At 43.4% G+C, this 266,266-nt stretch overlaps 9 protein-coding genes and 3 long non-coding RNA genes across 47 annotated transcripts; 5 read left to right on the top strand and 7 right to left on the bottom strand.

Annotated features, from left to right (window-relative positions):
• Window positions 1–572: 572 nt before the first annotated feature.
• Window positions 573–15,179, bottom strand: SLC35E2B (solute carrier family 35 member E2B). Of its 18 annotated transcripts, none has more exons than XR_007779318.1 (11): window positions 14,993–15,128; window positions 11,848–12,364; window positions 10,450–10,585; window positions 9,208–9,335; window positions 8,358–8,478; window positions 7,863–7,916; window positions 6,889–6,961; window positions 5,075–5,220; window positions 3,018–3,486; window positions 2,937–2,963; window positions 573–2,830 (listed from the first exon to the last, which is right to left on the bottom strand). XR_007779318.1 is itself a non-coding variant. In XM_050982721.1 (9 exons), the coding sequence occupies exons 2-9, from the start codon at window positions 12,161–12,163 to the stop codon at window positions 3,246–3,248; spliced, it is 1,215 nt and encodes a 404-aa protein (XP_050838678.1). In that variant the 5' UTR covers window positions 12,164–12,364; window positions 15,042–15,179; the 3' UTR covers window positions 573–3,245. The 18 variants fall into 18 exon arrangements, 5 of the variants coding, with proteins under 5 accessions (XP_050838678.1, XP_050838677.1, XP_018775924.2 ...); XR_007779319.1 differs by having other exon boundaries at window positions 573–2,749; XR_007779311.1 differs by having other exon boundaries at window positions 2,910–3,486.
• LOC103820917 (uncharacterized) lies at window positions 14,993–23,871 on the top strand. The gene is made up of 9 exons (XM_050982722.1): window positions 14,993–15,311; window positions 15,465–15,546; window positions 16,791–16,944; window positions 17,432–17,577; window positions 19,800–19,976; window positions 20,563–20,676; window positions 21,903–21,989; window positions 23,210–23,357; window positions 23,702–23,871. Exons 1-9 carry the CDS (start codon window positions 15,301–15,303, stop codon window positions 23,731–23,733), a joined length of 951 nt encoding a protein of 316 aa, XP_050838679.1. The 5' UTR covers window positions 14,993–15,300; the 3' UTR covers window positions 23,734–23,871.
• A 1,769-nt stretch (window positions 23,872–25,640) lies between these two features.
• Window positions 25,641–50,237, bottom strand: NADK (NAD kinase). Of its 11 annotated transcripts, none has more exons than XM_018920376.3 (12): window positions 50,219–50,237; window positions 42,006–42,219; window positions 38,579–38,662; window positions 35,082–35,211; window positions 34,507–34,615; window positions 34,182–34,267; window positions 33,814–33,916; window positions 32,935–33,086; window positions 32,255–32,354; window positions 31,004–31,161; window positions 29,806–29,888; window positions 25,641–28,846 (listed from the first exon to the last, which is right to left on the bottom strand). In XM_018920376.3, the coding sequence occupies exons 2-12, from the start codon at window positions 42,176–42,178 to the stop codon at window positions 28,699–28,701; spliced, it is 1,326 nt and encodes a 441-aa protein (XP_018775921.1). In that variant the 5' UTR covers window positions 42,179–42,219; window positions 50,219–50,237; the 3' UTR covers window positions 25,641–28,698. The 11 variants fall into 11 exon arrangements, with proteins under 11 accessions (XP_018775921.1, XP_009093804.1, XP_030087547.1 ...); XM_009095556.4 differs by lacking the exon at window positions 50,219–50,237 and adding an exon at window positions 47,656–47,726; XM_030231687.2 differs by lacking the exon at window positions 50,219–50,237 and adding an exon at window positions 47,296–47,314.
• A 2,186-nt stretch (window positions 50,238–52,423) lies between these two features.
• Window positions 52,424–63,659, top strand: LOC127060320 (uncharacterized). Its single transcript, XR_007779230.1, has 2 exons — window positions 52,424–52,874; window positions 61,616–63,659. It is a non-coding gene; the product is annotated as an uncharacterized LOC127060320 (long non-coding RNA).
• GNB1 (G protein subunit beta 1) lies at window positions 63,010–100,301 on the bottom strand. 4 transcript variants are annotated; one of them, XM_030231089.2, is made up of 12 exons: window positions 99,971–100,301; window positions 81,640–81,691; window positions 76,017–76,124; window positions 75,398–75,436; window positions 74,676–74,782; window positions 74,185–74,248; window positions 72,321–72,483; window positions 71,485–71,551; window positions 69,585–69,786; window positions 67,771–67,987; window positions 65,739–65,850; window positions 63,010–64,774 (listed from the first exon to the last, which is right to left on the bottom strand). In XM_030231089.2, the coding sequence occupies exons 3-11, from the start codon at window positions 76,071–76,073 to the stop codon at window positions 65,744–65,746; spliced, it is 1,023 nt and encodes a 340-aa protein (XP_030086949.1). In that variant the 5' UTR covers window positions 76,074–76,124; window positions 81,640–81,691; window positions 99,971–100,301; the 3' UTR covers window positions 63,010–64,774; window positions 65,739–65,743. The 4 variants fall into 4 exon arrangements, with proteins under 4 accessions (XP_030086949.1, XP_030086952.1, XP_030086947.1 ...); XM_030231092.2 differs by having other exon boundaries at window positions 63,010–64,729; XM_030231087.2 differs by having other exon boundaries at window positions 63,010–64,749; window positions 99,971–100,300.
• LOC127060321 (uncharacterized) lies at window positions 64,718–84,564 on the bottom strand. Its single transcript, XR_007779231.1, has 2 exons — window positions 84,054–84,564; window positions 64,718–65,559 (listed from the first exon to the last, which is right to left on the bottom strand). It is a non-coding gene; the product is annotated as an uncharacterized LOC127060321 (long non-coding RNA).
• Window positions 100,302–100,592: 291 nt separating the features above from the next.
• LOC108962840 (uncharacterized) lies at window positions 100,593–103,227 on the top strand. The gene is made up of 3 exons (XR_001991560.3): window positions 100,593–100,911; window positions 101,459–101,552; window positions 103,102–103,227. It is a non-coding gene; the product is annotated as an uncharacterized LOC108962840 (long non-coding RNA).
• A 13,683-nt stretch (window positions 103,228–116,910) lies between these two features.
• TMEM52 (transmembrane protein 52) lies at window positions 116,911–120,554 on the bottom strand. The gene is made up of 4 exons (XM_009095558.4): window positions 120,385–120,554; window positions 119,668–119,712; window positions 118,295–118,464; window positions 116,911–117,971 (listed from the first exon to the last, which is right to left on the bottom strand). The coding sequence occupies exons 2-4, from the start codon at window positions 119,697–119,699 to the stop codon at window positions 117,661–117,663; spliced, it is 513 nt and encodes a 170-aa protein (XP_009093806.3). The 5' UTR covers window positions 119,700–119,712; window positions 120,385–120,554; the 3' UTR covers window positions 116,911–117,660.
• Window positions 120,555–124,685: 4,131 nt separating this feature from the next.
• Window positions 124,686–160,252, bottom strand: CFAP74 (cilia and flagella associated protein 74). Its single transcript, XM_050982495.1, has 39 exons — window positions 160,155–160,252; window positions 159,913–160,025; window positions 159,439–159,529; window positions 158,894–159,040; window positions 158,599–158,697; window positions 157,102–157,206; window positions 155,814–155,987; window positions 155,100–155,210; window positions 153,845–153,947; window positions 152,952–153,109; window positions 152,240–152,447; window positions 151,659–151,841; window positions 150,833–151,003; window positions 150,244–150,362; window positions 147,438–147,504; window positions 146,938–147,027; window positions 146,648–146,821; window positions 145,744–145,891; window positions 144,726–144,838; window positions 144,113–144,235; window positions 142,985–143,106; window positions 139,916–140,044; window positions 136,926–137,013; window positions 136,405–136,578; window positions 135,084–135,217; window positions 134,204–134,480; window positions 133,641–133,748; window positions 132,879–133,024; window positions 131,563–131,697; window positions 131,090–131,199; window positions 130,695–130,750; window positions 130,334–130,453; window positions 130,021–130,173; window positions 129,599–129,728; window positions 128,904–129,058; window positions 127,925–128,063; window positions 126,987–127,108; window positions 126,417–126,551; window positions 124,686–125,218 (listed from the first exon to the last, which is right to left on the bottom strand). Exons 1-39 carry the CDS (start codon window positions 160,250–160,252, stop codon window positions 125,105–125,107), a joined length of 5,142 nt encoding a protein of 1,713 aa, XP_050838452.1. The 3' UTR covers window positions 124,686–125,104.
• A 7,675-nt stretch (window positions 160,253–167,927) lies between these two features.
• Window positions 167,928–183,019, top strand: GABRD (gamma-aminobutyric acid type A receptor subunit delta). 2 transcript variants are annotated; one of them, XM_009095560.4, is made up of 9 exons: window positions 167,928–168,438; window positions 175,182–175,294; window positions 175,842–175,909; window positions 176,267–176,487; window positions 177,286–177,368; window positions 178,679–178,816; window positions 179,731–179,883; window positions 180,455–180,666; window positions 180,991–183,019. In XM_009095560.4, the coding sequence occupies exons 1-9, from the start codon at window positions 168,371–168,373 to the stop codon at window positions 181,288–181,290; spliced, it is 1,356 nt and encodes a 451-aa protein (XP_009093808.1). In that variant the 5' UTR covers window positions 167,928–168,370; the 3' UTR covers window positions 181,291–183,019. The 2 variants fall into 2 exon arrangements, with proteins under 2 accessions (XP_009093808.1, XP_009093807.1); XM_009095559.4 differs by having other exon boundaries at window positions 179,728–179,883.
• An 8,613-nt stretch (window positions 183,020–191,632) lies between these two features.
• PRKCZ (protein kinase C zeta) lies at window positions 191,633–233,523 on the top strand. Of its 3 annotated transcripts, XM_009095563.4 has the most exons (19): window positions 191,633–191,852; window positions 192,599–192,787; window positions 196,450–196,571; window positions 198,413–198,502; window positions 198,880–198,930; window positions 211,357–211,442; window positions 214,160–214,291; window positions 215,430–215,511; window positions 215,716–215,768; window positions 217,789–217,977; window positions 220,374–220,471; window positions 223,383–223,469; window positions 224,097–224,232; window positions 224,701–224,788; window positions 225,485–225,604; window positions 226,211–226,290; window positions 226,786–226,875; window positions 230,000–230,115; window positions 230,924–233,523. In XM_009095563.4, exons 2-19 carry the CDS (start codon window positions 192,717–192,719, stop codon window positions 231,009–231,011), a joined length of 1,779 nt encoding a protein of 592 aa, XP_009093811.1. In that variant the 5' UTR covers window positions 191,633–191,852; window positions 192,599–192,716; the 3' UTR covers window positions 231,012–233,523. The 3 variants fall into 3 exon arrangements, with proteins under 3 accessions (XP_009093811.1, XP_050838454.1, XP_050838455.1); XM_050982497.1 differs by lacking the exons at window positions 191,633–191,852; window positions 192,599–192,787; window positions 196,450–196,571; window positions 198,413–198,502; window positions 198,880–198,930 and adding an exon at window positions 210,966–211,124; XM_050982498.1 differs by lacking the exons at window positions 191,633–191,852; window positions 192,599–192,787; window positions 196,450–196,571; window positions 198,413–198,502; window positions 198,880–198,930 and adding an exon at window positions 211,107–211,239.
• A 647-nt stretch (window positions 233,524–234,170) lies between these two features.
• FAAP20 (FA core complex associated protein 20) lies at window positions 234,171–237,858 on the bottom strand. 3 transcript variants are annotated; one of them, XR_007779260.1, is made up of 4 exons: window positions 237,578–237,680; window positions 236,521–236,668; window positions 235,241–235,866; window positions 234,171–234,680 (listed from the first exon to the last, which is right to left on the bottom strand). XR_007779260.1 is itself a non-coding variant. In XM_030230606.2 (4 exons), exons 1-4 carry the CDS (start codon window positions 237,816–237,818, stop codon window positions 234,608–234,610), a joined length of 951 nt encoding a protein of 316 aa, XP_030086466.2. In that variant the 5' UTR covers window positions 237,819–237,858; the 3' UTR covers window positions 234,171–234,607. The 3 variants fall into 3 exon arrangements, 2 of the variants coding, with proteins under 2 accessions (XP_030086466.2, XP_050838459.1); XM_030230606.2 differs by lacking the exon at window positions 237,578–237,680 and adding an exon at window positions 237,715–237,858; XM_050982502.1 differs by lacking the exon at window positions 237,578–237,680 and adding an exon at window positions 237,454–237,513.
• Between the last annotated feature and the right edge of the window lie 28,408 nt (window positions 237,859–266,266).

Here is a 266,266-nt window from a genome sequence, read left to right as displayed (position 1 = left end):
GGAAATACGAGAATATAACGGGAAATGATGAAATATAATGGGAAATAAGGGGATATAATGGGAATAATGACAATTTAGAAGCACAGGGAGTGCTGGGACACCTTCCACCTCAGTGCTGCAGGAATTCACATTTAAAGAAAACACGCTCGGAGTGAATTAAAAAATGTGAAATAAAATGCACGGCTCCAGCTCACAGAGCTTGTCCTCATCACAGGTACTGGCTGTGGCCATAAGAAACGCTAAAATATTCCCAAAAAATCGATTTTTCTGTCACAGGAAGAGCTGGGGTGGGACACCCTTGAGAATCCTTAACAAAGAGCAAAAAGCTCCTTGTTTACACAAGAAAAAAAGAAGATTTGCTGGTCTGAATGGAGAAGAAAAAGGTTTTTGGTTTGTTTAATTGAAGAAAAGCATAAGCTAAAAAGATGGCAAAGAAAATTCCACCAAGGGACAAAGGCCAGCAGAGCAGGAGGGGTTAAAATCCCAATCCCAAACCCTCCCAGGGTCACAGAAAAACAAAATCATTTTAAAATGATGGGATTTAATGAGAGCAGAGCCACCTAAAGCAGAAATATGACACAAAACACATTTTTTTTTGTAGTTATACTTTCAAAAGTCTCAGTGTATTTGGCAGAAAACAAATTAAAAAAACCCCACAGAGTTCCACAGTCCACAGCTTTTATAAAAGTGACAAGAGTACAAAAGAAAACAAAATACCACAGACGTATCACATGGACAAGGATGGAAAAATTGACATTTTTCTCCCTCAGATCTTTGGGGAATCTGCCCCAGGCAGCCACTGAGGTGTGGAAATGTGATTTTACAGGAATTCCAATTGTCATTTCCTGTTAACCATTAAATATCTGTGCTCCAACCTTCCAGAGGAGTGGCAATTATTAAAATCCACTCATTTGAATTTAAGTTTTGTTCCCAAAAAGTCCAGGTGAATGTTTTTGTAGCTACATGTGTGCTTTTTTTTTTTGGTCAAAACTGACTGGTTTTGGGAATTTTGAGAAGAAAAGTGAACTTTTAATCTTTGATCTACCACAAAAACCAAATTTCCTTTAAAACAAAGGAAAATTAAAAGCAGCAGAAATAAAGATTTGCCTCAGTTTATGGTGAATATTCCTCCCATCTGTCACAGATGCCTCTGAGATTTTTTTTTTACAATCAGAAATTAGATATTTTACACAGGTCAGACTCACAACCCTGAGTTTCTAAAAGGCAGCCTTTTGTTGCACTCTTAGAAATAACATTAAAAAACATCCATTTCTTTCCTCATGCATAACAAAATGAAATTAAAACAACAAAATATTATTTACAGAAATACAGAGATCCTGCTTCCTTTGTCACCACAATTTTCAGTGGTTTGGTTTTTTTTACCTCTAAGCAACTACAAACATTGAATTCAACACTCCATTGCCACAGGGGACGTGTGTGAATATTTGCATTTCAGTTCTGTCAGTAAATGACCAGAATGCAACAATTCCACCTCCCATTTTTACATTTTTAACCACTACAAATCCTGGATTTGTAGCCAGCAGCAGGAGCTGACCACAGCTCATTTCCCACTGTTTGCTTCGAGCAAACTCCTAGAAAGTTGTTTTGTGTTTTTTGGGAGAGAAGGGCGGGAATCCCAATCCCTCTCGGAATTCTGGAATCTCCTGAGTGGGAGGGGACCCACAAGGACCATCCAGTCCAACTCCTGCCCTGCTCAGAAATCAAAATCCACCCCAAAATCCCTTCTTGTGCTGTCCCGGTGCTCCAGGAGCTCGGGCAGGGTTTGGGGGCTCCAGGTGAGGCCAGAGTGGGACAATCCCCTCCTTGGGCTCTTCCATCTCTGCACCACCCCTCAGGAAATGCAGAGAACATCCAGAAACTTCCACGAGGCACCAGCTGCATCCCTCTGCCAGCAGAATTCAGTGGTGGGGCCCCATGGTCACATTGTTTGGATGGGGAGGGATTCAGGGATTGTTCTCCAAAGTTCTTCCACCAGCACAGGCTTGGGTGTGATTTGGAGTCAAGGAGAGACAACAAAGCCCAAGTTTGCCACGTTCCAGGTCCTCTCTTAGGGCCATCAGGTTCCCAAGGTTTTCCTGGATCCTCCCCAGCTCCTTCCTGCTTCAAATCCTGGGTGAGATCCGCCAGGAACTCAGAGGAACAACCACATCCAGGAGGGTTTGAGGAACAACCACATCCAGGAGGGTTTGAGGAACAACCACATCCAGGAGGGGTTCAGGAATTCAGAGGAACAACCACATCCAGGAGGATTTGAGGAACCAGAGGAACAACCACATCCAGGAGGGTTTCAGGAAGAGCCACATCCAGGAGATTTCAGGAACTCAGAGGAATAATCACATCCAGGAGGATTGGAAGAACGCAGAGGAACAACCACATCCAGGAGAATTTGAGGAACTCAAAGGAGCAGCCACATCCAGGAGGATTTGAGGAACTTGAAAGAACCGGAGGAACAACCCCATCCAGGAGGATTTGAGGAACCAGAGGAACAACCCCATCCAGGAGGATTTAAGGAACAGCCACAGCCAGGAGGATTTGAGGAACTCAAAGAACCAGAGGAACAAGCCCACCCAGGAGGATTTGAGAACAAGCCCACCCAGGAGGATCTGAGGAACAACCCCATCCAGGAGGATCTGGGAACAACCCCATCCAGGAGGATTTGGGAACAGCCCCACCCAGGAGGATCTGAGGAACTCAGAAGAACCAGAGGAACAAGCCCACCCAGGAGGATCTGAGGAACAAGCCCATCCAGGAGGATCTGAGGAACAAGCCCACCCAGGAGGATTTGGGGAACAAGCCCACCCAGGAGGATCTGAGGAACAGCTCCACCCAGGAGGATTTGGGAACAGCGCTACCCAGGAGGATTTGGGAACAAGCCCACCCAGGAGGACCTGAGGAACAAGCCCACCCAGGAGGACCTGAGGAACAAGCCCACCCAGGAGGATCTGAGGAACAAGCCCACCCAGGAGGATTTGGGGAACAAGCCCACCCAGGAGGACTTGGGAACAAGCCCACCCAGGAGGATTTGGGGAACAAGCCCACCCAGGGGGATTTGGGGAACAAGCCCACCCAGGAGGATGTGAGGAACAGCTCTACCCAGGAGGATTTGGGAACAAGCCCACCCAGGAGGATTGGGGAACAAGCCCACCCAGGAGGATTTGGGGAACAAGCCCACCCAGGAGGATGTGAGGAGCCAGGCTGGGCTGGAGGCTGCCGAGCCCCTTCCATCACTCGTAGGGCTGCAGCTCCTTGGCCGTGAGGGGCTCGGTGTCCTGGGCGGGCGCGGGCGGCTGCGGGGCCATGGCCAGGCTCTGCAGGGTCTCCTGCTGGAGCTGCTTGGCCTTGTTGTAGAGCAGGACCCCCACGGTGACCAGCACGGTGCCCACGGCCGACAGGCTGGTGATCTTGTTGCCAAAGACAATGATGCTGAGCCAGATGGACAGGGCGTGCTTGACAGTGCTGGCCACGCTGCGGGGACAGCGGGGACATCAGGGGACAGCAGGGGGTGGGAGGGGACACTGGGGATATGAGGGGACAGCAGGGGACATTGGGGACGTGAGGGGACACTGGGGATGTGAGGGGACAGCAGGGACAGCAGGGGGTGGGAGGGGACACTGGGGATGTGAGGGGACAGCAGGGACATCAGGGGGACAGCAGGGACATCAGGGGATGTGAGGGGACAGCAGGGGGATGTGAGGGGACAGCAGGGACAGCAGGGGGTGTGAGGGGACAGCAGGGACAGCAGGGGATGTGAGGGGACAGCAGGGACAGCAGGGGGATGTGAGGGGACAGCAGGGACAGCAGGGGGTGTGAGGGGACAGCAGGGGACATCAGGGGATTTGAGGGGATGTGAGGGGACAGCAGGGGACATTGGGGATGTGAGGGGACAGCGGGGACGTGAGGGGACATTGGGGATGTGGGGGACAGCAGGGAGAGCAGGGGGATGTGAAGGGACATGAAGGGACACTGGGGATGTGGGGGGACACAGGGGACGTGAGGGGACATTGGGGATGTGAGGGGACATCAGGGGATGTGAGGGGACATCAGGGGACACTGGGGATGTGAGGGGATGTGAGGGGCCAGCAGGGACATCAGGGGGATGTGAGGGGACAGCAGGGGACACTGGGGACATGAGGGAACATTGGGGACATGAGGGGACATGAGGGGACACTGGGGACAGCAGCTCTGCCACATCCCACAGCCAGGCTTTGGTCTCAGCCTTGCCCCTGAACACCACCTGAAATTCCATTTCCAACCCACCCATCCCATGATTCCCCTCACTCATTTCTCTGCAAAAACCTCAATTCTCCTTTTTTTTAAACACCATCTGAAATTCCACTTCCAACCCAACCATTCTGGGATTCCCCTCACTCATTTCTTTGCAAAATACTTTTTTTGCCCTAAACACCACCTGAAATTTCACTTCCTGAAAAGGAACAGAAAATAATGTTCCTGATCAAAAAATACAAAATAATGTTCCTGACAAAAAAATTGTAAAATAATGTTCCTGATCAAAAATTGTAAAATAATGTTCCTGATCAAAAATTGTAAAATAATGTTCCTGACTAAAAACAGAAAATAATGTTCCTCATCAAAAATTGTAAAATAATGTTCCTGACAAAAATAGAAAATAATGTTCCTGACAAAAAATTGTAAAATAATGTTCCTGATCAAAAAATTATAAAGTAATGTTCCTGATCAAAAATAGAAAATAATGTTCCTCACAAAAAACAGAAAATAATGTTCCTGACAAAAAATTGTAAAATAATTTACCTGACAAAAAATTGTAAAATAATGATCCTGATCAAAAATAGAAAATAATGTTCCTGAAAAAAAATTATAAAATAATTTTCCTGACTAAAAAATTACAAAATGGTGTTTCTGGCCAAAATAAAATCATAAAATGCCATCCCTGGAAAGGAATATAAAATAGTGGTCCTGACAAAAAAAATAGAAAATTGCTTTTTCATATCAAAAAATACAAACCAGTGTTCCTGACTAAAGAAAATCCAATGTTCTGAGGCAGGAATGGAAATTAAAGGTGCTGAGATTGTACCTGAAGGTGACAGGGGAGATTTTGCCCATCAGGGCATAGGCAGTGACACTCTGCAGGTGGAACAGCACCCCGTCCATCAGCAGCAGCATCACAATGTCCTGGCTGTAGCTGAAGCTTCTCCCACTCTTCCCAATCACAGGAACATCCTCAATTACAAAATAAAAAACAATTAAAAAACATTCATTGAAGTGGTTAGTTCGTGAGAAAAATCTAGAAGTGATTTTGTACCCAAGTGTTAACAGGAGAAAGAGTTAAATTTAAATTTTAGCCCAATAAAACCTAAAGATACAGGACATTTAGACACTGTAATTTTTTCGCCAAAAAAATTTGTACATCCTAAAATAAAAAATTTAAAAAAAAGGAATTTAAGGGTTTAGTTCATGAGAAAAATCTAGAAGTGATTTTGTACCCAAGTGTTAGGAGGAGAAAGAGTTAAATTTAAATTTTAGCTCAATAAAACCTAAAGATACAGGATATTCAGATCCTGCAATTTTTTCGCCAAAAAAATCTGCTCATATAAAATAAAATATTTAAAATAAAGGATTTTAAGGGTTTAGTTCATGAGAAAAATCTAGAAGTGATTTTCAGCCAACTGTTAGGAGCAGAGAGAGATTTAAATTTAAATTTTAGCCCAGTAAAACCTAAAGATACAGGATATTTAGATCCTGTAATTTTTTCTCCAAAAAAATCTGCACATCCTAAAATAAAAAATTTTAAAAAAAGGAATTTAAGGGTTTAGTTCATGAGAAAAATCTAGAAGTGATTGTGCACCCAAGTGTTAACAGGAGAAAGAGTTAAATTTAAATTTTAGCTCAATAAAACCTAAAGATACAGGATATTTAGATCCTGCAATTTTTTCTCCAAAAAAATCTGCTCATCCTAAAATAAAAAATAAAAAAAAAAGGAATTTAAGGGTTTAGTTCATGAGAAAAATCTAGAAGTGATTTTGAGCCAACTGTTAGGAGCAGAGAGAGTTTATATTCAAATTTTAGCCCAAAAACATACAGGACATTCAGATCCTGTAATTTTTCTCCAAAAAAATCTGCTCATCCTAAAATTAAAAATAAAAAAAAAAGGAATTTAATTGTTTAGTTCATGAGAAAAATCCAGAAGTGATTTTGCACCCAACTGTTAGAAGCAGAGAGTTTTAAATTTAAATTTTAGTCCAAAAACATACAGGACATTCAGATCCTGCAATTTTTTCTCCAAAAAAAATCTGCATATCCTAAAATAAAAAATAAATTAAAAAAAAAGGAATTAAATTGTTTAGCTCATGAGAAAAATCTAGAAGTGATTTTCAGCCAACTGTTAGAAGCAGAGTTTTAAATTTAAATTTCAGCCCAATAAAACCTAGAATAAACAGAATATTTAGATCCTGTAAATTTCTCTCAAACTAATTTGCTTTCAGAGGGAATTTTCCTGTCCTCCACATGAATCTCAACAACAAAAAATCAACAAATATTTCAGATTTTGTTTCAAGCCTTTATCTCAAAGCACTGAGACAAAATCGTGATTTGGACCCAAAAATCCTGAGATAAATCCAGGGATAAATTTTGGCAAGAACTCATGGTTCTATTAAATGATTTATTTCCTAAATTTCTCTTTTTCACTGCCCCAATCTCTTGCAAACATTGGCTGAATCCTATTTCAGGCTGATTTTTTAAAACTAAAAAAAAATTTGAAAAATTAATTTTGATGTGAAGGATAAGAGGTAAATTTTAAGGTTAACTTTTGTTGCACATTCTGCTCACAATAAAAAAAACCCAATTAATTTGAAAATCCTTAAATTAATTAAGATAATGAACTGCAATTACCATGAAAAAGATCCAGGCTGGAATGAGCATGACCACAGCAGCAGCACTGGTGTAGAACTGAAGCTCTGGGGCTCTACAAGCAGAAAAATCAGATTCAAATTCAATAAAAATATTCAAATATGAATTTCAAACTTCATTTCTCAAAGCAGAGACAGAGGTTTGCTCTCAGGGACTGGAGCTGAAAGGCCCAAGAAATCCAAAATAACCTTTTATCTCATGGGAAAATACAAATCTGTTATTAAAGGTGGATTTTGGCACAAGAATTTATTCTTGGTTTAAGTTTCAGAGTGAAAAAGTTCCTTTCTGCACAGCCAGCAGTGTTAAGGATTGTTCTGATTGCAGAATAAGGAATGATTGCTGGGAAAATATTCATTTTGGGGGGGCTTTATTTATATTTTTAAATATTTATAAAACATCTTAATTTTAATATAGCATATTTATTAACTATTTCTATTATATATTGATAAATATTTCTATTGAATAAATAAATATTTAGTGAATTAATATTTTAAATAAATAAATAAACTAATATATATTGAATAAAAATATAAATATATAATTGAATTATTCAATATATATAAATATGTATTGAATAAAAATATAAATATATAATTGAATTATTCAATATATATAAATATATAGTGAATAAAAATATAAATATATAATTGAATGATTAAATATATATAAATATGTATTGAATAAAAATATAAATATATAATTGAATTATTCAATATATATAAATATATATTGAATAAATATATATTTATATAAATATTTATATTTTATTTGTATTTCTATTTTTAACTATTTATTTCTGAGAGTTCTGAAGCTTGCAGAGGGAGCTCAGGGGAATTTTCCCACCCTGCTGAAATGCCAGAGGAGATCAGATTTACACTGCTGGAACACAAAGATAAATATTGAATTTCTTTATGCAGCTCTAACAGAACCAAAGCTGGAATATTTGGAATACTTACGAAAATCTGTATTTATCTCCACTGAGGAGTTTTTTGGAAAAGACATTTTGCAAACTGGAGAAGAAAAAGAAAAAAAATTTGAAAAATTAACAACAAAATTTAATTTTTTAAATGAAAAAATTTAGAAATTTTTTTAAAAACTAAAACAATTAAACCCCACCATCGAGCTGTATTTTAATTAGGACAAATCAATCCATTCATCAATCCTCAAGTGGATAAATGTTTCTACAATAAATGTTTCTCAGGAGGATAAATGTTTCTACAAGTACAGAAAGGAGTTTGGTCTAATGAAGTTTAATCATTTAATCTCAATAATGCTGTCAGATAGAAGAGAATAAGTAAGAATAATCTATAATTTTTTATAATAATTCATTAAAAATCCATTTTCAATCCCAACATTTCAATGCACAGCACAGGTGTAATTTTTTAAATTAAAAAATGCAATTTTTCAATTAAAAATTAAATTTCCCCCCCTCCCCCAGCCGTGGTGCTCACCAGTCCATGATGTTGGTGGACAGGGCTGCAGAGAAGCCCAGGATGTTGAAGCTGAGCTCGGTGGCCGTGCACAGAGCCAGCCCGGCCATCACGGGCACCAGGGACACGTGCACCAGCAGCCCTGCAGGCAAAGGGACAAGGGACACCCCCTGCATTAGAGCACCAGGGACACGGGCACCAGCAGCCCTGCAGGCAAAGGGACAAGGGACAAGGGACACCCCCTGCATTAGAGCACACAGGGACACGGGCACCAGCAGCCCTGCAAAGGGACAAGGGACAAGGGACACCCCACTGCATTAGTGCCCACAGGGACACGGGCACCATTAGCCCTGCAAAGGGACAAGGGACACCACACTGCATTAGTGCACCAGCAGCCCTGCACAGGGACAAGGGACAAGGGACACCCCACTGCATTGCCCAGGCTGGGCCCAGCACGAGGAGAGGGACAAGGGACACCCCACGGCATTAGTGCCCACAGGGACACGTGCACCAGCAGCCCTGCAGGCAGAGGGACAAGGGACACCCCACGGCATTAGTGCTCACAGGGACACGGGCACCATTAGCCCTGCAAAGGGACAAGGGACACCACACTGCATTAGTGCACCAGCAGCCCTGCACAGGGACAATTCCCTGCTCCCATCCAGGAGAGCAGAATTCCCTGCTCCCATCCAGGAGAGCTGAATTCCCTGCTCCCATCCAGGAGAGCAGAATTCCCTGCTCCCATCCAGGAGAGCTGAATTCCCTGCTCCCATCCAGGAGAGCTGAATTCCCTGCTCCCATCCAGGAGAGCTGAATTCCCTGCTCCCATCCATGAGAGCTGAATTCCCTGTCCCCTGTCCCTGTCCCTCACCCGTGTACTCCCCCAGGATCATGCGGGACATGATGACTGTGAAGATGGGAGCTGAGCTCTTCACTGTCTCTGCAAAGGACACTGCCACGTTCTTCAGGCTCACCAGCCCCAGCACCACCGTGGCAAACCTGCAGCAGGAAACCACAAGAAATTAATTTAAAAATTGATTAATTAATTAGTGCACCAGAAGAAATTAAAATAATGCTCCAATATTGGACACCCAGCATGAAAAGGATTGCTCTGTGATCTCTCCTGCACCTGCAAGGTCAGACTTTCAGCTTTGGCTTAAATATTATTTATTTCTCACCAGCCCCAGCACCACTGTCCCAAACCTGCAGGAGGAAACCACAAGAAATTCACTTAAAAATTGATTAATTAATTAGTGCAGCAGAAGAAATTAAAATAATGCTCCAATATTGGACACCCAGCATGAAAAGGATTGCTCTGTGATCTCTCCTGCACCTGCAAGGTCAGATCTTGCAGCTTTGGCTTAAACATTACTTATTTAAAGCAAATAAAGCACCCTTGGGCAATAGGGAATGCCTTTGGCTGCAGAGTGGATTTCCAGAAAACAAATTTGCTTTTTAACCCACTCCAAGGTTCAAGTGACCATTTTTTAAGCCAAAGTTTCCAACAAGCTCAGTTAAAAAAGTGAAAATCTTCTGAGAAGCAGAAATTCACCAAGGAAACTTTAATCTGCAGTTATCCATCTTTAGTGTAAATTAGATATGCTACATAATTACCACAGTTTAAACTCTGAAATTAATTGAGTTTATCACTTATTTGATTTTCTTTATCAGTTTTGCAGGGCAGAGGAAACAAAACCAGGCATTTTTATACCCTCCTCGACCACAAACCAATACAACCCCAGCACACCCAGCAAATATTTACTTTTCAAAAGATAAATTTTAATAGCCTGGATGACTTTTGAGGCAAAAAAGCTGATAAATATTAATGCACTAAACAAACACCAGCCTGAAAAGAGAGCAGGAAGAAAGGACTGGAAAGAGAAGTGAGCTCTGAAAAATTGGAAATGTGATGGGAAGGCCAAAAAACTGACATCTGGGCAAAGGAACAGCAAATAAAAATAAGATTATCCTGGGATATTTTCTGTGAGGGAAGAAAGGTGAATAATCCCAACATTTCATCGAGGATAAAAACTCAGAGAGACACAAGAGGAGAACTTGGGTTTGGAAAAGGAGAAATATTAGCAAAGCTAGAGGAGGGGATGTTTTTGATTACCTCATTAAGCCCACAAAGAGCATGATCATGATGAAGTTTGGGGGGTAGGAGATGCGGGCCTTGTGCTGGTACAGACAGCAGGGGACAAACATCTTGATGCAGCCAATGAAGGTGGTGGAGAGCATCTGAACAGCACCTGGAGGAGGGCCAGAGGGGGGAAAGGAGGTCAGCTCACCAGCTGGAACACAACAAATTCTTGGCAGGAGAAAATCTTGTATCTGCCTTGGCCGCAGGTGGAGGAAGGAATCTGACTCCATGCTCTCAGAAGGCTCATTTTTTATTTTATGATACTATAATGTATTAAAGAATACTAAACTGTACTAAAGAATACAGAAAGGACACTTACAGAATGATAAAAAGATAATAATGAAAACTCCTGACTCTCTCCAGAGTCCTGGCACAGCTTGGCACTGGTTGGCCAAAGAGTGAAAACAAAAATTCACATGAAAACAATGAAAAAAATCACCTGTGAGTGAACAATCTCCAACCACACTTCACAGGAGCAAAACACAGGAGAAGCAAATCAGATAAAAATTGTTTTCCTTTTCTCTGAGGCTTCTCAGCTTCCCAGGAGAAAAATCCTGGGCAGAAAATATCCATGTGACAAGAAAATCTCTTCCACAAACATCTCTGTGGTGGTTTTGGCAGGGTGGATTTTCTATATTCTCACAAAAGCACTTTGCTTCTATAAAACAAATGTTTATAAACCTGGTTGACTGATAAAGTGCCCTTTGTTTGCTCCTTAAGCAGAAAAGAAAGAACTGAAGTGGCCATTGGATAACAGAGATCACCAAAGGCAACTTGCACTGCACAGCTCTGGAGAGCATCCACAATTTCCTCTAAATTTGACTTTTTGTTAAACCCTCCACACTAAAAAATTACTTTTTTTAACTCTTAAAGCTCCTCTACAAGGAAAAATTCAGCAAGTGGAGGAAAGGACAGTGGCAGAAACCACTTTAAATGCCAAAATCCTGAGTTCCCAGCCCCAAGATCCCTCCCTGCACTTCCAAACCAAACATTTTTCACTTCAGTTGAACCATTCTCAGCTTTATATGGGATGATCTGGGATGATCAATAACAGGATGATGGAACTTTAAATGCCAAAATCCCGAGTTCCCAGCCCCAAGATCCCTCCCTGCACCTTCCAAACCAAACATTTTGCACTCCAACTGAACCATTCTCTCCCTCAGCTTTAGATGGGATGATCAATGAGGATGATGGAACATCCTGAGCTGGAAGGGCTCATCCAGCCCAACTCATCCCTGCACAGACACCCCAAGAACCCCACCCCTTTCCTGCCAGCATGATCCAAATCCTCTGGGAGTTCTGGCAGCTTTTGGGGCTCCCACTCCATTAAAGAAACCAAATTCCCCCTGGAATTCAGGAAGAGCAGGGTACCAAGCATGCTGGGCTCCCCCTCCAGCAAGGACAGGATGTATTTGTTGAGGAACAGAGTGCAAAAGCTGAAGAAGAACCACAGAGTGAGGTAGATGAGGGCGTGGGAGTTCCAGATGCCCAGGTCAGACTCGATGACCGTGGTCTCTGTGATGGTGATTTTCAGGACATTCTCCTCTGGCAAGCTGTCACTGCGAGCAATCACAAACTTCTCACTCCTGTTGGCAAAGAGGGAGCCCAGCTGGAACAGGGATTTCCCCTTGGGCTTCTCCTCCAGCTGGGGAGAGCTTGGGGCCTCTGGGGTCAGGGCACTCGTCATGGTGAGGCGAAGAAAGAAATATTTCAAAATATTCTTTGTCCTTCACACAAAGCAACAAAGCACTTGTGGAGATAAAAATGGCATGTGGTCAATGCTTCATCTCCCAGGGGCCTGCAAAAGTGGGTTTGGTCCTTCAAAGAACATCTTGTAGGGATAGAAACTCCAAAGGATTCTTCATGTGGGCTGCTCCATGTTTTCTGCCTGAGGGGGGGAAAATAAAGGGAAAAAAAGGGGAAAAAAAGGGGAAAAAAAGATGAGTGACATTTTATATTCCTAATTTAGCAAAGACAGCACATTTCACCTGCACTTCAGGAAAGATAAAGAGACTCCTGTAGTCCCTCAGGCTGGATTTTGAACTCCTGGTGTCTTCATGCCAAGATCAAGCAACAAGAACTAATCTTAGGGAGGTTTTTTATTCTAAAATAACACCCACCCACCCACCAGACTTTGTGGTTTTATCTCCTTTTCTCTCACCTCTACACAGCTTTTCCAATTATAACCAACTCCTCTTCCAGATTCTGCCCTGTCTTTGATCTCCCTCTGTCTTTAAACACTCCCCAGAAAAATTCCCAAGCCAGCAAATCCAAGCAGGAACCTCTGCCCTTCAGACTGATTAACCTGTTATCAACCTCAGCCAAAAAGAGCAATAACCAAGGGCTGGAACTCCCAGTAATCCCAGAGCTACCCTGGCCAATGCTTCCAGGTGAAAAAAGCAGGGAAATATGCCCAAGAGCTTCCCAGAGTGGTTTTCTATTTAATTACATGGGGATAATGAAACATTCCTCATTTTGCTACAGCTTCCAATCCAATATTAGCACTTACAACTAATTCTTAAAGCCTTTTGAACAGATTTGGCAGCAAAAGGCATGAGATGATTGCAAGCAGAGCTTTTTTCCTTTTAGAAATTACAGAAAATTACAGAAATTACAGCAGCAGAGCAGAGGGAACAACAAAACCACCCTGTGAAAGAAAGAAATACAAGAGTTCTAACAAGAGCTACTGCACCTGCCCTGATTTTGGGAGCAGGTCACTCTAGTTTAAGATTTTATTTTTAATGTTTTTTAAGTGTCCAATGTGGCACCTCAAATAAATGACAAAGAGACACTGAGGAGTTCAATACCTGGTGTCAGTCTCAGTATCCTACAGAGCAGCTGCTTCCCAGTGAAATTTTCCATTCCTCACATTCTCTGCTTCCTGCAGCCATGCACTGGAGATTTCCATCCCCCTGCCCTTATCTCTTCCCATTTTTCCAGGAATTGATGTCAGCAGCACCCTGAGGTATGGGATTCTCTGACACAATCACATCAAACCACAAACTTGTGCTAACCCAGTTTAAAAAACTTTGAAAAAAGATAAATGTTCTCCAAGAGCATTTGCTCAGAAAAATGAATTCTTGACTCCTCCTCCTTTTCCAGGTCATTCAAAAAATACCCCACTGCATAAAAACGAGTTAATTATCAGAGCATTCAAAATATCTCTTCTGTTTATACAACTTAATTAAAACCCAGACTAATTAAGCACAACCAAAGCCCCACCCTCAGCATTGCTGTGATATCAGATTTGATATCAGGTTTGATATCACTGATTCCACACAGAGCACGGAGCAGAACAGCAAATAACAACAAAATTACTCCCCTAAATTACTGACCTGCTGGCTTTAATCAACTGGAAAGTCTAAATGGGCTGAAAGAATTCTCCATCTGGAACTAATTCAGTCTTCCTCCCTCAAGGCCAACCAGCAGCTGATGTTTACCAACAGATGAAAACGTGGCAGTGGTTGGCAGTTGTTTCTCTTGGATTACTCACAAAGAACGGGCAGTGAGTGCCTCTCACTCTCCTTGTGTCTTCTCCAACCCTTAACTACACTCCCAGTAACAATTAAGGTGGAAAAAAATATCCACAGAGAACTTTAGGAAGTCGGCTTTCCACAAACAGAAACTAAAGCTCAAATGTGCTGCAAGGGCTGGAGAAGCTGAGGCTGATGTGACAGTGAAAAACCAAAATGGTTTGAAATGGTTTGTGTCCATGACCCTTCATCTGTTATGCAAAAGGTCACTCAAACACTGCTCCCAACGCAGCAAAAGCACAAATCCAGCACCCTGAGCGAGCCTCGCTCATTAACACCGCTTCGCTAATGGCAACGAGAGCATCCAAGACGTTACAAACACCGCAAATCCAGCAGAAGACGCTGAAAGGCTGAAAGAACTCAGGACCCTGTGCCACTCCAGCTGTGTTTCTGCTCACCCACTGCCAGAGCCTTCCCTGCGCATCCCAAACCGCGCTCCATCCCCATCCCCATCACCGGTGCCCGCAGCATCCCCAGCACCGCAGCGGCTTCGGAGCCGTCCCGGGAGCACCGAGACCCAGCCTTGGGGCCCAGGGGCTGCCAGCACCGCCATCCCCCTGCCCGGGCCCGCCTCGGATCCTCCTCCGCGGCTTGCCCGCCGCTCCCATCCCATCCCTCCATCCCCGGAGCCCTCAGCGCATCCCGGCCGGCACCTGCGCTGCCCGCTCCCCGCTCGCTGCTGCCGCAGCCCCGGGCTCCGGTAGCACCTGGCTGGGCAGCACCGGTGAGGTAGCACCGGGCTCCGGTAGCACCTGGCTGGGCAGCACCGGTGAGGTAGCACCGGGCTCCGGTAGCACCTGGCTGGGCAGCACCGGCTGGGTAGCACCGGGCTCCGGCCGCCCGTGCCCTGCCGTGCCCGGAGCCCCGGGCTGCAGAGGCGGGTCCGGCCGCGCACCGCCGGGCCCCGGGGGCTGGCCGGGCACGGCGGAGCCGAGCGCCGGGCTCGCCCCTTTGTCCCCGCGGCGGCGGGGAGGCCATTTTACCAAAAGCACGAGGAAAGGCAGCCAAGCACGGGGGTTACGGGGCACGCACAGCCGGGCAGAGCCGCGCACAGCGCCTCGCTGCGGGCCGCCCCTCCATCGAGCCGGGCGGGCTGCCCAGCGCCCAGGGGACCCCCGGGGCGGAGGGGCGGGAGCGCGGCGGCCCCGCCGCCCGGGAGGAGCCCAGCAGCGCTTCCCGCCCGTGCCGGGGAAGTGACGCGGGGCGGGCCGGCCCCGGAAGCGCCGCCGGGACCCCTCCGCAGCCATGTAGGGCCCGCGGCCGGGGCGGGACGCGAGGCGCGACCGCCACCATGGACGGCAGGTACGGGCCGGCCGGGTCGCACCACGCGCGGCGCGGGGGAGCCTCCCCGCACTCCCCCGGAGGCGCCTGTGCCCGGGATGGGTGGTCGCGGGCGGTTCCCCCCCGCGGTGGGGTTGGTACGGCCCCCTGACGGCCCCGCTCTCTCTCCCACAGCGGCGCCGCGGCTGCGGCGGGGCCGAGCGTGCCCAACCTCACCCCGCGGCACCGGCAGCTCATCCCCACGCCCTGCGGCCCCGTGAGTACATCTCCGCTGCTGCGGGCGGCTTGCCGCTGTCCTCCGCGTTTCTCTGCCCCGGGGGGGTGTGGAAAAACACGGCTCAAATCCGCCTGTGAAATCAGGGAGCGGGGAGGTCGGCTCGCCGAGGCTTGGCACAGCTCTGCTGACACCACCGTGGAGTCTGAGCTGGAAGGGACCCTCAGGATCAGTGATCAGCTCCTGACTCTGCACAGACACCCCAAAATCCCACCCTGAGCATCTCTGACAGCTCCTGGGACCCTCAGGATCATTGCTCACCCCAAAATCCCACCCTGGGCACCCCTGACAGCTCCTGGGACCCTCAGGATCATTGATCACCCCAAAATCCCACCCTGGGCACCCCTGGCAGCTCCTGGGGCCCTCAGGATCATTGATCACCCCAAAATCCCACCCTGGGCACCCCTGGCAGCTCCTGGGGCCCTCAGGATCATTGATCACCCCAAAATCCCACCCTGGGCACCCCTGGCAGCTCCTGGGGCCCTCAGGATCATTGATCACGCCAAAATCCCACCCTGGGCACCCCTGGCAGCTCCTGGAGCCCTCAGGATCATTGATCACCCCAAAATCCCACCCTGGGCACCCCTGGCAGCTCCTGGAGCTCTGGCAGCCTCGGGGCCGTGCCCATTCCTGGGCAGCCTGGGCAGTGCCCAGCCCCCTCTGGGGGATGAACCTTTCCCAAACCCAACCTCAACCCCCCTGGCCCAGCTCCAGGGGCTCCCTGGGGGTGTCCCTGTCCCACAGCAGCGATCAGAGCTGGCCCTGCAGCCCCTGAGTTCTCCTCAGTCTCCTCCAGCTGAACAAACCAAGTGTTAAATTCCTGCCAGGATCTTGCTCCACCTGGAGTATTCTAATAAAAGAAGAGAAGGGTTTTACCTTCCTGAGAATGCTGACCCTGTCTTTACAGTTTTCTAAAAGTGAAAGGGTGGGAAAATGTTATTTCCATGCTCTGCCAGGTGTGTATGTGGGCAGTGTCCATGCCTTGGGTTATAACACCATGGCCTGTGAGGCACAAAGTCAGGCTTGGGTATAAACCAGGACTATCTAGGCTGAGATTAATTGTGAAATAAAGTTACACTTCCCCCTTCCTCAGCAGTTTGGGAGTTTCTCTTCCTTTTCCCAAAGGAAACCCTGCACTCATTTACCCCACTTGCCTCAATGTGATTTTTAGGAACAACAACAAATTTATTCTGCGTGACGTGTTCAAGAATTTTCTCCTTTTACAGATAAAACCATGCTCCGAGCTCTCATTCCCTGTGAAGATCTACTTCTGTGTCACTATTGTGTCCCTGCTGAGTGTCATTGGGCTGACCATCGAAACACTGGTGCGCCAGACTGAGGAGGATTTCACCATTTCCCTTATTCAGCTGGTCGGAGTTGGTGAGCAGCCCAGTTTGGATGGAGGAAATAATGAAAATAATGAAAATAATAATAAAACTGACAATAGTGAAAATGAAAATAATGAAAATGAAAATAATAATAAAACTGACAATAGTGAAAATGAAAATAATAATAAAACTGACAATAGTGAAAATGAAAATAATAAAAATGACAATAATGAAAATAATAATGAAAATGACAATAATGAAAATGAAAATAATGAAAATGAAAATAATGAAAATAATAATAAAACTGACAATAGTGAAAATGAAAATAATGAAAATAATAATAATAAAAATAATAATAATAATAATAATTTAGGTTTTTGTGTGCTAAACACAGCAGGGAGTGTTTAAATTACCTGACTCAAGCTCCTTGGTAAGAACCAAGAGCGAGGAGCCTCAGGGTCACTCTGAGCCTCCCAGTTTGGGTGCAGAAGTGGAGTTTTGCCCTGTTTGACTGGCCCTGCCCTTCCCTCTCTCCCCAGTGTTCTGTGTGTACTATGTGAGCAGGGGCATCCTGCAGGAGAACCGCCAGGAGCTCGTGGTGTTCGTGCTCTCCATCCTGCTGCTGATGCTGCGCTCCATCATCAACTTCAGCCTGCTCCCTGCTGGGCAGAAACCTCAGCTCCTGGTCAGTGCCTGCTCCTCATCTGCTTCTCCTTCCTGCTTGGGGCTCCAAATGCAGCCTTGGGAAGGCAGGATGGCTGTGCTAGACAGATAATAAATATATCTATTGATATATTTTTGCATATATATATTTACATATATATGTATATGTATTTTATATATAACAGCAATTATTTTTCTATATTTTAAAATTATTTATTATGATTTTTAAAATCAATTATTACATATTTTAATACATATTACCAAATATTATTATTTTATCGTATCTACTATATACTATTATATATACTATATATACTATTTTGTATATTATAATTATTATATTTATCATATATGTGTATGCTATTAATATATGATAAATATATTACATTTATATGATACAATATTTGAAAATATTTGTTTTATTATTATATATTATTAAATTTTAATATATTCTCATATTATTTATATATTTGTTTTATATATGATATATTATTTTATATTATATTTATATATTTATAGGATTTTGTTTATTTATTGTATATTGTTATTTATTATTTATTTATTACATCTATATCATTATATCTCATATACAATATAGAGAAATATTATGTATTGTATATAATAGAAATATATATAGATAGATATAATAGATATATAAATTATATATTTGTATTTTTTTGTATTTAAATTTTTGGTTTTTAAATACAAAGTTGGGCTCTTTTTGGTATTTATTTTTGTATTTTTGTGTTTCCTGTGTATATGTGTTTTTGTTCCTGATAGCTGAGAACAGGCTGAGTTATCTCTACTGCACAAGAAAACTTGCACATCCACAACTGCAAATCTTCTCTGAGCTGCTGCCTGAGTTTCCTTATGGCAGCACCCAAAAATAACAGAAACACCAAAGAATGACCCCAAATTACTGGGCAATGTATCCTTCCCTTCACCCAGCCTGCTTCAGCTTTCCCTCTGAGCAGGGTCTGGCTGAAATAAAGAAATCTCACCTGCAGCAGGAGCCCCCAGGCTGCAGGCACAGCCTTACCCAGTGCTGTTAAATGTGATTTGTCAGATTTCTGGGAAGCTGCAAGGAAACAAAGAGCTCAGTGCCACTCCAGCTTGTCTGGTTTGCATTTCATAGCAGTAAAATTCATTAGAGGATTTATTCTAGCCCTTACTAGGTTTGTAGTTAAATTCCCCCTTGCTGTTCTTCCAGGAAGTGCTTTCTTTTTATCAGATATTTCTCCAAAAGCTGTGAAGTCATCCAAAAATTCCTGTTCAGAGGTGGCAGCCAAGCCAGAGAGAGGGAGCAAAGGAGCTTTGCCAGTTCAGTTTATTGATCATTCAGTTAAACACACTTCACCTGCAGCAGCCTGGGTTGGTGGGGCCAATAAGGAACAGGCATCAAAGAAATGCAGGTTCCTTTTAAGCCATCACTTTAAATTTTAAACAACAACTTCAAAGTAAAGCCTGCTATAAATGTGAAAAGTAATTTTAGGTTGGGTTTTTTTTACTGCTCTGACTGTAACTTAGATTGCTGTAACTCTGCTTCCTGAGCCAGAATAATTTCTAGTTATAAATATTTTCAGATCAGTGTAATGATATTTATGAGGTGCCCCGTGGCAGGAAGGAATGGTGGCTCTGACTCCATGTTCTCGGAAGGTTAATTTATTATTTTATGATACTATAATGTATTAAAGAATGCTATACTAACTATACCAAAGAATACAGAAAGGACACTTACAGAATGATAAAAAGATAATAATGAAAATTTGTGACTCCTTCCAGAGTCGTGACACAGCCAAAGAGTGAAAACAACTGGCAGCAGAATGCAATGGAACAATCCCCTGTGGGTGAACAATCCCCAAACTCATCCCACATGTGAGCACAGCACTGGAGAACCAAATGAGATCAGAATTTGTTTTCCTTTTCTCTGAGGCTTCCCAGATTCCCTGGAGAAATTCCTGGGTGAAGGGATTTTTCCAGGAAATAAGAAAGTGACAGTGACCCTGCAGGACGTTTTGCCACTTGAGCCATCCTTAAAGCAGGAAAACTGAGGTGTTAATTCCAGCAGAGTGGATACAAACAGCCACAAACCCGTGTGCAAGCCCAGCACTGAGAACAAGCCCCTGTCCCAGTGGGAGAGGGAGCTCAGAGCCGGCCTCTGTGAAGGTTCTGCTCCTCCTGTGTGGTTCCAGCTGCGTGCCAGGTGCCAGCCTGGTGCCAGCCCGTGGTGTTGTGTCCCCTCAGGCCCGTTTTGTGCTGATCCTGCTGGTGGGCTCCTTCGATGTCATCTGTGCCCTCATCCTCATCCAGAGCCAGTCCATGATGGCATTCCGGGTGGGGGGAGCCCTGGAGAGCCTCCAGACCCAGTACTTCATGCTCAACCTCTGCTTCTCCATGCTCACCTTTGATCTGCAGGCACAGGTACAGAAATTCCCTTTTTCTCCTCTTCCTGCTGATATCTTGGACTGGCTGAGTTGAATTATTCCTCTCCAAGAGCAACCCTCTCTCTTACCTTTATTAACTTAATAATGATTGTAGCTCATCATAGCTTAGCTAAAATCCATCAAAATGGATCAAAATATATTTCATCATTGTCCCACAAAAGAAGCTTATTTTGGGGAGGTTTATCCATAAAAACAATTGCATCCAGGAGCTCCAGCCCACCCATGGCCTCCTGAAATAAGCAAAGTTACTCCTGCCCATCTCAGCCTCCAGTCTCCAGCACTGAGGGGAAATGATTCTGGAGTGGGAGAGGGGAACTCAACCAGCAGGGCAGTGAGACAGAAAATGAAATTACAGATGGGGGAAGTGAGCCCAGGACTTGTTACTTCTGTTAGCACCCCTCATCCTTATTTACTGCAGCTCTACTTTGCTCTGTTAGACAGGGAATTACCTCTGTCCTTGCTTGAGGAATAATTCAGCTTTTAGACCCAACTTGCTGTTGCAGGGAGTTTGTGGCAGATGTTTTTTCCCAAGAATGATTTCATGCAATATTTGCCTCCCCCAGCTGTGCCTGTGCATCCTCCTGATCAGCCTGCACGAGGTCACCCTGCTGCACAACATCATCTCAGCCACAGGCGTCGTCTGGGGCTGCCTCAAGGTCACCGTGGGCATCATTGCAGTGAGTGTCCAGCTGCAGGGGGCACCAGGGACACACAGCCCCTGGCACTGCCCATCCTCACCCCCACAGGCTCAGGGAAGGGAGCCAGCATGGGGAGAAGCAGAGCAGCAGCAATATTGAGGCCAGGTTTTTTTTTTAAATCTGAGCACAGGGAGTGAAACAAAGTCACCTTGTCATTGGGCCATTCTGAGGGACGTTGTTTCAGTCTCAGTCCTTGATCACTTTGATGAAATCTGGAGGATCACACTGTCTTCAATATTTCTGCCACTGCTGGGTGAACTGGGAGCAGTTCTCCAGGCCTTAAATCCTTAGGAGAACACACCAGAAAGGTGAGGGGTCCTTTGCTGGGGCATCTCCTTCAAAGCTCAGGGACAGTTTCCAGGTTAACCTAAAGATTTGTGAACTTGAAGTGGTATTTTTCACATCAGACCAAACCTCCTCTGAACTGTTGAGCCTCAGTTCCAAGAATGATTGCAAAATCAGGGCCAAAGTACATCAGATAAGTGAGGTTTTTATTACCAGGAAGGAGTTTAGGGGTTTTTGGGGGTGGATGTTGCTTTAGGCTCCTGGGGTGTTCGGTTTAGTCATTCACACAAATTCCTGACAGCTGAAATGCAGCTCCCTGTGTGTTTGGATGTCTTCCTTGCTAAAACTGTGCCTTTAAAACACATCAGGTTTGGGTTTGGGGGGAACCTGGTGCTGAGCAGATGCATCCAATCCAATCCTGACACTGGCACAGTCACTGCTCCCACCCCCAGGGGCTCAGCTGCTTTTCCTTCCTTTGCTCAGACCTGCCCTCCCAGCCCAGGGCTGCTGCAGTCCCTTTCTTCTTTCCCAAGCCCCTGGGAGAATTGTGAAATTAAATTCTCCTGGCACTTCAGTCCTCTTGCTTCTCCCACCTTTCACTCCTCAGTGACTGGGTAGCAAAAAGTGGAGAAAAAGCCACAGGGAGCTTTCAGTCTGTTCCCTATGAAAACATTCAGCTGCTAGAGAAAATCTGAGTGTGCCCAGAGAGAAAGGTCATCAGCACTCCTGGCCCAGCTCAGGGGCAAACAGAGCCTGAATTTCCTGCTAAAAAACACAGCTGGAGAAGGGAAGGGGAGAGCAAAGCTAAAATTCAGAACTCAGCTTAGCCAGCACTTGGAATGCTATGAAAAATCAACTTTATGCAGCTTTTTTAGAATATATAGCAACTTTAAAAAGCTGTGTCTCATCTTATTTTGCAGATTTTAAAAGAGCTGAAACCTCTGGTGTGGATTTTCCTGGTGCAGAATGTGCCTGAGGTGGTTTATCTCATCTACCTGCTCTACACGGTAAGGGGAGCAAGGCTGGGGGGTCTCACCCTCATCCTCCTCAGGGCCCACAGGTGTTGCTTCACCCTTCCCTGCAGCTCCTGCTGGATTTCAAGAGAGCAGAGCCCATCCTGCCTCTCCAGGATCAACTTTTCAGGACAGGGATGGACTAAAGCTGCTCTTGAACTGGTCAGAGGGAGAGGCTCTGGAAGTCCCTGCAAAGAATGATGAGGGAAAAATGAAACAAATTCTTGTTCAAGATACACAGCTCCTCAGAAATGCATCCCCTCCTTCACACAAGCCTCAAGTGGTGCCAGAGCATTTGACCAGGGCTCAGTTGTTGCATTTTAAAGAATTTCATTGGCAGCACCCACAGCTGTGGATCCTGCTGTAGCCAAAACAAGGCAGTGCAAGCCCAACAAACCCCAGTCTGGGGCAGTTTTTTGGCTCTGTAACACTGATAAAACCTTTATCAATGAGCACCTCCCACAAGATGGGAGAGAGGAGAGAGGAGGGCAAAGGGAAGCCAGGCTGGGCAGGGCTGGAGTGCTGAGAGTGGCCAGTGCTGCCCATCCTTGCCACCCACAGCCTCAGGGATCCATTCACCACATGCAGCTTCCCCCTATTCCTGGCCTGTGTGAGCTGGCAGAGCACAGCAGGACTCCACACTGTCTGAACATCACTAAATCAGAAAACTCAGATGCTTTCAGAGTGACCTGTTGGGTTTTTCTTTTTTCTTTCCCCCCAGTCCCTACCTGGTGACTCCTCTCAGAAATCCAGTGCTTGCTTGCATGTTGTGGCTTTGTGCCATCAGCTGGTGATGGTTTGGTGTCTCCCTGTTCCTGTGCCATCAGCTGGTGATGGTTTGGTGTCTCCCCTTTCCTGTGCCATCAGCTGGTGATGGTTTGGTGTCTCCCCTTTCCTGTGCCATCAGCTGGTGATGGTTTGGTGTCTCCCTGTGCCATCAGCTGGTGATGGTTTGGTGTCTCCCTTTTGCCCTGGCAGCAGCTGGTGATGGTTTGGTGTCTCCCCTTTCCTGTGCCATCAGCTGGTGATGGTTTGGTGTCTCCCCTTTCCTGTGCCATCAGCTGGTGATGGTTTGGTGTCTCCCCTTTCCTGTGCCATCAGCTGGTGATGGTTTGGTGTCTCCCCTTTCCTGTGCCATCAGCTGGTGATGGTTTGGTGTCTCACCTTTCCTGTGCATCAGCTGGTGATGGTTTGGTGTCTCTCTTTTCCTGCAGGTGATCAGGGAGTGGGGCAAAGGCAGTTCTTACACCCTGGAAGCTGCTTTCATCACTGGCTCCTGCATTTCTGTCACAATCAAATCTGTTCTGTTCTGGGCTCTGCTTCACGTCTACCGCAGCTTCGGGCAGGGGCTGAGGGAGAGAAGTAAGTACCCCAAAAAGGCACTGGGAAGGGTGGAGCCTGTTCTGTCCCAGTCACAGGGAGATCGCAGATCAAGCAGCTCTGCAGCCTCAGAATCACCAGGCTGCAAAGCTCAGAGCTTGGCTGGGACAGATGTGGCTTTTCCCTGGAGAGAGCTGATGCCAGCCTGAGCAAGGACTGCTGCTGTCCAAAAAATCAGATCACACCTGTGTGAGCAAATCTCTGTCTGCTGGCAATATTTCTGTCACATTGTGTAATACAGAGGCAGTAGAGGGACACTGGTGTGACACAACCCAAAGCTGCTTTCCCCTGCAGTGCTGCTGACTGAGCTCCCTCTCTTCCCACAGTGTTTTCCTCCTATGGAAGGATCGACTCCTGAGCCCTCCCCGTGCAGCTCCCACAGAGTGAAGCCACCCCAGAGCTCCTGCCCAAGGACCTGCACTCAGGGTGGCCATCAAGGGTCACTTTCCCAGCATGGAGGAGGGTCAGGAAGGTGTCACACGTCTCTTGGAGCAGTGCAGGTGGGACAGAGCTTAAAAAGCAAAACCTGTTTGGGAAATTCCCAGCTGATCTGCTGACAGGACCAAGCGTCTTTCACTCCTTTTCCTGCTGCTTTGGAAGCACTGGGGCTCACACCTGCATGGGAGTAGGGAATGTTGCTCCTTTCAACGCTTTTTGTCTGGACAGCACAAACATCATGAAGGAAATTGCACACCCAGCCTCTGTAGCTGATCTAGAAGGGGATTGTGCTGCCCAGCTTGGATCTGCTGCACAGCAGGTCCAGCCCTGATGGCCTGGTGACAGTGCTGTCCCCTGGCTAAGGCTCCTTTTCCTCCTTTGGCTTCAGAATATTTCCATTATTTTTTTTTTAACCCCAGCTACACATGAAAACTGCCTGTAACCCCAGCCCTCCCCCAGTGTAACCAAGGTGCCATTTCATACCAGGGGGACTGTCCCAATTAAGCCTTTAATACTGTAATTTAAAAGTTTGCTATTTTATTGACTGGAACCTTTCACTACTGGCTATTTTTTAATAAAGTATAAGCACAGTTTGTGGCTGGATAATTATTTCCCATGGAACAGCCCCAATTCAATGGGAAATCCCTTCCAAAACTGAATAGGGAAGGGGTTGGGCCTGGAATTCCTGGGTGCTGTGGACATTGCCACTACACTTCAGACACAGCTGTATTTGCAGCTGGACACTGCAAAAAGCAATTAAAATTAAAAATTTATTACAGGATTTACAAGGATTCTATCAAAACTGCTGTAATTTTTTTCCTCTCATCCCAGCCATCTAAATCACAACCTCTATTACAAATATGTATTTTTCTCATCTTGATCTCCCAAACCTGAACCAAATCTCCTTTATCTGTAGCCCCAGGCAGGCAGGAGGAGGTTAATGTGTGCAGGGGCTGACAGAGCAGCAGCTGCCTCTGACTTCATCCCCCAAGTGCCAGTGGCAGCAGGGATTGGTGCTGGAAGAATTCAAACATTTCAACACCACAACAAAACCTTTTCAGTCCTTCCCTCAGCCAAGGCCAGGCAGCAGGAGAAGGCTCTGCTCCCACCCAGAGCTGGGCTGGGGCAGGAGGTGAAGGAAGTGTTTCATGGGCAGGTCACAGTGCCACTGTCACTGAGAGTGAGAGTTTGTCACCAGCCAGGCATGGAAAGATGGAAAACCCTTCCCAAGGTGCCTTGTAAAACAAAACCAGCTAAAAACCAGTCCCTTACCTGCAAAAGGCACCTCCTCACATCCCTGAGCTGCTGGAACCAGTCACAGGTTAATTAGGAAATCAAAAAGCTCTCAAACATCATCACTAATCTCAGGTTCCATGGGAGAAGTGTCCAGAACTTCATCAGAAGTGATGAAATGGACCTGAGGCATTTAAACCTCATTTGCAAGTGTGCAAATGCAAATGTGCCACAGGCATTTAAAGCCCATTTTTAACCCTTGACTTCCTGGATATAAATTATCACATTATCAGACCAGCTTATCTGACCCATAACTATTTCTTTCCTCACATTTCTATCACTGGGCCTTCCCAGCACTATTGAATGCAGCCCAGCTGGTTGTACACAAGATTTGTTTCAAGTTGCACAGCAAATCCAGCAATTATTTTGAGACTTTTGAGGAAAACCTGGTATCAGACATTCCAAAAACAGCTTTGGGTGCATTCCCAGAAAAGAGATGCCACTGTCCCCTGAGAAGTGTCAAACCCCCCACAATTCCAAGGAACTGCTTGGGAATTCCCTATTTTCTCCCCAGTCAAAGGGCAAATCGAGCAATCCAACTTTACAAAAAGGTTTTATTGAAAGGATTGAAAAATATTTTGTTTCTCAACAATATTTAAAACCAAGTTTTCAATGTGTTAACAATATGTAACAGGATTTTTTAGCTTTTAAAAATTCAGTACACTGCTTTATTCCCTACTACAGTTGGTAACAACTTCTTCCATTTCTACCAGAGGATAACTTTTGTTTTTTTTTAAAAAAAAACAAATTAATTTCTCTGCTTCCATTTTGGCCCTTTGTAGATGAAAGGATTTGTAGGTGCCAGTGACTTACAAACCCTTTTATTAAAAACCTCTTAATCAGCAAACCCCTGTTTTTTAGCACAGTTTAACCAAGTTATTCTGAAGAAGCTACATGAGCAAAATGAAGTTTTATTGCCAAGAAAGTGAGGTGCATTTCAGCTTTTTCCTGCTTCAGCTCCCCCAGCCCTGGAGCATTCAACTGCAGAACTCCAGGGATGGCAGCCCCAGCCTCACTCCCCTGCAGTTTGCAGATGAAAAGCCTCCAGAAGAGACTTTGTACCCTCAGGTTTGTGATGTGTTAACCCAGCCCAGGCTGTGAAGGAGCTGGGCCAGGGAGAATCAAGGCAGCTTTTGGAGGAGAGGCCAGGACTGAGGTCACTGAGCCAGGGCTGCAGCTCTGCCTGGGCTCAGCAGCCCCCCAGAAAAAGCCTTTTCTCAGCAGAGTTCTGTACAAGCAAAGCCGCAGCAGCCTCAGAGCCAGCAATGCAACTGCAGCAGGTGAGAAATTGAAAGAAGAAATTTCAAGCCAACCCCTAATGTAGATCTAAAGTAGTTCAGTACACTTTGATTACAGATTTAATTACCTGTGCACTCTGAAAATTAAAAGTCTGGCAATTTAGTCAAGAATAGCTTTACTATTATAAAAAGCATAAATAAAAAGTGCTGAATATAGTTTTATCTTTAAAAAAATACTAGATAAGGCTCATAAATCATTTCACCTCTGCAAAATGATTTTCCACTCCCCAGTGTGCCTAGAACTGCTCATTCTCCACTCATCCACACGTTTCTCTAGACACCAGACCCTGTTCCTTCTCTCAATTATTGCATGGTTAAATAAAATAGTTCCAAAGCAAAAAAGCCTGACACTTCTCTAGTTCAGAAAGTAACCAGTTATCAAATAACTGAATACTCCGCTCAGGAAACCCGTAAGCAGCTTCAAAACAGTGATAAAACAATTACTGCAAATTCAAGTGAAAGAGAAACCCCAAAAGCTCTCTGGATATTCTCCAAGATTTCCCAAAATCCATCTGGTTTTGACCAAATCAAACCAATATTCTATGTTACAGAATGTACAAACCAATGTTCATGTCACCAACACGCTCCCACTGGGATTTAATTCCTTACCCAAGAGTTTGCTTCTCTCTTCTGGAAAAGTGCTCTCACCTGCATTTCATGAGCTCAGCCCAGGGCAGCATCCAAAAGGGATGAGACATTATTGAGACCACCAGAGGACAACAGATCAGGCAGAGTTTGGAAATGAAGCCACATCCCATTTCCACTTTGGACCACAGAAACAACGTAAGACAATCATGAGAAAGGTTCAGCAGAGATTCTCCCCCCACCCCCAAGGAAATCCCAGCTCAGGCAGGAAATTCATTCCTTGGCAATTCTGCCCCAGGACTGAGCAGCTCCTGGCCCTCCTTCAGTGAGCGATGCAGCAAGACTTGAAAATGCTGAAGTTTGGAGAAGATGATCAAGAGACTGCACCACAGAGAACATAAATGTAAACATTATCCTTGGGTTTGCTATTTTGCAGTTTAAGTACAGTACAAACCCTTTCCCCCCAGCCCAGCCAGTTCTTTTGGTGGGGTTTGGTTGGTTGGTTTCTTTTTTTGCTCTTTCATAAAAGCACATACAATAAAATATGTACAGAGAGAAGTTAGAAACATTTGAAAGCATCTTAAAAAAAGTAAATGTGAGATTTAGAATATCTTGAGTGTGCTGAAGGCACCGTTGCTACTCCACTGGGAATGTGTCCTCTCATTTCTCCAGCCCACCAGTGCAGAATCCCACCCTGGATTACTCAGCACCAAGAGTTGGAAGGTATCCATGGAAGGTGAGGGCATTCAGGATCTTGGAACAGGATATTTTCTTCAGGACAACAGTGAATTCAGTAGCAATTGAAGTCCAGATTCTTCTTGAACACTTGGAGAATTATTATTGGTTTTTTTAACATGATAGTCTCTAATGCTACCATTTATCCCAGGGAATCAACCAAAATAATAAGAAAAACCAACACATGGAGCATTCCCACCAAGAGGAAGTGCAGAGCTGTGAATTAGCTCAGCTACAAATAATTAATGCTCATCCCTGCTGTTTGTGGGTATTTCCACAGTGCTGACAGCCAAGGGTCAACCACTGCTCAAATGGGCACAAGAGAAAGAAATGTATATATAAAAAATATATACTTTTTATTACTAATTCCATCTATTAATAAAAAACATCCTTTGTGGGTGTTTCTTCAGTGTGTCACACTTGCAAGTAAGAAAGTATTTTCTGGGCAAGGTGTATTTAAGATAACAAAGAGGAACTTTTTTTTTTTTTTTTTTAAAAAAAAGAAAACTTCTCAGAACCTTTCTGTTCCTAGCAGTGTTAAATGGAGTTACAAACCTATCAAATGAAAGATTTTAATGCCACTTTTCTGCTGCCACTTTTCCCTGGTGTAGCTACATTCAGCCTACCATGGAACTGGTAAGTCAGAAGTTACAATCAAATCTGCAGATGTGGTTTTTGATAGCAGTCAGGAATAATCCACTGCTCATTTAGAAGGAAATTCAGACTGGATCAGAACCATCAGAACCTTCCACTCCCACTCCTGCTGGACAGGAAGGAGCACAACCCTTCCCCAGCCCCAACACCTGAGGGACATCACCCACAACCACAGGGCAGCTCCGGGGCAGCACCTGCACCCAGAGCTCCAAAATCCAACAGAGGGGAGGGATTCTGCCACATTCCAGTGCTCCAAAACCCAAGCAGAGGGGAGGGATCCTGCCACGTTGCCCTGCCAGAGCCCTGCTGGCTGGGGACACTCAGAACTCTTCCTCCTCCACGGCGAAGTTGTTCTGCTTCTTGCGCACGTTCCAGTGCAGGCACTGGGCCAGGCTCTCGAACCAGTCGCTCACGGGGTCCCGGAAGCAGATGGAGGGGAGGGGGTAGCAAGAGGTAGTGATGCTGATACTGCAACAGCACAGGGCAAGTCAGGCAGGGACAGCAGCAATGGCAACAGCCCCCAGCCTGTCCCCACCCAGCACGGAGCTGATTCACTGCTAAACAGCAGCTGGGCATGCCCAGCCATCAGAACTAGAGCTGCTCTCGAGATGAACACAGAGCTCTGGGGACACTTTCTGGCTGTGACCCTTCCATGGCATCCTGCAGCCTCTGGCACCACCCTCACAGGGACAAAGGAAACCCAAAGCACCACCTTGGCCTTTGGGTTTCAAGTTTTAAGCAATGAGCCCAAAAATCTCAGAGTGTAACCAAGGGCCAAAGCTTGTGTTTGAATCTTCACTGGGCTCCTGAACCCCTTTATAGATGATCCAAGCTCAGAGGAAATAAAAGCTGCTCAGGATGGAGGTTACAGCAGCTGTACATTTTCCTTCATGGCAGCTTGTGTGGGCCAAGAGGAAAATGGTTATTCAGGATGCCCAATCTGCCCATCTCCTTCCAGAGCTGCCTTTAACACCTCCACCACCACATTCTGAGCACAAACCTAAGGGACTTCACACCCTTCTGCTCACTCAAGGCCACAGCAAGTGACCACAACCCCTCCCAGTTAACCCAGTTTAAATTCCTATGCTCACAGGCAGCTCCTGTTGGTTTGTATCTTTCAGAATTCCTAAAATTTATCTTGAAGTTAAAATTTACAGAGTTTTCTAAAGATATGCCCATCTTCCTTGCCAAGCATGCAGTGTTTACAGAGTCTGAACATTTCACTTGCTTTTGTGGGAAGATCTAAAGAACTCAAGTTAGAAATTAAATCCTTTTAGTGCAGTCTGTGCTCTAGGAGGTGTTAGGGTTTATAAAAGCTTCTTCCTTCACTGCCAAAAACCCTTTTGGCAGATGTTCGAGAATGAGGGAGCTGCATGAATCAGGATTTTCTATACTTAGAGATAAGACAATCAGAAGAAAGGTCTGACCTGTCTCCATGGCAGATTTCCTGCCTTTTCCTTCCATCAAATGAAACCCACGCCGTGTTCCTGGCATCTGGGGAGAGCATGATCTGAAAAACAGGAATGGTCCAAAACTCAAGAGGAGCAAGGAACAAACACCTCCTCCACCTCCCTCTGAGTGCAGAACTGAGTCCTTGCAGCTCCACACTCACACTGGAACTCCTCAGCTGTCCATGGCAGCAGGCACTGACACCACTCAAGCTCCAGACCTTGATTTCTTGTTTATAAATATTTGTTCTATATGGAGGAAATCCCCTTTTTATAAGAACAAGGTCATAACCCACACAGACCTCCCAGTTCCAGTCTGTCTCCTCCTTCCAGTTCAGTTCCTGTCACTTTAATTCAGTTACAGGAGCTGACTTAGCTTTTCTTTCAAGAAAAATAATGCAGTTAATCCAGAGAAATACACTTTAATTCATAATGAATCCAGAGCTGTCAAATTCAGGAAGTTTGACTCCTATTTAAATTACATTCCTATTAAAAGAATTAACTACCACTGGCCAGTAACACCCACTGACATGAAAGTGTGGGCTGAGAGCTGTGCCATGAATAAACACTGAATTTATGTTGTAAAACAGGAACAAAAAGCCCAGAACACACTCATTTCTCAATGCTAATTCTCCAACACCCCCAGGACAAAAGGGGAAAGGTGTTCTTCCTTGCACAAGAGTATTTGTCCAAAATACCCATTAACCAAGTCTATTTTATATTCAGCATTAAATGGCTTTTTTCTGCAAGACAACATTAAAAAAAACTACATACTGAATTGCAGATAGTGCTATCAGTATGTACTTAAGATCTGCAATATTTTGCATGAAAGGAGAATTTTTGATTCCCTTCACTGATCATTTCCAGGCACTTTAGCCAAGATTATGGAACATTTTTCAGAATGCAAATGTAGGAATTCCCATTTTGTAGAAAGTTACAGAGCTACAGTCCAGTAGGAAAAGTGGAAAGTATTACACTTTATAAAGTGGGCAAATTCTTCAACCTAAGTGGGCAAATTCTTGTGAAGAAAGGCACAATCTTGAACCAGACTTGCTCTGATCCAGCCCCATGGGAGGGAAGCAGGAGCCACGCGATGCTTCCCACCCTCCCCTCACTCCTGTGCTCACTCCAGGAGTTTTTAATCCACAAAGAGAAATAAAATGAAGGTGAAGCCCACCTTGAGTTCCACTCCAGCAGGAACCACGATGGGTCTGAAGGACAGGGAGTGGGGGCAGATGGGGGTGATCATGATGGCAGGGACGTTGGGGTGGATCATGGACGCTCCGGCCGCGGCGGCGTAGGCGGTGCTGCCGGTGGGCGTGGACACGATCACCCCTGGGGACAGCAACAGGACAGGGACAGCAGCTTTAAAAACCAGGGACTGCTCTGGGGGACACCAACACATCCCATTCACCCCTGGGGACAGCAACAGGACAGGGCCAGCAGCTTTAAAAACCAGGGACTGCTCTGGGGGACACCAACACATCTCACTGTCACCCCTGGGGACAGCAACAGGACAGGGACAGCAGCTTTAAAAACCAGGGACTGCTCTGGGGGACACCAACACATCCCACTGTCACCCCTGGGGACAGCAAAGGACAGGGACAGCAGCTTTAAAAACCAGGGACTGCTCTGGGGGACACCAACACATCCCACTGTCACCCCTGGGGACAGCAACAGGACAGGGACAGCAGCTTTAAAAACCAGGGACTGCTCTGGGGGACACCAACACATCCCATTCACCCCTGGGGACAGCAACAGGACAGGGACAGCAGCTTTAAAAACCAGGGACTGCTCTGGGGGACACCAACACATCCCACTGTCACCCCTGGGGACAGCAACAGGACAGGGACAGCAGCTTTAAAAACCAGGGACTGCTCTGGGGGACACCAACACATCCCACTGTCACCCCTGGGGACAGCAAAGGACAGGGCCAGCAGCACATCCCATGCTAGGAAAGGGAACCTCCCCCCTTGGATGTCCCAGCTCCAGTGCAGCCCAGCACACACACACAGAGGAACCCCCAGCTCCCCCCTGCTCCTGCGGTTTCAGGAGTTGCACAAACTCACATTACACAACTTTGTAAGAGTGACTTTCATTTTTTTTCTTTGAGGGTAAGAGCTTTGAAGAGAACTCCTGCTGTTCATGAGTTGAGATTGTTTGCCTTCAGCAAGCCCAGATAAACCAGGCCAATCTTTGTGAGCTGTTTCTTACCTTTAGCCTGAAATATAATACCCCAAAAAGAGCTACTTGCCCTCACATGCCCATAAACAAAATCTTTCAGCACCTCAAGCTTCACTAGGGGAATGAACACACCCATTCTTTGCACACTCCTGTTTGCTGTCAGCAGTGAACTGGAGCTCTGCTTCCAGGAGAGAAAATCCTGCAGGGAAGCCCAGCCTGGGTCTGGCAGGGGAGCAGCACTCACCATCTCCCTGCACTGTGGTGATCAGGTGCCCATCCAGGAACACATCCACGTTGGACAGGTAGGAGGAAGGGCCACGATCCACCACAACCTCATTGAGGACCTGCCACGACAGCAAACATTACTGCAGCTGCTGCTGCTGCCTTGGCAATGAAATAAATGGCACAAACTGGACACGTTTTCCAGATCTCCTAAAAATTCAAGCTTATTTAGTACCTGCACATTAAAGCCTCTTTACACTTCTGTCCTATCGAGTGCCAGCTGAAGTTTAAGAATTTAGTTTTGAAGATTTAATTAGATTTAATTCTTAATTTTAAGAATTAAGTGTTGAAGTTTAAGAATTAGCTGGTCACTAACATTGTGCAGGGCTTTCCTTCTCATTTATAAAAATGTCTGGTGTGGCTGACTTTAGAACAACTTTGTTTTCAAAATAAAAGGAAGGTCAGACTCAAGCTTGGAGATATTTCCCAGCCTAAACAATTGTGTGGAATCATTTCTAGAGCAAAGTGTGAGATTAGCACTTGTGACTGCACAGAGGAATTGTGTGCAGCAGCTCTCCAGCATTCAGAGCACACTGGGAGCTGGGCAAGGCCCAGCCCCACACTGCTGGGGGAGAGCTTTACTCAAACAAATACAAATTACAACCAATATTTGGGGTTTTGGCTTTGGTTTTTTCCTCTGACCTGATATTGCATAATTTGTTTGCCCACTTCCTTCTCCAGGTTTGCAGACACGACTCCATTCTCCTCTATCCCGTTCTGCACTGTGCTCTTCTCCCTGTGCTCCTTCACCACCTTCACCTTGAGCCTGCTCCTCAGAACCAGAGCAGCGTTGCCTGGAGGGAACAGGGAAAGCACACAAGGAGGAGATGCTGGCACAGGAAATCACCCCAGCAGTGACTAACACACTCTGGCAAATGCCATCCAGCTACTCCTGAGCTTTCAACACTCCCAGTTTCATTCACAACATAATTGGCTGCACTTGGCTGAAGCTCAAAACTGATTTTTACTAGCAACGAGCAAAAATCAAAGCCAAAGTCTGAGCCAGTCCCTCCCCACTTTTCTTATTATGTAAAAAAAATTTAAATTTTATATAGGAAACACTGCTGGGCTCATGTGATCTTCAGTAAGACAAAAGCTAAGCTTAAAGAAAACTCAAGCATTAGAAACATTGTTAGAAGAAAACATTCTAGTGAGAGTTTTAGACATCTTTGCAGGATCTGCTTTGGATGCAACTCTAATTCTTCATATTGAAGAAACAAAGAATTTATTTCCTCAAATATTTTATTTGCCTGTCTTCTCAGTATTTAAACACTGCACTTTAACATGAACTCTACATTATCTTACACTTATTTACTCCATAAATAACCTTTTTCTTTCCAGAGCAGTACAGAGAGCAGCACTGGGTGTAACAATACAATGCAAAACTTCTGTTAATTTAAGAAGCATTTCTGGTAATTTAAAGTGCATTTCTCAAGTTTCAGATCTTAAGGGCTGACCTAAAAGAGTTGATTAAGAAAAAGTAACAAACAAAACCACCACACCTTGTCCCCTTAAATTTACCTTCTATAACCTGAGTGACTTGGGACTGAAAATTCTCAAAATTAAATGGAGTAAGAAATCCAAGGGATCCCAGATGAAAAGCCATAACTGGAGGTACACTACCCTATCAATAAAGAAAAGAATTTTAAAGCTACTCAGTCAAAGCAATCCATACTTCAACTATTTGCCTGTAAATATTGTAACTATTGATGAAACTTCAACTGTGCTTAATAAAAAACAACACACTTGACATGATGTTCACAAGGTAAAAAAGAGGGAATGAAGAACAAAAGACAAATGCTGAACTCAGCAACAAAGAGGGGGAAAAAAAGCACTTTTAAAACTTCCAAAAGAAAAGGTTTATGGGTTTATTTCCCATAAGAACCAACCTGGAAAAGTGAAGAAGCATAAAGTAAGGTCCCATCTCCTCCCAGGCATATGATAAAGTCTATCTGGTTGGAGATATCATCATAGTCTAGGAGAAACATTGAAATAAAAAGTTCTCAATTCAATTGTATCCACAATCCTAATTCCCTAACAAAAATTTGGAAGTTACAATTTGCAGCATGCAAACATTCCCTCACAAATGTATAAAAAAGCACATTTAACAACTGTCTGCAAGAGTTTTTAGAAATTTGACCCAACAACTAAGAAAAGACCAAGACAAAAATAAAAATACACTCCAACTGTTCTATCAAGAAATCATTTCCATACCTTCTCTGAAGGTGCAAAATTTCTTCTTCACTGGTCCAAAATTCTCATCATTAGCTATAGCAGGGTCTTCCAATACTTTTTTTTCCACATACACTATCATATTGTTCTCCTGAAAAGAGAGAAAAATGAGCTTGTGAGGCACCTGCCCAACACTTGACTCTCTCCATAATTCCCATTAATTCAATTATTGAATGATAGAAATAATATTTACAGCAGTGTTCTGTATCTGCTGGCTGTTTTCAATGTGTGATCTGATCCTGATGAGAATTTTGCAGCATGCACAGAACATTTAATAAATTAAAGCCTGGAACACAGATAACAGATACAGCAATAATGCTGTGTTTGCTCAAGGCTGAAAGGTTTCAGCTTTTTATATCCCATTCCTGTAATTCAGAGCTGCAAACAGAATGGGAAGTTTCTACTTTAATAATTTTAATTTTAAGCTTCATACTGATCTTAACTTTTGCAACAAATTTGGGTACACCCCGTGGCAGTGGGTATGAAGATTTGATTGCACAAATTCTGCACAGAATCAGCAGCTGGAGAGAGCTGAGCTGTAATTTCTGTTTTCTCACCTCAGTGAGGTACACACAGAGCTCTTTGAAGGGCTGCAGCAGACTGGCATCACGGATCTTCTTAATCACAAGGACACTCTTGGGAGGTTTGTTCCATGTCAACCGCTGGCTTGCTGGATCCTGAATGTGCCTGGGGGACAAAAACACCCCCAAACATCAGCACACCTGGGTCTGACACCTTCCTGACCTGGAAAAATACATCCTGCAGTGTGGAGACAGCCCTACACACCAGGGAAGGGCAATAATTCCATTAATGTATGGAGAACACACACCCCTACACACCAGGGAAAGGCAATAATTCCCACTGCAGGGATGGTCCTGAAGGAAATGCAATAATTCCCATTGCAGTGGCATTTCTGAATGCAAGAATTCCCATTGCAGTGGCATTTCTGAATGCAATAATTCCCATTGCAGTGGCATTTCTGAAGGAAATGCAATAATTCCCATTGCAGTGGCATTTCTGAATGCAATAATTCCCATTGCAGTGGCATTTCTGAATGCAATAATTCCCACTGCAGGGATGGTCCTGAAGGAAATGCAATAATTCCCATTGCAGTGGCATTTCTGAATGCAAGAATTCCCATTGCAGTGGTATTTCTGAATGCAATAATTCCCATTGCAGTGGCATTTCTGAATGCAATAATTCCCACTGCAGTGGCATTTCTGAATGCAATAATTCCCATTGCAGTGGCATTTCTGAATGCAATAATTCCCATTGCAGTGGCATTTCTGAATGCAATAATTCCCACTGCAGGGGTATTTCTGAAGGAAATGCAATAATTCCCATTGCAGTGGCATTTCTGAAGGAAATGCAATCATTCCCACTGCAGGGATGCTTCTGTGCTTTACCACATGCAGGTGATAACACAGAATTAATAATTCTGGTCCCTGCTGCCTGTGAATGACCTGTGCCAACAGAAGCACCACAAAAGCTCCCAGAAATAAGTTCCTCAAGTGATGACAGCACTGCTTCCTCTTGGTTCAGTGCTGACTCAAAGGAGAAACAGTCAATGAGAGGATCTGAAAAAGTCACAGCTTCTTTTTTTTCCCCCATCCAATACTCTCAAACAGCTTGATGCAAATTTAAAATCCATTTTATTTCAGAGCTCACATTTGAGATACAAACCCAGCAGAAAGTACAGGTTAATGGAGGGTTCTAAATTCAAAAATGCTGACAAGAAGTAGGGATGGCAGCACTGAATAAAATAAACCCACAGCTAGCACCAACTTCATTCAAACAACAGCCAGCCTGCCTGTTCCAGCTGTACTCACCAATTCCACGCAGTCCTACTGAATGAAAAGTCATTCATAACTTGCTTTAAGATCTTCATGTTTCTTTCCAGGGCTCAGGCAAATGCAACAGCTCCAAATAAAATAAAAGGCTGAGGCTTTTATCACTCATTAATAACTGCAACCTCAGAGGAATACATTTTTCCCTGAAAAATGTTTTTTTTTTCCCTTCTACTGAAGATTTCAATCAGTTCCAATAAGAAGTTGTGAAGCTTTACAAAAAATCCTGTGTAAAACTTTTACTCCAGATCCTCGTGGCAAGGTTCATAAAGAAAATCCCATCTCAAGAAAAATAAACAGGGATTTGATTTCCCTTTCTCTCAAGAGCACAAGCCCCTGATCCTTTCTTCACTGAGTATTCATTCAATTCATCTGCTCACCAAAAAGCAGATTTGCAAGTTCTAGAGCTGCTGGTTGTATTGAAAGAGACACCAATCCTTCCCAACTTAAGCCTGCACATAAAAACTATGATTTTCTGTTAAAAATAATCCCTCCAGTGAGGAGAATTTAACAAAATTACCCAAAGCAGAAGGGAAAAAAACACCAACAAGGTTTTGCTTGTTTTTAAAACCCACAAAACCTCGTGTGCAGCAAAAGTAATTTACAATTTGCTTTTTCAAACAAGTCCTTGCCCTCAGCAGCCTGGGGGCAGCTCGGCTCTCAGCCCTGCCTGCCCAAGGTTTTCCCTGGCACACTCCTGTCCCTGTCCTTATAGCCCAGTGCTGGGCCAGCCCCTGGGAGGAGCAATTCCCCAGGTCAGGTGGGTAAACACAACCTGGGCGGGCCTGCAGCACCCCAGGGCTCTCTACAGCACCAGGGGAGAATGAGGAAGCTCTGAGCTCCTCGAGGGAGGGATGTGTGTTGGACTTTCCCAGGAAAGGGTTGGATATCACCAGGAAAAGGTTTCAGTCTACAGTGGTAGAGATTTGGGCAAATATTGACTGTAATGACTTGCAGTTAACTGGAAGAGGAGTTAAATAAAACTTTTTTAAAGGGGTAAAAACCACAGAATGGTTTGGGTTGGAAGGGCCTTGAAGCCCCATCCAGTCCCACCTTTCACCATCTCAGGTGGCTCCAGGCCATGTCCAAACTGGTCTTGGACACCTCCAAGTGGGGCAGCCACAGCTCCTGTGTGCCAGGACCCCCAAACCAGGGAGCACCCCCTGAAATTCCTCACCTGGCCAAGTCAGGACCCCATTTATTAAGTCTAGAAAGCAGCACTTTATGCCACCCAAGGTACAAAATTAAAATGTTTATTAGCCCACGAAGCAGAAACCAGCCCTTATTCCCACATTTATCAACAGTCTAAAAGCAAACTTCCTTAAACTGAAAGTACCAGAGATCAAACAGAAGAATTGAAAAGTACAAATTCAAACATCACCACCAAGGAGGGAGAAGGCTTCCCTCAGGTTTCACAGCACACAGAACAGTTCCTCTTCCTCCTCTTTTTTTACTGAATTGGAAATATGAGAGTACAAGCTATGGATTGCAGACCATGCCAACCTGGCAAAGCTGACCCCAGGATGGCAATCAAACATGAAAACCTCTAAATCCCAGGTAAAACATAAACACAGTGCTGAGGGAGCTGGGGGTGCTCAGCCTGGAGAAAAGGAGACTCAGGGGTGACCTCAGCACTCCCTGAAAGGTGCCTGTGCTCAGCTGGGGCTGGGCTCTTTCTCCAGGAGCTGACAGAACCAGAGCACACAGCCTCAGCTGCAGCCAGGGAAATTCAGATGGGATATTGGGAAGAAGGTTTTTATAGAAAGGGGATAAAGTTTTTTACAGAAAGGAGATAAATTCTGGACTGGATGCCCGTGCAGGTGGTGCAGTCACCATCCCTGGGTGTGTTTAACAAAACCTGGATGTGGCACTGGGTGCCAGGGTTGAGTTGGGGTGTTGGGGCTGGGCTGGACTCAATGGTCTTCATGATCTCTTCCAACCTGGGAATTCTGAGAATTTGGGGTGATTCTGTGAATTTGGGGTGATTCTGGGAATTCCCAGGAACTGGGGAGGTGGTGGAGTCCCCATCCCTGGATGTGGCACTGGGTGCCAGGGTTGGGTTGAGGGGTTGGGGCTGGGTTGGACTCGATGTTCTTGAAGGTCTCTTCCAAGCTGGGGATTCTGTGAATTCTGATTTGGGGGTGAGCAAAGTGGAACCAGTGGAAAAGCAAAGTGGTTTTCCTTGCCACTGATGGAGGAGTACTCACATAATGGTTTTGGGATTCTGCAGCATGCAGGCCTTTGGTCCAAACGTGGTCACTGGGCATGGTCCATGCAAGGAACGTGTTCTCCTGAGGGCAGAGAGGATTATCAGTGAGTAAGAGCTGTGCTGACAGTCTGGGTCTGCCTGGCTGCTCAAACACCTAACCCTCCTTTGAAGCAGCTGCACACGAGCAGCACAGGGCAAAGTGCATTTCTTACACCTCCGTGTGCTCCCCAGGCAGGGCCACATTTCAGATCAGCTCTCCCATTTCCAGTGCCTGCATCAGCCCCACTTCTATTCTGTTCCTCCAAGCACTACATCTTACCTGAAAGCACATTTTTTAGAATGGCTGAATCTGGTATAAACACAGCTAAAAGAGCTCCGTGAGTGCTCTTCCCCTCCCTGAGGGCTTGGGTTTCCCAGTGTGGGATCTGTCACGGACATATTTCATGAAAAATCTTTTTGTTAAGATTTTTTTCTCTTGAGAAGCTGAGAAGCTTCAGCTTCTCCATGTCTTGCTGCTTTAGAATGTGATTTAGAAAATTGTTTACTTAGCATGTGAAATTGTTTTTACTTGATAACTAATGACAATTACTTGTGTCGAGGCTGTGAGCAGTCACAAGATTCTATTCTCATTCTTTTTTATTCTTTTCAAACTTTCTGATTAAATCTTTTTTCCTATTCTCTTAGTATAGTTTTAATAGATAATTTTCTTTTAATATAATATATATCATAAAATAATAAATCAGCCTTCTGAAACATGGAGTCAAAATTCTCATCTCTTCCCTCATCCTGAGACCCCTGAGAACACCACCACAAACACCTCCAGATGATTTTAAGTCACAATGTCTTGGTCATTTAAACACTTTTAATAAATTAATCAAACATTCTTCAACTCTGAGGCACATGGAGATTTGTATCTGCAGCATCAAGCTGCAATTTTGAACAGGCTGAAGAAGAATTGCTGTTTCCCCCCATTTATTTCTCTAATAAAATATTTGTCTTCAAATAAACAGGGGCTCTGAGGGGCCATTTATCCTCAAAATTGAATCCCACCAGACAAAGGGTTATTCCTGGCTCTAGGATGAGATTAGTTGGAGAAAGTCAGAACTCTTCTGCCTCACCTCCCTCCCAAACTCCTCCAGAAAAGCTGGAACTGGGAGCAAAACTTGCTCAAGCCATGGAACTGCTGAAGCATTATGTGACTGCTATTAGAATTATTCCATTATAAAAAAGGGAGAAACATTTATTTCCTGGGCTTAATTCAATCACATCTTGCTTGCAACAATCATCACTGCAGTGCCTTCTTTTGTGTGTTACCAAGTAGCCTAGGCCAGCCTGATGACTCAGTCCTAGAGCTAAAAAAACCCTCAGAAATTTAATAAAAATCAAAACCAGATCACAGGTTAAACATATAATTAAGGAACAGCAGCAACAACTTATTTGTTCCTTGCCTAATAAAAAATGCCAGTCTAAGATTTGAATTCCAATAACAAAACCAGAATAATTTCATTTCCATCTCTAAGTCCAGGCATGACTGATCTAGTCAGATAAGAGCATTACTAAGTGTTTTATAAACTTTACCTCATTGATATTAAAACAGAAAAATGAGCAAGGACTGACATAACAAGAGATGAACGTGGCTGTCAATATGGGCAAAGGGATGATAAATCTTTATCTACTTGTGAACAATTACCCTTGGCATTAGGATGGTTAAATAACACCCTGGCAGCATCACCTCCCACTTCTTGCTCCACTCCAGCTTCCCCCAGATAACTGTAATTTTTGCCCTCTCCCAACACAGGTCATTATTTGATGCCACTCCCAGTAATTGGCTAAATTCTGTTCCCATGTGAGGCTTTAAATATCCAGGTCTGACCTTCATGACATTCCAAAAGTTTCTTCTGCAAGCCCTAATTAATAAGAGGTGTAAATTCTCCCTGAGATTCCACGTGGTTTTATTAATGCTCAACAAATCGCTTGAGTGAGCAGAATTTCAAGTTATTCCTAGTCAGGCTGCCTTTACTAAGGATGAGCAGCAATGCCTTGGAAATCACACATCTTTTAGGAAAATCTATTTATCAGCTCCCAGCAGCTGGGCAGCTACCTGGAGCTGAACAGCACAGAGGAAGCCTGAGAGCAGCATTTCCTGCCAGCCTGCAAAATGCCTTGAGACAATTTAGCTCTGCAGTGAAGACAGCCAGAGAATGACTGCAGAGCATCCTAATGAAGGAAAATCTCAGAAGCAATTACCCTGATTCAAACCCACAACAGACACAGCACTTCTGGTTGAAAAAGCAGCTCTTTAGCTAGAAAATTATAGACAAAAATTTAGACCTTCTCTGCAGACTGACTGAAAGGTTTGAGCAGAGAAGGGAAAACCAACAGGCTTTACAGCACAATTTAAATATCAAATCTTACACATTGACCACACACACATCACCAGAGCTCCAACAGAGCACAGCCCTCAGAAGACACTTCCCAGAAGCACCAAACACACTGAACTCCAAACACAGAGCAGTTCTCTTCCTAAAGCACCAAACACACTGAACTCCAAACACAGAGCAGTTCTCTTCCTAAAGCACCAAACACACTGAACTCCAAACACAGAGCAGTTCTCTTCCTAAAGCACCAAACACACTCAACTCCACACACAGAGCAGTTCTCATCCTAAAGCACCAAACACACTCAACTCCACACACAGAGCAGTTCTCTTCCTAACCTTTCAAGCTTTGAGTCACCTCCCTTCACCACCGAGCCACCCCTGTGCCCTTCAGCCTCACCCGTGTGTTCTCTTGCCTCCCAAGAACATTCCTACCAGCAAAGCAGGAGCTCTGAACAGGAATTCCATCTGCTGAGCAGCTCCCTCGTGGCTCTGCCCATGCTTTAGGGACAGTCCCAGCACAGGGAAGGTGAATTCCTGCTGTGCCTCCCACAGGATCAAGACATGGCGCTGCCCCTGCCCGCTGCTCAATATTTACAGTGGGTCCAAAGATCACCAGATCAGAAGTTCTACCCACCCAGTCCACATGACAGGAACCTTGCAATGACATCAGAAAGTTGGCTCCAAAAAGAAGAATGGGTGTTTCTCACTGCTCCGAAACCACTGCAAACACAAAGTTACTTTTTGCTGCCTCACACACAGGTTTTTAACACACAGCACTAAAAGTTGGTAAAAGTTTGAAGAATTGTCTCTACTGTTGACTGATTCTTTTTTGGAGACTGTGAGCTCTGCAGACACCTGTTTTGACAAGCCATGAAACTTTGATTTGAGTCTGCTCTTAGTCAACACCCCACCTTCAACTTCCCACCTTCATTTTAAACCTTGTGAGGCACATTTTAAGAATCCCTCATGTCCATGTGAAAAAACCCACTAAAATCTGGTTGCCTTCACATATTTTAGCACCAAGGGGAAGAAGCAGAGGCCTCACCTGAATTCTTTGGTGCTTCCAAGGGCAGGTGAAGCTGACAAGCTGCGTGACTTGGCCCGGCCCCGGCTGCTGCTGCCCCAGTCGTCGTCGCCGTGGCACGCCGAGCAGTGGTAGGCAGAGTCTGAGCTGCCATCAGCCTTGCTGGCACACAGCTTCTCCCGACTCATCTCCATGCTGGCACTGCAGGAACCTCAGCCAGACAGAAATTCAATCCCTGCAGAGGAGAGGGACAGGCAAAACCTCAGCATTCCCAAAGGTAATGGGGCTTTCCTTTACATTCCAGTGATGGCTGCAGCTGGCTGGAGGGAAAACAGAAGTTTGCTATCACAACCCCTCTTCTCTCAGTAGATAACATGCTGAACATCAAAAAAACCTTACAGTAATCCTATAACCAGGATGGTTTAGGGCAGGGCATTGAACAGGAGAAGTTTGTTATGAAAGAACAGCTTACAAGCATGGTCGTTATAAAAGAAAATTAAATCCCTTGGTGATTTGCAGCTCCTTTGGGGGGTGTTCTGGGGTTGTATAAAGTGCTTTGATGAAACCTTTGGGAAGTTCTTGTTCAGGGGAATGTGAAGTGAAATAAAAAATGGGAAACTGCAATAAAACTGGAGTTGTGCTTAACATCAAGAAACTCCTGGAGTTGCCCAGGAGATGAGCACTGCTGCTGAGAGGAGCTGGTGCTCTGAGCCATCTCCCTGCTTTCTGCAGCTCCTGCTCTGAGGTCAGCACTGCTCAGCAAGGGGGAGTTCTGCCAGGGCCCCCACAGTGGTTTTTAGAATTGCTTTACAGCAATTAAAGTGTTTTAAAGTCCCTGCAAGAAAATCTGGAGGAGCATGTGACACTAAATGCAGTTTGCACATACTAATAAAGACCTCTCCAAAGAATCTGGGAAGTTCTTCAAGGTAATCAGAAGTTCCTGGAATTAAAAATGACCACTGTGTTCTCAGACTGAGAAGAAGCCCAGCACAGATTCATTTCTTCAGTTACACAAGAGATAAAATTAATTTCTTTTAGCCATTTAAAAGAAAGAAAAGCTTTAAATATGTGCCAAGGAATCGAGGCATAGGAAAACTATAAAGTTAGGAAAAACCATAAAGTCTCCTAGGAGGTGATAAATATATTGAATAGATAAAATACTCAAAGAGAAAAAAACCACCAATCCTGTCAGATAATGCCAGAGAAATAACCTTAATAAGCCTCAGCTTTTGAAATAAAAGAGTTTAATACCAAGCTGAGGAGAGACAAAAACAAGCTGGAGGACAATACCTAAGTCCTTAACTCATTTCTGACAAATTGGGGAGATGATCCAAAACAAACAGGACAAAAAAAGGACAAATGTGCAGTATTTCAGTTCCACGAACAACCAGCACAAAGGAGAGATAAACAGCTGGTTAGAGCACAGCTTTGCAGGAGTAAAAAAAAAACCAAAAACCACAAAACCAAAACAAAACCCAAACTTGAAATAACTGCAGAAGTTGTAGAGACCTTGTGGGCAAGTTGTCATCATTACTTGAAGCAAGTAGAGAAGAAATCATATCAGAATAAAAATAGAAACCAACATTCAGTGCATGAACAAACACTAAACTATAAACAAATGGTATCCATGAGAGTGCAGCACATTCCTCAAGTCACTTGATTCCAACACAGGGGGGAAAATTTGGTTCAGTAAAAAAATTGCAGATGTTTTTTCCAATGTTTTCATCACTTTGGATGAAGCTCCCACCTCATCCTGCCCAGAGAGAGACTAAACATTGGTGCAACCATAAAAATGGAGTGTGGCTCTGGGAAATCATCCCCCAGTGAGGATATCTGGGAGAAATTCCCCAGAGAATGGCAAACCCCATCCTTTCACCAGAACCCCGACCTGCAGACAACAAAACCACCAACAAAACACAGCTGTAATTTTAGACTCATTACTAAATGAGACAGCACCACCACCTAATCAAATTAGAAAGTGCTTTTGCTCCTGCTGTAGCTTAGGCTTACCCGAGGAGAGCATCACTACAGAGAGGTGCAATTAATGCCAGCCATTAATGATTTATACCACCCTGCCCTTGAAAGGTATCAATGTTTAACTGGGGGTAACTCACTGCTGCGTCACCTCTGACGACCACTGCTTGGGAAACAGCCATTGCAACAGAGCTGCAGCTCTGGCCAGCTAAGATTAGCAAAATGTACCTCTATTTTTAGGCAATTCGAGCTGATTTATAAATTTTGTGCCCATCAGTTGAGCAAGGGAGGCAGAGAATAATTTATGTAATAAGCAAGATGTGTGTCCACGTGACTTTGACCGAAGAACGTTCATCTGACAGATGCTGACAGTAAAGAAAATCAGATTAGCACAAAACTGGAAGTAAGAAGTGCACAGACATACTAAATACAGCCTAAGAACTTGATATTCCCTCCATGTAATACTTTCCAGTTCAGGATGTTTTAACTGCAGCTTACACCATGTACTGTTTAATTAATATTCCCTCACAAGACCTTTATTGAATAAGCAGACTTGACATAAGACAAAACTGCCACTGAACAGCTTCCAGGATGGGATCCAAAAAACCTTTAAGCACATGGTAACAAACTAATGAAAAGGCTGCTCTGTTTTAAATCATGTCCAAAGTAAAAACAAGACAAGAAAAGCAAGTATTTCAATGTCCAGCACTGCAGAATGAAGGACAACTGAGAAAGTGTCAACATTTAACAACAAATATCTGTGATGGTGACACAGCAGCCAGGTGAATCACCTCTCACACATATCCAACTCCAGTTTTATTGCAGTTTCCCATTTTTTATTTCACTCCATGTTCCCGTGAACAAGAACTTCCCAAGGGTTTTATCAAACCACCTTTATACAACCCCGGGACACCCCCCAAAGGAGCTGCAAATCACCAAGGGATTTAATTTTCTTTTATAACGACCATGCTTGTAAGCTGTTCTTTCATAACAAACTTCTCCTGTTCAATGCCCTGCCCTAAATCATCCTGGTTAAAGGATTACTGTGGGGTCCATCCTGACAAAGTCCTCACAGTGCTTTTAGAGGACTGATATTTTAGAAATTATATCAGTAATTCAAAACTCATTTTGTACTTGATTATTGACTCTCTCGGGGCATAAAAGGACAATGTTCTATGCAAAACTGCACCTCTTGTCCCATTGCTACAGAGCACTGTGTGCTTGATCACCCTGCTCTGTGGAGCTTTCTTTTGTTGAATTTTGCTGAATAAAGCACTCCAGCAGAGGTTACATGCCCATGACTCCATCCCCAGGCACTAAACCCCCTCTCACACCCACAAAAATGAGCAACTCCATCAGACAGACAAAGCTTGGTTTAGTTTAGAACTTCATATCCCAGCGAGCCTGCAAAAAACCAAAACCCTTATTAAAACCCAGCAGCCTGGCAGCAGTTACAATTTTAGGTTTTGATTACACACCCAAATGCTATTTCCACCAAAAGCCGGGCAGTTTGAGCATCACGTGTGCACGGCCCAGGCAAAACAAATCCATTTATTAACCCTTCATCTGCGGAACCCCAGCACGGCCCGGACACCCGAACCCAGGGTGGGACCCTCGAGGGGCAAACAGCAAATCCAGCCCTGGCTGTAATGACAACACAGAGAAGGGTTTTTTCTGTCCTGTTACCTCCATTCCCTAATAGCTCTGCTGATAGAAAATGGGAGAAAGTCAGCATTCCAGGATGGAAACAGGATCCACACTCTGTCCTGGCCCGGCACAAACTGCCCCAGGACGAGCTTGTTTTACCTCCTGAGGTGTGCAGGGAGAGGAGCCCCGAGAGTCTTCCTTAAAAAGCCGGAATTCACCCCAAAATTCAGTCCCTAAAAACCTGCAATTCACCCCAAAATTCAGTCGGGAAGGGTTATCCGGCCTCGGGGGGCGAACAGCGCGGCTGGCCCGCGATCCATCCCCGCGGGAAGGGTTCCCCGGCCTCGGGGCTGCCCAGCGGGATCCCCCGGAGCCGCTGGGATGAGGGAATGAGGGCACTTGGGACACATGAGGGCACGGAGCGGCCCCGGCGGGGACAGGCACCGGGCAGGGGACACAGGGACACGCACCGGCAACACGCACCGGGGGACAGAGGGACGCGCACCGGGGACACACACGCGCGCACCGGGGACACCCGCACCGCTCTCCCCTCAGAGCCCCGCGGGCTGTCCCGCGCGGCTCCCCCGGTGCCCCGACTCACGGCGTGGCTCAGGGCCGGGCCCCGCGGCGCTGCTGGCGGCGCTGGGCGCTGTGAGGGGCGCGGGGCCGGCGGGCCCTGCGCGCCTCCATCGTCCCCTCCCCGCCGCCCCCGCGCAGGCGCGGTTCCGCCGCGGGCCCGGCGCGCAGGCGCGGGCGGTGCGGCTGCGCGGGGCCGCCTCCGGCCCGCGGCTGATTAGCGCTAATTAGCGGTCATTAGGCGCGGGGGAGCTGGGTGGGCTGTGGGTGGGCAGTGGTTGGGATCGCATCGGGTTATACTCACGTTGGAGGTGCCAGTTAGGGATACGGACAGCAGACACGTTCAGCCAGCCCACACCCCTCAGAGCGCCTCACAGCCCTCACAGTCACAGCTCCAAATTCCGGCCATCCCATCCCTCACAGCCCTCACAGTCACACCTCCAAATTCCGGCCATCCCATCCCTCACACCCCTCACAGTCGCACCTCCAAATTCCGGCCATCCCATCCCTCACAGCCCTCACAGTCACACCTCTAAATTCAGGCCATCCCATCCCTCACAGCCCCCCACAGTCACAGCTCCAAATTCCAGCCATCCCATCCCTCACAGCCCCCCACAGTCACACCTCCAAATTCCGGCCATCCCATCCCTCACAGCCCCTCACAGTCGCACCTCCAAATTCCGGCCATCCCATCCCTCACAGCCCTCACAGTCACACCTCCAAATTCCGGCCATCCCACCCCTCACAGTCACACCTCCAAATTCCGGCCATCCCACCCCTCACAGTCACACCTCCAAATTCCGGCCATCCCATCCCTCACAGCCCCCCACAGTCACAGCTCCAAATTCCGGCCATTCCACACCCTCATCTCCAGCCATCCCATCCCTCCAACCACCCCACACTCCTCGAACTGTCACACCTCCAAAGTCCAGCCACCCCACACCCCGCAAACACCTCCAACTTCCAACCATCCCACACCTCTAGCTATCCCTCCTCTCCGGCCACGCTAGCATCCCACCCCCTCAGCAATCCCTCACTTCCTACCTCCAACTGTCTCAACGCTCCAAACATCCCATCTCCCACCATCCCGCCCCTCCAGCTGTCCTACTCTCACCATCCCATCTTCCAACCTTCCACCATCCCATCCTTGCGGCCACCTCACCTCTCACTATCCCACCTCCTCAGCTCCACCATCCCATCACTCCAAGCATTTCACCTCCCACCATCCCACACCTCCAACCATCTCATCCCATCCCTTCCCTCCAGCAATTTCACCTCCCACTATCCCACACTTCCCACCTCCACCATCCCATCCATCCATCCATCCATCCATCCATCCATCCATCCATCCATCCATCCATCCATCCATCCATCCATCCATCCATCCATCCATCCATCCATCCCATCCCATCCCTCCAGCCATTTCATCCCCAACCATCCCATCCCTCCAACTCCCCCATTTCCCCCACCTCACCTCCTCCGTGCCTCTCAGCTCGGCACAGACTGCACCATCCCCTGCTCTCCTCCTGCCTTTTCCCTGGGGCCCACACCACGCCCTTGGCCCAGGGTGTGGCTGTTGGCACATCCCTCGCACCCTGCTCACATGCCTGTCACCAACTTTTACCTTAATCTGGCCTTTCATCATCTGGGAAATGCCCTTTGTGACACAAAACTGCTTGGCAGCCCGCACCGCTTTGTGAGGATCACTCCTCATAAGACAGACATAAAGTGGTGAAATGTAAAAAAAACATTCTCCAGTCTGTACTTGAACTGAAAAAAAAAAATAATAAAAGGTTTTGGTACCTCAAAATGATCAGGAGCTTTGTCACAACTTCAGCAGAGGGAGGATCAGCCCCTGGGTGGATGCCAGCAAGAAAACAATTCTTCAGTTACCAAACCTATCAGGTTTTGTAATTCCAAAATTGCATCTTTAAGAGGCACACTCATGGGATAAATCACACCGGGATGAACTCACACAGTAAGAGCAAATTACATCAGAAGAGAATGTGGCACTTGGGGATTTTTTTTTTCTTCCTTTGTGTAGTAATTTGTTTTTGGGGAACCAGGGAGCTGTAAATAACTGATGGCCAGTAAAGGCTGAAACAAACTTGAAAAAGAGGAAGCTGTTGCTAGATGTGGGAAAATACCACTGGCCATGTTACACCACTCTTGAAAGTACAGGATTTTGAGGCAAAATTTCTTTTTAGTCCTTCATCCCAGAGCCCAGTGTGCAAGCAATTAAGGCAACAATTCACAGCTCAGCGGGGTTAATGATATCTCAGAGCCTCGAATGTCTTTAATGTGCTGAAAGGGATTCTCTAAGTGTAAAGGGACACCTGAACATGACCCTGGGCAGGAGTTCAGGGATTCAGGGAATTTAGGGAGTCAAACATTGCCCTGAAACCTGAAGTGAAAAACCATCCCAGGATGGACAGAGCAGCTCTGCCAGGCACCACTCACTGACCAGGGCTGGCCCAGGGTGAAAGTGATAAATCCCCACTGTCAGAAACACCAATCACTTGTTGCTGTTATCTGTGCAAGGAATTTCTTGATTATCTCATCCCTTTCTTGAGTGAGTTAAAAAGTATCTTACACAGCACAGTTTCTATTTTAACATTATGTTATAACCTAAACTACTTAAGAGAATTAACACAGCATAACTTTCTAACATAACACACACAACATTCACTTTAAGATTTGGGAAAAGCCAGTCATAAAATGCACATTTTTCACAGCCTGCTCAAAAAGAAACCCTTCAGGTGGCAGGTTCTTCTTCCCCCAGCACAGGCAGTGCCCTGGTGTTGCCCAACATTTTGTAAGAGGCCTGAACTCTGCAGCAGGAGCAGCTCTTATCCCTGGTGATTGCTGGAGATAAGACTGCTAAGCAGCTGAGCCCGTCCTATTTATAAAGGGCTGCTGTTAAAACAGCAGCTCTGAGCTGAGCACCTTCAGCAGCGACCTTGGGAGCTCTGCTTGGCTCTTGGGATGAGTGTCCCGGGCTGTGACAGCTCCTCCCTCCCCCGAGTGCAGTGACAGGACAAACAGAAGGGCTTTGGGTCCCTTTCAAGCATCTCCTCCCTGACACCACGAGCTGCAGCTCAGCCCTCTGAGCCAGGTTGTGCTTCCTTTCTCTCAGGGAAAAAAACAAAGAGAAATGTTGGCAGGAACTTGAGAAATGAGCATAAAAACATTCTGCCTTTTTTTAAAATTTTTTTTCACTGGGGTTCTCAGTTCCTAGAAATAACAGAAAAGATAATTTCACAAAAATGCTGCTGTTTGACAACTTGCACAGATGTGCCTGGTACAGAACCTCCACCTACACCCCAAACCTTCCTCCAGCAAGCAGGCAGGCATTTCCACGGAGCAGGAAGCAATTAGCAAATTGTCTCTATTAAACACCTAGCAGGGTGGAAGAACATGGTTCTTACCTCTCAACCCTAATTTCCAACAGCCTCAGATGACTCAGAATTCCTGAGGGATCACGAGAAGTAAAAAAGTACCACAGAGCCTGAGTTCTGCAGGATATGGTGGCACATGAATGTGACAAATAAATGATTTCTCAATGGCCACACACTGACACAGAGCCAGGGAAATGCTTTTCATTACTCAGGCTGGTTACCAACACCTCCAATCGTTATTTAAATAGCATTGTCCCACTTTTGAGGCTGAGCTACATTAATTGACTTGCATAAGGGGTAATAAATCTGAGTGATTGGGAATGTTGGCCTGACACCCAAACTCCATCCCCAGATCATCCCTGACAGTGTCAGGGTAGGACTGAGAGCTGCTGGCAGCCAGGAAAGTGGGGTGAGAGAAGTGGAGAGATTTTGGAGAAGTCTAACATGAAGAGGGATATCAAAATATGCAGCCAGGAAAGGAAAGTTCAGTGAGAAAAGTGGAGGGATTTTGAAAAAGTCTCACATGAAGAGGGATATCCAAATCTGCAGCCAGGAAAGGAAAGTTCAGTGAGAAAAGTGGAGGGATTTTGAAAAAGTCTCACATGAAGAGGGATATCCAAATCTTCAGCCAGGACTTACCTCCTGTCTCAAAGCAGGATGTGGAGGAGAGATTTGAGATTCAGCTTGGGGTGTTTGGGGGTGCTCTGTGTCTCCCTGAGTGGCTAACAGAGTGTGTTTTTCTGCCTTTAAGACAGATAAAATCAATTGCTTTCCTCTTTCTCAATCTTGTCGAGACTGTAATCTCCCTGACGCAGGAAATGCATCACTGCATGTGCCCCAGCAGTGTTCAGAAAGGGATGGGGTTTCACTGGTTAAAATAAAAATAATTTAAAAACTGGTTTGCTTATCACACCTTTTCACTGCTCTCAGGAAAACGGGTGATTCTTTTGAGGAAGGGCCTTGGTTCACAGCAGACCTTGATTCTTTTTAGGAAAGCAGCTCGATGAACTGGAAAATGTAAAAGCTTCTGGTTGCTTCATTTTCCAGATGCTTCTGCAAGCACATCCCTGCAGCACTGGATTTTAAACCAATTTGTGCAGCCCAGAGGAATGAATTCTGTTTTCTGCAGGATCCCTCTAAAGCCAAACACCCCTTAAACCTTTTCTAGGCTACATTTTCACACTGGCAAAGTCAATGTTGTCTGCAATTCTGGGTGAGGGGAAAACCTCTTGGTTTTCTATAAAACACCTTTGCTTTCAGGAGGTCTGGGAGCTGCAGCTCAGCTGCTCCCTGCCCAGGAGCCACCAGAATTCCTCAGAGAACTCCAGCTCTCAGTATTCCAAGGAAAAGGGTTTATTGCTGTCACCTGGATTATCACCAGAACTGTGAAACAGAACCATGAAAGATGCATTGGAGTAGGAGCCACGAGGGGTAATTTTAGATTATGAACTTTAAGGCATTTACAGCATGGTGTGGCTAAAGCTGATAGGCCAAGAAACACTTCAAATGTAATTAGGAAATAGTTAACTCTTGATTGTGCTGAGTGAATTATAACATCTGTACTGTCTCACCCTTCTCATGAGGCTGAAAATGGAATAAAAATTTGTCCAACCCCTCTCAGTTGCCCCATCTCTGGGTCAGGAAATGTGGAAATGTGTTGTTGTCTGACAAATTGGTGAGGAGCAGAGAGCTCAGCTGAGCTCAGCAGAGGTGCAGAGGGGTCTGGGAGCTGCCAGGCCCCACACCCTGAGCTCTGCAGCCACACCTCCCCTGCTGCAATTCCTGCTTTTCCCACCTCCCCTGGTGCAATTCCTGCTTTTCCAGGGTCCCACCAGGAGTCATTTTACATTATTGACTTTAAATCATCTCCAGCATGGTATAACTAAAACTGATAGGCCAAAAAACCATTTAATTAGGAAATAGTTAACTCCTGATTGTGCTGAGTGAATTATAACATCTGCACTGTCTCACCCTTCACATGAGACTGGAAATGGAATAAAAGTTTTTCAAACCCCTCTCAGTTGTCCCATCCCTGGGTCAGAAAAGGGCTCAATCCAACACCCAACACCATCACCAACTGCTCAAAGATACTGAAATTGCCACCCCAGGAGCAGCTGGGCCTCGATAGTGGTGGGACTGGCTGTTCTGGGGCCTTTCCTTGCCAGCAGTCACCCAAGATAAACAGCCTGCTGTGAGAAGGGAGGAAGTTGGGTCAGCAGCTTTCATAACTGCCCAGGCTTTGAAAACAGCCTGAGGAGTGACAGCAAGAGTGAGGTGGATTCCTCTTTGTTATCATGTGGGACCAGGCCCTGGCAGCTGTGGAATGGGCTGAACCAGCAGCAGGCACGAGCTCAGCAGGTGACAGGAAAAGCAAAATGGCCAAACCTTGTTTTTGTTGCTGGCAAGGGAAAGAATTATCACTGCAGGCTCTGTGCAGGTGTGAAATACCATGTTCTTGTTCCAAAGGGAATAAAGATAGTGGGGGACTCATTCTTTTTTTTTCTAGGCTGCCACAGCAAAACCTTATCCCAAACCAGCTGGCTCAGCAGGTACCAGAATCCTTGGAGCTCTGCAAACACATCCATCCTGCAGGGAGGCTGATCCTTGTTAGCTCACCAGGAGCTAACACCAATTTCTGCTCTCAGAGCCTCCAGGGAGCTCCAATCTGCAGCTTGGTCATTACCAAAAATTTCCTTGCAGCCCTAAGACTCTGCAGTTTTGAGAGCTGTGCTGTCCCCAGTTAGCAAAGTCACTGCCACACCTCACTGTGTGGCTCTGCTCCGTTGTAGCTGTTGGCTTATCAAACACTCCACCCTTGGCTTAAACTCTGGTTAAACCCCCCACTGAACAATCCAGGGATTAAAAAAGCTGCTCAACCTCTTGTAACTGAGGCTCTTTATTCCTTTGACCTTCAGGTTTGTGCTGCCCTGGGAGTTCTGTGATAGCACAAGAGAGAATTCTGACCCGTGACTTGGTATCACCAGGACACTTAAAAAAAATTTAAAAATTTGTTTTCTTGTTGAAAAACATGAAATCTCCATGGAAGAACTTCAAGGAAGTGCCTGAATCCAATTTGCTGATGAGGATCAGATGGAGATTTTCACCAAGAGGAGAGTCAAACTAAGGCCAGTGCCCACACAATGTGGACTTGAAGAGACAGAATTAATGCTTGGAAAAAGTCTCTGCAAAGGGAAAAATTAAATCGAATTCTAAAAGCAGAAACATCCAGTTGATATAATCAGAACAACACAAATGCAGAGGAAATCAGTCTGGAATCCAGAAGCTTCAGCACAAGGTAGGATTAGTTCTGAATATCAGCCTTACATCACACTCTTGTGACTGTCAAAAACAGAAATTAAAAGAGACTGGGCTCTGCCAACTTCTGCTTCATTTGCATCAGAATTCTCTATAGCCCAGCATTATTAACTTCTTCTTTTCATGTATTCAACTCCCTTGTATTTTGCAGATGCTCAGATCACAGATGCATTTGAAACCCTCCCCATTCACCCCCTTTGTTCTAATTCTCAGAAAGGTGGTGCAGATATCCTTTGCCTGTGCACAAAAGGAAACATACCTCCCCAAAATCCCATATTAAAAGAACATCCTGCACTGTAGTTAAATGATCCTTTTTCTTCATGGAAAAGAGCAGGGTAATTTTTCAGATGAAAGAATGACACACTCAGGAGCTCTGCACCTGCATTTACAATAGCCTGGGTAAAATGACTGGTCCTGCTGCCTCAGACACAAGGCTGAGGGTAACTGAGGCCCCCAGTGAAGCCTCTCCTTTCCCCAAAACGTTTTAGTGGAAAAAGCACCAGAATGAAAAGCACCAGTGTGTTCTGGTAGGACTGGTTTGTTCTCATGGTTACACTCACACACCCACTTCCCTTCCCTCTGCATCCACAGGTGATGTTCCTGACTCTGGGGCCAGGCAAAAAATCACCCAAGAATCATCCAAAATAACATCCATGCACGTTGCCCTCTCCCAGCAGACCTGCTCCACCTCATTCCCCTTTCTCAGCTACCTCTTCCTTAAAAACGGTGGGTTTTTCTGAACCCAGCAGACACCTTGTAGCTCCCTGCAATTTCCAATTTCTCCCTGTCCTGCTGGAGAACAAACTTTCCATCCCTCCCAGTGCTGGCAGTGCTCCCCACTCACCAGCACGGATTCCCAGGATGATCCTGAATCCTGTTTGTCCTTCCTGTTTTGTCCTGAGCATCACCTGGTGTGAAAGCAAAGCAGGTCAGCAATGCCGTGGACTTACAAATGCATGCTTGAGCAACTCCCAGGCACAGGAAAGCAGGACTGGGGGATCCCTGGGGATGTCACACATTTGGGGGATCCCTGGGGAGCACACACATTTGGGGGATCCTTGGGGAGGTCCCACATCCCTCAGGCTGGGTTTTATCCCTGCCATGTCCTGCCTGCTGCAGTCACCCCACACATTTGGGGGATCCCTGAGGTCACACATTCCTCAGGCTCAGTTTTATCCCTGTCATTTCCTGCTGCAGCCACCCCAAAGGACTGGGGGATCTCTGGGGAGGTCACACATTTGGGGGATTTCTGAGGAAGTCACACATTCCTCCAATTTTATCCCTGCCATGTCCTGCTGCAGGCCTGGGGATCCCTGAGGAGGTCCCACATCCCTCAGGCTGGGTTTTATCCCTGTCCTGTCCTGCTGCAGTCACCCCACACATTTGGGGTTCCCCTGAGGAGGTCCCACATCCCTCAGGCTGGGTTTTAGGGTTTTATCCCTGCCCTGTCCTGCTGCAATCCCCCCTCAGGGCTGGGCAGAGATGCTCCCCCATGGCACACACAGGTCGGGGGGACCCTGTCACTCCTCTGTCCCCAGGGCAGGGACAGGAGGGGCAGCTGCTGCTCATCACACCCCTAAACCCTGCTCCAAACCCCCCCACACAGAGCTGGGCACTTTGGGGGTGTCCTGTGCAGGGCCAGGGCTGGGACTCGGTGCCCCCTTTCCCCCGAGGCTGCTCTGGGTGTCTCTGGAGCCCTGGAGAGCAGAGCAGAGCAGAGCAGAGCAGAGCAGAGCAGAGCAGAGCAGAGCAGAGCAGAGCTGCAGTGAGAACGGCAGCAGTGCCCTCTGCTGCTCCTGCAGCAGGCAAAGCTCTTCCCTCAGCCTTTTAATGAAGCTCAGGAGGTTTTTAATCAAGCTCAGAAGGTTTTAAACACCAAAGATGAACTTTTCCCCCAAGCTCGGAAGCGCTGCTCCCATCACCTCTGTGAGAGCACAGCCAGGCCAGCTCAGCTTTGTCTTTAATTCCCTGCAGGAGATTTTTAGATCTGTTTGGAACACACAAAAAAAAATTGGATTTGAGACTCCTTTACACATTGGCTGTCAAGATTGATTAGTAGAGACCAAAGAATTGCTCCTCATCGGCCTTCATGTCTAGAAACGAATGCAGAAAATTCCCATTTCACCCTGTGAAGCCCAAGGGGGCCAGGAGGATGTGGCAGGAGGTGCTGAGCAGAAAAATGCTCTGTAGCTCTGCCCTGCCAGGAGCAGCTGTCCAACCCCAAAGCCCGAATTCCAGCGAGCTCTGGGGCAGCCCTGCTGCTGGGGAGGATCCACTGGGGCCAAGATGCTGCTGGCTCACTGGGTTCCACCAAAGTGACCTCTCAGCACCAGCTTCAGGCTGCTCCACACCCCAAATCCACTGGAACCAGCACCATATATCCCATTATATATAAATATAAATATAAATATAAATATAAATATAAATATAAATATAAATATAAATATAAATATAAATATAAATATAAATATAAATATATAAATGGAATACATATATATATTTATATGTATATATATAAAATGCACACATATATAAAACACATATATAAAATATGTATAATTATATACTATATATTATCTGTATTTATATATTCATCATTTCTCCTCTATTTTTTCCAGCCTATATTTTGGTGTCTCATTTGCCCCAAAATATATAGATCATATCTATTTGATATATCTCATATCTATATATATCTTTTATATATATATTATATATATATGAGATATATCAAAATAGATATGATCTATATATTTAAAAATAAATTTAAAATAAATTTATATTTTAAATTTATTTATTTATTTATTTAGATATTCATAATTTCTCCTATATTTTTTCCAGCCTATATTTTGGTGTCTCATTTGCCCCTATATATAAAAAAAAAAACCCATATATAAATTTTATATATATATATATATATATATATATATATATATATATATATATATATAAATTTATAATTTAATAATTATAAATATTAAATAAATAAATTAATTTATATATTTACAATTTCTCCCTTATTTTCCCACCTGTATTTCGGTGTCTTATTTGCCCCTAAATACATATATAGATATACACGTTTATAAATATTAATTAATTAATTAATTAATTAATTAAATTCACAATTTCCCCTACATTTTCCCGCCTGTATTTCGGTGTCCCATGTGCGCTCGGGCCCACCCGGCTGCCGAGGCAGCCCCAGCCCTTTCCTTTGCCCTGTGCCTGACTGGTCCCAGTTCCCCGGCCCGACTGGGCTCCAGCGCCAGGGGGCGGCAGCAGCCCCAGCCCGGCCTTTGCCGGGAAAAAGGAGAATTTTGTCCCAATATCCGGAGTTTGGTGCGCTTTTCCCGCTCCTCGGGGGATGGTCTCTTGCCAGAGGAGTCCCACACGGCGGTTATCGATCGGTTATTGATCGGTTATTGATCGGTTATCGATGGGCAGCGTCTGCTCTGTGCCAATAAATCCTCCCAGCACGGGGCAGAGCCCACAGCTCAAAAGCTGCTGATGAACTTCAGGGTTTATTCCCTGCACCTCATTTTGTTTCCTTCTATAAAATCAGGAAATTCAAGCACATGCTGTCACACTGAACCCAAAATTTCAATGAAGTGGTCAGAAATTAAATTATTGTGATAGAATTGAGCTGATGGTTAATTACATAGTTGTGATTAGAGGCTGGAAGGCAGCCCCCAGATGTCACAAAAACCCAGGAAAAGCAGAATTTGGTGTTCACAGCATCTGACCACTCATGCAAAAATTAATTCTTTTTTTCCTAAATAATATTTTAATAATATTTTCTGTAGATTTAGTAATATTATATATTATTTTATAAAAATATTTAAAAATATGTTTTCTAAAGAACTGCTGTGAGTTGGTGCTCAATGCACAGGCTCTGCTCAGGTTCCCCAGGCTGGATTTGAGCCCTCCTGCAAGGGTGGGATCTAAATTAAACTCAGGACCAGTTCCAGCCCTGGACCCTCAAGAGCTCTGGATTCCTGGTGGGAGTTGCTGATTTTGGGACATGGAAAAGGAGGGAGAAGGGGAAGATCCCAGGTGCTCTCCCATGCAATGCAGATGCCCAGTTATGGAATTTTTCAATTATTTTATGGTCTGGCCTCCCTCCACAGGGCTGGGTGTCTGTATAACATGGGATAAATCCTCTCAACCACCCCCAAAAATCCAGCACTGAGGAGGAGGAGCTGGCTTGGAAATCCCTGAGCTGGAACTGCAGAGGATGTCCCATGAAAACTGAGCCAGACACAACCCCTGAGATGATCTAATTAGAATAAACTGTAAAATTAAGAATATTTGTGCTGTCTCTGGCTCTCACCCAATGTATTGCAGGAGTGTGGTGAAATCCTCTGGGAGGTTTTGCCTTTTCAGATGGGCAGACATGGAGGCATTGCTTTGTCAAAGGGGTTCAAATGGGCACAAACAGCTTTAAAAATCACTGGATTTCTTAAAAAAAATAAGAAAATGGTTGAGGTGAAGAGGCTTCTTTACAAACTTCTCCCTGCAAAAGCAAATATTGCCAATGCTGCTGTTTCCCATTCAGAAGATAAACAGTGAGGCACTAGAAATGGTAAAGAAATAATTTCAGAACCTACAGGAGGACAGCAGGGTTTGGAGCTCTTGGCAGAGGCAGCAGCAGCCTTAGGTGCCTGTTCCCATCCAGAATGCAGCAGATTTGAATTGATGGGGCTGCTTCAAGGGCCAAGACCTGCCAGGGTAATTTGGACTCTAAAGGTGAAGGCAGCTGACACACCATAAAACAGCCCCAAGAGCTTGGATTTCTATTTCTTAGTGCAGAAAGATAAATTAGCCCTGTTAATTCAAACTCTTCAACTCCATGAGGGACTTTCACTTTCAGCTTAGAGCTGAGGTCAGAGGCTGCCCTGCTCCCATCTGGTATTTCTGGTTAAGTTACTCGTGGTGGAGAGAACAGTGACAGGCTTCAAAGGACAGGAATGATCCTTTTGCTTATGAAAGTTTAACCTTCAGTTGTGATAAGCTGTTCCTTGAGGTCTATCTGTAATTGCTCCATTTCCTGCCACCAAGGCTGATGCTATCACTTGATTGAAAGAAGCCTTGGGAGGAGGGAAGGAGGGAGAGAGAAGAGCTCCTAAGGATCCTTTTTTAATTCCACCATCACGTTTCAGAGCTGCCACTGACAGACACCAGCCTGGCCAATGAACCTCATTTCTTCCTCTCCATGCTGTTCTTGGCTCTCTGGATTTCCTCAAGAGCTCCCTCAGAGCTCATTCCCTGGGCAACTCTTCCACCTGGGCCAAGATTTCAGCTTGCAGCGGGTTAACCGCACGTCTGATGCAAGAGGCAGATGAAATATGGAATTGTTCAATGAAGTGATGCACTCATGCTTGGCAAAGCTCCCAGATCTCTCATTAGTGCAAACTGGTGTCCATCACTCCCTGAACACTCATTGTTCATTCAAGGCTCAGATCCCCAGCAGGCAAAGAGCAGCAGCAGCTCCTGGGCTCTGCAAAACCCTGCAGGGGCCAGGGGGAGGTGGAACTGGTGCTCTGGAGAGCTCAGTGTCTCACTACTCCTCTCCTCACCTGCTTTTTGTTGCTTTCAGGGTGGAAGGAATTGTTAAATTCCTAAACATGTGAAAAACACAGATCAGGGTGAGGCTGAATTTTCAGTCATTCCAGGAGGGGGATGCCTTCAACTCCAGCTAAAACCACCCACTGTCATTTTTATTTTCCTTTTAGCAGAAGGGGGGATAAACTTTGGCTTCCCAAGGTCTCTCAGGTACTAACAGGGAATTCTGAGCACCTTGTGTGTGGAAGAAAACACAGAACAAAATAACTCAGAGTTACAAACCTTGAGTAATTTTAAATGTCAGATGTTGTCTCCCATTCACTCCAAATCCTGTCTGCCTCTTCCCACTGGACTGAGCAGCAGCTCCAGGGAGCCAAGCACCACACAGGATTATTCCCTTTGGACCTTCTTTCAGTTTTGCTCAGAATACCCCAGGAAGTAAATCAATAAAGCAAAGATAAGGAACTCTGGTGAAAAATCAATGGAAGTTGAGATAAATATATGCAGTTATGTGTTTTCCAGGATGACTCACCCTGCCAAGCACACCCAGGGTAGGAAAGGAGCTGCTGCTGCTGCTGCTGCCTACTGCTCCTCACTCTACAGCAACCCTGGCTGTGCAAAAGAGAGAAAAAACCCTGAATATTAGAGTTCTACACATCTCAAAATATGTTTGGTTTTATACTCGAGGGTTTGGGATGTATGTGATGTTCTCTCAGGTGCAACAGGTGTGTGTGTGTGACAGCAAAATCCAAATTCCCACTGCAGAGGGACTTCCCTGCCACAGCCCAGGGCACCAGATCAGCAAGAGCACCCTGCCAATCAAAATATCTTCATTAGCAACTCCAGATCCTCATTCCTTCCTAAGGCAGGGGAGGGAGGCTGAAAAGAGCAGGGATTCTCATCAGTGACAAAAAATGTCAGGAATACTGGGGAGAGGGGCTGGAGAGAAATGCAGGGAATCCTTTCTAAGTAAGACTTGGTTTTAGAGCTGTCCAAGAGCCCCTGCTCCAGTTACCTCTGGCTCGTTTTTAACCTCTCCATCTTCACCAGCTGAGGTTCTTTACATAAAACGCTGGGAAAGAAAATCCCTCCAAAAGTAAACATTGGGAAAAGCTTGTTTGGTTTGTAAGGCCTCATGGAAAAATCTGCACACGTTCAGTGGACCCTGGAGACAGAGGAAGGAGGGGTTCCATGAGCAGGAACACGAACTGCAGCCAAATCCAGCACGGGCTGCTCTGTCACACGTTTCTCCCTGCACTGACCATGCCACGGGCTCTGCACCAGCAGATGGAGCTGCTCTGTTTGTGCTTCCAGACAACGTTCCTGGGAACTCAGCATTTTCCCATCTTCACGGCCTTTTTTTTTTTTTCCTCCCCCACCCTTTTAAACAGACTTTCCCCTCCCTTATCTCTTTGCCATTTAAAAATCTGTTACATCAAATAAACTTTTCATTTTGCACTTCCAGCTCCCCAGACAATTCCCTCTCAGGGTCAATCACATCTCACTGCACTCAGCCAGAGCAAATGGCTTATGAATAATTAAAGCAGGAAGATTCTCTTTGTTCTATTTTATGATAAAATTGTCTTGGGTTAAGGCAGGAATTACTTGAATGAGTATTGAGCAGGGCGAGTTTGGAGCAGCCAGCTCTCTAAACAATGAGAAGTTCACTCAGCTTTTATTCACATTTCTAGGGCTTGATTTTCCCAGCTAAGTGAAATAGTGGATAATTTTACCAATGCAGTTACTGTTCCTTATTTAAAAATACTCCTTGTACATTGTATTGTAATACTTTTTAGTATTGATACAAGAAGGAAAAGCTGAGCAGTATCAGAATTATTCACTTTGGTTTTCCTTTAATGATCTTTGAATAGGCTCAGGTTACCAAAAATAAACAGCAGCTCCCGATCTGGGACCTGAAAACTGATCAATATTTGAAGCTTTCCTGCTTCCACTGAATTGATTTAACCCACAGAGTGAGGGCTACAGGAAGAAATCCCTCCTTTGTCTGCACCACCAGGTCACAGAATGAGCAGGCAGAGCCCAGCTCCAACTGTGGCCCTGTGGCCAGGCCAGGAATGTGTCACCATGTCCCTTCTCCTGCCAGGAAATGGCACCTGGAGGTTGTCCCAGCAGCATTTCCTGCAGAGAGGGTTTAACCTGGGCAGTTTGGGCTGGAGCAGCAGCCAGGCAGGCTGGGCTCAAAGCCCTCCCTGTCCCAGGAATTCCCAGCTCAGGCTCAGGAGGGCACTGGGGACAGCACAGGAGCGCTCAGGCAAAGAGAGGAGACAGAGCAGGAATTGTTGAAGCCATCAGGTAGAATGGAGCAGAGCAATGATGTTGAAATCATTGAGCACATGTGAGCACAGCAGATGGCTGCTGCCACCTCTGGGACCTGCCATGTGCCAGGGCCATTCCCAGCAGGAGAGACAGGGAATGCACCAGGCATCAGCTGAAATCTGGGGCTTCATTTTTGCTCAAAGAGCCCTGAAACAGAACAAACTCAACTTTCCACTTTTCCATTGCATTCCAGCTTTCATTGGAATGCAATGGAAAAAGACCAACTCATCACTGATGGTTAAAGCAGAGGCAGACTCTCAGAAATGACATGGAGAGAAGAAAAAAAGAACAGCAGCATGCAAAAATAGCCAGCTGCTGTTAGAACTCGTTCATCAGCCACTTCTTTTCTTCTCTCCCCTCCAATGTGAATTCATGCTTACACCTACACTAAAAAGTGTTAATCATAAAGCACCCAGGATCTGCCCTGCTGCAGAGCCAGGCACAGGGCTCAGCACGGGTGACAGGTTTTATTATTCTTTATTTACTCTGCCACTTCCCAGAAACCAGATTATCCTATTTTTAGCTCCTATAGGGCATGATTCAATCAGTCATTTTAAGTGTGTTTCACAGCTGATTTAAAACACTCCAGGGGACTTCATGGTCAAAAGGTAGAATGCCCAACTCAATTTTTTTTTTCCTGCTGGTAGTAGAACCTCAGATCTTTTGTTTAATTCATGAAGAAATTAAAGGCCTTGAGGGGCACAGAATATACTAAAGGTCTTAAATGAAGTTCCTGGGACTGAGAAATCTGTTCTGTCTTCCTTCACCCCTTCCCTGAAGCTCCATGAGAGGACTCCAACCCCATTCTCACAGATTTTGTGGTCTCAGGTCATGGAATGTGAAGCAGAAATAGGAAATGAGCACCAGAAATCCACCAGCAGCTGGGGGCAGCTGCTCTTTGGAGCCACATGCCACAACTATCTCCAACTCAGACTCTCTTCAAAGGCCACAGGAGCAGCTTGTAGGTAAGATGACATGAATAATTTTGATTTGGGTATATCCTAAAATTAAAGGCATTCAAAAGTCCAAGTTTTGGCCCAGACTCAGGAGTTCAGAGCTGCTCCCTTTGCACACCCATTTTTCTGCAGTAGCAGCTCCCTGAATAACCACACACAAGGACAGATGTTTAAATCAGATAAAATTTCATATTTAACATGAAAATAAGAGTACTGAGAGGCAACTGCAGCTGTTTGAATTTCAAATAGATCCCAAAGGGCTGCACATCAGCCTCCTGACACAGGTCACTGTCCTGGCAGTGTTTTACTGCCAGCACAGGCAGGGCACAGAGATTGAACACATGGATTGAGATGAAGGAAGGTAAGAAAGATCACTGATTTTATTACAGACCAGACAGAGTCACATGTGACACATCCTTTGGAAGAAAAATATTCCACACGAGTGGAAAGCCCACAGCTACAGCACTTGGAATTGGAAACCATTACATGTGAGGGGCCAAAATTCAGCATTTCTAGCCATGAGCTACTTACCAGACTCATGCAGCCCCAAAGCCCAGTGCTCACAGCTGGGTAATGCCACCATCACATTTTCCACACTCCCAGCTTTTCAAAACCTCTCCACTGAGGCTGAGAGTTTCCATGCTTGGTGTCAGACCAAGCCACAGCTTTGGAATTTCTCTTGGTTGATGTGAAATGAGGGAAAATCAATTTTTGTTTAGGTCAGAACCAGAGATGCTTTTACCCACCAAAACCACAAAACCCTCAAGTCAACCAATACCAAATTGTTGAACCAACTGCTTTTTAACACCTCATTCCACTAATCTGCTTCTCTGGGTATAAAACAATTAAAAAAAAAATTTAAAAGATAAAATTCTGCCTCTTGGAGACTTTGTTCTTACTGAGCATGAAAATGATTTCTTACCCTGTCAATCTAAGAGTGCCAACAGAGCTGCTGTGGCCAGATCCTCACGTGGCAGGAACCACTCAATCCTTTCCCTAGTAAAGGACACAAAAGTTTTCAAAGAAGTTACTCAGCATTTTGATTTCCCACTTCAGGAGCTCCACTCCTACAGCACAAAGCATTTCTGTGCTCTGCACCTCCTGAACCATACTGGCTCCTTGAATTTGGAGTTCAGTGCCATTAACCATTTAAAATCCACCAAACCATTTCTCTGGGGGGCAGCATTCCCTCCTCCTGTGTGTTTATTCCACAACTCAGATGTTCTGCATGTTGAACAAGAAGCTGCAAAAGAGATCAGTCCAAACTCATGTCAAACTGCTTTATTACATCTTAAATAACATTACATTTTAATATAGTATCTATCTTGCATCCAGCTTTCTTGAAGTACACTGACTTTAAAATTAAATACAAAAGGTGAAGAGGGATACAGGGCGTGGAGAAAGCTCTACAGAGTAGTTTCATGAAAGAGAGTAAGAGGGAACTCATCTTTTATGCCAAATCCAGGCCTAACGCACAATTACAGCACATTTTTGTACAGAATGTTGCAGAAAAAACAAAATGGAGAAAAGCTACTACTGCTGCTAGGAAGGAGCATTTCTGGATACAGTGAGAAGATAGGAAAGAACAATCTGCTGTCCAAACACTGCTGCTTTTAACATTTTATTTGAAAAGAAAGCCAGGAAAACCTGCTCATTACAAAAATGACTCTGATCAGATGCAAAGGACTCATCCTGCAAGAGGAACTGGCTGTGAGGAACTGATTTATAAAGAAGATGGTCTAGGTTCCCTCCTCCCACACCCCAGAATCTTTGACAGCGATTGTTTGAACAGGCTGTTTCTTTTTTTGTTTTTTTCTTTAAAAAAAAAAAAAAGTGACTTATCACGCTACTCCAAAACGTGCATAGCTTTGTACTGGAGTTCTTCATAGATTTATGCACAGAGTAGCAACAATAAATGAATACAGCGACAATGGTTACAGTTTTTAAACAGGTTATTTCTTCAAAGAAAAAACATCTAAGGACTTAGTCCAATATGCACTTTTTAGCATTTCTACAGCATGCGATTCTAAGAGTAAACCCACCCAATATGGCAAACAATCAAAAAAGGTTTTTTTTTTTTCTGTTTAACTTAGAAAGTTCAAGATCATTATTTTCAAAACATTGATTTGTACATCATTTCATACACAAAGAATTGACTCGATACCCAAGTGTAGGATAGGTCTCTTTTGAAAACAGAGATTCCTGGTTGTTGAGACTTATAGGATAGTGTTAGGATATATAAACTGCCCTTCCAAGTGGACAAACCAAAACAGATTAAAAAAATCAGTGTGGTGAAAAAGGGGGGGCAGGAGGGACCAAGGATTGCATTTGTAATCCATAAAAGGTGAAAGGATTCTTTAAACAAGCATTCATTACCTTTTACAGCATGTGCTTGGTTACCTTACTGCTTAACATTATCCTATATATGCCAAGTTTTGTGCAACAATTATCTGTGATACTAGAAAATAAAAATAAAAAAAATTAGGGACTAAATTTACAGCGTTAACAACCCCCAGTGCTCTGGGCTAGGACTCCCTTGTTTTGCTCAATTAAATACATAAGGAAATGTATTTAAAAAGGAAACTTGAAAAAAATCCTGCTACAAACATGACTTTAAAATTTGCAAGTGTGTGAGATAAAGTCCTTAACTTCAACTTGGAAACTACAGTGAAAGCTAACTGTTTCACAATTATGCTCAAGTTTATTTTCTGGTCATGCTTTTTATGATAGTGTTTCATTTGTTTTTAAATTCTCAAGACAAAAAAAATGGTCCCAAAAGGAATGCACAATTTCATTTTGCTTACAACACAGAAATTCTTCTTGGAAAGGTAATTGTGCTCTTCATTTCAGCAACAGGAGACGGAAAAGATCTTGCCCTTTGAAGTTGGGGAGGATGGGGGTCCAAGTTAGTATGGTTGGATTGGATATGCTATCGTTTTTAATTTTCAACCGTTGGAAACTTCTTCCAGTCCTGGAGTCCGCTGCTCTTCTGGCACACAGAAACATCTGGTGAGAGTGGCACTTTGAGAAACTGCAAACAAGTGGCAAACTGCTGTCCCCAGTGCTGGCACATGCAGGCATTAGCATCCCCCCCTTCCCCAAGGATGTTTATTTATTTATTTAAACACCCACACAGGAAAGTTCAGTAATTAAAAATAGGCCTCCAGAAAAATGTCAGTGCATCCATTAAAGTAATGGTCATCTAAACCCCCAACTGCTCAGGTTTGCTCCTCACAGAATCACAGAATCCCAGAATCCCCAGGGTGGAAGAGACCTTGAAGATCAGAGTCCAACCCAACCCCAGCCCCTCAACTCAACCCTGGCACCCAGGGCCGCACCCAGGGATGGGGACTGCACCACCTCCCTGGGCAGCCAGTCCAGAACTTTATCCCCTTTCTCTAAAAACCTTTATCACCTTTCTGTAAAAACCTTCTTCCCAATATCCAACCTGAATTTCCCTTGGTAGAATTTAAGGCTGTGTGCTCTGGTTGTGTCAGCTCCTGGAGGAAGAGCCCAGCCCCAGCTGAGCACAGGCACCTTTCAGGGAGTGTAGAGTCACCCCTGAGTCTCCTTTTCTCCCTTTTCTAGAGGGGATTGGCACTCTGCAGTGCTGGAAGGGCGGTTCTAAGAGCCTCATTTCCCCTGGAATTTGTGTGGATCTCAAAGATCTTTTTCACAGAATTCACAGAATCCCCAGCTTGGAAGAGACCTTCAAGACCATCGAGTCCAACCCAGCCCCAACACCCCAACTCAAGCCTGGCACCCAGTGCCACATCCAGGCTTTGTTAAACACACCAGGGATGGGGACTGCACCCCCTCCATGGGCAGCCAGTCCAGAACTTTGTCACCTTTCTGTAAAAAACTTCTTCCCAACATCCAACCTGAATTTCCCTGGGTGCAGCTTGAGACTGCCCTGAATGACCAGCACCAGGTAACAGCACTGCTGGCAAAAAACATTCTGGACCCAAAGCTGCCTTAGTGAGCTGGGTACTCACCTTCTTCAGTTCCAGATCTTGAGGAAGCTGTCCCATGACCCTGTTGCCACTGCCATGCCATCATCAGTCACACCTAAGCAACTGACACGGTTATCGTGACCAGCAAGGACACCTGGACAGGAGAAATCAACAAATAAATTGTTTGTTTGGGTGATCCTGTGCTGTTTAAGTTCCACCACAGCACGTTTGGATTAGCCAAGATCTAGAGTCAAAAATACAGAACAAACAGGGCTGGAATTTTAAAATTTTTTTGGTTTTACAAGCACAGACTCGGGACAGAGCTGGGTGGGTTCTCAAAGGGATAATTCAGTAAATGCACTATTCCAAAATTTTCCTTCTATTTTCCCCACATTATGACCTTTGCTGGTCTCCCATGAGCTGTGAAGTGACAGCCCTGAAGATTGTGTCAATGTCACTACAGCCATGCCCTGCACAGGTTTTGCTCCTCACCACAGTGATAAAGATCAGGTAAATTTTACAAAATTTTCCTATTTTTAAAAAAATTCTTTTAAACCAAACGTAAAACTGAATTACGTTATGAACTCTAAAGCATTTTTCATCCAATTTTCTCTTACTACATTCACAGACAGACTCCTCCATACAATGTATTTGTCAATATGGAGATCTGATACAATTCAATTACAGCACCATTAAAAGAGAGAATTGAGACACTAAACAGAAAAATTAAGGGAGACAACATTTTCCTCTATCTCTTTAATTTAACAGTTTCAAGGAGGTAAAAAGAAAACCTAATTATGTTCAAGCTTTCCAGTCCACAGCACTGAGCCAAGATATTCTTGATAAACTTGAAATTCATCTTTCTACATCAATTAGGAGTGCTCACAGGACTCTCCTCATTCTCCCACCAGCAACAGCAAGTGCTGCAATTTGGTAAAACCAAACCAGCACCAAAAAGTCTTAAATACTTGTACTGACCACACAACCACAAAGGTGTTTAATACAAAAGTGCCAATACCAGAAGATACAGAAGTGTTTAATACCAGAAGTGCCAAATCTACCTGGCAATCTGAAGCCTTGGAACATTTCAATATGCTGAATATTTTTCTCATCTCCTATTCTGATCAGAGTAATGAAACATTTTTGGCCTAATTTATACATGTTTCCCAACACAAGTTTTCATTTTGAAGACCTGAAGTTAAATTCTCTTCACCTTTGGACCATGAATTTCATGTTTGTTTCCTCAAAAGATAAACTCCACAGTCTCTGTTGTTTTGCTGGTTGTCTCTACAACCACTGCTACAAATACCAGGAAAAAAATTCTTGTGTATAAATAGCAACATTATTGTTGAATTGCTTTGAATAGTTAATGCATAAACAAAGCCATAAAGTCTAAAAAAGAATATCCCTCCACCCCAAGCCCTTGTTTTTAATGGCAATCATCCTGTTCTCAAGCACCCATCCTTGAGCAGGATTCCAATGGATTTGCACCATCTCTGGGCAGCCTAAAGAAGTTTCCAGAGAGTTCTGAAGGTGAGGCAGTGAGTGCTGAGATCTGTGCAGGAGACTCAAGTCACACATTCAGAGGTTGGCAAAGGCCACCAATGTCACAGAGATATTTTATGAAAAATCCTTTTGCTAGGATTTTCCTCCTGAGAAGCTGAGAGGCCTCAGAAATGAAATGTAAACAATAATTATCTGCTGCTGTGGGATGCAGCAGGTGCATCTGGGATTGGTCCACGTTGGTTGTTTTTAATTAATGGCCAATCACAGTCCGGCTGTCTCAGACTCTCTGGTCAGTCACAAGATTTTATTATCATTCCTTCCTTTCCTGTCAAGCCTTCTGATGAAATCCCTCTTCTATTCTTTTAGTATAGTTTTAATATATAATTTTAATTTAATATATATCATAAAATAATAAATCAGAAACATGGGAGTCAAGATTCTCATCTCTTCCCACCTCCTGGGACTCCTGAGACCACCACTGAGTCCAAGGTGTGGCACTGAGTGTCACATCCAGGCATCCCTTGGGGAGGGGGACTCCACCAAAACCCCAGCACCCATCGCCATGTACCTGCTCTGTCAGCTTTCAGCGTGTCCCACACGTTGCAGTTGAAGTCATCATACCCAGCTAGGAGCAGGCGGCCACTCTTGGAAAATGCTACAGAGGTGATGCCACAGATGATGTTGTCATGGGAATAAACCATCAGCTCCTGGTCAGCCCGCAGGTCGAAGAGCCGGCACGTGGCGTCGTCCGAGCCCGTGGCAAAGGCGTTGCCGTTGGGGAAGAACTTTGTGGAGGAGGAAAAAAAAACCACAAATGGTTTCAGATTTAACCCCAAGATGCTGCACTGTCACAGTCATGTTTGCTGAAAAAGCCCCTTGCCCAGGATTGTTCTCCTGGGAAGCTGAGAAGCCTCAGAGAAAAATGAAAATAATATTTATCCCATTGCTTCTCCTGTGTTTTGCTGCTTTGGAATGTGGTTGGAGATTGCTTATCCAACAAGTGGTTGTTTCACTGGTTTCATGTGAATTGACTTAATGACCAATCACAGTCAGGCTGTGTCAGGACTCTGGAAGGAGTCACCAGTTTTCATTATTATCTTTTCAGCCTTCTGCCTGTACCCTTTCTGTATTCTTTAGTATAGTTTATTTTAGTATTCCTTAATATAATATAGTATCTTAAACTAATAAATTAGCCTTCTTAGAGCATGGAGTCAGATTCATCATTCCTGCCTTTGTCTGGGAACTCTGCAAATACAGTACTGCACCTCCCCACACTGGGAAACTCATGAACCAACATCCAGTTTCCATGTTTTCCCAGTCTCTTGATGTTTCCTGAAACACCAAGTTTCAGGTGATTCTCTCAGCTCTACAACCATCTTGTAAAAACCCCTGAAAATGCTTAATCATGCTGTGTGGGATTCACATTCTGTGAACCTGAGAGACACAGAGAAAAAAATGACCAAAACAATTCTTATCTCATTTACTCTGCTGAAGTAGAATGCAATATGGAGATTGTTTACCCACAGTGATGGAGTTTTGTTTCCTTGGCCTATCAGAGCCAAGTGTGTGTGTGTGTTGGGACTGTTGGGTGACAGTTGAGTGCTTGACAGATTCAGTTTAGATGCAGTGTAATATAATATAGAAAATACAGTATAATAAATTAATTAATTAGCCTTCTGATATTCGTGGAGTCCTCCTCATCATTCCTCCCAGAAGGGCCAAATGTGTGTGTGTGTGAGTGTGTGAGAGTGTGTGTGCTGGGACTGTTGGCTGACAGTCACCAGATTCTGGGTAGTTGAGTGCAGATGAGTGCCTGGCAGATTCAGTTTAGAGATGTAGTGCAATATAACACAGAATAATATAGAATAATAAAGTAATTAATTAGCCTTCTGATAGCCATGGAGTCCTCCTCATCATTCCTCCCAGAAGGGCCAAGTGTGTGTGTGTGTGTGTGTGTGTGTGTGTGTGTGTCAGGACTGTTGGCTGACAGTCACCAGATTTTGTGGAATGCTCGGCAGATTCAGTTTAGATGTAGTGTAACATAAAATAATATAGAATAATAAAGTAATTCATTAGCCTTCTGATAGCCATGGAGTCCTCCTCATCATTCCCCCAGAAGGGCCAAGTGTGTGTGTGTGTGTGTGTGTGTGTGTGTGTGTGTGTGTGAGGACTGTTGGTTGACAGTCACCAGATTTTGTGGAATGCTCGGCAGATTCAGTTTAGATGTAGTGCAATATAAAATAACATAGTATAATCAAGAAATTAATTAGCCTTCTGATAGCCACAGAGTCCTCCTCATCATCCCCCCAGAGAGTGGTCCCAGATCTCCCAGGCAGGGCAGAAGAGCTGAGGAGCAGGAGGCTCAGGGCAGCAGGCACGTACACAGATGGCGTTGATGTCCGACTCGTGGCCGGTGAAGGTTTGCCGGCACATTCCTTCTCTGACATCCCACAGCTTGGCAGAGGCATCGCAGGCACCAGAGACAAAACACCGGGCATCGGGGGCAAGGGACAAACTCATCACGTCTCCAGTGTGCCCAGTAAATGTGGTTGTCTGCTGACCAGTTTCTATGTCCCAGAGAGCACTGCAAAGAACCATTAAAGAGGAAAAAATTAACATGTCTGTGCTCCTTTGTGAGGTTTTTTTATCACTCCTGAGGTAAAACTCCCAAATATTACCAACACTGATCCTGATAATGGAAAGAAACATTTCTGGTTGAATCATTTGGCTGTTGTAGATTAACTGTGCAAAAATTAATTGTGCAAAAATTAACATGTCTGTGCTCCTTTGTGAGGTTTTTTTATCACTCCTGAGGTAAAACTCCCAAGTATTAATACCACTGATCCTGATAATGGAAAGAAACATTTCTGGTTGAATTATTTGGCTGTTTTAGCTTATTTGTGCAAAAATCAACATGTCTGTTCTCCTCTGTGAGCTCTTTTCATCCCTGCTGAGGTCAAACTCCAAGTATTAATAACATTGATCCTGACAATAGAAATAAATATTTTTGGTTTGGCTGTTGCAGATTAATTGTGTATAGAAGACCTTAAATTTTAAAACACTGGGGGATTTTAAATTGAAAAGCAGTGGAAAAAACTGATGACTGGCACTGAGGGCAGTTGATCCCCAAGTTCTCTGCCATGGCTGCTCTCCAGTACTACCACAGCTCCAATTAAAGCAGCAGTGGTAAGGCCACAGCAAAAGCTGAGCCAGCATTTCTCATTTTATAAACTCCCAGAGGATGAGTAACTTTGTGAATAATGTCTGATCTTAAAGCTGCAAGTCAGCCAAATCACTACAACAGTGATAATTAAGAGTTTAAAAGGATGAAAGAACACTATCACTCCTTAAGAAGCCTCAACAATTTAGGAAGTTGGGATTTTTAATTTCTGTAATTTCTCAGCAAACCAGAGCCATCAGCAGCAGGTTCAAACCAGGTAAACAAGAGATGCCTGTACTTTGATAAAGTCCTTTGATGAACTGAGGTGATGTCAAGGACAGCTGCAGAATTACTACACAACTCCTGAAGCAGCTGTGTTCTCTTACAAAGAGCATCATTTCTACAAACCCTCTCATTTTGTTAGAGTTTTTTGGGTTCTCTAAACACCAACACATACTCAGAAACATTTTTTGGTTTTAATCCCATCTACATTCCACAGCTTCTGAGAATCAGGCATTCAGAGAGACTGGCATTGTGTAGGACAGGTATTTATCAGCCTCTGCTCTTAATGCTGCTGCTTGAGAGAACTGCAAGGCTTTTAAGGAATAGATATAACAGAAAAATCTATGAGAAAAAGATGGAGGCCCTTTTTAGTTCAGAAGCCAGTATTTATGAAGATCTACACCTACATTCTCCTCAAAAACCCCAGCTATTGTCACTGGAGAATATTTTCTAGGAGCTCTTCTGAATAACAACATTAGCTCCATTCTGTATTGGAAATATCCAAACATGACTGTTTAAGTAATAAATACTGAATACAAAAAGAGTTTTGAGGAAAATCATTAGTCTAATAGAGTTATTTCTAAAAGCCAAATAGTTACAGGAAGACAAAAATTCTCAGAACATTTTAGCACAGAATCAGCTCAGGCTCTTCAGAACATGGGCACAAGGAAACAGCCAAAGCTCACAGGGTTGGAATTACCACACAAAGTGACATATGAGCAGTAGCACCAGAGTCTTGTGGGTGATGATGAAGTTTGTGAAGGACAAAGTTTCCTTCAGGCACAGAAAATGGATGAGAAAAGCCCTTCCTGGCAGTGCTGTCCCCATGTCCCAGCTTACCAAGTGGTGTCGCCAGAGCTGGTGACGATCTGATTATCATCCAGGAAACGACAGCAGGACAAGTAGCCTGGAAACAGCAAAAGGAGCACAAATAAGGCCAGAGATCACCCTTCAAAGGCAAACTGGTTTGCTAATAAACTGCTTCCTCCTCTCCTGAAGCTGCAGCAAAATACACTGAAAGCCTAAAATGCAACAGCTGATTTTGGTATAGGAATCAGCAATGTTTTGGATAAAATGTGGATTTTTAGAGACTACCCTGACCCAACCACAGGGATGGGGAAAGAAGTGTGGAATCCACTGGCCAAGGCGGGCAGGATCCCAGTGAGCCTGCACTGCACACACCCAACTTTCTAAGTGCATCTCAGTCTCACAGCAACAAATGCTGATGACCTCCACTGTATCAAACCACTGAGAAAAATAAACTGCATTCCTGGTCAGTACAAAGACCTGAGCATGGACATTGGATATTTCCCAACAGCAGCATCAAAGAAGTTCATCTGAATGCTCTGAAGCATCTTTTTTCCTGAAATCCCATCTGCCAAACCATCAGTGGAATTACAGAATCACAGAATCAGCCTGCCTGCCAACCACCTCCATTTCACAAAGCACAGAATTCAAACTACAGCAGAAAATATGAAAACCTGCAAACATCAACTTCCAGCTACAAGATTTGTTCAATTTCACAGCTGAAAAACTGTTTAAAAGCATTTCAAGCCAAGCAGTCTGCAGCTAAGCTCCTGCCTGAGAAAAGAAGTAGATTGTTATTAGGAAATGATATTGAAAGGATTTTTTTTTTTCATTTTCACTGTGCTGAGGTAACTCTGAGCAGCACCCACCTGTGTGCCCAGCGAGCTCACGGCTGACACGGACATTCCCTTCACGAGTTTTCAAGTTATAAATGGAGCAGATGTTGTCAAGCCCACCACAAGCCACGTAATTCCCAGAGGGAGCATATGCACAAGTCATGACCCAGGAGGAGCGCAGGGGAATCGCATGCACCTGGAACACACACAGGTATGGCCTTCAGCTGCAGAAACTGCATCCAAAAGGAAGTTTTTCACCTGTCTCTCAAGACAGGCATCATGTTTTTGGCAGAGAAGCAAGAATAAAACAGCTGTTTGAGTACTGAACTATTCTGAGGGTAACTTGCATATGTCAGAACAAGCAGTGACGTAATAAAAGCTCAGATTTGCTTTTCCTGAATCCAGTTTCATCAGCAATTTTGGTCCAAAGTGAATGATTTCATTGCAGTGCTCTGATTACTATTGGTTTATTATAGGTTCAGGAAAATATTGACTTCCAAGCACAGTCAGCAAAACTGCCAATTCCAGGCTTAGATGCTGTGAATGAACAAGTAAGGAAATCGTTGCTTCCACTGCCACTTAAATCCTTCTTTGGAAACCCACTGCAAGCAATCAAGCTTCACATTTAAATAACTACCCCATGCTTCCTTGTCATTCTCTGCTCAAAGAACTTTTTTTAGATAATTATAGAAGCTAAACCTGTTCTGTCTTGTTAACTCATTGTGTTCATCCCTTCAGTTTGTTCATACAGTCTTTAGGAAAGGCTGGTGCCCTTGGACATATGTAACATTAACAACATGTCTGAATTTCTTAAGGAAAAATTTCATTAGAAGCAGAGGAACAGCCAGGAATCAGTGGTCCTGCAGCAAAGAGCAGTTAAAAAAACTCCAACCCTGTCCTAAAACCACAACCAGTTCATTTTTGGAAGTCTACCAAGATGTCTAGAATATTCCAATAGTCTCTACTATTTGGAATATTCACTTTGAGCTGTTTTATTTTATCATTAGGCAAAGATCAATTTGATGGACAACACTGTGTTACTTCCAGTGTGCTCTGGAACTGCCAAAGGAATATTGCATGGATTAATTAGCACTGATGTAGGAACTGAAGATATCAATACAGAAATCATGGATGCAGTGATGATTTTACCATCCTGCAGTAGTCACAGTAATTTAGATGACATTTACCTGCAGGCTGGGGTCAAAGGATGAGGATGAAGGTAAAAATGAGAGGGTTTAATTTTAATTTGCAAACCACATTAGATTAACTTTTAACTAAAGTGATGCCATTTGCTCCAATGCACTGTAACATTGATTTTAATGTTACAAAGAGCTAAGTTAGGAAAATTTATTCAGAAAAAAATCAGTTCCATGCACCAGACCAGATTCAAGCAGCTCTGGTCAACTTAACCACAAGGAGCTATGTGGGAATTGCTGCCAGCCCTGGAACAGTGGCCATGATCAGTAAATACCAATCACTGTCAAATGAAAGTAAAAGTAGTCCTGAACTGCCTCATGTGATTGCAGGCACGAAGTGATGACTCATTAGAACATGTCAGGTCTTTCAGGATTCACTGCAGACAACAAATTAACCTGGCTATGCCAAAATCTCTGCCCCTCCTGGTGCAAGATGCTCATCACTGCCTGCTCTCTGGTAATCACTTTTCTGCACTATCAGAACACTCTTTAGAAGGAAGCCTTTCCTTGTTCTCCATTTGTGGAGCACATTTTCCCACACTGAAGACACTGCTGTGTTCTTTACATCCAACTTGATTGTTTTAGAGAATTCCAATTTTGGATCTAGGACTAGGAAAGCAAAAGAGCCAAACTGATGATGGGCAAGTTCCTCCTGCTGCTTTCACAAGTGAATCACAGAGCAATGGATCAGCTGGCCTTACCTTGTTTGTAGTATAGCTGTCCCAAATTATAAGTTTGCCATCCTGGGAGGCACTAACTAGAAGCCTAGGGAGGAAACAGCAGGGAAACACAATCATTGTGGGCAGCCAAGGAACACCTTGGTGATGAACATTGTAAAGAAAAGAGAATGAAAGCAGCTGGTACCAGTGGCATTTAGTTTCTCTTTAAATTAATCAGTAATTAACAGGAAAGGGAAAAAAGACAACTGATAATGGCATCTACTTTATTTCCACAGTTCCTCAGAATTCATGTGGTACCACTATTGTATTTTCAGTAGACAAGGACTGGGATTTTGGCATCAAATGTAGACTTGGATTACAACAGCATGGAGGAAAATTGTGGTGTTCAGTGTTTCTGACTCCTCCCAGGTGCCCAAGTTCTCTCAGAATTATTAATTCTATGTGGTCCCAAGGCCTGTGCACCCCCAGCTTTCTAGAGAGCAGTGGAGCCACTGAGCCAGCTCTGTACCCACCTGGAATCAGTCCCCCAGTGCATTGCATAAATTTTGGCCAGGTGTCCCCGGAGTGTTCTCCTGGTGCGCATCTGGATTCTCCCCACGGGGTCGATATTGGCTGTGATCTGAAACAGGAAAGGGTCACACACTGAGTTCTTCCCTTCACTCTTCTCAACTAACACCTCATACACAGCTCCCACAGTCCCACACACACAATTCTGATTTGTTTTCAACTGCCCATTCACAAGTTATGTCATTTTAGGTACCAAGTCTTTATGACACCACACAAGCAGCCTATTGCATTTACAAACACTCCCAAAAATTGTTTTCTTTAGGTCATATCTTCTTAGACTTCTAGGATTTCAGACCTTTGATCTGGGTTTTCTCCTGCTGCACAGATAAATGTGGCAGACACTGAAGAAGTTTAACCCCAGCAGGCCTTATGGTTCTGATTAGCAGGGTACCAACAGTATTGCTCCCAGCTCCAGGGCAGAGCATTATTTTCCATTAAGCAGCAGAAATATGCCCTGAGTCACTCCAAGAAATCTCTGCTCAAGGCTACTGCTCTCAGGAACTGGACAAACATATACTTATTTCTGGAAGAAAACACCCAAAGGCAAAATAAAAAAAAAAAAATTGCTACAGGAGGCAAACCCAGATTCACTTGCAGTCACCTTTTTACATTTTCTTTTTGTAATGGAGGCACTTTCTTAATTCCTGTTAAACTCTGAAACTCTTACCTGAGCCAGGGTGGCATCTGCACATGCTTTCCTAGCATCCTGCAAGAGAAGGAAATTAGAGAAATTGGATGGAGCTCTGTACATTTCTTTCTCTGTTTAAGCCCCCAAGGTTCAGAGAACATTTCTGCTTGTCACCCAGAGAGGACCCATCCTAACAGCAGCATTACCATAAGACACTGCCTGCTGTCAACACACATTGTGCATTTCACTTTGAAATTTCTTCTTCTTTTGGAAGAAAGGCAACATGGAAAATGCACCACAAAGACACTCAAGCAGTGGAACTGCTTGCTCAGAGAGGCTGTGCAGCCTCCAACCTCAGAGGTTTTGAAGAACTTACTGACAAACTTTATCACTGACCTTATTTCCAGCAGTTTTTTTTAACTTTAGTTATGCCCTAGCTCAGACAAACATCAGTAAACATTCATTTTCATCAGCAATTTTGTGCATTGCTTCTGTAACTATTATTTCCTAGGAAATATAAAAGACCAAAAAAGTAATTTTCTAAAGCAGCCACATGTGCTTGCCCTTTCTTCATTAACTCTGACATTGGGGAAACATTTAAGGCATCATTTCTGTCCTGCTCAGGACCCATTCATTTGTGCTGAGGCACAATACCTACTCTGATTTGGTTTTTCAGCTGCTCGGCCTCCTGGCGTAACTGATCAAGCTCGCTCATTTTCCTGTGCTAAAGGTGTGCTCCACTGCCACCTCTGAAACAACCAGAAATCTGAAAAACAGGTCACAAGCAGGACAATTAGAAGGAAGAATTTAAAATTACAAATCCTTTCAACCACTTCAAACTTGAAAAAAAAATGGCACTGATTTATAAACACAGGAGCTCAGGTGGAAATGTGGGTCTGAAATCTCCTCAGTGTAAGGTGTTGGCACAGATGGATGTGCTTTGCTTCCAGCCACAGGAAATAAAACACAATTTGGACTTATTTCTCTCCCCCTTTTTTCATGTTCTGATTCATTTTTGTATAAATTTAAGTTGTCCAAGAGTGAGTAAGCAGGTAACACCAATTTTAGACATGGAAGTCACAACTTCCCTGCAGCTCTTCAGGCCAGAGCAAGGAATCCTCCCAGAAAAGAAAAGGGATTTACACTGACACAAGCACCTGCAAAATGCTTTAAGAACTGTCTGCAACATCACAGGTATGAAAAATTTTGTTCTGCTATTGGAGGAAAGGAGATCACTCCCAAATGTAGAAGGTTTTATTTGGTAACTGCTAAAATGTCTGAGATCCCAGAGCAGACTGCAACAGGAACGTGCTGGCAGAGTAAAACCAGGGATTGTTTGCTGAGTTGAGAGCAGGAGTTTGAGAAACCACATCCATCAGACACCTCTCCCCTCTAAGCCTCTGTCTCCCCAGCATCCACAGGCACCAAATTACAGCTATTTTATAGAGCCAGCAAGACAGAGGCTCTAGGAAACACCACAGCCACTGAAACCACCTCAGCTTCCCCCAATATCACAACCATACGGATATTTCCTGTTCAATGCACAACTTATCTTTGAAATCTCTGCTCCAGAAAGAAGCTGTTGGCATTTTCTCCAGCATTTCACATCCCCAACTCAGCTGTTCCTTAACTTTTTGTTTTAAAATCTCTGCAGCTTGATAGCAATGGAAGATGCTGAAGAAACACGCTGATGAATTTTATCTTTTATTGCAGAACAAGATTAATTGGTTCCAATTTCAAATACTACACAGAACACCTGGAGTTTATAAATTAACACTGCTAATGTGTGATTTTAGAACATTTTCTTAGCCAGAATTGACCCTTTACCATTAAATAAAGGAAATGCTTTGCTAGCAGCTTTACATATTATTCTGTTGAGATTTAATCAGCTTATTTATCTTTACAAGCATGTGAGGTTTGTTTTCCTCTTAAAGCCCTTCCCAAGGAGAAAGATGAGGTTAACTTCCAAATTTTTATGCAGCCACAATAACATAGAACATACTGTCAAGGTAAATTAGAGTGGTAGAACAAACATCACTGTTAAAAGAAGCTTCAAAACAGTTTAGATTTCAACATTCCCTAAATATTTCTATCCCCCATAACCAGACAGGCTGTAGCTCTCTCCATAGTAGTTACTCCAAACTGGAAACCTCTAGGAACAGATGCCAGATCTTGTCACAGCATCATTTACCATTTTTTCCTCTTTTCTGAAACCCACAGTATCTTAGAAAAGGAATTTTAGTTGGCTTCTCTCCCAAAACCTCCACTCACAGAGCTTCAAGGCCCTTTCACTTCACTGTGAAACTGGGTCTCTTCCTTCTCTCTTCTGGCTCCAGGGTCATCTCTAAGCCCCTTTAAGATTGCTTGGTCAGCTCAGCCCAAAATCCAGCTAAGACAAAACCCATCCTGAGTGTTTCATTATCCTGCTTTTCTTTGGAGTGCTCTTTGTTTTCTCAGGATGTTTTGTTCATTCTACATCTCAGACAAACACTCTGGGCTGGACATCTGTCAGAATTTTCAGCATGTCTGCAGCTCCTGGGCAGCTCACACACCTGGTGAAACACTACTGGCACTGCTTTTGTCACAAAGGAGTTAATTTAAGAAAAAACTGCGATTTTTTCAGATCTTTCAGCTTCTTCATTTCTAGTTCTACCATTCTGAGTTAATATATTAAGACCATTTCCTACTAAGCAAACACTGACCACTCCAGACAAAGAATTCAGAGATGCTATCACTCCTATTCTTCAGAGCAAGAAATTCCAAAACTTTGGTGTTCTGCCCAAGGTCACAGCAACTCTCTGATGAGACTGCAATAAAGACTCAGGACACCAAGAATTCCAGCTGCAGGTACAAGGAACTACACTGAAGATTTCACATGCAGTTTTATTTAAAACTACAATAGGAGGAATAATCTCACGTCAGTCAGGGCAGATATGCTCTCCTTAAAATAGCACCCATTTATTGCTGCAGAATTTGTGCACAGAGAGAGAATTCTCCTGCATTTAAATGAAACAAAGCTTTGCATGGAACAGAGAGAGGCCTAAGGAGCTGAACCCTTATCCTAGGAAGAAAATCACACTAAGAAAGTTCATTTTCCCATCTTGTATCCATCTAAATTCCCACCTTGAAGACAGATCCACTTTGAGAATTCCAACTTAGCCCCTATGCATTCCAAGCGACTCCAAACTCTGAACTGCCTTTCTGTCAGCATCCATAGGAATTGTTTAAAGCCCATTTCCACATTCTCTTTGTAGTCTTTGTTGATTCAACATCAACAGGAAGTGCTAATTCCTGCCAACAGGACTGAACTCACTCAGGAAATGACAACCCTACAGCAGCCAAGGGCTTTAAAATATAGGAGTTCTCTGAAGCAAACTGTAAAATTTATGGGACAAACAGCAAACCAGCTTGGCTGTTCCACTATTTCTTTTATACTGAGTTTTAGACAGTTGAATTTATGGTAGAAATTTGAGATCTGTGGGAGGAAAGAAGGGTTTCAGCCTCCCATGTCCTTTTCAGCTATACTGTAAATCAGAGCTTAGTGGTAATGTATTTTAAAAAGTATCTTTTAAAGACTAAGGAGATCAGGTAAGGTCAGAAGGATGTATGGGGGAAAATGCTTTTATCCACTCTCACTCTTGATAGATGGGAAATTTTATACTGATTTATTTATATTACAGAGAGGGGCCATATATTGAACAGTCTCTGCTCATCACAAACAAGCACAACTGAGTATCATGAAATAGATTTTTATTTCTTGGCATGTTCTAAAGGCATTTAACCCTGTTTTACAAGAGGGTTTCTAGCAGAATCTGTAAGCTTGATGTGGATGATGATCCTATTTCTGGAATTTTCAAAGAAGTCACTCCATTTCCAAATCAAGAAAAAAAGTCACTCCTCAAGTTCCACACTCCTTTTTCCCAAATTCCCCCAGAGCTGTGCAGAAACAGGTAGGAGCCAATCTCCTGCTTACCTCACTTTCTCTGGACTGTGTCAGTGTGTCCCTGCAGGCAGCTTCTCAGGAATAAACACATTCACTTTCTTCAACCCCCTCAAGATCTTCCCAGGGGCTGAAGTGCTTAAGTGTCTCTGGTCTAAGCTTATTTCCCCTAATCCTGTTGACCAGTGCACCTTGTGGGTAATTCTCCCCTTGCTGGATAACAACCTGTGCCCCTCAGGGCACTCCCTGCTCCCAGCCCCTCATTTCTGACAAGGTACCCATGCAAGAGTCACTTTGCAGGAAAATAATCTGACTTTACCTGGTTTGTTACTTTCCATACACAACAAAACTCCACAATTCAGCTGTGTCAAAGGACTGATCCCATCATTTATGTCACAGGAACAGCTCAGTGGTTGCTTTTCTCTAACTCTACCATGAGCTGTATTCCTGTGTAAGAGGAGAGTTAGGAAGGTCCAGTCAGATGTGTCCAACAGCTTTGCTCTGAATTTTTTAACTGCAGGAAGCCTTCCACAACTTCCATGTGCCTCCTGCAAATGGAGATGTACTCAGGATCCCAGTGGACTAATTCTTATTTAAAGAATACGAATCATTCACTCACTGCTCAGAAAATAGTGACAGAAGAATTTAAAGGCTGAGGAAGAACTCAAATTCACTCATTTCATTGCAACAGCTCCAGTGTCCTTTCCACAGCTCAAAGTGCAAATCCAACTAAATCCAGTTCCTGAAACCAAGGTAGCATTAACACCCTCACATTTATTTGTAGCCTGGTGCTTGAGAGCTGGATACAACTCATCCAAACACTGTTAAATATTATTCCTCTCTGAAATTCTTTTGCTGGTAGCAATGCTTACTAAGAATTTCTTTATTTAATTTTCTTACACCATTCCTATTAAAAAAAAAAAAGGATGGAGTTTTCCACCCTGTGTCCTGACAATAATCTCTACAGATTAAAAGAAAAAAAACCACATTTGAAATCACAGCTATCATTAAGTCAAATATTTTGGATTTCTATGCCTTGCTGGTCAAACTTTGCTTGCCACAAGGTATTTTTAGCACAGCCTAACACAATCCCACCAAGCCACTGTGGATGCAAAGTCTGGTAACACAGAGTTTAAACTAAATTGTTCATATTTTACTCAAGCACAGTAACTTTCTAAGGAGGTTCAGCAAATCCCTTTCCTGCCATGAACAGCCTGGCTGACATTTGTTTCCCCAACCTCTTTCCTGCCAATACCCATTACTCCAACAGGGATGAAAAGCAAAATATTTTCAAAAGCAGAGCCCAAACTTTGCAGCCTTAACAAGGAGCTGCCAGCATGGCCAGCAGACAGTCCCAGAGCAGGACAGCTGATTAAATGAAGCTGTGCTAATCTAGCAGATACCACAAATCCTATTAGCACCATGCACAGCAGCTTGGACATTTGCACAATGACAAAGGAATTATCCCCAACTCCCTGGTAGTTACAGTGAGCTGACGTCACGCTGCCTTTGAGAAGCTGAGGGTTCTTTTTGTTTTCAGGAGCACAGATGGATTCCTTGTTTCTCTTTTATTCTGTGGGAAATGCAGTGAGATCAGAATTGCTGGTGGAACAAATTTGAGGTGTTCTCTCTCTGGTTTATATGAACTAAAATTGGAGATAAAATTCAGGGTCCCCTTGGATCCAGAGGGAGATAAGGGCAGAGGAATAAAGCCTGCTGCCTGCCTTTGGAAAACCAGTAAATATCCAGTAATTATTAAAACTGGATATTTAACTCAGCAAATGCTTGGCCAATTAGCAATGTTCCTCACAGACATTCAAGCTAAAGCCTGGAAGGTAATGAAGATTTTACTGCTCCAAGAACAATAGTAATAATTACAATTACACAGAATATAAACTCTGGAACTGTTAGGTTCTATTTAAATAACAGTGACACATTGAAAAGAACACTCTGACAAGAGCCACTTTGCTCAAAAGAAATTTGGCCTTTTTTTGTCAAACATGGTGGAGAAGTAATTTTTCATTCATGAGAGAATGACTATTCTCATCATTTTATTTATTACAGTTCCCTGCCCCACTGAGATGAAACAGTTTCATCTGTGGTCTCCCTCTGCTTTGCCAGCTCCCTCTCTGACAGAGGCAGGCACTAACATCTATTATTTAGCAGCTTTCCTGGCCATTTTAAAATCCTTCCTGTTGACACAAGAATACACATGCTAAAGGAGAAAACATGGACTTTAGGTTTGCACAGATGAACAGCCAAAAATCTGAATTAACCACTTTTTAAAAATAGGATGTTTCTCAAGGACTAGAAAAAAAAATCAACTTTTTTCTCTACTTACATTTTCTCTCACTACAGTAGAAAGCCAACTTCTGCTGTCAAACATGTAAATTCTGGAAAAAAAAAGACACCAAAACCACAATTAATGTAATTACCAAAAAAAAGCACCGATTTCCCAACAAATCTAACAGAAATTAAACTACTAAAGTGCCGAGTATTTCTGTTAGCTAACTTGAGCAGCTGGCCTGCCTTCACGAAGGAAATGGGCACAGTTTTATTTACTGTAACGCAACCAAAAGATGAGTTTGTGTCAAGAAGCTCATCTTGACCTTCTTTTCTCAAAAAATTCTTGCAATCCTGAGCTCATTCTCTCATTGCCCTAGTGATGGAGAAGTCCATGTTAGAGAATTTAGGATTAGAAGATACAGTCTCACTCATCCCATTTCCACTGTACTCCGAAGTGCCCCTCCCCAAACCAGCATTTTCAACAGCCTGGAATTATTTCTGCTCAATGCTGTCCCTGAGCTCCATTTGCCTTCTAAGCGCAGTTAAATATCATGATATCTATTTTATCAGAAGAAGTTACATAAACCTCCTACTAATGAGCTCAAGGGAGAGCACACTGCTCTTCTGGAAGAGTTACAACTTGAAATCACTCATGGTATCACAAAGTACAGAAAGAATTGACACATCCAGCAACTCTCACACACTGCCTGGGCTGCACTGCTTTAACAAACTGGCTTTGCAGCAAGGACAAAAATGTAAGAGATTTTGGAACAGTTTTTTCCCCAGGCAGCACAAAGCAATATTTCAGTTCACCCCAAGATGTGAAACACTGACAAGCACTTCTACACCCCAAACACCTGGATCTGGATCTGTCACACACCAAGACAAGGGCTGGGGGTGACACCAGGGGACCCCTCAGTGTTCAAAGCTGCTGTATGAGGACAACTGAGATTATCCTGAGCACCAAGCAAGAAGGTGAAGCAAAATGACTTTAAATCAGAAAGCCAGCCTAAAACTGCACACACTTCCAACTGAAATCTCATAAAATCCATGTTCTGATTTTACAGCTCACTACTAGCTGGAGAATTTACAAACCACTTCAGTGTCTGGTAGGGAGGTTAAGCTACTTAGGATATGGATCATCCTCACCCAAGCTCATTTATAGATAAACATTTTAATACTGTGATTATGAAACCATCACAGAGTAAGCAGTTTTGTTTGTTACTGCCAGAACAACACACTTTGGGACATGAACAGTAACTCACACTTAGAGGCCAAACTCCACTCCCCAGACACAAAACCATGACATGACCATTTTAAGTTCTGAAAACAGAGCAAGTCCAGTCAACTTTCACAAGTCTTGACAGGAAAAAAACTGGAGAGGTAATGAAATTTAATGAAATTCTGAAAGAATTACCTGAAATGTAAACAAGTAAATTTATGCTGGTGCACTAAGAGCACAGAGAATACACAACAGCAAAGGTTAAAGCACACACCATTACTGTCCTGTGCTGCAACCTCATTAATGCAGGAGAGGTGTTGCAGATTTCATATGCCTTCTGCAAAAAAACAAAACCAAAAACAAAACAACAAAAAAAGCCACTTTAACCAGCCTGAAAGAAGAGGAAGGAAGCATAACAGCAAACTTTTCCACAAAAGTTGAGTTTATTTTTCAAAGGGTTAAAGTTTCTACTTGAGGATGCTGAATGCACCCTGCGATGCTCGCAGAACGCAGTCCTGGCAACGGAGATATTTTCAATTCTACCTTAAAGATGGAGCTCATTTAAGGACAAAAGCAGACAAGCTACTCATGAAAAAAAGATCTGCATTGCCACAAGCTTCCATTTTTAGCTAAAATGTAGCCTGGTAAAAGCAACATGAAAATTAGAGGCCAGTTCATTCCCTGCAAGGCAGCGAAGAGTTCTTGCGAGGAGCTCGACACGCTGCCCTGCCAGCCCTGCTGAGCCCAGAGCTGCAGGTCCTTGACACCAAAAACTGGGGTTTCAAAAACAGCAGAGAACAAAAAGTTCCACAGAACACTGGGAGCATGGTTCAAGTGGTTAAACCATCACACCAAAGCACCTGGAGGAGAGCCAGCCCCACACAGGGCTGGTGTTCCCAGTGTCCCCACATGCCCACAGCCTCCTGCTGCAAGTGAACAACCAGCACAGCCATTTGGGCTAAAAAAGAGTGAAATAACTCCACAAGTCAAAAGCTTCATCAATTCTGGGTAAAGCTTCCCTCCCTGACTGCTGCTAGCCCAATATCCTTTTTTCTTTACAGACACTGAAGCAGTTACTCTGAGCTGAGAACCCAGCCTAAAATTTCACAGAATTCACAGAATCCCCAGCTTGGAAGGGACCTTCAAGACCACCGAGTCCAACCCAGCCCCAACACCCCAACCCAACCCTGGCATCCAGTGCCACATCCAGGCTTTGTTAAACACACCAGGGATGGGGACTGCACCACCTCCCTGGGCAGCCAGTCCACAACTTTGTCACCTTTCTGTAAAAACCTTCTTCCCAACATCCAACCTGAATTTCCCTGGGTGCAGCTGAGGCTGTGTGCTCTGGTTCTGTCAGCTCCTGGAGAAAGAGCCCAGCCCCAGCTGAGCACAGGCACCTTTCAGGGGCTGTAAGATTAATAAAGTCACCTCTGAGTCTCCTTTTCTCCAGGATAAACAACCCCAGCTGCCTCAGTTGTTCCTCACAGGGCTTGTGTTCCAAGCCCCTCACCAACCCAGTTCATCTCAACTCCAGCACAGTCCAGGTACAAATCTACATGTGAAGATTTCTGCAGAATACACCAACTTTTTTTCATGAAGCTGGGAAAAGCAGGGAAGAAAAGCAAGAAAAAGGACTTGAAAGAATATGGAAAGCATTTTGAAATATTTTAAAATCACAGGAAATCTGAATAACCCTCCAAAATGGAGCAACTTCCTAAGCAGATTAAACACACTCACTGTAGCCTCTCCAAAGCCATTAACCAGATAAAGACATTTTTCTCTTGACCTATGGATTCAACGAGAGACTTAAAACCCAAATATTCTGGATGTAATTCCAACCTTCTCAAGACACACTCTGACTAAATGCCAAGGCTAAATATCTGAGCTGCTGCAAAGGCATCCCTGTGTTTAAAACACACCAGCAATCCATGCACTGTGATGTGGGGGGCCAGGCATCAGAGAGGATGCTGAGGATCTGGCTCAAACCCTGGAGGTTTGCTCAGGACTCCCAGCAGCTGTCCCTGCTGTAAGAAAGTGGGAGCTGGGAGATGTGTTCAGTGGGGGATGCAGTCCATTTACACACAGGTATTTGAGTGGCTTTATTAACACAGTTTAACATGGATCTCAACCAACATCAGTAAAAACTGATTTTCATGACAATTACACCACGTGAATCTTAAAAATGTCTTACAGAACACATCCTCCTGCAAGAGTGGCACAAATGGTTGCTTTAATCAAACAAAAACAACTGTATTGGAGGGGAAGAAAAAACCAAAAATCCCTTTATACTATCCAAAAACCAACTAGCAAACCTCACCAGCCATTTCAAGTGAAGTTGTTCTGCTGCTCTGCACCCCTGAACCAGCAGGGATGGCTGGATGGAGGCAGGCAGTTCCTAATTTAGCCTGCTCTTGCACAGGTACCCAGCATCATCACCACTGCAATATATCACCTACGAGGCAGAGATAATGGCTGTGAAACAGCAACTGCAAGTTGGTTTATTAAAATCATTTCTTACAGCTGATTATTATCACAGAACAGTAGCTGGATGCCCAAGAGATTACAGCACCTTGCCAAAGCACTGCCAGCATCGTGAAATTCCAACGTGCCACCAGGCAACAGTAATTAAGTCTCAAATTTAAACTTTCAAGATTGTTCTGGATACAAAAAATTCCCCAAAAATTTCCCATCTTCAGTTTAATGACTGACTAAAAACGTTAAGTGCTCTAGCAGACAGCTGGAAGCCCAAAGGATGTTTCAGGATCTGCATGTGCCCCTCCAAGAGTTACTTAATTCCAGCTGAGAATTTCCTTGGGGAGTGCAGAGTCCAGCAATCCAAGTCTTTGCTGTCCCCTCCTTTGAAGTACAACCTAGAGAAGTATAAATTAATAATTCCAAATTCATAAATCTAAATACGCTGCAGCAGAAGGATACAACACCTCCTTTATTTGCAGTCTCCTTTCTGGGAACCATCTGCCACGTCTGTAATTTCCCAGCACACAAACTTTGAAAAGCAAGCAGTACCTTCCCAACAGGTTTGCCAAAGAGCTCACCCTGCTAGGGACAACAGGAGATTGTACAAGTCCTTCGAAAACTTCCTGAAAGCACTTGTGTCGTGCAAGGCCAGCACAGCTGAATGTTTCTGTGGGAGGTATTGGCTGCTTCTTGTGCTGAAGAATTGCCAAGTTCCCAGCTGAAGCAGTTGCTGTGCTCAGTAGACATTTTTCCATATATTAGTGGGAAGTACACACAAAACAAGCATCAGGTCGATCAGTGTTAATGCTCATCTTGCAGCAGCCACGTTGGCTGGCTGGAGTGCTCACAAATTTCCATTTTCAATGTAGTGTGTGACTAAAATGATAATTACACAAGCTAAAAATAGCTGCAACTCAACAACCTGATTTCATCAGTGCTTCACTAGTACCTATAGCTCAATAGGGAGGGACAGGTTCCATTTCTAGAGTCACTGATGCTGAGAGTTTCAGAGTTTCTGTGTTTTCTTTCAAGTAGAAGAACTCCAGAAATGCTTTCCTCCTGTAGAAACTTGTGCACTTTTTCTACTCAGCTCGATGGATCTAAGATCACATTAGGAATAAAATAAATTCTCCTCGTTGCACAGAGCACAGGAAAATTGTTGGCTAAAGAAAAAAGGTCAGTTCTGGGGTCCTGGCAAAGTTCTGGCCACATTCCTTCATCCTGTAACCTCATTCACACAAAGCAGCACATGTAACAGGAAAAACCAGGCAGAAGAGACCTACATGGAACAGCCTCCAACCCACCAAACTGCCTCCAGTGAGAAACTGAGGCAATTCACAAGGGCCTGCCTGCTTCAATTTGGCACTTCACAATCCAAACTCCCTCAAAAGTAACAAAAAACCCAGAACAAACCCATCCATCATAAACAGTGCTGCTATTCAGAAAAAAAAAAAAACTATAAAATTAAGCTTTTATTTCAGAAAATTAAGGGAAGAAGCAAAATATGAACAAATCTGGAAACCTTGAAAGACCTTGCAAAACCCAAATTCAGCAAGGCACTTTCACATTCCAAGTCCCAAACTGGAAGCACCGTCTCAGAGGAACAGGGCATTTCTGTCTCCTCCAAAACTGCTACAGAATATGAATAATTCACCATAAAAGTTCAACTTCAGTGTTCAAATTCCCCAATATGCCAGAGGTTGTTACCACACAGTGACACAACACAACACCTACTGAAAGCACCAAAATGCTAATCATGCATAATCCATCAGCTCCTGCTTGCATGCCTCCATTTTCCAAAGACTCATCCCTCCCTCTGTTTAACAAGTACTTGAAAATCAACCTTTTGGAGAGTTTACCACTCTCTCAAAATAGCAGCTTGCCAAGCAGACAACAATGCTAAGATCATGGCAGGACACATGACTGCAATAAACAGCTCTGATGGGAAGTGCTCAGTGTCTCCTCCTCCACCACCACTGCACAAACTCCAGCTGTCTTCATGGCAGACACAATCCCATGCTGCCAAAATACTCACAACGTTTCCTGATGCTAATCCCATGACCTACATTTAAAAAAAGAATCATACTGATGTAATATTTAAGCATAAAAATCTGGATTCTAACAGGTCACTTCATTAATCCTTTCTAAATGCATCTGGAAGCCATGTGCATTATAATAAAAAAAATCATTTTAATATTCTAGGTACAGCAGAGAATTTCTGTAAAAAACTAAAAGAACTGATATTACAAGTTTAACAGATGCCTAAAGCCAAATGCTTAAAATAAGACTTGTTAAAAAGAAGGGTCTTAAGAGATCTTTGAAGTAACTCACTAATATTAATAACTCTTGGTACTTTGGTGACCCAAACCCAAACATTTCCTAACTACATCTTTCCTGTCTTCCTCTCAAAGAAATTCCCATTTAAGAGCATTTTTACACTTCCTGATAAGAAGCAGGCATGGAAAGTTAACTTACTTTAAGAACAAAAATTATTGGTATTTAGTGCAAGTTTTCAACAAAGTTGTATTTATTAAATCACAATAAGCCAATATTCTGGATTTTATTCCAATTTATCTCTATGCAGTTAGGCCTTCTGAAGAGCAACACATTTATAGATAACCACACCAATTTTATCCAACTAGTCAGTGATGTTTTTACTGCCTTCTTTCATGACCTTACCATTTAAAAAGAATGTAAAAACTCCCAAACCAGAATAAAAACTCAGAATCTGCTTATGCATCAATTTCTAGCTACATTTATCAAAAAAAAGTCACTGAAAATTGTCACTTCCTAAAGTATCCCCTTACCCAAACCCAAGCAATTTTTTACCAGACATCTCCCTTCAGACTGACAAACAAAACACATGCAGCACTGAAGGAGAATAAATTACTATTAATTAACCAGCAGAGAAATGACTAAGCATTTATTACTAGATGCTTCTATCTGCAGAGCCTTACAGTAGCTGAGCAGTTCTTACTTCAACAGTCATTTTGCATTGCTTCCTTCAACTCTTTCAGCATGAACCTCCACTTTTTACTGCTATTTTCCCTTCATTTGCAAACACAGAATCTCTGTTTACCTAAGCAGGGCAGAGCACATGCACCACAGGAATATTGCAGTCCTGCTTTAATAATTAATAACTAAAGTAAGGCTGCAATATTCCTGTGATATTACCAAGCAATGCCATGGATCAGGATATTATCTTTTGATATAATGTGTGATCTCTCATGTCTATCAGCTGAATCTATAGGTTTGGGGTGGGTCACAATCCAAGCTATACAGAGAACATTTTCTCCTAGGAGCCAGAAATGGAAGCACACAGCTGGAGGAGAAGCTCACAGTGTCCCAGGGTGACAGAATCATTACACAGCAAATGAAAACACTTTACATGCCTAAATTCATATACTTGCTCCTTTTTAATGGAAGTCAACATTAAAACCATGTTTATTCAGGTATCAAAGCAAGTTTTTAATCCACACTTTAAGAACATGCTTATAGTAAACTACAATCCTATTAAGAAATGTAATTCTTGAGAATTCCCATTAAGTATCCAAATATTGTCTTTTAAAAGTCACTTCTGGGTAAGCCAATTTTCAAGTAGTCTTCAGTTCATTTTCTGTGTTTTAAAAATGCTCACAAGTCCTCATGAAGATTGATGGATTTCTCTAGCAGGATGATGTTCTGCTCAAACTCTCCCCAAATTTTTCCCAGGAGGTGCTGAGGAGAGCCCAGTGTGAGTCTGGATCACTCTGCACTGAATTCCCAGGCAAATAAATGAATGGGGAGATGCAAAACCTGGCAGAGGCACCTCCTGTTACCAAAATCCTGAAGATTACAATGAAATCCATCAAGTGGATCAGCTGCCCTGTCAGGGATTAAAGTGTAAGAGAACAAGTGGGTTCCAAAAGCCTGGATGGGATTTCTCTCAGCTCTGCTTGCCAACACATCTGTCTTGGAATGATCTTCACCTTGTTAAAAATCATGGGCTGGTTCAGATATTACCATCACAGTGACATCAGCAGGTACATTAAGATCTTCATTGCAATATTTATTACATTAGAGGAGGAAATGGGTTATGTGATCACTTATTTACAACACCAAAAAAAAAAAAACCCAGAAACAAATATTGTGGAACAGCCATGAAAAATACTAACACAAAAAATAAATCAGTAAGACTCTATGCCTGCATAAGCCCAGGAAATCAGCAGAAATCCCCATTATTGTATTTTGTATTTCCATACATTTTAGCTCTGCTATTTTATCAACAGGAGCTGAATCATCCATTTTGTTCTACATATGCCAGCTAATAAAGAGTCAACTGAGTCAAAGGAGAATCAACTGCTTCCTGTCTACACCCTTTTAAAAAATACAACCAACTTCCAGAAAGCTACACTTAGCTCCCCTACTTTTTACATCCTTGCAAGTAAATCCATTTAAAAACAAGGATGAAGAGCCAAGCAAATTGACATATCTCTGCTCCTGATCTAAGGGAGACATTTACAGATCTAAAGTGATCTTTTATGGCCAACTCTGCTTCTGAGAAGCATTTCCCTGATCTGAGCAGCAGGCAAGGCTGAGCAGCTCCCATGCTGCCATGTCTCACTGCACCAAGGCCCTCAGAACACTAATGAGAAACACTAATGAGAACCACATTGTGTTTCCAGGAGCAGCAAGACAGTCCATGTTCCACCAAACCTCAATTGTGCTTCTCCGTACGGATCAAGAGTTGCACCCAAAATGCCTTTTGCTGTCAGCATCAAATCCTGAGAGAGCACTTCAGAAACCAGGGCTGCTTCTTCCTGCTCTGCTTTAGAACCACTCAGAGAAAGCAAGAAAGCTTTCACTGTATTAAGCTTTTATGAAGTCAAAATAATGAGAAAAATCCAACAGAAGCAACAAAAGTAAACCCATCTTGGAGGCAGGCTGGACGTGAGTTGATAACTACCTTCACACCACAGCTGCTGTCACATCTGCCCCAACAAAAATAGGGGAGTTAAGACATTGGAACAAACCATCTGCTCCTTTGTGCCTTTGCTACACAGACTGTACAAAGCCTCAGCTAAAAGCAAAATGTTCATTCTTTACAACCATGTAAAAGATCTTTATCCAAGCCCCAGCTAAAAAACAGAATCCAGTCAATTCACTGAAATAAGAATTTAGTGTTCAAACAGCACAGTGATCTTCAGTAAGAGATTAACAGAGCACTATTAGAATAGGTTTAGCTATACCATGAAAAACAGCTGCTTTCCAGCACCAGTCTGAAGATAAGAAACATTTCAGTAGACCTTAAAAATCAACAAAATATATTATATGCATATAGAAGATAAAAGATATTCAGCAGAGATTAAAACATGGCATTTCTCAAATCTTTTCACCCAAAACATACTGAGCAATACCTCATCGCTCCAACCCCAAAATCAACATGCCCCATCTTTAATCAATGTGCAAGCAGCTCCATTAGCTTTGAGAGCAATGATTTATGCCCTGAGTAGCTCATTGATTTCTCTCAATTGCTGTATTTTGATACGTACTGTTTGTACAAAATAAGGTACAGGAGAACAAGAAAAGCAAGGCTGAGCCTGAAAAGTCGAGTAACACAGGAGACCTTGAATCCATGAGACTGAGAAGTGGAGTTTGGGAACACACAAGGCAACAATGCTCAGTGCTGATAGGAGAGCACAGCCCAGGGCCAGTATCACAGCAGAGAGCACAAAGGTACAGCAGGAAATATTGCCTTTCACCCTTGGACATTCCTCTTCCCAAGGGATCTGCATTAACTCTCTGCAAACTTCTGCTGTTAATCTTTAAGTAGGAGTTGCATTCCTGGAGATGGTATCTATCTTGTTAGGTGATCAAAATATAGAGGAAAACAAGATAGATAGGAAAAAAAATTAAGTAACACTAGGGAATTAACTGAGAAAAACAAAACTGAAAACATCACAAGATAATCCCATCTATTTAATGGAAAACAACCACCTACAAAGTGGTGCCAAAGCAGCAGCCAGGTAGGCTGGTTGAGCCCTGGAGCTGCTGAGGTTCTGCCTCACCCTGAAGCCCCAGCCCAGCCCCTCTGGATGAGCAGTGGGTGCTTGTCTGGAGCTGCTGAGTGCTCCCACCCATAACTGCTGTGCCCTGAGCAAGTTCTGCACAGGCTCCCCCACCCCAGAGCAGCAGAGAGCCACTCAGCAGGATAAAGCACAGCACTTCCTGAAATGCTGAACTTCAGTACTTCCTGAAACTTCATCTGCTGCCCATGGTCAGAAGAAGAAAGGAAGAATTTAAGTCAAACCAACCAATTTGACCTCACTGTCCAAAGTGTCTCTGATAGAAACCCACTTCCCCAACACCTCAGGCACCTTTTGAAGACCTCACTACTTTGTCAAGATTTAAATTCATTACTAAATGGTTCCTGTTCAGCCCTGTTTGCTGTGAGTACTACCCAGCATTTTCAGCAAGGAACTCGCAGAGTGAGTCTTCAGGCAGTGGCCAGATGATATCTGACAGCTGCAGTCAAATGCAGGACTTGGTAACCTGCAGCACAATTAAACTGCCATGAGCATCAAGCAGCCTGCTCCTGATCTTTGTACAGCCACCACCTTTGTTACACAGACAGCAGCCTATCTCCAGAGCCCTGCCACTTCCCAGGGAATGTGCAGCAGGAATATCAAACATATGTTCCAAAGCCAGCTCCTCAATTAGGACGGGATCAGCTTCTTTCAAGCACCAAAGAGTTCAGCAGACTATCACATCTACTTTGTTCTTCTAGACAAAGAGAGAATATTACCACACCAACCTCCCAACACATTTATTAAAAAACAACAGAACCCCTCAGAGTTTTGGGAAGCAGAATGCTAAAATGCAAGAGGACCATGAACAGATTTCTTCTCAGCATCCTGAGGCAGGTGTAGGCCTGCTCTGTTTAGCTCTGTTGTGTCATTTACTGGAAACAAAATGTAGTAAGTTTTGTATTATATAATTCTAACTATTTTTTTTTTTTAGATTTTAGATATTGAAACCTAAGTTTACTTTTTTATTTTGAGATTCAAGCATTGCTACATTCAACACATACCTTCAACCACTTGGTGTTAACCAACATGTATCAGCTCAACTATAATTTAAATAAAGTTAAACACGACAGAACTTCACACATATGACTAAACCAGACATTCTGCACTGGGTTTCACCACAAAGATCTTACTAGAAAATATCAGTATTGCACATATTTCAAAGTAAGAAGTAAGTTCAAGGACCTGTGATCAGTGCTGTTGACAGAGTGAACATTTCTGCCTGGCCTTACAAATTTTACTACTGAAGATAACCAAGCACTGACTTTTAAGATCTCTTCATCAACAAAAAAGGAGCATTTCTACCATCTTCTGTATGGTTTTAACCTTGGAGCTTTGATCCACCTCCTACCCCTCATTTGTTTTGGTGAATCTCTCAAATACCTACAAAACTCCAAACAGTTGGACTGAATACCAAGTGTTTTGTGTGACTGAAGAGACTTCATTTCTCCAGTTCCAGAAGAAAGCCACGATCCCCCCAAAGCACAGAAAGGCAGCAACACCCCAAGCTTGCAAGGCACATCTGGACAGGACATGAGATCTCCAACAACATCTGTAAGCTCAACATCCTGCCCAGCCACCCTCAGGAAAAGAAATCTGGGAAAATGTCCCATGTGGCAGTGAGAAAGTCCTTACAGTAAAGAACAACCCAGTAATACTGGGCATGTGTATTTCTGTATCCATGCAAGTTCAACTCCAATTTTGAGGCTCACAATTAAAGATTCTTCTGTCAGATCAGTGCTGGAAATTTTAACGTTTCACAAAAATAAAACAAAACCCACTCAGCTTGTCAAATAATTCATGGTTTTGCAAGTAATTTTAGATAACCTCTATTTATTGACAGATTTTAGTAAATCCTGAAATGGCAGGATAAACACAGAGCACATGTGCCTGAAAAAGGAAGATTTTTAAGATGGTTCCCTATACCTAACCCAAGCCAGACAAAAAAGCCAGAAATGCAGGAAGAAAATGGAGAGGTACAGAAGGAACAGCTCACCTGTAACAGCTCAGCAGAAACTCTTTTTCTTTAAGAAAGAAAATAACTGCCATCAGCTGCTGTAATTAAGGTTACTGTAACAGAAGACAAGGCATCCTTTCCTGTCAGTGAAGGCCAACACCCACTGCTGCCTGTCTCAAAGTCACAGAAAGCCTTGAAATTCCTCCTTTATTCCCTCATCCCCAAAACAGTTTGATTTTCTAATGAGGATGAGCCAAATCAGCATTGATATCTGAACTGATAAAATATTCCCTAAACCTACTTTCATACACAGCATGCAGGAGTTTGGATGGAACTCTGAGTTTCCAGAGAGAAGTATTTTGGTTTTTACTTTTTTTTTTTTCCCCTTTGCTGGGGGAAAAAAAGGAACAAGCTTAAAATAGTGACAAAAATCTATACATAGCTTTGAATATAGGACCACGTTACATAAAGCTACAAAAAATTATCTAATCTATCTAATTACAGATAATTAATATTTTCTTTTTTTGGGGAGTGCTGGCAGGCATTACTGCAGTTTTCAAGAAGACATCAAAAATATTCTCATCTGAAAAAAACATGATAAACATAACTGGCATGAAATTGGAGGCAAACCTTTTTCAGATCAAGGTAGGAACACAGAGAAAAAATATTTAAGTATAGACAATTCAATTAATCCTTATAACATCTACAATGTATTTCTCTTCTAAACAGACCTTTAGAAAGTGCAGTGATTTGACAAGATGATATTCTACCTCCTCAAATTAATATACTTATTTTTAATGAAGCAGTTTCAGGCAAACTGCTTGCAGAAATGAATTACATTTCCCATTAAAATGGCAACTAGGTTTTTAATCAGCCTCTTTGCCTTCACTGTATTTATAAGCTACTAATTTTTCCCTCATCAAGTTCTAAATATGATCTATGAAAATAACTCCAAGATTTAGCTTGTCTTTAGCACCCTCAATGACAGAGCTACCTTCCAGCTTGTCTCCTTTAAGCTCCCTCAGATCACCTTCCTCAGGTCTTCAGCCTCATTTTCATTTATCCATTATTAGGATTCCAAAACAGACACAGCACAGGAAGATCAAATTTTAACCCTTCAGTCCCATTAAATGCAGAAATAACTGTAGGTCTTCCCTCCATGACAAAACCACCTTGTTTTCAACAATTCTTCATTACCATGGAATATTTGACAAAGGGAACATATTCATAAGTCCAGGTCTTCAAAATGTCTGCAACACCTTCCCAAAGGAATCTAATTTTAAACCTGCTGGAGTTACTTTCTTGGATTTTAACAAGACTTAAATCCAGCAATATCTCAACATTTGCTTTTTTAACTGCTTTCTCAAGCCCTTCTTGCTTTGTCCACCCCAAAATGCCAATACCCAGGTCAATGTGGAACACCTGGATGTATCCCTATTTTCTGCTACTTTAGGCCAACGCTTAAAATCCCACAGAGAATTTACAAGTTATTATTTCCATGGCTCCTTACAAATTACACTTCCATAACGTCCCCAAAAAAAGTATTTTTTTGGCTAACACATCAAAAAAATTCCCATGTAGGCATCTAATTCCAGCACCCCCACTAAAAGTGAGAGTAAGATATTCATAGCAAGAGACACCACATCTTGGCTGCTTCCAGATGGCACCCATGAATATTGTCAGTACTCCCTAGCTGGGTTCAAGACAGAAAATTCCTGCATTTCTAAGAATACACCGGGCAAGGGAAACATCACCCCCTGAAACCAGTACACTCAAACCCTCCAGACAGCCAGAAATATTCCATTTTAGTTTAAGAGACTAAATCATAGCATATTCTACATCACTCCAATAAATGCAGTGGACAAGTGTTAATACATTCATACATTAATTCATTTGTAGTTCATACAAATGAATACTCTTCCAAGATATTAATTGCAAAGAACTCATTTTAGAAGGTCAGCTGTTAAAAAAAGAGACCAAGAAGATCTGATTTTTATGTTCACAACATTATTTTTAAGTGTGTACTTCTATTCCAAGGCTAACCATCTCCTTTCTCCCTACTCAGAAATCATCTACTATTTTAATAAAAATGCAGTATTCTGCCTAAAAACCTATCTTGAAGTGTCCATATGTGGTACTAGGAAGCCTTGCACAGTAATTTACATTGATTATTTTGGCATCTCAAGTAAAGGTACTGCTCATAGCCAGCTCAAAGCTTTTAAAAACCTCTTAATGTTCTGCTCAACTACCAGTTGGCTCAAGTATCTATGGATTCTGCATATATTTCTGTTTGGTGAAAAACAAATCCACAGTCACAAAATCCCCAGCACACTGGACACCCTGTGAAGAAATAATAAATTGAGACACTATGTTAAATAGAAACATAGGGGCTTGGGGGTATTTTTGTTTTTTATCATGACCTTGGCTAATGCTAGTTCCAACTTTATCAGTAGGGAGAAAAAAAACATTTTGAATGGAATATGTATTCTTTTCATTTTCAGTCTGTACATGAAGCAACCAAGAGACTCCCTTCAAAAAATGTCCACTTTATCTTCAGTCACATGCTTAAGAAACATTTCATTAATGCAAGCAAGCAGCTTTCAAGGTTATCTTTTTTTTTTCCTCGCCACATAACCAGTAAAATTCTGTATAAAAAAAGACCCCATCTAAAATACTGCCATGACCACAGGCATTAGAGACTCCAGGGACAACTCACCTAAGGGTAATTCAACAACTGGAATGGCCAATTTCCCATTTCAACCTGCTCGTAACGAAGCAGCGCTAAATGCAATTGCTGAGACAATACGGTGTGCCATATGGCTAAAACTGGATATGAAAATTGAGAATATCAATTACCAATCCACTAATGCTGAGAGCCAAAATCCATGGACAGTAAGAATTTAATCCAATTCAGTGCCTAGAACAAGAGCTGAGCCCGGCGTGGAGGAGACAAATCTACTGCTGGTTTCACAGAGCACTAACAACTCCAATTTTTTATTGCTGTAACTACAAAACCAGCTGAACCCAACACTTGCTTAACATCCCCAACCACAGCTCCGGGCCTGGTAGGAATCTACAAAAACAACAAAAGTTTCAGATGAATTGGCATCTGGTTTCACAGGGATTGAGAAATCATAACTAAGTTACTATTTAAGAAGAAGCAGTTGAGTTGTTTTCCACATGACCAAATCGAAGCCTCCAAAGCACCAGGAAGTTACACAGTGCAGCCAACATCTTGCTTCATTCCAGGAAAAGGATCCTACAAGCACAATGTATATTTCCACTATAATTAAAGGGCCTTGGAATTGCATTAGTTGAAGGGTTTTCTTATTCTAAGTAAATTAGTTTAAAATGGTTTGAGTTTTAAAATTTTTAATAGCTGTGGAGGGTTTCTTCTGGGATGATATTAAGAATAAAGCTACACAAAATTCTATCCCCTCACTGACTATACAGAACTTTATTCATTACTTACACAAGAATTCTCATGAAGTCCAAACACAGCATCTCCACATTTCCATGAGGCACGGAGGTGATTTAAAAAACTCTTCTGCTAAGATTTCCTGTGGAATTTTAATTTACCATGTTGTCAAAGATTTCATGCTAGGATGCCTGCTACGTACTGACTTAGCAGCTGCAAGGACTCAACAAGGATAAATGTAATTTATCTTACCCAAAACAGAATCTCACTTCACTCTGCTCCTTTCTGATCCTGTACTAAAGGGCCAAAGCAGTAGTAACAAAAAAAAAAAAAATGCACAATTTAAGGTTTAACAGGACATTAACTAGCAGTTTATTGGACAGGATTCTTAATTTTAAAAAAATGTTCTTGAAACACCAGAGGAATAAAATGTACTCAGCTAATTTCACCTTTTTTTTTTTAAATTAAGAAAAACACCAGCACAAAATCAGCTCTGCTGTTCCCAGCTTCCTTCTGCATGAGCTACAGCTGGGTTACTACAATAAACTAACAAACAACTGATTATACATTAAGTAATAGATAAACAGTAGTAAAATGTTTGATAATATCAAAGGTTTGGAGGTCACTTGAATACAGGAGACATAACAAGCATTTCTTATTTTTCTTGCTGGGAAGTGTATTGTTTTAAGCCTGAGTCCAGTATATCAAATATTAACCAAGCTATTTTATTTAGGCTACTGAAGTTAAGGTGTTTGGCACTGTAGTGAAATAGCACAGGAGCTACAAATCAAAAGTCCATTTTTCTCAAAAGATACTAAAAACCACACGTAAAAGGCTTTAGAAATCTGCAGTGTTATTTTGAAAGAGACTACTCAGACACAGAGCTGTTTTATCACCCCCCCAGCCTTTCTTATTCTTGCCCATTAAAAGAACAGTTATCCAGAGGATGGCAGCAATTCTGGGTCAGCAGCAGCCTCAAACCCTCCACAAATTGAGAGTGTTCTGAAGCAGACAGGAGACTCCTGTGTCACAGAAAGACACCTGTCTGCACAGGCTCTGAGCTGAGATTACCTGGCCAGCAGAGACACATGGCCCAGCAGCCTTTGTGTACCTGTGCTCTACGTTTAAAAACTGGTTTTTAGCAACAGGCTTCACAAAAGCCAGGGACATTTTGGTGGTGTTAAGCAGGCACTGCAAGGTAAAAACGAAAATTGTGTCATCCCTTATTCAGTTAAGAGCCTATGTGAACATTTCAATAAAACTATTTACTCCTCCCACCTAGTTCCTATCTGGAGGAGCTCACAAAAATTAAGAAAAAAAAAAAAAAACCCCACAGATTTCTCACAGCAATCTTCCAAACGCTCCTCCTACCCCCACCCCAGAACAGAAGAAAGCAAAGAGAATGAGAAAGTAAATCTAAAACACAATTACGAAATAAGATCTAGTTTGGCAAAGCTGGGGTGAGGAGGAGTTGAAAAATGAGAGCTGCCTTGCTGCAAACGCCATCTTGTTGCAGCTACTGGGCCCAGGCACAGAGAGATCCATTCATTCACAGCAAAAAGAAAATCAAACAGACACCCTGGCTAATCTGCAGCCACCAAAACAACTACACTATTATCACCCCTTCTCCTTCTCCTCTCCTCAAGCACAAGGGAGAGAAATAAACTCTGATCTATCACATTTAGACACGGATTTAGGTATTAACATATTATCTTCATTTCCTCACACGTATTTCACATACACATCGACAGCATTTCGTCTTGATTCACATCCTCGTGTCCAGATCAGCTTAAAATATGGGATAAATGTCTCACGATTAGGTGCAGATATCCTACAGCAGCAAAACGTTTAATTTTTCAGTCTTAAATCGCCGCCCCAAGTTGAGCCAACTATTCTCAAAAGCTGTTTCAATAATCACTTAAGCCTTACATTTACAGTGCTTTCCTCCTATTTCCTCCTGTGGAGACAATACATAATAACGTGGCAGTCGGCACATCCTAGAGAGGATGCCTGGTTTAAACCGAGTCCCAGCCATGACTTTGTTAGAGAATAATGAAATATCACATTCGTTAAAATTTCAGTTCATCTTCAGGAATGATAAATTGACATCTTACAACAACCTCTACATCATTCTGATTTTCTTCTGGACAAGAATTTTTGGTTAATAAAACGCCTCACCTCTTTCATATTTACATGCAAGGCTTTACACATCTTCGTTCCCTACAAAGCTGTAGGATTAAAAACGCTACACGTTCAATACCCCTTGCACGGATAAAAAAAAAAAAAAAAGCTGAAATCCTTTCGATAAAAAGCTCAGAATTGAAGCAACATTTAAACATTTCCAAGGAGAAAACTCCATCTTTCTATTGTAGCAAACACCCTCCATGATCTTCGTTATCGCTGCTACGAGCACAAAAAAAATATGCAGCACCGTAATACATGGGGGAACAAATATGCGGTTTGAATCCATCCTCGGTTCCGGTTCTAACGAGAACAAAACCTTCCCTACCCCTCCCTCACCCAGCACACCCAGCGTGAGCCCCATCTGCGAGCCCTCGGCTGGCTGGGGGTGCTGGAAGCAGCCTTACCCTGTTTGTCTCACCCCCGGCTCCTCTTAATCAGTTTTCCACCATTACAGCAGCCACTCCATTGCCTTTTTTTTTTTTTTTTCCCTTTCCCTTGAATCTCTCTCCAAATATTCCCTCTGCCGGCTGGATCGCTCGGGGACTCGCCTTTTGTGGCTTAAGACAAGACCCCCAAACCGTCTAGCAGGGACCACTACAGCGTAATTATAATTAAAAATGGAACCCCGCAAGATCCGAGGTCTCCTCCCTTTTCGCCTGGAAGCCTTCGAGAGGCAATCAGTCCCACCCCCACCTTTTTCCCCTCCTCCTCCAGCTACAAACACACTTCTTTTTTAGGGGAAGCTGGAGCCCCGAGGAGGTGGGAAGCGCGGGGGAGGGGGACTATTTCCAACCCCGCCATAGCGGGGGTCGCCGAGAACGGGGGCGATGAGGAGGCGGCGGCCCGGGGGGCCCCCGGTGCGGCGGCGGAAGGGGAGGACAAGGGAGGAAAGGAGAGGGAAAGGAGAAGTGCGGCAGGAGGAGGAAGCGCGGGGGAGGGGAAGGAGCGGGGCTGAGGGGGAGCCGAGGGAAGATGGCCCCGGGGTGGGGCCGGCCGGGGCTCGGCGGGCGGGAAACGCGTTCTGAGGGACCCCCGCCCTCCCCGCACCCCTCACACGGTTACCTGCCCTCCCGGCCGCTGCTCATGAACCGGGCCGGTCCGTCCGCCGCCCGCGGTCCTGCCCGCGTCCCGCCGGCCTGGGGAGGGAAGGGGGGCGGAGGAGGAGGAGGAGGCGGCGGAGGAGGAGCGGGGGAGCCGCCCGCGATGCGCCCGGCGGGTCCCGGGGAAGGCGGCAGAGCCGAGCGGGAAGGAGGGATCCGCGGGGGAGGGGGTGTCGCTGGGTCTCGACTCCTCCTCAGCCCGCTCAGCTTCCCGCAGCCATCGGGCAGCGGCAGCCTGGGCGCGGCGAACCTCCCTCCTTCCCCTCCTCTCTCCGCCCCGCCCGTGCTGCCCGCCCGGGAAACCCCGGCTCGGCTCCCACCCCGCCCAGGCCCGCCGCCCCCCGCAGCCCCGCCGCTCCCCGCCGACCCTCACCGGAGGCTCCGCCGCCCCGGCCGCCGCGAGCCTCACCGGAGGCTCCGCCGCCTCCACCGGGCACCCGCCCAGCGCGGCCGGGAGGGAGGGCGGGCGGTGCGCGCTCCTGGGAGCCTCGCGGTGCGCGCTCCCGCGCGGGCAACGCCCTTCGGCCCCTTACGCTGGCGGCGGCCGCGCGCTTCCCGCCTCCCGCCCGCGCTCCCGCGCGCTCCCTCCCCTCAGCGAACAAAGGGCGAGGGCGGGCGGCGTGCGGGGCGATCGCGGTCGCCCCGCCGGCCCTGCAGGCCGAAAACAAGTCTGAAAGAGCCGCATGGGAACAAAAAGACACGCAGCTGAACCCACAAATGGTGTTTGAGTTCAGAGCTGGGAGAGGCAGAGCCTCCACACCACGTTAAATGGGAGTGTTCCGGGCTGCCGAGCGGGAAAGGGCGGGAGAGGCCACAGGCCTTAAAATGCTGCTCACAAGAGGCTGGCAAGTGATAAATATCTTCATAGCATGGTGTGAGGAGAGACTGCGGGAGCTGGGCCTGGTTAGTCTGGGAAGGGAAGACTGAGAAGGGATCTCATTAATGAATACAAATATCTCTGAGGGGTGTCAGGGGATGGTGCCAGGCTCCTCAGCGGTGCCCCCTGACAGGACGGGGAGCAATGGCTGTAAACTAAACCAGAAGTTCCTCCTCAGCATGAGGAAGAGCTTCTTTCCTTAAAGGTGGCAGGGAGCAGCTGTGTGGAGTTTCCCTTTCTGGAGCCATCCCAAACCTACCTTGGCACTATTTCTATTTCATCTGCTCCAGGTGACCCTGCCTCTGCCAGGGTGATCTCCAGAGAGCCCTTCCAACCCTCACAAATTGTGATTCGGTGATCTTTCCCTCAGGAACTTGACAAATAGCAATTCTGTAGCTTAGAAGTTCTTTTCTCCAGCTTTGTTTATAAAGGTCCTCACACAGCCAAAGTTTCCAGAGCATTCTTTTCATGTTCTCCTCACAGCATCCATCACTGTTCTAGAAGGGTTTGCATGAAAGAGAAAGTAGGAAAAAATAATAAGGAAGCACAAAATTTGCAATTTCTGTCTTGCAGATGGGACCTCACATAAACCAGGCAGGAGACATGTCACCAAAATGGAATCATTTCCCACCAGAACTCATACTGAAACCCTAATTCATATTGAAAAGTAAGTAGAGAAACACTACTGTGTCACTTTTCCTCCTATCACTTGTACGAATCTGGGTTTTTTTCCAAATATTTGTTTATACCTTGCTAAAAGGTGAGACTGCTTGGCAACCAAAATAGGTTTATAGTAAAACAACCCACAGCATTATAGCCAATTTTCAATTAAAACCTACCCAGCATGAGTACACAGCAATGAAATAAACAAAAGACCCCACAACACACAAAACCCCACAAACACAACAGAAAACAACCAAAAAGGGGTAATGAGGCCAATACTTCTTCTGCAAACTCTTCCCTCAGTAGATTCTTGCTTCCCTAGAATTTAAACCAGTGTTCCTTCTGTCATGCCTTCTGAAGGGAGGTGTGGTTACCTCTAATTAGTAAAAGAAAGAGCAGTTTGCCATTTCAACTGTAGGAAAGTGGATTGGCTATTATTCAGGTTGTCTGTTATGAGAAATTATTAGATCCTGGTGTGGTTAAGCCTTTGATTTATAATGATCAAATGTTTGTTTTTAAATAACTTTTATGATGCACTAAAGCTTTAATTCATCACCTTGAGATTTACAAATAACAAAATAAGAAATTTACTGAAATTAAAATAAATGACTCTTGAATTACTGTCCCAAACTGCTAATATTCTTTCCAGTAACCATTTCTGAAACAGGGACAGGAGTTATCCTGTTAAAATCTGTGGAACCACATTGGATGCAGATGGGGATGTCAGTTCTTGAGGCTAGAGATTCATCCAGCGTCCCCATCTGGAAAATACTGATTAAATCTAAGTGCTTAAGAAACCCCACAAGTTTATTGGATATTTGCAAAGTTGCCTACAGATTTCCAAAGCAGTTAAACACAATATTTTAGTCATTAAATCTAAGTGAGATTTATAGTAGGCAAGTTGCATGTTGGTTTTTTTAAAATTTTTTTAGTTAGAGATTGCTTTTAGGCTTAGCAGAGATTAAAATATGGGAATACTCCATTTATGTGGAAAAGAATGACCTCTTAATACATTAGGCAAAAAAAGGTACCATACACAAAAGGTTAAAAAAAAATTCCTTGTTTTACAGAAGAAAAATTCTCAGTCTTATGAGATTTTGTGGAAACTTTTCAGCCAGCACTGGATCATACAGAGAAAAATCTGTGGAATGAACAGAAATAACGTTCTGAGATTGATAGCAAATAGTAAATCACATTTTGCTTCTTTGAGAAAATAGCTGCATTGAGATTTTGTTCTTGGACTAGAACAGTTGCACTGTGAATTAATTATATCATAAATTACATAATTATAACTGATATCATTTTAAACTAGTGCGTGCTTTTATCCCATTGCACATTCTCATCATACAGACACTGCTTTTCCTCCTTAGATTTCTCTTACATGCTTTTACCAGTGGTACAATTCTACTAATTAAACATGGTTTGGATTTTTTTTTAAATAAAATACACATTCAGATCTTATCCTCTCCTAAGAATCTCTATTTTTTTTCCCAGCATTCTAATTTTTATGCATTCTCTGTTTCATGAGAACTAAAGGGAATTTCTGTCCACAGGTCTGTGCTCTGCCATGTCTTCAAATCCATGGAATTTGGGTAAGGAAGAAGAGTTTATAGCACATTTACACCCAGCCAATGCTTTCACCACACCTCTTCTTCTGTAAAAATACAAATGTTGCAATAGTTGCTGTTTCTGATCCAGTGGCTTCATTACATCTTATTCTGCAGTGAGATGTTTGATTGATGGTCACACTGCTGTTAGGGGAGGGATCCTGAGGGTTGGAAATTGTTTACAGAGGGGAAGCTGTTCCAGGTGGGCTTTGGTTTGTTTGTAAATCTCACTGGACAAATCAGTTTTGTTGCATTTAAAACCTGGCAGAGGAATCCCACATTGCTGTGTGCAGCAAGGTGGTTTATTCTGCTCTCCTCATATGATCCTGTGCTGGAGGCTGCTGCACAGGCATTATTTTTATTTTTTAAATTTCTTTTTCATTTTTAATTCTAATTTTTCCCACAGATCCATGAACTGCCATAGTTTGCACTGTTCAGGGGACAAATCACCAGAATTAAGTAGAATTAGCAGATAAAAGTTTATCTCTTTCTATACACTGCAAAAATATTGTTGAAAACTCAAAGTTTAGCTGAAAACACCTGTGAATACTTGAAGAACTGGTATGGATAATTAATAAAACAAATTTTAATGGGTTTTGATTCGTCCACTTTGAAGTTACAGTTTTGGTCCTGGGTTAGAGCTACAGAAAACCTCTCTGTAGAAAGGTTGCTCCACAGTTCTCCATTGCAAAATTTCTTGCACCTTTTTCTCAATCAGCTGACATTAACCCCTTTGTAGGGAGCATCCTGACTTAGGTGAAGCTTTGCCCAGTTTCACTTCTTAAAGTAAATAATTTTTGCATGCAAATACCATTGTTATAATCTAAATTTACAGGTTGTTATTGTGTGATTCTTATGGTAAATCAAGATGCCCCTGGGCTATGAAAGAATAACTGTCACCAAACAGGTGTAAATTCTGCTTTCTACAAAAGGCTGAAAAATCAACACTTACCAAAATTGCAAAGCTCCTCAGATGGGATAAGGACACTGCTGAAGTAATAAATGATTGTGTTTTGCCTCCTTTCTTTGCTACCTCAGATGAGTGTTTTTAATGGACTGGCTCAGAACTCCCCCTCATATTCCAGAGCCACACCATTCCCCATTCCATACCACTTTGCCTGCCTTTGTATCCTCTGGTGGCTGCAGGGTGCATTCTGTGAACCCTGGAGAGAGCCAAGGAGACACTCACGTGATTTTGAATTAGTTTGAAGTTCTCCATTTGGTCCCTAAAGAAAAGCAGAACTCTCATTTCTCCTGACATTGCACCAAAATTAAAGGAAGCTTATACAATGTCTAAACTTCAGCTCTGCTTCAATCCTGAGTTTATTCAGAACTCTTTTTTTTTTTTTTACTATTGTTTTATTTTTTAAAACTTAATTCAGAGCTGTTCCTACCTGCTGTTATTTGCCACTTCTTTAACAATTGCATGACAGTCATCACTGCTACCTTCTGAGGAAGGACCCAGGTAGCAGAATATCAAGATCATTCATTAGAGAAAATAAATAAGTAAAAGCAAACTGAATAGAAATCCTCAGTGGGGCCAGGCAGAGCAAAAAGTAGGAGTAGCTCAGTCTCCTTAGTTACATTCTGCATTCTCACAGTTTCTTTCAGTTTCCCTATTATTATGGAACAAAAGAGTTATTTTAAACACTTCTGAGAACATGGCATAAAATTAGCAAAAGTGTGTTAGTCTGCAGAGAATAAAACTGACAAGGTTTTAAGGTAAGGAGAGCTGGTTCTGAGAGTCTCTGTCAAATAGCAAAGTCCATACCCCTGAGTCTATAACTGACACAGCCATGGAATTCCTGAATTCCAGTCTTTGGTAAGGGTCAGGATGGGGTATGTGTGAGATGGGTTCAAGGAGAGTTAATTCAGAATTGTTGAGAGACTTTGGAAGTCACTTCAAAATCCTTTGGAAAAATCCATTGCTGTGTGAGGGAAGTAGCAGAGTTGTGAAGGCCCAGAGCTTTCCTGGATGTGTTCCTGGGAATGTTATAATCATGTCTCTTATATGATTATCTGGGAATATTTTGTCCTCAACAGAGGCAGAATTGGAGCAGGACACACTGGGCTCCATGTCCTTAAAAAGGCATTATCTCTAGTCCTGTTTTCTCACAAATTCTAATCTGGTTTTCTCACAAATTATGGCTGGAGGTGCTTTCATTTCCAGGGAAAAACCTTGCTCCTCTTCCTTTGTGACCCATTTAAAAAAGTCACTGCCACAGGTATCTCTCACTTCAACAATAACACCAATTTATTCCTAGTTCCTAGGTTTGGTAGAATTTGTAGCATTTTCCAAAGCCAAAAAATTCAAATACTGTTGTCTTAGACATAGGAAGCTGATGCAGAGGATGTGAAATTCTTCAGCCACCAACACCCAGCACTTTATGGAAAGAAGGGAGATGAAATGTTGGTGTTGCTTGAACCTGGATCTACTGATCCTCACAGTCAACACCTGATTTTATACTCTGATACAATCCTACAGTGACACAAAACCAGAATTTTATTATCTGTGTGGATACTTGTTGAACAGAACACAAAACTTCTCTGCTGGGAGAGCTCTGTTCTGACCTTTTCTTTTTTTATATTCCAACTTAGAAGCATAAACAGGTGTCTCAAGGTTGGTCTGAGCATGCTTATGCATTTACCAAACACCAATTCTCCTTTTTGTTCACTATTTAAACAAATCCATCTTGAGAAAGACAAAAAAATAGCTTTGATTGTTTTGTTCCTAGAATCAGAAATCAGAGCTCTTTTCCATGTGCTGGGGATTTTTCTGGTTTTCCTTTGTACTCAGGTATTTATAATGAGTTTTCATTTTTGCTGTACCTTTAAACTTGCAAGCTGTAGCTTGGCTTTTTAAAGTCCTTTATGGCTCTTGGAAAATAATATAATAGCAACAAAGGGAATTGTTATAATCATCTTAGAGCTCAGATTCTGCATTGTGTGTTTACACACATCTGGAAACACACCCAACTAATTGCACACATGCAGGTCTTCCTTTAAGTAGGTAACATTGGGGTTGCATGAGGGTGATCAAGCAGTTTGAGTAAAAGCTTAAAGCCTCAGATTTCCCCATTTAAAGCCTCAGATTTCCCCATTTAAAGGGACTTTCCTCAAGGGGTTCATTGAGCAATGAACAGAAAAACAACTGGGACCCAGGAGATGCTGAGAGTTTAGAATCCACATTGAGAATTCAGCCTAGCTACTAAACTTTCCATGATGTCAGACCCACCAGATTTGTGGTGGAGTTTGAAATACCTTCAAAGACAAGAAGGAATTTGCTCACCTTGCTGTGTGTCAGATTTCCATGCAGCTTCCATGCCATTCTTCCATCCTTGAAGGAACATTGTGGCAATGTGGGCACAGCTCTGTGTCCTAAGGAAGCTGCTGCCAACCATTTCTGTTCTCTCAAAGAGCCTGACCTGCAGCTGAAGGAGAACTGCAAGATTCCAGAATCCAGAGAACAAAAATGGAGCTGTAAAACAAAAATATTCCTGGTCAGGGGACTTTACCACTGTCCTTGGAGAATCCCTGTGCAGTCAAACAAAGCCTAATTGCCATAGAGGAGGTTGGAGAGTTCATTAGGCATTAATGGAATTGCAGGAGGTAATAAAATGAATAGGTTCAGTGATGGTTGCATCCCATACTCCAAAAAAAGGAATTTATTTGGGAAAAAAGCACAACACAGTTCAGTTGCTGCTCAGAATGAAAGAACTTCCAGCCAAGTTCTACTCATGTCCTTCAAGCAAGTGGCTGGATTCTCAATGTACAAAAAAGAGAATTTTCCTGTGGCCTCTGGGATGTGTCACAGTAAATATCCCAAATCTCAAACCATTTGTCAGCAATTCTTGAAACCCTTCCTTGTGAAGCCCTGTTACAGAGAACATGTTCATAAAATCCATTTTTCCAAGCAGCAAAACAAAACTTTCTGTATAAAGTGTGACATCTCTCTAGCCATTGCTCAAGAGAACTGACGAAGTACAAACAGCCAACACAGTTGGATTTTCAGAGGCTGAATGAATGAATGTTTTAGTAAATAAACAGCACGTGAAATTTAGTTTTTATACAATTACATATAGAGGGAAAAATAAGCCCCTCTACATGTATAGTTTTGCTTAGTCAAGCCAAAATATTTATTGAAGAAATAATTTTGATGGGAAATATTTTTATAAACCTTAAAACACAAACAAGTCTGGACTAAGATGTTGCAAAGAGTCAAGAAATACATTAAAAAATAGATACTCAAAGTAAAATAAACCACCCCCTTTCCCCAAGGATAGCATTATTATGAACAGGGAAGAAAACCCATAAAAACCCAGTGTTCTCCAAAAATCTTTAACTTTTTACTCACTGAACAATCCAGTTTCAGACCTGAGAATAAAACCTACTTGTAGGTGATTATTGTGTGTTGAAGGTGATGCTTGATTAAAGACATTTTTACTCAAGAACTGTCACAGCTGGAAATCAGCTCTTCCATTTCGGGTGGTGTGGTGCCAATCCCATAAAACAGAAAGGCCATTGGGCTTTTGTGATTTCTGTCACTGTGCTGCCAGTAGGGATTTGATCAGAATTTTTTCATTTTGTAAATTTTGCATTTGCATTTGCAGCAGAAAAATCTGGATTTCAGTTGCAAGGAACTTGAATTCCCCACTTAGCCCAGCTTGGGAACATCCTAGAAAAGATGCAGCATTATCAATGTACCATTCAGCATTAACTAACATAGACAAAAAGATAACTTGGAGTAAATGGACCCATAAAAACCCAGTGTTCTCCAAAAATCTTTAACTTTTTACTCACTGAACAATCCAGTTTCAGACCTGAGAATAAAACCTACTTGTAGGTGATTATTGTGTGTTGCATTTTAAAATAGTAATTGAATGGTTTCAATTCTTCACATTTCCACTTTTTATTTATTTTTCCCCTATGGATTATGGGCTACCATCGTGGCATACCTACAAATAATTTAATTTATAAAGGGTTCAAAAAACAAACCATGAAAAGCAGTTCATATCAGTACCACCTTCCAGTATTAGGAATATAATACCCAAATGCACTTGTTACTATTTAAAACATGTTTAGAGTTCCATTTATTTTTATGATCAGATGAGTCAATCTCAATTTTTTCTTCTCCCTATAGTTCCATATTGGGGTTTAAATCCTTGTAACAAATGTAATACAAATAAAGATGAATGACATTTTCAGTACTTTTAATAAAACCTCTTTCCACTGCCAAAATTAATGTTGGAGTCAAAGCTAAAAGCACTCTGTGGTTTCCCAATATGCACCAGTCAGCAGAAATGCATCCAGAGACATCATCCCCCTTTGGCATTTGTAACTGATGCTGCTCCTATTTATTATTTATTCATCTCTCACTTTGAGCATCTGGATGGGACTGAAACCCAAGGACCCTTTTCTGTTTTCTTGTGTGAAGGAGCAGGTGAGTGGTGGGTTTGAACCCTTCCTGCTGCCCAGCCCAGCCCACTGCCATGGCACTGAGGTGACTGTCCTGTCTGTGGTGGCACTGAGGTGTCTGTCCTGTCTGTGTGATGGCACTGAGGTGTCTGTCCTGTCTGTGATGGCACTGAGGTGTCTGTCCTGTCTGTGTGATGGCACTGAGGTGTCTGTCCTGTCTGTGATGGCACTGAGGTGTCTGTCCTGTCTGTGTTGGCACTGAGGTGACTGTCCTGTCTGTGGTGGCACTGAGGTGACTGTGCTGTCTGTGGTGGCACTGAGGTGCCTGTCCTGTCCGTGATGGCACTGAGGTGACTGTCCTGTCTGTGGTGGCACTGAGGTGACTGTCCTGTCTGTGTGATGGCACTGAGGTGACTGTGCTGTCTGTGATGGCACTGAGGTGACTGTCCTGTCCGTGATGGCACTGAGGTGACTGTCCTGTCTGTGTGATGGCACTGAGGTGACTGTCCTGTCCGTGATGGCACTGAGGTGACTGTGCTGTCTGTGATGGCACTGAAGTGCCAGTCCTGTCTGTGATGGCACTGAGGTGCCTGTCCTGTCTGTGTGGTGGCACTGAGGTGACTGTGCTGTCTGTGGTGGCACTGAGGTGCCTGTCCTGTCTGTGTGGTGGCACTGAGGTGACTGTGCTGTCTGTGGTGGCACTGAGGTGCCTGTCCTGTCTGTGCTTTCAGATGGTGGCATTTTTGCAGCCCAGCTGGACGTTGGCAGCTCTCTCTCCTGGGAGAGCTGGCAGACGGGAGCCAAGGGCAGAGTTCTGCTCTGTCTGCATGGGCTGCCCGAGGTTATTCCTGCACTTGCTAAAGCCAGGGCTGTAATTCTGTCTGGCAGTCAGAGCTGAGGGGGCTCTTGGGAGCAGAGACTCCATGCAGGGGTGGCAGAGCTCCCTGTCCTGTTCCTGTCGCCCTGCCCAGAACAGTCCTGGGCTGTCCTGGAGGGGCTGGGCCCTGCAGGTGCTCTCCCCTGTCTCTGGCCTCTCTGGGTGGCTGCCCCAGCTGTGCTGGGAAGGCACTGGGGCAGCTGCTGCCTCTGTTCCTGCCCCAGTCTGGAGAGGGGCTGGGCATGGAGTAACCTCTGCCTGCTGGAGCTTAGTCACACTCTGCAGGCACAGGGTGTGCTGAGTTTGGTGCACCTGGAGAGAATTCCTGTAGGGAATACGTGCACTTGCACTGGCAGCAGAGCCACACATCCCAGAGAGGGCCCCACAGGCAGATGCCAGACCTGGAAGCATCATGAGCTGCATCAGTGCCTTGCCATGCTTCAGTTCAGCCCTGGTGAGTGCCCCACTCCATGGCATTTTGCCTCTGGGATGCTGCTGAGCTTTCTGCACACAGATCACAGCAGCTGCTCCTGCAGACGTAGCTCAGAGCTCTCTAACGTTGTGCCATGCTCAGACTTTGCCATTCTTCCAGCAAACTTCACAGCAGCTTCCAGCTGTAATGCTGTTCACATTCTTCCTGTTTTAGTTTGAGGCTCAAACTGGGCAGTTGAACTGCCTGACCCTTGGCCTGAAGGACACCAAAGCCTACATAAAAATCTAGAAAGTGAGATTAGCCTGTTATAATTTGTGATAATTTAGGCATTGACTGGATCCAAACCTGCTTTTCCACAGATTTTCTTTGTAATTGTAGCAAAGCTACATGATGGCTGAATTTCTGCCTTTGATTGATGCTCAGTGTCATCAGTTAGAGTCTGACTGTGGAAATGGTTTTGATGTCACTGAGAGTGTCACCCTTGATCATGTTTGCTGAAGGGCTGGCTGCAGCTTCACGTGCAGGTACCAAACACAGCTCAGCAGCTGAGATATTTTGGGATTAAATGTTGTCACCAAGAGCCCCTGGGCTGTGCTGCCTCCCTTGAACCCTTGAGCTGGAGGTGTTGGCCATAAACTCAAAGTGCTCTGCAGTCCTGAGAGTTTGCACTTGCACTGGCCAGGCCAAAGTGAGTTCCCTAATGTTCTGCATATAAGGAGGTGGAGGAAGGAAATCTGGAGAGGAAGCTGAACTTCCTGTGCCAGAGATTTTACACTGGAGCCTTCCCTGAATTCAGAAGTGTGCAGCCACAGCTTTAGATGTGAATCACTAGAACTCAGACATGCAGATTTGAAGGAAGACCTTTCTACATCCACACCTGTGGTTTGGGGCTCATGTCATAAAGAACAATCTGACTGATTTTTGGACCTAGCAGTTGCCTCTTCCATCCCCCACCCCATCTCCAGATGGATGAGAAACCCCTTTGATTTTAGTTTCATTTCTCTGAATGCTGTTTCAGGCTCAGAGGAGGCAGTTTGGGTATCAGGATTAACCACAGGTCCATGTGTAAATGACTGCACAGAGGTACAAAGGGAAGAGGCACCAAGGAGCCTGAAAGGAGCAGGCCTAATCACAGAAATGGGAGGGGACAGGAAGAAGGGCTGTGTGTGACAGCCATCACTTGATTAGACACGTGAACACACTTGCACTTTCATGATTTGTAATTATAAATGGATGAAGAAGTCACCAAACTAATCCCATAGATGCTCTAATTATCCTGATTTTGTTGTGCTGTCTAATTACATTAACGTGTGTTACCTGGTATCCTGACCATTGATTAAATCTTGGAGATTTTGGGGTGTAGGTTTTGTACCTAAAATAGTGGGATCTGTTGGGAAACCAAGAGCTAGGAAGCAATGAGAAACTTTGAATTTTCATTACAATTATTCTGGCATAGCACTGAGCAGTGGGTTTGCAGCATCTCTAGCTACAATTCCCTTAAGATTTTTCATCAATAACCATTTTGATTAAAACCTGGGGGAGCAAGGCCAAGCTCTGATGAAACATGGTTTGCAACAATGTGATAAACTAGAGAAAGGAAGGGAAATCTCTCTTCCTTCTCTAGCTTGGAAAAGCATTATTCCTTGTGTTCCTTTTTTAAATCCAGGCAATTTCCTGTGCTTCTAAAGCGTGGTCTCCCAAAGGAGGGGTATTTCTGTAGCACCTTCCCCCCAAAGCCCTGTGCAAAGCAGGAGCAAGGTTACATTTCTTTTCCTGTTCCAGCAGCTCATCCACTTCTGATTAAACAGTCAGTGCAGAGCAGAGGAGAGAGGGGAGATTCATCTTCCTCTGATTTCACCTTGGCTCTCCCCTCCCCGTGGGGCCACGCCGAGGTGGCCCTGTCCCAGCTGTGGTGTCACCCACTCCTGGCTGTGGGAGGTGATGCAATGGCAGTGCCAGCCCTGCAGTCACCCTGTGCCCAGGTGGCACCGCCGCCAGCCAGGGTAGAGGCACAGGGACAGCATCCACAGGGGACTTCACGCTCTGCTTTCTGCAGCTCCTCATTGCACAGGCAGGAGAAAGAAACCCATTAAACAGCACGCTGGGATTCAGGGGAAATTCCTGGGTGATTTGGACAAGTTGGAGAAAAGATGGAGTTAAATATTTGGATGATTAAGGCATCCAAGTGTCTGACGTGTGAGGGAAGGATGAGCAAGCTGGGAGTCTGGCCTCAGGGTGAGGTGGTGCAGGAGGGATCTATAAATGTCTATAAACACCTGGGGGAAAGGATAAAGGAAACAGAGGCAGACTTTTCTCACTGGGCACCAGCTTGCACGGTAAGAAGCTGTAGGAACAAGCCCAAATACAGGAAATTGCACCCCAACAGTCCAAAATGTCCAATTTTCACTGTGAGGGGGTCAGACAGTAGAACAGGTTGCCCAGAGGGGCAGTGAGTTCTGCATCCTTGGAGAATTCAGAGCCACAGTGGGCAGAGCCAGCTGCTCTGGCTGGCCCCAGGGAGCAGCTGGGCTGGGGGATGTCCAAAGGTCCCTTCCAGCCTCTGGATCCTAGAATTGTTTACCCATAGAAAATAGAGGCAGAGACATTGAAACCTATCTAGATGCCCAGGATAGCTGTGCTAGAGCTGGATCTGTCCCACTCCAGGATGTTTCTTGATTGAGACATAACCCTTCTCATTACCACCGATTTTTTCCTCATTATTACAGTGGAAAATAACCCAACATTCTCTTTTTTATTTCCCAGATGGCCCAAGCCATTTGAATTTCAGTGTTTTACGGCAGGTACTGTGAGCCTTTTATCAAGAGGGGAAAGTCTACATGCGAAATAAGTAAGGAATAAAAGCATAGCACGGTTTTTTCCTCCAAATAATCGCACCGAATGTAATTGCCGCTGTGTGCTGGCCTTGCAGTCTGCCCAGCCGACCTTCACCGGGGCCACTCCGGCTCACTTCCCCCATCTGCTGGGAGCAGGCAGCTCAGCCAAGGGCGGAGGAAACCTCCAAACACACAGGGAGTGTTTATTTTTATGGCCGTCTGCTTTGCCGGCTAATCACAGCTCGATTGCCTTCAATCGCAGCAGGAGTGACCTTCTGTGCGGGGCAGAGCAGCTTCTGCCACCTTCGGCTGGGACAGCCGCCTGCCAGGGGGTTTGGGCAGAGAAACCCTTCCAGCCCCGCGGAGCTGAGCAAAGCTTGCCTCTCTCCCCCTAGTCAGGAATGTCGTGATGAGGCACCTGAAGTCCAGGGGATCTTTCTAAACCTCACACTTTGCCCGAGTTTCTTCTCCAGCTTCGCCCCTTAAGAGGGGGAGGGAGTGGGGAGGATTTTTGCTGCTCTTCATGTCCCACACAAAGTTCATCATGCTCTGACTGTACCTGTATTTCACTGTGACAGCACAGCCCACGCTCTCTCTATTCATCCTCCAAACTCTGTGCAAGAAAAGGCAGAGCGAGGTCCCTGTTCTACAGACCAGTGTCATGTGGGAAGTCTGTGCCAAAAAGTCACCAAAGTGGGTTGCCAGGTCAGTACTTGGACCTTGGGACTGCACTTCCTCACTTGTTGGAGGAAGTAGTGATGCCATAAACCCTAGCATGGAAAGAAAAAAAACCAATGCACAAATAAGAGCCCGACATCAGGCTCTTCTCTTTTGTTTCATTTTTGAGCTACTTGGGAAAGCAGGGGGGAAAAAAGAGTAAAAATTGAGCACTTTAATACAGATTCAGGTTTGCAGATTCATTGCTAGGTTTGAAATAGAAATTGATTTTCTCCTTTCTCTGAGTGCCCAAGGTGAGCTTTGTTATTTTTAAAAAAATGGAAATATCTTTGAAAGTCTGCATTCTTTTCTACAGGCCCCTTTTTCCTTCCAGTAAGATAAAAAGAGAGCAGCTCTGGCATTCTGTATTCTAAATTTTGACTGACCAGAACAAAATGTTTTCCCAGCAACGTGGGTTTGCACCTAAGCCTTTTTTGTGCATTGAGTTTGACCTTAGGATGTAGAATTTCATGAAACATTTATTGTCTTCTCCAGTTTTTAGAGCACAATTCCCCTGTGATGCTTTGTTTTCATCGTCTGCTCTGAGAAGGATTCCAAGGCTTCTCTCACAGTTTGAATTTTAATTGTGGGTGAAGGAAAGAACCTCTGCTACTTGCAGAAAATTAGTCAGTGTCTCCCTAAGCAAAAAGATTTCTAACAGGTAAAGAGGATTAGGATCAGAAGCAGGAGACAGCCAAGAGTGTGAAGAGTGGTTGTGGCAGAGATGTTTTGTCCCATAAATGAGCAGGTTTTGCCTGTGTCCCAGTGTCCCACTGATCCATGCTGGCAGCAGCAGTGATCCTTTTCCCTCAAAAAACTGCAGCTGATAAAGACAAAATGAGTTAGGAAACAAAGCAACCAAACCTGAGCTGTTTGAGGCAGACAAAGGCAACTGCAAGGCAAACAAAGAAATGTTTTTTTTCTCTGACTTTTCCTCTATCCAGACCCCAGTGATGGCTCAGTCTGGATGCTGCAGGTTTACCACTAAATACTCTCCAAAGATTATAATGCATCAATTATCAAAGCCAGTCTAGAGGTACCACTTTACTTCTGTTGTTAACGAGCTTGGCTAGAAGGGGATTTGCAGCCTGAGTTTCATGACAGAGCCAAGGTATAATTTGCTCTGGGCTATAAAGCCCATGAATTATTGAGAAAATTTACTTCCATGGCTGCATTTTCTTTCTGAGCACAAGTGCTCGTGCTGAGTGCATGTGTGAGAGCAGAGAGAGTGATGGAGGCTCCAGCCTCAGCAGTCCATCTCCCCAGCACAGGCTCTTTCACACAGCCAGCAAAGAACAGCAGAAAATAACTGACAAAATGATCATTTTGAACAAATGAGAGAAGAAAAATTGCATGCTGAACAGTGCCAAACTGAGGACCAAATAGAAATCACAATTAAAAATGCACTTTGGGTAATTACAGAGAGGGGCTTTTCTCTTAGAGATGTCACAAAGCTTGTGTGGATATAATCAGGCTTGAATAGATCTAGTGATGGTGAAAACCACCAGCCTGACAGACCAGAATTCTGAGATCCTGCATCAGGCCAAGCCTATGCCCTGCTGTGGGACCAACCTCCCCCCTGTGTCCTTTTTAAAACTGCTTTTTCTGGAAGTGAGGCTTTGCAATCACAAATTCCAAATCCATGTGCTCCTTCCCCTCCTTCCACTCTGCACACCCAACTGATTACTTCTGGATCCACTGACCAATTTCAAGCAAAGCAATAGAGATCTGCAGGTTTCAAAAATGGGAAGTTCTGCCTGTTCCATGAAAGAGAAGCTGTGCAGAGATGAGGGATCTCTTCAACCCTCCATTGCAAGGGGACTCCAGCATGGCCCCACCCTGGAGAAAGCCAGTCACAAAAAAGACCTTAATAATTTCCTAACTTTGAAGGTGACACAGCAAACTGAGCTGCTTTGGTGTGCAGAGGGAGGTCTGTGTTCCTGAGGGCTGATGGGGCAGGAGCTGCTGTTAACAATTTCTGAATTAGTGACCTCTGTCACAGGGCAAGAGCCTGGGCAAAACACAAGATTTTTCCTTAGGTGCTAGAAAGGAAACGCCAGCTTATGCCCTTATTCCTAGGAACTCACAGGCATTTGGGGTTTTCTTGGGGTTTTGCATCTCCTGTGACCAAGCAGAAGGGAGCTGGGGTCTGCCAGGTCCCGGGCACCAGGGGCAGGGCAGGGAATTGGAGCCGTGGCGGTTCCCCTGCTCCAGCCGCCCGCTCCCTTCCCCGGGCGCAGCGCGGCGAGCAGGGAGGGACTGCCCTCTTGTGTCAGTCACGGTTCTCTCGCTCGCCTGGCTTTGAATTCCCGTCTCTGTTTGGGAGCGAGCTCTCAGCCATTTCCCTCCAGCACTAATTCCTTCTTCGGAAGGGCAGAGGCTTCGTTCTGAGCACGATGGAAAAGTGTCAATAAATAAAAATACATCTGCTGCCTTTGTGACTTGGAGACATCCAGAACTGGGCATCTATTGCCCTTCCAGGCAGAGACATCCAGACAGTTCCCCTGGCTTGTGCCCAGCCTCCATCTTGACACAGATAGGGAAAGCAAAGGAAAGAATAAACCAGCAGAAATATAATGAAGGATGACAGAGAGGAGACACAAGAGAAGCAGATTTGTTGCACCAGTCAACCCTCGTAGTAAGTTACATGCAAGTTAAATATAGAAGCGACCCTTCCCTGGGGAGCCAGACTCATGGACAGCTCACACATGACTCTGCAGCAGCATCTCGGGCCTGTGGCTGGCAGAGATCTTCATTTTTAAATCATTAGTGCTCATTTCCAGGGCAGTTCTTGCAGTAATGGTTGTCAGAGAATAACAGTCCTCTAAAAGCTGTGCAGGCTTTTGTGCCCACCACTTGCACTGCCTGTTAATGACAGACACCTGAATTTGTGCTACATTCACTAACAGCACTGGGTGTTCAGGCTTTGCTTGCTGCTCTTACCCAGAGCAATGAGCCACCCTGGCAATTGCTCATGTTCTTAAAGCAGCCAGATTAGCACCCTGCTAAAGTGGATTCAAAGAAAATCACTGCTCAGGAGTGGACAAAATTTGGACCATTTGGAATATAGAAGAGCAAGGGGAAAAGCTGGCATTAAAAACCCTGCCTGTGGGCTGCTACTGCTGTGATCAGCTCCAAGCTCCCAGTTCTAAGAGGATGCTCAGCAGTTATCCCTCTATCAGTACTCCACCAAGAACCATCCCTAAGAGTATTTTCTTTGAACTTTTGCCCAGCCTGTACTGTGGTATTTGTATCTCTGACTTATTCTGGATAGCTCAGCACAAGCATGTTTTGTGTCACCCTGCTCATTCCTGAGCTTGTGCTGAGCTGGTAAAAGCTGCCAGGAACCTGTGATTTCTCTTTCCTGTGCTGCCTGAGACCCAGACTCCTGAACAGATGACAAAATATAAAGGTACTTTTGAAATATTTGATGAATATTTGAAATGCATCAATAATACCGAACCATGTGTGCAGGTGTCTCTTTGGAATTAGTGTGTACTTTATCTGGAAAAATTAAATAGCAAAGGGAACCCACCCACAAGGCAACACATCTTGAAAATAGAAATGGAAAGATTTATAGAAGCTCAGAAACAATTCCTTGGGGTTTCATGAGCACCACCAGCACAGAAGTGTCGTGTCTCATCTGCCTCACTCCCTTTGTGCAGGTGTGAAACAACACAAAGCATTTCCCTCCACGCTCTCCTGTCCTGGCATCTTCCTGCTCCTTGAGGAACAGGAGCCACTGTGCAGCACTTTGTCCTCAGCAGCTTCCTGGGCAGTTGGTGTTCTCAAAGGAAGTGAAACCACAGAGAATGTTCAGTGTCACTTGCTGGGATTCCCCCTTCAACTCCAGCTTGGGAAACTTCTGTTCTAGTACAACAGCTTCCTGTTTGTGCTGTTCTGAGTGTATTCCCAAGGTGGCAGAATTCTCCTAACCTTTTTTATTGCTGGACACAAGGAACAATTTTTTTTTATCAGAAGATGAACACTCATTCACGTCCCACTTTTACAGGCATTTTTAAACTGCTGCCCTTTTACCTCATTTCATATCCTTGAAGAAGTTTTACCAGGGGATTACAGCAGTCACAGAAAACATTTCTTCTGACAGATCATTACAAGGGCATGAGAAGAAATATCTTTCCATCATAACCTACTTAGAAACCCAAACTTTTCATGTCTTCTTTAACCCTTACAGTCCTTCCCTTACTTTTCTCCCCATCTGAACTGAGTCAGACCTGTGGCTGTTCTTTCGTGGCATCTTCTGAATCTTCTGAATTTGTCTGTGTTGGTGGATCTCTGTTGATTGTGTCAGGTGGGGACTGGCTGGGATTCAGCCCACGTGGTGTCACCTGTTCAGGGATGTCATCAAGTTTCTGGTTTGTCCGTGCCACTTGCTTTCCCATTTGAACAGCTTCATCATAGGAAGGTGGCAGGTCCATGGCATAGAGGCTATAAGCTGGAGGGGACACAGTGTTCTTATCCATATCCACAAATACCAAGGGAATCTGGACACTTGGGGGGTACTGCCATGAGCTGTATGCTGGGAAGAAAAAGAATTAAAAATAAAAATTAAACACCGCATGGGACACATATATGAAGGGCTAATCCTGCTTTTTTTCCCAGGAAATTACAGACTTTAGTGTTTCCAGAACAAATGCACTGTACACTAAAGCTGTCCATATAGAGTCACTCCTGATCTTCAGTGTCACTCACTGTCACCCTGATCCCTCCCTTCACCTCTTGTGCCCACCCTGTGGGGCTGGGAGCTGTTCTGGGAGCTCACTGGGAATTGCTGTTCTTGCAGGGGCTGCACACAGAGCTCCAGGCCCAGGCTCAGGAGCAGGTGAGTGCCAGGATACTCACAGGTCACTGTGCTGTGGGCAGTGCTGTCACTGTCCATGCCAATCACTGTCAGGTCACAGGGGTGCCGGGGGAAGGTCTCCACTGGAAGCCTTTTCTTCCTGCAGCAGAACTTGACACAGCTCGCTGAGACTCCGCAGAGCAGGAGCAGGAACACCATCAGCAGGATCAGCCTGAAAGAGGGGGAACACCTCCATTCCACTGCTAATGATTTACTGCTTCTAAAGCAGAATAGCATTGCACTCTGCTCAGAGGACAGGCCAAGCCTCCTGCTTGAGTTCTGAATGGGGGCTGGATCCTGGATTAGAAAGTTGGATCACAAACAGTCATGAGTTGAAGAATTACTGCCTAGCAGTACAACCTGTTCTGGCTCTCAGGTGCTGAAATATTTCAGTATTTTGGGTTCTTTTCTACTTCTGTGCAGGGAGAATGGCTCTGCTTTCCACAGCAAGAGAGGGTTTGTACTTGGAGGGAAATACAAGCACGAACTTCCACAAGTCTGGGGCCTCTCTTTATAAATGAGCATGGAAATGATATTCTATTAAATTATATTTATGCCTTGAAAACACAATTCTATCTCTAGCTATTGCTTAAGGAAGTTTATAATTTAACAATTTACAACGTACCTAGACTGATATACCTGTGTTTCAGGTTCCCCTCTCCACTGAAACTCCATCTTCCCACCTCTCAGATTCTCAATCCAACTCCCTCTTCCCGTGGAGGCTTTTAGAGCCTTCTCAGTCTATTTTTGGTCACTGTGTCATTTTAAACAGCTCTGTGTATCAACCAAAACTGCTCCACACTGAAGGAGGGGATGTAACCAACTCCCTCTGTGTGCTGCCACCAAAGCCAAGGTATGGACAGAATGCCAGCTATGAAAACAATGTCAGGGCACCTGTACCAGGTGTGAGGTAGGAGATGAATCCTGTTGGGAATCCTCTCTCTCTGGTCCCAGTTTGCCCCTCCCAGCAGGTTGTGCTCAGCTCTGTGCTCAGCACAGGGGACAGTCCCTGTCCCTGTCCCATAGAAGGGAGTGAGCCAGGGATGGGGCAGGGCCAGGGCCCAGCAAATCCCTGCTGGAACTGCCCTGTGAGAAGAGCCAATGGCCAGCAAGGCTCTGGCTATTTAGGAAGAACAAACAAGCCCTGGAGTTCAACTCCAGAGCACTCAGAAGGGAAAGATGACACAGCCCTCAGTGAATGTTGGTCCCCACCTGACACCCAATCTCCCCTGGCCTCATCCAGTCCATTCCTCTGAAAGCAGAGAACCCCTTCCCTGATCCTGCCTGAGAGAAGCCTTTCCACTGCCTTGCTCCAAGTACTGCTCATAAAAACCTCCCAATGGTTCTGGGTTAGGAAGATTAAAAGCCAACTTACCAGACATACCACAGATTTGTCCAATCAGACATGTTCTGAGGGCATCTGTGAAGGAAGGCAGATGATTCACTGATTTAAATTGTGCATGTGTGACAGGGAATGCACTTCCCTGGGCTGGAAAAGGGAAAGAATCAATAAGAGTATGGAGCAAAACCACTTTAGATTGTTCTTCATGGTTGTACCATTACTCCAGATGAGAACATGCAAACAATCCCACTGTAAAGTTGCTTCTGAATCAATAAATGTTTTTATTGAGTGGTGCTTTGCTCTTGCTTGGGAGAGAGAATGACTTGTGCAGGATTCCCAAAGAGCCAAATCAGTGTTATTTAAAGGTAGCTGAGATGAGGTGCCTCATACCAGATGCCTGTCTGAAAATGCTGGTCTGGACAATTGTCTGTGTCCCCCAGATATTTTAAAGTTATTTTTTCCATAGCTCCAATGCAGCCAGAAATGGCTTTTTCCCAGCTCTAGTGCAGTACAAAGGAGAACAGCTCCTGTGCCATTTCAGCAGGGTTGTGTGTGCTGAACCTCCTGTGCCAGAACAATGGCTCTGACCACAGGACACCTCTGCAAACTGCTCAGAAGTGACACTTGGGAGAGAACCGTTCACCTCAGTCCACAGAGCAAGGGAAGGCAAGTGAAATTTAAAAGTTGCTGGTGTGGGAATGTCACTTGGTCACGGTGGGAAAGGTTTGGGAACCCGCAGTGGTTACTCACCGGGCAGAGTTCTCCCAGTTGTTCCCAGAACAGAGCGATGCCTAGGGAAGGGGGGAGCCCGGGACTGGATCAGCAGGTGGCCAGAGGAGAAGGGCCTCGTCTCCCTGCTGCATGTGCCCGGGAGGCTCCCGGCTGCGGGCGAGCGTCCGTGAGCGCCGCGGCTGCCGGAGCCCCCGGGAGCCACCGCCGCCGCCTCAAGGACACGCGGCCGGCGCTGAAAGGGGACACCGAGCCCTGGGGCCAGCCCGTGCTGGGCAGTGCAATAAATAACCGGCATCATCCCCGGGGGGGCAGAGCACGGCAGGACCGGGCAGCACCGCCCCGCTTCCCCCGCCCGCCCGCGGGAGGGGACGGGGCCGGGCGGGGCAGAGCGGCCCGGCTACCCCGGAGTGCCCCTGCCTCTGTCCCTGCCCCGTCCCTATCCCTGTCCCTGCTCCTGTCTCTGCCCCATCCCCTGTTTCTGCCCCTGTCTCTGCCCCATCCCCTGTCTCTGCCCCATCCCCTGTCTCTGCCCCATCCCCTGTCTCTGCCCCATCCCCTGTCTCTGCCCCGTCCCGTCTCTGTCCCATCCCCTGTCTCTGCCCCGTCCCCTGTCTCTGCCCCATCCCCTGTCTCTGCCCCATCCCCTGTCTCTGCCCCATCCCCTGTCTCTGCCCCGTCCCCTGTCTCTGCCCCATCCCCTGTCTCTGCCCCGTCCCCTGTCTCTGCCCCATCCCCTGTCTCTGCCCCATCCCCTGTCTCTGCCCCTGTCCATGTCTCTGTCCCTGTCCCTGTTCCTGTCCCTGCCCAGACCGGGAGGGGGTACAGGGGACAGAGCTCCGCTTGCAGAGATTTTCCCGGAGCACTTCGGGACTGCACCAGATGCTCTCACCAGACCAGAACCCATCAGGTGTGCAGCAGCTGGACACACCCCTGAGCCTCTGCTGTGTCAGAGGTACTTGAAGGAGAAATAAAAGAATGAGAAACCTGGTATGAAATATATGAGTCAGAAAGAAATGTTTAGAAGAGCAGATAATTTCCCCTTCTAAAACCAGCCTTGTTAAATCACATGAAACAGGACTGAAAAGGTATTGATGGCTCTTCAGGATGGCTGTGCTCCAGGCTATTAAATTGTGTTGAACATTTCAAATGTAGAAATTCCTTATCTCCACCCACGAGCCTTTGTTGTGTTCTCCTCCCTGTGCAGCTGAGGAGGACAGTGATGGATTGGCTTTGGTGGCACCCGGTGTCCTGTCAGGGCCAGCCCAGCACAATCCCAGGGCAGCCACTCCATGGGGAGCCCAATGGACACAATCCCTGGGAAGCACCAGGTGATATTCCCTACACTGATTCCTAGAACTGAAGGCCAGTGCCTCCAGGCTCAGCAATGGCATGTGACAAAGTGACTGCAGTGTTTTCCTCCAGCACTGCTCAGGGTCATGGGGCCATTGCTCATTTAGGGAAACCTGTGCTCACATATGTGAAGAAATAGCTGAAGTCACTTCTGGAGAAGCAGAACATGAATTAATAAATGTGTATGACACCAGTGCTTGCTCTCTCACTCTCTGCTTTACAAATGAGCTGGGATTGCCCTTAAGGATTATTAAGATCATACATGGGGGTGTGAATTGTTCATTAAACCAGAACTGCATCAGTGCCAGGAAGTTCATGTTTGCTTTTAGACCCAAATCTGAAAGCACGAGTTTGTTTCCAGGGACCCAAGAGTGGTCACAGTTGCAAAACTCAGTTTGATAGCAGAATGGTCACAAGTGCAGTTAGAGGAGCAGAAAACTTCAGCTTCCAGGAAATGAAGAAATACTTCTGAGGTTACATTTTCCATATTGTCCTCACAACAGCAGCTCCATTCCTACTGGAGTCCTGTGATATGGAAACAGAAACACCAGGCTCCATGTCTAGAGTCCCCTGGCAGTTTTAATGCCCAGTGTGTGTGACTGTGCATAGCCCACTGTGGAAGCACAGAACTGATCAGGGTTGGTGCCTTCTCAAGAGATGAACTTGCTGGAGCTGTGCTGAACTTCTGCTGGGCACTGGGACTTGGCACTGATCCATGCCAGGAGAACACACCAGTGCTCTCAGCTCTCTGTGTGCTCAGGGAATTGCCTGCAGACCCACTCACTACTGCTGGATCAGCTCCATGAGTCTGAGTTACCAGGGAATTGTTTTCATCTTCAACTGGCCCAGTCAATTTTCTGTTCATTGGAAAAATATCAAGAAGCTGTTGCACACAACACACATTGTACATGAGAATTGTGTGCGTAGGAGCATCCTGACAGAATTCCTTCAGTTTTCAATAAACTGAAGGTGTGCATCTCTGACTGTTGCATGTTTGCATCGTGATGATTCTAACTGTGGCAGTGAAACATCCAGGGTTGCATTTTACAGACACAGTAACTCTGCTTTTGCTTTTGAAGCTCTAGTGGTGTCCCAGGTGAAGCAGCACAGTCTGCATACGTTCCCAATGGATCTGCTTTTCCACATCAATTTGTTTTCCCTTCCACATCAGCCTGCGTCTCTCATTGCCTGAGTGCTGCCCCATGTGAGAGCTGGCACTTCACCTTCTGTGTCCCCAAAGAACAAAGCAAACCAAGAGAGGGAAACCCAATCCTGAGCAGCCATTGTGCCCCCAAGAAGTCAAATATGATCACTTTCGAGGACAAGCTAAAACACCAGGCTTTTCTCTTATGAAAGGGACTAAAACCTGCTCAGATTTCCATAAGTGCTTCACAGAACGTCAGCTGGAGTTTACAGGGAGAGTTTACTTTATTTTCAGTCCTCCAGAAATAACCACCTGTTCCTGTTATCCTGGTCCAAGCCTCCCCCAAGAGAACACACACATACTGAATTTTAAACGTGGAGACTTTGACCAGAGAAACCCAGAACCTTATGTTCACTTCAGTCCTGTGAAAATATTGATCCAAGTTCTCCAGTCCCAGGAATGCAAGTGCAGTGGGTGACACCCCTGCTCACCACTGGGTACCAGTGGTGCCTTCAGCTGGTTGGTGGCAGCTGCTCCTTACACAGCCTAACCCTGGGAGGGTACCAGTGTCACTGTCTTTACATCATTCTTGAATTTTTTACTTCTTTTCGTCCTCTGGATGCTTCTTCTCAGGACCTGACCTCTGTGAAGTGGAAGATTCCTAAGACAGGGGTGTTGTTTCCTGGTGGATAATGTTACACTTCTTTTCAGCATTCTGTATGGTTATCATAACCAGAGTCTGGGCACTGATTCGTTGTCTGCCATCACTTTTTGGTTTCCAGGAGTGAAATCTGAAGGATTCTCACACAATGGATGCCCACAAATGTAGTGCCTGAAGTGGCTCCTCCACTGCCACACGCTGTGCCCTTCCTTGCTTGCTGCCAGCTGCCCTGCCAGGAGGTGACTGTGCAGTGAGCAGTGCTGTGTGCAGTGCTTTTAGTGCCTGTAGTGGGATTTACTCACCCTTTGGGGCTGCAGGGGAGCCAGCACACAAAGCCCATTGTGCCCAGCTCCAGGCCCAGCTGTGCCAGCAGCAACACCCAGGGCCTCCAAGGAAGGCAGAGCTGTCCCTGGCTGGCACTGCCACCCCCAGCTCCTCCCCAGCCCAGGACACTGGGACTGCTTCAGCATCTTCAGTCTTTAGACTGAAGAGTTAAGTGACTCCACAGGCACTCGAGCCATTATTACATGAGAACACATCTCAATGGATCAAACACTGGCTGGAAAAACAAGGAACCCCCTCTTCACTCCCACAGACCTCCTCTGTCAAAGGGGGAGCCTGGTTAAAATGTTCCCTGTGACAATTGCTTCCCTGCTTGTCCCTGCAGTTCCCAGCTCGTTATCACAGGATATTTACAAATAATATTTCTATTTTCTGATTGCATCATCTGAGTCAGGGATTTAACAGCCAGGGGCCAAAGGGCAGCACACCCTCAGAATGGTGGGGAGGGAACTTTGCCACAGACTGCCTGTGACTCAGGAAAGAGTGTGATAAGAGATGCACAGGATTATCCTGTGTCTAATGGCTGCTGCCTTCCTGCTCCCTCCATTCTCCAGCTCTGCTTCCTGAACCAGCTGCTGCTTCCTGACAGAAGTTCCACCTGCAGGGCACTCTGGCTTCCCCAGAACAGCAGGATTCTGCTCTCACCCAGAATTCAGCAGAAGGCAAATATAGAAATACACAGTTCCTGGAGAGCCAGGATCTCTGGCAAGTGTCTGCCCATATCCAGGGAACAGCACAGGAATATTCCCCCTTGACCCCCTGTTACCAGGCACATTTGACTGGACACTGTAAAAGGGACTCCCCAAATGATTGGGAGGAGGCTTGAATAAGAAACTTTATTCTGGTCTTAGAAAAAGTCAAGGTTTTTCCAAATCCTACAAAAAGCATCTGAAACTGGACAAAGATAGAAACTCACTGATGTGGATGTAACCAGATATTCCTCCTGGTGGAATGCCCACCTTTGGGAGACTTGGGATTAACAGCAGGTGTAGCTGCTTGGGGCCCTCAGTAATTCTTCCCTCTAACACAAAATTATTGTCACAGAGTCAGCTGGAAAGTGAAGCCACTGACACCAGAGTTTACAGAGAACTTTGGGTGAAACAGCAGAAATGCTACATGGCCCTTCCTTCCCACATCCCTGCTGCCCTCACTTATTTGCAATGATCTCAAAATCCTCCCATGTTCCACCAGGGATCTCCCAGGAATGGAACCTCCATCTTCTTTCCATTTGGCTGGATCCCTCAGCCAGTGGGAGCAGCTGCAGACACCACTCTTGCCATGAGCAGGACCCTGTAGGATTCTGTGATGTCACCTTTCACAGTCAGGAGGGCTGACACCAGCGGGGGGTCACTGGTCTGCAGAGACAACCACACAGAAACCAACCTGGTCTTTAGGACACAGGAGATACGAGATGATCACCTTCTAAACTCTGTTTCACATCTCAGTGTTCAGGTACCAGTTATAGCTACAGGTGACAGGTGACAGCCACTGTGCTGGCTCCTCTCTGTCCCCAAGTGATGCTCATGCTGCAGCCAGTGAGGTATGACAGTGACTCAGCATTGTGTCCCCAGAATGCCACAGAGACTGTCCCCACGTCACTGCCATGGCAGCTGGGCACAGCAGCAACCTCAGAGCTCCCAGAGAGGGCTGGAAGGAAATCCTGTCAGCCCCCAGTGAGTGCTCAGTGTTGAGCAAGAGCAGGGGTTACCAAGGGGCACCGTGCAGGCTGGATACACCCTGCCAGGATCTCTGCTGCCTCTTTCTGCTGTGATGGCAGAAATCTTTTAATTTTGGAACCAGCCACTCATTCTGCCATCCTACACACGGGGAGTCAATGCCTCCAGCCTCCATGAACGCCCCAGGAGGTGAATCAGGAGGGGCAATCACAGCCTCATGGAGCTGTTGGGACATCAGATCCAACCTCTACTAGGCAGAAGTAGCAGTAGCAGATACAAGGCAGTAGAAGGGAAATGGGGCACCCACCAGGAGCTTTGTGTCACACCCCACCAGGAGCCCTGTGTGACATCTGCCAGGAGCCCTGTGTCACACACCATCAGACGCCTGATGTGACACCCGCCAGGAGCCCTGTGTGACACCCCCAGGATCCCTGTGTGACACCCCAACAGGAGCCTTGTGTGACACCCTCCATGAGCCTTGTGTGACACCCGCCAGGAGCCCAGTGTGACACCTGCCAGGAGCCCTGTGACACTCTCCAGGAGTCCTGTGTCACACACCATCAGACGCCTGGTGTGACACCCTCCAGGATCACTGTGTGACACCCACCAGGATCCCTGTGTGACACCCCAACAGGAGCCTGGTGTGACACCCCAACAGGAGCCCGGTGTGACACCCTCCATGAGCCTTGTGTGACACCCATCAGGAGCCCTGTGTGGCACCCTCCAGGAGCCCAGTGTGACACCCGCCAGGAGCCCGGTGTGACACCTGCCAGGAGCCCAGTGTCACACCCCAACAGGAGCCCGGTGTGACACCCGCCAGGAGCCCGGTGTGACATTCCATCAGGAGCCCTGTGTGACACCGGTGTCGCAGGCTCACCTGCAGGTCGGCAGGTGGCACCCACGAGACGCCGATGCGCTTGAGCTGCCCGCGCTCCAGGGCTCCCTTGGCGCCGTCCAGCTCGAAGCCCGCCCGCCGCAGCTCCGGGCCGCTGTCCAGGCTGAACTCCACGGCCTGGCACGGACACACGGCACCGTCACCCCCGGGCCGCAGGGGCTGCACTGCCCCAGCTGCCCCTTGAAACTCCAGCTATCCACTGTGACAGTCATGGTGTCACCCTGTCACCAAATACTCCATTAAAATAACAGGGTCAGAATTGTAATTCAGTTCTGGGCTCAAAATTCCATATTCTGGAATTGAGGAGGCAAACTGCTAAATTAAGTTTGTGGCTGACTTAGTATGATAATGCTAATTCCTTATATTAGCCCCTGAAAAATAAGCATTTCAAACACTGTACTTCTAATAATGTAAAATTTATCAGAAATGCTGAAAGCTGCTTTTTAAAATTTATGATTTTGTGAATTTTGGACAGAAGGAACGAACAGCCCTTTGCACACTGTCAGGATCCCATACAGCCTGTCACAAACCTGCAGGTTTGATTTCCCTCACCTTCTTGGCTGCCAGCTGAGGACTCTGAATGGCCCCCACGGTGATCTCTGCCCTGGCTGGCTCTGCTGAGCCCTCCACAAACTCCAGGAGCAGGAGAAGGGACTTCACTACTTCTTGTGGCCCTAAACAAACAGCAACCGGGTCACCTCTGAGACAGCCAAACTGAGCCTTTGGCCTTTTGGAACCAACAGAAATTGCAGCAGGATGGTTCAAAACAAAGTGATGTGCTATCAGGAGCTGGCACAGACAAAGAGATCCTTTCACAGAGTTAGTGAGGAATTAAGGAAAAGGAGGGTTTGGATAATTTGCAATTGCAAAGTGCAATTATTACTTGTTTATCAAGTTCCAGGCTGGTTTTCTAGCCCATGGCACACTGCTCTGTATACTTTATTCCTACTTATGTGTGTGTGCTTGGATTTATTTACAGCTCAGGAGTCAGGAGCTGTTTGCATCCTGTCCCATGAAATTAAGGAAGAGCAACTTCAAAACCCCAGAAGTTTCATAACAGGACAAACAGGAGGATCCAGGATATGTGATTATATATGAAATAATTTCTTAAACATTTAATACACCTCAGAGAAGTAGCAGAGAGCAAATGCATCTTAATTCCTCACAGTAGTGTTACATTATAATCATTTTTTCAAAGAAGCTGCAGAGGTAGAAGATCATTAAGACAAAACTGCCTTCAAATGAAGAGAAAAATTTTCCTTAAGAGAAACTTTTGTGGTATTTTTGTGCATTATGAATATATGCTTGAACATAATGCTTATTTTTTCTGATTCTGGAAAAATTATATGCTTGAATATATGCTTGAACATAATGCTTATTTTTTCTGATTCTGGAAAAATTGCCTTAAATTTCCTTCCTTCTTAAAGGAAGAGAAACATTCCCATGTCTGATCCCTCCCTGTTCCATAATAAACAGTGGTGGCACTTTACCTTTTACCAGTGCTTCCTGTGGTGCCACAGGTGAGGTGACAGCCAAGGACTCCACGGGCACATCCAGGGGCACTCCCCCCTCCACAAACATGATGTGATCCCGGGCTGCCCCCTTCAGCTGGATCTCGTGGGCTGTTTGCTGGGTGAGACAGAAAGTCCTGGATGCAGGTGACAGCTCAGGTCACCTGAATGACGCTGGTACCTGAGCCAGCAGCACCAGGAAATCGTGGTGGCATCACCTCCCCTGAACGATGCCAGCGATCCTGGGCACTAATGCAGGAGTTCTGCACCTGCCCTGGGCTTGCCCACTCTGGCACTTCTGTTTTAAACAACCAGGGAAAAGTGCCTCAGGGGGGCACTGGACAAACGATTTATACACGAGCCACTGAAAGAGGCAAAACTTTTCTGTTGCCGAACTTGGGCCAAGTGTCCGTTCACCCTCCCTTTATCCCACCGTGCATTCCTAACTGCAATCCCACAGCTTGCAAGGGCAGCAGCAGCTCTCGCTCGGCCCAGCCCCTCTGCAGTGCTGCTGCTGGGCATTAGTGGTCACTCTGCACCAACTTTTGGTGTCCTGGCAGGGGCCCAGCGCTGCCCGCGGCGCGGCCACCTGCGCATCCGGCCGGAGCATCCCGGGGCAGCTCCGCAGATGGAAGCTGGCACCGAGCGGCTGCCAGAGCAGCTCCCTGGTGCTCCTGCTCCTGCCGGGCCCTGCTGGGCAGGTGGAGCTCCCCTCTCCCCTCTGCTCTGCCATTAAATGCTCCCTGCCGGAGCCCCTTGGAGCTGTGCTCAGCTCCCGTCCCCTCCTGACGGTGCCGTGGGGTGACAGTGACAGGGATGGACCCCACATCACTGTTTTTATCAACTAATAACTGAATATCTAAATCTGAAAAATGTCAGAGGGCCCCAAACGTGCCATTTCCTCCCTACATCAGTTCAGGCAATATTCAGACTGTTTTCATAATCCTGATTGTCTCACCTTGCCAAAGAGCAGAACCTTGAGGCGGTCGGAGTAGTAGAGACTTTCATGATCAGGACTGAAAGTAACCACAAAATCCTGGCTCATCCCAGCCTCAATTTTTCCTTCTGTTGGAGAGACCCTGAACACACTGAAGCCATTATAGTTCTGTGTTCCTGGTAAATAAAAATGAGGATACAGATAAGAAAGGAGGACAGCTCCATTTTACTTCTTCATAAATTTTAAACCCATTTAATTTTTGTTGGAACAGCAAATAAATAAGAGCTGATACATGGCTTTGCAGCAAAACAGGGTGTTAGAAACACCAGATAAATCCATCCATCCATCAGTTTGATGCATTAATCTCCAGAGGAACTGAAGCAGCATCACCAACCCTTCCTATATTCTGACGTGTTTTTACAGATCTGGACATCTTTAAAAGGAATCTTTAATATGCAATTACTGTGTGGGTTTATTTCGATTTAAACACTAATAACTCCTCACTTGTGGGTATTTGCTCAGGCTGCATAAATTTACAGCTCCCCATATTGAAAGAATTACTTCAGCTCCTACTGGGGAGCAAAATGAAGTCTTCAATTTCAGGGCTGTGATGCCCCAGGTCTGACAGTTGTGTGCATCTAAGAGGACACAGCTATGCTGCTTTACACCTGAATCTTTAGCAGAGGAAAAAGAGGAAAGAATAAAAGAAAGTTTACCAACAATCTCTGTTCTCTGCAGAGAGGATGTAAGGAAGGAGGGAATTTTCTGCCGGTCTGTGTCCCGTGTTGGTGAGAGTGACTCCAGTTGTACAGAGAACAGCAGGGTCAGGCTGGAAGTGTTCTTTATCTGGGGACATTCATTCACACAACAGCATTTGCATGAAGGAAATTGATTCTCAGGCCTGTAAGAGCCATAGTTTGCAAAGTGGCTGAATTTATTTTGCTGCATTAGTGCAGCTCTGTGTCGCCAGATGCCACCAGAGGCACAATCAAAACGCGTCACACCAACCCCCCTCTGCATCAAATACTGGCCTTTAGTTATTGACACACTTGGACAAATCTGGGAGGAGACAGTTTGTGTTGTCTTCCTGCTCACAAGAACTCCTGCTGTGCTCTGCAGTTCAGCACAGAGACCTTACCTGGACTGTGGCAGTCACCGTGTCCCTGGCCATGACGTATCCCATGTCCAGCACCTCTCCCACGGAGCACTCAGTGCTTGGCACCACCCCACGCCCAGAGAGGGGGAGGCTGATGTTGGTCTTTGCCACCTGGATGTCCAGAGTTTCCAAGAACTGCCCAGAGGGTGCCTGGGTTAGTCCATGTGCTCAGAGAACCCTCACCCTTCCAGCTGACCCCTCCCAAGGAACCATCCCAGAACTGAGACAAGATCCAAAGGTTGGGACAGGGAACTTTGTCTCTCCTCTCTCCCCTGCTCTTGTGTCTTTTACTCACCCATTTATCCTCACTTGGACAAAAAGAGATGATGAGGGGTTTATTTTCACCTGGCTCAAGCGTTCCAACTGCTCTGACCAACAGGAAGGGGCCATTGGGATTCAGAGCTGAGAATCCCAGCTAAAACAGTGCAACTCAAGGAAAAACATTCATAAAGATTGAGAAAAAAGATATGAGAATAGATTCTGCATATTGTTTACATGTCTTTGGTCTGAACTAAGCATCTAAAAGCTTTTGAGAGATCAATAACTCAAGAGAGAAGATGAGTTTGTGCTTTAGTGTCCAGCAGTTCCTCCTGCAGAGGCAGAGTGTGATTGAGCAGAGGCTGAAGGCTGAGCTCACGTGCTCCAGGCAAGGATACCTCCAGCTTCCCTGGGGAGATGTTTTCTATTGCAATTCTCTTCATCATTCTGTGGCCTGCAAGGAATGAAAACACTTCCCAAAGGGAGGATGCTCATCCCTCCCATTCCTCCTCCTTACTTGTGCTCCTGCCTGAGCCAGACTCATCCCAGGCCTGTGGCTAAGGTACCACTCAAGGCTCACCAAAATGCTTTCAGTCGCTTCTGGAGCATCCAGGTCCTTGTTTGTGGATCAGATCTGCTCTTCCATGGGCCTCAGCTGGCCAGAGGCTCCTTATTTTCCACCTAAATACTCACTAAGGGCTAATTTCTATCCTGACTTTTGAAAATGCAAAACTACTGGGAAGAACTCACTGTCAGAGAGAACCAACTCCAGACCAGAATCCAAACTCCATACCTACAGAAACGTCCCCAAAATCGGCCGTGTTGATCCCAGAGTCAGACATGATCAGAACAGGTGGGGCCACAGCAGGGCAGTGCAGCTCCAGGTACAAGGTGTTGTGAGGGCTGCAGAGAGAGCAGAGGCAGCTGGGGAATAAAAGGGCAGAGCTCTGGGGTCACAGACACAACAGCAACTGCCAGGGATCTGCTCCTGTCACAGGGTGTGACAGCACAGCACAGGGCTCCGTGACTGACTGTGTCTGAGCAGAGATGAGCTACAGCTGCCTCAAAGTTTTCACACAATTATTCCTTCAGCTGCTTTGATATTCATGTGTTTGATTCTTATCCAACTGGTGGGCTGGGAGCATGAGTTTCTACCACTGAGCTATGAAGTAATTAAGAGCAGCAAACAAATTTCTCCCCCAAATGAATAAATCAGCGAGCCCACCATTTCCCCCTCACATCTCTGGGTTATCCAGCTGCACCCACCTGCAGGTTAAGTTCCCAGAGCCCTCCTCTCCACTGGCATGGCCACTTGCAACAGAGCATGGGATGATGTATTTGTTAAAACTCCCTCTGAAACTCCTCGTCAGGGAAGCCTGGGCTGCCCTATAAGCATCAGAACTAGAGAATCCAGGAATAGGAATTATCTCAGTGAGTGAGAGAGCAAAAAACCATCAAATAAATATCTGCTGAGCTATTTGTGATTATTGTTTCTTAGTCACACATTCAAAATGGAATGTAACAGTGAAATTAAATGACTGTCAGTAATGGACCCACAATACAAAGTGGTTGGCTTTTGTTGCCAAAAGAGAATAAAAATGAAGAACCCAGATAACAGATGTTACACCAAAGATTGCAAAAACCTCAATACAATTTCCTTTGGTTGAATACTTCAAGTATTTCAGTGTCTTCCAGTACTTCTACATCATCTCAATGACATGTAAACACACAGGATCACATTCCTCTAATGCAGCATGTAGGCAATACTTCTAAAATAGGGATTTTTTTTTTACAATCTCTGCTGAAAGTGTTTAAAAATGATAATTAATGGATGGCAATGAACATGGGATTTTAGTAAAAGATGTCAAAACATCCAGCACAGCCAAATGCCTGTTGCTTCAATATGTATTTACTTCTAAATACTTCCAAATTCCTGAGCCAGGGCAGAAGTGTGGCTCTGAGAAGCTGAATTACCTGCTGTTCAAGGGCCCTCAGGTACCAGATTTTGCATGTGAGTGTCCCAAGCTCCAGGCAGCAATGCTGTTGATGTTGACTCTCCCTGAGGTGCTCCCACTGCACAGGGACTGCCTCAAATACACATTTCCCTGCCAGCACTGATGCTGACCATGACTAATGTGCTGGACTGTGTAAGCCCTCAAATTAAAAACAGAAATTACTCTCTGCCATGGATTTGGGCCATCAGCTGGTTCTGGTAGATCTGTTCACCAGAGGTTTCTTTGAGGAGTTTCTGTTGGTCCCCAAGTTGAGCTTTGCTGTTGCCCTTTCCAGAAGCCCCGTGTTGGCTCAGCCCCATCCCCCACACAGCCCCAGCTCCTGCTCCCTGACAGATTCTTTGAAGTCTTCAATCCTTCTGATGCATAAAGGGATTCTTTGCCTCACATGAGAGGGTACAGCTGTGTGGCTCACAAGCAGCACTAATTTTGGAAACAGCCTCTGCAACACAGCTGAAGCTGTTCCCTCTCCAGTTTGCTTTCTTGTCTACCTACAGCTTTAGTAGATTTATTAAACTACTTCTAAAGAGAATGCTGTCTGTGTAGTACAAGATGCTTCTGTTGACTTACTCAGGCTTTAACTCTTCGGGTTTTGGCTCCTCAGGGCTATGTACAGAAGCCAAGCTTTTCCTGCTTCCAGTCCTTCCTCTGGAGAGGGAAATGCTCAATCTATTTTGCTCTTTCTTTGAATCTCTCTTCTTTTTGCCCACTGGAGACTGAGGGGGACTACTGGAAATCTGACCAAGACAGGAGTGAGCAAAGACACAGAGTAAGGAGGTGACACAGAGCAGGGGACAGGGGACAGCAGGATGATGGTGACAGCCCACAGACACAGTATCTACAACAGACGAATTTCCAAAAGTGTAAAGTTTAAAAATTGGGTTGAAGTGGACATATTTTACTCCCTCTTAGAATAAGAGGTCTCCTCTTGGAGCATATGAGTCTCTTTCTCATGGGAATTTTACCTGTTTGTCTCATAATCAAAGACAACCACAGGTGCTCACATAAATTAACTGACCTAGGAGTTGCATATAAATTCCATGGATGCTGTAAATCTTCAGGAAGTTAGAAGCTTTTTTTTTAAAGAGTATTTCAGTTGGCAATAAAACCCTCTAGGAATAATTGTGAGCACAAAATTAAATGATTGCTCAGTGAACAGGCCACACACTGAGTGCACAGTCACACTCTCATCCTTCATAAGCAGGTCCCCCATGGACCACAAGCTTGAGCTTCATTAATATGCAAATAATTTTATGATAAAAATACCATCCAGAGAAACAAATCTCTGCAAGTGCCAGACCAGCAGCATGTGCTGTTCTTAGCATTCCTTACTTGTGCTGCTGCCTCTGGCACAGCTGCTGTGCTGAGCCTCCGTGCTGCCTCCTCCCTGATTTGCTGCTCCCACAGCGCCGGCCTGAAGGACACTCGGATGGAGCTTTTCTGGGAATGTGAGAGCACACACAGCAGAGAGGGCACAGCTCAGCCCCAGGCACGTGGGACACCTCCAGAGCTCACCAGGAGCACACACAGTTCACACAAGTGCTCTTCTGCTCAGAGGGAATCACAGCATCCCCAGGGAAAGGCACTTGCAGCTCTGTTGGATGGCCAGGATGTCACAGTGGGCTGGGTTTACATGGGAAATACTTTTGATATTTAAACATTCTCCACATAAATCACAGTGACAACACTGGGGACAGAACACTCCCATAAGGCATTAGCCAGATTTGGTGCTTAACCCTCCTGTCTGATTGAAAACATTCTTTAAAACAATACAAAATATTCCAGCTATTCTAACAACAACTGATGTTTTGAGCTGTGTTCACAAGTGACAGCCTTTGTAAGGATGCAGATGATCAAAGACTTGGCACAACACCCAACATTGGAAGTGAATTTACCTGCCCAGGCAGCACAGTTCCCACAGAGGGTGTGATGGTCACAGGACAGTCTGGGGGCACGTGGAACTCAAAGGAAGTGGGGCCAGCTGGGACAGGGCTCCCACTGCCAATCCGTGGGACAGGGTGGGTGAGGGGGTTCCCATCCACGTGGGAATTGAGCACATCCAGAGTGGCTGAAGACACCGAGTTCAGGGCTGTAGCAGCAAACCGAACCAAGGAATGAGACAATTCAAGAGGTGGGTGGACTCCAACTGCTTTGCATGACAGCTTGAATTGTCTAAAAATAAACACATGATAAATTGTCTCAGCATAAAATAGTGTCTTAATCAGCCCGGAAAATAGGGAGCTAATCCTGTAGTCCCTATTTAAGCAGAATTTCAAGCTTGCAATGGGAATTTTGCCTAAAGATGAACAATAATACTATCTATTTTTAATGCACAATTGGCCAGAGTCCCTGCTTGAATTCTTCCTCTGTGAACTTCTGGAAATACATCCAGTCAAATCAAAGTTTATGCCATCATTATTGCAGTAGCCATGGCTTAAAGCATAGAGCATTTTTATAAAAAAGAATTCCTTCAGTAATTGTGCTGAAAAAGCAGCAGAGCACTGCAGGTTGAGGGGCTGGAGCTTTGGTTGGGACAAGGATAAACTTGAGGAGGGCTGGGAAAAGTCATCTCAGTGAAGACAGATGTGAAAAGCAAGGATGAAACCAACAGGCACTGAGCAACTCCTGCAAGTGGAGAATTCCCACCTGCCTCAGGTGCTTATCCCAGCCTCACCTCCCCAGGGCAGGCAGGGATTCAGTCTCTGAGCTGGGCTAACAGCGGGAGCCCAGTGAAATTCAGATTTTAGCTTCCCTGCTGTCCATCCATTAACACACCTGTTGATCTCTGTCTTGCAGGTGAGCTCAAAGCTGTACTCTTTTGCCTTGGTGGCTTTAAAGATTATGTCCAGTGGCAGACTTTCCAGGGGAAGAATAATTCCAAATCCATCATTGGGTTGAACTTCAACAAACTTCAAAATGGCAGGATAAGAAATTATTAGTTAAATTATCAGTTTACTGATAAATGAAAATAAGACAATACTGGCAAGATTTAAAAAAAAAAAGTGTTATTAAATGTGGAACTGCCAGGAAAATAGAAACCTTCCAGGGAGAAGTTTTTGTCTGAGTCAGTGGCCAGAGTCTGAGGAGCAGATTTCTCATCTCAAAGTAACTCAAAGTGCATTAAATCCATTAACTCAGATTTCAGAAGAATCCCTTCCCCAGCTTCTTCCCATCTGTGAAATCACCTTGCTCTAATGTTTATTTGCTCTTCCTAGAAAACGGAATGAAATATGGTAAAAATCCCAGCAGTTGCCCCGTGCCTTTGAGAGCTGATTCCTCTCTGAGGCAGGGCCAGGAGCAGTTCCACACCCACGGCTGTGCAGTGGTTTCTGCTTGAGCTGAGGATGATTCTAGAAAGTCTCCCCAGGACACTTCAAGCTCCTCAGGAAGTGCATCCTGGCTAGTAAAGCTTTCCTGAAGCTGAAGTCAACAATTTCTTTCAGCTACTCCTTGATTTTAATCCCTAAGCCAGCTGAGAACAGGACAATGCCCAATTAACTGCCAGGTTCCTCCAGCTCTGATGCCAGCATGTCCAACCATTTCACACTGTGATCACCCTGCTACCATGGAGCTGGAAGAACAAACTTTCTCCAAAAAATTATTCAGGAGACCCAGCCCACATGAAGCCAGCAGCTCCTGTGATTAAATTTGTGCTTCCACATCAACTTCCAATCACTCAGGAAGTGCCCAGGCATGGCTTGGGATGGTTCCCAAGGAGCATTTAAAGGGAAGCCTTTGGGCATTTGGTGCTAAGTGGGCACATTCCTCAGCCTGAGGCCACAGCCACAGCCCCAAGCCTGTTTTATTTAGGGGTAAAAGTGTCCCAGGTGCTCTCTTAGGAGATCTCTTGGTGTAAAAACCCAGGAATTCTGATAGGGAAAGGTGAGGAACAGGAAAATCTCCTCCCAGGGGATTGGCAAATGCAGAGGGTGTCACCCAGGGAGATTCACACACTCCAGGACAGAGCTCCAGGAGCAGGATCCCCCAGGGGCTGCAAGAACCAGTCATGATTTATTTACACTCACACTGAGCACGTTCCCATGACACTGAAATCTATTTTGACAGCAGAGGGGGTGTGTGTGGGATAAGTCCATACCTCTGGCAGTCCCACAAATCCAAACTCCTGTGGCAAGATGGATTTGTTTGTTAGGGTGACATTTGCCTGCACAGCTTCGTAGATCGTGCAGTACCCAAAGCTGATCTCTGCTGGGCTGATTTCCAAATCAGAAGTAGTAACAATGGCATGGACAGTAAAAGTAACTTTTATAGCCTGAAACAAATGCAAGAGAACAGGATAAAAACTCCATCTGTGGGTTGTAAGGACAGGATTTAAATGAAATGTCATCCAAAAGGAAAAGTGCAAGAAAAAGTTACTCTGTTCCTTGACAGTAACATGAGCTCAGCACTGAGGAGAAAGGATTAAATTTCCTGTATTGCAAATATGAGACAAGAAAAAATGATCAAATCTGTATCAGTACTTTAAGCATCTTTAACTATTATCACAGAGCTTCAATTAGTAAAGAACTGATCTAAAATTAGGTATCATTAAGTGAAAATTCACTAAAATAATTTACATAAATTGTCAGTCTGATAATCAGCATCACAAAAATCCCTGACCTTGTCCATGATCAGGATTGTCACTGGGACCTCCAGGATTCCTGTCTCTGCATTGAAATAACTCCCTGCATCTTCACGAAGGGACTGCCTGAAAACCCAAAAGCACAAATCCAGTCAGTGCCATTAAAACATTTTGACTATTTTCTCACTAAGGGGAATAATGAACTTTTGATGGATTATTTATGAACAGAAAGAAAAACTGAATCCTGTTACTTAAGGTCTGAAAGTTTTATTATTCACAGCTTTTAGTCTTCATTTAACTGTCCTCAAATTGGAGGATTCACTGGTTAAGTATCAACTCCAGTTCATCACTGAAGAGAATTCTTGTTAAAATTCTGCTTGCAAGATAAATTCAAATATTAGAGAAAATGGAAAAAGAATGGTGGAAGAAAATGCCAATGAAAAATCAATGACCTGTGAAGTCCCACCTCATGACCAAAGGAAAGAAGATGCAGTCAGGTCAAGAATATTCTGGACCTGTCCCAGATTTCCTTCAGCCTGGCACCCCCAGGCAATGCTCTGAGCAGGAGGCATGGGCTGCAAGGCACTGATGTCAGAATGATTGCCCTTGTGCAGTTATATTGGATATTTTTTTGGTTTTAAAGACAGGATTTTGGACACACACAGGATTTTAAGGGCGGTCACAGAGGTCAGCATCAATTTATCCTTTTTTTTTTTAATGCCATCCAGTCATTTAAAATTCGGAACAATTAAAAGCTTACTCTGTAATCAGAATATAAACCCTGTGCATCTTTGCTGCAGCCCCAGCACACCACCAACCCAGCCAAGGCAGTGGTTCCCTCTGGCCACTGAGGTTAATGACCAGCCTGGGGCAGAAGCACTTTGTATCCCAAAGCAGAGATATAAAATGAACAAACCTGGAGCCCAGCAGTGCCTGATCACCAACCAGCCTTAGAATTTAGAAGGAATATGCAGGTTTTCTGTAGGTGAAACATCTTGCTGTCACAAGCTCCATTCCAGAGCTTCAAGCCAAGACAATACAAACCTGGAGCATTTTTAGCTCTGCTGCTCTATTTATATCTCAGAGCACCAGAGTGAGTTGCTTCCTCTTCTTGGGTCTCCACAGTGCTCATGTTCTACTACTACTCATGGAATTGCCTGCAACTCTTTAATGTATTGTTAAAGAATAAAAATAACACCCACTCAGTCACCATGGTGATCCAAAATCTTGCTGTTATTTTGCAATAAGGGTGATGTTCAAAGATGTTGGGAAGTTCTTTACACATTGAACTGAGGTTAAGTGCAAGGGAGGAGTAGAGCATCAGCTTTCACTTTGTCACAGGACATCTCAATAGCAGAAGAAATCAATCTGTTTCATAATAATCCAGATGGGGAAGAAAATACTTGTAACTGTATGGACACAGGGATGGACTCTAAATTAGCTGCTGTACCTTGGTAAGGTCCTGGAATCCTTCAGAAAGGATCTATGAAAATGGCACAATTAGAGAGAAGCACAAAAGACCACTCAAATTTAGATTGCCAGGACCAGTTCCAAATGCAGGGAACTACAGGACATGGTGTTTGGGAATTCTGAAAGGCAGCAGAGTAGAGAACTCGCCTTCAACTAAACAGGAGATGTTGGCTTCAAGCTCCCAGGAGCTGGGTTTGGGAACACCTGCCCAAGAATGTCTGTGTGCACAGAACACTCAGGAGAACTTCCCAGGCCTTCAGGCAGCTCTCTGCTCCCTCAGCACTGCTGAGTGGGGGGTTCTTTTCCCTCTGGTGTCACTTGTAACACAGCTGCTCTATTAATAGAGCTCTGAATGCCAGCTCAATGCGAGCCCTCACGGAAATGTGTCACTGGCTCAGAGCTTCCCTCAGCTCCAGCACTCCCCCTGCATCAGGTCTTTAAAATGATCTGTACCCTCAAACAGCCAGATACTTATTTCGTGTGTCAGAAATGCCTTAATCTCATCAAATCTCCTTTCTGAAGCTTCTCCATTTTTAAAGGAAGATTAAGGTTCTAAATCCAAGCTCTGCCTCCATCCCCTCAGAGAGGGAACGGTGCCTCGCAGCAGCTCAAGTTCAGGAACTGGAATGTGTCACCATGTTGCTGTTGTTGTAATCTGATGGGATTTGAGATGCTGCAAGAACTGTAAATACTTTCAGTTCCTTGAATACAAACCTGGTGAAAACGTTGCAGTCAGGATAGAATCCAGAGGTGCTGAGCACATCTGTGAGAATCCAAACAAATCCATGGGACTAAGAACCCACATCAAAGAAGCAGCAGCTTGGCAGCAGCAGTCAAAGCCAAAGACACTGAATTCCGTGTGTCATTTATTATTTTTTGAAAAGAAATGTCCTGCTAAATTCTTTAAGATGGCAATGATGAGGTAAATAAAATGAACAGTGACTGATGGGAGCTCTGGTGTTTAAATTTTAGAAACTGGAATTGTTTCCTATCCCTGAGCTATGTTTGTATTTGTAGATGTTTTGTGAAATGGAGAAGCAGAACTTGCTGGGATAAAGCATTTAGCATCAGATGTTACAAAAAACACCATGTGAAATTCATTCAATACCTTCATCATTTGGAGAAAAATGTACCTGGGGAGGAGAGATATGGACAGGAAGCCCAACCACTCTCACCTTAATTAGCAAGCACAGGAGTTCTTGTCCAGAAATTATTCAATCAGTGATCCATGAAGCAGCCACCTGCCTCAATAACCTCCCTCCTGGACAGGAATAGCTTCCCACAGAACGGGAGCAGCCTAGCAGGAAGGGAGAGCTCGGAGTGTCACAGCGCTGCTGTCACCACAGGGGGGACATTGCCTCACAGCCCTGGCAGCCAAGCTCATTTCCTCCTGGAGCATCTGGCAGCTTCCAGGGGGACAGGGGGGAGACCAGACCTGCACTGCAGCAGCACTGTGAGCTCCAGCCTGGACAGCAGGAGGGAACAACAACCCTGCTCAGCTTTTGCACTGACACTGGCTGAAATCCTGAAAGATTAGAGTTGGATTAATGTTGGTTACCTGGGCAGGAACTTGAGCTGTGCACTGAAGGATGACTGAGCCCGGATGTAGCCTGTTTTTGGAAGCAGCTCCATGTGCTTGCTCAATTCTCTGCACACCTCAAACTTCAAACGCAGCGTGGTTGTTGCTCTGCAAACACATCAGACGTGCTCAGGTGGCTTTGAGGCCACTTCAGTGACTCTGGAGTCTGAGCCCTCCTGCCCCCACCCCTGCATTGTAATCAGAACAATCCCAAGCTTCCTTTGAAAATGATGGGCATGGAAAACTGCCACAGCAAACTCACACAGTTGTGTTCTCTTTTAAGTACAGAAAACAAGACTTGGAAGTTCTGTAACAAACCCAGCTGTAGCAAACAGTGCTCAGACTGATCCAAAGAGAACTGTCAGAGCTCAGCACAGCTCACTCAGGTCAGGGGCAGTCAAAGCCAAGCTCTTGTGAAATAGCAGCTGATTATTTGCTGCTAACATGCACTGGCTCTCTCTGGATCAATAGGATGACTGAACCCTGGTGATTTCTTTAAACAGATGTAACCTGTCCTCCACCAGCAGAGCTTCTGCAGGGCTGGAAGGCACAGCATGGCTGAGCTGGTCCTGCCAGCTCCCCTGCTAAACCTTGGGATCCATTTGCCCTGGGAATGGCACACTGGAAGCCAGGAATCCTCTGCCTGTCGACTGAATTCTGGCCCTATCCTAGCACAGCAACAGCCATGGACCATCCCCTGCTTTGGAATTTTATGCCTAAGTGCAAAATTGCCGAGCAATTTACAAATATTTCAGCTTGTCATTCTCCTTCCCCTGGACTGGTTTTCAAGCTGTCAGGCCAGATGGTCTCCTCTAAATCAACAGCTACAGCAAGTGGGGCTGGGAGCCTGCAATGATTTCTGACTGTTGACAATCTAAGAGAATTATATACCACTTCATTAAATCAGTGCAGATTATAACCTGCTGAAGAAATTACTTTTTAAAATTATTTATATTGAACACCATTCTGATAAGACACTTTCACCCTTTATGCTGATTATTTTGCTGCCTGATTACCACAGTCTTCTTGACCAGAAAGAAGAAACAAAACGAATATTAGCAATATTTTACAATTCACCAGAGCTTGCTGGGACATTCCAGTTCCAGAGGTATCTGACTCTCTTGGAAACTTTATCTTCCCCTTGTGCTACAGCCTACAAGTCACAGTCAATGGATACAGGCAGGGTCCAGGAGGAATTCTCCTCCTGACACACCAAGGGAAGTGTCAGGATCTCCTGGAGGGAGAAACTGCTCAGGCCACAACAGAAGGATGGAATCAATCCTTCAATCAATCCACTTTTGCAGGATAAAAAGTTGACACGTGGTATTCTTGCACATGAAATACACTGAATTTCAGCCCACCTGACTGTATAACAGGCAATTTTTCCTAATTATGGAAATTGGGTGATAAATCAAAGCCTTGACTTGCCAAGGTGCTAAGGACAGGCTACTACATATTAAATGCTCTTAATTTAGTGAAACTTGGCAAAGGATCAGCAGGATTTTTGCCTCAGTTAGGAAGTTTTGCCCTCAGCAATTTGACAGCTTCTATCTTTGAGATCCCCTTGAACTCTTAAGTTTCATTAGGAGAGTTATTCTGCTTCTATACTTATAAATTTTATCCCTGGGTTATCTAGACCAAGTAAAATCACTTACATAACAACTTGTGCTTGTCATATCTGTAAGCTGAATTTCTGAGATAACAGCTTTACTCATTTCTTTCCAACTGTGAAGAATCTCTGCAGTCTGTAATTCTGGTAAGAGGTTTAGAATGGATGCCTTCCATAGAACCAATCTCTCCCCCACCCTCCCACAAACCCACCCCAATCCTATTGAAATAGACTCTAAGAAATGCAAATTGTTAAAATAAGAATTCCATAGTGACTGCATTAGGTGGAGGGAAGACACCCAGCACCTGAAGACAATTCAATGTTCCCATAACTACTTTTAATAGCAGGAAATCTCCAGAAGCCAAGGAGCTGGAATATTCCCTTTATATCACAGTGCAAACAGAACCAGTCCTCAGACGTGACTGACTTGGACTCTGCAACACCCAGATATCTTCCCCTGTCAATCAGTGTCTGCTCACTCTCTGTGTAATCAGAGGGCTCTCTCCTTCCAGTGGAGACCTTAATGCCTCCATGGGTCAGGAAATGCTGCACCTTCCCCATTTTAGAGTGAATGCAAAAGGACTGACATGATTTATCCAGCATCTAATCCCAGGTCTGGAAAGACTCTCATGAAACTGGCTTCCAGATCCTAAGTCCCCCCAGGATTTTAACTGAATGAAAAAAAAAAAAGAGAAACAACAAAATATTCCTACATAAAATTCCCTGGCTGAATGAACCCAATGTGCACTTAATTTTAGATACATTTATCTCCCTAAATGTTTAGTGAGCAAATTCCACATGAGGAAACTGTGGATTTGCTATTCCCTAGGGGCTTCACAGCTCTCCCGAGGAACAGGAACAACACTGGGAATCTGGCAGGGGTGGGGAGGTGTGTGGTGACCTCATAGCGAGGGCTGGTGTTGGGAGTCTGGCTTAGCAGGATGCCCAAATTTTCCAGAGCTCAGAGGGCTTCCAGGATGTGCCCCTACAGTGCCAAGGCCAGGGCCACCCAGGGCAGCTCAGCTGCAGGGCCAGGGGAACCCAGGGCAGCTCAGCTGCAGTGCCAGGGGCACCCAGGGCAGCTCAGCTGCAGTGCCAGGGGCACCCAGGGCAGCTCACCCACAGGGCCAGGGCCACAGAGGGCAGCTCAGCTGCAGTGCCAGGGGCACCCAGGGCAGCTCAGCTGCAGGGCCAGGGGAACCCAGGGCAGCTCACCCACAGTGCCAGGGGAACCCAGGGCAGCTCACCCACAGGGCCAGGGCCACAGAGGGCAGCTCAGCTGCAGTGCCAGGGGCACCCAGGGCAGCTCAGCTGCAGTGCCAGGGGCACCCAGGGCAGCTCAGCTGCAGTGCCAGGGGAACCCAGGGCAGCTCAGCTGCAGTGCCAGGGGAACCCAGGGCAGCTCAGCTGCAGTGCCAGGGGAACCCAGGGCAGCTCACCTGCTGCACACCTCCACGCTGTCCTGGTACAGCCGCCCATACAGGCAGATCCTGAGGTCCACGCTGGGCCGGGGCACCCAGATGGGCACATCCACAGAAACTCCAATGGCACTGAAGCTCAGCTGGCAGGGCAGCAATAGCAGGGGATTAGTTCTGTCAGTGTCACATTCTTACTGACCTACAGCAAGGATTTCTGCTATAAATTCAGCTGAGTAAAATATCATATTTTATTATTTGTAGTGCAACAGGTTCTTTAATGAGGCAGACGTAGGAAAATCATTTGCAAAGTAAACCCAAGATGTTACAGTGCCCCAGCAGAGAAGCACAATTATACTTTGGGTTGGATTCCTTGACAGGGAACATGAAAGAAGAGCATCTGCCCATGAGATTGAAAAGAAATATTTAAAGTGCCTTTAGCTGAAGTGGATGGGCCCCAGTCCAGGCTCCCCTGGGGCTGCAGCTCATCCAGGCAGCACAGAAATGCAGGGAGGGCAGCACAGAAATGCAGGGAGGGCAGCACAGGGCTGTGCTCTCTGCACTGCCTGGGCCTGGCACCAGGGCCCACAGAGCTCAGCCCTGCAAAGCTGAGCCTGGAGGAGAAGGTGCCCACGGGAGCCTCAGCAGGATCTGCAGCTCCTTCTGCAGCCCAAGGGACAGCCAAGACTGGCTGCTGAGCTGCTGGGAAGTTTGTCTTTATTTTTTGGCAAGATTCTGTGAACCGTTCCAAGCAGAATTTGGCTTCCAATAAAATTTAGAATCACAATATGCTGAAGTGGTAACTAAAGTTGTCATCTCTTCCAGCTTTCACACATCAGCTTCACTACTGCCTGCTAAATAATTCCAATTCTGATAGATCAGAAAGAAAATAAATTAGGTGGGTTGGGAATAAGGGAGAATACTTCTCCATTTATTTCCAGGACATGAGATGTTTTCCAACAGGATGTCTGATAAAATGGGAATATCAGAATTATTTGCATAGAAATTAGGAGAATTAGCAGGTTTAATAAACATTCTGCTATGACTTACAAAGCTACCTCCCATAAAACCACCTAATACAGAATTTTTGAGAAGAGCACAAATGAGAAGATTTTAAACTATTTCACACATGGTTTGAAGCAGGTCACTCACTGGTTTGCAGTCTGGGTTGTCAAAGATGATCACAAACTCTGCCCTCACGTCCCCAGGGACAGCTGGGACAAACAGGACTGGGATTTTCACTGAGCTGAAGGGTCCAATCTCACCCTCAGTCACCTGAGCAACAACAGTGAAACTCTAGAAATTGCATAGTAATAAAGAGGCTGTACACACTCACTGTACACACACTCTACTACACCTGGTTTGTAACTAAACTGAACTCACTGTGCACAGGAAAAATCAGAATCAGAACAATAAGGCTCAAATCTGACATTTCCCAGGCATTCTTCCTGCCCTTTCTTGTGTGCTGTCACCAGACTTTGTTTAACAACAAGAATCCCATAGCAGAAAAAAAGAATTAATTGTGGCAAATGTGAATGCTACAAAAAGTTCTATGTTAAAAGGTTTTAACCTTTTTTAGAACAACCCTTTGTCTCTATAGATCAAAATAAGGGGAAAAGTGTGCTGTGATTTCATTTTAAGAATGAACTGTGATACAACGATCTCCAGTGGGCTTGGAATGACTTGAGCATTTCTCACCAGAGCAAATTATTTGATGTAGGCTCAGCCTAGTGAGATCTTGTCTGGATCTCAGGACATTCATTACCTTTCCAAGCATAATTTCAACTGGTATTTCTTCAGGAGAAAGTTCCACTAAATTATCTGCATTCTTTGTGTCCAGATCTGATCTGGTATTTAATTCTCCCTGACCAAGATGTTCTGGGGAGAGAAACAAACACAAAACAAAATAAAATGCTGGATGTGTCCATCAGAAACAATAGACAACAAAGCACAAGTACATTAATTTGAGTCAATATTGCAAATCCAGGCATGTATAGCCATGATGGGAAAACTGGAATGCCTAGAAGGAAATATTTGTTTGGCCATCCAGCTTTAGTCTAGTTTGGAATTCTACCTGAGCCTTCCACTGAGTAACAACATGAATGGTTCAAAAATACAGACTCAGCTGGAAGTGGGGATGGCCTTCAAGAGCAGTTTCAGTGGGATAAAGGAATGCAGCCAGAAGGACCTGAAAAAACCACCCACAACTTTTCCATGGAACTTTCAGCTTCCTGCAATTGGAATGATCAGTATTGGGAAGAAATGTTAAAGAACATAGATAAGAAAAAAATTAAGAAAGTCTTTCTTCCACAAGACTGGATTTTATTAAGCACATAGTAAACATTAGGAATGAGATGGAAAATGTCTGAGGAGGTTCATCTTTCTGCTTCCTTGTTCCTAGAATTACAGACTATAAAAATAAACCTGTCATGTGGATTGCTATTCTGAGAAGTGGGGATTCAGTTGCTGAGACAAGGATGATGTTAACAATTTTGCAATTTCTGAAGCTGGTTGGGTTCTGTGTTCTTCTGAGTCTGAACTGTTGATCACTAATGAGCAGTGAGGTTCTTTGCTGCTTTTGATATAATGGTGTCAAGACATTATTTTTAGTCATTTTCTGTGAGGCAGCATACAAAGAAATATAAAATTACTCCTGGAGTGATGAGCTACTTCACTTACTGAGTAACTTTGCAAACTGAACTGCTCAGTTCTTTCCAGGAGACTACAACTGGATAAAGCCTGGCCTGGGGAAGTGCAGGGCTGTGTTCCAAACATCACCTCACCTGTGGCACTGCTTCTCTTGGGCTCCTGGGCTGCACAGGGGGTCATCCCCTCCCTGGGCTCAGCACAGCTCTTGTTTGGATCCCCAGCTGCCTCAGGGCCTGTGCTGCCTTCTTCTTCAGAGTCACAGGCACTGGGATGTTCAGTGACCTATTAGGAAACACAGAGAGGGATTTTCTCCCATGGCTGCTCCTCTGCCTTGCACCAGCTCCAGTTCTACCCAGCAAAAGCTTTATGTAAATCAGCCTTGTGTTTTCTTGCAACAGTTCCATGTTATAAATGGAGAAATGTGTTGCACTTTCCAAGACCTGCACTTTCTACAAGACCTTTATCAATGAGCAGATTGATTTTTTTGCTGGCTCCCCCAAACAGGTAAATAATGTAACAGGAGCAGTGCAGTGTAGTGCCAGTTACTTTACAATTAACAAAACCAACATTTTTCTAGTGGAAACCCAGGCAGTTTTATGTCAAAACTAAGTCTGGTGAAACCAGCCCTCTCTTTATCACACCCCTCACTTGATTGCTAGTTTTGCAGCAGTTCACATGTTTCTGCCTTCCACGAGTTGAGATTTTTAATGACTCTGTCAGAATCTCCTCTTTTAACTGAAGTATTTTCTCCTAATTGACATGAATGTGGAGAAAATAGGAATCGTGACATAAATTACTAAAATACTTTAAAAAATCAGCATTGCTGGTTTCCCCATGCCTCACAAGATAATTGCTTTTGCCTTCCAATATTTGGGTCTAACAGATTATATTTATACCAACCCAAATATACCAAAGGTTGGACCAGATGATCTTCCCAAGTCCTTTCTGACCTGAGCTGCTTTGTGACTCTGCACAGCTCCACCACATTTCCCAAAGCAGAACAATTCTATTCCTTTAGGGAAGTGCTTTTGAACCCACCACTATTGCAGGAGCAGCTTTTACTGTTGCTTTGAGGGTACTTGTGGCACCTGCTGACGTCTGAACTTTGAATCTGGCTCCCAAAGCCCCGCTGTTTGTCAGGCTGATGGGCCGTGAAATTGTCTCTCCCACCACAAGGCTGCCAAAGTCAATGAGCTCCTTATCCAGAGCCAGCTGTGAGAAGATAAACCATTAATTACCACTGGCCTACATAGCACTAATGTCAATTAAGTGAGCATCAGCTTTTTATAATAATAATTATATTATCCACATGCTTAAAAGATCCTTACCATGCAGGTTTTGACTGTGCATTTCAGTGGAACAGAAAAAGAACCTGTCTGGGCCATAAACATGACTGCTCCTTCCAGCCCTTTATTTATCTGGAAAACAAAACAGAAAAAAACCCCAAGTCATCAACCCCATTTCAGAAGATTTAGTCTGATGAAAAATAATTTCACTCATTCTTTGAGTACCATATTAAAGTGTATCTTTACTGATTCCATGTTTCCACTTTAAGACAGTCTTTGTGACAGCTTGGTTAACTTTAGCTGGGCAAGATTATAAATATTTGGAAACTTGCTCTCATTTTGGAGGCATTTTTCCAAACATGCCCTCAGAATTTGCCTTATGACAATTTATCAGAGCTTGAACATGCACACAGCTGTCCATGTGCAACAGTAGCTCTTCTAAAAATGTAGGTTTTTTCTTGTTAACAGTTAAGAAATTCAATTAATGATGATTTTAATCAGACTAGTTGCCTATATTAGGATTCTCCTCATTGTGCACTTACCATTGGCTTAAATGTTACCAGGAATTCACAGGACATCCCAGAAGACATTTTGGCAGGTGGGTCAAAACTGTGGAGATAATTAACATAAAACTCCAAATTAAAGCTGTGGATGGAACACCCAGCTCCTGCTCTGGTAACAATGGCAGATTGCTTTTTCTTTTCCCCCTCACTTGGACTAATTATTAGAAAAGTCAGAATGAGTGACAGATTAATGAAAGGCTCCAGAACCCTGCTGCAACTGGGAAACAACAAAGGCTGATTCTTTATTAAGGTTTTATTCAGAAAGACTCAAAGTGCTTTTAAAAGGCAAGACAGGGACTGCAGCCAAGGAGGTGAAGCTGAGGCTCAAAATCAACAAGAGGTGGAACTGCCCAGTCAGACAATTAGGAAGCAACTTCTCCCCTTTTCCATTTTAATGTTGCTCTGTAACATCTCCCCTGTCCAAACACAAAATGAAGAGGAAAAACCCAAGGAGGGAGCTGCAGATGATTAGAGAATGTGCTGCTTGTTGCCAGCTGTATCAAAATTATCTTGAATAGAATCTGCCACTCATTTCATGGTCTGTGTGAGGCAGGGAAAATGCCCATCAGAAGACAAGACATTTCACAGCTGCACTGTAAATGAAATGATTGAGGCACTCCTGGAGCCCTGCTCTGCCTGGCAGAGGAGCCAGAGGAGATAAGGAAGTGTTGGCAGCCATGGGAGCCCCTAAGCCAAGTCAGACATGGAACACACTTGCCCTTCACAGCTTCATCAAAACAAAATTAAACTCAAACCAAAGCAAAATGAAACTTTCTCAGAAAGAGAAACAGTTCAGAATTCAGGAGCTTAAAATGTGGACAGGGAATAAGCACCTGCATGCTGACCTTCTGAACAGACCCCTGGCAGGTTCTCCTGAGGAGGACTCTAAGGAAAGGCTCTTTATTTCAAATGTTACCTGGATAAAATAGTTCTGATTTAGAGCACAAAGGGCCAGACACAGAAAGCCACACAGAACCACTCTGCTAAGGAGAGGCTCCATGGGGTATAATAGTGCTCATTTTAACACTGGAATAAAGCTTTTATCAGCAAATCCAGTGCCTGTCACTGATCACAGCTCTCAAGTGTTATGGCTGTAAATACCTGGGCAGTGATTTCCAGGACAGTGACACCATGTCAGTGTAGATGTGCTTGGCAAAACTATTTTGTAACAAACAATTTTTGTCTGGTTCTACATGAGATAAGCTTTATAGAGTGTAGGATCAGTGTCCACAGGTCTGTGCTCTGCTGATCAAATTATTAATAACATGAAAATGGAGAATAAAATCTTAGATTATTTTTGCTAGCTATCCTGCTGGCAAATGTATAGGTAAATAATTGAATTTTAAAAAGTTAATTAATTTACCAGACACTGAAAAATATTCACAGCTCCTGATATTTGGAGAGTACTTTGAAAGGCAGCTACAGCAAGGAAAGACTTAGGCCTTTCAAAAAGTATTGTTTAATTTTTGGTGAAAACCAGAGGTGCTGATTTACCACATGCAATTGTCCAACATACTAAATGAGAGAAAAAAATCAATCTCTGAGAGCAGGAAACCCTCATTTTGTCGGATTAGTAGCTTCAGGCTTTGTCACAGAAATTAGACATGTGTAAGTGGGTCAAAATTAAATCCACACACGTGATTTGAACCAGCCATGAGCTATACATGGAGCCAGGCAGCAGAGCAGGTTTAGGAGCTGAAGGGCTCTGCTGTGTCCTGTTCAATTATCCACCTCCACCAGGCTGGGAATGAAGTGCTCCACACCTCTCCCAGTCCACCAGAGCAGCTGGATCCAGACTTTGCAGCTCTCCAGGGATGATGTTCAGTCAAGAACTCTCTGTTCACATTCCTGGGGACTCTTGTGAGGACAAAGTGGGCAAGGAATGGCTTCACCTTGGAGCATCCTGTCCTTATCAGACAATCCAGAAATGCCAGGTGTGGTTTATCCCCACAGGGACAGTGGGCAGTGAGCTGGGAAAGGAGCTCTGGAGTATGAAATCATTACAGGGGTGAAACAACTTTTTACTCTCTGGGGTGTCATTAAACTGTCCCACAGGTGGCTTCTCCAGGTCAGCAGAAGGGCTGACACCTGAACTTCTCCTCAAGCCAGAGGAATTCACCTCCATGTCTCCTGTTTGTCCATAAGCTTCACTTACACACATCTTTAGCATTTTTACTTTTAGGCTAGACTGCAATAATTGTTTGTTTGTTTGTTTCACAGAATTCCAGTTAAATAAATTCTTTTCATGACTTCATTTTTCAGAGCAATACTACTTTTCACAACATGCCTTTTATATATTTAAAGGCTCAGTCCAGCTCCAGAGAGAGCTGGTGTCTGAATTCCTAAAAAGAAACATTTGTGGATACCTCCTTTTGTTTATTTATAAACAGTGAGATAAAATTATCAATATAGTTAAACTGAGATTAATTTGCAATCTCCCAAGTAGACACAGTGTTATTGCATAACCTGGCACAGGATTACAGGAGTAGATTGATGGGAAAGACCACAGGATTGCAATTTAAGTGTTCTTTGCTCTGAGATTGATTTCCTTTATTTCATCAGTTTTTTTTTCCCTTTCTTTTCTGTTGAATTAAACTGTGTTTATCTCAGGCCCCAAGTTTGACTTTTTCCCCCCATCCCACTGAGGAGGGGGTGAGGAGCTGCTCTGTGGAGTTTCTGTGCCTGAAGGGTTAACCCACAACAAGCAGAAATTTCAGTTGCAGCAGAACTGGGTTCCAGCTCTCGTGGTACAAAGGTAAAACAAGTCTGCAGTGAATTTACTTACTGAACACTGATGAAGTCCTTGAGACATTCACTGATTCCCACCAGCTTGCAGGAATTAACACTGTAGGATGCATTTGTCAAAATGATCTTCTTTTTGTAGATTTGACCAACATCAAAATCCTTGGAATGCCAGACATACCAGGTGAGTGTCAGAGATATGATGTCATGTTCATGGTCTGAGTTATTAACACTTTTATTAACTAACTGAAATTTACCTGCATGGGAGTCAGCACTTCTTTAAGGACATTATTTTACAGTGATAATGTGTTTACAAACAATATACAAGTAGCAGTCATGCTGTCCTTCAAAAAACACACAACACAATCCAACAGGAGGTTTGATCATCAGCTCACCTTTCTGACAGTATTTAAACTCCCCTGAGAAAAGGAAGTATTTTACAGTTTACATAGTAAAAATAAGTAATTTCTTTAATCTATCACTTAACAAAGAGATTGTTAGAGGAAAAAGGCAAGAGCTGTTTCAAATTTCACTGCAGACCTATTAAAGGCTGCAAAAGATTTTTGATCAAGACTTTGGGATATGCCTCCAGCAGACACCTCTCTACAATTCCATGCAGAATGGCCACTGACCTTGAAATGAATGCAGCTGGGTTTGCTGTGGAAAGCAGAGCCCTTGTGGTCCTGAGCAGGCACAGTTTGCTTGTGAAGAATTGCAGTTTGGAGTTTCTCCGTTTTTTTCTTAGCCATTCGTTTCCTTATTGCCCTGATAGCCAACAGTGCTGGATCTTCTGCTTTGGGCACCTAAAAAGAACAGGCAGCAAAGCCACCAGATCTTTGTGTGACCACAGAATCTGCAGCTCCAATAGAAAACTCTGCAGAAGGAATCTTCCAGCACCTGGCCAGCCTTTGTCTGGCTCTCTCCAGTCAAACTCAGCATCCCAACCTCAGCACAAAGAATTTCATGGATTCTCAGCTGTCTGTTCTGCAGTTTATCATCACCCAACACTACAAAATCATGGTTTTCATGGCAGAATTAGCTTTTCTGCACTTTAAGGGCGTTTTTTTCTTCTCAGCTTATTAAACATCGAGAAAAAAATCAGCTGACTTCACTGGAATGTTTCAGTCATGGTCCAGTGCTCCTCCATGCAAGTCTAGGAATATGTACTGACATGATTTCTTTTTGATGGATTCTGAAGTTTTTTTAAATTCAAAGAAGTAAACATAATGTGATTTATGTCTTCACAGATTTCTGAACTAAACCTAAAGCACTGTTTTCTCTTTGAGAGAACAAACTCCTCCAGAACAGTGTCAAACAGCACTGACTGATGATATTCTCACATCTGAATTTCTGCATCTATGTAATAACATAATGTCTGCATTTTAACTGCAAAATACACAATTATTGGTTTCAAGCAAGGTTCTTTTCTGTTTCTAACAGGAGATATACAACATTTACCTTGTGCAAGTCATATTCTCGACTCCAAAGTCCAGGGAACTCTGGGACCAGGAGGGTCTTGTGCCTCTCTGGGTCCTCATCACCACTTTCCCAGAGCACATCCTGGGGTCTGTCCTCAGAACTCTCTCCTTGGGGAGCAGTTCCCTCCCCAGCCAAGGAACAAACTGATGGAGGGCACCACGACTTCAGTGAAAGAACACAAGTTTTGAAGATACAGTTAAAAATTACAGTTACTTCAACAGTTATCAGTTTCTGAGGAGATCTTTTAACACAAAAATGACAGATCTTTGGCTTTTTGGCCTCTTGGCCTTTGGCTCACAGGCCAAAGACGCCAACTTAGGCCAATCCCCTCTTGAAACACATACAAAAATTTTATGTTAAAAGTCACTCTATTTCCTTCAAGAAAAAGGAAACAAACAGATATTAAGAGATCTGATGGGGAAATTACTCTCCATTTGTTCTCTACTGTCTCATGTTTTGTTGCAGTCTGTTCTATTTTTAAACAGACTTCAATGACCTGCATGTTTAACAAAACAAAACAAGACACTCTAGAGAGAGTTGATTCCTAGGCCTTTGATTACCTGTGATATTTCTCCATCTGCATGTTTGTAGGTGTCCTCACTTTGCCAGGCTTTCCCACTCTGCAGCAAAGGATTCTCAAGTTTACCACGAGCCTTTATTGCCTTAGTAGGGGACTGGCTTTTTCTCTGCTTTTGAGTAGCAGCTCTTTCTTGCAAAATTCGAGACACAATCTCCATTTTTCTTGACTTCTGCAGTTCTCTAAAAGCTCTGTAATCCGAAGTTGTAAGAAATATTAACCCAACCATGGTTGTTTAACAATAATATTAACTACAACCCAGTTCCCTTGGAGCCTTTAGCTAAATAGCAAGTCTTTAAGTTGGGTTCAGTGGTAATTTGTGCCAAGACACCAAGTGATTCAGAGGCTGTTTATACATTTTTGCAGACTAAATATACTCAGTTACAGTGTTTGAGAAGGCTGATACAGACTTTCACAGTGTTCAGGGGAGGAAAAAGGACAGTTACTTCAGGTTTCCAGTTTGGGGTCACTGAACTCCCCTCCTGGAGGAGTCGATCACAGAACACCCACGGAGCTCTGGAGCTCTGAGCGCCCCTAAGGCAGAGTTCAGGGCACCAAGAACAGACTGTGCAAGTGCCACACCCAGAGTGGGAGAGGGAGTTCACTCCCTCCGGGCACCATCAGAGACGTTCTGCCTTCAGGACCTGAGTGAGCTCCAGGGAGCAGGCAGAGTTTGATATGGATATGATACTCACTCTTTCCTTTTCTCGTGCTCTTGCTGTCGTTTATGGAGAAAAATTTCCCTGACAACATTGCCTCCTTCTGCTAGGATGGCCTCCCTCATCTTCATCTCCTCTTTCTTTGCCTCCAAGGCCTTTGCTTTGTTCAAAAGCTGGAGAGTTTGGAGCCTTTCCTATGAAAGGCACACAAACCAGTTACATATTTGAGTCACACATTACAGAATATAAAACAGAGGATCTAATGCTGGTCCCCTTATCCAAGTATCCATTTGTGGGGGATGTCTCTGAAGCAGAAGGTATTGTCTGTAATATTCCCTGTAGCCATGGGGAGCTGAGATGCAGAAAGCTCTGACTAGGTCCAGGCTACTTCTTTTCCCTTCCAGCCTGCCCCTGGAATGCTGCTCAGTGAAGGAATGTGAAAAGATAACAGTTCTAAACAAATCAGGTTTAAATTAAGATCATTCCCTCATATCCTACAGAACATAAATAGAAAAGCAAAGCAGCATAGCTCAGAAATTCCTAATTTATACTATTTAAATTCTCAAATAACTGTTTTTCTTCCATATGTTTTCTCCATGTGGAATATTTCTGCATTGGGATCCAAATAACTGGAAATCCTTCTGGCTGAACTTCCAGAGAACTTTTTTTAGTATGCATTATTTCCCAGAGAGTTTCCCTCCCAGAACAACTAGACTGTTGACAGAATAAACTGCATCAGCAGAATGTCAAAACCTGCCCACACAGATCTCACGCCATCCCTGCCATGGTTAAATTCTCCCTGGTTTCAAGGGGTTTGGTCAGTGATGTGATCAAAAATCACCACACAGCTCTGCAAGGAAAACTGAGCATGAGAAGCCAGCAGTCCCCAAGTCAGTGACTTCACTGCCATCCCAGCCCAGCAGCAGTACCCTGTTGGAAGTGATGCTGGTTTTCAGGGAAAGCACAGCTTGGATCCTTCTCTCCATATGCTCCTGAGCTTTCGCTTCTTCCTTTGCATTTTTTTCATGAATTCTGTAAGCAAAGTAAAATCTTTCAGGCTCTCATCCTGGAAAGCTCTTGCTAATAGAATGGCTGAGCTGACAAGGAGTAATTGCCACCAGGCACTGCTGCTGCACAGCCCTGTTTGGTGGGCACTGGCTGTGGGCACAGGGGAACAGCTGCACACTCCTCCAAACATGGCACTGCTCAAGCTCCAAGTGCCAACAGGTTTTCAAATATTTTGCTCAACAACTTTAATTTTTTTAAATTTTGGATATGAAGAATGTATTTCATGTTATGACATATGACTGGCTGCTAAAATAAAGAATTCAGGTGTTGCTCATATAAGCAGTATCTAAACCTTATGTAGCAAACTTTTACAAGCCAAGCACATGTACCCATACTAAAAATAAACCCTGAAAACTCTACAAGTTGGAAATATGTGGGCAGGAATCAAACCTGGGAATATTCCAGCTAATATAATAGGAAAGCAGAAAAACAATTAAGATTGATATGTTTGATATATTTGTCAAGGAAAAAAAATCTATTTGATTTTGTTTTTTTTAATTATGACCAGTTTGTACATGCCATCTAATAAAAATAAAACAGCACAGAAACAAAACAATTATTTCAATCATTTTACAGTTAATTCCTATTATTTATATATTAGGATATATTTACATATATGTAAAAATAAGTAACAAATGTTCTGTTTCTGTAATAACATAAACATCAGCCTATGACAGAATATGTAATTTAAAATCAACCAGGGCAGCAGCACAAGGAAATGGCCCTTGAAGCCACTGATGCTTTTTTACCACATTTCTGAGGGGATATAGAATGGCACAGGGCAGGGTTCAAACCTGGATTTTAGCTGTACTACTTCAGTTAATGACACACACACCAATATAAAATGGTTCAATTATCAATGCCTCCAAGTGTCAGAGCCCTCATGACAAAGACTCCAGGGAATCTGGAGGCCATGCTAGGACACTGAGTGGATTTTCTCCTTTCCATGTCCTTTTTGCTGTGTAAGATCTCAATGCCTCACCACACTGTACCTGGCACGAGATTTCCAGGTGAAACAGAAGACACAACTTACAGAAAAATCGTAATTTTTCACAGACTGGAGGATAAAGTCTTGCCCAGCAGAGAATGCACAACAGGAAAGGAGTGAAGCCCCACCTTGCCATGCTTTGCCTCAGGAAGCAGACTGCTTTCTCATGGTTCTTTTTGGCATCCTCGAGGAGCTTTTTATTTCTTTCTTCCCGTTCTCTCCGGGCTTCCTCCTCTCTTCTGCAGGACAAAGACAAACCAACAGTTGCAGCAGGACTAAGGAAAATTGGATTCCAACACAATGAGACCTCAGGGTGGGCTTGGGGAGTCTATGAATATGGCTGAAAATAGGACATTTGTCCACTCTCCACATCCCTCACTTTATAAACAAAGTGATAAACTTCACAGAAGCCACAGACTGACACACTTTTGCTCTGCTTTTGGAGAGCACTTTTGTGCTTTTTGGTGTCTGCTTCTGCTCCAAGAAATCTCAATGGACTTCACCAACAGCTCAGAAGGTCCTGGAGGCCAGCAGCACTGCAGACACATGCACTTAGTCTGACCCAATAAACCTCATTTCCTATGATAAAACCCCCTGCATTTGTAGTTTTTTCATTTTCATTAAGTTTATTCCCATAGATCAGAAATCTTTACTTGCATAACTGCAAGGCTGTGGCCAATTCTTATTTTAATTCCATTTCCTCATCAAATATTCCTGAAGTACACCCAGCTAAGACACACAGAAGCACCAGTATCTGAACAAGCTAATCTCAGCACCTGCAGCAGAGAACTGGCTGAAAATAAAACAAGAAAGGCAGCAGGCTCTGACTTCGAGGCTCTTACTTCTTTCGAGTCCGACGTGTTCCTTCTGCTTGCAGGGCTGTTATTTTTTCCTTCCAAATCCTCATTTCTCTCTCCTCCTGGTATTGCATCTGTAGCTCCTCCTCATCTTTTTGAAGTTGTTCACGGAAGATGTCGTATTTTTCCTGTTCAGTTTCTATCTGCCACAGCTCAACCCTTTTAAAAAAGTGGGAATTGTTTTCACTGGAATATTGATATTCTTTCACTTTAAGGTGATAAATTGAGTAGGGTAGGCTCTATGGGGGAAATAAACATGTAACCATGTTTTCTTTTATTATTTAAAACCATATTTTGAATCAAACCCTTTTACTGGTGTTTCAGGTATTCCAGACTAAGGCTCATATCTAATAGCATATTCCTTTCAAAGGCATCAAAAATCTTGGTCAAAAAAAGGTAAAAAATTAAACCTCAAGTTTTTGTTTCTCCCATTTACCTAGAAGGAAATATGAAAATCAAGAAAAATTCTAAAAATAGCTTTTCCTTCAACAACAAATAACTTCAGGGACAGGCCACAGCTTTTATTCTTCTCCAGCTTTGCTGAAGGAACCAGATATGATGGAGCTGAGTACATTAATCTGTTCTGTGTATTGCTAATCACACAATAAACAAGTTGAGCATTTTAAAGCTATTACACAACACTGCAGCAAAACACACTGTATCCTGGCTAACCACTTGGCTAATCACAGCTAGAAGCTCGTGCCTGTGTTCCTCCCCTGATGTACCTGTGGTGCCAAAATATAAACACACTCACCTGTTGCCTCCTGCAAAAGACAGTTTTACTCTGTCTGGTATAAAGAAGTAATTTATTATGTGTGAACAATCAATTACAAGCAGCAATATTAACTTGGCATAAAAATACACAGTACTGCTATAATGTCTCCATCATGCTCATTTTCTATCCTTTCCTTTATGTCCTATAAAACCACTAAGAGGCATAAATTACAAGTATTTATGCTTATGCACAGACAGATTTACTTTAGTCCATCTTATTTTACATTTCAAATGAGACCTGTTTAGGTCACAATTTATGCACCTCTCATAATAAAATCAAAACTTTATTTACATAAAGTGCAAAGCTACCTTGGGTTTTGAGCCACATCACCCAGCTTTGTAAGGGATGAACCACACAGGCTAAAAGTTGCTCTAGATTGATGTAGTTCAGTCTTTACAAGCAATTTCTCTATTGACTAAGTTTTGAATCCATCCAACAGCATTTGAAGAAGGTAATAAAGATTGATTCCCGTCACACTTTCTTCATCCCCTCACTTACAAGTTTTGTTTTAGTGTCTGAGCAAGACTCAGCTCCAGCTCCCTCTCTCTCTCCAGCTCAGTGCACAGTCGGATGCTCACGGCCTGCAGGCGGGACACGGCGGCCCTGGACACGTGAGAGAGAACCCATCAGCAAAAGTAAAGCACAGCTCTAAGGCTCAGATTAATTAATCAGAATCCCAGCAATTTATGCAGCCTCTTGTTTAACCTTCTAAGTGTCCATTCTTGAGGAATAGCTTTCTTTAAACTCTTAAACACTGATTGAAAGGAACAGATGTGAATTTCAAAAGCACTGACCAGCAGCTTAATGCAACTATTCACTTCTCCAACTGATAAAAGTAGTATTATTCATGAAGATAAGCGTAGGTGAACCTAGAGAACCTAGACTGATTTTGCTTTTAAAATGGTACTACAATATTCCATATACTTAGCCTACAACTGCAGCATTCCCACACAGTTATTTTCCTTCTCTCCCCAGGAGATCTAGCAGACAGTGTGCTACAGGATCCACAGACAGTGGCCTGATTATACTCAACATAAACTCCCATCCTCTAAATGAAAATTGGATCTTCTACCTGCAGCTACTCCTCTAAATTCAACAATTCTCTATTGGCATTGGCAGTGCTAATGGCAGCCAGGATTTGAATTATCACTAAAACACAAAGACTTTCAACTTCATAAGCCAGAAATCTATCAAGCCTTCTCACTCCACTAGTCACTTGCTAAATGTAAGAGATTGGGAGAATTGCTATTTTTTCCATCTCTAGACCTCTCCATGTGACCCATCATAAGGATAAACACTACACTGCATTTCTGTCTTTGCTGGGATTTGTTACTGTCTCTGAAATCCCACTTGCAACACCTCAGGAGGCTCATTTGCATCAGCTCATCAGTTTTGTTTAAGCAGCTCTCCCATTCTGGCAGTTAACCTGCCTGCCTCTCTCTCATTCATTGCTGCTCTAACCTGGAGATTAACACAGGTTAGAAATGCAGCTGCGAAGTTTGTTCACAAGCCTCTGGCTCCTGGTACACAAGCCACCCACTGCTTTCTATTTAAACCAAATGTGAAGAGTACAGTAAATTGCCTCCCACTTGATAGCACAAGTGTTTCAGAGCAGCTCCTGTATGCAGAGCTACTCCTGAAAGGCATTCCTGCATTCCAGAACAACACAAGAAAGGAATGGCACATGTATGTGTGCATTTATAAAAATATATACACACACATGCGTAGAAATCCTGACTGAATAATCACCAAAAGAAAAGCCATGACCTCCAGGAGTGCCACGTACCTTGATTCCTCAGACTGAAGAGAAGATTGACATAATTGACAGCAGTGGGCTAGGCTGATTTAGTACCTGTTGTTACATTTTAAAATATATGCCTCTTTCCTACCCATTCCCAAGTTCCCACCTCTTCCTGCTCTTATCTCATTAATTACACACAGATGAACATAGTGGATGCCTGTAATCCTTGGTATCCAGAAATACTCTCTACCTACACATTGCCAGCCTCCTCCTCTCTCTCTATTTCCATGTCTACATGATCCAGCTGCTTTGCCAGCATCTTGCTCCGCAGCCGACAGGCACTCAGCGTGTCACTGCAAGAAACAAACACATCCTTTATGTTTTGTAGGTTCTTTTCTCTTGCAGTGAAACTCTTCTTTTTGGGGGCAACACTCACAGCCAGGATTCCTGTCAGATGCATAGTTCTATAAACTCTAGTTATGATGGATACAGTATCTCAGTAGTGGCCGGGGATTTGTGCTGATGGATTATGGTTGTTTATACACTAACCTGGTTTTTTGGACCGTCAGTTCCTTTTTCCTGACCATGGCATCGAGCAATTGGAGGCTTCTCTGTGAGGTTAATATGTGAATTCTGTCTGCAGACTTCAGAGGCTGAATGTTACCAACGTTGCCCAAAAAGTGTTTTGGGCTTTGCCTTTGACTTGGAATACACAACCAAAAAAAGAAACAAAGTGAAATTGTAGTTATGTGAAGTTTGTCTGACATCCTTACAAATAAGATCATTATAAATGAGCAAGAACATGAACACAAACAGCACAGGAAGTTTGCATGCATGGATTTAAACCAGGATTTTCAGTATTGGATATCTAATGCTGAACATTTATACCCTCATTTAAAGCACTAATGATCTGTCTTTGTTTTAAAATGCCTGGGGCTCCTCTTGATCCCGCCTTGGCTTTGCAATTTAGTGTTCCTGAACAATAGTTTACAATTTTAACAGGGGCATTTTAAACTAGTTTAAGACATGTCATACACAGCTGGTCACTCAGCACCACTGAGGAAATTCTGTTTGAACTGGAACAAGGTATTTACATGCTAGAATCAGACTGGTCTCCAGCATCTTCAAAAGTGTCCTTGTTTTCCATCTTGTCACCAACATCCAGCTCTTCTTCCAGCTCATATTCTAGCAGATATTGAAATAACAGCTTAATAAAAAGACTTTGAATTTTAAAATACAAAGCTTTCTATATTTGCTGTCAAGTCACAGCATGGAGAATCAGACATGACATTTTCTAGCATTACTGCAGTGTACATTAAAAAATTCATATGGCAAAACCCACAGGACTGTGATACACCTGCAAATGAACAGGAGAATGTTCTCTGCCTTCATGTGGAAGTGTCACCAAGAATCCCATTTATGTGGGAAAATCCCAGACAAGAACAGGGTGGGGGACAAGGGAGGATAATGTGTTGTCAGGTTCTGGCCAATGATTTAACATGTTTATCTTACATTAAGTTTACACTAATGTCAGTTTTTTGTGAGTTATCAAAACAATTCATTTTCACCTTCCCAGTATTCTTCCAAGTCAAGGAGCTGATCAGCTGCATCTTCTTTTTCTTCCTCTTCTTCTCCTTCTTCTTCCTCTTCTTCCTCTTCTTGTTCTTCTTCCTCTTCTTCTCTTTCTTTTTCCTCCTCTTCTTCTCCTTCTTCCTCTTCTTGTCTTTCCTCTTCTTCCTCTTCTTGCCTTTCTTTTTCTTCTTTTTCTCTTTCTTCTTCCTCTTCTTGTTCTTCTTCCTCTTCTTCTCTTTCTTCTTCCTCTTCTTCTCTTTCTTCTTCCTCCTCTAGAAACGCTAGAGGAGACATTTGCTGTTCTCCCTCACTAAAACTGATCTCATGATCTTCCATGCTGACAGTTCTTTCCAAATGATCAGGCTGAATAAAAAGAAGAACATGTTTTCCACATCAAATATCCAACAACTTGCAATATTGGTGACTATCTCAGGAGATGAATTCACAGCATTCAGTACACATTTAATGCATGTGAAATAACAGGATACAAACACATACTGCGTTAGTTGCACATTTTGAGTATCAACTATAATAAATCTCTTAGTGAAAAGCAAAGACTCTGCTTTTTTTTTTTTTTTCTTTTAACAATCAGCTCAGTAATAAAACAAACCTTCTGAATGTATTGTATCCACTTACACCATGATTTTACCCCAAATGATTTGGGCACAATTCCAACACACACTATTTTTTCTTGAGTCTTGTGGAGTTCTCCAATGCAAAGCAAATTGTTCCCAAATGTTGTTACAATTTATTAGAATTCAGTAAATTGTGTATGTCATCTAGAATGAGTTATTACCACATGGTTGAGCATTTCACATCTTACCCACAGAAAGACTTGGACATATGATTAATTTTAACGAAGGTGGCTCAGCTTTGAGTGCATTTATGTAAATCCTTCTGCAGAACTCAAGAAGAGTCAACAAAAAGAGAGGATCTATTTTCTCCAGTTAAGGAGCAAAGAAAACAAACCCCAGGATTTGAAGTACGGAGGAATGAGTAAATGATAGAAGCCACCTTAAAGCCAAGTAGGATTCCTACGCTGGGCGACTGATTTAGGGATGTTGGTGGCACTAAGAAGCGGCACAAGCATCAAACGAGCAGGCAATGCAGCAGCGGCCCCAACGCCTCCAGCCAAACCCCTGCGTTGTGAGGTTGTGCGGCTCCAACCCCCAAATAACAAAGTTTCGGGTAAATTAGACTGAGATGCACAGCACGGCAGAAGACCCGAGCCCTCCCACAGGACACCTCGGGGCAGTCTGGGTGTTCCCGGCACTGTCCCCTCACGGCTCACCGCGCTCAGCCCCCGGCCCGGCTCCTCACGGCCCCGGGCCCGCCGCGCTACCCGCGCTGCCACGGCAACGGCGCCAACCACCGCGCGCGGGGGCGCCGCGCACGCACGGCCGCGATCCGCCCCCGGACCGCCCTGGGCGCGGGGCGGCGCTGCCGGCGCGGCTCGCTGGGTCCCCCCCAGCCCGCGGGGTGGTGCGGGCCGGGATGGGCCGGGGTCCGAGGGCCGTGGGCTGATATCCGGTGTCCGAGGGCCGGGGTCTCTGGGTCGGGGTCCGGTGTCCGAGGGCCAGGGGCCGTGGGATGATGTCTGGTGTCCGAGGGCCGGTGTCCCTGGGCCGGGGTCCGGTGTCCGAGGGCCAGGGGCCGTGGAATGATGTCCGGTGTCCGAGGGCCGGTGTCCCTGGGCCGGGGTCCGGTGTCCGAGGGCCAGGGGCCGTGGGATGATGTCCGGTGTCCGAGGGCCGGTGTCCCTGGGCCGGTGTCCGAGGGCCAGGAGCCGTGGGCTGATGTGCGGTGTCCAGGGGCCCCTGGGTCCGGGTCCGGTGTCCCTGGGGTCCTCGCAGTGGTTCAGATCATTGAGTTCTTGAGGTCAGAGGTCCTCGCAGTTGTTCAGATCATTTGAGACATCTTGAGCAGCTCTCTGGGGAGTTTTCCTACTTGACTATTGTTTACGTTATTTATTGTCAGAGGTAGATTAGAGTATGAAACACTGACGTGCTTTTTGCACGTTCTTTAGAAGAATGATTTACACTTTGGAAATACAGTGGCATTAACAAGTCCATCGTATTAGTGTCAGTAATTACTCTGGTGGGAGCACCTCTACCTGTGCTGCCTGTCTGGGACATCTGGTTCAGGTGCTTTCAGGTAACCAAAGCCAGAGACATTCTTGGTGAGCTTGCAGCTTAATGTTTATTCACATACATTTATAACTTTTAAGCAAGTTGGTGGCATTATGATTAAAACCCTTTTTATGAATTCAGATGACTTACTGCAATGTGAAGTCCTGTGGATTGGGGATTGGAGCACTCCTGTTAGAATACTGAAGGTTTCCAAGTTTCAATCCAAAAGGAAACTGTCTTAAATGTCTTTTCAAAAGTAAGCTTGTACTATCCTGACAAAAACATTTTCCCCACTAGTTACTAATTAAAGGTTATTACAGCAGAAATCATGTACTGCTCGTGCTGCTCATTTATTTTGTTACATTCTGAACAGGTCCTCTGGCTTTAGCAGCAACTGCAGCTCTAGATGTTCTGTATGAACTTCTGTAATTGTTACAAATAAGCACAAAATCACTACATGAAAAATCTTTAGATGATATTTCAGTGATTTACATACTCACAGTGAATGTCTGTGTTCATGAAGTGAACCAGTTTGAATATTCTGTCCTGCAGTGGAATCTCCTGAGCCTGTGTGTTTGATTTCAAGTGTTCAGTACCAGATTTAGGGTGCCCAGAGCAGCTGGGGCTGCCTCATCCCTGGAAGTGTCCATGACCAGACTGGACAGGGCTTGGAGCCCCCTGGGATAGTGGGAGGTGTCCCTGCCCATGGCAGGGGGTGGCACCGAGTGAGCTTTGAGTTCCCTTCCAAGCCAGGCCATTCTATGATTCTATGGTTTTAGCTCTAAACTGGTGATTAACTGGGTTTCCTTTCTGCTCTGTTCCTTGTGTTACCTTGACAAAGTCAAGGACCAGTGCAGCTGGATCCACAGCACAGCAGATCCCTCACTCTTGGCACTAGGCCTCGATGACGTGCCAGAGAAACCCAGCTATTCAAAGACTCCCAGGGATTCAGTTATTAAAATCCTGAGACATCATCTGCACCAAAATACACCCTGATCTGTACACAGAGACAGATGCATTCTCAGATTTATTTAGTTGAAAACGTTCCTTAATTGTAAGCAATATTTCTGTAATTGTTATCGTTGCTATGAGAGTAAGGTCTAGGTTTTGATCCCAGGCACACAAGCACATGCTGCTAATCTGAGCATTCATTTCCACTAGCACACACGGTATGGAGTGTAAATTACTCACAGTGACCAGTGCATTGTCCCATATTTATGCTATAGGTCCTCAGTCTTGAGAAATACACAGACATTCTTAGCTCTGTAAATGGTGGAATCTTGATTTTATGGCATCTATTCATATTACATAAAACAAATTACATACAGACATTTGCAGGATTAAAGCTACAAGATGTAGGCTAAAAATATGCAGTGATTAACTGTATAGCTCTCTCTGCAGATCTGGAATAGTTATAACTGTGTTAACTCTGAACCTGCCAGTTCCCACATTCCTCGAGTTGGGATGAAAAACATCCAAGCACGGATTTTCCCCTCAAGAAAAAACTCAAAAGAACACCTGGAAATGTCACTGATTGTCAGTTTCTTGTGATATTTTTCTTCAGGGTATTTTTGCAGTCCCAATTTACAACTGATTGAATTATTTCAATTTCATAACAACAACATCAACAAGGGTCGTGATTTTGTGTCAGGTGAACAATGTGTTTTTAGGGAAAGACAATGTAGATTTTTCTGTCTCATATAGATAGGAAAGGAAGAAGATATCTTCAGTTCCTCTGAAGGAAATTATGGCTCCCCAGCCAAGTTCCTATCTCTCAATCTACAACTTACGTCTATCAACTTAAAGCCAGTGAATCTTTAAGATTTAAGTTCCTGGAAATGTACAAAAAAGGCTTTGGTTGATGCATCTCTTCCAGATTTTGTGGGCTCTGGACCCCAGTGATCCATCTTGGAGAAAGTGGGAAATGGAGTGAGCAGATCCAAATGAAAGCCCTGCTGTTTTGCCCCCAGGAGGTGAAATTCAGAGACATTTCTGTGGAGTTCCTGCAGTAGCACCTCAGAATCAGCTGGAAAGGCAGCAGAGCTGGCCAGTTCCCTCTGCTGTATGGCTGCACACTGTGCTTCCACAGGCAGTTGGCATTTCCCTTCCGAACGTTTCCAAGGTGACAGGAGCTCATATATGGAGCTTTCTGGCGTTTAGGCAGGAAGACATGCCAATAATGGAATCTGCATTTTGGCAGGCTGGTTCATATCAATTACATAACACAACTTGTCTGCCCTGTTGTTTGATAGGGATCGATGTTGGCCTGTAAACAATGGCAAACATTGATTTGTCGGACTGTAAATAATGGCAAACATTGATGAGCATCTTCCCAATGACTCATCCTTACAGATGCATGGACAGAAAATGAAAGGGGCATTTGCTATCAGAGCACTTCATGGAGGAATGGCCTGGGATGGCAGCAGCCGGGAGTGCACCCCTGAGAGCAGCACTTCTGGGGTAAAACTGTCATCCTGGTCCTGGAATTAGCCCTGGCTTGGGGGCAAAGTGGGGAATTTCATCCCAGATCTGTTGCATAAAGAAAAGAAAAGGAGGGCAAAGTGTCTGGCTGCAGTGTGCTTCATGATTATAAAAATATTTTATGCAGATTGAGGGAGGAACTAGATGTTCTACAGAACATTTAGAAACAGATAAAAACTATATTCCTAGCACTTAAGGTGTAAGAGAAATTAATATTGTGGTTATCCAGATACTGATTAAATACAGACACGTTTGTGTTGGGGCTGGGGGATGTTCAGACAGTGCAAGTACAGTACAACCTCTGAAACGAGCTAAATATTTCCACCATGCAATTGCTACTGATATTCCCAAATCTCATTTACAAAAATAGGCATATGTGTGTAATTTATATATCTAGAGACATTTGGCTATGTTGCCACAACAGTCTTTCACGAGCTGCTTAGGTGGAATCATGGGAGGGTGAGACTAATTATCCCTGTGGTACATTTTTTGCCTCTTAAAATTATATGTGACAATATGATATCTTTATTTTTCTGGCAGTAAAACCACCTGTTCTATTTAGAAAATGATCTATTAAAAATACCAGGTAATGCAGTGCAGCCATAAAATAAATTGAAATAATGTCCTTTTGATACAGTCTCAAAATTCTGAGTAATAAATGACTGAAAACTGGTTTTTTGGCCCAAATCACTGAGCATGCTTCTCCTCAATCCCATCAAATTACATCATCCAATAAATGATTGTATGGAAGCAGTTCAGAAGTATGGATGATTGTGGTCAGGGAAATTCATACCTCTTACACGTTCCAGAAGAAAAGTTTTTGACAGATACTGAAATGTGGGTTTCTGGCTTCAGTGTAGTAAAAAATGCTTCAAAGCTGTGACCTTTATTAGTGCTTGAGTAGGGTAGATACTTCAAGAATTAGTAATTTGTTGATATATTAGTAATTACAACTAATGATTTAATAAATAGTAACCATTAAATGTCATTGTAAAATTGTCCAGGTGTGGCTGGAGCCCATTAGCATTTGATCTGGCATGGACAAATACCACAGAAACACTGATTTAAGGGTCTGTGTTGCTTCCACAGATCTACTACAGCTTTACTACAGCCCAGATCAAAGTTTGCCCCAAGCTGTGTAACTCTGACCTGACATCCTGGTCCTGCTGGAGCTGCAGTGAGCCCACACAGTCCCCAAGGGTCCTGCTGAGCCCCCCATGCAAGGTCAGAGCCTGGGATGGACATTTCCATGGAAGCTGGTGCCTGCAGCCAAAGGGAGTGAGGAGAAGTTTGTTAGAGTGAAAAAAAGGCTTAGGAAACGTTGAGTATCATGGGCCATCTTTTTAAGACTATTTGACAGTTCCCAGCCGGTAGCTAAAGCTAAAGGAAAGCTTTAATTATTTTCAAGAGGATTAGATGAGAAAGATTTGGAGAGCTTATTTATTTTTTTTGTTTTGATGTTTTAATGGCAATTTTAATAGTTTCTTAATCTATGTCTTAGCAATTTTAATCTGTCATTGACTGTAATGAGTTTGGGATATTTAACTAGAACTGTAGGAAATTAAATGTATTGTTGACCTTTATTATTTTATCTCCTCTCTTCCCTTTGGCAATAGGAGTTATTTATTTTGAGTGGGTTGTGCATGTATGTGTGTGTGTGTATATATATATATGCACCAGCTATTTTAAATATGTATTGTATGTAAAACCAACAAAATCCAAGGCTGAATGACCAAACATTTGTCCTTCTTCTTTATGAGGATATAATCAAGGCCCTTGGAGATAAAATGTAGTTTATTTATCTGAGAGAACTTTCACGGTCTTTTCAGATTGCCATTGTATTTTTACTTGTGTCAGTGGTCACTTTTGTAGCAAGGTCTGTCCTTTCAGAACATGCTGTGCTGATATCAACACACAAATACACACAGCACACACTTACACGTGTCATCCACACATAAAATCCACTCAGACACAATCCAAATGTCCAAAGTGCCTCTCTGGATTTTTGGGCTATTTTTACAGATATGTGCTGAAGATACAGAAAACTGTTCTTTTTTACTAGTAAATTAGGTAACAGCTCTCCAGCCAGAGGAGAGCAACACTGAGGAATTCTCAGCAAAGGTATGTAGCCCAGAGCACCATCAGCCTTATGAGTAGGAAAAATATGAAAAATCTAAACTGAAAATATCCCAAAAGGTGTGAATGTTGATGCAGAGACAAAGTCATTCTGTTCTGTGTGTCACCAGGTAAATTCCATTCAAAATCTTTCAGCTTGCCTCCTAAAAAGAAAATAAATCATGCAATAATCTGACTCCTTGAGTTAAATTTGTGTCTTTTCCTCCTTTTTGGATGTTAGCTGCAGGATTGCCATTGAGATGGGCAGAGGGAGGAAAAGATCAGAAAGAAAATAACCTCTTAGGTTATTCTCACAGGTTTATGACATGCCTGTATTTGTTACATGGCATTTGTGTGCGTGTTGTGTACATCTGTTCCCCTGGATTTCATGGGGCTGTTATTCCCCTCACCCACCACCCCTCAGTAGCCATTTGAAATGTTGGTACTAAATAACAATACACAACTAAGAAGACAAAAAGATGAATCCAACACTTTACCCTATGTGCCTCCATTCATTAGCTTAAGGTACCTGCACAATCATTTTTGTTTTATGATATAATTTCTTGAAAATGTCTCCTTCACACTGTTTCCTTTGTGGGTTGGTTTTAAAATTGTCATTCGAGATTGAACAGCACCAAAAAGCCGAGGAGGCGGAGGAGGAGAGAAGGAAAGAGCGAATATGGAGGAGAAAACCGAGTTTGACCTGCAAGTCAAGATGAGCCCGAGGTCCCGAGGAGCCCCGTGGCCGGGTCCCCGCTGGCCCCGTGCCGGGAGCCTCGGTGCCCGGGAGCCGGCGGAGGGACTGGGAGTTCGCGAGGCACAAGGGGTGGAAGCTGGACGATGGCAGCCCGAGCAGCCCGGGATGGAGCAGAGAACTGCTCCGAGCGTTTCACTGTAGAGAAGCCCCCCAGGAGCCCGAGAGCGGCGAGGCAGAAGTTTGTGTGGCGGGCTCTGCCCCTCTCGGTGGTACCGCCGGGCCGGGACAGCGCGCAGTCAGCGGAGAGGCGGCATTTCCCTGGGCACGGTCCCCAGCTCCATCGCCGGGGCGCTCGGAGCGATGCTGGGAGCCGGGCTGCAGCTGCGGTGCCCGGGTGCCGCCGGGATTTGCCGGGAGCTCGGGGGGGCGGCGGGGGGCGGCGGCGGCGGCGGTGCCTGCGGTTCACATGCCCCGTGCGGAGCGGGCACAGCGGCTCCGCGCCCCCGAGCGCCCCGGGACCGGCCGCCCCTGCCCTGGGCTCTGGCTGCAGCTCCTCCTGCTCCTCCCCGGCACGATGCGCGCAGGACATTAGTGGCTCCGGAGCACTTTGAGTTGCTCCCACCCCGCTCCGTGGGATTAATCTATCCTTTTGGAGGTTATTTTCGGCAAGCAGCCTCGCAGGCGGGCAGAGCGGCCGGAGGAAGAGCCAGCGGCAGGGGAGGGATGCGGGAGCAGGGCAGCGGAGCCGGGCGGGACTGAGCCACCCGCAGAGGAGAGGAGGAGAGGGAAGGAGAAGAGAGGAGAGGAGAGGAGAGCTGCCCTGCTCCCTGCTCCGTGCCGGGCTGCCTGCATGGCTCCCGGGCACTGTGGAGATTGTGGGGGCTGCTGCTGCTGAGCAACCATCCATCGCTTTAAACTCAGCCTCAACTTAGCGCAGCAGGCAAGAATGGCAAAGCCACTGGAGCTTTGGAGCTGCCAGGAGAGCCGGGGAACCTGGGTTTTGGTCGCTGCTGTCTAATAAATGGGAGTAAAATGGAATTTCTTACCTGGGTTTTTCCTGCCTTGATTCTACTGTGCACCCAACAGCACAGGTGTATCAGGTAAGAAAACATCTTATCATTCTCTCGGGGTAGCTGGAGTGAGTGATGCCAGCTCTGGCTGGGGCTCCCACTTTTGCCCAGGGATGCTTTCTGCACTTATGGGCCATGACTGCTTTGAGTGAGTGTTCAGGAGAAAAAGGGCCCTTGACTGAAGAGTTTCCTTAATGTGCCTCATCTGTTTCAGTTTTTTCTTTCTTCATTCCCTAGCCGAGAATGCGCTTCTGCCAGTTGAGCAGCAGTTTCTTGGCTTAGTCAAGGGCTGTGTTTTTAACAGGATGCTCCTGGAACCTTTTTCCCGAGGGCACTTACGCTAAATTGGGGGCAATCACTTTTTCTAAGGTACTGCAATATCCCAGCTCAGCCTCAGCCCCTCCAGCAGCTCTGTAGGGGCCTGCTTGAACATGAAACTCTTCCATAAACCCCAGGACAACCAGTGGGGTACGAGCTGAATAGCTTTGCATAGGGCCTCCATAGGTGCCATTAAAACCCCAAAATCCAACCATCCCTTTCTAATGAGTTCATTAAGTCTCCAGAACTTGGGTTAGCAGAAAGAGACTGTCAGAGATCTTAGAGGAAAAAAAATTTGGAGAATACAAACCATTTTTTAAAAATAATAAATTTTCAAGAAAGATGTATATTTGCAGCTCTCAGTCACATTCCCTCCGAAGGTGTTAGCTAGGCAACCAGCGCCGGTCTCGGTATATTCTTCTTCTCTCCAGATCTGGAGGCTGGATGTGGAGAAAGCTTGCCATGATTACGCAATGAAAATAGAGGGGGGAGTAAAAAAGAACTTGCTGCATGTAAAAACATGCCTACACCCCCCAGAGCAGGGGTGGTTGTGGCATTCAAGGGGTCTTACATCTTCTGCTTCATAGACATCCTTAATAGCTTCAGAGGAGTGCAAGAGGCAAAGTGGGAACTGTAGTAAAACATAACATTGTTGTTACACGTTCTGGAATTAATCAGGGAGATCTGATTTTTTTCTCTGGGAAGGAAAAGAATCTTGCTCAGAGAAAGTGTCAAGTCAACTGCTCTTAGTCAGGATTGACAGAATGATTTATCCTGTGACCTTGAATCTGGTATCCAGGGTCAGATCCTGACATCCTCAGACTCTGAAGCATTCCAGTGAAGGCAGAGGAAATACTGCTTATTACCTAAGGGCACCCAGATCTTGCCCATCATTTCAATGATCCTGTTTCTCCCTCTGCAACTGGGCTACCATTGAAGCTGGGGTTGAAAAGTGATGTTTGAGTACATAAGACCAAAAAAAGAGGATTTTGAGGAAGAGTCAGTCTTCTCAGCCTCTGTCGCCAAGGTCTGCTCCTAGGCACAGCAACTGCCAGGATATGTGTTTGTTGGATACATTATTTATTTCATTATTAATTCCCTAATTGACTTTCTTTCTCCAGTCACACAATAGTGATGAATTTTTGGGTAGGAATACATCCACTCGTATCAGACTCAGGCAAGGCAAATTCTAACTTTGGAAATTCCTACTGTTCAGGTTGTAGTCTTCCAAATATTTCAAAGTGTGAGACATTCCATGGTCAAGGAGAGCTTCTCTGTTTGGATTCAGGATTTAGGGTGGCTACAGCAGGACACTGTTTAATCTTGTAGAAAGGGAGTAGCCTTGCTTGCATGTGTACTTTGGATCAGTTAAACAGAACTAAAGTGAAATTTTATCCTTGCATTAGTAAAAATATTTTTGGTACGAGCTGCTTTTATGAATAGAAGCATATTAATGGGCAAAACTGCCAATGGCTTCATTTAAAGCACTGATTTTGTTTTCTAAATGCAGTGTGATTCAGAATTTTGATGATAGAGGCCATCCAACACCCCTAAATTCTCTCCTCCAGAGTTCTGTGCACTGTATATTGAAAAAAAACCCCATATTCCAAAAAGGAAGAACATTTTGGTGAGTTTGAAATTCACCAAGAAGACAAAGAGACAAAAGACTTCCCAAAAGCAAAACCACCAGTGAAAATAATGTTATGGTTTGGCAGAGGGGGGACGTGGGGGATGTATGCAGGCTGCTTCCTCAGAGCATTTCTGAATACCCTTCTGGGATGTTTAGCTATGTGTAGAGCAATTTCTCTGTCATGTGTGTTATTTGTCTGAAATGAATGAGCCAAATTCAGGCTAAGTCAGCATATTTTTGTCAGGTAAACATTTTTTAAAAATAGTGGTGTTTGGTCTGCTCAAGACAGTGATTAGTGGCAAGGAATTTGGCATTTAAATGATTGACAGGTCTTCAGGACAAAGGCTGTGGCTTCCACTATTTTATCAGGGTTTGAGATGCTGTGGATCTGCAATGATAAATGTGCCACCAGTGAATGAGATCATCTGCAGAAAGACATTTGGGGAGATATTTCTTCATTTGTGTGAGGAAAGAGCACTTCTGAAAGGAGTTTTGAGGTGTGTGTCTGTACTGTGTAATTTCTCACTGAAAGAGATTTTAATTCTCTAATTAGAATAGGTGTATATTTAATCTTTAAGTTTCCACTCTGTTAAGCGACTTTTATACTCTTGCATTTAATTGTCATTCTGCTGTGTGTCTCCCTAAGCCTTTTACTTCTATTTGTGGAAACAGAGCAGCTTTAACACGTGAATGTATGCAAAGAGTGGTCCATTTTCTGTAGCTTAAAACTGCCAGAGAGGCTTTGATGTTCTAAAGGTTGCCATGAATTAAGCCTAATGCCTTTTCAATTACATTTCAAAATACAAAACATATTTACAGTGAGCTTCCCTTAGAGTCTGGAATGGCAGATGGGAAGGATATACATACTGCTCTGGATAATCCTGGAGTTTGGCAGAGGTCAGATTGTTCACTGACCTTGCAGGATATTCCTTGCCTTTTTCCCAAGAAAAAGTTCTCCTCAGTGGTGATGACACCTTGGACATCTGTCCCAAATGCTTATCAAAATGAAATATACTGATCCCAGTCCTCCAGTCGAACTGTTTTTTCCATCTGCCAGGTTAAAAGATTCATATAACAACAACGTTACAATCCCCAAGAGAATCAGGTTAGCAGATCTAGAGAAGAAACAGAAGATGCAAAAAGCGATTTTCCACATCTTGCTGCTGTGTGAATTTTTCAGAAGATCAGTGCACCCTCCTGACCATTGAGGCCTCAAATCCATGTCTCACTGGCCACTGACTTAAGGATTCTGACCCTTTTTTGCAGTCATCCTGGAGATTTTGGCACTGCTGGGCAAAAATGAAATTGCTAATACTATCCCTTGCTCAGCTGCTGTTGTGCTCTTATTCACATGGAACTTACAGATTGCCTCTTGCTTTGGTGTGATTTAAATACCAGATATTTTCTAGTAATATTGATAAACTTCTAGCAAGTGTTTTCAAGCAGTGTTCTGGAAGAGAGCAAAGAAAGGCTAATGCCTCACTTGGCTGACAGGCCCTTTAAAGATGTGCTGTCCAAGTTGATTGATGTTTCTCCCCCAGATCACTCCACATTTGTAGGAAGTCCTGGTCCTGCAGCAGCTGGGAGGGAGGTGTCAGCTTGGATTGGAAGGATTTTGGGCTATGTGTGCTTTTTATTCTGGAACTGCTCGTACTTAGCTCTGGAAGAGACATTTCTTTGCTCTGTCATGTGACATTCATTGCTTGGAGTTGCTTTCCCTAACCTGTGTCAATATTAGGGACAGAGGAACTCCACAGCTCTGTGCAGTTTATCAGTGGGGATTTCCTTTCCCTTTGTCTGTGCAGGAGAACTCACTATTGCTTTCATGGTTTAGACAGCAGTAATCTATTTTCAATGAGCTCAGCTGAAGTTCTCCCAATGCTCCAGATATGGACAGATGCAAACATATTCTCAAAAATATCTGCTTGAAATGAGATGTGTACAGAGTCAGAGTGTGGATCATTTTCTTCAGCTTTTCCTTTGGAAGTGACTTCCAGAGGGACAGAGGTCCCCAGGACTGTTGCCATTCAGCCAGTGAGGCCCTCCACACTGGCCTGGTGCAAACTGAAGAGAAGCTTTTCAGGAGCTCTTTTACCCCTTGGATTTGACAAATCTTGATTTTACAAAGTCCTTTTTCTTACTGAAACAAGCTTTACAGCAGCTTACATTAGGAAGTGAAGTTGCTGAATCAACTAATAATTGATGCCTTTCTTTCATCCTTACTGCTTACACTATGAAAAGTTAATCCCTTCCAATGCATCTTTTCTATGCTGGTCTTCCTTTTTCAGGTACAATAATGAATAATATTTTAGGCCATTTATAATCCCAAGTGCTTATCAAGGATGAAGGAAATTCTCCCACCATTCTTGTAACTTTAAAGCACTGGATGTGATGTGCAGAAGTCTTGAGGAATGACTCAAAGGAGTTTTCACCACATGGTAAATTGAGCCATAAAATTATTTCAGCTGTAATATTTTAATAACCCCCCTGGTATTAAGTGCATATAGCTCCACTAACTCCAGCACATTTGTTACACTGATGATCTGACCCTAAGGCTTTATTAATAATAGAAACAAGATTTATTTTAATTGTGTCATGGATATTTAAGTAAAACTCCCTCTAGATTGTAATCTTCTTAAAACACATGGCAGGCTGTAGCCCTCAGTCTTTAACCTGACTCTCATCATTTTAACTTCCTTTGAGCTCCACAGCTTTCCTTAATGCCATTAAAATAGAATCGTGACACAGGAGAACAGCTGAACTCCAGGCTTTGTCAAAACACGATCAGCACATGGGATACATCACTACAGTGCTGTCACCTTCTGACTTGAATTCTGTTTTCAAAACACTTTACTGAACTTGGTTGCTGCTTTAGCAACAGAAGCTGAAAAGCTTCACCTTCTATTGAGAAGTTAGAAGAGATTTGCAGCAGATATATTCATTCAAGTGTATTGTAGCTATTTAATTAGGAAAAGACACAGGGTACCATTCTTTATATATAAAAGGATCTCTGACATTTTACTGATTAGAAACACCTTTCCGTGTCTATGGCTGAGACTTGTGAATTACAAATAAGTATGTTTTTTTAATTACACTACAGTAAATAATGATGGTTGGATGATTGAAAGACCAGCAGTCTGACAGAAAGAAGTGTTGATATAGTTGATGAGACCCAATAAAGAAGGAAAAAGCCTCTGTCAACATCTGTTACAAATCTTCAAAGCCCTTGTCTAAATCAATGATGTTATTCCAATTTATGTAGCTGAAAACACGTCCTGGAGTGTTCCAAGATCCTTCCTCAGAAGAGACAGAGGGACCTGAGAAGTAGCTGGGACAGTAATTTGAGAGGAACATACAACAGTGTGCTCATGGCAAGGAAATCTCAGAAATGCAGTTTAATATCACATTTTGCTGGGAACTAATGAAGTTGCACTTGGAGCAGTGTCCCTGTGCTGGGAGGTCACAGAAGCTCTGACAGCTCTGCTAATGCAAGACTTCAGTGTCTCTGCTGCTCAAAACTTGCATTTACACATTGTAATCCCAGAACTCCTTCCTTATATAATTGAGTCCAGCCAAGAATTTTAAGAGCTGGGCAATCAAAGGTTTTTCTTTCAGTCTCCTGTGAGAAGAGTTGGATATTGTAGGATTCTCTGTTCCTGGGCTGACAATCACTGCTTGTGTGCTTGTGCTGAGCCTAATGCCTAGGCTGGCATATTTTGGAGAGAAAAACCATGTGCTTTATGTGGGTCAATGTCACATGAACACTCTAAGAAAGTTATGTAAGTACCAAGGCAGAATGTGTTTGTGGTGGATTACTCTGCAGCCTTCCATGGATATTTAACCATTTCTCTTCTGTTACAAGTCAGAGGTACCTCTCAAATGCCACATTTATAGCTGGGCTCAGTGGAAGATGCTAAACCAGTGCTCAGGCAGGTTTGATCCAGTACTTGCATTCAGTCACAGGCCCTCTCAAACCACTGGGAAATCTCTCTGCAAATGGTGCTGTCAGACATTGTCCCAGCCCCTCATTTATCTCTTCCTGCCTTGGCAGTCACAGTGCAGTGAGAGGAACAATGTGAGCAGGCACAGATCTTCAACTGGAGCCTGCCAGGTTGAACAGATAATGAAGACAACACAACCTTGCCTTTGTTTGTAAGAGATGGAATATCCACATCACTGCTTGTGCCAGGGCTGAGGGGCTGGCAGCTGCCAGGGGCTGGCAAATGTCAACCAGACCCTGGGCTTAAGTCTTCAAGGAGCATCACTGGCCTGGCAAGAAGAGGCACCTGAGAGAAGGAGCCTGATTGATGGGAGAGGCTGTGCCATGAGCACAAATCCCACAGCAACACATCTTCTCCCAAGCAAAACCTGCTGCCTGCTATCCAGATTCCAGATGTGCAGTTTTTCCTGTTTTTCTGTCACATTTGACAATGCACCAGCCTTCTTGATCTCAGCTGTTGTATAGTAAGAAGCTGTCACAGCTGCATTTCAGAGTTCACAGATGCATTTTAGGCAGCATACAAAGTATCTTCCTTTCCCTCATGCTTTTCTAAGTTTCTAAATCTATTTTTCCTACTTTCTTTTTAGAAAGAAAGAAACTTTCAAAAGTATGTGCTTGTACTTAAAGAAGCCACAGTCTTGCCTGAAATTTGTTTTTATTTAAACAGAAATATCTGAAATGGTTTTCTGACCTATAAAAATCTCCAGTATAGCTGATTCTACTGTAGGTGGTCTCTTGTGTAAAGTAAGTCAATAATTTCCATTTGCTGTCATTCTTCTGTTTGTAAACATGGGAAATGTTAAGATACTTATTCTCTTTACCCAGAGCTATGAGTGACATCGGAGATTACATAGGTTCCAACATTGAAATCTCCTGGTTGCCCAACCTGGATGATTTGATGAAAGGGTACGCACGAAATTTCAGGCCTGGGATTGGAGGTGAGGCTTGGAGAATGAATAATGTCTCTTTGGTTCTTACAATCCTTCTGATGTTTATGTGAAATTCATTCTTTAAATAATTAAAAAGTTGTGATTATCTTTTACTTGGATGCTGGAAAAAAAATAACAATCAACATTTTGCTTCATTTTGACAAGAGACAGACTGTTCAACAGCAAGACAGGCTTCTGATGCAGTTCTTAAATCGTTGACATCTAAGTTGAAGGAATTTTGTATTTCATTGAATGGTGATAATTTCTGCATCTGCTTGAAGTCATGCTGTCTTAAACTAGATAATGTGATTTCCAGAAAGGATTCTGGGATTTTCAGTAGTTGTGATTTTATCTTGTGTCTCTTATCACTGAAGTGAGGTGTGCTGTTGGAAATTGAGGGCACAACTAGTAAGAGATTTAAAGCTTGCTTTAAGAATGTACTTTATAATGGGAAACACTTCAGTGAACTGATGAAAGAATTAACAGTCAGGGGTCATTGATATTTTTATGGGTACTATGATGATACAAATCACCCCTTTCAAACATTTTTTCTCAGGTCCTCCTGTTAATGTTGCTCTGGCAATCGAAGTAGCCAGCATTGACCACATCTCAGAAGTGAACATGGTATAGTATCAGATTTTTTTAGTTTTGCTTTAAAAAAAACAAAGGTTCAAAACCAGAAGCTGTATTTGTTGAGCTAAGTAAACTGATTTTCTCTGTCAAGACCTATGCAACTCTTGCAATGTGTTATGTATAACATTAATATTGAATCACTTTTTTATATCTTGTGCTTATCCACAGTAGGAGCATATGACTAAAATACAAATGCTTGGGCAGCTCCCTGGCTGACTAAGTATAAAAATATGTATTTGCACTGAAAGCAAATAATATATTTCTAGGCTAAGACATTGATTTTTGGCTACGTTCCAAGACATGATCATTGTCAGCATCACTTCTTAATGAGGATTTCTCTTGTCACAGGAATACACCATGACAGTATTTTTGCACCAGAGCTGGCGAGACGATCGTCTGTCTTACAACCACACCAACGAAACTCTGGGCTTGGACAGCAGGTTTGTGGACAAGCTCTGGTTGCCAGATACTTTCATAGTCAATGCCAAGTCTGCCTGGTTCCATGATGTGACTGTGGAAAATAAACTTATCAGGCTCCAGCCAGATGGAGTCATTTTATACAGCATCAGGTGAGTGACAAACAGTACAAGTGTTCTCTGTTGTGTGTTAACTTTTTCAATGTTCTATAGTCACTCAGCATTCCTAGGAGGATTTCCTGAAATAATTACTGATTAAAATTGAAGAGAAGCTCCTATCTCCCTATCTTTTTTTTTTTTATATGAGAAGTCGGGAAGGTCTCTTTGGCAGCACTAACAGATTTTGCACTGCAGTCACTGGTCATGTCCAGAATGCCCTCAGTGGGAGGGAAGCCTCTCATGCCTTTGGTCACTAGGCAAAGAGGTGCTGAATACAGAGCAAAGATTCTGTTCTCCACTCCCTCACTTTATTTTCCAAGGGAGCTGTGAGCCTGATTTAGGCTCAGCTTCCCCATCTTTCACACAGACAAAGTAGCATTTCTCACTTTTGAAGAGGGCTGTGGCTGGAACTCAATAACTATAGTGACAGTTAATTGTGTAATGTTCTGAAAAATAATGAATGTCCACCTTTTAAACTGTAAGTCCAAAGTCCCCCTTAAGGTATTGGTAGTGATCTTGGGGACAGCGAAAGGGAGGAAATTGAATCAGAAAATTCCTTTTCATCATCATCAGTAGCTGCAGAATCCTCTGACGTTGGACGAGTCATTTGACCTTTTTTCAATTCCCTCTGCCTCTGGGTTTCCCACAGACTCAGGCAGCAGCCAGCAGGACTTTGAAAACTGTTTCCTTTGTTAGTATTAAAGTTTCAAAGTTTTCCACTCAGTCTTTTGAGCTCTGAGGAAAAGGCTCTGTCTGAATGTCACTAACTGGTGTTCCTGTTGCTCCAAACAGGATTACCTCAACAGTGGCCTGTGACATGGACCTTTCCAAGTACCCAATGGACGAGCAGGAATGCATGTTGGATTTGGAGAGCTGTAAGGGCTGAGTACCTCTGTGTTTTGTGTAAAGCCTGCATACATGGTGCTGAGATAGCTGGACTTGGCTGGGATGATTCTGCTTTAGTCACTTGGGGTTTAAGTGAACAGAAATCTCTTCACTCCCTGTGTTGGGCATGAGACTGTGGAGTTTTCAATCCCAGTCCAACCCTGGTCCAATCCAAATCTCTAGGATTTGATGTAGGAATGATGAACAATGTAAGTCCTGCTGACAAATGTCTGGAACTTTGTGCTTCATGTGAAACCTTGTGCAGTTGTGACAGTCACTGGCATTACTGAGGTTTGTATCAAATCCAGTGAGAACAAGTAGAAAAGCCCACAGGCAAAATGTGATGTGCTATTTTTAATTTATGAGAAAATAGAAAAAAGAAAGAATTCCCTGCTTTTAATGAGTGCCATTGTGACTAACCTTCACATAGCTCTTTAACTTGCCTTGGCATTCGTGTATCTGTTACACAGAAATCCATCAGAATACTGCATGGATGGGCTTAATTCATTTGTACTCACAAAGGAGGGTGAAGAATGGATTTATATTTTATCCAGCTTGTATTTAATCTATGATCAGCATGTAATTCCCATGAGCATTAATACTTCTGAATGAAAATCACCACTGACACAAGCAGGGACCACCCAGTCAGGGAAAAAAGAATCTGGTTTTTAGATCAAGGGACCTACAGGTCCTGAGGGTTGCAGAGATCTGGGAATAGCAGATCCTGAGCAGATCCCTTGGCCTGTTGATGCAAGTTTCTCGTTTTCTTTTCTGTCACTGACTTTGTTTTCTAGGCTGTTAACCACAATACCATTTTATCCTGTCAAAAATAGCAATCTACAGTTTTACTTACATAATCACCAAATGCAGAGGCAGCAGACAGTGCCCCAGCAATTCATTCCTTCTCCCAGTGAGTTCTGCAGGGAGTTTTGGTGGGGATTGAAGGTTTTAATTGAATTTTAGGGTTTTCATTTCAGTGAAGCAAACAAATAAAATCTCTTTAAACAAATGGATGCTTTAGTAGCAAGTTGTCAATGAACAGCAAAACTAGGAAAGATTGATTTCCTGTGGATTTGCATATTACATAAATCCTCTCATTCATATCCCCCCTTTCTGTCACGGCCCTGGTGCCCTGCACCTCTCCAAAGCAGAAAGAATTATCCAGACTGAATCTCAGCATGTTTGCAACATGTCTGGTGGAAATCAGCACAGCAGAGGAATTAGAGAACTTCTACTATGAATTCTTTAAGCTCTGAATTTCTCCCTTGAACTTTGTGTTTATTCAGCTTTCTTTTGGCAGATGGCTACTCTTCAGAGGACATTGTCTACCACTGGTCAGAAAACCAGGAGGAGATCCATGGGCTGGATAAGCTGCAGCTTGCTCAATTCACAATTACCAATTACCAGTTCACAACAGAAATTATGAACTTCAAATCTGGTAACAGAACCTTTCTTCAATTCAGGGACAGTATCTGACTTCTTCCCACAAAGAGAAACTTCCTCTATCTATAACAGAAAACCCTTCTTCTTAAGTAACTAATTTAAGAACCTGTCAGGTTTCTGATAAGAGTTTCCTTCGTCTTCCACTTGTAAGAAGTGCCATTCTTTGCTGAGCCTCTAGGTAGCCACTGTAGCATGTTCTGTCCTTTAGCTCTCTCTGCTTGACAAAATACTGCATGGAGTAACCAGACAGCACTTGATGAAAAGCACTTGAGGTAGAGCTCACATTTTCTTGACCTAATTTGCAACTTCAGATCAAGAAAAATTTCCATTAGCCCTGATGTTATGGAGCTTATGACGTGCAGTCAGATCAGTCTAATTCTACCCCGTAGAAGTCAGTGGTGTGTATGTCTATCACCGGGCTTATTGCAATGTTTGTACAAGATTGGAGTCATTTCTTTCCTGCTGATTTTTCATCCTCTTTCATGTATTCAGATTCTCATTTATGCTGCACATCTCCTCTAAGCTCTTTTTTGAGTTTGAAATTAACTTGGCCTTTTAAAAAATCTAAATTTAGTATCTGGAGGACTTTCTACAGCAGATGATAAGACAGTACACATTTTGAAGCAATACTGTTATTTGAGAAGACTCATGATTTTATTTTCAGATCTGGCATTGATATGACCTGAGACAAATCATTTGACCTATTCTTAGCTGATGAAAGCTGCAGTACCTCGTGCAGGGTCTATGAAGCATCAATCCAGCAGCATTCAAAAAAGCTTTTTGTGACCCTTGTGCAGAAGATGCTAAAGAGTGCAGCTCTGTGTCATTATCTGAAATGTCATTTTAAATATCAATCTAACTGTAATTCACGCAGCCAGAATCTCTTCTGCCTGCTCTCTTTTCCAGCAGGTCAGTTTCCCAGGCTCAGTCTCCACTTCCACCTTCGGCGAAATCGAGGCGTTTACATCATCCAGTCCTATGTCCCTTCCATCCTGCTGGTGGCCATGTCGTGGGTGTCCTTCTGGATCAGCCAGTCAGCTGTGCCTGCCAGGGTGTCACTAGGTAAAACAGATGGCTTGGGGACTCACAGGGAATGGGGTGCTCAAGTGGGAATTGTGCTCTCTGATAATCCTCATTAAGGTGCATTTATGACCACCGTGTTTACATTTGCAGAAGGGAGGGTTCTTTGAAAGATTTCTCTCCTGGTTTAATTTCTGTCGTGTTATCAGAGCAGTTCCTCAGTAAGGAAGAGCAAATAACCACCTAGGAAGGGTTAAAAGCAGTAATGACTGTGAAAGAAATGAAAGAATTGATTTGAAGGAACTGGGACAGTGGCAAAAAAAATGATCCTGAAGCCTGTGGGTCTTTTTGTCTGACTAAGGGTTGCCAGTCCAGATGTAAAAGGGTTTGAGGGTTAATTATTTGGGTTTTGTTTTTCCTAATGTAGGACAAAACCAAGGATAACTTGTTCAAAGCTGTCATACAAATGCAGTGTCTCAAAAGTTCCTCTGTTTTGAAAATCAGAAGCCACAGTATTAAGGGGCTTTAACTGTGAAAATAATCCTCAGCCTGAGATGAATAAATATATTTATGTATATTAGTGCATATATTTCTCTCTCATGCTACCCTGCAGGTATCACCACTGTTCTTACAATGACCACTCTGATGGTCAGTGCCCGATCCTCACTCCCACGAGCCTCTGCCATCAAGGCACTGGACGTTTACTTCTGGATCTGCTACGTGTTTGTCTTTGCTGCACTGGTGGAATATGCCTTTGCACATTTCAATGCTGACTACATGAAAAAGCAGAAGAACAAGATCAAGGCGAGAAGGCAGAGTGCGGAGGTCAGTAAGTGTGATACTGGGAATAACTTTGCCAAAGCAATCACCCTGCTTCATGACCTTTTACTACAAATTCTTCCTGAGAAGAAAGGCTTTGAGAATGTTCTTGATGATGCCTCAGTGAATCAGAGCATGTAAAGCTCTGAAAACCAGAATTATTTGTGGTGGCACAGAGTCTTCCATCAGTTCTGCCAAAGCAGGGGTTAAATCCCATTCACCACATACGGATCCCAGGGGTGTTTCACCATGCTGGTGCCACAGATAGCTTGGATAAATGACACTGTCCTTGCCCTATAAATTGCCATTATTCTCCTCTTTCCTTTGCAGATCAACGTGAAGAATGCCATTGTTCTCTTTTCCCTCTCCATAGCTGGTGTGAGCCAGGAACTGGCCATTTCCAACAGGCAGCACCGAATTCCCAGAAGCCTGCCTGGATCATATGGCACAATAGAAATAGAAACTGGAGAGACAAAACAGCAGCAGGGAATGAAACTGGACAAAAAGACTGGCCTGAAGTCCCTCTTTAAGCCCATTGATGCTGACACCATTGACATTTATGCCAGAGCCGTGTTCCCAGCAGCCTTTGCAGCAGTCAATGTTATATACTGGGTTGCATACACAATGTAAAGGCAACAAAAAAAGGGAAATTCTACCCAAGACCTACAAACTGAACAATACCCACAGGCTAAAAAGCCCTCACTGAAACTGAATTGAGGCACCTCTTCTCAAAGTATTTTCCAACGAGCTCAAACACTTCCAAAGTCAAGAAGGTCCTGCTATGAATTCCTACTTAAAGCAGCAATTTATTGCTGACCTGATTTGATACTGCACTCTGCCAAACAATTCCAGCTCTTCCTTTCCTGTAACACCATGAGACAACTTTTCATATGTACATATTTGTAGCAAAAGTTTAAATCTAAAATGACCATGGTTTTCCTCCACTTCAAGGTTGATCAGTAATGAAGATTTGGCTTTTCACACTCAGATAATTTCCTTTTTATTTGTAATGAAAGAGCTCATTCCTCACTTCTGCACGAGTGGTTTTCTGCATCCGTGGGCTGGTCTAGGTTTAACAGTAGTGCTAAAGTTGGAGTTTTTAATCAGAAAAATCTCATGAACAAAGTAAAAGGGAATAGAGGGGAGTGGAGGTTTTTTCTTAAAATATTATTTGTCTTGGGTAAAGTATTGAAAAATTTCAATGCTCTTAGTCACAGCATGAAATAAAATATACTACATAAAATTCTTCTGAATTGTTAATAATGACTGTATTACATTTCAGATCTGAGCTAATGAAAGTTTAAACGCTTAAACACAGAAATGTTTATTAGTTTAATAGGCCCCAAAATAGATAAAGTGGTTTAGAACCACAAGGAAAGCTCAGGCTTCCTGTGTTAGATTAAGAAAAATTTGAAAGGTGCTTGATAATGAAGGAAGTCAGACTCCATTTGCAGGAATGACTTTAGAATTTGTTCTGTTAATTTTCACTGAGAATCTACCATGTGTGCCTCTGAAAATATCCTTTTTGAATCTGTCCCTAAATAGCTGAAGGAAGTAAAAAAATTTCATAACTGTCTTTAAGTTATTCTGTTGCTTTGGATATTTTTGCTGGTTTTATTCAGAGGCTGACCTAATCTCTTAGGCCTCTTCACTTCCATTTTTCAACAGTGAAATTTATGGGTCCTCATACACACTGCTTAATTCAGGACTAGATCTCTCACCCAACTCATGGAAAATAACACTTTGTTCTGTAAATAATCTCAGTGAGCTCAGCAAGTGAACACAGCACTCACAACAAACTAGTTTCACAATTATTCTCTAAAATCTCCACAGTAAATATATTGTAATATGGATTAAAACATCTGAAATATTGTTAATGTAGGAAGCCAATATAATATATTACAAAAGGGCAATTTATTTTCAGGATATTGTTGCCTTGAAAGTGAGAGGTTGTTTTAAAAATAGAGACTGCCACAAAAGAAAATGTGAAATGAAAGAGAGGGAAAGAAGGAAGCAAAGTAAGAAGCTGAAAGCCACAATTGAAAGGAGCATGGAGAGAGACTAAGCCAGAGGCTGTAGGTGAGAGAAGGGCTTTGCTGGCATTTAGGATGGAGCTCTTGAATGTGTGGCTGACAATTAATAGTTGCAATGAAGGTGAAAGGAGGGTTTGATCCTGGTGGAGTATGTGCACATTCCTCCTGCCTTAACTCAGCTGTGATTTAAAGTTTGATTTTATATGACCAGCACTGAAAGATAAAACATTTTAGCACTGATTTATAACTTAGAATACGATTTGTTCAGTATCAGTGAAGTAAGAAAGAGAATGCTTTGAAGAAAAAAATAATGATCTTGAACTGGGCTGTAATGGCAAATATGCTCCACTGCAGGTCTTAGGTTCACCTCAACCTTTAGTTTCTGTTATCATGGAAAAGCTATCAGCCAACAGAGTGCTGGAAACCCCCAAGTGACATCAAGGTGGGATTGTTCCACCAAGCCCTCACCAACCTGACCCTGGACTGAGACACCTGGATTCTGCTCCCAAATCTCACCACCGAGCTGCTGGGGAATCTCAGCAGCTTCAAAACCTTCCACTGCATTTTCTGAAAAATTGCTATAATGATTTCTTTCCTGTATCTTTGAGTTTTACAGAAGAAAAGCTCTTCAGGAGAATCAAATCCTATCCTCCAGCTAGGTAAGTGCATCCAATCAGTACTTTCATGGTACTATTCACCATTGTTTCTGAGGCTCACATACTGAATTAAGGCCAAGTATCACTCAAATGTCATCTACCCAGAAAAGCAAATGAAAATCTGCATCTCTTTCAATACATTCAGGTAATCAAGCTTTTTTCTTTCCCTCCTGCTTCTCCTCTTTCTAATTTGTTTTTCTTATTGTTTGTTCCTGATGCTGATGGAATGCTGCATTTCAGAAATACACTATATTTTTTTCTAAGTGTGTTTTTGGTCATAATCACTTTCTCTCCAAGGAAACGCAACCTCTTCTGTCTTCCTCTGAATAAATCCTACTGCTCTATATAATGATTTAATGCAGAGTTGAATAAAAGCAGCAGAAGCATGACTTTACAATGCCTTTTCCTAAGTTGTTGCTTTTTTCATGATCCATCACCACAAAAATACTGCATCCTTTAGAAAGACCATGGTGCCGCCACCTTCTCTGATTACACTTGCAAAAATCAGAAATAATCTTTAGTTTAAAATCAGATTAATTTCTGCTGGGAAAGCAGGATCCAGCTTTTTGTGTTCCACTATTTTCTCCAACTATTAGCTTATTATGTAGCCTATCAATGTCAGTAACTTCTGCTAAGAGTGAAATTATTGACTAAATCCAGCTGGAGGAATATTCACAGCAAGTTCCTGAGGAGTGTAAATCATAAGAAAATAATCCATGATTTGGGAATTAAATTTATTAAAGAGCAGAAAAAGAAGCACTACCCTAGTCCCTCTAGTGTGCAGTGGCCAGTTATTGAGAGTAATTAGCAAGAAGGTGGCTGCAGATATTATAAAGGCAATGTCTAATCTAACTACTTCAGCAGTAATAGTTTGTAATTGTGCACCTGACATAACTCCTTACACTGCAGCCAACTGACTGATCACATGGGGTTATTGGACAAAATTAGTTGCTTCTCCATCTGGGAGACAGTCACAGGCTGCATGTCCTGCTGACTGCTCCAGAAGATTTATTCAGGGAATGTTTTCTCTAGTTTGACTGCAGATCTTCAAGGTGCACAGCTCAGCGTGACTGATCAAAGTAAAAGGTGGCAGCAATCTCCTCAAAAAACCCCAAAGCCAGAATGTCAGACTACCTTCAGTGATGTAGATAGAAGCATAAATAAAAGGCAAAAAATGCCTCAGAAGGTTGCAGGGAGTTGGAGAAGTGCCCTGTGAGCACACAAATGGCAACGTGTCCATCTCAGAAACAACGGGATCTGAGGGGAGAACAGGAGTTGCAGCTGCTGTTGTTGCACTTGCATGAGTAGCACAAGACAAAACACCTCCATCAACAAGAGGGAGATTTTCTTAAATTGGTTTCCAGAGCCAGAAACTGAAAATTCAGATGCCATTCAAATTTTTGAGGAGACATTTCAGTACAGGAGTATGGTGAATTGATTGGAGTTTTGCATAAAATTTGAATCTTCTATACTTTTGTATGTGATTAACTTTTTTTTTCATTTAAAAACATCGTATTTAAAAATCCTCACACATTACTGCTTTAGACCTATTAACATCTAAAGACAAATCTCTATTCAACTCTAATTTCATGATGCCCTTCATAAAGTGAAATAAACCATATTTGATGTCAGTTGAATGCTGACTTTGGATGGGTTGTACTAGTGCCATAAAAAAAAGTATGTGACAGATGAGAAGGCACTTTTTCTGTGCTGCACCTGAAAGCATTTGTGTTCCTTTCAGCAATTTATAGTACTGCTCTATGGACTGGCATGTCTGTGAGAAAAAGAGTGGGATATGTGTTAATGTAATCATTCTAAATGTGAAGTGTTAATAAAATGTAGATATACAGAAATTGGAGCTTCTATAAACGGACAAAATAGACATCCCAACTATTGAACTGGAAGATAAAATGCATTAGAAGGAAAATCAGAATGACCCTGGAGATTTCAGCCCATAATGACATCCTGCCTTTTCAGTGCCCAAGGGTTTGCAAAACTCTCCTTTGGCCTTGATAACAGAAGAGGAAGCCCCATTGTGTGTTGATGAGAGCTTTCTGGGGGGCACTTATGCACAATGCTGTACTGATGTGAAAAAATAGCTATTGCTGCCTCATGGGGTTGGAAAGAATCAGAAAGCACAAGAGGAAAGATAAGAAGAGCGAGATACTGCATTTGTTTGAAGGTAATGCTGGCATTAATAGTGACAGCACTATGAAGAGGTTAAAAACCAGAAATGTCTGTCCTGTTTCTGGGTAACAAGGAAAGCATTTATCCCAGTTAAAGTAAAAGCTCTCACATCAGTTTTGAACTGGTTTGCTAATCCAATAGATAATGTAGCGAAACCAATTTAGCTCAATGAGGCTTCTGCTGTTGGGACAACAAAACACTTAATACGATTGCTCTGATTTTAAATACTCCCAGTCATTACCCTGGAAAAGCACTTCTGGTTAGGAGGAAAACAGCATCCTGCCTGTTTGTCTCTGAAGCAGAACAGATAACAAAAAGCTTATTGAAAGTTTCTGAGAATATTTTTGTTTAAGAAAAAAATCTGAAGCAACTCCCTCCTGCCCTGTTTATTACAGCAGCTTAAACCACTTGCCGTGGTTGAAAGCCTGTTTGATATTAAAATAACATTGTGTGCAATATATGTTACAAACATATAGAGCTGATTCTTCCTAAAGAAAACTGAATAAAATTTGGCAATGAAGATGTGGTTTTGGATGGATTTGGTAGATAGATGAGAAAGGCACTGTGTCTTAAATAGAATTAATTTGAAGATCTAAGCCCCTCATTACATAATGCATCAGGGATCTGCTCTCTCCTTATACCAGCTTTGTGCCACAGTTATTCCTTTTACTAAGTTCTGCACAGTAAAAACAAATCTGAGAAGACAGTCAAGCCCAGACTGTCAGAAAATATAGCAGGAACAGAACTAATCAGATGTTATTGGGAGTTCACTGTTCCATGAAAAGATTGGTCCAAAAAAGTAAATCCAAATATTCTGCATTTCTGAGACACTGGAAACCTCTGGAAACTTGTCCTTTCTTTAACTCTTGCAATACTTCTGTTTCACTTGATCCTCAGTTCTCTTTCCCTTTTTTTTCGTTTTGGAAAGGGGAAAATAAGAGAAAATTTTCTTTCTCTTTGGCAAAAGAACATACTAGGTAAAACTAATATAATCTTCTTGCCCAGGTATAAAAACCAGGGAGACTGAAAGTCTCAATTGCCAAACCTTTGTACCCTCCAATGATTATTACATAAAAGGCAAGTTTCTCAACCCTTTGATAATTAAGCAGCACACTCCCACACAAACACACTCCCACACAAACACACTCTTTCCTCCCTGTTTCACTCTCTTACACTGCACACTACTAACCCCATATGTGCAATAGAGAGAAAAAGGTAGTTTAAGTCATGCTTCAAATTCTCCACACTCTTAAAGAAACTCTTCTTCCTAATTTTGGCCCAAGCATCTCTAGCATAGTTGCTGGGTAACATAAGTTACTATCAAATCCAGGTTGCATTAGTTGTTCATTGGGTAAATAGTCTCAATAAGAGCAGCACAAATATCACAAACTCCATTTTCATTCATGGGATTACCAAGAGGAGTAGGGAGAACATTTTTCTTTCCACAGTGATAAATAGTTGGCCAGCTTTGGCCAATTGGAACAGGCAGAGCTGGAAGCAGCAAAACAATATACAGGCCATTGAGCTATTCCAGTATGACAATTACTACAGCCTTAAGATTAAATAAAGACTGAGTGATGAAATACAGAGTAATCTGTAAAACATCTGGTATAATGCTCCATCCAGGCTGTTCTTCTTTTATTGCTGCATTTCTTCCAGCTTTAAACAAATACAAAATAACTATTTCTGTACATCTTTAACTACAATTTTGATGGATATATTTAAGATTATCCTACCCTCATCTTTGTGGGTGAAACTTTTGCATCTACAAGCTTGTATGTGCATATATATAAAGGACAGGAGGTTCTACATTTTCTTTATCAATTGCAGTGCACACAGTATTATAAAATCAAACAGGTTGTTTAAATATCCTGAAAAGGTAAATACAGAAGCACAAAGGTTTGTGTTTAGTTGCTTTTAAAGATGTGTAGTTTGGGCTACTCATAGAATTCTTTCTCCTCCTGGCTAATGAGGTGTCAACAAGAGAGTCAGCTTCTGGTTGCTTCTATCTTATATAAGACAGACAAGTAAGGGAGGTGTTGGCTTAAAATAGGCTCGAAACATTATTCATTTTGTCTATTTTAACACAGGCTAGAAAAACACTAATATTCAAGCCAGCAAGAAAATCTACAAAGAATTGCCATGGTGATTTTTGATATTATGTAGAATATCTGCTTTACTCCAGTTTATGTTCAAATATATTAATGCTTTGCCTTATTATTTTTATCCAAACTTTGTGGCATCTGGCCCAAATTCATTCCCACTGCACCCAAGGATTTCACTGCCAGTTATTTCAATGGAAACAATATCTAGTCTCTTCCTTGGCAAAAGAAGAGAGTAAGTAGGCTGGAGAGCAGCCTGCACATGCTGCTGGTTTGATCTGCTGAAGAGACATTCTATGGGGAGGCATTTTTATTCTAAAGTGATACAGAATTGGTTACTCACACTTCACATGCACTTCGAGATATAAGCTGTCTCAATTTCTTTGTTGTTTAGTCCACAGTGTGAAAGCACCATTCTAATCCCTACTAAATCTTTAAAACCTTGGGAACTTGAAAGGTCTTAATATAGCTGAAGATTTTGAGTCATGGATTCAAGTACTAACAAGACACCTGTCTTCTGTCGAGGTGAAATTAGTGCCCTTTTTTTGCAACAATTGTCTGGAAAAAGTAGCTGCCATTACGATGTTTTCATTGGAGTTTGGGAGGGAGGCGTTTTCTGGTCAGCCTTGTCAGAAACAGACAAGTACCTCGCGTCTGATGGCTCAAGCTGTACTTTAGATTAATGAAATCTTTAACCCAAAGACTTTTTTTTTCCCTTTAAACTGATTTTTAAATCAGTTCTCAACACCCTGAAGCACTAAATAAAGCCGTACGACTCGTAGGCATCCTCTGCACACCCGTGATTCCCAGCGAGTTGCCTGAGAATCTCTTGCCATCTGCTGGAAACGTGCGGATGTACATCCTGAAAGGAATTTACATCAGTGCCGGGAAATAATGGAGAATATTCGGGGAACTCATAACTTTGAGTCAAAAAACAATTCACATCAGACTCCCAGGCTGCAGCAGTTGGACTGCCATCATTAGATTCTTGAATAAATCACATTTTCGCTGATACAGATAATCTGTGGCATGACTGGATGCTGAGGTTGAATGTAGAATTTCACAGATTGCTTCAGATCACTGCTCTTAAAAGATCTGATATGAAAATATTCTAACGGTGGTTTTTAAAAGAACTATAATTTTAGAGATCTCATTTACACCTGGGATAAAACTAAACTAAACTAAACTAAACTAATAACCTGTAGGAGCCCATCAGTTCTTCAAATCTAAAAGTAGCTGACAGAAATATTGCAACTTTTAAGTTGAAGATGGATTGGTAGATGACAAAAGTGCCTACCATCAGGAAAAAAAAAAGGGGGGGAAAAAAGGAATACACTGAGGATTTACAACTTGTGTTTCAAACCTGTTACAACCTTGTCAGCTAATGCACAGAGCAAAGCCAAGGTCCTCTCCAAATCTGCCACCTGCCTAGAAGTGGGAAGCATCTATTGAGAAATTCAACTGTTTAAACAGTCTTGTCATGTAAGAAATACAAACCAACCAAAACAAGACTTCGAAAGCATGGACAGTAAGTAAACAACTACAAAATTTCTCTGCAAGACGTAAAAATATTATGGTTGAGATTTTTTTTCATCAAGCACCGAACATATACCTGAGCTTTTCTCCTTGGTAAGTTGTGCTAGAATAAAAAACAGCAATAAACCACACAAAACTTCAGATCACAGTTCTGAAGAACCTTTTATCTCCCAATCCAACAGCTCAAGGAGCTGAAGCATTTAATTGACATGGAGATCAAAGACTACCTTGACCTGAAAGAATTATGTTTGTAGATCTACCTTACATAATGTTCTCCATTTTAAGCAGAGAAATTTGGAACATATGAAGATTTAAGGACCCACTTTGAAACCAAATTGAGAGTTCCCAATAAGATAAAATTAGCAGTGGACACACAAATAATTCTATTAAAGACTAATAAATGAAGCCATGGGGTGCATTTCCTTGGTGTCAGAGAAAACATCTCAACTGATGGGAATACATTTTCCCATTTTACTGCTAATTAAATTAGTGCCAATCATTATTTATTTGTATTTTGGAAGATTGTAGAAACACTAAAAGAAGCCTCAGGGCTACACTGCTGCCAACTGTCCAACTCACAAACCCCAAAAGCCCCACAAACATGCTGAGAAAGTTCTAAATGTGCCTGAAAAAACTTGAGGTAGGTGTACACATGGAATAGCAGAACACTAAAGACCAATTATTTTTTTTTCCTTTTCAAAATACAAATCATGACCACCCAACTCTAGGTAGCTCAAAAAAAAAAAAAAAACCCCACCAAAAACTAAAAACATAATAGTTTTGTCTCCCTGTTTTGTTTTATTTTTCAAATGTGGTGGGTCATGTTTCCCAATGGTGGGTATCAAGAAAAGCCCCAAAGCAACTCTTTTGCTTGGATAGCTGATTTGCTTAGAAAAGTTTTAAAGTACATAAGGAAACCAGCTGTTTGGGCAGGATGAGCAGCATTTCCACTAGAGGACTCTCTGAGTTCACCATCCCAGCTTTCTGTGAGGAAAACACAGGAGATCCTGATTCCTTCACACTTTGGAAGCAAAATATCAAAGCATCATTAGGGAAAAACATCCAAACCCAACATTACAAAGCATTAAACATGTCCCAAACTGTCTCTTGTGGAACTCTGGTTGCTCCACCACTAATATATTGCTTTTTTCTCTTGTCTGGCCAGTCTGATATTATTTCCTCTTTATTTTCTCAGCTGTGATTTTCCTGCTTTAGCCACTTTGAGTGGCCCCTCCCTGGGCTGGATGCTGGATTGACACTCACCGGACATCACTGCTGGGGCTTCCTGCTGAGATTTCCTGGGAAGCAGCTCTGGCAGCTCCGGGGGAGGCAGGCAGGGCCTGCCCCATCACACCTGTCCCTTCAGCACCTGGCCTTTATCCCCTCAGCACCTCTCCCCTCAGAACATGTCCCCTCCAACTCTGTCCCCTCACATCAGTCACATCCAGGTCCCCTCAGGACCTCTCCTCAGTCCCCAGTCCCCTCACACCAGTCTCTTTACATCAGTATCCTGTCACACCTGGCCCCTCACACCTGTCCCCTGTCCCCTCATACCTCACACCTGTCCCTTGTACCCTCAGCATTGTCCTCTCTCCCTCACACCAGTCCCCTCACACCTGGTCTCCCTTACATGTCCCCTAGCCCCTCAACACTGTCCCCTCACACATCCCGTTCCCTTATACCAGTCCCCTGACACCTGTCTCCTCAGCACTGTCCCCTCACACCTGTCTGCTTAGCACAGTCCCCTCAGCACAGTCCCCTCAGCGCTGTCCCCTCAGCGCTGCCCCCTCACAGCAGACTCCTCGGTACTCAGCACTGTCCCCTCAGCGTTGTCCCCTCACACCTGCCCGCTCAGTGCAGTCCCCTCAGCACTGTCCCCTCACATCTGTCCCCTCAGAACTGTCCCCTCGAGAGTCCCTTCAGCACTGTCCCCTCAGCGCTGTCCCCTCAGCGCTGCCCCCTCACAGCAGACTCCTCGGTACTCAGCACTGTCCCCTCAGCGTTGTCCCCTCACACCTGCCCGCTCAGCGCATTCCCCTCAGCGCAGTCCCCTCACATCTGTCCCCTCACACCTGCCCGCTCAGTGAAGTCCCTTCAGCACTGTCCCCTCACACCTGTCCCCTCCGAACTGCCCCTCGAGAGTCCCCTCAGCACTGTCCCCTCACACCTGTCCCCCCCCCCTCCCCGCTCCCTCAGCCGCCGCTCCCTGCAGCGCCGCGCTCCCATTGGCTGCAGGTGTACCCCGCCGCCCCCCCGCCCGCTCTGGTTGGCCGGGACGCTCCGGCTCCCCAGGTAACGGTTCCCGCTCTGCCATTGGCGGCGGGGAGGTGGGACCCGGGCGGGGATTGGCTCTCCATTGGCTGCTGCTCCCGCCCTCAGACCGCCATGTTGCCGCGGGCGCGGGGCGCTGAGCCTGGACAGCGGCTGAGGGGCGCGGGGGCCACCTGGGGCGGGACTTGAGGGGGCACCTGAGGGGACAGCGCGGCTCCTCCGCCGGCCGCCGCCGCCGCTCCCCGCCGGGGCACCGCCAGCAGGGAGGCAAAGTCCGCTTCGAAACTTCCTTGCGGGACTTTGAGCAACTTGAGGCCGCGGAGGTGTAGCCGGGCAGGGCTCGGGGAGCGGCTCCTGTGCGCCGCGGGGCCCCTCTGTGTGGGGTGGGACCGTGGCGGTCGGAGCAGGTAGGAGCCCGGACGGTCCCGGTGGAGACCGCTCCGTCCGGGGAACTGCGGCGCCAGCTCGTCCCGAGCGACGGTGCCGCGTCCCGGCCGCTCCCCGCAGGCCGGGGCTGAGGGAGGACCCGGGTGGGCGGGAGGGGCCGCGTGTTCCCCTGAGCCCCCGGGAGGGTTCGGGAGTCTCCGCTGCCCCGGTACCTGTGGCCCGGCTTGTCCGGACAGCGGGGTTAGGGGCGTGTCTGGATACACACATTCGTGAGTGAAGTGGTAGTTTGGAATATCCAAACAGGATGTTTGTCAGGCTCCAATCATAAAGGTATGCTAAATTGCCCCTCGGAGTTCCTCTGCTGGTTCTCTTGGGTAAATTTGTAGCTGATAGTAATTGACTGCAATGTTTTATTTACAGAAAAAAATCTATTTTTAGTTACTTGATTCTTTGGGAGAAAAGGGTAAGATGCTGTGTTGATGAATAAGTAAAAACTTCTGCGGAGTATTTCAGCCAGGAGGGAGCTGTTGGATGATTTTTAAGAAAGCATCCTCAAATACTTGGGATATTTCTGTAAAGCTAAATCGTACAGGGTATTTTTAACCAATCTTACTTAATTTCTATGCAGGTCAATGGTCTTACACATTTTCCTTTTGATTTTTTTGCTGTTCTGTGTAAAGCTATTTGTGTTTCTAAAATTTGACACGACTCATTTGTTCAGCAGTGTGTGTATATTCATCAATGTTCTGGTTTTTTATCTGTGCAGCTGGATTGAGAATCATCTGGAGCAGAAACACATTTCACATGTGAAGCTCTTCAGAATCTGTCTTGAATCAACTTATTTCTGCATACTTAGAATTTGATATAGCTGCTAAATACAGACCATGCCTAGCAGAATGGGCTCAAAAATTGATCTGAACAAAGACTTCATCAGAGTAAAAACACACTACAGTGGGTAAGTCAGTGTGTCCTTTCCTCTGTGTTGTGACCTGTCTATTTTTGAAGTGTATTGAGCAGGAGTTCGTGGTCTGACCTAGTGATAAAGTAACCAGGGCTTTGGTGGATTTGTAATTAATGTCAGATCAGGCAGGTAACTTCTGAGCTATTAAAATACCAGTCAGACTCCTGCAGCATGCTGATCAAGAAGAAAAGTTAATTTATTCTTCTCTTAGAAGGGGAGAAAATGTGCATAACTGACAAACCCACAGTTATTGTGGGTTGATGGGTGATTGATTTCCGTGGTCACAGCCAGGTTAGATCCATCTCCTGCCCCCAGATGCAGTCATTACATTTTATCTTGTCTGTCATCAGAGTGTCATGGTCCCTTATGACTTCACTCAGTTGACAGTAGAAACAGGAAGGTTTTATTGCAGCAACATGAAATTTGAATTTTCAGGTATGTTTAATCTTATTGGCTTGCTGCCACTCTGAGGACCTTGGGAAATAATGTTGCTTTAGTCTCTCCTGCCTTCCTTCAAGGCCTGAGTTTAAGGCATTTGAGGAGTTAAATATTTGGCCCAAGTAGATCCTGAAGTTGATTGGAAGTATTTAGACTGAACTCGTTGGCATTTAATAAGTGACTTGAGTGATCATTTCTGATGTTTTAACTGCTAAATAAGTAAATGTAGCTACCACTGTGCATGTTCTTATATTATGGTGTAGAAAAATGCTGGTTTGAATTAAATGTGATGTAGTTATGAAAGTCACTTCACAAATTTATTGAAAACAAAATGCTTTTGTTTTAAACTTACCTACTTAGCAATGCCATGTAGTTTAAGGTGCTGAGTTTAGAGTTCTGGAGCAGTTGAGTTAATGTGGTAATGCAATGGGAGAGCTGCCTCAGCTCTGTGGGGAAGGCACTACAAGCACCAGTAGAACTGGGTGTAAATAATTTGGGGAGGCTTCTGGCAGGTAGTGTTGGTATAAAGTGAAAGCAGTGTGTCTGTGGAACTTGTCTGTGCACAGCTGGGGGAGGTGATAATAATTGTGTCAATCTTAGAAGTCAAGTAATTATTATTACCATGTTTTACAATAAAGTGCTGTAGTTTTTCCTGCAACACTACATTCAGTCTTTTGCATGAGCTGGGAAGTCTACAGAAGTCAGTTTACAGACAAGAATTCCAAGCTCTATGAATTTTGTTTTTGTTCTGCTGATCAAATTGTGTGAGGTAAAACCTACTCTTTTTGGCATTACAGCCTCTATAAGTGACCATCTCAGTATCTCCACTGCAGTACTGCACTCAGCTTTTGAACAAATTTGCCAGACTGCAGGAAATCATTGATGCTGGGCAACTTCAGAATTAGGGACTAACTGCTGAAATGAAAATAATAGTACAGATGCCATGTTGAAATGCCTGTTAGAAATGTGAGCATGAGGAAGTTTAAAACATGTGAGTGTTGAGTGTATCTCTGGAGGCTGAGTATCTCAGGTATTCCTGTTTCTGGGTGTGACAGAGTTCCTAACATAGCGCAGTAGAAATCACTGCCAGAGTAGATTACAAAAGAAAAACTAAGAACCAAGAATTACACAACTTGCCTCTGGTTTATACCTGGTTACTTGAAATCCCTGGAACAGAGCAGTGATGCAGTCTTGCTTTGCTGTGTGTTATCTTGGCTCTGAGAGATGACATGTTTGATCTGTCACTGGAATTATTTCTCTTGCTGTAACTGCTCATACAGAACTTACTGATCATTAGCTCTTCTTATTACTGTGTAGTGTCCACTTTCAAATATTTTTTTAAAGTGTCCCATTGGATTGTTTAGTGATAAACAAGGAAGGGTTTTTACTTCCCTGTGCCCTGATTGCCTGATGTGGCTGTAGAGATGTTAAGATTAAATACAGTAAATCTCAAAGGAACATGGACATCATGGATATGAAGTTCATTAATTTACTTGTAGAATGACATCTGTTGTAATAATTTTAACAATTCCTTGTGGGCCTTTGAGCTGATTCAAGGCTGATTAGTAGCTGTCAGTTTTATTTGGAGTTTATAGGGAGTGTAGTAGTGTTGTCTTACAGTGTATTTTCAGTTTTTGAATTTTATTTGGATACTTGTGAAAGTGTGATTGTCCATGGTTACCACAGATTTACTGCTGCCTGATTTCACCAGTGGCTCGTGGTGGCAGTGCATTAAATAATGAACTTTTAAATAATGAGCATTAAATAAATGCATCTGTTGGTGCCCTTATCTTGGGATAAGGCATTGCACCAGCCCTCAAACATTGCTGTGAGAACCAGTTTGGTCTCTTACTTTCATAAATGCATAAAACATGACTTCTTTGATAGGGAAATGTTCTTAAACTCAACCTCACCTGACAGCTCTGTGTTGTGGATCATATGGATGTACAGCTTGGCAGGCAGCAAATGTATTTCTTTTGCTGTTATGAAGAATTATTAAGTTGCTGCTCTTTAAGTGCACTACAAAGTATAGATTAAAGATACACTTGAAAAGGTAGCAGTGCTTTAATCTGAATTTGAAACAGTCCAGTTCTTTAAGATGATTGGTTTACAGCTTTGCTTATAGTAATTTTTCTCAGCAAAGGCAAAATGGCAAGTTATTAATGCATATCACTTAAAATGTAAGTTGTGGAGTTTAAGTTTCTTATTTCAGTGTAGTACTGTTCAAGTGCTGGCTGAAAGACATAAGTAGGCAGAATATGTTGTATAACATTTTTTCTAAAATGACTTGTCACATAGTATGGAAACAGGAAAATCATCTCAGTCATGTTGGACAACTTCTGATATATTTGCTGTATTACACTAAGAGGGGAAAGAATTACACATGCCAGTAACCATTAACTACAAAACAGTTCACTAATTGTCCTCTGGAAGGTTTTGAAGGCAGTGGAATGATTTAAGATCATCTCCTGTTTCTTTTTACACTTATTAATTGGTTTCTCAGAGTCAGTTACTTGAAAAATATTTTTAAAATAGTAGAAAGTCTTGTTTGTACCATCAGATTTTTTTTGGTGTAATCTTTTTTCCTTTTTCAGTATTTGATCTGCTTTGAACTTTTGGACTTCCATTATATCAAAAGTTATTGTCACAAATTCCTGAGATAATGTATTGTTTACAGAGAGAGTTCAGTATTGGGTTCATGTTCTCTAAACACTACAAAGGTAGAGTGTAAGATGCAGAATTTGAGTAAGATTTTACCTGAATTTTCCTGTAATTACATCTTTTGAGAATTCACCTAATCAAAGGTTCCTCTCAAACAATATAGTGGATGTGAGGTAAAGCCTCTGTTTTAAAGGATTTTACAAGAATTGAGATTTTATTTATCTCCTGATGGAAGAAGCACCTGGATTAAAAAAAATAATTATTATGAAAGCTTCTGGTTTGTTTTTTAACAACACTTCAAGTGCTGATAATTATAATAAGGGAGCTTGGCTCACCCGAGTAAACATGCATTAAAGAGGGGTAATTAACACATTTATTTCCTCCACACTGAAGTATTTTTAAGTTAAGCACTGTGAGGTGCAATCCTGCTGGCACAGTGGGAGTGTTTTCTATGAGGAATGCTCATTCTGTATGTTCTGCAGCTTGGTGTCCGTAGGTGGAACTGTTGGAATATGCAGGTATTTTCTGCTAAAAGCTGATGTTTTCATCTTCTGCAGGGACATCCTGATAACAAACTTGGATGCATCAATGAGCTATGCTGAGCTCTGTGATGAAGTGCATGAGATGTGTAACTTGCAGCAGGAACAGCCAATTACCCTCAAGTGGATTGATGATGAAGGTATTGGACTGAAATACTTCTCCGGGTTTGCTGTTCACTGTGGTACAGAGAAGGGGCATTGAGGAACTTGTATAAACAAATATCATACTGTGGAGGTTTTTGTTTCTAAATGCCTGACTGCAGAGCTCTGTCCCAGAGCAGGAAGCTTGCAGAAATGAAACTTAAGACATCAGGGTTGATTGCAGTAGTGCCTGAATTCTCTTCTACAGAAGCACCTGGTCAAAGCCAGGGCCTGCAAAACTAGAACTGAATACAGAAAGGTGGAAAAATACCAGACTGGTTTGGCTAATAGTTTTAATGTGTTTTGGTTTTTTAAATAGCTCTCTTAGCTGATAGTGTTGTTTGAGTAAATGGAATTTAAAAGTCCTGACCTTGGAAGGAGGTAGCTGGTAGTCAAAGACAACTCAGCCCTTTTTAAGACACCAAGGACAAGTATTAATACTTCTAAGTTTTACTCTTTATATTTTGAATACTAAGAAGGGCAGAGGCTCCTGTACCAACCTCAGTTTAATGGTGGTGTAATAAGAAGTAACCTGATCAGAAGGCCATGGAAGATAATTACATTGCCTGTGCTTAGCTGGTTGAACTGCATGCCTGCTAATAAAGGAATATTATGGCAAGGAAAAAGAACCCCGAGTTTTGAGTTGGAGGATTCTAAGACAGGAATTCTGTTAAGTGTTTCTTGGTTGGGCTCTCTATTGCATTGGCTTTTTAAAGTTGACTTAAATTAAAAAGAATTTATTTAGTCTCTGTTCTAGTGAGTATTCTCCTCTAGTCTTGGTTAAATACCTGTACAACCTTTCTCTGGTTCCTGGGTCTCAGTGGTTGAGTTTCAGCCAATCTGCTGTGTTGGCTGTTACTGATCCTCCTGGGTTTTGTGAGTTATCCTATTTCTGCATGCAAGTGTTTCCACTTATTGCCACATGGAATTTCAGTTCATTTGACTGATTGCACAAACAGATGTTCTCTTTGAACTAACTAAAAGCAAACAATTGCCGATGGCTTAATGAATAAACAAAACCTACCAAGAGATGAAGAAAATAGATTTTCTGTTGGGCTTTTATAGTGTTTCTTTAGTGTTTCTTTGTTTTTGACACGATCCAAAAGGTTTGAACTATGAATAGCTCACTCATGATAAAATCCTGTAAACATACAAGGAATATGGATTGTTGATTTGCAGTACAAATCATTCTTTTGTCTTTCATGTTGCGTTATTGCTGCATTTATAGATCATCAACAGCAGTAGCCTACAAAGAGAGGTAGCTGGGCCCAGGATTCATAATTTTACAAAATAAGAACATTTTTTAAAAATAAGAAATTAAAGTTCAAATGTTGCTTGACACTGGTGTCATCACTTGGCCTGGATATCATAAGGTCACCTGTCACCTAAGGTGTGCTGCAGGAAGGTGGCTGCTCCACAAAGGGACAGGGGTTCAGAGTGACACCTTTGCTCCTTTGCTGGCTCTCAATGCATTGTGACGTACTGTACTTTACGTGTGTCTGCTTAAGTGGATTTATGGATTAATTATCCAGTTTTAACAAAAATAACCTTCCCAAGGTAATGCTGATAATGTGACCACAAGCAGACATCAAAAAAATGGGGGGGAGATCTTTAGGCATATCTGTTCACTTTCATTCTCTTGTTATCCTATAGGATAGTTCTGTCTACTCAGTTTTGATGAAATTGGAAGGAATAATTGTTTTGTTCCATTTTGGCTTTGATCAAAATGCCAGCTTAATATCAAGTGATTGAAAGAAAGGCAATACCTGCAGCTGGTACATTTTTTACTAATTGAAAAATTTCAGTGGTAAATGTGCCTGTGTGTTGCTTTCTTTGTCAGGTGACCCCTGTACCATCTCATCTCAGATGGAGCTGGAGGAAGCATTCCGTTTGTACTGTCAGAACAGAGACCAAGGGCTGATCATTCATGGCAAGTATTGCACAGTTCAGGAACCCCTGTGTGTCTGATAATCCCAACAGCTGCTTAAGTGCCAGGCTGGAATGACTCCCTTGCCTGTCAAGTATCCTTTGTGTAGCTGCTGCCCTGGAGTTTGATGCTGAGGAAGGAAGTGGAGCTCAAAGCTGGAACTGTGCAGGAGGCTTTGAGTTCAGCACTGCACAGATTTGTTCATGCTTCACTCCAGTATGAGCTCCTGCCAGTCTAGAACCAAATTTTGATTGCATCATTTCTCATGTAGAATTATTTAAAGGCTTCCAAAAACTGTCTGTGTGTAAATATATTCAAGAATCAAGGAGAGGGTACTACTGAGAATTTTTTACCTTAAAAATCTGATGTTTTTGTTTTAGTTTTCCCAAGTACTCCAGAGAAACCCGGCATGCCTTGTCCAGGAGAAGATCGTGAGTACTAAAATGTTCTCCAATTCTAGCTAAACTTTTTTTTTTTGGTCACATGGAAAAGAAATATATTAAAGGATTTTCATAATCTAGTGCTATATATGTGTGTTTCTGTTTTGTTTTCTTAAAAGAATGCGAAATGTTTTACATTTTGTCAACAGACAAATTGCATAAATCAGTGTTGCAGCAGTGTTTTAATGTTTCTGAGGATTAATGCTGGTTTTTGTTGTTGATACATTCAGAGGAAGAGACAACAGGATTTTAGATGCCTATTTGAATGTAGGCCTTTGCTTTTTTTGTGGTTCTTTTGGTTTTTTAACTTTCAGAGAAAAGAAATCATGTGCTGAAGAAGGAGATACAGCCATTTTAATAAAAAGGTTATTAATCTCCATAAAAATAATCCTGTGAGAGGTAGATAAACCTCCAGAGGAAGGACACATAATTGATATGGTTTACCTGTATTTGTAATAACCTGAACTGCACAGGGATAAAAGGATTAAATAGCTGTATAGTCAGCTCTCATTACAGAGGGGTGGCATCAGGACTTTGGTTCATATCTTGGTAAATGTTAAGGAAAGGAGTGGAAATAATTGGGTGCCAAAAGGTACCAGATGATGCTTGGCTGCTCACAAGAGTATAAAAAAAAGCTAACTGAGGAATTTGAAGGACCTTTGCTCTTCTCTTTGAGAAATATGAGCGGAGATAAAACTAATTGCTGATAAGAGCAAGTAGTACATACTAGGAGAAGAGTACTTGGTTGATGAGGATTTACTCTGACAGACTGGCTAAAGATGAGTAGTGCACTGGTAATAGTTGTGAATGCTATTTTTAATCAGAGAAAGAATGCTAATATGCTAATAAGTTACCTATGGAGAACTTCTATGAGGATGGAGAGAGGTGAAATAAATACCAAGAAGTTAGAGTTCAAATATGATTTTCTACATTTAACTACATCTAACTACAGTAGATGAAGGGTTGACTGTAAAAACCAGGTAAGTTTTCATGTTGATTAGGTTATTAAAATTGTCTTTTAGAAAAGAAAAAAAAGAAGTAAATGTACAACAATAATTCCTTTAATTTTCTGAACAAGGACAGCAGATAAAGGCTCTTCTACTGTGATTAGAAGAGTTAAAGAAATTATCCCTGAGACACCTAATTTAGTGAACTCATTAAAGGTGTAGATATTCTAATAGGAAAGTTTTTTGTGTTAATTTGTTTGAAGTTTGAGTTCTCTCAAGCCACGAGATGAGCTGCAGAAAGCACAGCTGAGAGTGGCTCAGCTGACCTGGTTATTGTGTCTGTAGGGTATTTCTCCCTCCATGGTTTTACAGGTCACGTTGAATCACACTCAGATTGTTTAAAAATCCTGTTTAGTTGGATGTGCTTGAGAAGGGATCTCTGGTCAGGTTTCTCATGGTTTCATGAATTAATTTGATGCACATTACCTGTTTGCATCTGTGGGGCCTGCATGGAAATTGGGCCTACTGGCCTAGGTATAACTATTTTATGCAACAGGGCTATTAAATTGTATTTAAATTGTAATTTATCGTAGACTAATACATTCAGTATTGTTGCTTGTTAGCCAAAGGCCCACAACAAATATCTGCATTGCACTTGGACTGTAAGGGAATGTTAGTGGAATTGGTAATACAGTTTATTTAAGGAACTATTTATTTTGTCAGGACTGAAATATTTGCTTTGCTTCAGAAAATATTAATCCTGTTTAAATTTCTTATTTTGTGTCTTTATTGCTGCAGTTATGTTCATAGGAAATCCCTTTAAAAGTGAGAATATTATGTAATATATGGATATGTTTTCTGGAGCATCACGTTTGCACTATAAAGGAGCTTATGTGTTTGCCTCAGGTTTTTTCCAGAGACAAAGAAATAGTGAAGTAGTTGGTCTATCCAAAATGAGCTTCTACTTAAATTAGCAGTTCTAAGTGTGGATTGCTCCTTTGTTACAGGACTACAGACAGTTTGAAATGGAGTTTTTAAATAAAACTATTCAATTGTGAAATAATTGCATTTCCAATCTGTTGCTCAGATGTCTCCATGTTAGGTTATGGAGTGGCTCTTTCCAATAGTTTGTGGTCTTCTGAAGTGGAAATCTCTGTTTCTGTAGGATTGTAGGGTTTTTCTTTCCAGCTCCTTCAGAACAATAATACTTTGGAAGAAGAGTGCAGGAATACAGACTGGAGGGTTTGCATTTATGTTGAAATTTAATTATAGAGTTGCTACCTATCCTCACCTTTGTTAAATTGATATGGTTTTGAGATTGTACCAGCCAGCAAAGCTTGAAATAAAAGCCTGTAATGCATTAATGAAATAAACCACATGCCTAATATTTCAATTCCATTTGCATGACTTAAGGAAAGTTATTTCTGTGCTTGAAGAACCTTTGTTCTTATATTGATGTGGTGCTGTCTGTGAGACAGAATTTGCAGAGTCTCCAGCATCTGCATTTGTATTGTCTCTGCTGAATTTCTGTGCTTGTTGTTGGAGCCAGCCCCAGCTCCCAGAGTAAGAGCACAGCTGTGGTTACGAGCAGCCCCTCTCCCTGAGCTGGCTGTGCTGGCAGTGCTGCTGGGAGGTGACAGCGTTGCTGAAACGTCTCCCATCCCTTCCCAGACACTGAATGTGACCTCTCCTGGGCGTTCCCAGCATCTGCTGGACTGGAGCCTTGGGTGCTCGATCAGGGTTTCCTGATAAAGATGGCAGACTTTTAGACCAGTCCTGCATTTCACTTTTACTTTTGCAGTGGCTGAGCAGTTCTTTCAGAATGGAATAAACAAGGTTGTTTCAGAGGCGTTCGGTGTGTTCTCTCCTGTGCCTCGAGGTGCCAGCGCGCCTGACAGCGCGTGTGGATCCCAGCAGCTGATTGGCAGCTTTATAACTTAGTTATTGGAGTCTCAGCTTATTTACCCTGACAGATCTTGATCTGATTTATCACTCTTGGTGCTGCAGTGCATTGTGTAACACGGCACGTCCAGCTGAACAATTCCCATCGATTTGTAGGACTTCCCTAACGGAATTGCCGGCTTTATCAGAGAAATACTTGTTTTGGTGACATCAGCTCCTTGACATCCATGCCATGTTTTAGTTGTGCCTCAGCTGCTAGCTACAGCCTCTCAAGGGAGCCAGTACCACCCGTGCCTGGATACATGAGGCAGAGATGTGAAAGGGAGAGACGGGGGTAACCAGTCTTCCATTAAATATTTGCTCTTAATGTTCGAGCTGATCCTGCCTATTGTCCTTGGTGTCTAATGGTATTCACACAGCGGCATCCGTGGAATAAAGGGAAAATGTTTCATTTCATACCTACTACATTGTAAAGAATTCCATGCTGAAGAGGCTAAAGAATAAAACCCAGTGAGTAATGCATGCTTTTTCTGTAGATTTTGTGTCATCATTGTGGTTGCTGTTGTGAGCGGCGGGCACTGACGCGGGCTGTGTGTACGTGTGCTGCAGGAGAGGAGAGAACTCAGCATTTTGGTTATGGTACAGTCGCTGTGCCTGCCACCCTCCTTTGCAGCCATGGATTGTTACAAATGCAGAGATTCCTGCTGCCTCTGTGCGTAGGGATGTGGCTGAGAGACCTCCTGGAAATACTGATAAAATTGCATTGAAAGGACTCCTGGGGAATGTATTTTAGGAGGAGAGGAACGGAAGAGTGAGTGATGCTGCTGCTGCTAATATTGGAGATTAATGAAGGAAATGTATCCCAAAAACCCTGACGGTATGTGCTCAGGGCCTGTTTATTGTAGGATTGCTGATGTAGAGGCTAACCATTTAGGAGCATCATTTTCTGAGGCCTTTTTGTTGAATTTTGCTTAGTGGATTGTCTTGATGGCTGTTTTTAATTGTGAAATACTTGTTTTGAATTAAGGGTTACTTAGTTTCTAATATTGTCAGAACAAACTGTGCTAGTTCACTTCTGCTTTACAAATAGATCTGTGTATTTAATATTAAAATTCATCTTGGGTTTGGATAGCTAGTGCCAGCAAATTTTAGGGTTGTTTTGCTGTTGGCTTCGTTAAATAGGAGAATGCAGACTAGGAAACCTTTAAATTAATTAACAGAAGAGAATGGATGTGTTTTAAATGTTTTAGCACTTATTACGTTAGTGTGATAATTTTTGTTATCTAATATTTCTGGCTGATTTTGCTGCCTTATTTTTTTTGTAATGATTACACTGTGTTGTGCATGTCTCCTGTGCTCTTTGTTTATCTGCTCAGTATTTTAGCATTAGGTGTTTGGACTTCATTTTCCCCCCAAGCCATCTTCCTTGAAAATTTCATCATAGGCTTGAGTAAAGGTATCGTAGTAACCTAATTGTTGTTGTGGGCTTTTTATTTTAGGTATAGATATTTGATTTTGCCTTATGTCCTGCCTGATACTGTGAAATAGCTTTAAAAGGCTTCTTGCTGGAGTAGTGTGGCCTGTAAATATTTTTCTAGCTCATAAGGCAGGTTTTTCCCTTCATTTGTTACTGTATTGGCAGCAGTGATTAGGTTATTCAGAGCACGTGAACCAATTTAATCCCCCAATGAAGAAAAGAACTATTGCCACCATAGAGACTGTTCTGAAGATGTAGATTGGATTGCACTGGATAATTAGGCAATTTTGAAACTGCTAGTAACCCTCTCCTGGATTTTAGTAATTGAACTGGGGGGGAGGGAGGGAGGGACTGTACTATTTTAATGTAAGATATTTTCGCTTAGGATTCAAAAATAGCTGTGTCATAGTTTCTCAAGAATACCTGAAATTTCTTCCTCTGTCTTAACTGCACCACATTTGTGTCATATGTAACATATTTGAAAAAGAGACAGATTGTGAGGCAGCATAAGTTACTGAGAACAGAATTGTAGTTAAAGGTCTGGTTTGCTTATAATAATCTCATGATTTTTAATTCTAAATAATCTCAGCACTTTTCTTAGCTATGAAATGTCCAATGAAGAATAAAGGACTGGACCTTGCTTTTTGTAATTCAGGCATGAAATTATAAAGCACAAATCTGATTGTGGGTTTGAGATCTGCTCTTAATTAAAGGTGCTGGGTGTCTTAGCAGATGTTTGTGTTACAATTTATAAACTATAGACTAAAACCACAATGGACTAAGGACTGCATGGGCTGATTTTTAAGGTGTCGTAGCAAATAGTCTGTGTTGTTTTTTTTCTTTATTCCACTTCCCCCTTCCTAGCTGATACTCAGGATGTAGTATATTAAATGCAGAAAGGATGTCACCTGGTTTCAGAAAGCTTCTCTTTGATGTAATGTCTAGTTCCTCTACCTGTGTTATGTCTCATATCTTCTTATAAATTGGTAAATCCACTCTTGATATTCAGGCACTTGGGTAACTGAATGGGCAAGGAGGTGGTGAAGCCTTTTGATTTTGCTGGAATTAGTGAATATTTGTGGGCCTGCTAAACCCCAGTTAGGCCTGTGTGTTTCAGTAGCTTGAAGAGCTGTTTAATATGTAACCTCCTCATTTATACAGCCAAGGTTAATGATATATTGTTATTCTTGGGTTCTGTGTAATACTTTTGGAAATTAGTTGCTCTATGCAAGTTCTGGTTTTTTATGTTGAACTGAGCCCCAGGATTCACAGCAGAGGCTGCAGGGCAGGTATATGGGCTCTTCAGCATTGATCTCCTGGATTTTGGAGTTGCTGTGAGAAACCAGATTGTGGGTGAGATTCTGCTGCTCATTTGGAGTGGAGAGCACCAGCAGCAAACCTTGGGAGGCTCTGAGAGCAGTTGTAGCCTCTGAGGGCTTGCAGTAGTACAAGTCTGGGTGGTAAATAAAGCAAAAAGCAGCAAACTTGAGGCTTGCTGACAGGGTGGCTCCCAGGAGAGGCTCAGGAGAGCCCTGAGCACTGGCAGGGAGAGAAGGGTGACAGACTGTGCAGTTCATCCTGAAACCACATGGGGAAGGAGCTGCCATGGGAGTGGAAAAAGGCAAAACTGATCTTCTCAATATTGACCAGAAAGTGCCTCATTTGTAACTCGAGTTCCATTGCTGTTTCTCCTGCATCTGTTAGGGCTTGTCCTTGAATTGTTAGCTGGGGATGTGTTTAAAAGGAAACCAGAAGCTATTTCAAGGCAGTACTCCAGGATTTTACTATGGCCTTTATTTTCACAATAAATTACTACTGCTGCTAATGCTATTCTATGCTTCTTCCAATAATTTATATTCTTTTCTAGTGCTCTTTGGTCAAGCAGTGCTGGTGCTCTGTGACTGGCACAAAACTCCCTGTTCTTTACTTTGTCAACTCTGATCCAAAGTTACTGAACTTTAATTTCAATTTCATTCCAAGCACATGTTTTGGAAACTTTTGGTAGTTCTGTGATGAGCAGCTTCATGTGCAGTAGCACTTTGCAGTACAAGTAGAATTGTCCAGGAAACTCTGGAATGAGGGGGAAATGGGTGGATGGGACAGGTCACAGCCAGTGGAATGTTTCAGTGCAAGAAGACAAAACTAGGACTTCAACTTAAGTAAAGACAATTGATCAAATATGCTGAAATTAATTTAAAAATCATGTTTGGCATAGGATAAGATAAATGAGTTAACCATTTTCTAAAGGACAAGGAGCCAGGGAAGTGGGACTCTTCAAGCAAAATCTTCTATAATGTTTTCTCAGGGATTTGTCACTAGCTAGCTTTTTGTTTTTCCTTTGACCTTTTCAATAGACATGTCATAATTTGCTTTTTAAGGTAAAAAAGACTAGGTGAAAGCTTGATCTGACCAAGTTTTAACTGATAACACTTGAACAATGTGGGTTCAGTTCCTTCTGATTGCTGTCTCACTCGGTCACAAGAATGGACTTATCCCTTTCAGTTACCCACAGGTATGAACTACATGTGCTCAAAGGATGAACATTTTCTTGGAAATGTGAGCTCTCAGGTCTGGGGTAAGACTCCCAGCAGGCCTTAAACCATGCAGGCTGCTGATGAGGTACAGCAGAACCAAATTCCTGCAGCAAACTTCATTAGGTTCCTCCTCCCTTTTTTGGTAACTTTCTTCAGTGATTCCAAGGTGTATAAAAGACAGACTTTCTGTTATCAGGCTTTTATTTATAATAGAAAGTATTGTTTCATGGATGTACTAAGATATAGAGGTTTAAGACCAAAACAGTGGCCTGAAAGTGGATGCAGGTGCTGCAGATTGCTTTTGTGTTCAGAACTTCATTTTGCTGTACCTCTGTCCTAAGTTAGCTAAATAAAAGAATTAAATATTTTAAATAAGTACTGGCTCAGTTCTCTTTCAGCTTGATCAAACATTTTAATGCAGCTCCTAAATGATGCTAATAGAACATTAAATTCACTTTTCACTGTAGTAAATCTTTTAATGAAAGTAATTTTTATTTTGGGAGAATTAATGATGCAATCTTCAAAAGAAGCCTTTGGACTTACTATTAACCATGCAATGCAAGTTTGGTTTTAGGGTTCATGTGACCACTGAACCATCATGAATGGCTGTGAATTGAAAATTGCTTAGAGGGCCCAGTTAGAGAAGGGAAAATATGAACCTTTTTTCTTTCCTAAACAAAAATGTTAATCACCTTCAGAAGCACAGACTCAGCACCAGTTGTCTTCTGGCCCTTCTTACAAGATTCTTTCAAATTAGAGCAGCAAATAGAGCAGCACTTTATCCTGTCTGGGACAGCCTTGCAAACAGCAGAAGTGTCAGCACAAGAGGCTGAGGAGGGAAGGACATCAGCAGGTTGTGGTCACTGATGTGCCCAGAGATGCTCAGAACCAGGACATGGTCACTGCTGGGGCAGCAGCCACTGTCTGGACTTAGTGACCATTTCTTGGTTTGTTTTGTTATTTTCAAGTACATCTGATAAACTGCAGATCAAATCAGACTTGTGAGTCAGAGGCTCTCTCCAAATGAGCTGTTAGCACTGCTGTGTTCGTGGCATTGTCTCTGGAGGTGTGACTTTGTCACCTTGCAGTGCCACAGAGCCATTTTAGCAGCAGGATTTGAAGGTGAGCATCCAAGAGCATGAGGGGACACTGGGGGTGTGTGCAGTGCAGGTGGGACTCAGCTGTCCCTTCCAAGGCACTGGGAAGGATGCTCACCCAGCTGTGCTGCAATAAATGCTGCTGCTCTCAGGGACATTTGTTTCCTTGTTGGTTCTCCACTGATCCTATACTTCCTTGGTCATTGTTGCTGTCCTAACTGTGCTTTTTCTTCACAAACTTTGTAGTTAATTTTAGTGTCTGTTGGAAAAGAAAAGGATGGGGAGATGGTTTCTCAAGTGCTAATCAGCCTTAAATTAAATTTTAAAAAGCTATCTTCTGGCCATTTTATATTTTGCAATAACTGCAAGGGGTCAAAGCATTTAATACCTCTATATTGTTAAGGATACTTTTTTCATTTTCCAACTTCAATTGTATGCAGCAGCTTATTCATCATAAAAAGAAGAGACACTTAACATCCAGTGTATGTCTTAAAATTGCTTTCTGAAGCATGTAAATTGTTTCAATGTACCTGTTTGTAGGAAATTAAATAACAGATGTCAAGCAATGTGCTATCAAAGTGTACTTTGGAATTTAGTGTCCAAAAAAATGTGTTCTACTTTTATATGTAATTTCTTTATCAAGTCCAGTCTATCTGAAATGCCAGTATCAATTTCCCCCTTGTAATTCATGAGTTGGTTATGAAAGAATGCTCACTTGTGTGCTCAGCACAACATTAAAAGAACAAAACAAAAACTGGGCATTCTGGTAGTGTCCAGCTGGCAGGCTGGGTAATTGGCCTGTAAACAAGTTGTATTAATCTCTGAGAAGTGATTTGCAGCAATAGCAAATTACCTCTGTGCTCAGGATAGGAGCAGATTTCATTAGGGCTGGATCACATAAAAGCCAGCTTTGGAATTGCATTTGGAAGTCCAAATGAAGAGGGAGTAATTTTTGTGGCCATCTTACTGCCCTTCATTGGTGGAAACCAAGTGTGTTGTCATTTGGAAAGGAATTGTGCCTCCTATTTTCCCCTGCTTTTCCAAGTTAGATTTTTCAGCACCAAGTTCTCATTCTTTCTGTGAAGTTCTGCAGACCTTGTTATGCTATTGGGGAGTATCTTCTGTGGATAAATTAATTTGGAATTAACACTGAACAGTAGACATTGCTTGTCAATTTATATCTACAGGTAAATTTTGTGTGTTCATGTTTTTCCTTAGTGCATTTTTCTACAATATTCTTTAAAAGATGAGGAAAGAAGCCCAAACCCCATCCTAGAAAATGTCACTGGAAAGCCAATATCAAATCTATTTGCAGGGTTTCCTGTGCACCGCTGTTAGTGATGTAGTTGCACAGTTTGACAACAGAGGGAAGAATTGCACAGCAGCAACTGTCAGTTGTTCCCCACTGCTTTTTAGGTAGAGGCAGCTGGTTAATTTTATTTTGAGTACTTTTATTTCCCTTGTACTCTTACGTTGAAAAAGCCTGTGGTTTTTTCTTTCCATTTTCCAGTCTTGGAAGTACATAAAGTTCTGCACCTTCATTCTGTTTAAAATATATATTTGTGTTCCCCAATTAAAAATTGTTATCCCTGCTAAGAGCTTAAAATATACTTGATTTTTTTTTATCTAAATGTTTTCAGATACAAAATGAGGGTTTGCAGTATTTTTTTTTTTGTTAGGCAATATCTTGTGTTTAATATTAATCATCAGAAAAGATTACTTTGGTTAATTAGGAGTATATCATCTCCATCAGACTGCAAGCAGCCAACTAGAACTCCTTAATGAGTTAACTGATGTGTGCTGTGAAATAAATTAAAAAATAGCCCTTTTCAATAAGCTCAGTAATTAAATAATCAGACTTTTGTGGTGGCATTCCTCCTTCTAGGTAGCTGGGATCAATCCTGTAAAAACTTGGTTTAGTTCTTGGTTACCTGGAATCAGAATCCATTCCTTGTTTTATTTTGAAGTGTTCTAGAAACATGTCCCTGAAAATGCTGTTTGGGTTCATTTTGTCATGTGAAGGGATGAGATGCAAAGTCAGCTGAGAGCTTTGTTCCCACAACACTGACAATAAATTGTTTCTTAACTCAAGGTGTGCACTTACTGCCATTTTATGAATCTGATCATTGTTCAAGGTGGTTTCTTTGATCTGGTAGAGCTCTAGCTGGGACTTGGAGCTGATAATGCTTCAAAATAACGATGATCTTGAAAACTCAAACTGCTTTTTATAGCCTGGCCTTATCCTGGGGGAGTTTCTGGGAAGGATGTCCCCTTTCATAAGGTTCCTGCCTGCTCAGTTTTCCAGGGGTTGAGGTCCCTGGCAGCACCGTGTGGTGCCTCAGCCACTTGTCCCAGTTTTGGATCCTCAGTGAGCAAGGGGGTTTTATTCTGTCATAGAAATTTGATCCTAATGTGTAGTAATAACAGGATGTGTGCTCTAAAGGTGTGTCTTGCAGGGATTGCTGTTTTCTCCATTTTTTGCCTTGGCCCCTTTTGGAGCCAGGGAATAGGAAATAGGGATTGATTTGTCTCAGCCCCTGCACTGAACCATGGCAGTCCTGGAGATCAGTTGTTGGGGTTCCCACTCTTTCAAGCTGGTCTATATTAAGCTCAGTTTTTATTAGACTGTTGCCTCACAAGTACATGATATAAAACCCTGTCTTTGATTTAATATTTATCATTAATTAGGGAGGTGACTTGCTCCTCTATTTACAGACTTCATCAGCACAAGCTGCTCGTTAACTTATCATTCACTTAATATTCCTCATGTCAGTGATAAGCTAATGTTCAGATCACAGATGTATTACATTGCCTCCATATGGTGCTTTGTCTAATGAATTAATTAACTATTTTGGAAAAAAAAAATCCTTGTGGAGATTTTTTCCTCTTGGTGAAAAGTCACCCTAGAAATGGTGGAAGGGTTTTCCACTGGTCTTTGTGGTTGAGCAGATTTTGGTTAAAAACTTTGCAGTCATTTTGCTAGGGTCTCATTATAATTTTCTTTGCACTTGAGAAAAGTTTGCTTTAAAGTTGATATTTGGCAGCTTTTGAAGAGGTGTTGGAGTCAAATGGCCACATCCAGTCTACATCTCTGTTCCAGTATCTTTGCCACTTTGGGCATGCAGTCCTTTAGCTGCTTGGAGGAGCTGGTTGCTTTTCTTTTTCTAAATTGTTAACAATTAGTTTAATAGTGCAGTATCTGTTTCAAATGCTTGCACAGTAAACATTTGCACATGCAAATAGAGTAGGTATGAATGTTTGGGGATTTGGCACCGTAGATATGTGGAATCACAGAAACTTCAATGCTTCCTTTGGAAGGACAAAAATAGAGGATCTAAAATCAGACCCAGTATTGCAGCCAGTGTTCACACATTGCGTGTCAGTATCCTGTGAGTTTTGGCTTGCTCAATATAATGTAAAAATAATTTCTTGACAAAGAAACTTTTTACTACTTGCATTATCATTTGACACAGAAAATGTCTCTGTCTTTTTCTGTTAAAAACATCTTCATCTTTGAAGTGTGGATGTTTGAAACTTGAAAGTAACATTAAAGATGAAAATTCAAGATCCTTTTGCATTAATTCCTGAGGATTATAAATGTACAGTCTGCTTCATTCTAAGTATCAATTATAAATCAAGTCTGTCAGAGTCTTTATACCTCCTGTACCCCACAGAACCCACCTGTACCAGCTGTGGGAAGCTGCTGACCCTGGTGGTGTGCAGGGCTTGGCTGTGTCACTCCTACAGCTGTGAGCAGCTCTAGAAGGGACCCCTGTGGCACAACACTTAATATTAAATACCAAACTCTCTAATTAGCCATTCACACAGAAGCTGCTCATCTGCATTTCAACAGTCACAACAAAAGTAACTTGGAGTAGATGCTGGGTTTGGCTTAAGCAGATTAAATGATTTGTTATGTTTAGAATATATTAAAAATAATTGTGGACCTGCACTTGACCTGCCTGAAGAAAAGAAATATTTCCTGTCAAGGTAAAAATGAAGTTAAATGATGTAACTCTGCAGACCTAGAACATGTTGAATGTTCATGTGTGAGGTGTTATCAGTACCAAACACGTCTCGTGCTATCAGTAGCAGCCATCCTTTGTGCGTGTCCATGGAAGGTGCCAGGGCAGAGCAGCAGCGCCATTTCCCCGAGGAGCTGCTCCTTTAACAGCTCTGTCCCTCTCACCTGAGCCAGAGCACGGAGCTCTAACGGGATTATGATCATGTGAGGGAAAAGAGACAGGGCTGGAGGGAAGGGAGAGGCAGCGGTGAAAGCACATCCTGCCCCAGCCGCCACTCACGGCCGCCTTAAAAAATCCAAATCCCCAGGGATTGTGGCTGTGCGTTGATATTTAGGAAAGCAAGATTGTTCTGAGTCACAACTTGCTTCCCTTGCTGTGTGTGGTGCTGCTGGGCTGCCATGCTGCTGCTTTACACCTTTCTGGTTTCTTCCCTAGAATCCATCTACCGCCGGGGAGCCCGAAGATGGAGGAAGCTGTACCGAGTGAATGGGCATTTGTTCCAAGCCAAACGTTTTAACAGAGTGAGTACTGTTGCATGAAACGTTGGGGTTTGCTCATGTTCTGTGCTCATTGTTTGCCTCAGTCTGTGCTTTTTCTGTGTTGGAGTGTTGGGAAGAAAGGAAAAGCAGGATGCTTGTTGATGTGACATTTTGGGCTCTGCGGTGTTATTCCAGTCGTAACGAGCAGGCAAAACTTGGCACTGTTTGAATTTGAGTTAATACAGGATTGGTGGAAATTATTTATTTTTAAAGTTTAAAATACTGTGTTGGAGACTGTTTAAGCTGTTACATCCTTGGAGCAGCTTCTTCTCTCTCCACTCCTGTGATTTTGGTTGCTTGTTAGCAAAATCTTTTACCTTCAGAACATTTTGCCATCCATAAAAGTTATAGCTGCTGATGTGAGCTTTAACTGTTTAGTACCTGGGGTACTACACAATCCAAGAATTTACAGAAGATTTTTCATTGAGCTAAAATACAGCTGCATTTGGAGAGCCTGATTTAATCCACATAAGCAAGTGAATGTGGCTTTAAGGCTGAGACATCTCCTTCACTTATCCCATTATGCCTAAGTATTGCAGTATATATATAAATGTACTTGGGGGAATTCCATACAGAACTGAGTGCACTCAGAAGAGTTACTCTTTCATTCAGCAGGGACATTTTTTCTAATAATTGAAATAAGAGTTTTTTCTAAAATTTCCCACCCCAAAAATGCACTGAAAGAAGGAAAAGCTCCTTAAAACTCAGCATTTTATCACTAAATATATTTAAAATATCATAAATATGAATTATCACATGAATTTGTATAATGTACTACAGAAATAAAACATTTTAATTTGTTGTATGAAAGTATACTTTTAATGTTTATTTGCTACATAATACCAACATATTTCCTTTGAAACATTATGAGTGCATACTGCCACATTAATAATCCAGAATGTTATAGACAATGATGTTTTATTTGCAATGAGGTCATAGTGAATATACACAGAGATGTTGATGTCCACATTAGGATGTCACAATCCTAAACAAGACTGCTTTTATACCTGCATACAAGTGACATCATACAGAGCCAGAACACAGATCACATCCAGCTGAAATCAGTGAGCAGGTTGCCATAAACTGGAAAATGTGACATTAAAATGGATAAATTAATGAGAAATTATGGTCATGTCTGTGTTACTGAATTCAATACCAAATTTCAGTGTTGATGGAATTTTTAAGGCTGGAGTATTGCCTTAAGAATTCATTCCTGTTTCAAAGTAACCTTTTGCAACTTTTTCAGATCAGTCAGATAAATGAACACATGCAAAAATTTCAATTTTAATCTTGTTGAACATAACATAAAGGTGAACTCTCTGATATGGCTTTGACTGTGTGTGAGAGGTATGAAAGGGTTACCTGAATTTCTGATGGAATTTGGGACCTGCCCCTCCTTCCAGGGCCTGACAGGTTTTAGTTAGTCTTAATAGTACTGCTGCAAAACCTATAAAAGGATACTGAAGGAAGTCTGGTGGGCCAGGAATTTTGGAAGAGGTGGCAATAGATGTCCCAGGCTTCCTCTCATCAGGCAGTTTTGGGGTTGTTTTTCTTTACTTTGGGCAGTGCAGTTTGGGTTCCTCCCTGTCGAGGAGGACTGGCTGCACAGATGAGGGAAATGGAATTAAGTCTTGTTTTTAATTTCATACCAGTATAAAAATGCTTGTTTGAAGAAATGCTCCATTCTTTGCTCATGAGTTTTTGACTATTCCAGCACTGCTAGCGGGGTTTTTCAGGAGCTGAGGAGTTTTGGGCAGGAGTGTGTGTGACTCACTGGTGTGGGCATCTGGTGACTGCAGTGTACTGGGAGGAGCAGGCTGGCACTGGGGCTTTGGGACAGAGCTTTGGGAGGCCTGGCTGAGCTGGGCTGGGACTAGCAAGGCTCCTGTGCAGCTGCAGGGTGATGGGCACTGCCCCAGCCTGCTGCAGGAATGGCTGGAGAGCATTGGCAGCCAGGGGATAAGGAGTGAGTTTTGTGTTGGCAGTGTGGGGGAGGATCACTGGGCCTGGGTGACTCCTTGGTGTGCAAGGATCTCAGATTGTTGTTTGACCATAGTAACATACACTGGAACAATGATTTAAAAACCTCTCCTGTTAAAGTCAGCACCAGGATGTCTGGCTTCTTCATTTACCCTCATTTTGATTTAACTCACATGCTCCCTTCTTACATATGTAAAAACACCATAGGTTTTTGATGCTCAGTGCAACACAGAGGCTTGATATCAGACATGATTAATGGATTTTAATTATGCAAATGTTAAAATGTATAGGTGTAGATGTAGAACAGTTTTTATACATTGTCTGCTTTACATTTTGTGACTGTGTTCTCCAGCACAGTCAGCTTGGATGCTTCTTGTACATAATTGTGTAGTACAAACTTCTGGCAGTTTTGTTTCAGTGACCTCTGTCAAAACCTGAGATTCTAAATAGACTTATTCTCTAAAAATGATTTGCTAATGTCACACTCTAATGTGTTCCATATGCTTGAGGTATTTGTTTTCCTAACATTCATTGAAGAACTGCACTTAGCCGAGTTCTGGGTGTGAAGTGTAACCTTCAGCTATTATTGTAATTCTGGACATTCTAAAATTATTCCTGAACATCTGTTAGGTGACTGGGATGGGCTCTTGCTGCTAGAGAGCTGCTCCCTTGCAGCAGGGATTGCTCCTGGAACTGATGATGTGCATTGTGGCTTGCAGAGAGCTTACTGTGGCCAGTGCAGTGAAAGGATATGGGGGCTCGCAAGGCAAGGCTACAAGTGTATCAACTGCAAGCTGCTGGTCCATAAACGTTGTCACATCCTTGTCCCACTGACCTGCAAAAGGCATATGGTGAGTGTGTGCTCTGGCCAAGGCTGGGGGGTGCCACTCTGGCCTGTGCTGCTCGTGGTAGATGTGTCCTGAGTGATGAAATGGGGGCATGGTGTGGGTTTGTAACACTTGGGAGTATTTGGGGTTCAGTTGCATGGTGTGGGTTTGTAACACCTGGGAGTATTTGGGGTTCAGTTGCTGTGGATGACAAGCCTTTGGATTGTGAGCAGAGAGAAAAAGAGAAAAAGCTTGTGATGTGACTTCAGTGTGCTCAAGCTTGAATTTGACTTCTCCATTAGACACTGACAACTTCAGAAATTATTCCTTTTAGCCTGTGGGAATGTTTTAAGAACTAAGGCACTGATATAATTTCTGCATTGCTCTTTTCAGAAAGGTTTATTGCTTTCCTGTTCCTGCCACCTCAGTTTCTCCAGTACTGTCTCTTCCTCTCCATGACCCTCACTCTATTGCCAATGCTGGTGTCTTTCCTGGGCTTTAAACATCAAAACATTGAAACATCTGTGTGTCTCAATTTTAGCCCTTTCCTGTATTTCACTGGTGGTTGTATCATATTTTTTGTGACTTAAACCAGTGTTTTTCTTTGCTGCTATTGTATGTGACTTGCCTTGACATTACCAATTCTTTGCCAATTACTTTCTTCATGCTGCTGTACTTCCTGGAATACTTCTGCTTGTCTTGGGGATGAGCCCAGGGTCCAAATGCAACACAAAATATCTGTTATTGTGGTCTTCACTAATTTATGCATCATCAGCAATAATTCATATTTTTATTAAGCAGCAAAGGAATATGCCAGGGCTGTAAATGGGGTGTGTAACATCATGCTGAAGTGTTTACTTGGTTGTAGTTCCATGTGAAACACTCAGAAGTCTTTAAGTAGAATAAAATTTGAACTTTGCTGTAAATAGCCCAGTCCCATTTTTAGAAGACAGCCAAGCACTGTTGTAGCTGCAGAGAGTGGCTAATGCAGCATTGAGGTTTTGGTAGGCTGGTTTTACCCTGCATTACAAAATGTTAATATTTGGACACATAGACTCCAAAATCCAGTTTTCACTGTGGGGAAGGATCTCCTGGAGTTTGGGGCAGGGCACTCCCAGGGCTGCACGCCCAGTGGGTCTGTGTGTGTGTCTGTGTTTGGCAGGATTCGGTCATGCCTTCCCAGGAACCTCGCTTAGATGGCAAAAACGACGAGGCTGATCTCCCCTCAGAGGACACTGATGGAAGTGAGTGCTGTCTTACTTTAGAACCCCTCTTGCTCTCATTTTTCCCTCTTCCTGTTTACAAAAAGGGAAAAATTTGGTCAATATGGTCCAGTAATGTTTAAATTAACCTGGCCATAAGCTACTAAATTTCTTTCTGTTTATTGATTTTTAAAACTACTTCAGTGAAGGCTTTTATGACTTTTATTGCTTTGATTTCTTTTCCAGTTCCCTACATTCCTTCAAACCGGAAACATGACACCATTAAAGATGACTCTGAGGTATGTTCTTAAAATATTTTTGCAATTTGTATTTATGTATTCCAAATCACAGAATGAACTAGGTTGGAAAAGACCTTTGAGATCATCAAATTCAATCTAATCATTCAACTTTTTATAAAATAGATGTTTATTTGTTCTGGGCTTTCTGCTGCCCTTTTCAAAAGTCTGGGTTTTTTTTTTCTGAATGTTGATAATTTTTTAAAAGCATTTTTATTGGATTTTTTCAGATTTCTTCTGTGTTAAACTGTTCTTATTCCACTCATGATCCAAGATACCTTTTAGCATTTTTGTTTTCTCACTTCCATTTGTTGGAAAAACAGTGATTTAGCAGAGGGTTTGACTTTTATGGTCCTTACAACAAATGGTGGCTTTGCCATTGCCTTGTCTGCTGTCCCTAATGGATGCTCACCCTTTGTCACCCTCAGGCTGTTGCTGTGGAACTTGGTTCAGTCTGGTGACCCATTAACTACCCAGCTCTCTGAGAGGGTTCATATAAATCATACCTAAGCATTTCTCCACAGAAATGAGAAATGTGGAGCTCCTGTGGAAGAACAAGTAGAATAACATACACTTAAACTCTTCTGTCAGGTCTTTTGTAGAAGATCTGACTCAATCTCTGCACATCAACAATGTTTTTCCTTTAGAGCAGTCTGAAAAAAATCTGAATATGCTTCAATTCTAAAGGACTTAAAGACATTTCTTTTAAGAATGCTTCTGGCATGTTTAAAATAAATAGGATGCACTCTGCCCAGCACTGGTAGTTGTTCTGATGTTCCCCTCTGAGCCAGGCTGCACCTTTTTCCTTTGCCTCCACTACAATGCTTGTCACTCCCATTCCTTTCACACTTGAGTAGCTCCTGCTCCTGGTGACTGACTGCCTTATTTTCACTCATGTAGCTACAGATTTTTATCTCAAATTCAGAAATGGAAGAGTAGAAATTAAAAGCACATCAGAGAATTTTAATTGCTCACTTAGGCTGTGGTCAGTGCTCAGGTTTGTGTTGAAATTTGGGAGGTGCTGTTTGCTCAGCTGTCCTGAATTGCACTGCTCTGATTGTCCCACCTTGCCTTTGAGCTGAAATGATTTAAGGTATCCCACAGAAAGGAGTTGGTGTTCTGGGAGCTTTGTATAGAATCTTTGAGCTTAGAGCAATCTCTTCTAATAGCAGTCAATCCTAGATCAAGATTCTTTATATAAACACTTTCCACAGTTCTGCAGAATGCTGATCTGTCTGCAAGTACAGGAGTGTGAGGTCAGATAAAAATAGGCCACAGAAGTGTGTCAAAGCCTTGGGTAGATTGGTAAAACCTGCAAGTCCAAGAACCTGCTGCATTCATCTAGTTCAGCTGCTCCATCTTCAGCCCCACGTTTTCACATCTAATTCCAGCAAATAGCCAAGGTGATAAAATTTCTCTTTGTTAATAATGAATTTAAAAATAACATTCTTCATAGTGGAATATTTCCTGCAAATTCTCAGACTTGAGAAATTGAGATCTGCTTCTGTGTGTTCCCAGGATCCTGTTAGAAATCCTAATTTTCATTAAAATGATAATGAGCTGAACACAGACAGTTGTTGCCTAAACTGAAACCAAGACAGGTATATTCATTAGCAAATCAGTGTTTCCTTATTCATCTTATTTTTAGATAGCTTTTATTAGTTTGTGCTATTTCTGTCAGAATATGAACAATGCTCCTCACTTTGTCCAAAGGATACAATGTACATGGCCTGAGGGTCAGGAATTTGGATAAACCTCATTTCTCAAGGCACTGCTTTCGGCTTTCTAGCAGGGAATATGAAAATGATTAGTTGGATGAACAACTGCCTTGGGAAAACCAGTAACTTGTAGTAAGAGCAAACCCAATGGAAACCAAACATTTCTAAACAAATGTGTTCCAATCAGCATCCAGCCCTGGGTGCCAGTGCCAAGCAAAGTCAGCAAATTCTGCCCAGTGCTTAAAGATCTCTCTGCTTTAATGGGAAATGTCTTCAGTTTCTAGCATCTGTTTCTTTTTATACAGGATCTCAAACCAGTCATTGATGGAATGGATGGAATTAAGATTTCTCAGGGGCTTGGACTCCAGGACTTTGATTTAATCAGAGTTATTGGCCGTGGAAGTTATGCCAAAGTTCTTCTGGTTCGGTTAAAAAAGAATGATCAGATCTATGCTATGAAAGTAGTGAAAAAAGAACTGGTCCATGATGATGAGGTAAAAGTCTGTGTTAATTGCATTCTTTTACATACCATAAAAACTTACTATGCTTTAACAAAAACCATTCAGCTGAGCAAGAAGCTCATGTTTCAGACAGCTTCTCTGGCAGAGGAGTTTTTCTGACTTGGAGCTCGTTTGTCATCAACTCTGCATGGAGCACCAGGATGGAATCTGACAGAAATGTCCCTTATTTTAAGAACAACTAACAATTACTAATAGTCTTGGTAGAAATCATGTATTAAACATGCCAACCTGGATGTGCTAATCTGTAAGTGATGAGATAAATGGGGTGGGTTTTGTGCATTTAATTGTGAAAGAAAGCAAATGTGTTTTCCAAGGCAAAAGCATTGTCTGTGTGTCAGTAAAGGAGCTGAAACTTTGTTCTTGCACTCATGCTGGCAGAGCCTATGTGCAAGTGACTCAGTATTCTGAAATATTTCTTCCATGAGTTCAAAAATAATCCTACTGCCATTTGAGATCCCTGTGTTTTTATCTGCCACAGAAATCTGCTGCTTTTCTCCATTATTTTCAAAATCCTTTAGATTTTTTTAATACAAGATCTCAAATGCATGAGTTTGGGGATAAAATTGAAAATTAAAAAGGGAAAGGTTTTGTTTTTTTTTTCATCTTTTTCCTATAATGCCCTTTTATGAAAGTAGGGTGTTCGTGCAAAAAACATCAAACCACTAGTTTCAGTGCTCTTTTCAATCAGTTGCTCTGTCATCTCTGTCATTATTCCAGAGGCTGGGCTTATTTCTCCTAAAATCCTTTGGCTCTCTCATTTATTTGATGTTTCCTCTTTATGAACCAAGATGAGGCTGTTGTGTGGTTTATTTACTGTTTTCCTTTTTAACATGTGCTTTTCCAAGAAGGTGGGAGCCAAAGCCAAGTCCTGTTTCATGAGTTGTGCAGCTGTTTGAGAAGCAGAGGTAGATGAGGAAAGACTTTGTGGAATTGTGGCTCTCATAATTACATAGAAGATAGAGAAAAGAAAAACCAATTAGCTCTAAGATAAGCTGTATACTGAAATTCTGGGAATTGATAGGAAATTCACAGAATTCTGTGAGTGCATGAGATATTGCAAGTAATGGAAATTTCACCTTAGAAGTGTTCCACGAAGAAAGAAAATCAATTACATAGCAAGTAACAGCATGTCTAAATTAGCTGGTGCTTTCCAGGGTATGGCTGCTAGTGGAGAGAAGTGAGATGGAGGGAAATCAAATAGCTGGGCTTCTGTGCAGTTTTACTAAGCTCAGTTTTGTTAAGTGGAGCACTGGGATAATCCTAATGCCAAGTGCACTAATGAAGAGTTAATTTACAGACTCCTAAAGAAAAGCTCATTTAGTTAAACCAAGAAGAAGTGGACATATTTAGTGCTTTATTCAGAATTGGATTTTTGGCTCTGGATTTTGATCTGGGCTCAGGTTTACCCCTCCAAGGTGATGTATCTTCACAAGGCTCCACACACAAAACCTAACAGGTTTATTTCATTGGATGGTGACAGTTCTTGGTTTCCTCTGAGACTTCAGTGTCAGCATCCAGCCCTGACAGCAAGGTCTCATTTCACTTTCTGTATTTATTGTCTCCAGATTGGCTGGGAAGCTGGGAGTATCTGTGGTGAATGGAGAATTTTTAGAACAATTACAGTTCTGGTGTATTGGCAGGGTGTTGGGTGTTTGCAGGGTGGCACAGGATCAGTGCATTGCATGAAGGGTGAATATCTGCTGCTATGCCCAGCTGTCTGGGATGTTTAAATTCTGTGTGCTTTTATGAAATAAAGCTTAAATGCTTTGTTATCACAGCTCTGGATTTTGCAGCACTGTGCCAGTATCATGCAAACTGTTTTTATGGTGTGGTTTTGCACTGGGTATTCAGGAGTTCTTCCTGTTGAAGGATTAAAGATATCTGTGATGCTTTTCATGATTTTGGCTGGACCAACTAAGCAGGTTTTGGAAGTTTCATTGAATTGAATTTGAATTTCAGATGAGGAGATGAAGTTCAGTTCACTTGATTCTTTTAAAAGCTGGAGATTCACATTGTTTGTGTTACTGGCATGAGCTGCTTCAGCAGCTTTGGGATCATTTATCTAAGAACTGAATTTATTTCCATGCAGCAGTGTGAGCAGTTTATCAAATATTGCAGATGTGTTTTATTAACAATGGCTTCGATTTTTGTGCAGGCCTTCCATAAATGGTTAAATAATTTCTGAATATATTACTGAATGACCATGTTTTATAATTTCCTCCAGATTTTAAGAGATCCTTGCCTTTCTGAAGAACAATGTAACAATACCTGTGTGTGAGGCAGCACTGTGATCTTCACAGGTGTTTTTCTGGGAACACCCACAGTGGTTATGCAGCAGGAGTTCTGATTGTTCAATTACTCTATTTCAGGATATTGATTGGGTACAGACAGAGAAACATGTGTTTGAACAGGCATCCAGTAACCCATTCCTAGTTGGTTTACATTCATGCTTTCAAACAACAAGTCGGTAAGAAAGATCTGAAATTCTTTTTTTTTTTTTCTTTTTTTCTTGAGAATCTTGATCATTGTGCTAAATTGCTTCCCCTAAAGCAAATGTAACCCCTGCCCTCACACAGCCAGGGATTTTTGGAAGGCAGTGTTAGCATTGTCAGGGATTCAGTTCTAGGGGGATGGCTCAGGCAGGGGTGTGGAGGAGAGTGTGGTCAGAGCTGGAGGGAAAGGAGGAGCTGTCCTCCTTCCTGAGCACAGCCCTGTGACATGGGGAACACACTGGGGAGCTTCCCAACCCTTTCCTGCTTGCTGAGCAGGCCAGATCAGTGCTCAGCAGTTCACTGTTCCTAAAGAGCCTGAGAGCTGGGCTGCCCACTAATAACCTTTTAATAATAATATAAACCCCTCCCTGCACGGTGATATTGTTACCTAGGAGGCTTAAAAGCCTTTAGCACATATCAAAGCAGTGTGGGATTTTGAGAAGGTGCTTATTTAACTCTTCACTTAGAAATACTAATTCTTTGTCCCTGTGTGCACAATCCAAACTGGATTATTTGCTGCTTATTTTGCAATTGGAATATGAAGAAAACAAGAAATTTCATGTCCATACCTGAGTATGTTCCTGGGGAATTGGGATGTGGTTTGGGATATTTTTTGTTTTCACAGGCACTTGTTTGCTGTTACACTTTTATAATGCCTCATGCCATGTATGTCATAATCAGAAAATTGTCATTCTATCCAACTCACTTGCAGTGTAGAGTGCAAAGTTTTAAAGTTTTCATGGATTTTCCAGTCATTTATCCTTAAGAATAATCACTGGTTTTTTGCAATGTGTATTGTCAAGTTTAAAATACAAAGCCATGCACTGTACCTTTTCTTCAGTCCCCAAAACTTCACCTCCCTAATGGTCAGAGCAGAGGAAATCTTCCCAGCAGGGAAAACAGAGAGGAAGGAGCTAAAGGAGCTGATCAGTGTTCTGAAGGTGCATGGAGCAAAGAGTGTTTGGAAGCAGGGAGAAAGAAATAAAGAATGATCTGCAGAGGTCACTGACTGAGGATTTGACCAAAACAAACTCATCAGAAAAATAAATAAAGACTTAAACAACTGAGAAACTGTTGGGAAAGGCTCTTAAGTGTAACCAACACTCCCAAACACTTTCTCACCAAACACAAAGTAGAATTTTACACCTGGTATAAAAATTCAAGTGGGCAGGCAGGGTGAGGGATTGAGAAGGAGAGTTCTTGTAGCTACTGACACCCAGGAAAAGGCTGAGTCAGCAGCAGGATCCTGTGCATCCCTCTTTGGCAGCTACACTGACAGAGCTGAGGAGCAGAAATTGGAAAAAAAAAACCCATGCTGAACATAATCAAAGCTTTCTGAATTCCTGGTGTATCTTTATGGGTCCTGCTTTTCCAGCCCAGCTGCTTCTTGCAGTGAAACTCTCATTTTTTGTTGGTAACTTCAGCCATTTGCCATGGATATAACCATAATGTCATGAATTCACAATTTGATTATAGCTGTAATGTTACAAAATCATAATTATGACCTCATTTACATCAAGCAGGAAAAGCACAAAACTGATTCCAAGTGAATAAATTCATCACCATCAGATTGTGTTAAGTGGCCCAAAGAAAATGAGTTGCAATAAACCAGGTTGTGACAAGGGTACTGATGGGGGGAACGCTGCAAAAAATGTTCTCTCTCTTCAATATAGTTTTAAATATTTTTTAACACAAATGTGTAGCTGAATGTGAGGTTAATTGATGCTGTATGTAGCTGTGCAATTTCAGATACTGATGATGCTTTTTTCATTAGTGTAATAAAATATAAGCCCTGGACTTGCCCAGCATTGCCAGATAAGTGTCTTCCAAGAGCCTGAAACCTCCATCCTGCAAACCTGGGGGTGTTTCAGTAAATCCTTCTAATCCCAGCAAGGCCTGCCACTGCTGACACTCTTGAATATGACTTGGCAAGGAATTTGTAATTTCAAGTTCTGAATGGTGATAAAACATTGGGGACTTCTAAATAGGATAGGAAAGCTGGAAGCAAAAAACCACCAGGAGTGCTGTAATAAAATACTCAAGGCATTGTTATGTATTTTGTTTGCTGCTTATTTAATTTCAGTTTAGCATTTATCTTCTTGTGGGGAGGCCACTCAGAGTCCTGCCAGCTGGATTTTGTCCAATAGATTTTCCTGGTTTAAGTTTTAACACTTTTTAAGTGTTTCAAATGAAGAATCCTTTTCCAAAGAACAATCAAATCACCAGCTAGAGTGATCTGAGAGACTGGAGCATGTGTTCTCCAAAGGGAATGTTTTCCAGTGTGTGGATGTGTGGAAAGGAGCTTTCAGCTCATGGAAAATGAGGTGTACAAGGGAATGCTGCTCCCTGGGCCAGCCCAACCTGCCCCAGCAGCTCTGTTCCTATCCTGAGCTCTCTCTGCCCTTGGCAGCATTGCTTGGATCATATTTTCCCAAGGATGAAAGCTTTCCTGCAGACTGGAACAGAATCCTTCTCTCTGCCCAGTTCCACCTGGATCTCTGGCCCCTGCTGACCTTTCCCTGCTTTGGAGCAGCCTGGCTCAAACACTGATTCTCCAGAGGAACAAACGAGCCCAGAGCTTCCATCTGCTGCCTGTGTTGTGTACTGTCACACTTGTTTCATTCATATAAATGAATAGAATTATGAATTATAGTTAATTAATTTATACAGCTAAAGGTGGCAGCATTTCAATAAAGGGAGTATTCCTACATAAAATACATCAATTAAGTGCTCTCTTTTTTTCCCCCTCTTAAATAGTTTTGTATCTATAAGAAATCTAGAAGTCTGAATCAAGAGTGGAAGTGCAAATGGTTCAGATGGGAAGAATAAAACCAGCTTTTCTGCAGAGTTTCCTTGGGATGCATTAATGGTGTTCTGTAATTTCAGATTGTTCCTTGTCATAGAGTATGTGAACGGGGGGGACCTCATGTTCCATATGCAACGGCAGAGGAAACTTCCTGAGGAACATGCCAGGTAATTCCTGCCCAGGGCACTGCTGGCTGCTGCTCTGCTGCTCTCTGCACTTGGATTCTGAACTTTAGAATGTCCTGCCTGGGAAGAAATGTAGATTTTATTTGCTTGAAGGGTATGAGTATTTTTAGAGAGCAAGCAGTTCATCAGTTGTAGCAGTTATTCCAATTTACTCCTCCTTATTTCTTCCTGTTTGGGTGATGCCTCTTTGATCTGTTGATAGAACATGGAATATTCTCCCTCATTTGCTCTGATGTTGAAATAATACAGTGTTGGTGGGAGAAGATGAAAAATCCAGTTTGCTGTACTACACAAAGGCTCACTGTCACTCTGAATCAGAGGAAAATAAACCTCTTCCATCTTGCTATGTGGAATTTTCAGACAAAAAAAAATCTGTGGGATAAAGAATAAATATTTTCTCAATTAGTAGAATGAAAAAAAAAATCTCATTTTTATATAGGGAATGTCTTATAAGAACTGTGTCCTTATCAGTAAATGTAGCTTGGGTTTTTTATGCCATTCTTACTTAAAAGTTGGCTGTAAAATGATGTTTTAAGAACAGATATTTAAATTGCACCAGCTTTTCTACCATATTAATGCTAATATGAGTTTTCTCCTTTTTAATTTCAGGTTTTATGCTGCTGAAATTTGCATTGCTCTAAACTTCCTACATGAAAGAGGCATCATCTACAGAGATTTAAAACTGGACAATGTTCTCTTGGATGCAGAGGGTCACATCAAATTAACAGATTATGGCATGTGCAAGGTAGGGTTTTCCTGACCTTTCTTCTGGCACTCTTGGAGAACACTAAGAACATTCATTTTATATTAACACTGGTGTTACTGAGCCCAGAATTTGGTTGTGGAATTGGAATTTTATTCTGAAAAAACTTTACTGTTTTTGGAGTAGAACCACATTTGGAACTGAATTGTAATGGGCTTTTTCCCCCAAAAAAATCTATTTGAAAAGGACTTCCAAATTGTTTAACTGATTTTTTAATGTATCTGTAATTAATAAGCAAAATATTGTTAGATACATGTTGTAACTGAGTTTTAATCCGCTTTGCTGAGGAGGAGCTGTGGAGTCCTAGGCCATTTTGAGCACTCTGAGTATTTATTTTGTGAAAGGAAGCTCTTTAAACTCCCTGAGTAACTTGGGGTTTTAACTCTAATTAAAGGAAATACCCAGAAAAGGAGGTCAGGTTTTAATTTCTGAAATGATTTCTGCATGCAGGAAGGTTTGGGCCCAGGTGACACTACAAGCACTTTCTGTGGGACACCAAATTACATTGCACCAGAGATCCTCAGAGGAGAAGAATATGGTAAGGCATGAGTAAACAAGCTATAGTTACAATAAATCTAGCTGTAGCTTGCTTCAGATACAATTAATATTTTGACTTGCACATTTCTGTGTTAATATATAATAAAACTTGAGTGCTTGTTGCACAGTTTAAATTTTTTCCTGAAATAAAGGGGTTTTTTTTCACTTCATATCACTCATTTCAGCTTCTTATAAATCATACTTGGCCTGAAAAATATTTATTAAATGATACAATAGGAAAACATTTAACTGCAGCTTTGCTGCCTGCAGACAGTTCCCCTGCATTTGTCATCCCAGGTGGGCAGGCTCAGACTCACCCAGGGGTGTGTGATCATGGCAGGGGTTCCAGTATCTCCGGGGGTGACTTTGATTTCATATCCCCATTTGTCTCTTTAGCCCAGAAATAAGTTTAATGGGCGTTTTATGATGTCCATTTGCCTGTCTAGCCCAGAAATTTAGGATTTTAGCCCAGATTTAGAAGTCAGTTTTCCACTTTTCTCCAAGGAAATGTTTTCCTGATCCGGTTGAGGGAGGAGCTGCTTGAATCTTCTTTTAGATGAACCCCTTTGCAGTTCTCTCCCAGATTTGCCCTAAACCAAGACACAGTGCTAAAACCAAGCCATCAGTGTGGCTTTGTGTGAGAGAGGAGATGAAATTGCAAGGGATGCTGGCTGAGGAATCTGTGTGTGCCCTGCAGGGTTCAGTGTGGACTGGTGGGCACTGGGGGTGCTGATGTTCGAGATGATGGCGGGGAGGTCCCCGTTCGACATCATCACTGACAATCCAGACATGAACACTGAAGATTACCTCTTCCAAGGTACAGCTTTGGCTTTTGGGGCTGCTTCTGGGGGGATACAGCCCCAATGGGCAGTTGGCATGGCACAGCTGGGCTTTCCTTTCCCGCTGTTACCCACAGTGCTGCCAACTCCATAGCGGGCAAAACTTCTCTAAAGCAGTTCCTGCAGTTCTGTCACAGAATCTGCCAAGTTCTTCTTGAGGGCCTGATATAAAATCCATTTCTGCTTAAAGTCACACTTTGCCCTATACTGAGGACTGAAAGTTTTATTTTCTGTTTACACAACAAATAAAGGTAATGAAGGTAACATGTCCCTCAGGAAATCTTGCAATGCCTTTGTTTGTTCTGCTTTGCAGTTTTTGGAGAGAGAGGGGGAAAGGACAGTTGTTGGATTTTTATTTTGTTTATTTGAGAAAAAACTCTTCATCAAAGTTGCTGCTTCTTGGTCAACATTTATGCTGATTTATGCTTGAATTCCTGTAGCTCCTTTTGTTTGCATGATTCAAAAAAATTTCTTTATCTTCCATTTTCTAACTGGTACCATACTGAAATAATAAATGTTTGTATGGAATTCATGGTCAGTGTCACAAACCAAAACCCAATATTGCTGTTTTTAAACTGTCACAGTTATTCTGGAGAAGCCAATCCGGATTCCAAGGTTTCTTTCTGTCAAGGCTTCCCATGTGTTAAAAGGATTTTTAAACAAGGTAAATAACATTCTCTTATTTTTAGCATCTGAAAGCTGGAAGTCAGAGCTTCCTGTTGAAAGTGATACAGTTAAGAAGTTAATCTGCTTACTGTTAAGAAAATCTATAAAAACTTGGTATCCTCTATGTTAAAAACCCCACTTAGTCTCAAAATTACTGAGGGAATTCCACAGCATAGGCTTGATGTTCAGCTAGGTGCAGGCTTTTAAAAAATAACTGCAGCTTTCTTTATAAACTATTTTCTGTAATATTGAAATCTGAAGAACCATAATCATAAATGGAAAAAAGTAGGCTAGGAATTATTTTAAGAAGCTATTTTAAGTATCAAACAAATTATATTTTAAAAAATAAATATTAAGTATCCCTTGATAGTGTGTTTATGCCAGCAGAGTTTGCACAGTCATGGGAATGCTGGAGTCATCTCTGTGGGCTTTTGGCAAACGTGGGCTGCAAGTGGCTTGCAGTGTGTAATTCCAGTGTCTGTGTTTTCCACAGGATCCCAAAGAAAGGCTTGGCTGCCAGCCCCAGACAGGATTTGCTGATATCAAGTCTCACACGTTTTTCCGCAGCATCGACTGGGATCTGGTAAAATCCCTCCTTGTGTTCCTGGGTGTTCCAAAGGAGCCATCCATTAATTTATTAATTGTGGGCATAGACTGGGATCTGGTAAAATCCCTCCTTGTGTTCCTGGGTGTTCCAAAAAAACCATCCATTAATTTATTAATTGTGGGCATAGACTGGGATCTGGTAAAATCCCTCCTCGTGTTCCTGGGTGTTCCAAAGGAGCCATCCATTAATTTATTAATTATGGGCATAGACTGGGATCTGGTAAAATCCCTCCCTGTGTTCCTGGGTGTTCCAAAGGAGCCATCCATTAATTTATTAATTGTGGGCATAGACTGGGATCTGGTAAAATCCCTCCTTGTGTTCCTGGGTGTTCCAAATTAGCCATCCATTAATTTATTAATTGTGGGCATAGACTGGGATCTGGTAAAATCCCTCCCTGTGTTCCAAAGGAGCCCTTCATTAATTTATTAGTTGTGTGCATATGAACAAACCTGTTGCAAACAGGCAAAATGAATTCTAGAAATGTCAAAGTGCTCCTAGTACATCAAAACCCAGCTGAATTTACCAATTCTGTGACTCCTAAAATAAGCAGCATTATTGAGGTGGGTGTCAGGGTTTGGTGACCTGAGGAGGAGTGAGCAGGATCAGTCCCTTTGTTAGGGACGTGCCAGGAGAGCAGTGGGGTTGTTTATAAAGGGGCTCTGGTTACAGTTGGCAGATTTTCTTTAGTACTGCTGAGGTTGAGGGAGGTTTTTAGTTCATGGTGAAGATGACTTGCATTTCAGTGGCTTTGCAAGCAAATATTGTATCAAAATTGGGTTTTTAAATCTTCTGCTGCTTGGTAATTGTGTTACCTTCTGTTTCCAGTGCAGAACCATCCCAGAAATGCCATAATAACATTTATTGACATTTGAGCAATAAAGCTGTAAAGTCTGGAGCAGCTCCCTGCCAGCATTACATTTTTCATAGGTAGTTAACAATTGCAAAGTGTGTCTGTAGTATTTCCATAGTCTGGCAAGGCTGCAGGAGGTGTAGGAAGAGGCAGCACTGACATGAAAGAGTTCAGATGAGAGAAAGCTGCACAGTTTCATTTTCCCTTTGAAGCTGCTGCTCTAAATTTCATTGTAACATTCTTCAGAGAGCACAGTGCAGAAGGAATTGGTGCTTTAAAAGACCTGATGTTTACAAAATCATCCCAGTAATGAGGGCTGTCCTTAATTTTGTCAGACATCCCTTGCTTGGAGTTCTCTCTTCAACCTTAGTGGGGTTTTTTTTTGGTGGGGTTTTTTTTTTTTTGGTTTTTGTTTGGTTTGGTTTGAGGTTTTTTTTGCTATCTTGTGGTGCCCCAGTGCAGCTCACCTGGGGGTTTGGAGCAGAACATCATGTCCTGCAGTTTGTTCTGCTTGGCAGTTTTTTGAGAGAGAGGGAAGAAGATCACTGTTGGATTTGTATTTTGTTTATTTGTAGAAAAAAACTCTTCATTGAAATTGGTACTTCTTGGTCAACATTTATGCTGATTGAATTTTTACATTTTCTAACATATTTTATGGCTGAAAGCTTTAATATTAAATCCCTATTTTAAAAAATGGACAGTACTGCTCAGGAGGATCAACGTCAGAGAAATTTGAAGTTAAATTTCTAATAAGTTTTGGCAAATGTACTCAGGAAAAAATGAGAAAATACTTGGAAAGCTTTTTTAGTTATTAGAATCTCCTACTCACCACCTGCATTTCAAAGAAAACATTTGGACTTAAAAGCTTTTTCAAATCTTTTCAAGTTGTAACATAAGGAAAGGAGTCTAACACCGACTTTAAAACTTGTTCTGTGTGGAGCTTGAGCTAAATGGAAAAATAAACACAGGGAAAGAGAGCACAGAGCCCAGGAACATTCTTCCTGTGTTAGTCACCCAAGTGTGTGGCACAGCCCAGAACTCTTGAGATTGCTCACTCTGGTGTAGGATGGCTCAGCAGCATCCAGGGCAGCTCTTTTTTGGATTGTTTTGGGATATTCAGGCTATTCTTTCCTCAGTGCCTGTTTTGTGGTGTTCAACCATTATATGCTGGAGTAAGAACTACCAAGCCACAGCTCCTGTTTGCACTGAGGGATTTTCTAGAGTTGTTTTTTCATTCATTTTCTCAAGTTAAAGGCTGCAAGTTCTCTCTATGGCTGGTTTAAGAGGGCTTTTATGCTATAAAAGGAGGAAGTCTGATGTTTAACCCCTCGTGGAATAAAGCCTGGCTGTTGGATGTGAGTGTGTGGCAACAGCTCACAGGGACAGTCCTGCCACCCTGCTTCAGTTTTTAAATATTCATTTTGCTCATTCCTTCACATTGCCATTCTTGTTTGGGGGAGCTGATTATTTCTTCCTCACGACTTTGATTTCATGGTGCTTTCCCAGACCTGATCATCGATGGGATGTTGATGTGTTCATGCACCACCCTGTGACAGTCTCACAATTTCCTCATATCTCCATATGTACTTCCTGTGCTCTTGTCTGAAACCTGAAATCCAAGATTTTCCTGGGATTTATTCCCTTTATTGTTTGCTCTCCAAGCAAACAATAAATCTGGGATTTATCCCTGTATTGTTTGCTCTGTACCAAGCATCATGAGAGATCTGGCCTTAAAATCAGATTTTATCTGCTGATCATTTTGGTCAGTGGTCACTACTGCTCACTCTCATCACAGTTACCTGTCCTGAGTTAGATTATGGAGATTTGTAGCCTGGACAGTTTTTTACCTGAATATAAAAGTTAAAATTAGAATGTTTGTGTCTGTGCTACTATGACTTGGACTATGTGACAGATCACACACAAATGAGGAAGAAAAGTAGGTCGATTTCTCAGGAACAAAAGTAAATATATTGTGCTAACTGCTGTATTGCAGCACTGTGGGAATTTATCAATCCTGAATCTAATTACCAATTTAGAGAAAACTTAAAAGGCTGAATTATTTGTGGATTTCTAGTTTAAAAGGCAGAGCAGTAACTGTATTGCTGTCTGGTGCCTGGCTTGTAGGGCGTACTACTTGGTATTTTGATATTCCTTTCCAATAGCATTTACAGCAGTTGGATTTGGGTTTCCTGAGGGATTCTGTAACTCTTGCCCACTGTAACTTTGTCCTTTGCCCCATGTTTTGGGCAGCTGGAGAAGAAGGAGACGACGCCCCCGTTCCAGCCGCAGATCACGGACGATTACGGCTTGGACAACTTCGACACGCAGTTCACCAGCGAGCCCGTGCAGCTCACCCCAGATGATGAGTATGTGCTGCTCTGCCCCAGTCCAGCTGCAGAGCTGGAATTCATTCAGAGATTAGCTGAAAATCACTAACAGCCTGCTATGTGTGTTGGTGTGGTTAGTTTTGAGTTTTCACAAAGGGGATGGGACTGCTGGGGTACATTCCTTGAGCTTTTAGAGCAGCATCAGCCTCGTTACATGGTTGAGACAGTAGGAATATGGCAAAAGCTCATGTACAGACAGCAGCAGCCAAATATTTTTTCACAGAATTCAGAGAATGACCAGGTTGGAAGAGACCTTAAAGACCATTAAGTCCAACCCAGCCCCAACAGCTCAACTCAACTCTGGTACCCAGTGCCACATCCAGGCTCTATTAAACACACCAGGGATGAGGACTGCACCACCTCCCTGGGCAGAACATTCCAGAACTTTATCACCTTTCTGTAAAAAACTTTTTCCCAATATCCAACCTGTATTTCCCTTGGTGCAGCTTGAGACTTTGTTACAGAGCATCTTAAAAACTTTTTAGCCAATAGCATATTGCTGAAGCTTACAGACAGTTGCTGTAGCCAATTCCATGTACACCTGCTTCACAATGTTTGCTTGTCTTCTTTCAATTAACAATACACAGTTATTAAGCTTAAAACCTTTTACTATCTTCCTTTTAGAAATCTTCTTACCTTTACTATTTCCCACAAGTATGGACTTGCTATCAGAACTTAGTCACATTTCAGTAAATTTGAAATTCTTTGTATCTTTCATAACCTATTCTATGATGGAAGACTGCCCAGTGTTCAGATGAACTAAACACTGCTCTTGTTTGTTTTTCAGAGATATAATAAAGCGAATAGATCAGTCAGAATTTGAAGGATTTGAATATATTAATCCATTGTTGCTGTCAACAGAAGAAACAGTATGAAGGAATGACCTCGTTGGGGACAGTGTGAATGACATTAATTTATCCTTAACTACAGTATATGCATGCGAGGCTGGGGACTGGTCACTCTGGATGGAGACCAATGATCTAAAAACAAATTTGCTGCTGAAAATCAAAGAAGAGAATTATGATTATGGTGGGTGTCCTCTGCCACTTAGTGATTCTTAAGTTCTGGGCACTGACACAGCTGGCTTCATTAATGAAGGAATTTGCATTTTGTGCCTGTTTCATGAAGGATTGAAACGTTCATTGCATCCCTGCAAAAGGAGATCATGAGAAACTTTGAGATCCACACACTTTCTACAAACATTTGATGCAATGAGCTCCCAGTTGAAGAGTATTACAGTGTAACATCCTGAAGAATAAAATATATTACAGTGGTGTTGAAGCTTATTTTTGATGCCTTTTTTCACAAGTGGTACCTGTCTAAACATCTCAGATATATTTAAAAGGAGTTGTGTTTTATTAGCAATCAAAACATAAATTTGGGTACAAGATTTAAGTGCCTAAATGGATAAACTGCATTGAAGGATTATTGCATTTTTGGGACATTCTTACACCTGGTAAGTTCTGCTTGTTAATATTAAGTAAAATTCCATCTGAAACATACAGTTCACAGCTGCAGCCTGATGTTTAGTTGCATTTTTACAGAATTTGGAATGCAGAGTGACTCAGTGCGATTAATTCCAAATTAGAATTTATGGTATCAATTACAGAATCTGTTGTCTTAAACTCCAAATTTACCAAAACGTAGAGATTGAAGAAAACTAAATTTGCACACAAAGGATTTCTAAACATACTTAAGCAGTGCCTACACCTACAATGATATTGTGTTGTATATTAGATTTTTGAGAAGTATTTTTATCAACAATACAAATATTCAGATGTAGAACAAAAGCATAGTAAAGCATAGCCTTAAAGTAGTAAATCTAGAATAACCATAAGATAAAATCCACTTTCCTGATAAAGCACACCTCCTGCTTATGATAAACTGTCTGCTTACAGTTGCTCAGTGTGCATTAATAACTAATCATTCTGCAGCAGAGAATGGGATCTTTCAGCGAAAGGATTTGCATCAAAGCAGTACAATTCTTTTAATGGCAGAAAAACAAATACCTAAGAAATTGGAAGAAGCAAAAGACAACTGTGGAATCCCTTCTGGTGGGAGCTGGGGGTGCCAGGGGAGCCAGGGCAGGGAGGACTCGGGAGCTGGCAGAGCCCTGGGGGTTCAGCTCTGCTGCCTCAGGCTGGGCTCCAGGGCTGCTGGGGGAGGGAAAACAAAACCCCTGAGCTGGCATCTCACCTGATTGGGTGTAAAACACAGGAGAAATTGTGACACTTTCTTTACATTAACCTATGGTTTTCTCAGGGTACAGCATTGCATTAGGTGCTGAACATGACATCTTTGGGATTCACATCCAAGTCATGAGGTGCTAGGACCAGACTGCCAAAACATTGTTTGAAATAGTCAATTAATCATTGATTAACAATCTAGGTTTTGTATCCCCTCCTTAGCCACGATTATGCAGACCTGTGGTTGTTTAGTTCTATGAATCCCATTCAGGTTTCAGTTGTGGGTTTCTCTGTTGGACTGTAGCTTTTCATATTCAGCAAAATGTGTTTTAATCAACACTAAATAATTTAACTAGTAAAAAGTACTTGCCTCAAATGCCTGGACTTTAGATACTTTATTACCTACTAAAGGCAACATTACCTTTTAAATGTAATCTGACATTTTTTTAATTGCTCCTTTCCCCCTTTTCCCTCTTCTTTTATTTCCCCTGAATAATTTCCCGTGCAGTGTTTTGATCTCCCCTGGTACTAAAGCTAATCAGTAGTGATCAGAGTGACTGCAGGCAGCTCATGAGTGGAACTGTGACAGGTTAAGCTGTCCTTTGACATGCCAGGGCATGGAACTTGAAACTGGAAATATTAGAAATGTGGGTTGGGTTTTTTTTTTTAACCTTTTTTCCAGGTTTCAGAACATTTTGGGAGGGAGGGAAGGAAGACTAGAAAGACACATTTTGCTAATCAAACATTGTAAAGACTATTTGATTTTTATTTAAGAATTTACAGGCATTTACAATGTTGCTGTGTTGCCAAATAGTTTGCTGGGTACAAGTTTGGTTGCTCATGTGCAAGTGTTTAATGTTCTGTTCATGATGAAGGGGAAATTTTTTATATAAAGTACTTGTTTTATAAATAAAAGAAAATGAAGGATGTAATTAAATGTGTGGTTTGGAAAAAAAATCCTAATATATTACAAATGGATCTGGTAATGATATATAGTTGTCTTATTTGAAATAGTAAATGAAAATTCTAGCTAATTTAATGATTGTAAAACAGTAAATATGTTCTTGTAGTTTTGTATAATTAATTAGTTGGGATCTTTGCTGACCAGTTTTAATTGTGCAGAAGATGGTATACTAATCCATAACAGCTGAGATCATTTATATTCTTGCACATCTATTAAAGACTTTAATGAAAAAGTTAATAGACTGTTATTATTTATCAGTGAAATGGGCTGTGTCCAGCCTCTGAAACAGACCCACTGTAAATTAAATCTCTAGGAGCCTCCTGTATTTTTATAGCCTAGCCTGTGTTTATTCTGTATCTGGATCCCAGCTCAGCTGCAGGGCACAGGGAAATAAACCAGAGCAGGTTGGTGATCTCTTCCCTTGGTTTGTGGTTACTGAGCTGTCACCGAATGTCATTTATTGTCATTCCCAAGCTTAGCAAGTGTTCCCCTGCTCCTCTTGAGAAGTGACCAAAGAGCAGCTGCGCTCCTGAGCCCCTCCCAGCCCCAGCAGGCTCGGGGCTGTTCCCTGCTCTCAGCCCCTGATGGCAGCTGGTACCAAAATCAGCTCTTTTGGCTGTGTGACTCTTCCTTTGCAGCTCAGCATTGTGACACTGCAGCCTAATTAGCCCGGTTGTATTAATCACCTGTTTAACACTGATACTGACTTGGAAACCTGCACTGTAAGGTTTTGAATTTAGCTGGGCTCCTTCAGAAACAAAGAAACCCCACAGCCTTTATTTGGTCTGGGCTGTTTTCTCTTAGACAGCTACACTCCCAGGATCAATTGTACAATTATACTTCCTTACTTAGGTATTAAAACAACAAAAAATGCCAAAGTCAGATTACTTTTTAACTGAGTTTATTTTCATAGATTACCTGTTTTGAAAAAAAAAAACAGTAAATTTTTGGATTACAGCAAATAACAGTTCTGTTTTGCTCAGCTGCTTTCTTCTGTCCTGAGAGATTCAGAACTCTGGTGCATCAGACAAAGCTTGAGGGATTTCCAATAGTGCATTTCTTCAGGAGTACCAAGCCTCATTTCTCTGGGGGTCTCTGGGATATCCCAGAGCACTGTTTTCAGAACTGGAACTACTTCACATGCATTTGAGAGGCTTTAAAAGAAAAAAACCCAAAACCAAATAGGCAGGTGGCACTTATCCTTCTGTTGAGTTACTGGTTTAAGTCAGAGACAAGGATGTGCTTCCTTGACACATTTTTCCTTTTCCTTTGAGAAAGCTTCATCCTTGGCCTGGTTCCTGTGCTCTCCACTCCTCTGGATTTACCACATGACATCATCTGCACTTTCAGACAAGCACCTGGCAAGGTGCCCATCGATGTCCAGCTGGGAGAGTCTGCAAACACAGAAACAGTCACATCCTTCTACTGACTGTGCTTTACTCCCTCCCACAAGTGTTCTGGTACCTTAGTGGGGCAGTCAGTCCTGTGCCCAAATCCTCTACCAAAACCTTCCACCCTTGCTGTTACTGCTGCTCAGACTGGAGCTGAGTAGCACAGAGCTGATGCATTTTAAGCCTTTCTGTCTAAGTCTCTTGACAGAAAGACCAAAATTGTCTAAATATTAATGTAGCCACTGTTTTGTCTCCCTGTTCAGCCTCCAAACAACAGGGAAAGTGGCCCCCAACAGAGCTAGCAGGGTTAGAGGACCTGTGGCAAAGCACATTTTCAGCAACTCTGACAGGCAAGGTACTATGAAATTGTGTTAACATTTCTTACTGTAGAGCAGATACTCAACTCGTAAATGGGATTAAAGTATGTAATTCTGACAGCTAAAAAGGACCTTACAGTAGAAGTTTTGTCTGCTTTTGTTATTCTGTACATAAAGGATGCATCCAGAACCTGCTGTGGTTCATTTATGGGAAAGTGATGAAAAAAAACCAAAACACAAACTTACCTTCCACTAAACTGCATCAGACACATTGGACAAGTGTCAAGAGCTGAAGCTGCTTCACTCTGGTTTTCCTCCTTCTCCTCGTGGCTCTCAGCCCCAGGAGTGCTCCCGAGCCGAGGCTTCTCTGCAGGCACCCCCGTGGCCTCCCCTGCTGGAAGCTCCCCCTGGTGTATTTGGATTTGAGGCTTTTCCTCACCCTTTTCTCTCCTGTCTGCCCTGCTGTTCTGTACAGTCCCTGTGTGGTGCTGCTGAGGGCCAGGAGCTTCTGCAGGGCTTTGTACTAATGCCGAGGGCTGTGCTGAGCTGCTGTGCCCAGGGAGTTTCCATGACTTGGGACTCACATCCAGCTCTGAAACACCTTTTGTGTCTGCTCCAGATGCAGTTTTGGCTTGATCTGTACTGGTTCCCCTGCAGGTTTTCTCAGCTGTGGATGATAAACTCTTCAGTTTATCTGCTTGGCCCTGTCCTTTATGTAATTCATTGCTCTGGCTCTGTGCTGGCTGCTGGGAGCTCAGATCCTTGGGGTTCAGACATTTTTCTTGGTGAAAAGATGGGAATGATACCCACTGAAAGTCTTTTGTTCCGACTGTAAAGACTTCCTGGTGTTCTGGAGTCTTTTCCTGTTGTTTCTACAACACACACACACAGAATGTCTTAAGCACATGTAGCTCAATCAATACCTAAACCCAGGCATTGAGAACACATTGCAAATACTGAGAAAGCTGAACTACAGGAAGGAAAAGAACATTTTATTTATGTCCCTCCTTCCTGGAGCTGATGGAATATGGGTCTTCCCTCAGCCTTTCTAAATGGATACAACGGGTACTCATGCTCCAGAGAGACTAAGGATGAAAACAACAACCTGCTGCTGTTCAGGGGGGAAAAGAAGTACTTTATAAAGACTGATTTTTATGTAGTGATCTTGCCTGATGCCACTGGAAGTGATGTCAGGGTGGGTTCTGTGCAATTAACCCCTCCATTACAGCTTGCCTTTTCCAGTTTCATTCCTTAGGAAGATGCTGGTGTTCATGGCAGTCAGCATCCTTACACAGGCTCCTTCTTCCCAGCAAAATGTTGGAAAGAATTTGCTGTACTGCAAAAAAAGCCTTTTGTAGCTGTCCTTATATTCCCTGCCACACCATGCCCAGCCACAGCACTGCACACAGAGACTAAAGAGCTGAAACCTCACATCTCTAAAAGCTATTTCATGTTGTTTCCCATTAAGCAGGCTGGCGCTATTGGAAGCAGGAACAAAGTGCAAAAACAAGGATACAGCACGCTACCTTTTCCAAGAACTCTGGAAAGCTGGGCACTGTGTCCCAGTTTGTGCACTCTGAATCTTGACTGATGTCTTTCAGTAGCAAGAGCCAGGTTTTTTCACACTCATTTAATTCTTCCTTTTCAAACCAGGAACATCTGTCAGTCGATGCCCTGTAAAGACACAGTCCAATAGTTTGAAGGTGGGAGAGAACAAAGAAAACACTCTTAACGCTGATACCAGTTTGCCTCTTTTTTCTGGAACACAAAGACATTATTGAGCCTGCAAACTATTTTTTGCAGCTTTATATGACTTATATAATTTGTGCAGCTAGCAAAAAATTAATGTCTAAATGCTTTCCTTTCTGCTTGTAACAAATGAGCAGTAGGTATCTATCACTATCTTCACTTCCAAGTGAAGCAGTTAAGTGCAGCCACTGTTTTATCTTCTCAAATACCAAACTCTACACCTGCTGAGCACAGAAATCATGGAAGTGTTTGCACCGAGGGTGGCAATTGCATCAGTTCCCATGTATGTCTGGACATTCCCACACTGCCATTTGAAATTACTGATTATCTTCCCAAACAACTTGAGTTAATTGATCCCAGGAACTATAAGCACTAAAAGGTAATGTTGTATAAAGACAATTCCAAGGGAAGGATGGATTGTTAATGTCACAATGGTATTTTCAGCATTCTCCCTGATGAATTTTCTTGGGTCGCTGTCCAAGAGTGAAGCTGCACAGGGAAGAAATTGGAAACAACACCCTTTTAAAGAGCAGAGTGATCAACCTCTCCCAGCCCAGGGTGGAAGGGACACGGCTGAGCCCCCGAGCTCGAACACAAACCGAGGCACTCACTGCCTGCCGTCCCCCGAACGCCAGGGCTGGGAAAAACAGAAAATATTTCTGTCCTCCTGTGAGCCGTGTTCTGGAAGAAAGAAAACTGAGTTTTCATACATTAACGTTTCTCAGGCCCTGTCCTCGCCAGCGCTGTTCGGAAGGCGTGGGGCACGCTGTGTTCTATCCTGCAATTTTATCTCTATTTTTTAAAGTCGCTACGGGCGGTGTTTGATGAAATAACCTTTAAGAGACACAGATGTGACCGCGAAACGCCGTGAGTGGCCGGGGCGGTGCACCCTGGCCTCCGGAGCCGATCCGATCCCCCCGGAGCCGATTCGGTCCCTCAGGACCGACCCGATTCCCCCGGTCCCGACTCACTGGGGCCGCGGCGGGGGCTCAGGGCCGGGGCTGCGCTCCCGACCGCGGGCGGGCGGCGCCGTCCGGGGCTTCAGGCGCAGCTTCCCGGCTCCTTCCTCACACATGGCCGAGACACCCCGCGCCTCGCCGGGTGACGGCGCTGGCGGCCGCGGGAGGGCGGGAAGCGAGGGCGGACGGGGCTTCCTCCTCCACCTCCTCTTCCTCCTCCTACCCCGGGCGTGCTGCCGGGGCTGCGACTCTCCGCCCTTAGAGCTGCCCTCACGGCGCGAGGGCGGCGGGAGAGAGCAAGGGACTCTGACGGCGCCCCGAGGGGAGCCCGGCGCTCCTTAGCCCCTGCACCCCCTCAGCCGCCGGGGGCTGGTCTGTCTCGAAAACAGCCCTTTTTTGTGTTGCTTTTACCCTCAAACATTATATTTTTATAGGGTTTTGGTGTGTTGGGAAGGGCAGGGTCGGGGGCTGTGCTTGGTGGCTGAGGGGGACAAGATGGCGGCGGGTGGGGCCTGGCCGGTCCCGCCCTGGGCCTGGAGCTGCTGCGCGGGGTCAAACCCAAAGGCTGTTCTTCCAAAAAATAACATGGTTTGGGAGCGCGCCTCCGACCTAATTTCCCTTTTAGAGAAGAATTTGAAGTGATGCGATTTGACGTTTTTGGCCGGAATGTTGCTGTGCTAGAGAGGGTTTAAACACTCCCCAGCCTGCAGCCAGTCTCAAAAACAGACCCCAGAGGAATGGTGACAGACACTTCATCCTCTACCAGTACAAGAAAGGACCAGAAACTAACTCTGCTGTTTAAACTCTTAACAATTGATGCAAGGAACAAATAACTGTGCAAGGCAAAACATCCAGTTTGGTAACAGGTGTTTATGAGGGAGCACCAGCACACAAGACTCTTTGCATAAAACCAATTTATTAGTGGTAAAACATGAGCCCAAGTCCATATTCTTTTTCTGTAAGTGCATTTATGTGTTCCTGGATGTCTGTGGACTGCTCCATCCTTGGGATTTTTCAGAGTAGAAAGGAGGCATCAGTATTGACTGATTGTTAGAAGTTACACCAGTGAATCATTGTGTTGGTCACACAGCCCATCAAAAATGTATTAATAACAGTTGACTTAATATGTGGTTTGAGTGGATCTGAACCTTGAAAATGGGTATCAGAGTTCAGAGATTCACATTTCACCTAAATTTAAAGCTGAGCAAGTCCATTCAGCCCCATCCAGAGGTGTTTCACCTGAGGATGATTCTGTCTGTGCAGAGATCTGGGAGGCTCTGCCCAGCCTTCACCTTCCCTGTGTTAACTCAGGCGCTTTGTGTTTCTGTGAGACCATAATGCCTTTAACTCTGTGTAATAACTAATTTCTTAACTTTAAAGTATCATTATTAGGTTTCCTTTTGTGGATAAAAATCTTGGAAGTGCAGTGTTTGGTCGCTCCTGGGATCTATGTGGGTTTATACAATAGCCCAGCTGAAAAACAAAAATAATTTAAAAATGTCACACTAGAAGGCCAGCATTTCAGCTGTGTGATGGGGAGAGTAAAACGAGAATAAAATCCAGGAAGAATAAAACTACTGGAAAAGTCAACCTCTGTCCCAAAGACTAACCTTTTCCCACATTAATATCTGTTACAGCTACTGCAGTGCCTAGGGAACACCCAAGGTACAGTCACAGGGTTCTGTCATTTTTGTTGCCATTTAGAAGCTGCTTCCCAGTGTGGTGAAAGGAGATCCCAGGAAATCGGCCCCTCCTTTCCTTCTTTGTCGGGAAAGGCGTTCTCCCAAAAGCTGCGGGTGGAACAAGGTGAGTGGAGCAGAGGCAGAGGGTGAATCGGGATCTGAAGGGTTTAGACTGCTGTGGAGAGGAAGATGGTGGTGGCAGCAGAGACAGAGCAGGAGAAAGGGGGTCTAAATAAAGCAAAAGTGTGAATTGAAGAGGGGTTTGGCCGTGGAAGTGATGGGAAATGAGATGACAGAGGAAGGGTAGAAATCTGATTTCACAACCAGCTGAAGAAGTGTTCCTTGGGGGATTTTACTCAGGATCACTGGGAATTGTGGCCCAGCGCTGACTGTCACCACATGGAGGCAGCAGACTATGCAAAACCAGGGATTTTACAAAATCCGGGGGGCTGTGAAAGCGCTCCAAACATACTCCTGGGTGTATCTGTGCTAACGATCAGTGATACCACAAGGTTTCCTTCATTCCTGTGATGTTTGGGTTAGTGTTTTATGTTTTATGACCCCTTGGATACTCCTTGGACAATCCTCAGCTGCTAAATTGTGTGTTGTACCATGGATTTATGTTATTAGATATGACTTCTCCCAGAACAGCCATCAGGAGTGCAGCCTGTTCTTCATGCTGGAGGTGTTGCTGTGTGGTGCTGTGAGCACTTACAGCATTTGCAAAAGCTTTATTATGGGGGAACATAAAAATTGGTTATTGTGCAGTAAGGGCCACAAATGAAAGAATATAATAAAAAGAATAGGGAAAATTATTATTGCAGCTTCTACTTGTAAAAAGCAAAAGGAGAAAACCTTGCTTCTGTAGCAACTGTAGATTGTAGGTGGGTTTGAATTTTGTAGATTTAACTGAAAATTCTAAGGTGTTTTTGATTGTTATCTGCTTAATGATACCCACGCTAACCATGTCATGAATGTTTTCATCCTTGCTCTATCTGTTTCTGTAACAACCTGCAGATTTCAAACTAGAAATCTTTGTCCATTAAGGACATTTAGTATTTTTCATCTGCATCTTTCCAGAATGAATAATATACTAAGAATAGGAAGGCAAAGTGTAGAATAGGATCTGTTCTTGGGCTTGCCCCTTTGCACAAGACCCTATCTTCTGTTTCTTCCTCTGCATGTAAATTCTATTACTTCTTGCTTGATTTTGGGTCTTGCTAATTTAATAATTAGAATGTTTAGTGGTCTTAGACAAAAAGTTCTCCTACAAATGCAGAGTGTAGTCTTTATCATAATCAGCCTTGACTGGATTTGAGCCAGTGGTCAAGGGATTTGAGCTTGTGGAAGCCAGAATGCTCCTACAGATTATCTGCAGGGATTTCCTTGGAAATGGAGTGCCAGCATGTGTAGTTATCTCTTCCCTGTTGAGTCTCATCAAGCTGCACACGCTTAATCTTTACTTACATGGTCCCTGATTCTTGCTGTAAAGTGGGCCTCAGTTTTAACTTTTGCTCTCAGGAAGAAGGGGCTATTATAACAAATTCTAATCCTTTTGCAGTTCCACAATCACTAAAGCCTATAAATTGCCTGCCAAACAAACCAAGTGATCTTTTCCTGGGCTGAGGGAAAGAGGAGAGTGTAAGACGCAGGTGCCAGCATTTGCTGGGGAAGAACTGGTACATTATCAACTAATCCGCCTTCTGCTATTTCTGATTTCCTCCCCAACAGCTGCAGCATTGAATGAGAGCTTCTGCATTTGGGAAGAATTAGAAAGCTTGGTAATGCAGGGTCTCTATTACAGATACAACAGCTCACAGACAGGGAGGAGATTTTTGCTGCCGGTGTAGAATTTGGAGTGCTAGGCATTTTATAGCCTGGAAAAATTGTGATTTTCAGCTGTTGTTATGGAGTAATCAATGAAGAAGAGATGCCACAGTTTCTGCTGGGTTTCTCTCAGAGCCTGATGTCATTGCATGCAGGAGCTATTATTTTTTTTAATGTGCTACTTTGAGGCTGAAGCACATACAGTTTTTATTAAAACTTCTTTTTTTTATGACGACTGATGCTCGCTGATAGTTTTAGACCTTCTGAAATATAATTTCTTCTGTAGTGATAGCTCCAGTATCAGATAAAAATGTTCAGAAGAAATTGTTCCTTGCTAGGCCATTGAAATATTATATTTTAATTATTTTATCTAATCAATGCTTAGCTTGGGAGTACATGTTGATAATTTTTTGTCCTTGTCAAATAGTCTGTGACTTCACTCAAGGATGAGCGTGGCCATTCTGCTAAATGTAATAAAGGACAATGTCCCCAAAGAGACCACAGTGTGCAGGAAAAGCTGCTGCAGCAAATGGCCCACAGCTGAAATGCTCCACTCTAATGTCACAATATGTCCCCTAAATAGCCAGTGGCAGCAATTGCAGCCCTGGAAAGAGTAACTCAGCAAACTGACCAACTCAGTCCAGTGTTTCTCACTGGTGAAATGGGAAAGTCTGACTCTTTTCATTGATGTGATGTGTTACAATTAAACCACAAAATGAGGAGAACTGGGTAAGACTGGCTTAGTCAGGAGAATAAAGATGACGTGCATTTCAGTTTGTGAAGTGCAGGCTCATTGCTGCTTCCAGAGAAAGTCAGTTGAGTGGAGACAGTTTTGTGAGCTCTGCTTAATTTTAGTTGCAGGAGACATTCTCTTTCCCACAAGAAGCCACTGCCTTTGAAACCTGCTCCCTCTGGTAGCACACCAAAGCTGCATTTGCCAATGTGCAACACCCAGTGCATGACTCATCTCTTCAATTCAGCCTTTCCAAATGCAAGGACAGATCAGCACCTGTGTGGCTGGAGATGGAAAACCCAGGCTTGTGACATTTATATGCCAAGATGGGAAGACCTAAAAAGAGGACTAGGGAGACTAGCATGGCATTTGCGGGTACCAGGTTGCCAAGGAGGCATATTGTATTGAAACAGTTGCCTGGGAAACATTTAAAAATACATTGAATGGAAAAGCATATGTGATGTGCCCACAAGTGTTCTGTGTGAATGAAATGCCATGGCTGATGATGGCACCAAGAGACTGTTACTATTACATGTAAAAATGCTGCAAGTGATGTGTGGTTTTTTTTCCCTTTTGTGGTGTTTTCCTCCCCTGTTTGCAGGAGGTGCACCGAGGGAAGGTTGTTTTGCTTGTGGCTGATGGATTAATGTGAATGTGGGGAAGGTGGAACACACAGGCAGCAGCAGCAGCTGGGGATGGCAAGAGCAATTTGGCTTCATTTAGGCAACCTAAACCAATTGACAAGGAGCCTGCACAATTCCCCCTCAAAAGTAATAACAGCACTGCTCAAACTCCTACAGTATAAAGATAAATGGTTCTCTCAGCATTGCCACTTTAATTGGTGCTCAAATGGGTATTGGGAAGCTCTGATGATATTGCAGTGGGACTCACATGTAAACATCATGGAAAATACAGGGGGTTTGATCAAAGGTTGGACAACATATGAAAAAGTCTCTCACTGACCTTGTTTTTTGTTTAGGGCACTGAAATAGAGAGAGATGATGGGATAAAGTTTCAAAAGACAGTTAACTGCTCTAGTCCTTCCTCAGATCAGAGTCAGTTACTGAGGGATGGTGCTGACAAAAAAGAATGATGTCACCAGAACCAAAACAAACAGTCATATTCACTCTTTGTCTCACAGAAAAAACCTTTATTTTCCTTTGCAGCCAAGAAACAAGGGAGCTAGGAACTGCAACCTTTGATATCCTACCTTGGACAAAGAGATTCATCTGCTAGCAACTTCCAGATACTAAAATGCATCTCTCCTTGACTAAGAATGAGTGGCAGGTGTGAGGCTGGTTAGGATTATGGTCACCCTGCCTAATCCTCCTTTGGAGATTTAGAAACAAATATCCTACTCTTGATTTGCTAGAGGCTTAAGAAGCCTATTTGGGAGCCAGCAGATTTAGCTTGGTCCAGGCTTTGTGTGGTACAGTAAATTTTTTGGATGATAGATGCAGTGGAGAGGAGTTCAGTTGAGTAAGAAGGAAGGTCTGGAGGCATTTTTGTTGGTGATAGCTGTGCAAAGAGGGCACCAGGGCTTGGCTGTTTGGGGCTGGGAGGTTGCTGCCTGTCTGGTGAGTGCAGTTCCTCAGGGAGGAGGAGACTCTGCTGACTTTGCTGTCAGTTTGGCCAGTGAGGAGATGCTTTTTGGCATTCTGGTTATCTGCTCATTTCAGCACAATCTGCTCAGGAGTCTGAGGTGATGCAATGATCACGTTGGAAAGCCATGAATCAGATGAAGTCTCCCTGGTGTCAGTCAAGTCCCAGGATCACTCATCATTTTTCTGGCCCAGTGTGTGTTTGGTTAAATCAAGTCCTGCTGTTTCTAGGCCCTGGGGTTAGTGTAAGAGAGGAGGAGAATCTGCCTTTCATCCTCTCGGAATTTTGCAATGTGACTGAAAACTTGGAGAGAATGTGTCAGATCTCAAACAAAGATTAGGTTTGATGGCACAGAGCCGTGGGTTCTGCAACCCAGCCCAGAATTCTGCTGAGGGAGTTGTATCATCTCCCCATACTTTAAAGGATTTAGACTCTGAGTTTAGGATGAAATATGGCTTGAGGTTTTCATATTTATTTCTTGCTTGCTTTTTTTTGGGGTTTTTTTTTTTGGTTTGGTTTTTGTTTGTTTTTTGTTTTGTTATTACTTAATTTGAACTATATCTCACAAATTATAGCAAATAGAAGTCTGAGTTCCTCTTCTTTGCTTCATTTGAAATCAAATCAACATACGAAATAAAAAAATTCCATAAATCACTTGTTTATGGGCATGAAACCACAAAACAGTGGGACAAAATTACCCCACTAGTTAATGTGGTGTGATTTTATCCATAACTACAATGGTGTATAAAATCAACATAAAATAGAATGTAATTCAACAGATGAGTGTGTCTTTATTGCTTCAATAAATGTGGGGAGTAGGTTTAGTTAGTTTTGCAATGTTTTAAGGCCTGATTTGTGTTTTAGAAAGGAAATAGGGTAAGTCTGAAGGAATAACCAAAGTTATGGAGGCAAATATAAATCTTTTCACTGAGGGGGGTGTATTTTCATATTCATCCTCCCTTTGTCATTAATGCTTTGATAAAAGAAATATAAATTGTGATTAATTTAGACTCCTGACAGTAAAATACAGAAGAACTCTAGATTCTTTTTTCCCAGTGCCATTTATGTAATTGTATCAGACATGGGCTGATTTGGTTTATTTACATTGTCTTAATACCCACTGCACTCAAACTCCATTGAGATGTTGTTGGTGTGAGGGGTCTCTGTGCCTGGACTGTCCCTTGCTGTGAGCACACCCGGTCAGAGGTGCTGGGCAGGGCTGTGCCTGCCTCTGCTGTCACTCACATCCATTCAATCAACTTCAGCACAGAAAGCTGATGCCTTCCTGCCACATCCCAAAACTGCTGTTAACAAAGGGTAACTTCATGCTACTGTTCCTTTCATGAGTTTGGAATTGGACTGATTTTGGAGGATTTTCCCCAGCAGAACTTCTCCTGCTCCCCAAATCCATTTTGCTGTTTTTTCAATCCAACTGTCCTGCTCTCATAGAAAGTTTTGGTTTTTCCCTTTTGATCAGTGGGAAGTGCTCTGGGGGAGATGTGTGGTAGCTAAACCAAGATGTTGTGGTGCTGGCTGAGGACAGGAAACATGTTTAGTTAGCTGAAGTGCTTGCTCTGGTTTGTACCACAGTCTGGTTCCATCATTAGCCTGTTTTTATGAGTCTGTCCTCCCATACTGGAATCAGATGTTTTATCAGAGCACTCTGAGGAAAAGCAGCAGCCTCACAGCTCTCCGTGACTGTGCTGTACCCTGCAGAAAATGAGTTGTTTAACTTAAAGCCACATCCCACCAGGGGAGAGGCAACATCACAAAGAGCTGCAAAAATATTGGCACCATCAAACCTCAGTATCAAAGGAAGAGATGAATCTGGGTCTTCCAAGAAGCTGTTTGGGCCTAATTGGGTTGGAGATGCAATCTATGTCCAATGCAGCTTTGTAGGCAGAAATGTCTAATACAGATACATTTAAGTGAGAGCTGCCTCCTATTCCCTGTCCAGCCAAATGAGATTTGGAGGAGCCTCCTCACTGCAGGGTTCAAAGGACAGCAGGGATCAGCAGGGAATTGTCGTCAGTATTTCTGGGAGTGGGGTTTGGATTTTGCAATTACAGAGAAACCAGAATTGACATCCTCATTTGCTGGTCCCATTATTTAGTAAGAGATGGTTGTTTTTCTGAAATGTTTACCTGTTCAGTGATGATTTAATTTAGGAATTAATTTGGGAAATTTCTGCTGCCAGTAGTGTGGTGCAGTAAGTCAGAATACTTAATTATGATGTGCCCTTTACCTTAAAGTAGCCCTTACTTACCTAATTTCATACTGGTACCTGTTTATGGGATGGAACACGGGTGCACAAAAATTAGAGATATTACCTGTGATAACACAAGGCCTGGGAACTGAACTCTGGCCCGATCACTGGGTCTTTGCTTAGGCATAAGACTGATCTTCCTTTCAAGCCCAGTTTTACTCCCAAGAGGTTCCAACACAGTGTCTTTCATCAGCTTTGAGTTCACTGGAAAGAAATAAAAGGTTGGGACATCTTTCTGAAAGTCTTTGCCTAATGGCTTGTGTTTTCCAGAGTATTGATAAACCCCAGTGCAAATCCTGAGCCTCCCCTGCCCCAGAGACGTGCTCTGGCTTCAGTACCACATTTAATGACAAACAGTCACCTAGTTTACCATATGCATTCTTTTATCTTAGCTTCTCTCCGTGCATGCTAGGAGATTTATTTCTCTTCATAATGCATTTCATGTGTGTTAGTTGTAAATATTGTGCTCATAAATCAGCCTGGAGCATCCAGCCCCAAGGATGGAGACAGCTCACAATAGGTCTGTCTGCTTCACATTGTGAGCCTGAGCTCCCTCTCTGCTTTTTCCATTGCTGGGCTGTGCGAGTGGCGTGTTGCCAGTCTCCTGCCTCACATTAACAGGAATACTGTACATTACTAAATTCAAAGTGTTTTTCCTTCAGGACTAGAAGAATGTAATGGAGCATGCATCTGGCAGCAGGACACCGTGGCTGTGGTGTGCAGGGAATCACCCCCAGGGCTCCCTGCTCCAGTCACCAGGGCTGGGGACACCTTATGGCAGGGACTTCATGCAGATAGACACAATGTATCATGAAAAACTGATTCTTCTCCCTTCCCTGAGCCAGATTCTCTAAATTCAATGCCACTAAATTAGCAAGATTGGTGTGTAATCCCCAGAACTCCATTTTTTTTTCATGCCACTTCTAGAGCCAGCTCCATCTGTATTCACACCTACTGACCTCACCTTTTTCATCTGGGAGATGGAAACTTTTTTACTTGTCTCATAAGAAGTTGTTTTGAGAATGAATTAGTGTGTTCTCTATATGCATGAGGACATGTCAGTGCTACAGAGGTGCCTACCAAACTGCCCCAAAACTGGGGATGTCTCTCCCTATTTTTGGGTAGTATCATTTGGCTTCCTCTCCATCTGTCCTTTTGTAGGGAAGTTTGTCTGCCTGGTGGAACTGCAAGTACTTTGTGCAGTTCTCCTGATAAATTACTGCTCTTTTACTGATTTTAAGGATGTTGTGCTCTCAGAATTCTCGTGTTTACACGAATCAAGACTGCATTACATTGCATGGTCTAAAGCAATTAATATTCTATAAGCTTTTGGTGTTTTAATTGGCTTGTATTTGGAAGTCTGAGATGGGCTGAGCTGCAGGACTAAAACTAAACAGTCTGTCACACCAAAAATACTCTGAAGGAGTGTATTTCTTCATGGTAGTGCAGCTGAAAACACCCCGTTTACTGTAATTAGTTCATCTCACTCTTGTGACTAGGCTTCCCACCTAATTTATACATATTCAAGTATGTTTCTAGGTATCTGATTCTTGGAGACCATGTTAAACCAGTGCCTTCTGTTGGTTATTCTGGTCTAGGGAGGTTTTGATTTGCCTCACCCAGTACATCCCAAAACTATAACCCTTGATTTGCCTCACCCAGTGCATCCCACAACTCTGACCCTACATGAAAAAACTGTTCCCCAGAACAGTCTGTAACCATGATGCTCATGATGCATTTCAGGAGAGCTGGAGAGCAGAATGGTGTCATCACCTGAGGGGAAACACAAAGCAGAAAGAAACGAGGAGGGGAAATTTCGGTGCTTATTTTTAGACTCCGTGGGTGAGTATTATTTTCAGCCTTATCTCTATTAATTTCTGCAGAACATGGTGTTAACGTGTGATTAGAAGAAAGTATTGTAGTTTCTAGCTCAGGCTGAAGTAATCCCTCCTTGGCAATCCCTGGAGAGTCAATACACCCCTCTGTACCAAGGTAAGGCAGCAAAGACATGGCTACAGGCATGGATGTGTCTGAGACAGCTCTAAGCTGTTGAGAAATAAACCTTACACGTGCATTTATGCTTATTGAGTTCACAAAAATTGTCCCTGACACTGGGTCAGTCCTCCCTGTAGCTGCAAACCCTGTTAGGGAGTTGGTTTAAAGCTAAATTTCAGTATGTTGACGGGGAGCTGTTCTCACACTCATCATCACATACCTTCAGCATCTTCTGTATTTAGCACAAGACTACACACTCATACGTTTCATTGAAGAACATGCTGCCTGTTAATCAGCACTTTATTGTCTCAGTATGCTTAAAATAAGCATTTTGTCACTTTCAAGAAGAAGGAACTTTATTGGTTTGCATTCTGGCACTGTGCTCCATGTTGTCAAGTGCTGTCAGTTGGCTTCTTTCTGTAACTTATGAGATTGAAACATTCTGGTAACAATTTTCATCAGATACATATTGGATGTGTTACAGAAGTATCTCTAATGTTCCAGAGAAAAGAGATTTAGTGGGTAACAGTTTGATCTGGAGTGCCAGAGGTCCCTTTAGAGCCTCTGATTGCTGTATGGGACAGGGAACACAAAACTGAAATTCCCCTGTTGATCAGAGAATGCAGTGAGAGGAAGGAAAGAAGATAACATCTTATCAAGGGATCTTCTTGTTTCCTTTATGAACAGCTAAGAAGCAGCATCAGCCCTTCCCTCACTCAGTATTAAGCAGAGGACCTTTGAGGGAACAGTGGCTGCCAGGCTACCAAAATTCAGCTTGACTGTCTGAGACTGTGTCTGGAGTCTGAGGAGCACTAAAAGCTCATAGTGCCTTTTAGCCAGATGTTTTGAGTTAGTGCAGTGCTGTCTTTTCATTTGGTGTGGAGGCAGAAAAGTACAATGGAGTCTGATCTCTGCTTTGAGAGACCTTTCAGTAGTCCTGAGCCTTTCAGGCAGCTCTGAGCCATTTCATTGCAGCCCTCCCAGTTCAGCACCAGCACGAGGAGCAGGGCTGTTCTGGACAAGGAATCTTGTTTGACAAGATTAGATAGCGCTGTCATTAAATGTAATAACTTGCAGAATTGTCCATTGCTGGTTTCTCTTCTAAGTGGAGCATCAGAAAAGGCAGCAGAGGAGACTGAATGGAGACAGGGAGAGCCAACCCCTGCAGTGATAAACTCATAATGCCCAAACCAGTCTGTGGGACCATAAAGCATATTAATTCATAAATTCCAATCATCTGTGAAAACTTTTGAGGCTTGACTGTGGCAAAATAGCCCAGAAGTTTGGGAAGAATTGAGTTGAACAATGTCCTCTGCAGAAGGCCACGAGTAGCTTTAGAAAAAGACTTGGGTAAGCCTATTAAATCTGCTTAGGTTCTTGGATATTTCCTGTTGTAAATAGATATGCTTGGGGCCCTTATTCAAGGCTATATGTAAGAGAGTTTAATTATGGTTATATCTTTTAGCCTGTTACAAAACTTTGCAGCTCTCTTTGAGAAAAAACCCAAAAAACCAAAGCAAAGTTTTTTAGGTCATGTGAACACAAAAGAAATGCATGAGATTTTTGCCTTGGAAAATGCAGCAGATTGCAGCTAACCTTGAACTCTCTTATTAGGAAGAAAAGCTGTGAGAACTTAACAAAATGCTATAATTATCCATGTTTCTAATGGGGTTTTTTTGGTTATTAATTGAGTTTTATTGTGCAGCAGCTTTTCCAGAAATCGTGGGGGCCAGGAACATACCATTAAAGTCTTGTTTTGAATCACCCAACTGAGCAAAAAAAATCTAGGAAAAATAAGTTCTTTGGATTACAAAATGTAAGAAGCATATTGATATAATTATCCTTAAAAGGAGATACTGTAGGAAATAGGATGGATTGAGTTATTACAAACATTCATGGAGTAAAAACACTATTAAAGCATTACAAGATTCAAACAACCAGTGAACCAAAAGTGTAAAAACAATGCTTTGGAAATTAGTATTTTCCCAAGAAATGTTTCCAGTAAGAACCTGGGAAACTGCACTTTCTCTTGTGGGTGAAAAAAAGTCACATTTCAACTTTAAAGGGACAGTGCTTCTGGAGAGTTTAGACATTCAGGATGTTCTCTATCTCCATAAAACTGTGAAAAAAGGACTTTTAAGGGCATCATCTGGGATTTTTTCCCAGTGTGTGCCCGTCAGTCTTTTTGTGTGTTTTTCCATGTGGACGGTAAAAGTAGACGGGACAATTTCACAACTGCTTCCATTTCTTTTTCTGACTCCTGGGTACTTGTGGCATTGCTGCTAGTGGAAAATACTAATAAAATCCCTCTGGGGAGCAGAGTGCCCAGCATATTTTGGTGACATTTATGGTGCCCTGGGTAACCCTTTCCCTCCCCCAGCTCTGTGAGCCTGCTCTCAGGGAAGGCTGCTGTGCTTTGCTCACAGGCTCTCTGCTAAGGAAACCAGAAACTTTGATTGCATTTCAAATCCAGTCCGTGCCAGTAGCAATTCCCTGGTTGTTTTCCATAGGGTTATTTTCAAGTGGCCCATAAATAAACAGGGCCATGGTCCCCGATGTGTTCCAGCCGAAATGATGAACACGATTGATCTTAATTGGTTTCCTTGGTAGTTCTCAGAAAGAGCTCTCAGAAAGAGAGAACCTTGACTGGTGATTTAGCCTCAATATTGCTCATTCCTGACTTTTACTGGTGGTTCCTGGAAATTTCTCAAGGCATTGTTGATTGAAATATACTGCTGAAACAGTGTCCAATGAAGTCCCAGCCTTCTGCTGTCAGAACTGGACCTTTTGTGGAGACAAAGGACTGCAGACTCCAGGGCTGTCATGTCTGATATCCTTCACTGGGAACAAATGCACAGGGAAAGGGAGAGAGCAGAGGCAGACCCTGCTTCAGCTCCCTTCTGTGTGGAAGCACAGACTTGAGCTTGTAACATGTACTGTGAAGCATAAATACATATATTTATATCTGTATTTTTAACTGTGTACTGCTGGCTGTGCAGCTGAGAGTGTGGAAGGATTCAGGAATGATGGGATATTTGTATGGTGCAAAACCCCCGGATTTGTTTCAGTAATGATCTTTAAAACAAAATACAGCAGAGAAGGAACAGGAGAACTCTTTTAACTCTTACTGGTGAAGGATGGAGTTATTTTTCTTTTCAATTGGTGCCTCTTGAAGTGTCTTAAAGTTTTGTGTGAAGCAGCTTTTCATGGCCAGTGTCAGGGAAAGGATAGTGGGCACTGCATGGGATCCATTGCAGCAATTCCAGTGCTGAAAATAACATCAACAGCATTTTAGTGTTAAGAAACAAAGGCTTGGTCCCAAAATTATTATAGATCAGAGGAGTAAGCTTTTGAAAATGGAATGAAAAAAGAAAAAAAAAAAGAGAAAAATAAGGCCTGATTAAAGACTTTAAAAAATGCTTATTCCTGTGGGATTTTTGACAGTGTCATTCTATCAGCATAAATTCATTTTAATCCAGCAGTGGCCATCCTCCTCGCCGCCTCTTTTCTTTCTATTTTTTTATTTTTTTGTTATTTTGGCTTAGCTAACTGTACAAATTACTCAGTTTTCCTGTGTAGAAATTCAAACACAGAAAAAATAATCCAATCCCTGGATTTCTAAATTCAAGCAGCTTTCAAATCAGAAATAGTTTTGAGGCAAGAACAATAATCTTTCTGATAGTGGGTGGCATAAAAAGACTGTTTTTTTCCATTCAAGGCTTTTTCTTTTAAATGTATTTGATTTAGATTGATTTAGCCTGGTGTGGGAATTGAAAGTCTGACTGAAACTTCCTGTTCTGAGTTGTGGCTTGAGTGAGTTGCTGGGTGAAGGTGTCGGAGCAGCCCTGTATCCTCTCTCTTGCATAATGATCCTTGGTTCTGATGAGTTTCCATCACCTGCGTGGGCTTGATGAGGCAGAGCCTCTTGACTGGTTAAAAGCACAGGAAATCTGTGCTTCTCTCCAGACCTGCTCTGTTTTTTGAGAGAATTGCTTCATTCCTTTCTCCTGACTCAGTTTGTCAGTTCAGTGTAACTTTTCTAAATGCTCTGAAACGCTGTGGAGGACTTGTTGAAGTCCTTGGGTGGAGGTTACACATGATATTCCACAGGTACTTCTTTACTGAGGTGCTAAATAACCTCAGCCCTGTCAGTGGAAATAGTCCAACTTGCCTTTTCTTCTTAGAACCCACTTCCCTGTACTTTCAGTGAATTGCTACTTTTCCTGTTTCCAGGACTTCTTTAACGATTTTGTGGAATGTTGTAGGATGTGTGGGGCAGCTCAGACCTTGTCCTCCACTGAGAGCTGAGCAGGTTGGCACCAGAGGTTTCCGCTGAGTTAAGGCACATGGGAAGCAATTCTGTCTTCCCAGGCTGTGCAAGGAAAGCCTTTAAGTTACAGCAACACCTACAGATGTTTCCCCTCCTCTGACTACTCCAGTCAACAGGAAATGGCCAATAAGCAGAGTGGCTTCCAAACTGCAAACTCCTACAAGAGGAACAGCCAGAGGTGGGAGTGCTGGTTCTCTCCAGCTCAGGGAGAGGTTCCTGGGCTCTGGAGCTTCGTGGTGCATGGACACACCACTGACCTTGAGCAGGGTTTTGGTGTTGTGAGCCACAGCCCATTCCCACAGGGCATTTTGTGCTCAGCCATGCTGATCTAGAGGTGGGTCACTTGATGTACTGGGGCCATGTGGCAAAAACACTCCCCCAGAACAGCTCAGACCTTTTGGGGTGGCAGCACAGACCTATGCTCAGGATCTGGAATATAGGGGAAAATAGGTAGTTTGTGTTGATTGTATGATCCCATTCACAACAGGTTGTATATTGAAGCCCATGCCCTAAACACTTGTAGGTTTTTTAAATGCTCAACTGATTCCTTACTTACACTGAACAGTTACTACTTTCTTATGTTTTTTTGGAAATTTCCCCCTTCTTTCCCTGCATCAATTAAGATAAACTAGAGGTCAGAGCAGCTCTTCATTATGAAAACGTGCTAGTTTTTATCTGTTCTGTGACTCATTTTTCGTGAAGAAAATCAAGAAGGAAAGAGTCTTTGAATCTTTTAGTGTGATGAAAAATGATTCCTTTATGTGCTTGAGTGTATGATGTTTTCAAGGTTCTGTTTTTGAAGAAAATTTTCAGAATCTTACTGATCATATTGACCTGCTGGATTTCTTTCTGCACTTCACATTTCTAGTGAGTGATACGTGGGAGCACTAAGTTGAAATCATCTGAGGCAAACCTTTATGCTTTTCAAAGAGTATAACTTGCTATCCAAATCCAGTGTCTGAGAAGCACCATCTTAAAAATTCAAATGTTGGTGAAGACAATTAGCATGGATTAGTGAGTACAAAACTGAACTTTGGAAGATAAAGGAGGTAACCTTTGGCTTACTACAGAGCATCAGCCACAGAGCCTCTGCTGAGATTTGAGTTCTTAGTGAGCTCAAGCACTGATGACACAAATCCTGAGGATAACAGTGTGTGGTTGGTTGTTCTGTGTCCAGTTTGGCAGCACCCCTGTGCAGTGCCACCCTTGCAGAGACTGTACATTCCCTCTGAGTATGTAGTGCCCAACCAGCCAGTTGTTTTTCTCCTTAGCCCTCCTTCCATGGCTGTGAAATATTTGCAGGACCTGTATTTCATGACTGGCCCAGTCACTGATTTATCTGCTGTACTGTTTATCCCACTGGGACCATGTGATTTTTTTCAGAGCTGACCTCCCTTGCTCACAAACCACAGCTAATTTAGGTTTATTTCCCTCCCTGCCCCCTCCTCCTGGCATGCTAACAGTGATTCCAACTGGCTGTTGACTTCCACTCAGGAATTGTCACCAGATCTTTCCAGGTTAAATCTTGCAAATGAAGATCACAATATGCTTGGCACTGTCTTCCCTTGGAGGTGCAGTCTGCCCTTAGGAGGTGATGGTCATTACCAGATGTCAGCTTTGGGGAGATCCAACAGATGGCAATGCTCTGGTTTACATGAGCTGCCCATCTATTTTGTTTAGACAGATTCAGGGGCATTTCTGATGCTTTTGGAAGCCAGAATTCCAGTGCAAAGCACTGGAAAGGAAGGGAAACATGGAGATGGAAGGAAGTGCTTGAGGTGAACATGAAATGCTTTCAAGTAAGATTTTGAAATTGCACAAACAGTGCATACTCCTATTTGTTTAAGCAGTGGCAGCAAAATCCATTAAAAATCAATGTGGATGGGCATTCCCTCAGGTGGCTGAGACCAGTGCACAGAGCTCAGCTCATGGCCCACCTCTGGGCACCAGAACAACCTCCTGGACACCAGGAACACACCTGGACCAAGGAACAGATCTCCTGGACACCAGAACAACCTCCTGGACACCAAGAACAAGCTCCTGGCCACCCCATTATTGACAGATGTCTGTGGGAACCAAGTGTCAGCAACAGTAGCTGAAGCTTTTTAGAAGCAATCTTTTCTTGCTTGCTTTTCCTAGAACTAAAATAAAATGAGAACAGAATCTGTGGCCTGGCCTATCTCCAGAGAAATTTCATGGACTTTATGAATCAATTATATAAGGAAGATCATTGGGCAATGGGAAGAAATGACAAAGCATCTCTGTGAACTTGCTGAGTTTTTCTAAGCAGCCCTTTTAAGGACCTCATTGTTTTTCCTGCTGAGGGAGAAGAGTCTCTCTTCTCAGAGGCAATTTAAGGCAGTAGCTCCTTGTGATCAGAAGGAATGAAAACATGGCACAAAAAATTGGTTTTGGTGGGTAACACAGGAGGTCATGACAAAATTGTCTCATTCCTGGTGCTAAACATGACCCTCTGCACTGTTTGCTCTTGTAACACACTGCTCTTGGTACAGCCCATGTACAGCTCTACTAAAGGAAATCATGCTGGTTTGACTTGCTAGAAATGGCCTTTCCAGCCTGGGGAAGAACCAGGGGTTCAGTTCTGGACTTACACAAATCCATCATTCCATGTGTCTTTGTAATTGTAACTGATCAAAATGTCAATGATCTGTGTAGAGTAAGCAGGGAAGGAGGGCATGAAAAAGATTAAATATGGATAAACTGCAGGTGAATTCTAAACATACACAACTCCAGTGTGGGTAAGACTGAACATCTAAAAGAAACATGAGTGGTATCATTAGTCATGGAGCTTTTCTAGGTATGAGCAAAAATGAAAGGCAGCAAAAATCTGTGTCACACACCTCTTATTTGCATGTCTTCTTTAACCTGGATGTGTTCCCCATGGAGCTTCTGTAGACTAGCCCAAAATAATCTGCATGGATCCAAACAGTTTTAATTTTCTGTGTGTAAGGAGACTGAGCTTGGCATTTCTGAATCTTACTAAGCTTTTCTTTTTAGGCTTAAACACAGGAAAGACTTCAAACCTCATTTCTCAGCTTATCGTGCAAATAATATTCTGAATCTTGCAGGATCATAACTTTTTGTATAAAGCTTTCCAGCTGTTTTCTGTTGATAAAAGACTTGAGCTGGGCACCAGGAGATAAGACTGTGGGACTGAGAAATTGCTGACTTAGTCTTGTAATCTTCCAGCAGGGCATTCCCATAGGGAAGTTATGGATAGGTGTAACTCTGCACAAGTTAATGTTCTAATCCTTGAATCCCACTGAATTGCTCAGCCACTGAATTTGATGGAAATTCTGGGCACCTGACACGTTTCAGGATTCAGTGTTACCCAGAGACTTTCAATTCCTGGCAGTGTGGAGCTCAAACTGATTCCCTTGGGGCTGTTCTTCTGGATTTGAGAATGTCGTGTTCTGAGAGCAAACCTGGCTGGGAACTTCAGTGACACCCTTTGGAAGGACTCTGAACTTCCAGGCTCCAGATCAGGAAAAACTGTCAGGATCAAACATGATTTAAAGCATGAAGAACTTTATTTATTGCCAGCAGAGAATGGCAGTGGAGTTTGGAATAGCTTCGAGCTTATGTTCTTTGCTTCTGATAGCAAATAGACTGTCCATCCCTCTGCTGGGACCAAGGCTTGTCTTGGTGTTCCAGAAAACTCTAATTATATAGACAAGGAGATAAAATTAAGACAAATAAACTGAAGATGGAAAATTAGTTAGACAAATGGAAAAAAATGCATGCAGATGGTTAGGAACACCTAAAATCCCACATGGTGCAGTGACTGCTAAGTCAGCCAACAATTTTTTATGAATGAGAAATCTAATAAGGAGGGGAAACCAGTTAAAATTTGCCCTGGAGCAATTGTAACTTCTACACCTCTTTTTTTGGTTCATAAACACCTCTGTTGCCTGCAAAAATACTTGTGAAGATGCTTTTTAATATGGTTTGCTAAGTTTTGTTGCTTGACTTCATTGTTCCTGCAAATCAGCAAATGAATTCCATTCGCAGTTCGATTTTTTTCCTAAGACAAGGAATGTTCATGCCAGATTGCTGTTCCTACATTTTCCCTCCAAGCTCACACAGCACTGGAGCTCTGTGTGGTGCAGGATTACACAACTGTGGGATCCATGTGGAAAGAGCCAGACTATGACAGGTATTTTGCAGTGCTAATCCACTAAGTAACTGGAGCCATACATTGAATGGCACTTTTATCTCACATTTAATGGGTAAATACAGGCAGGGAAGTTGTTGGCTGTGTGTCACAGTCCCTTTGTCTCAGCTTCACATGGCAATCATTCTCTTCATTTCACTTGAGCTGTCCTGCAGCTGATTTATCCCCAGCCCAGCAGATAAGACACTCAGAGAATGACTGGAGTCAAATCATTCCAGTTTGATACCGATGCCAGACAAAGCTGTATGTTTGAAATCAGATTTTTCCCTAGAGTAAGGAAGAAGAGAAGGTGTTCTCCTCAGCTGAGGCAGCTGGAGGGCTGCTTTGTTTGCTTGTTTATTCAGAAGTTTGTGACTTTTTAATATTCCACTCTGTAGAAGACAGTGCTGATGCAAAGTACATAAAGAAAATAAGAAGTCTAAAGCAGAAAAAGTCTGAAAATCAGAGAAGGCTTTGGAGCTGGTGAGAAAATGAGAGGTGACATGAGAACAGGAAGGAAAGGGGAAGGTTATGTCATTAGAGGCTGGAATTCAATGTTTTGATGAAACTCCATGGATACAGGAAGGAGCAGGGCGGGTAAAAATAGCCAAATGAAAATGGTATGAGTTCCAAGAATTCAACTCTGAAAAGAAAAAAAGAAATATACGTTCTTGCTCAAAACCAGGTGGAAAAAGTTATATATTCTTATGAAGCATTAGAAAAGGTGAAGCAAAAATTTGCTGTCTGCAATTTCTTTATTTTTTTCTTCCAACAAAAACTTGAAATTTTGTGTTATTTTACACATCTCTTCCAAATCCTCAGTGGCCTGGTTCCCAGGAGAGGGAACACTTTGTCAGAAAAGTCATCTCATCAGAAGCCCTTGGATGCAGTTCAGATCCGAGGAGTTTCTGGGGCTGAGCACATGCAAATGCTTACAGCCACAAGAGCTGTCTCCCTCCCTGAGTGGCAGGAACACTCCTGATGACTGCAGGAGGAAATGGCCATCACTGGGAGAACAGTTTGCTTTGCAGGACATTGATTTGCGCAAAGCCAGCAGACAACTACTGGAGTCTCTGTTTTCTTGTGCTGAACTCCATGTGCTCACAGCTCCCCTTGGAGATTCACTCTTATCTACAGAACAGAAAGCTCTTACTACAAGAAAAAGAAAGAAAGAAAATCAACCCATTTGCTTACTTTGATTTTGTTTTTGTTAATTTCTGAACAGATGGTAACATACCACAATGGAAGTTTTATAAAAATTTCCATCTTTTAACTGAGTGCAGGCCTGAAATTTTTCCCTGGTGAAAAAGCGGAGTGTGAGTCATTAAACAGGCTCTGTGCTATCTGCCTGGGATTTTCACTCTGCAGTCAGAAGAGTCAGAAAGCTCTTCCATTACAGTAACTACCTTTTTTTTTCCCCCTTCACCTGGGCAAATGGCCAATTCCATCATCTCAGGCTCAGTAGGAACAAGGAAGGTACAGTCCGAGGAGGGATGTAATGCACAGACAAGGGGAGAGCCATTGCCACAGGCCAAGAGCAGGAGTCCAGTTCTAGAGCTCAAACAATTGTCAGAAGGAGTGGCCTGATTTATGATTTCTCCAGTCCAGTCTGAATTCAGTAATTGAAAAGTTATGGGCTGGGTTTACAAGGGAGACATTCTGTTGCCTGCAGAGTGCTCAGCACCTAGTGAGTCTTGGCCCCAGATTATCATTATGGAGGTGGAGAGTCTAAACCTAATCTTTGTTTGGACTCCGTTTGAAATTTGGCACTGATTGCTGTGGGACAAATAAGGCCCAGAGATGCTGAGTGTTCTTTTCTGCAGGTCTTCTGATGTGACCTTGGAGAGCTGGAGGAGTCCAAACTCTCTGGTCTCCAGTGCTGTTCATTTTAGTGAAGTTACAGAACTTTGCTGAGGGGGTTGGAAATAAAAAGGGATTTTTACACTAAGGCTTCAGGGCATTTGTAAAATCCTTTGTGTCTGCCCAGTGTCCTGAGTGCAGGCTCTGGTGCCCAGTTCTCACACACAGCATCTCCCTGAGCAGTGCAGCCCTCACCAGTTTGTTCCTTGTCTCCTTTGTAACACTTTTTTCTAAGCAAAATTACCTCAGAAAAATCAAACCAGAGTCTGAAATTTGCATTTTGGACTTTCCTCTGTATCACATTGTGATGGTGCCTTCATCAGCTTTGGAGTGGAGATGTGACAAAGTTGCTCACAATTAATGGTTGTGCTAGAAATGCAGAAGGATGGATGGATGGATGGATGGATGGATGGATGGATGGATGGATGGATGGATGGATGGATGGATGGATGGATGGATGGATGGATGGATGGATGGATGGATGGATGGATGGATGGATGGATGGAGGGATACATCAACCTTCAAGGTCTCTGTCGTTCAGAAAAAGATGAGTTAATCCTTCTCAGCCTGTGTGACATTTAATGACATGTACAAAGGAGGTGAATGGCATCTTGTTGCATAGCAAGGGTAATATAGAACACAATTTCCCCTGAAGAAATAGCTCACATACCTTATATAATGAATGAGCTCATTTCGCCTGTGTTTGCCAGAAACAATAAAAGTTAGAAAATGTCCCAGTAATTAAAATAAAGTGTTACCCAGATTTATGGTGAGAAATGTGAAATGTCAGGCAATTGAGTGCAGCTCCACACACATATAAGCTTCACATTCGTTAGAACAGGTTGCATTCATTAGGAGGAACAGTGTGGGTCCAGGGCTGGCCCCAGAAGGCAAGGAATGGTTTCTCCTGCCCAGGGAAGGAAAGCAGAGGGGAGGGAAAGGTGCCAGCTGGCACATTCCCTGATGGATCCTGGTCCTAGTGGTGATGCTGCAGCAGGCAGGGACAGACAGGATCATAGCTTCAAGATGGGCTTGGATGACATGATGGATGGGAGGGGGAGAGGAGAGAGTCCCTCTGTCAGCATGCCACGTGCAGAAAAGAAATCTAATAAAAATTTTTGAAGGGTGGAGATGAAAAAGGGAATCTAAGCATGGCCAGCCTTTCCTGCAGTCCTTCCTCTCACACTGTTCATTATTTTAATACAAATGCAGTACCCAGGAATAGTTTAGAAGTTTACTAGGTATGAGCTCATCTCTTGCTTAAAATAATCTGAAACCCTAATTATTTTTTCTATGCACCATTCTTTGTCAGAGGGCCACGTAAGTGAAGTGGGTTTAATCTACATGAATACAATTCCTGTAGCCATAGGGAACCCTGAAAGTGCAGAACTGCTGGAGACAGCAGTGGAACTCTCTGAAAGTCTGGTGGGAGCCCATTTGAGCAGGTCCTGCTGGAACATCCCCAGTGCCTCTGTGCAGCTGAAGGAGGGCGGCTGGAGCTGTGGAAATGTCCTGCTGGGACACTGGGAACCTGCTGCCCCAATGTCTCCTGTCACCAGCTTTTCTGCTCCTCTCTTCTGACACAGCTAATTAAAAATTGAAGAGGCTTGAAATGAAAATGCTTTACATAAAAGCTAGTCTGACAGTTGATGCTGTCTAGAAATGAAAACGTTCAGTGCCTTTTTCCTGGAAAAGAGAACAGGGCCATGTTAAATCACACACTTCAGTAAATACAGATCTAGTGGGGGACTCTCACTACCTGCTCCTACCAGACTGAAGTGTCTGGTTCAAAATACAGCCTGTCTTGTCCAATGAAGTATGGAAGGGGACAAAAAAAATATTCAAATAACCCCAGTCCTCTTTGACTTTCAGTGTTGGATTCTGTTATTGCAAGGTTTTGATCTGGGAGTAGTTCTAGGAATAACATGGAGTTTTGTCAGGAAAAAACCCAGTCATGAAGCTGAAAGCAGTTGATTCTAACTTGGTAAAAGATTTGGATTGTGATAAAGATCTGCAGGGTGGCCTTAAGTCAGTTGTGTATCTTCTCTGTTCTGCAGTTCCACATCTGTAAAATGACAGAATGAATTTGTTTCGTTTTCATTACATGCTTGTAGGAAAAATCTCATTATGCTAATGAGGTGTGCATGTGCTTTAATCACAGGTTCATTCAGAAAGCCCATAAATGAAATAAATATGAGATTAAGGCATAAGAATTTGTGAGAAAGGAGTAGAAATGTGGGATTTTTAGGACAGCACGTTCTGAATGAGTGAAGTGATGATGCAAGCACTGATCTCCACAGAGTTCCTAGTGCTTTGTGTGTTATTTATAGGAGGCCCAGGCCTCTACAATAAATTGCAGGTTCACCTGTCAGACCAGCAGACAGGGGATTGCTTTACAACAAGAGGGAAGAGGGCATCAATTTCAAGCAGAGTCATTCCCTGCCATGATTTTGGATGTTGAGCTGCTGTAAAGGATGTACCAAAGGACATGAGGAGAGACACCAGGATCAGAAGCTGTGGTGATAAAAACCCAGCAAGCAGATCAGGAGATCTGACAGAGTCTTTGTAGCAAAGGTGCATTAAGCTTATTAATATTATTTGCAAAATACAGATACCATGATGCTGAGAAATGATCTCAAAGATGGAAGAGATTGTGGAAGAGAGAGGAGAATTCCCTGCAGTCTGAGAGAGGCTGTGGAGGGAGGGAATATTTGGCCTGAGGGGTCTGAGTGGGGTGGGAGCTAGGCTGTGTCACTGCTCTGTCCCAGGTGGGTCACACTGGTTGTGGAGCCCAGCTCTGCTGCCCTTTACTCGTCCCAGCAGCTGCAGCAGATCCAGGCAGCATTGCCAGAGCGTCTCCTCATGGCAGAGTGTGTGTGGGAGGGCAGGGAGGGCAGGTCACCCACCTTGTTTGCTGCAGCTTGGGTTTTGCTGATCAGGAGCTCCTGCAGGGCAAGGCTGGCACACTTCCTTTAATATGGATTGCTTGGGATAAGCTGGGAGAGAGACTTGCTTAAACCCAGGTTTAACTTTGTCCAAAATGGTTGATTTTTCTTCCCTGGAATAGTGATTGTGGCTCAGGGAGGAGCTGCTGAGGGGGGACAGCAGCAGTTCAGGGCACTATTGACAGGGACAAGGCTTTGGCTTGGTGTTCCTGTCCCTGCCTCTGCTGGATGTGGGGCTCTGCCTTGTTTGCTCATTGCTGGCTATGCTGAGACATGAAAGATTTGCTGTTCATATAAATGGCAAAAAGTCTGTGCAGGCTGACTCCCTACAGGACTATTCTGTGAGCTCCTTTGGGAATCCAGCTTTATTCCCTTCTCTGACTCTGATTTTTCCCAGTGAATTCATTTTTTCATTGGTGGTAGCAAGCATGTTTTTTTGATTTTTAAAATGAGGTGTTTGGCAGCATCCACTGGGACATGTAGGTGCAGAGTGTGTGAGGGAGGGAGGGGCAGCCCTGAGCAACATACCAGGCAACTTGGGACAAAAAAAAATCCAAAAAATGGAGAACTCTTTCATGTACTTTTAACAACCCCTCACCTCCCATACTTCCTAGGATGCCTGATGATTTCCTGCAAATTAAATATGAATTTTAGGTGAGAGCAAGTCATGTGTTTAGCAGGTCATATGTTCATGACATGTATTAATCGTGGATGTATGGCCAGTGGGCCATGACCAGGAGGGTCTGTACTTGGGAAAGATATAAAAGATACAGGAGGCAGGCCATGGAGCTGAGCTGAACAAAAGGAAAAGGGTTAAGGAAATAATGATGAGTTGGAATCCATGGGGTTCTCTGGGAGCAGCTGCTGTGAACATGGTAAAATAAAATCAGTGAGCTGGAGCAAAGCCCTAAAACACAGCCTTGCTGCCATTGCTGGGAAGTCCCAGCCACCTCACTGAGCTCTTTGGCCTGAAAGGTGTGCTGTAAATAGCTGACTTTTACATTAATTTAAAAAAAAAAAAGAAGAAGACTGTTTTAGTTGTTATGAGTCTATTGCTGACCTCAGACACTGAAAATTTTTGTTGTTCATCTTAACTCTGACTAATTCTTGAAACTTTTTTGGTGACTTTTTAGATGTCTTAAATTCATTTATTTCAGTGCATATCTCAGAGATATATGTACAAAAAGAAGTGGTGTCTTTAAAATAAATGTTTCCAAATTAATTTTGGCCAAAAAGATAATCTAGATCACATTTGTGAAATAATTTTCTGTAACTGATATTCGTGTTGATGAAAAATTGAAAGATTTGAATGAAAAAGACCACCTGGCTCTCAGATAATCCTTTCCAACAGAGAGTTTGAAACCTTATTCCTCAGGTTCTGGATAGTTTGGCATTCCCCAGTTTCACTGTAATAGATCAGTGAAAATGATGAGTTTGATAAATGATAATCTCTAAAGGAAAAGAGGGAAGGAAATACCCTGGCCATGAAGAAATTGTCTTATTCTGTCACAATTAGCAGTGAATATGTACGGTACAAGCATGGAGCAAGTGGAAATTGGCTGCTCCAAGGGCTGTGCTGTCTAATGTGAGCTGCAGCAGGAATTTTGACGTGTCGTATTCGCACCCACGCTCCCCCCCTTCCTTCTTCACAATCTTCACAATAGGCCCTTCCCAAACGTTTTGTCAAATAGCTGCAATATGCAGCACAGCCCTTGCTAATCCCCAGCTCTCCCCGAGCAGGCAGGCAGTGAGAACCAGAGGGGGCTGGGGGGAGCACACTTCTCCTGTATGTGTACAAACACAGGCACAAACACCCCCCCAGGCCGGGGGACGTGCAAAAGGTGGGACCCGGTGCTGGGGAGAGGCACCGAGTGAAGGCGATGGGGAGGGAAGAGAACTGCCTGTTAAATATGGAAAATGGAGTCTGCTTTTTGTTCTGGGCCTTTGGAATCTGTGGGTGGATTGGAACTGGCAGGCAGGGAGCAAACACCCACCCACCATAGGGCTGTGTGGTTCAGAAGTTTACAAGAGTGTTTGTGTTCCAGGAGCTGTTGGCCTTGAAGCCAATGGAGAGGGGGAGGAGAAGAGGGAGAGAGTGAGAAAAACACTGTGGTGTTAGGGCCCTTCCTCGGAGATATTTTTCCCCTCTCCTTTCTCCAGCTCCAGGGCTTTGGAACTGGAGCAAGACTGACTGGGGGACAGATTAATCTGATTTTAAGATGCGGCACTCGCAGTCCGTCATGGAGAGGCAGAGACTTGAGAAGCCACTGCCACCTTAATGCCACATGACAGCTCCCTTGGCTCCCCCTTCTCCTGCCCTGCTGCTGTTTGGTTCTGCAGAGGCTGTGGGATGTAAAGACATGGAAGTTTTGCTGTGTTGTTACTGCAGGAGTTGAAGCTTGGTTCCTGTCCCGTCATGGCTTTCGGTTTGGAAGCTGCCACTCCAATTGCTCACTGTCTGAGTATTGCAGATACAGAAACTGAGGCACAGAGAGACTGAGCAACTTGCCCAAGGCAACAGGAAATCTGTGGGAGATCTGAGAATAGACCCCAGATGTCCTAAGTTTTCTGTCTTAACCACAAGACCATCCTTCCTGTCTCTTTGGTAGTCCCCTCTGCTTCAGGAATTCCATTTACAAATTCCACCCAGAAACAATCTGTTGCACGATCCAGTGATTTACTTGCATTAAAAAGTCATTTGGAAGAGAAAATGGCACCTCTCTTAAAATGAACTGCAGCTACTGCTTGCTGTCCTTTCTTTCTAGGGGATGAAGGAGAGGGAATTAAAAAAATAAAAAAAACAAGCTTCCAGAGCTGAGAAGCTTTTCCATTGCTATCCAAACTTCCTGCAGGCATTAGTTTGGTTCTTTAAAAGAATCAGGAACTCCATATGTGATGTTTGAGTTTATCTGGCCATTTATATTTTAGTGGATTATAAAAAGGCCTGAAACTGCACTAAATCCATCTAGGGAGTGATCCTGCTGCTGGTCCCCATTGTATCCCAGTGTCTCTGGTGACAGTCTGGTCAACTGCCACAGCCCTGGGGGAATTCACTGTGTGTCTGGTGCTTCTCCCTTGTCACATTCACAGTCAGAGCTTCTCTAAGAGAAGGCTGAATGCTGGGAGGGGTTTTCATTCTACCAGAGCACACCCTTCAGTTTGGAAACGGTGGAGTGGAGTGGATGGATGTCCCTCATATTAACAAAAGGTACCATATGTACCTTCTAAAGAATATAATTTAAAAATTATTCTTAACTAAAACCTTTTTGAGGAATATTCCTAGCCCTGCTTTCTCTTAGCATAAGGAATCAACAAGGAGTGTATGGCCTAGATTGTTAAATCCCATCTTTAGACCTTGGTATTGTGGTAATGTCTAAAAATCCCACTCATGGATCACCAAATCCTCCTGTGATGGATTGTATAGACAGAAACTTCAAGGGTCCTTCTTGCTGCCAGTGCCTTCCTATTAAAACAATTTGTTGGAGAACCTCCAAGGGTCTTCTCTGAGCAGATGAAGACACAGCTGCTGACCTGGACCTGTGTGTTTGGTTCCTGCCTCTTCTGAAGCCATTTAGCACTTTGAGGGTTGATGTCCAAGTTGGGTAGGTGAGAGTGGGTTCCTCTCTGGGGAAATGCTGAGCTAGGGGCAAGGTCAAGGCTCTTATACAACTCTTACACCTTTTCCCTTTATTCTGAATGGGATTTCAGAATATAAAAGTAGAAATAAAACACAAGAGCTTGGTGTGTGTCCTGCCCATTACAATGAGTCTGAGTAAATCACAGCGGGTTTGTTTCCCAATTGCTCTTTTAAGCACTGTTTGGATGTTTGTCTGTTTGCTCCTCCTCTTTTGTCCCAATGTGTTTTTTCTGCTGTTCCACTGCCATGAACTCTTCCAGAGCACACTGTCCAAAATTCAATATCTGTGTCCCTCAGTCACACTCTGTGGATGAGCAGGGCTTAAAGTCCTTGTTGCATTACAAACACTATTAACAATTGTGCTGGTGTGAAAGTGCTCCCCGGCCCTTTTTGGCACACAGTTGACAGAGCTCTGAGATAACAGTGGAAACATTTTCAGCTTGTTCCTTAATGGTGATGCTAAGTGGTGATTGAAATGTTTGTTAGAATTCTGGGTGTGCAGTCCATGGAAAATGGGAGAAGACACAGTTTTTTTTGCTTTGGAATTTGATATTAATAGCAAGTAAGAGCATCTCACTCCTGACCTGAATAATAAATCCAGAATGGAGTTGGCAGTGCTGCTGGGCAGTGGGTGCCCGTGCCCAGTCATTGGGTGTCCATGCTGTGGTCAGTGGGTGTCCATGCCCTGGGCATTGGATGTCGGTGCCATGGGCAGTGGGTGTCTGTGCTATGGTCACTTGGTGTCCATGCCCTAGGTGTTTGTGCCATGGTTACTGAGTGTCCATGCTGTGGGCAGTGAATATCCATACTATGGAAGGTAGGGGTCTGTGCCATGACCAGTGGGTGTCCTTGCTATAGTCAGTGGTGAGTGGTGTCTGTGCTATGGCCAGTGCATGGTCCGTGCTAGGGACAGTGGATACGTCAGTGCCCCAAGCAGTAGGTGTCTGTGCTCTGGTCAGCGGTCAGTCGGTGTCCGTGCCCTGGTCAGTGGTCAGTCGGTGTCCGTGCCCTGGTCAGTGATGTCCGTGCCCTGGTCAGTGGTCAGTCGGTGTCCGTGCCCCGGCCGCGGTTGTGCGGGGCGGTCGCGGTGATCGCTCATCGGTCGGTAGAGGGCGCCCGCCCCCGCCGTGCGGGGGGCGCTCTGTGCCCCAGACACTCCGGATACCCGGACAGTCCCGGACACACCGGACAGTCCCGGACACCGCGGACAGCCCCGGCCCCGCGGGTGGGAGCCCAGGAGCCGACCCGCCTGCGTGCCAGCAGCGTGGCCTTAATGCTGCCTCTGCCTTCCTGCTCCAGCGAGGGCTTGGACAGCCCCAGCCCCAGCCCCAGTCCCAGTCCCTGCCCACCCGCGCTGCGGTTGCGCCTCTCGCTCCTTCCACGCGTTGAGCGTCGCCTGTGGGTGGAAGGAGCGTGTGACGTGTGCGGGAGCGGGGAACACATGTGTGTCGGAGCAAGGGAGCACACGTGTGTCGGGACAGGGAAGCACACGTGTGTCGCTCGCCTGTAGCGC

This window comes from Serinus canaria, chromosome 21 (assembly GCF_022539315.1).
Source record: "Serinus canaria isolate serCan28SL12 chromosome 21, serCan2020, whole genome shotgun sequence".
In the NCBI taxonomy this organism is placed as follows: Eukaryota; Metazoa; Chordata; class Aves; order Passeriformes; family Fringillidae; genus Serinus; species Serinus canaria.
Note: the sequence above shows the minus strand (reverse complement) of the source record. Positions and strands in the feature narration are given on the sequence as shown.

What these genes read in the sequence shown, in the direction of transcription:
- SLC35E2B (XM_050982721.1), bottom strand. Translation starts at nt 12,163, where the DNA reads ATGACGAGTGCCCTGACCCCAGAGGCCCCAAGCTCTCCCCAGCTGGAG. An exon ending in CTCTTTGTGGGCTTAATGAG is followed by an intron (nt 9,336 to 10,449) that starts GTAATCAAAAAC and finishes TTCCTGCTGCAG; the next exon opens with GTTTGCCACGGTGGTGCTGG. An exon ending in GGAGATAAATACAGATTTTC is followed by an intron (nt 6,962 to 7,862) that starts GTAAGTATTCCA and finishes TTCTGCTTGTAG; the next exon opens with AGCCCCAGAGCTTCAGTTCT.
- LOC103820917 (XM_050982722.1), top strand. An exon ending in TCCCCACGCCCTGCGGCCCC is followed by an intron (nt 15,547 to 16,790) that starts GTGAGTACATCT and finishes CTCCTTTTACAG; the next exon opens with ATAAAACCATGCTCCGAGCT. An exon ending in GCAGGGGCTGAGGGAGAGAA is followed by an intron (nt 23,358 to 23,701) that starts GTAAGTACCCCA and finishes CTCTTCCCACAG; the next exon opens with TGTTTTCCTCCTATGGAAGG.
- NADK (XM_018920376.3), bottom strand. Translation starts at nt 42,178, where the DNA reads ATGGAGATGAGTCGGGAGAAGCTGTGTGCCAGCAAGGCTGATGGCAGC. An exon ending in ATTTTGCACCTTCAGAGAAG is followed by an intron (nt 34,268 to 34,506) that starts GTATGGAAATGA and finishes TGTTTCTCCTAG; the next exon opens with ACTATGATGATATCTCCAAC. An exon ending in CACCACAGTGCAGGGAGATG is followed by an intron (nt 31,162 to 32,254) that starts GTGAGTGCTGCT and finishes TGCTGTCCCCAG; the next exon opens with GGGTGATCGTGTCCACGCCC.
- GNB1 (XM_030231089.2), bottom strand. Translation starts at nt 76,073, where the DNA reads ATGAGCGAGCTTGATCAGTTACGCCAGGAGGCCGAGCAGCTGAAAAAC. An exon ending in ACAGCTATACTACAAACAAG is followed by an intron (nt 72,484 to 74,184) that starts GTAAGGCCAGCT and finishes TGTGTGTTCCAG; the next exon opens with GTGCATGCGATTCCCCTGCG. An exon ending in TGAGCTCGCTGGGCACACAG is followed by an intron (nt 71,552 to 72,320) that starts GTGGGTGCTGCT and finishes TGCTGTTTCCAG; the next exon opens with GCTACTTGTCCTGCTGTCGT.
- TMEM52 (XM_009095558.4), bottom strand. Translation starts at nt 119,699, where the DNA reads ATGTCTGATTGGACAAATCTGTGGTATGTCTG. An exon ending in ACAAATCTGTGGTATGTCTG is followed by an intron (nt 118,465 to 119,667) that starts GTAAGTTGGCTT and finishes CCCCTCTTTCAG; the next exon opens with GCTGATCCTGCTGATGGTGT. An exon ending in TGCCCACAGCACAGTGACCT is followed by an intron (nt 117,972 to 118,294) that starts GTGAGTATCCTG and finishes TTTTCTTCCCAG; the next exon opens with CATACAGCTCATGGCAGTAC.
- CFAP74 (XM_050982495.1), bottom strand. Translation starts at nt 160,252, where the DNA reads ATGGAAGATCATGAGATCAGTTTTAGTGAGGGAGAACAGCAAATGTCT. An exon ending in CTGACGGTCCAAAAAACCAG is followed by an intron (nt 158,698 to 158,893) that starts GTTAGTGTATAA and finishes TGTTTCTTGCAG; the next exon opens with TGACACGCTGAGTGCCTGTC. An exon ending in TTGAAATTATGCTTGGAAAG is followed by an intron (nt 144,236 to 144,725) that starts GTAATGAATGTC and finishes GTTGTTGCTCAG; the next exon opens with GTGACTGAGGGTGAGATTGG.
- GABRD (XM_009095559.4), top strand. Translation starts at nt 168,371, where the DNA reads ATGGAATTTCTTACCTGGGTTTTTCCTGCCTTGATTCTACTGTGCACC. An exon ending in CAACAGCACAGGTGTATCAG is followed by an intron (nt 168,439 to 175,181) that starts GTAAGAAAACAT and finishes CTCTTTACCCAG; the next exon opens with AGCTATGAGTGACATCGGAG. An exon ending in CGAGAAGGCAGAGTGCGGAG is followed by an intron (nt 180,667 to 180,990) that starts GTCAGTAAGTGT and finishes TTTCCTTTGCAG; the next exon opens with ATCAACGTGAAGAATGCCAT.
- PRKCZ (XM_009095563.4), top strand. Translation starts at nt 192,717, where the DNA reads ATGCCTAGCAGAATGGGCTCAAAAATTGATCTGAACAAAGACTTCATC. An exon ending in TGCTTTCAAACAACAAGTCG is followed by an intron (nt 220,472 to 223,382) that starts GTAAGAAAGATC and finishes CTGTAATTTCAG; the next exon opens with ATTGTTCCTTGTCATAGAGT. An exon ending in TAAAAGGATTTTTAAACAAG is followed by an intron (nt 226,291 to 226,785) that starts GTAAATAACATT and finishes TGTTTTCCACAG; the next exon opens with GATCCCAAAGAAAGGCTTGG.
- FAAP20 (XM_030230606.2), bottom strand. Translation starts at nt 237,818, where the DNA reads ATGTGTGAGGAAGGAGCCGGGAAGCTGCGCCTGAAGCCCCGGACGGCG. An exon ending in GAGCCCCCGCCGCGGCCCCA is followed by an intron (nt 236,669 to 237,714) that starts GTGAGTCGGGAC and finishes GTGTCTTTACAG; the next exon opens with GGCATCGACTGACAGATGTT. An exon ending in TTCCAGAGTTCTTGGAAAAG is followed by an intron (nt 235,867 to 236,520) that starts GTAGCGTGCTGT and finishes TGTGTGTTGTAG; the next exon opens with AAACAACAGGAAAAGACTCC.